Source organism: Onychostoma macrolepis, chromosome 22 (genome assembly GCF_012432095.1).
Source record: "Onychostoma macrolepis isolate SWU-2019 chromosome 22, ASM1243209v1, whole genome shotgun sequence".
Classification (NCBI taxonomy): Eukaryota; Metazoa; Chordata; class Actinopteri; order Cypriniformes; family Cyprinidae; genus Onychostoma; species Onychostoma macrolepis.
The window spans coordinates 27,522,237-27,763,102 of NC_081176.1; the positions used below are offsets into that span (position 1 = coordinate 27,522,237).

Genomic DNA, 240,866 nt, shown 5'->3' on the forward strand with positions numbered 1-240,866 from the left:
CCCACTGCCAGTTTACCCAATTGTATTTCGGCACCACGGGTTGCCTGTTGGCGGAAAACACAGCTTTTTAAAATTTCATTCATCGGTATATGCGCTCGTTCCTGTTGGTGTCGTTAATCTGGCAACCTGCATGTGCGTCAAGTCTGAGGAGGAGGGGCCGGGTGAAAAAAAACGTCTCCAATATTTTGAATTTGGACTGCAATACCTAGTTCAACCGCTAGGTGTCAATCCTACATACAGCACCTTTAACGATCGCTTACCTCATGTCACATCAAACCTTGCAAATTATTATTACTGTTATACTTTGTTCTCAAAATGTAAATGTTAACAACATCGGCATTGCGTGACTATGTGTATTTAGTATGTATTAGAGTAGATTACTGACTACAGGTGAATCTCCAGTTGTCATTGATGATTGGATTACAATCCGCCATCAAAATGATGTTTAATTATTCCAGCTGCTGTGAGAAAAGGCTATTAATAATCCGCCACCTGCAGCATCCTCACGTGTGATATAGCCTACAAGCCGGGACTCTTTCTTTATGTTTACAGATGTGACGTAATGATGCTAAGACGAATAGCAGCATGCTTGTATTTCCTGCGAAAACCACTCAAATTAGAAAACATTATTACAAGCTTACTGTTGCGAATCAGGCTAAGGTAAGAAGATAGTTTTGAACACTGACTGGTTATGCACTTTCCCAAAAACAGATTTTGGATCATTTTTAACCAATAAAAGTTTCAGACTGCAACTTTAAGCTACTGCGTTGTATGAAAGTGAAACATTTTAAGGCCCAAAACATGCTCTATCCCAAACTTTTCTAGCTACGCAAGCGTGATTTCATGCGTTGTTGCGTTCCAAAGTGTTTCAGACCACAATTCATATGCAATGTAAGTATGAGTTGCAATCTTAACGTTGCATTTATAACCTTTATTAGTGTTTATGTAAACTGTTTTCTTTTAGAGTAGTTTTTTGCTTTCAAGTCAATTATCATGCCACTATCAGCTGTCATGCAGAAGCAACATTTTGAAGTAATCTTATATAGCATGATATAACACACTGAATAACACATGCAGATCAGATGCACAGATATGTGAACTCTATCGCCCCCTTGAGCATTGGAGGTTGTTTACGAATACAGCATGTTAAATATGTACAATGGGACCACATGCGGTTTAGTCTCAGATATCATGCCTATGAACCATTGGCTGAATGTCTGATGTATATGGCACACAAAATAGGAAACACTTGGAGTTTCGAATCGTCATCTGATTTCATGAATTCTACAGGATTTCCAGGAGATGCATGTGTTGCGCCAAACCCCTCATGGAAGAAGAAAGCCTTCATGTTCACAACTGTGACAATAAAAACTTACCAGGATCAAATAAACGCTGGATTTTCTAAAGTATGTGAAGTTAACGCCTCCTAAACATGACACCTAACAAAACAAGCTGTGATTGGTTTCTTTACGTCAGTCGGATGGCCTCTTGGGAAGTTCTTGGCCAGTGAAAGCTGTGATGGAGTCCAGACCTTCTGCCCTCAGTTTGAAGGTCTGGCTACACAAGACTACATGCAGTCTGTTAGGAAAGAGTTTGTGTTTGCGTACTTGTTTAGAGTTTCTGTCACATTGTCTGTTGTTTGCTAATTTTTGAATTAAAAATCCAGTCATTTCAAAAAGAATCCATGCGAAGTGGAATTTCTCATGAGGAGAAAAGATTTCCACATGCAGATTTCACATCAGGTCAATTTTGCCGAGTTGACAAACAGAAAGCTTCTGTTTGACTTCTCTGTGAGTGGTGCTTCATGCATTGCTACAGTTGACAATAGACAATCAACCTTTTTACCTCAGAAATTTGCTAACTACACCTTAACACAATGCAAGCATTTCAAAACTTTTGACTCGGTGTGCCTCTTGTTTGCCATTTTTGTGTGAAATATGCATCAAACGGTCAGTAAACTGGCTGTGGGTGGGACTACTGTTCGTACATTCATCTCTATTTATTTTGATAGCCTGTTTAATAGTTTATTATGTATGGTTCCTGCTTTCTTGCTACCTAGAAGCCTCATTAAATTGTCCTTCTGTGACATTATCTGCAACACGTATCATAGAGAGGTCAAAGCGGGACACAACACTCATATTAAAACGGGTTAATTTGAAGTCCTGATGATTAAATTTGATTTAGTACACTAGCTAGTCATGTAAATGGCCTTTAACATGAGGTTATAAAGGAAGAAGACACTGCACGAGATCCTCATGGGAACTTCGCCCTAATTCCTCCTGTACGATGCAGGAAGCAAAGAAATGAAGCGTAGGGGAAAATGCTCTTTGCCATGGTGAATGACTTCTAGTGGATTAGTGCGACTTCAGCACTGAATAACAAGTCAGCAAGTTTACAGAGCTGGTGGCAACAAGAAACACATTTCATATTAAAAATTAACTTTCATTTGAATTGCATAGAAGCACTGTGGCGATTTTATGTAGCATTTTATTTCCATGGATTTATCTCCACAGATAAAACCCTATGAGCATTATTGTCTGATTAATGATGTTGCCTTCATCTAAAATGCAGAGACTGGAAACATCTCCTCTGGAACAATGACTCCAGATTTCAAAACTCAGAGAGTGGCGGTTTAATTATCCTAAACATACATGTTAAGTTATCGCTTGTGGTTTTTTTTGTTTTTTTTTAATCAGAGCAGTTTCAGAAATGAACTTGAGGATACAGCTCTTTTCCACACTTGATTCCTGTAGAGTTTGATGTTAGCATGTTGCTAAGCTAATAATGTAAATTAGTGACAGCCAATATTAAGATTGTAAATCAATCTTTTCCTATAAATTGAAACTTTTAAGTATGTTAATATTGAGTTTACCATACTAAAGCACGGCTACAGATATATCTGTCTATCTTTAAGCCTAAATCAAACATCAAACCTGAGTTGAACAATAGCATTACCTATCCCTTTGAGCCTTGAGCATATCTATCATGCCTTGAAATTGGTTTGGAACGGAGCCTACATATCAGTGTTGATTCTGTGCCAAAATCAATGTCAGGTTTACCCAAAGATTAAGAAACTCTGAGAAAGATAAATATACCACAAGTTGTACTTTTTATTACAAGTTACAAGCTGATGTGGAGTTGTTATCTGAATCATGATAGAAGTAGTTCATGATGAAAAAGTTCTCTTTTTTTTAACTACAGAGAATTTTCCACCTAGGCAACATTTTAGGTACCATGGGCGTAGTGTTCTCCATCACAAAGGCTGATCCAAACAACAAAGAGCACAATTATATTGCCACATTTTACACAAAATCAAAGGCATAATTGCATGTATTCTTTGTGGAAAAGGCAATCCCAGAATGCACTGCAACAAGTTCACTGAATAGTCCAAGATGATGGATGGATTGAAGGCTATGAATAAAACAAATTTGATGTAATTAAAAGTTAATTATTTCATACAATATTTATGTTTTTTGATGCTTATTTGCATATTCAGATATTAGCATAGCAATATGCTAACATTAGATTCTATTGTGAATGTGAGTTGATTGTGTGGTTGGTTGAAAAGCACAATTTATGCATGCATGAAAATGACTACAAACATTAGAGTACTGAGCTGGTAGCTCAGTAATTGCAAACATTATTCAGTCACGTGGTTGCGTAAATTCTGTCATTAATTACTTACTCTCATGTCTTTCCAAACCCGTAAGACCTTCATTCGTCTTCGGAACACAAATTAAGATATTTTTGATGGAATTTTTGAAGTTTTTAAGGTTGAACCACTGATGTCACATGTACTATTTTAACAATGTTTTTACTACCTTTCTGGGCCTTGAACGTGGTAGTTCCCTTGCTGTCTATGCAGGGTCAGAAAGCTCTTGGTTTTCATAAAAATATCTTAATTTGTGTTCTGACGATGAACCAAGGTCTTATGGGTATGAAACGACATGAGGGTGAATAATTAATGACAGAATATTTGGGAGAATTATCCCTTTAACATTGCTTAACGGTGGACTATTGGGCCGTTAGCTTAGCAACATGCTAAAATCAAACTTTTGAAATCAATTGTGAGTGTTAGCTACATGCTAACATGAGATTCTACTGGAATTAATTGTGAACGGTAGTTGATCATCTTGTTGCACGAAGAGTGCCATTTATGTGTGGATGAGAATGACTTAACTTTGCTTAACATTAAGTATTGAGCTGTTAGCTTAGCAAAAACTAATGGCATTCTATTGGAATTACTTGTAACCGTTAGTCAATCGCATGAAGAGTGCCAATCATGTGTGCGTGAGAATGACTGTCAAGGTTACTGAACATTAGACGTATCAAACTTTTAGCTTAGCAGCAAGTTAACATTAGATTCTTCTGAAATCAGCTGTTAATGTTGTTTCCTACGAAGAGATTTTGAAATCAGTTGACTATAGGTAAAATTAGACACTATGTGGACAGTAGACATTGACACGGTTTAATGGGGTTTGGAACGACACGGGTGAGTAATTAATGACATCATTTTTTATTTTTGAGTGAACTATAACTTTAACATTGCTTAATGGTGGTGCTGTTAGCTTAGCAAAATGCTAAAATCAGACTATTGAAATCACTTGTGAATGTTAGCTGTGTAGTTACACCAAGAGCGCCATTCATGTATGCATAAGAATGGCCATTAAGTTTACTTAATGTTAGAGTATTGAACTTAGCTTAGCAACATGCTAACATGAAATTCTAAATTGTGAAACTTTTAGCTTCACAGAACGCTAACAATAGATTCTTCTGAAATCAATTGTGAATGCTAGCTAATCGTGCAAGAGAATAACCATTAACATTGTTTCCTAAAAAGAGCTTTTTAAATCAGTTGTTTATTAAGTTACATTGACACTTCCTATGTAGACAGTAGACATCGATGTGGTTTACGAGGGTTTGAAACATACATGTTTTGAGTTTTGCCTTTTAGAGAAGCTTTTATTTCTCTGGGTTGTGGGGTGACATGGACCATAATCAGAGATAGTCTTTGGAGAATTTGATGATCATACACACACATATACACACACACACACACTCTATCACAACTCTATATCATACTCCTCTAATATGCCACAGGGAATCACTTTGACTGGTCTTCTTTAGTTCGGTGCTAGTTATGTGTGTGTGTGCGGGCTGACTGACTGATCCCATTTTTACCCAGCTCAGATGTGGCCATACGCTCTCTCTCTTTCTCTCTTCCATTTCTTCTCCATCTCTCTCTGTCAGGGATGAAAAGGAACCGCATTATCTTTCCTCAGCACACAGTTGACCCAGTTAAAACTCTGAAAGTATGACAATTTAAGAAAATTGGCGAACTCCATTCCTCTCCTCACTTTAGTGAGCATATGGGAACTCCACAGGAACATGGCAACTATTTAAAAGTGGTTCGTGACTGAAATGACACGTATCAGATGATATTTTCAAGTACTGGTTGACTGTGTTATCCCTGGTTGTACTGTCTACATTGAGCAACTCCTTAAAGAATAGTTTACCTAGAAATGCATTCGGTCAAAAAATACAAAATACGAAACAGTCTGTCTTCATTTATTCACCTTCATATCATTCCAAACCCATATTATTTTACATTTTCTTTGGAATACAATAGAAGATGTTTAGAAGAATGGTCATGCTGTTCTTTTCCATATATTGAAAGTGAATAGGGACTGATGTTGTAAAATAGGACGATAAAGCTCCATAAAATTATTATTAAAAACTGTAAAAGGAAAATTAAAAAATGAGTTAAAAACACACCCCAAATTCTTATAGAAAAGTAGTTTTTGTATTCATTTAAAAAAAAAAAAAAGACTTATGACCCAAAAAATGTCCTGTTGGTTTAACTGTCAAATAAAAGTAATTTTCCTTACATTTTAAATACATGTGAGTGTTCAAATCTTATTTATTACCTACATATATTTTTAAAGGTATGTTTCTCAATGATTTTTTGGTGAATTATTAATTCAACATATATCATTTGTAAATATGTTTTTGGGGAGTTGCACCACATGATATAGCCAGAAATAACCTCACCTTACAGTTATGTTCAGATATGAAGCGGTGAAGAAGTTTGGTTAAGAATTTCAGGAATTAAATTTTTATCTTTTAATGAGGCCTTTGTCTTCATTATGATACTTTGATATGACGCATTTATTATCCTGACATTTTTGACTTCATGCAAAATACTCAGGTGCTTGTATCTATCCTTAATAATTTTTCCTTTCCAATGTCAGTGAACCCAATGAACTCCCATTTTCCATGCATGCAAACCATTTTATTTGATGATCACGGCTGCACATGTCCTAGATTTCCAGATCAGTCCTTCTTGCCGAGGAAGAACTTCGTGAGACAGGTGAACTCAAAGGAAACAGTTGCTCAGCAGAATGGAGTTTTAAAAAGTGATTTTCAAGCATTTAATCAGTGTTCCACTTTTCAAACCGATTTCAGCTGCCACGCTTAGCAGTCGTGTTAAAACGTTCACAGTTTCCAGCGTCTGAGCCAGTGTCTGGGTTAGCGCTGCAGTAATTAGCCTAAGGACACAGAGGAAACAGATTTAAAGGGATAGTTCACTCAAAAATAATGATAATGTCATCATCATCTCACCCTCATGTCACTGTGTGTGATATTTTCTCCCTTTCCCTTTTCCATGGAACACAAGGGAGAAGGCAGCATATTCAGGCTGCTCTTTTTGAAAGAAACGTTGACAATAAAATTGGATGGGAATTCTGGCAGTTAAGCTCTAACAGGGACAAAAAAGTACCAGAAAAGTTGTCCATGTGACTCATGCACACTATAATTTGTAATAGTTGTATAGCAGTGCTGAGGAAGATAATTTAAGCTTGACAAGCTACTCATTTAAAGCAGTTAAACTGTAGTCATACAGCTAAATAGTTAGCTAGAAGCTAACAAAAAGCAGATATAGCTATTTAATGGAGCAATGGATTTTAAACATATAACTGTGACATTTTATAATTTTTATCAGAGCGGTTTAAAAACTTTGAGAGTTTTTGAATGAATCTTGAAAGAATCAGAATGATAACATAACTGATACTAACAAATAGCGATGAACAGCTTACAACTAAATATTTTGCTATAGAAAGCAACAAAATGGCAGCTTTTTTAGGAAAATTTTCGGGAAATTTTAGGAAGTTAAACTTAAATGTGTTTTGTAAAGATGTGTTTATAATACGATGTAGTACTGATATAGCATTTAGCGCTACACTGCTTGGCACATATACTGTTAGTAGACTGGTTTGATGTTAGCCAAAGTACTGTCACGCTATTAAAATAAATGATACAGAGCATTGCTACCTTTGGTTGGTTACTTCCCAACACAACTACTGTATCTATGCATGAGTGTGTGTGAGACTTCATAATCTGATTTGTTGAGGTTTTCGCCTCATGCTAGCAGTTGATGCTATTTGCTAGCTGTGTCATCTCTTCATTAAGTGCAGAGGCATAGTTATTCTCTATGAAGTTAATTCCTGAACAAAAAATCTTCTTTGTGAATAATTTATCAAAAACTCGAGTCTCAGCTAACAGTTCTGAAAGTTTTAACTACTGTATGTAAGGCAGAGTTTGCCAAGCAAAAGTAAGATTTTTGGAAAACAGACAGTAACATAGAAACTTCTGCAATATGTAATTTGGTGTGTTTTTTCTTTCAGGTAATCATATGATATGACCAACATGATCTCACAGAATTCCGTGTAATGACCACGGACTTAATTAACCCCCGAATCTGTGGTGGCATCACGGAATCGCCGAAAATTCCGTGATGGGCTCACAGAAGTGATACCAATGCAAGTCAGTGACAGGCATCAGCCGTGCTCCACACACGGATCCACTGGTTCAACACTTTAAATAGGAAAACCTTAGCATCAATATGCCGACGCGATACTGGGAAATTTATCGTCATCATTATTGTTCAGAACTGGGTAGGTTTAGGTTTAGGGTGGGGTCAGGTACTCCAGTGAAAGTATAAATTTATGTACAAAATATAACTGCATCGGAGTCACTCTTTTTATGTGGTCCGATGCAGCGCTGGTATTGAACCAGTGAATCCGTGCATGGACCACGACTGATGCCTTCTGTGAGCCCATCACGGAATTTTCGGCGATTCCGTGATGCTACCACAGATTCGGGGTTAATTAAGTCCGTGGTCATTACACGGAATTCTGTAAGGTTGAATATGACACCTACAGAAATAAAAGAGTACACTTTGAATGTACTTGTTAAGTTGTACTATAGTAATGGAGGTAAAAATCTTCATTACTCTAGCACTTTACCTTCAAAAACCTGTCTTTACCTGTCTAGCCAAGATCATCCAAACTCTCACGAATTGTATGAACAGACATCAACAAGTACCTTTAATAAAATATGATTCTGAAAGTGGATAATGGCAAATCAACCTAGACATAATCCATTTTAACAGCATCTATCCTCCTCAACAGGATGTCATTTCCTGACCAATTTGATTTTATTTTTGAAGGAAAGTAGGTAATGAACTCTTCCCGTACATGTGCAGCCACTTTGTCGGATTAGCACAATGTCCTGTGGGTGTTTCCACGGCCTCTGGAGAACACAATGATGTTAATACTTAATTTAAAGAGCTTTCTTTTCTCTGCTTCTCTCCTCGGCGCTCCCCTTTCCTTCTTCTTCTGTGTGGGAGGGATGCAGAGCGAACAGCTGTGTTGAGACTCGCAATGTGGCATTTCCTTGAGAGATGATTTTCCCAAAAAGTCTTAAAGGGAATTACAAGGAGATTAAGGCCTTCTTGGGCAACATCAACAAACATTTGTTTGTTAGGGCAGCTGCCAACATCATTGTGTTTCTTGGCAATTAGCAACACCATTTTGTGGGTTGTTAATTTCGCACCCAATGGTATGAGTTTGAGGAAGGGATTTTCTGTTTGACCAAACAATGGAGGACAGCGATATCAACAACCCACTCTTTTTTTGTTTGTTTTAAAAACCTTAACTATACAAATTTGGACAAACTGCTCATTTTGCATGCAGTTTTTTTCTAATATTTGAGGAATACTTTGACTTCAGTCACACTACTCATTTCGCGTGCAGTTTTTTTAATAATATTTGACAAATTCTTACGAATTTGGACAAGCTACTCATTTATACTATTTGATGAATCTTGCAAATTTGGACAGTACTCATTTCACCTGCAGTTTTTAGTATAATATTTGATGAATACTATGAATGTGGACACGCTACTCATTTTGCATATAGTTTTTTTCTACTATTTGAGGAATACTATGAATTCGGTTACACTACTCATTTCGCGTGCGGTTTTTTTAATAATATTTGACAAATTCTTACGAATTTGGACAAGCTACTCATTTATACTATTTGATGAATCTTGCAAATTTGGACAGTACTCATTTCACCTGCAGTTTTTAGTATAATATTTGATGAATACTATGAATGTGGACACGCTACTCATTTTGCATATAGTTTTTTCTACTATTTGAGGAATACTATGAATTCGGTTACACTACTCATTTCAAGGCGGTTTTTTTAATAATATTTGACAAATTCTTACGAATTTGGACAAGCTACTCATTTATACTATTTGATGAATCTTGCAAATTTGGACAGTACTCATTTCACCTGCAGTTTTTAGTATAATATTTGATGAATACTATGAATGTGGACACGCTACTCATTTTGCATATAGTTTTTCACCTACTGTTTTATGAATAGCATGAATTTAGACATACTACTCTTTCACATATAGTATTTTGCCTACTGTTTTGTGAATACTATGAATTAAGATATACTAATTTCACATACAATTTTTCTCCTACTGATTTATGAACACTATGAATTTAGATAGCACTCATTTCACAAATTTTTTTTTCATCTACTGCTTTACGATTATTATGAAATTGAACATACTACTCATTTCACATACTTTTTTGCCTACTGTTTTACAAATACTATGAATTTGGACATATTACTCATATCATGTACAGGTTTTTTTTTTTTTTTTACCTGCTGTTTTATGAATACTAGGAATTCTCACACACCATCGGGTCATCAGATCCGAAATGCACTTTTACATGTTGTTTGAACATAAATGTGTGTTCCTACAATGATAAAAATCCACCCAGTGTTTTTTTTTTTTTTTATCTACTAAAATCATTACCCCTTTCTCAAATCAAGCCGTTCTCAGCTTCTTGTCTATGTGACATCACACAGACCCAGGCCCTCTCACGATAGTCGATTGACAGTAGCGTTTCAGCATTGACTGGACTGGTGTTTTACCTTAGACCCACCCTGAGTGAGCTGTCATCAGTCCGCCACTGTTTGACGCCGGAGCAGATGTAGACAAGAATGACTCCTAAGTGATTGAGGTGTTTAGTTGTTGGATGTAATAGTGAACATAGCAGTCGTCATTTACTCCTGACATCTGAGCCGCTGAAGACACAGTGGATTACCTTTGTTTGTGAAGGGGATGCACCTACGATCTACCTAAATGTGACTATGTTCGCATGAATCATTCATGATCAAGCTTCACCTACAGAAGAAGTGAGTATACGTTTTTTTTATTATGAATCTTTGCAAATCGCCTTTCCTAAAAATGTGCTAGTTAGCAAGTTTCATGATGAATGTGGTTAAAGACTCTCAGAGAGTGACTCGGAAGAGAGGGGTGGGGTGAGCAGAGCTAATTTGCATTTAAAGCAGCATGCAAGAAAATGGCTTGCTCTGAAAAGAGCTGTTTTTGACAGGGTAAAAAGGGTTTTGTTTTACACTACCATTGAGAAATTTTAACTAAAGTATGTCATAGACTTTTCATTAAGACCCTAAAGAATCATATCAACTTGTGGAAAATGGGCATCCGATGACCCCTTTAACACAGTTACGTGTCATATTGTTGCCACTTTTATTACTGATAATCTTTTGGTGCTTGAAACACTGATTGAGTGTTTACATGAACCATGAATCATACATTACAGTAAGATGTTCTCTTTCTTTCAACATATCTTCTGGTGTTTATTTCATGTTATAACTAGTAGTAAAGAGGAAGAGATGATTGGTTCATGTGCTGCTTGAACTGAGATTCTACAGCAATCTATCCATGCTTGTTTTTTGTATTTCAGGATCAAATTGACAGAATTTGAAAGCTGAGTCTTTTTGACAGCAAAAGTCACAAAGCATAAAGCTTATTGTGAATAATGGATGGCAGGTGTGCTACAGTACAACATATCAACAGAAAATAGTAACAGAAAGATTGATCTTGAGATTAATCTGAGCACTAGTGTCCACTAGGGTTGGACGATATACCGGTAGACATGATTAAACAGTAGAAATTTGTCAACTGGTAGAGTTTTTGGACAATTGTCTCTATGCAGTTACACAGTCACGTGACATTGCTGTGCTACGTGATCATGAAAACTTATCGTTTGCATGTGCTTTTAAGCATTGTGGTTTAAAAACAAGTGTACGGTGGCCGAGAGATCTCAACGTGCTGCAACTTCAGAAAACACATGCAAGAAAAAGCACCAGCAAATCAAGAAAACATCTTTATCAATTTGACAGCAAGTGCTGCAAATGCTCTTTTATTTTTTTTTTTTTGCCTTTCTTTATTTTGTTGTGTTATGAGCATTTTCAGCGCATGTGTTGTCAGCAGTTGTTTTCTTAATTTGCAATTGTTTTTTTCTATTTGCAGTGCGTTTCTTTATTTGGTTGTGTTGTGAGCATTTGCAGCGTGTGTGTTAAGTTGTTTTCTTAATTTGCAGGTGTTTTTCTATTTGCAGGTGTTCTTTCTATTTGCAGCGTTGTGCTCTCTCGGCCACCGTACAAGTGATTTTAAGCTGTTGAAACACAATCAGCAGCAACAGAGAACTAATTTCACTAAATGCATTCACTGTCTGAGAGATTGTTTCTGAGTGCTGTCAGAGAGGCACACGCACCTGAAGGTTCTATGGATCTATGGAGTATTGAATGGAGTTATTTTTGCCACTTTATTGGCCTTGAACGGTAAAATACACACACTTGTATATGTCAGAATGCCGGTATTTGCAAGTATCCTTGTAAACACAGTAATTTTGGTCTTAAGTGAAAGGAAACAGCTGAGAAAAGAAAACACATGTGAAACAGTATATTGGATCCAGGCAGCTCTTAAAGTGACGGCAGTCTAATATTCCTGCTGTCTGTCATTTATCTTAATCAAACAACAACAGAGAAAAAACCTCTCACTGCTCTTAACTAAATCACTTTTTTAACTTTAATAAGAAGAAATATATATTTTAATTCACACACAGTGAAGAATTGCAGTGTTTTTCACCTACTATATAGTAAGGAAGTATGCATAATTGAGTGCAGGGCCTGATTCTTTTTAAGATAGTCAGCAGACCAACAACATCATAATATGCTACTTGCTACTTGCTAATGCTACCTACTGTAGCAGCAGGTGACAGAGGGATGTTCTCACTCTAGACAGCATTTGATTGGTTGAATATTTGGTTACGCCCCCAAGTGCAAGATGATCCACTTCATCATTAATATTTGTGTCTTTTTTCCCTAGATGATGACCTCAATGACCTGGCATCAAAGCTAACAGACGCAGTATAAAATATACAAAACTCTAATTAGATCTCTTCAAGTCGTCAAGGTGGATCTACCTTTCTGTGTGGTCACTTCACAGCTCTCAGTCCATCCTCCATCCTAAGGTTAACCCTCCCCAATTTCTCCCAATTCTAATGAGGTATTATTAGCTGATTAGAGAGGACCCTCGTGAAAAAGATGAAAGCTAGAGTGAGCGAGTCGGAGAGAGCAAGCTGGATAGAGGGAGGGAGGTAAAAAAAGATCAACTCACTGCTAGTTGTGCTGTGGAAGCAGTGGGATAAAGCTTCACAGTGAGAGAGAGAGGCAAACTGGGATATATTTCTATTTATTTCCCCCTCTGTTCCCGTTTCTTGGCTTGTTGCAAAGAAGCAAGAAAAAAAAAATCAAACGAAAACAGACGTAAATTTAGCATCCTAGCAGCCAGAGCGTCTCCTCTACGCGCTCGTTCAGAAGACTCTCCGTGTCTAATGTGACACATTGGGGTGGAATCGTGGGACATTCGGTCACGCAGAGCTAAGGGAAGGATGGATAGAGTGAACCGGGTTTTAAACATCGTAAGACAGATGTCTCCCAGGAAAAGGGAAAGAGGGTCTCATTGGGAGGCAGAAAGCCCGGAGACCTGCGAGGAGAGTCTGTGCTCTCTCAGCCTTTGCATCAGCGGTAAGACCACCCCTGGCAAACTTTCTCTCTCGCTCTGTCTCTCTCTCCGTCTCCCCCTCCTCCCACTCTAATCCTTTTTTCATTACTGCTTTGTGGGTTTGATATTAACTTTGACCTGTGGCGTTCGCCACATACACTGAGGAGAAAAATACGCTCTCTCCCTCTTCTTTCTGTCAGTGTGGCTTCAATTATCATCTTGTTTCCTCTGAGGGGAAGAGCGATTGAATTAATGGTGAAACTCTTGAACTTAATGTGGAGGACGCGGTTTCTCGATCCTAATGTTGTTCCTGAAGAATTGATTTTGTATTAGGCTTTTAAATATTTGATGAAATGGATGTTTCCGTGTGGCGCAATCATAATTTTCGACTTTCATTTATCAGCTCAACTCATCATCGTTCATTCTACAGCTTTGATTTGGTAGGTCTTCAGAGATCAGTGAAGCTTCACACCGATATTAATTGAGTAAAGATCATAACTCTTCATTAAGTTATGACTAGCATGAATAATGGCTGTTTTAACAGGAGGACTGACCGGTGCATTATTATCTAGAGGAATTTTGAAGACACTTAAGTTTGTACGGTTGGTTTTGTGTTAGAAATTGATTGGAGAACTGAATCATTCCTTCTACATCACCTTTCATCTCCTGTGATGAAAGTTTCAATTGATTGTAACATGTTGCTGTTGTTTTTTTGTGTTAATTTTAAAGTTTTTAACATCTGGTTAAAAGCATTTTTCTCCCAAAAATGAAGATTCCATCATTTACTCGTGTTGTTCCAACACCTGTATGACTTACCTTTTTTCTGTAGAACATAAATGTAGATATTTTGAAAAGTATTTCTTTCTTCTTTGTGCATACAATGAAAGTTAATGGGGTCCACTCAATGTTGTTTTGGACCCCACTGACTTTCATTGCATAGACAAAAACAGCTAAAACATTCTTCAAAATATATTCTTATGGGTTACACAGGAGAAAGAAAGTCACACAGGTTTAGAACGACATGAGGGTGATTAAAATCTAATTTTTATGTGAACAATCCCTTTAACTAGGACTACTGAAGGTTTGCAAATAAAATGTAAGGGGAATTCACTAAGAAGGAATACATTTGCAAGTTTTTTGTCTGTTGTATTAGCACCCTATTAATTAAAATAATTTTAAAATGATACGAAAAATTATCTATTATTTAGTTATAAGGTAACAGCAAAATAATGTAACAGCAAACAATTCACCCACAAAAAAGGTCAGAATTGAGACATATAGATAGATAATTACATGATATAAGGTCAGAAAATTAATAATTTGCAAGAAAAAGTCCGAATTATGAGATATAAGCTCAGAATTACAAGATATAAATTCAGAATTGTGAGAAAAAAAGTCAGATGTAAACTTAATTGATCACATGTAAAAGGAGATACAAACTCAGAATTGTGAGATATAAACTCAGAACTGCAAAATGTAAACTCAGAATTTCGAGAAAGTATAATATTGAGATGTAAACTCCAAATTATGTGAAACAGTCAGAATTGTGAAATATAAACGCAGAATTATGAGATTTAAACTTAGAATTGTGAGAAAGTAGAACGGTGAGATGTAAACTCAGAATTGCAAGATGTAAACTTGAAATTAAATGAAAAAGTCAGAATTGCAAGATGTAAAGTTAGAATTGCAGGATATAAATTCAGAATTGTGAAATGTGAACTCAGAACTGTGATAAAGTAGAATTGTGAGATGTAAAATCTTGCGAGAAAAGGAGTCAGAATTGCTAACTAAACTCAAAATTGTGAGAAAATCACAATTGCACGATATTCAGAATTTAGTTTGTTTTCTCACAATATTTATCTTGCAATTCAGATTATTTTTTTTTCTTCTCAGTATTATGAGAAACACAGCCTGAATAGTGAAATAAAAAGTTGCAGTTACCTTTGTATTTTTTATTCTGTGGCAGAAATGGGCCTCCATACTTTTGTGTATAATGCACAGTCTATTATAGGCCTAATTATAGGCCCATTAAAAAGAAATTGTTCGCATCTCTTTTTGTTTTTAACTCTTGTTGCATATTCCAACTCAACCCCAAGAATTCTCCAAGAAATGATGCAATCTCGCCAGCATTTCTTCAGACAACATCAGATATGTTACATCTCGAGCAGTTTTTAAATATTTCATCTTCCATTCACTCCAGGAAGATTACATTGCTTTACATGTTATATATTATTTAAAACCTGGCGGAATATACTCTCAGATGTATTCGCGAGAAGCCCTGCGTCTTTAATGAGGCATCTCACGTTTACACACAGGGGAGGCTGTCTCGCGCCCTGCGACACTCTGTAATTACAAGCAAAACTGTATTATTAGGTATCACTATTATATCATTGCTCAATGTGACACTGTGTCTGTTCCATAGTCACGCCGTCCTGAAATAGCAGTGAATTATTCTGATGGGAATTTTGCATCAAACTGGAACGCATTTTAATGCCTTGTGTACAAGTTTCCAGTCAGGCCTGCGTTGATTCAATGCCGATTGCTGTTCTACGCTATAGCTGTAAATGTAGCTGTGTCATGGCACTGTGTTTTAAAAAGCCTCCAATGTGCCAGTTGATGTGCCGATCGGCTCAGACTAGGTTAAAATAGACTGTGTTACAGCAAAGTGAAGTCTAAATATGGCAGCCGAAGTGACTCGGTTTCTTGTAACTTGGATGAAGTCAGTGTGACAAGAAAGAAAGAACGATCGGCTCCGGCTCGGTTGCTGGGTGCTAAATATACTCCATCTCTCTGAACACACACCGAGTGCACCTGGGAACTGTTCCCTAACCTTACAAAAGGAGAGCTGTAAGAGGTAGAAAGACTCACAAAGAAAACCTTTGTTCTGCTTTTGTGTTCAGAGATTTCTGGATTTACGTTTTTGATGCTAGTTGAGCCCTTAAGCCCCGCCTTAAAATGTTACTGACCAATCCTGAATTAGCAACTGTTGCATTATGCCATTTAAGGAGCAAACAGAATGCAGAATTAGAATTTAACCAGTAGAATGTAAAACTGAATGAAATTCACAAAAATCCATGTAACTAATATAGACATTTACACAACTTTGGAGTATTTTCAAAAACATGAGATTATAAAAATGTGTATTTAAATTATGTGATATACTTTTATAACTGTATTAATAATAATTTATAAATACAATACATTTAAAAGTAAATGGTTGGTGATATTTCTTAATGTTTTTGAAAAAAGTCTCTTACACTCAACAAAGCTGCATTTATTTGGTTAAAAAATACAGTAAAAACAAATATTGTCAAATATTATTGCAATTTTAAATAACTACTTTGTATTTGAATATATTTTAAAATGTAATTTATGTGATCTAGTCTCCAGTCTTCAGTGTCACATGATCTTTCAGAAATCATTCTAATATTCTGATTTGCTGCTCAAGAAACATTTATTATTATTATTATTATTATTATCAGTGTTCAAAACAGTTGTTTCTTCATATATTTGCAGCAACCGTGATCAATTATTTTCAGGATCTGTGAATAGAAAGTTGAAAAGGACAGTATTTATTTGAAATAGGAATCTTTTGTAACATTAGAAATGTATTTACTGTCACTTTTGATTAATTTAATGCATCCTAGCTGAATAAAACTATTAATTTCCTTCAAAAACAAAAACTGTAGTTTATATGAATATATATGACTTAATCATATTAACATAATTTACTATAATGTCAAAATGGAGCCAGTCAACATAAAGCAGCTTATTAGATGGAAATCTGGATTACTTAAGTCCCCTGTTTTTATACAATTCTTGCATATTGTTTTTGCATTGGACTGCTTTTGCTCCAAGGTAAGTTAAATTTACTAACTTAGTTAATATATATACATTCACAGCACCATATAATGAACGTGTTAGGAACAGCCCTGTTATCTTACAGTAATGTTATCAGCCGTAATAACGGTCAAATGAGGCTTTTCTCTTTTCAGTTGACTTTTAGGAGCGCTTGATTCTAATTTGCAGCCTCCACAGTTTTTAATCTCGTTACTGAGTAATTTAACAGTTCCTGTAGAGAAAATGGCAGATAAAAATGCTTTGGCAATGTCACACTTCATTCCAGCCAATGTCTAATAGCTATCTTTTTTATTAACACTGTATTAGTTTATTTTATAGAAAATCTCCAGTTCATTCCTTTGTGTGTTTTTATTTATTTATTGGTGTGTGATGATGTATGGTGCTCAAAACTGAACTGTATTTGAACTTTTATAGTTTAAAAACATTCAAATATGTTACATTAAATTAGCTAAATAACTATTACTGTTACTAAAAAAAAAAAGCTTTACTTCAGTTAAATTATTAAAATATTTTCAGTGTGTTCTGAAGGCAAACTGTATGTTTTCTTGCACTGCAGTGGATTTGTGTTCCTTTTGTTCACAGTCTAAGCTGTACATTTTACTAGTTCTTCAGGTCAATGATCCTGTGAATTCATGCAGCAAAGAAAACAATATGAGACCAGGGACTCTTGGGAAGCCAGAGGCCGATATGACACAAATCCAATGCTGCCTTTTGACCTTTGAAGTTTTCAAATTTGTGTCAGTGTGGCTTCGCTCCCTCGTAGTGGATGACCATGTATTTTTTTCCCCTCATATAGCCACAAAAACACAATGTATAATAATACAATCCACTCCACACAGTATCCTGAATATTTTATGAGCGCTACACATCGAGAAAAGACAACACTGCTTCTGTCGCCTCATCTTTTCAGACATGTCATCGTATCCATCACACAGAACATTCACTTTCTGGAAAAAAAAAAGGCAGGATTCTGATGCATCATGGGAATGGCGAAGGCGTCTGAAAGATTTGTGGGAAGAAATCAGAACAAATTTGATTTCACAGCAAATGTAGAATGATGAATGCTAGCTGCAATTTGGAGCTGCAGGAAATAAGTAATCCTGTTTTATATAGCTGTGCTGTATTATAATATTATATTAAATCTGATTTATTTCACAGGTAAGGAGGTTTTGATCAGGTTTAAGATGAGGCAAGATGTTTCTTTATTGCTCGGGGGTTGCTCTTTCATACCTCAGGAGACTTTGAATTCTCAGTTATTGAAATTTCACCTTCGACTCAGGACTTTCTCCTGAAATGCCTGTCTAGGAGAAGCTAAAATGGGACACGAATAAGAAATATTTGTTTAAATGGAAATCTGTGGCGTTTAATTCCAGATTTTGGAATTTGAGCGCAGTTTGAGAGATCTCTTGATTAAAAGCCTCAGGAATTGTGCCACCTCAGTTGCCTTTGTGCCCAAAATGGAGCCAAAAATTGTAGATAAATAAGGCAAGAATGTGTCATCTCTTACCAACCGTGAATAGAGCTTCATTTGCAAGTACTTGACTTAATTCAATCCTAACCAGTCATATCCAGCTTGTCTCGAGTGAAATTAGGTCAGAGTACATGTTTTTTCACTCTACTTTTCTCTCTAGGCTTTGATTCACGTATTTCAACCATTATTTTGTATATTTGTGGCCTTGAGTTCCTCGTTTTATGAAGTGAATGCATCAGCTGCTTATGAAATCCGCAGAAGTGCGTTAATGGAATGTTCGCCGTATTTAATTAAGTCACTTTTGAATATTCATTGCTTTTAGAATTATTCTCCTGTTCCCCTGCACTTTGTATGTTGCCTGTCCATTACAAAAGCTTAAAAGATTGAAAATCAATGGACTAGATTGGATAACAATATATTTGTTGGAGCCATAACTGTCTGTAGCACTTCAACATGTATACTGAAAAAGATATCGGAAACAAATTTTTACTCAGAAATTGCTTGCAAATTTCACAATTAATTACAAAGAAACAGCAAGTAACACACCTAATGATTTTTATTTATTTATTTAATTATTTATTTTTTACAGTTTATAGCAAAATATGCATGCACTGACACATTTAGTTGATAAACGCTCTTCTTTGTGTGTGTGTTCAGGCTTTTCCAAGATACATCCAATAGGTGGCGCCAAACGACGTCTTTATAAATTATTATAAAGTGATTCATTGAGTCATTCATTCAAATGTCAAAAATACTGATTCATTCAGGAACACTTACTGTGTTGCCCTGCACTACAGACCCAATTGTGACTTTGATTGGAAATATTTTCGTTCGTGAAGCAAAAGTAATATTGCGTATAAAAATATAACTTAAAAACAATATATTAGAAGTTTATAGCAAAATATTCATACACTGGCACATTATGTAGTTGAAGAATAATCGTTTTTGTTTGCTAGTTCAGGCTTTTCCAAGATACATCTTTACGCCAACAGGTGGCGCCAAATGACTGTCTTTATAAGTTATTATAAAGTAATTAATTGAGTCATGCATTTTCAAATGATTCGTTCAAAACACTGATTCATTCGGGGATTAAACATTTGGCTATGTGACTGTCTTTATGAATGATTCACTGAATCATTTACTTAAATGTTCAAAAACACTGATTCATTCAGGAACGCTTACTGTGTGTTGACACAGACCTGTTGTGACACATGTTTGGAAATAGTCACTCAGCAATAATTTCTTGCGGTGTTTATGGAAGCATATGCTCTGTAGTCATTAATATTGTCTTGAAATTTGTTTGTGTAGTGATATTTGTATATTTACCTCAGGAACCCTAACATTTATTCATGTTCACCTCAGAAACTATTGATTTGTATATTTACTTCAAGAGCTCGGATGCTGTGCTCTATAAATGGATTATTCCTGCCATTTGAAATTAAATGCTTGAATATAATTATTTTAAATATAATTATAGGATATTTAGATGTATCCGAGCACTCCAGAGGTGTCAACATTGACAACCGACAAATGATACCCATTTTCATTTTTTGCATTAGTTGTCTAATTCTTGATAGAATTAATGGATTTAAACTAGTTTATGTGACCACTTTTTTTAAACTAATCTGAAAATCTGCACCGTTGCTACTTTTTAAAGTTTGTTGGAGGAACACAGTGGCTTCGTTCCTCCACTCACAACTTGTTCCCTGAGCGATAACTGTGAGCCGCAGGAAGTGCGAGACAGGATTACAGGATCCTGCTAGTAAAAGAAGCCCCCTGTCATCTGTCCTTTCACTCCTGAACAAAATGCCACAAAGCTGCGAGGACTCGATGAAAAAGCAGCTCAAGAAGCTTGGAAATCGAATGTCCTTTTTCGTTTGCCGTGTTGCGTAGCAGTTCTTATAATCACTTTTGATTTATTTTGGTTTTGAGGTTTGAGGCCTTAAAAAGTATGTTTTCAGTGTGCATTTGGTTCTGGTAGCAACTCTCTGACCTTATATGTCTCCTGTGATTCAATACAAGAAGATCAGCACTTTAAATCTAGAGCTCAGCGCCTTTATATGCAGAGATAAAATCACTGAAGCGATATTATCGTAGCTCTGAAATTAACCCTATTCGTATGTCATGGCTCATTTCCGGCAGTCTTGAATGTTGACTTTAATATCACGTTTTTTTGTTTTGTTTTTGGAATTTTATTATATTTTGTAGTGCAATGGCATGAACAGTGGCTTGAAAAATAATTCAACCTTGAGCACTTTTATGTTCCTTTTAAGGTATGTTTTTATTATTATTATTATTACAATTTACTACAATATTAAAATTTTCCATTAAAAGTCCATAAAAGTGTCCATAGTTAAGACTCAAAAACATTCTCCTAAACGTGTTTAAAATCAGTTTCTTGTGCAGTATTTACCTGTATTTTACTTCACTGTAGGCAAGTTTGTTGAGGTGTGGGCAGTGTTGGAGATGTGCCACGCTTATTGATTTGAATTTTGAGCTTAACCATATGCTTTCAAAATTCTTTCGGAGTAATAGCTTCTTTTGTATCATTCTTCAGCGTTAGTGCAGAGCTGCTGCTAAGGTTTACCAATGCAGATTTATTCAGTTCTCATCTACTGAACTTCATAGCTCCTTCAAAGAGATCATTGACCTCTCTGTAGTTTCATTCACAAGTTTCCATATTCCCGCATAATTTTAAATTGATTACCTTTACATGTCCTTTTCTTGGTTTAATAACTTCTTTTTTAAAATAACTGTACCAAAAGTACAAGTGGAGACACTACATTTCTCAGTTTTTAATGGTTAGTAGTAAGCGATTAGTGCAACCAAGATGCGACAGTGCTATTTTAATGTCACACTGTTTATAGTATTTGAAAGTCTGATTCATTCTAGTGAATCAGTTTATCCTAAATTGCTCTCTGATGTGTAGTATCGGAAAGTTTGATTCATTCTATTGAATCAATTTGTTTTAAACTACTCTCTCTTTTATGTGTTACTGGAAAGTTTGATTCATTTTGGTTGAATTGTTCAGTTAGTTAATTTAGATGAACTAAGATTTTCAAAAGTGAATCACTGATTCAGTGGCTTTTTGTTCTCATCTACTGAACTTTGTAGCCCTTTCAAAGTGATAATTGATCTCTCCATGGTTTCATTCACAAATTTCCATATTCCCACAGAAAGTTAAATTGATGACCTTTACATGTCCATGTCTTGGTATAATATAACTTCCCTTTCCTAATAATTGAACCAGCAGTGTCTATCACGACACTTGCAGTGTTGGAAGTAATTAAAAGTAGAGACAGTACAATTTTTTTTCTAGCTTTTCTAGTAATGAGCTACTTTTGTAAGGATTACTGGTTAGCACAACCAAACGCTACATTGCTATTTTATTGTCTTTTTGATTCTAGTGTCTGATTCATTCTAGTGAAACGGTCCATCCGAATCTGCTGTCTCATGCTGTGTTGGAAAGTTTGATTCATTTAAGCGAATAATCTTAATGAACTTTCTATGCATTGTTTTAAAGTTTGATTCATTTCAGTTTATTCGTTTGGATAGTTTCACTGTCTGGTTTATCTCAAATAGCTCTCTCGTGTGTAGTATTGGAGAGTTTGATTAATTCTATTGTATCGGTTCGATGTGTGTTGTTGGAAAGTTTGATTCAATTTGATTGACCAGTTTGTTCAGTAGGTTTGTTTGGATAGTTGTAAATTAACAGATTCAAAAAGGAATCACTGATTCAGTGGCATTTCAGGTCTGTAAAATATATTGATATATCAATGGAAACTCTTTTTGACATCTCATTTAACATGATTTTTATTTTATATTTTAAAAGATATTGCTCACTGTTAGCTACTCTTAATTAGCAGCTTGCGGTGTAGCTAACTACTAGCTTGACTATAGTTCAACTGACACCTTTATCTACCCACATGAATGAATTTTCTCTGTTTGATATTAGCAGTTACACAATACGCCCGTCAGCCTCTAAAATGCACCCAAGAAGATGAAGATGTGACTTGCGCTTCTTCTAGTTGTCAAATTCCTTGTGATCCAGTCTCAAAGTGTTGTTTTTATGAAATACGTTTTGACACTTTCAAAGCTTCAAAGTCTTCATCGCTGAAGCTTTGTTGCACAATCCAAAAAAGTGCCAAAACAATTTCTCATAATCATTCCTGTCATAAATAGTGTAGCATCTTGGTGCTCTGTTGGACAGACAGACGTTGACTTCATTCGCCATTCATTCTTTTATGTTTTTCTTCTCGATCTTTTTAATTCTTTTCGCAAAAAGGATCACTTTCAAAGAAGCACCTATACAAAACACTGGGATCTTCCTCTAGGCTCCAGGTCTCTGTTTGTCTTTCTGCGGTGTGAAGTACAGAATCCCACAAGTCTCTTTTGTCGTGGTGGCAGGGAGCGAGTAGCCAGAAGCTCGGATCAAAGAGCCGTGATTCACCCACCGCGAGAGCAATCCAGCTCTTGTACATGACGACTGATCTCTGCTCTGATGTTCAACTTTTGTTAAGGGAATTCAATAAACCAGCCGACAGCATGAACAAACAGAGTCTGTATGGGTGGCAATGTGTTGATTGGTTGGGGGCGGTTGAAGTCTCCCTTTTTTAATTATTTTCTGATGTTCCTTAGGATTCCTCACATCCAGTTGTTAATGACGGCAGTTCAGAGTGTATCAATAATTCTCACATTTCCAGAATGTATTATAGAAGCAACAGATTGGCGTCTAATTGCAGTTTCATGGAGTTGCGTCAGAGCTTTTAGCTCAGGGATAAATGAAGATGGGAATATGAACGAATGAGTAGAGAACCTGAATATGAATCGAGTGAAGAGAAGAATGGAGCTTCGCGATTGACAGCTCTATGGAAAAAAAAGTAGTGCCATCATCCGGCTTAATTTAGTTCAAGTTGTTCTCAATCGATGGTGTCAGTCAATGTGGTCATATCAACAATTTACTGAAAGTTTTGTCATGACAACTGTCAGAGAGTTTAGCATGGTAATATACATGGTAATGTTAATGTGTTTGGTCTTGGCAGAATAGATCTGCTATGCTGCTGCTGCTACTAATGCACCCACAGCCATGCTGCTGAGAGCATGTAGGAAATACTGCCGCTGCACATATAACATATATGAAATAACCCCCATAATAACATACGTGAAATCACCCTGTAGCAGATCTAGACATATGGAGCTGGGGAAGGAGGAGGTTTTCTGAAGCAAGTTTCTGAAGTGTGAATTTAATTTGAATTCAACTCTTGATTTGCTTGAATTTAATTTTAAACCGAGACACTACAGGCATAAACTTGTTTGGCGTTTCATGATGTGTTGTTTCAGACTAGTAGAAAGAAAAATACTTTTAAGTGTTTATTTTGTTGTACTTTACCTGTACTTGTAAGGCCCATTTTCTTAAAATGAGTTTTTTTTTCTCCTGCACTGAACCAACAATCTCCACTTTAGTATTACTTACAAACACCAAACTTTTTTTATCTCTCTCTCTCTCTCTCTCTCTGACTGGTGACAGTATTTTCTGATCTAGGGAGTAATAAAAAGAGATGTCACAATTCAATCTGTAAAAAAACTTTGACTAATATGTCAACAAAATTAAACCTGAACCTGGATTTATCCAATATTCAGATTTCTGTTCTGAAAATGTATGCAAATTAGTGTTTATTTAAATAACGTCTTAGAAAACTTTTAGAACATAAAAGTTAGCAATTCTTAACATAATCAATCAACTGGGGAAATGTGGTGATATCATCTCTCTCTCTCTCTCTCTCTCTCTCTCTATATATATATATATATTAGTGCTGTCAAATGATTAATCGCTATTAATCGCATCCAAAATAAAAGTTTTTGTTTACATAATATATGTGTGTGTACTGTGCATATTTATTATGTATACATAAATACACACACATACAGCATATATTTTGAAAATATTTACATGTATATACATTTATATATGTTCATATTCTTATATTTTATATTATATATAAATATATTTAATATATAAACATAACATATTTTTCTGAAATATATACATGCATGTGTTTGTATTTATTTATGCCATGGTCTGTCTGCATGCTCGATTCTGATTGGCTGGCAGGTGTTGATTTAAATTCGTTGAACTGTACAGGTAGTTCCAGGTCAGTTTAATCACGTTCTATATTAATGCGCTTCCTATAACCATTGGTAACCATAGTAACATACAGTGACAGTTGAATAGTAATACAGACGAAAATAACCGTCATGCTGGCAAATGACCATGGCATAAATGGGATAATCAACGGCTATCTGTGCGTTAAACGATTTGAATGCACTTCGCGGAGGCTGCGCGTCGGTTGGTTCTTCGCCTCCACGTCGTGCATTCAAATCGTTTAATGCACAGCTAGCCATTGATTATCCCTTACATATACATAACAAATATACACAGTAAACACACATATATTATGTAAACAAAAACTTTTATTTTGGATGCGATCAATCGCGATTAATCGTTTGACAGCACTAATATATATACTGTATATGAAGAGTTGCAAAAGTGCCTCTAAGTGCCGTCTGAAATTTGCATCTAAAATTAAAAATTTTTATCAGGCTCCTATGTTTAAGTTCAGTAAATGTATTCTAATGGCAATGCATAGGTCCTTCTCTATGCAATTTAAGTGAAATAACTAAATATAAATATAGGAGCCTGATAAATATGTTCATTTTAGAAGAAAATTTCAGATGGCACTTAGAGGCTTTTGCCTCTGAACTCTTCATATATATATATATATATATATATATATATATATATATATATATATAGGTGTAATTGATTTGTTAACTATTATTTTACATAACATTTAGTTAATTCACCAAAATATTATAAGTACTGACTGTATATATTATGCATATTTATACATAATTAACTCTATGAAACCGATAATTTGTGGCTAGACTGAAAATAAGCTTCTTTTTGAAACTTCCACACACGACTTTCCACCAAAATCAGCTTTGGCCAATCCTAGATCAATATCAAGGAGTCGCAGTAACATTCACCTTGGCTCCTCCATATCATTACCGAACAGACTTTCTCCATTAGGTCTGATAGCCGATAGTCTCAGTGCTGAAGCAGGACCTGTAGCAGCACGACGGTCCTCCTACCACTGCGTCCTTGCTGCAGAGACGTGGGCTGAACTGCCATCCTCATTAGCCAAATGATGCTGCATCTGTTTCAGGACCTGGAGTAAACTATTGTTTCTTGTGTTTTTATTGTTTACTGTGTACAGTGTGATGGTTTGATCTTGGTGTACAAGACCAGTGCCTCAAGAAAAGAGGAAAAGATAAAGCAAGTGTACAAGTTGGAAAGCAGACAAAGATAAATATGCACAAAAGGACTAACAACATTATTGCAATTTTTTTTAAACACTTTTTCTTTTCTTTTTTTGGTCAAGTTCCTAAATATGTGATATTTTCTTGTCTGACAGTGCTCACATTTTAATAGCACCATTTAAACTAACACAAATACATTAGTTTTAGAGTTTAAAAGAGTTAATCATTTAAATGATTCCTGTGAATCAGATCAAACTGTCCATTTAACAGAACCAGAATCTTCCTTCACATTTAAGTAAAGCAAATAAAAAGCACACATATTTCAATGTTAGAGACAATCTGGTTACCTTAAAACTGTGTACATTTTTAAATGGTAAAATCTGTGAAAAAAAGTTAACTTAAAAAGAAATAAATAAAAAATACAAATAAATAAGCAAAGCTTGGCCTTTGTTTTCTTAAATTCATGAATCTTTCTAGTGGAAAAATACCGTATAGTGTACACTGTAAAAAAAAAAAAAAAGTTGAGCCAACTTAAACTTTTAAGGCAACCAGCTTCAGCAGATTTTTGAGTTTTCTCAACTTGTTGTTTTAAGTTTATACAACAAAAATTTGAGAATCTCCCACAAAAATAAGTTGAGCAAACTCAAGTTGAAGCTGGTTGCCTTAAAATTTTAAGTTGGCTCAACTTCTTCTTCTTTTTTTTTTTTTTTTTTACAATGTAGCTATATCGCTTAGGCCTACTGTATTCAGAGAGAGAATAAATGCTCAGGGAAAGCACACACATGCTTTATTAGTGGTTGAATCATTTTCTATTTGGCAACTTTATTATGTAGCACAGAATAGGCCTGGATGCTGCTATTCTGGAAATGGCCTAGTTTTTGGTCTGTTTTGCGGTGGGCGGCAAGCATGCATTTTAATCAGAGTTTACGAGTAAATTACACTGCGAGCCCAGAGATCAAAATACATCTATATTTCCTTTTGCATTTCTTTGAGAAAAAGACGAAAAAATAGAAAACCGGTTACCACAGAACACAGTGAAATCTTTGAAGTGGTGGTTGTTTTGTGAAATTCATGAATCTTTCTAGTGGAACCAAAAGGTTTTTTTTTTGTTTGTTTTTTTGTATGAAAAAATCTGTAGTGTGGAAAGCTGGAAGTTTGCTTTTTATGGAAGAAATAATGAATGAAAGAAAGAAAGAAAGAAAGCTGTTCATCACCTTTTTAGCAGTTAACACTAACGGATGGAAATGTGATGGATTACCTTACAGTGAAAACAAAAACACAATTATTAATATATCACAGCTTGTGTGAAATACCTCTTGGTGAAGTGATTATGAAAAGAATTTACATGGTTTACATTTCATACAAGTGATTAATTTACTTTTGTTTCATTTCTATTGTTTGTCAAGTGTTGCACTCAGGGGAGAGGTAGAATTAATTATGAACTGAACAACTGTGTTATATAATGGTTTATTTTTTAATAAAGTGATATGAAACAGGGCCATCACTTTCATAAAAGAATGAGAGAAGTGGGCGTACTGACAGCAGAATCTTTCAAAGACAATTTGCTTTCATAACTGACGTACGACACTCATTTTTTTTTCTTATTCAATTCCACTTTCTAAAGAAAAACTTCAGGAAATGTCTGCTGTAATCTGCCTTAAATTCATAGTTTGGTTTGCTGTTGTGGACTGTTGCTCTGCAAGATTTGATTTGATTTGATTTGATTTGATTTGATTTGATTCTAATTCAATTCAATTCAATTCAATTCAATTCAATTCAATTCAATTCAATTCAATTCAATTCAATTCAATTCAATTCAATTCAATTCAATTCAATTCAATTCAATTCAATTCAATTCAATTCAATTCAATTCAATTCAATTCAATTCAATTCAATTCAATTCAATTCAATTCAATTGGGTCACACCTCCAGGTCTGAGGGAAAGATAATGCTCAAAATATACAAAAATTTCATCTAAATGTCTTTGCATATTATGCTTTGATAATAGAGAGTGTTTTAATGTCAGCTTCATATAAAAAGGGCTCTACATGCATTATATTTCAATTCACTGGTGAAACGTTTGCATCTGCATTTACGTACTTGTGTGAAGTACTATGTTTATGTATTGCCTGAAGCTTTTAACTGACTGCAAATGCATCATAGGCAATGATGTTTTTAACTCTTTGTAGCATCTAGATGAAGCAGATCCAGTTTTCCTTAATAATGAGGCATAACAGAAGTCTTAGTGTCTGGAATGGTAATGGCTCTGCTCAGAACATCCCATTGCAAATAATGGCCGAGGTTAAGTTGATTGATTAACCGCTGTTTGTAGAGATGTGCAATGGCTTAACTGTGATAGTCTGTGAATTTAAGCTTTTTCATAACTTAGATTTCTTTTAAAGTCAGTGAAATAGTTGGAAAAAAAAGTAAATATTTGGGCATTTGTGTTGATGAGCATGATGGAATTAAGTGTACTGTCATAAGATGATAGAAAATATCTACTGACATCCACCATTTAGTTTCTCAGTTTAGCACACGGTGTAGATTTAAACCAACAATAGTAATGTAATATTAAAAATGAATGTCTGAGCTTGATGCGTGAAATATCAATTAATCATTATATTTAATGTCTCGTGAGCCATGGCTTTATTGCTTTTCATTATGCATGGGTATGAAAATGAAATGCGTTTGATATATTGCATGATAATGTGTATCTGGACTGGACTTGTAATGAGTAAGATTTCAGGTAAGCATCACACATCAAAAGGCGCTGTGAATATGGGGTTCCATAGGCCGCTCATTAATGTTTTATTAATAAGCACCACAAATGTACATTCATTAAATATGAAGAACTGTGTAGTGTGTTTTATGTGTAGTTGTCTTAGAATGAGGAAACAATACAAAAAATTCTGAAAATTGAAGGTGAGAAACTTTAGTAATAAGCACTAATATCACAATATGTAGTTAATACACAATATGAAGTTAATGTGTAGCTGAATACACCATGCTACATGAACTCATGTTGTTTGATTTGTTTATTTTGCCAGTTAATGTTGATGGTCATTGTCTCTCCTAAATTTGAAGTATGTCCTGTGTGAAATCTATGTAAATCCCAACTCGTACCTTCCATGCTCCAGAATTTAATTGGGCCAAGTACAGAGCCCAGGGGAACTCCTTAAATCATGATTAAAAGTCATGCGTCTCTGGGTAGCATTTTATTTTAGAAGCTGTCAGTATTCAGAAATATCACTCTACTAATAAAAGGAGATTCCTAAGCTGTTTTGGTTTACAACAATTGTGGTTAGCAACTTGTATGCCGTGCTTATATTTAGCACAGTGCAAGCAAGTGTATGTTTGTGTAACCACAAAGTGCAGTTGCGTTCAGCCCTACTCCATACATCTATTCCACACTGCTTCACTTATTAGGAGCATTATGAAGTTGATGCATTGTGTGGAGTATTGTGATCATCCCTTAACCACAACTGTATTACATGGAGAGATAAACTCAGCGCTGCTGTGATTAATTATAGCCAAATTCCAATATGGGAAAAGAGAGGAATAATTCTATTCAATTCCCAAAACCTTTTCAGCGTTACTGGCTGAGCTGGAAAGAGAAAATGATAGAGACAGATAAAAGTGATCAAGAGTGCAAAAAAAAAAAAAAAAAGACAAAGGGAAGAAGCGCACTGGAGGAATTGAGAGGAAAAAAAGGAGAAGAATACCGCAAAAGGAGGGAGTGATGTCGGGAAAGATGAGGAGTTATAAATATTGATTACCATTCTTGTACCGATCCAAAGACATGACAAGGAAGCACTCAGATGCCGAGGTGTTCTTTGGCAAGAGCGCGAAACAACTCGTTTGTTCCCAGGCTCGTTTTTTTTACTCCCTCACTCGCTCTGTCATTCTGACAGATGCCGCCTTGCCTGAGAGCGCCACAACTTTCCTCAGCTAGAATGGGGATGTAACGTGTAGAGAGGTAGAGAATGAGAAATTGCCTTTTCTTGTTTCGTCTCCCAGCCTTTGTGGAGTGGCGGACTGCTCCTGAGAGTGCCATGTGACTTCTTCCACAGTGCTTTGGAGCTATTTTCCCCCTCTCCCTCTCTTTTTTTTCCCTTCCAACGATGAGTCGCTGAAGAGGAGAGGAGGCGGTAAGAGGAGGATATGTTTTCCATTTCGCTTAAGTGCCGGATGGGGGTCATCAGACGCAGGATCAAGGGTATTGTGCAATGCACCACTTTCACACAAGCTTTTGGGATGGGGGTCCAAACCTTTCCAAGTGTTGGGAGGGGGGTGAGTCTCAGGATTAGTGTGTAATTAGAATGTGTCATTAACTCTGTGTTGTGTGTATGTAATCTTGCATTGTCCACTGATTTTTGAAACTTGATATAAGGAAAGGCTTGTCTAGGATGCTTTTTTTTTTTGAGAACCTGGAAAGCCAAGCTGTTTGCTAAATTCGAATGTGAACATCATTCTAAAATCCAAGGACGGGTGATACTTCAGGTGTGTTGGTGAGTGCTTGAGTTGTGTTTGCCGTTGATAAACCTCTCCTAGGTTCATTTTTATTTTTTTCTAAACGAGTGGCTTATTTTGTATTACCTAGTTGAATTATTCATAAATTTTTAACATCAAGTGTGCCGAAATGTTTATCATTGCTTTTCATTAACGTTTCATTACAGCGAGTGATATTTTTAGACTGGAATTAAAAGGCCTTCACACTTCTTTATAGTGACGTTAGTGGCACAGTTTTGCAGATGGGTGTGATTTGCTGCATGTTTTTGACTGCAAAACTTGAAAGCATTTTAGTGTTGTGATAAAATTGTATCTTTTTTTAGTTTTGTTGTATTCATCCACTTTATATTTGCCTTCACTGCAACAAATATATACTATTTACATATAGTTGGCTATATAACTGTACAGTTCACTAGTTCTTCAAAATGCATAAATCACTCCTAGATGTGATCTTAAATTTACCAGGCCTGTTAAAAACTCAATAGAACCTTAGTTTTGTGGTAAAATTTGCTCCTTTTTTTAACTCATCAATCAGTTATTTTGCCAGAACTGCAAAAATATTCATATATAGTTGGCTATATAATTGTGAAGTTCACTTATAGTTCTTCAAAATGCATAAAAAAAATAGTGTTGTTGTTGTTGTTGTTGTTGTTGAACTCATTAACTCGTCAACCACTTTATTTTGCCAGAATTTCAGCAAATACATAATATTTATGTATAGTTGGCTATATAGCTGTGTACAGATCACTTATAGTACTCAAATATGCATAAACAACTCTTGGTTGTGATCTTAAATTTAACAGGCCCGGGCAGATATCAAGCCGATAAGTTTGACACTTCTTCTGAACCAACCGTTTAGAAGAGCTCGTTTTTATGCATCTCGGGATCTCTAGCCTTAAGCTAGTTTGCAAGAAATCAATAAAGCATTGCCTACAAAAGTTCAAGACTGTAGAAGCAACATCAGCCGTTGATGGCAAGCTTGTGTGTGGGGGTGCTGATAGTTTCAGTGCTCTGGTCCTTGGCGGAAGTTCAAGTTTACATGTTCAAGTATCAATGGTGGGTGATACACATGAGGATTCCTACTCTTTCCTTGGGCCTTAAGCATTTTTTTTCCCTTCAGCTTTTCTGTTTTGCATAATCCATTGTTTCTTCGAAAACGTGTCTTAGACACATTTTATTCTCAAGTTGTGGTCATTCCTCAAACTGACACAACATCTTTATTCAAAAGAATCCCACTTTGCCATCTAGTCATACATAGGGAAACAGATTTGGGAAGCTGGGAACAGTACACCACCTTGAATAGCCAATCATAATGTGACTAATGATGTAATGGCAACAAAAAGGAGGGAATGTCTTTAGATTGAACCAATAAAACGAGTCTGTTTCCAATGTTCGAATGATTGATGAAGGGAATTTTATGTACAAATTGGGCCTTTAGTCCTCATGTGATTTGTTGTGACATCTCTTTCCTAGTCCACATGCTTTGTCCAAGTTTATGGAAATCGTAAAACTTTGCAGTAGATTATTCTAGGTTTATATGTCAATTTATATGTGCTAGCTTCATGAAGACTCTATCTAGAGAAGACTGGAAGTTTAATCTGAGAGGATTGATCAGCTGCGACAGTTTTATTGGATTTATATATGGAGAGGTGGGTTCAGGACAAGCTTGATAAAAATGCTGAGACTAGACTGACTGCACTGGAGATTTCAAGCTGAAAATCAACTTCTCACTCTATTTAACTATGCAACCAAGATAGTAACTGAAAACAGCAGGCCGTAGACTTGCAATTATATTAGAGTGGCTTTTTTTTAGCTTTGTGTAACTGATATCCTATTCACATTCTTTGAGGAGATACACATCACATTGATTTTATTATAGCTTTATTTTTCACCAGGGATATAGAAACCATTGTAACTGTTTAGACATTTAAAAAAATAAAACCAATTACGTAATGACCACGCACAAACCTATTTAACCACTTTTTCAGGAAATCAGCTAGGTCTTCTGGGCGAATGCTAGATCACACTGCTAATTTTCTTTCTTTCTTTCTTTCTTTCTTTCTTTCTTTCTTTCTTTCTTTCTTTCTTTCTTTCTTTCTTTCTTTCTTTCTTTCTTTCTTTCTTTCTTTCTTTCTTTCTTTCGTCTTTTCCATTTAAAACATTAAAACGTCTTAAAGTTTAATTGAAGCAAAATTGTATAATGATATTACATGTTTTCAGACATATTATTTTAATAACATTTATTTGTCTTAAGCATAGATTTAAATGTAACTTAATAAATAAATAATATATAACATATATATATTATTTTTAATATATTCTTTGAAAATTAAAAATTAAATGTCTGCTACATTTTGAACTCTCAAATGAATATGTCTTGTTTTAAACCTTTGTGCTGTGCTGAAAATTCCTTAACCTAATTTGGTGTTGCTAGTCAAAAATGACCGACCTTTTAAAAATTGATTTTAAATCTCTCATTATACTATATTATAATCAAACCTTCGATTCAATCTTTTTGTTATCTTATTTTCTTTCAGTTAGCACAGGTTTTGTATTTCTTTTTGGAACTGATTGATTGTAGGCCTCACTGATCTGAGCTTATGCACTTTTTGAGTTTTTGAGTGAAAATTTATTTTCAGTCATTATATTTTGTAGCATTATGGTTTTGATCGAGTTTCAAAAACAAACATAAAACCTGTGCTAATTCAAAGAAAACAATTTAATAATTCAATATTTGGCAACAAAAATAGCATAAAGAGAATTTGATAAGCATTTTTTGTAGGCCACTAACTGCAATACCATATGTATAACAAAGATATACAGTCAGATAGATGGATAGGTCCCACTTTATATTAGGTGGCCTTAACTACTATGTACTGACATTTAAATTAATCATTTGGTACAATGCACTTATTGTGTACATACATGTTTTTACATTGTACTTATATTTAAAAAAAAATACCTATATGTAGTTAGATCTGTAATTAATTTCTGTAATTACATTTATAATTACACTGTTGACCCATCCCTTACACCTTAACCCACCCTTAAACCTACCCATACTACCAAACCTGTCCCTAACCTTACCCATATAACACCTCAATAGCAGAAAACGTGTTTTGCAATACAATATGAACACAATAAGTACATTGTACTTAGTTTTTGACGTAAGTACATAGTAGTTAAGGCCACCTAATATAAAGTGTGACAGATAGATAGATAGATAGATGACTTAATTTATGACTTGTTCAATTTGTTTCCTTGCCAGTTTTTCCATGTCAAATTTTTGCCTTCATTAGAAAAAGTTCTGTGCAGCAAAGAAGAACAGATCAAAGAAAAGCATGATTGTGAAAAGAATTGAACATGGTCTCTGTCCCGACTGACTGACCTCTCATCCCAATAATATGAGAATGGAGGATGAAAGTACATTTAAAGATTGAAATTGTAAAGATTTACATGGATACGTTGTTAGCACTAGAAATCTGAGCAGCAACCGATTGAAGAAGATGGAATAAGAGGCAGATTAAAGCAAGGAGATGAAAGATGGACGTGACATTGTGTCTGAATGTTCATTTCTAAGTGGTTCACAAGAGACCTTACATCTATTCCCTGGTATTTTCCAACAAAAGGACGTACATGTTTAGGGTGTTTGCTTGGTGCAGTGCTTTGAGAAAATGAAAGCTACAAGGCCCCGGCTAATGAGTACAAACAAAAGCTCTTCCTTTTGATCCATGTCACAAGTTGCTAGCATAGAGGATGTTGCCAGATGGGGTGATTTATTGCTTTCTCGCACATGCATTATTTGACTACCTGGAATGCTTTAGGGACCTTGCTCACTTTTATTCACTCACCGCTGTGCAAGTGTTTCTGCTAAGGGAGTGTATGCAGGGCAAAAAGATTGCATAGCATTGTTTGAAGATGTTATTGTTTATATTCATCACAAGGTGCATTTGCCTTTGAAATTGGTTTGTTGTGTCTACCAAAAAGTTTGTGGATTAGAAAGTTTGAAAACAAAGTCTTGGACTGTGAAAGAGCTCAAAATATTTTTGCTTTTTGTTATAAGTCATAAGCATAACAAATCCTTTGACTGCAAGGTTAATTGTTTGTAGTCACAAAGAATCAATATTCAAAGGATCTTTTGTATTTTGCAGTTCTAAGTTAATATGAAAACATTTCAGTGAATTAAATCATGACCCAGACCTTTTTTTAAAACACTGAGTCAAGAGTGAGATGGTGTTTTCATTAAATTGCAAATGGGAGTTGTAAATATGTTTTCCTTATGGCTAGAAGCCAACAGCTGGGCTCTTTTATGTGTTTATCAAAATAAATGATTTTAGCACAGAACATGTATTTAGCACAGAGAAGGACTGTTTGCTGTAGCAATTATTTTTTAATGATATTGTTGTCAGTGTGGCGATGGTGTTGGCCCAGGGCAAAGCTTAACAAGAGAAAGGAAATCACTGTTTTTGGAGGCAATATGTTTCACTGCACATACAGCGTGTTAGTTAATTTTTATACAGTGTAAAAAGCTCACATGCTAGCAAGCGTTTTTCAGAGCAAATCTTTTTGCATTTTTTAAACAAATAAAATGGTAACACGAGATGAAATGTGCAACACAAAATATCCTGTAGATAGTAAACCAGAAAGAATGTGAGGAGGAAATAGATCATTAAAAAAAGTATATTGTGTCTCAATATAGTGGCAAGCAACAGGACTTTATCTCGTCCATGTCAAACTATGGTTTTTTTTTCCCAAATTTAACTAAAGAAGCAGTCAAGGTGCCATTTTTGTCTGTTTTTTGGTGATTTGAAGTGAATTATGAATGAAAGTGATTTGAATGGTTTCTATGGATGTCAGCCTCCCTTGGGAGGAAGTGTGTAATTGTATTTAATGTGAACTTTAAATCTTAAAAACCTGGATTTGCAGATAAAATATTTAAAAACTTAAGTGTACTTAAAACAAAGTGCAATTTCATGACTCGTAAATCATCAAGTCATATGATGCACTGAAACACAAATCAAGTCATGTTTTAAAGAAGTACACTTATTTTGATGTTGACTGACATACTTATGTACATATAAAGTACTTGGTTATAATTTTTCTTGTAGTGTGTATTTAATATTAAATCAAAAATTTTGACATTTTAAATGCACTAAATTACAATTTAGACATGACATACAAGTTTCAGCAGAATAACATTTTATTTTAGTTTACTGTAAATGCTTTTCAGTACATTCAGTAGTACTCTTTAACCATATTTGAAAGACTATACAATTATACAATTACATATAACGATGCACTTATGTCCTACTCATGTTATTCAAAAAGCAACCTAAAATTCTAACTGCATTCAATATAAATTTAAGCTATAATACATTTTATAATATATTTAATTACAATTAACATGCAATTAAGTGTCTGAAAATATAACATTAAGTTTGTACTTAATGGGAAGGGATTGTTTACCCTAAAATTATGTGATGCCGTTCCAAACCTGTATTAATTATTCTACTGTGGAACACAATAAAATATATTTAGAAAAATGTTTTGATTACCACCGACTTTCATTGTATGTACAAGTATATATTTGAGAAATAAGTACAATTTAGCATGTATTAGAGAAATATTTTAGTGAAGTTTTGAAGTGTATCCTTTTAATATATTATTTTCGTAAAAAGTGCTAAATTGTACTTTTTTTTTCACAAGGGTTAAAGTAATTTACTCACCCTCATGTTCTTCCAAACATCTGTGACTTTCTTTTTCCGTAAAAGACAATTTGTTGAATTTGTTGATCGAGTTCACAACTGTTCGATTCTCAAGTTCAAATCACCGACACAGCGACAAACACAGTCATCCAAATCTCTCCTTTTGTGTTCCACAGAAGAAAGAAAGGTTTGGAATGACATGACGGTGAGTAAATTATGCCAAAAGTTTCATTTTAGGGTGACTTATACTTAAGTTCTTTCCTAACTGATCTGAGAGGACAAGGTTGGCGGTCATTACGGAATCACGACTTCATAATTAGGAATATTAATTGGTTTTTAATGAAGATAATGAAATCGCCTTCCTTACAGGATCATAATTCATTCCACAACGGCCCACAGTGCTAACAACCTGAGCTGCCTCGCTGTTGTCCCTCTCGGCTTTTAAATTACGCCTCTGCTTGGCAGCCTTTCAGACAAGTCTCCCTATTTTGCTTCCCTCATTTTAAAAGACCCCTTCATGCAATCAGTTTCTTCATGCTCATTTTCTACGTCCATCCCTTTTCTGGTGCGGCCCACTTGTCCGCTCTCAAGAGGCCATGATGGTGCATTCAGTTAATCAGCACTGTGTCTGGGCTGCTCGCTGGCGCTGAATACTGAGAGGATGGTGGCATGTGTCCCGCGTGCTGATATGAGCTCCAGTGTTTGAGAGATACGAAGCGAGAGCATGCCATATCTCAGCATGCTGCGATGGCTATCAGACCTCCTCCTCGGTGCCAAGGTTTGTTTGAAGCTCTGCTTGGCATCCTGAGGCAGATCTGTATTGATCTGGCTTTGTTTGGCTCCATTTGAGAGGCAGGAAAGCGAATGAGGTTTGGCAGAGTAGCAGAGTCTGCCGATCTGATAGACTGTGAGGAAACTGATGAGGTTTGCAAATTGAAGGGACCAGGACTCTAAACCCTTACCATGTTTTATTATCTTCCATATTTGGAAACTTTACATGTAGCCTTGACCACAGGTCTCCAGTCCTGGTCTTGAAGGGCCACTGTACTGAAGAGTTTCGTACTAACCCCAATTAAACGTACATGAAACAAGATATTCAAGATCTTCAAGGTTACTAAAATCTTCCAGGCAAATATGTTGGGACAAATTGGAGCTAAACTCTGCAGGACTTTGGACCTCCAGGACCAGGATTGGACACCCATGGCCTAGACCAAGCTGTTACTAAAAGCAACATACCTTGGGGTCTCAAATCTACCTCAAACAGATTGAGAAACTCGATTACAAAATGAATAGCTGTGGACTGTAGGATTGTCATCTCATTATGTTCAGTGACATAGAAATGAACAATATATGGACTTCTAAATCCACTTTTGTGACCAAATGAAGAGTTCAGATGCAAAAGCCTCTAAGTGCCGTCTGAAATTTTCATCTAAAAAGAGCATTTTTGTCAGGCTCCTATGTTCAGGTTCAGTAATTTTATTCTAATGGCAATGTATAGGTCCTTTTCTATGAAATTAAAGCTAAATAGGAGCCTGATAAAAATGCTAATTTTAGTTGAAACTTTCAGACGGCACCTGCATCTGAACTCTTCAAATGTATTTTTAATTCTTTACTTGTCTCAGCGATTGACAGCAATATTTAAGCACTGTAAAAGGTTTTGCCACAAACTCAACTGACTGGCTTCTCTCCTGTATACGTATTTTCAGACCTTAATATTATACATTTAATTATGAGCTTGTAGAACTTCTATGTGAACTCCTAACTGAACTCCTTTCCAGAAATTGTGCGTATAGAAATAACAAAAAACAAACAAAAAAAATACTTAACAAAAAAAACTGTTTTTTTTGCTTAGTCTTATTAAGTGTAAACAATGGGCCTTATTCATGAAACACGAGCAGAACGATTTTTTTTGTGATGAAATTAAATACTTTTTTTTTGTCCCCAAAGGGGAAATTTGTGTTGGACTCAAGGTGTTTACATTGACAAGACCATTGGATCCATAAATAACAATATACATACAATATACACATAATTCCTATACTCACCCTGAAAACAATCATTCATTATTTAACATTTTAACTGACATGGGTATAAAATACTTTTTAAAACGATTATACCTACACATTGGAAATCTGAACCGTCTTCCAGAAGGCAACAATTCATACTCTGTATGCAGTACATGCAAAAAGAACATGTAAATCGTTCGTAAAGCCAATCTGATGTAAACTTTCGAATTTATGAAAATGTTTGTATTTTCAAAATGTTAGTTGGTATGAAAGAAGTTGGAAAAAGTTAGTTGGAAAGAAATGTAAACCTGCTTCCTACCAGTAAATTGTGCGTAAAATGTTCTGTGTTCTTTTTGGTGAACTGATGACACTGAATTGTGATGCAATGCCATAATAATTACAACTTAATTTGCCCTTGCCCTCTTTGTGAATTTTTTGTTTGTTTGTATAACTGTAAAATGCAGCGCTCGTCACTGTCACTATTTACCCAGCCTTTGATAGAAGAGGGGCGGGACAAATAGCGACCAATCTTATTTGTACAACAAATTCAAATTACTGGTTACTGCTTTATGAGATACTAGTAATACGTTACCGCCGTGGATATTCCAACTCATAGCAACTAAAGTATCTCAGCTGGAAAAACGCTGTGCCACCAAAACGTTCTCAAGCGCCACCAGCTGCTCGTTTTAAGAAGAGTGCCTGATATTTTTTCATCTGGCTAAAAACTATTTGGTGGACACATATTATTGAATATTGAATATTTATTGTTAGGCAAATGGCCTATTAGTCTTTTTTGCATTTATGCAATATACTGGAGCCAAACCTGAGAAAGTAGACCAGAATATTCCACTGCATTCCTGGACACGCAATTTGCATAGCTGTAATTCATAGGCGGGGATTATGCTAATTGTGAACGAGCATGCACGAGTGCCCTATTTACAAATGATTGGAATTCATTAACATACACATGTCAAATCAGACGTTTACGAAGCGTTTGTGAATCCAGAGGAGAGTTTTTGGGAAGGTCTGTTTAAATGCACTCAGAATTTACTCATATATTTACGCAAGTTTCATGAATGAGGCCCAATAAGTGCAACCATAACCAAAGTACTCTGCCAATATTCAAAGTGCAAACAGAGACCAAAGTTTTCCCCAAGCATGATACTGAGCTAAGTGATGATTACAACTACACAGCCCAACCTAAAATAGGTTTGATATTGGGAGACATTAGCTGGGTTGCCATTCAAAGTTGCAAATTTAATTTATGCGTAAAACTGGAATATAGAATGAAGCATTTGATTTCATCCAATGAGTCAAAGAGAACAAAATCATCACTTTCTGATAAACTGGAACTAAATATCACTAAGAAAAGTAGGAGAAGCCACTGAATATATAGTCATTTTCATATATAATAAATTATTTGCACCACAGAGCGAGCAGATGAAGCACAATAAATGGAGGTGGATGTCTGCTGTTTGGGAACCCAGTTCTGGGAGACAATTGTACAGAAATATTTTGACGACAGACTTTGCTCGGGCATTTTAAGAATGACCATAACATTTCAGACACCGTGCAAGGAGATCGGTCCGCTGGTTAGTCAGGTTATGCTGTCCCATTGCGCAAAGTCCCTGACTTTTTTTATGCGCATGGAGGCAAATGCATCAAAAAACACCTCAAGAGAGAGTAATTAAAACAAATTTTTTTTTTTTTTTTTTTTGTGAATTAAGGGAATTCTTTCTAAATTTGACGTTTCCATCACTCATTTCTGATGCAATACTTCAAAATTGCATAAAAACAGGGTGTTGGAAACAGCTATTGTATGTAGCCGTATTTGCGTGCTTCAGGGATCCGCTCTGAAAATGCGGGGTATTGTAATCGCTTTTGAATGTGTGCTCGTGTTTTACTTTCGCGTTCGAATTTGCGATTACTCTAGGAGTAGCAGTGCTGAGTGCACATTCTACAAGCTCTGTTGCGCAACAAATCCTCCACCATGGTCTTGTCAGTCATCTCACCTTACTCTCGTCACATGACCAATGAATTCTGATGCCTGCTGCACTGTGCATGACTCTGCAACTCGTGGTGGATGAACAAAGAAGATGCTTTCATTTTAGAACTGAAGCAACCATTATCCAACTGAATTAAATGCTTTTATTTCTATAAAAAAGCAAGAATATAAATGTTGTAGTAACATATTCTATGCAAATTTCATTCACACACTCACATCATGGTGATAATCGCAAGACAACTTTTCACCTTAATGAGAAATCTTGTTACATTGTAATATCGCGTGGTAGGTGATCTCATCACACCCCTATCAATTAGCATATCATTGAATTATTCCCATAATATTTTTAAAATATTGACAAGCCTCATTGGTCTGAGGATGGAAACCAGTAGACAGACTCACAGAGCCCCCGATCTGTCTACAAAATTCTTTCCAAAACCGGGAGGTGAACTGAGGACCCCTATCTGAAACCACGTCAACCGGCAAACCATGGAGACGGAAGACGTGATCCACCATCAGCTGGGTGGTCTCCCGGGTGGAGGGCAATTTGGGCAGGGGAATGAAATGAACCGCTTTGGAAAAGCAATCCACCACAGTGAGAATCACAGTGTTACCATTCGATGTGGGGAAGCCCAGAGACAAAATCAAGGGCGATGTGTGACCAAACTTAATTTTGCCGTTCTGTAAAAATGTTTGTTGGTTCATCACAGTTTTTATTCGGCAGTTATGGTTTCCTAGCATAACTGGATTTCCTAGCATTTCCTAGGAGTAACTAACATTGCAATGCTACTAGCTTGGTTTTTAGTAGTGAGAAGTAACAAGCTATTTTTTTTTTCCAACAAGTGATAACATGATTTTTGCTTTATGCCATATTGTATTGCAAAGCAGATTTATGGCTGAGCAAGCTCTATTTTGTTGTATATTTGGAGTAATTTGGTTTTAAAATCTGCATTTTTAGTTGTTTTTAGTCTAAATGTACCTGTTCCAGTTTAATACTGTCACACTAATAAAGCTGTTTAGTTCAAGACGCCAATTCGTAGGCCACACCGGAAGTCTAATTGACCATAGGTTATCTTGGGGATTTGCTAATGGCTTTTTAGAAAAAAAAGTTTGCTATTTATGATAAAAAAAAAAAGGTCTAGAGCTCCCACAGGGGTTTGAGTTTCCATGCTTGACAAATTGGACAACAGTTAGCAACTCATTATTTAGCAAATTGTTACCAGCTTAAAGGCATAGTGGTTGTAGAACAAAAATTGAAAGTCTCTTCAAGTAATATAAACCACAGACCTTGTTTTACTCCAAAACACTGTTCCTAAGGGGTGAAAAAATAGCTAAAAATGATAACTAACTAATTAAGTTGTAGGACTACAATCTGGACAGTTCTATTAAGAACCTTATATAAGGTTATATTAAGAAATATATATATATATATATATATATTGTTTGTAGTTTGAAGTATAGCTAGATAATCTGAATTACTGGAAACTTTATACACCACTCAACTTTCAGTTGTGTTTAATGTAACGGAAATGAATGCTCTGGTTGAAAAAGTTTTTGGCCGTACTTCCTCCAGCGACTTTTCCCTCCTTCTGCACATGCAGTCCATCATCTGAATTGATCGGTATTCAAATTAGCCTAGCTTATCATTTTTAAAGACAGGTTTATGCCTTTTCATTATAGCCATGATTGTCATTTCAAATATATGGCTGGAGTAAAATCAACCCCTCCTTTTAGGGATGGCACCTCAAACATACACATCAGATGTCTCATTTTTATTATTCATCATTCAGTGCTGCTGGGTTTCTCCTGACATGTGTGCACTCTTACTGCCCTCTACTGATTAATACCTGTCATACAATATTTATGGCTCTTCCTCAAAGACTTATTTCTGGGAAGACTGCATCTAATTTGGGTCAAAATAGTCTCACAATTAATATACTGACAAAATATGATTTACAAATGCAAAATGGCATTCATAAATGCATATTTGTTTATCGCTTTGATGTTTTGAGACTTTTCTGACAGGTTATTTGACCTAACTTAAATGCAGATAGCATTTAGACAGCTATTTAATCCCATTGTTATCGAAAATTGAGATATTTAATATCTCTTTTTCAGGTTAAGACACAGCAGCTGCTTATTTATTCAATGACCATAACACACAACGGTTCTCCTGCACTATTTAGAGGGTAAATGAAAGTTCTTTAGCCTGTTTTATGGTTGTTGAACCGCGAATATGTCAGTGACAGACGCAGGAGGTTAAGTGTGTCACGGATCACTGAACAAACAATATCAAAGTGGCTGAAGTTCAAGGCAAACTGAAAGCGAATTCAAAGGGGTTATAAAAATACTGTGCTGTCAAAGATCCAAAATACATTTGCTTTTATGATTGTCCTGTCCTCTAGTTGAAGCAATAATGCTATCATACAAGGCTGATGCTAATAAACATCAGCACATTACTGCGGCTTCCAGGTCCGGATGACCAAAGTGGCTGTTGATGGGCCTGCCAGACCTGAATCTGTTTGCTCTTGCAGTGCCATTACAAGTCATTACCACAGATTTACCGTCCCTTTGGTGTTTTTACAATAGATCTGGGCTTTCCCGAAAACTCCGTCTCTTAGCGCGCTACGAAGACTCTAAAGGTATGCCTTAACTAAAGGTGTACCATTTCTAGGCATCTTCCCCGAACTATACCTTGAGAGGTTGCTTAACATATACCGTCTTATGTACGACGTTACCAGGTGCTGTCCATGGCGATGGTGCTGAATTGGTTTATATCAATGGCTCGAGAATCGATTATTCATTCTATGCACGGGCTGCTTGTGAGAAAGCGGTGTTCTTTATAAAAGAAGTGTTGATTTTAAAAATAAAGACACGGAACTCTCTCCTGTCAGAGCACAATGAACTTGCGTGAAACTTTTACTTTCGCTTTGCACTATTTGCACAACTATTATATTCATGTAGAATGAGATGTAAAGAACTGTGAACTGTCAGAAGTGATAAGGTATAGCTAAGAGTAGTCCAGGCCAACCTTATGAAAGTATGACTTACAGAAGGTATACTTAACTAAGAATGTTTCGGGACACACGTATTAACGATATGTTATAGGTTAAGGTACAACTTAAGAACGATGTAGAGTTGAGAAAGTTCCGGGAAACGCAGCCCTGGTCTTTCTTGTAAGGCAGAATCATAAGTATCTTTCACAGATAAGGCAATATTTGAATGCTTTGCGGTGAGGTGAAACAATTTAATCAAGGATATTGACTATAAATATACCAGATTTAATTTAATACTAAAGATCTTGGTTTCACTTTATTTTGATGGTCCCTTTAACACATTCTATTGACTATAAGTAATGTTGCACCTACATTTCTACTAACTCTCATTAGAGTGTTAGTAGTGTATTAGTTGACTGGTAGAGTTAGGGTTAGATTAAGTTGACACGTTCTTGCAAAGTTACTTATAGTCAGTAGAATATCTGTTGGGAGACCAACACAATAAGGAGTTAGTAGATATGAAGCAGACAGTCTACTAATACTTTTATGAGAGTTTGTTGACATGTAGTTAGAACATTACTTAGTGTCAACATAATGTTCAAAAGGGACCATCAAAATAAAGTGTTACCATCTTTGCTGATAATAGGTTTAGCTGACTTAAAATGTGACTATTTTAGTTAATATTGGTGTGTGCTTTTGTAAGTTTAATACTAATTAAATTAGCAACATGCTAACATCGTTGTTAGATTAGAAACATCAATATTATTCTCAAAAAAATCACATTTGGACCAAGCACTTTGTGTGTTTTGCGTTGGGAAACCATCTAACCAGCCAACCAGCATGGGCTTGTTTTAGCTTTTTTAAAATCTTTACCAAATAATTTCTGTGCACTTTGCCTCATAAGCTTAGCAACATGCTAACAGACTTTTGAATTACTTTTGAATCGAGTCTTGAATTTTGTGTTGGTAGAAACATGCTAAAATCAGACATTTTTATTAAGTTCTGAATTAAGTCTTACGTGTGTTTTTCACATATCTTAGTAACATGTTAACATTAAACTTTTTTGCAATAAGATTTGTGCACTTTGCATCATAAGCTTAGCAACATGCTAACATCAATTTTTATTTAAATTAGTCGTCAGTGTTTTGCATTGCTATCTTAACATCAAACTTTATTGAAATTGCTTTTAAATTGAGTGTTTTGCGCATTTTGTGTTGTTAGCTTAGCAGTTGACAAAACTATTAATCACCCCTTGAATCTATTCCAGTTTTAACATCTAACATCAAACTTTATTGAAATCACTTTTGAACGGTCTTTTGTGCACTTTCATTATAGGCTAGACAACAAGCTATCTTTTAGAATCACTTTCACTTTCACATTCAAGTCATCTGTGCATTTTACATTTTTAGCTTAGCAACATGCTAACATTAAACTTTATTAATCACCTTTGAATAAAATCTGTGTATTTTGTTTTAACATCTGTTTAACATAACATCTTGTAATCAAGTGTTCTCTGCACTTTACATCGTTAGCTTAGCAACATGCTAACATTAAACTTTAAAATGTAAGTTTTAACATCAAACGTCAATGTTCTGTGCACATTGTGTTAGAGGCTTAGCAACATCATAATTTTTTAAATCTTAAATTTAAAAAAAAATTAAATTGAGTCTTTTGTGTCTTTTGTTTTGTTAGCTACATGCATTAGCAACATGTTAACCTTAATCTCTGCAGTTTGTGTTGTTAACTTCATGGAATTTCATGGTTAGCTTAGCATGTTCACATCAATTCTTCTGTGCAGTTTGCATTGTTTAGAAGAGAGAGAGAGAGAAAGAAAGAAAATGGCAGCCATCACAGAAGTTCTAATGGTTTCCACCACAAATTCCATTACAAACATTACAAACCATCTACTGTTAAGCATTACATAATGGTTTCCAGTTGCAGTGTTGCCAAGTACACAATTATTATTATTTTTTTTGCAGAATTGGGCTACTTGTAAGCTGTTGCCTGATCGAATCCCGTGTAACTACGGTTCGACAAGGGAGTTCAAATCTGCATATAAGGAAGTTCAAATAGCATGGTTGCATCAACAAATGCGTTGTTTTTTTTTTGTTTTTTTTTTTATCAGTTTTGCATTTATCAACACTATCGGGTAGGTTTAGTGTTGAGATTGGTGTAGGGCATATTTCCAACACGATACAGCATTAACTTTTAGCGACAATCCCCGGATATTTGAATTCTGAACTACCGCAATACGTACCTGAAGCAACGTAATAAAGACGTGCCAGGGTTTACGTGTTGAACCCGTGTTTTAGCGCCACTCAGTGGACATTTCTCTATGAAGCTGTAGCAAAACGTGTAGTAAGGCACGTAACAGTCTCGCTAAAAAGTGCCCCCAGGTATGTTTATTCCATGAGATCAGGCTGGTTTTAGTACTTTTGATTGGCCTTTGGATTGGTTTTGTTACACAGAACTGGCAACCCAGTAGTGTGAATTGGGCCATATTCTACCAGGATTTAGTGGTTTTAACATGCAATCAATAAAAAGCAATCACATTACCAGTAGAGAACCACAGGGGCCATTACAGTTTCCATTAAAACCCATTCAGTTCCCATTATAACCATTACAAATTCTGTGAGTGTTTCTGTTTTTTTTTTTTTTTTTTCCAGCAGGGCAAACTGTATTTAAATCACATCTGAGTCTTCTGTGCATTTCCTGTGAGGAGTGCTATTGTGTGGCATGTGCTCCCTATGTAGAGTGTTTTAATTCAGTTACTTAAGGTTTTCCGTTTCCAAACTGTAGCTTATTCTGAACAACCCTAATGAAAATGCCAACACTGTTGCCAGTGTTGTACTGTATTTTAGCATCCATATCAGGTTTCTTAACTAGCAAACCTCCTGTGGTGCCTTTGAAGTAAGCTGAATCACAAAACCTTGAGAAATCCTGTAATAAGTTCTCATTGTAGCAAACTACATTCAGATTAGCCATTTTGCAAAAGCCCTTTCCACTTTTGTCTGCACTGCGCATCAGGTGGTCCATGAATGATCCTTGGGCAGCTTGCCAAGCCGGGTCTGAAGCGTAGACTACAATAGACCTAACAAGACTTGAAACTTTTTGTTCAGTTTCTTCTTGTTGCAGAGGTGACACAAAACAAGACACAATTCCACCTTGAGCGTGTGGCCATGTGATGTGTGAAGCTCAACACAGCCCAGGTTTTTCTCTCTGTGAAAGCGATATGCTTGAGTCCCGGTGGATGGGAGCAATCAGGATGTTGCAGAAACAAGGGAGCGCTCCAGAGAGGAGCTGATCAAAGCAGCTTCTTTCCCCACCGCCGTCTTGTTGACTTGCGATGACACAAGCACAGACTGATGAATATTTGATCCCATCCGGGGTTGCACTTGACACAACTAGCGCAAACCCAAAGAGCAGCAGCACAACAATTTGGAACAGCGTGTGAAAATATCTGCTCGCGTCTGGCGCCCACCATATTATTTTTTTCTTTGTTAAAGGAGGACACAGCGAGGGAAAGACGAGGGGAATATGAAAATGTCCTATTTGTTTATTGATGCCGTCTGCACCATATTCAGACTTTACAAAAGGAGATAGCTCTATTTTAGAGCCACAGTGTTGTATGCTAACAATGCTGCATTAGTGAAACATGCAAGTAGAGTTGTGGCCTTATTCCTTAGAAAATGCAGAATGAAATGTTGTTCTTTTTTTTTCTTTGTAGTGTAGCACATATGAAAAAATAGCTTTGGTGTGTGGGTGACACAATTTTGAATCCAGATAAAGTTTTATCTTATGAGATGCTGTGGACATGAATCGATAATTAGTACCCACGACTCAGTAATTCATTCTCTAGTTTTATGTAAATTGTAGCCATGTTGTACTAATTAGTTTCCTCATTTTAGTAAATTAAATCAAATAACTAAAGTAAACTTAGGAAATTAATTAGTACAGTATGTCTACAATTTGACTAAACAATGGAACAAATTAGTACAACATGGACACGATTTACTAGAACAAGGAACTGAATCAGTACATCATGGCTACCATTTACTAAAACGAGGGAAAGTATCAGTACAACGTGGCCATGATTTACAAAGACAAGGGAACGAATCAGTACAGCGAATCAGTACAAAGTGGCCATGATTTACAAAAACAAGGGAATGAATCAATACAACGTGGCCACAATTTACTAAAACAAGGGAGTGAATCAGTAGAACATGGTCACAATTTACTAAAACGAAGGAACAAATCAGTACAATGTGGCCACAATTTATAAAAACGAGGGAATTAATCAGTACAACGTGGCCACGATTTACTAAATTGAGGAAACGAATCAGTACAATGTTGCCACAATTTACTAAATTGAGGAAATGAATCAGTACAACGTGGCCACGATTTACTAACATGAGGGAACAAATCAATACAACGTGGCCACGATTTACTAAAACAATGGAACAAATCAATACAACATGGCCACGATTTACTAAATTGAGGAAACGAATCAGTACAATGTGGCCACAATTTACTAAAACAAGGGAGTGAATCAGTAGAACATGGTCACGATTTACTAAAAAGAGGGAACGAATCAGTAAAACATGACTAGAATTAACAAAAATAAGGGAACGGATCAGTACAATGTTACAAGGGATTTCAAAAATGAGGGAATGAACCAGTGCAACGTGGCCACGATTTACTAAGTCGAAGTAACAAATCAGTAAAACGTGGTCACAATTTCCTAAAACGGGGGAACAAGTTCGTACAACGTGGCTGCCAGTTAATTAAAACAAAACAACATGCAACATGACGATTAAAACGAGGGAACGAATCAGCACAACTTGGCTGTGATTAACTAAAATTAGTTTCTATCTATCAAAATATTGACTGAAACAATGAGGTTTAATTGTTGATTCTCTGAAGGTGCAGTTTGACAGTTTCAGTGTCTACTTCATACAATGTAGAAATTGTTTTGGCTAATATATTGAGAGGCTTGAATTTACCATGTATTTACTAGGGTCGAAAACAAAAAAAGTACTACAACTGGTTTAATTGTATTATTTTTTTCCAAGTTTTTTTTTTTTATTATTACATTTTTACAGACATATAAAATGTATTACCTCAGTTACAAAATGAGACCGGGTGTCTGATAAGAGGAAAAGCAAGAAATAAGAAATTACACAATAACAAAACCCCCAGCCCACACCCCTCCCAAAGGCCACAAGAGAGAAAAAAATAAAAAATAAAATAAAATAAATAATTTTAAGAAATTGAATCTACTCGAATGGTTCCTTAATAAGAATCTAATGAGAAGGTCCAGATGTTATAGTTACGTTCTCAATAGTACCCAGCACAGGGCTCCATATTTTGTTAAAGGATCTCAGTGATCCTTTGGAAGAGCATCTAATTTTTTCAAGGTGTATGCATTGCAATACCTCTCGTATACAATCCTCATGTGATGGGGGAGAGGCATGTTTCCATTTAAGGAGGATGGCTCGCCTAGCTAACAAAGTGGTAAAGGCAATGACACATTGTGCTGTAGATGGTACAACTGACGCTGGGGGAAGGCCAAACAGGACAGTCAGTGCGTTAGGCGCAATGGTGGTGTTAAGGGCCTGCGAGAGTGTTCTAAAAATGTCCGACCAGTAGTCCATTAGCCTCGGGCAAGACCAGAACATATAAAGATGATCAGCTGGAGATTGTTTACATCTGTTGCACGCATCACTTCTATTAGGAAATATTTTATCCAATTTAGCATTAGTGAAGTGAGCTCTGTGAAGCACTTTACATTGTATTAGCGCACAGATAGACGAAGAATGAGTTAAACTAAGAATGTTCTTCCACTGGTCTTCTGATAAGTCGATACCCAAATCCTGCTCCCAGGTTTGTTTAAGAGAGTCAACTGGAGATGAGGTTAGGGAGGTTATTTTACCATAGATGATGGATATCAGCTGTCTTTGACCAGGGTCAAGGGTGAGAATTAAATCAAGTTCTGATTCAGGGGGCTGATTGGGAAAATGTGGAAATAACTTTTGAATGAAGTGCCTCACTTGAAAAAAACGAAAAAGATGGCTATTAGGAAGATTACATTTAACTGATAAAGAAGAGAAAGAGGAGAAGATTTATTTTTCATACAAGTCGTTCAAAGTAGAAAGACCCTTACTTGCCCAAATATCGAAGACACGGTCTGAAAGGGACGGAGGAAATAAGTGATTATTTGAAATTGGCATGTAGATCGAGGCTTTGTGCAAACCAAATTGTTTCCTGAATTGAAGCCAAATCTTAATAGTGTTAATAACTACTGGATTGCTTGAAATTTTGTGGACCTCAAGAGGAAGCTGAGAACAAATATTAGAACGTAAGGAACAAGAAGAAGATATTTCTATGTGTAACCAGGGCGGTTTAGAGGCACAACATCTAAGGCCAACCCAGTAAAGTAATTTAGTAATATGGTTTATTATTTTTTAAAGGAGAACATGATACCCTGACCAACATATATTTTCAAAATTGCATTTGCATTGAGGTGTTTTCACACAGCTTTTCCTTACATAATATCCCAAAATTGGTAAAACTAACAATACATGGATGGAAAGCCAGCTGCTTTGATAATATATTACTATAACCATTTGCCAGTGATTTGCACAGTACAGCAATTTTACAGCACACTCATTTATAGAGGATAAACAATAGCCCTTCAATGGACCTCTATCACTCTCAAATATTAGCACTCATTTCAGTCTCTCAGCAATCTCCTCTCAGCAGTGCAGGGTTATTGCCTCCAGTACTCTATATCCTCAGGGTGGATCAGACAAATTTAATTCCCCCATACTGTTCCCATGAGGAAGCTTTCAGCTCCGGCCAGAGGAAGACCAATAAAGCGTGGGTATGAGAGTAATGTTTGCTAGAATGGACAGAGCTTTTAAAAAGCAAGTACAAATGTGTTCACCTCTCTTGTTGTAAGTATGAGAAACAGTGATAGTGACACTTGCTTTAGCACCGCTAATAACTGTGATCTGATTTTACAAATCAAAGTTGCTTTTTTTGCAATAATTTATATGACATAAATAGTCAGAAATGCTTTAATGTGCATAATAGTATCTACATTAAACAAAAGGAAAAAATCTAGTGTCAAGTTCTTAATTCAGTGCTTGTGTTTATGTTTATGGATTCTTTTATGGGTTTGAAAAAAAAAAAGGAAGAAAAGTTTTAGTTTAATGACTGTAAAAATGTCATGTGGTGTAACCGGTAAATGAGTAAACACATCTTAATCATTGTTTTTTTTGTTTTTTTAAATATATTCTTTAAGGTTAAAAGAATTGATTTCATTTATTTATTTAGACATATTATAAAATATGTCATATATATCAATGTTTTGGAAAAGTCACACCACATGACAGTTTATTGACTTGTTATAAAACAGATGCATAATATATTTTAGAAACATTTTTACACTTTTTTTATGATGAATTTTGTGTGTGCATATACATCCCGAATTCATGTATAATAAACCAGCCAATCATGATCTGGCACAAGAAGTTCACATTTAATTGGACAATAATGTGAAGTGGAGCCGTTATTTTCTGTTCTTATTCATAAATCGGCTGAAAATTACATGGGACAGACAAGCTTATTTGTAGAGTGATCTGGATCTGTGGTGTCTCATTTAATAAATCAAATTACATCGCTGGGAAAATGGATGACTACAAAAGCACTGCACAAAACCGTGCAGCGCCAAAAGTCACAATAATGGTAATCAGTAGGCTATTCAATTCACTTGTATTTATGTATGATATACACCATTCGCTATTTGATGAAACTATCATAGTTATTTAAGCCCAAGTGCCACCTACAGGCCTATTATGTGAAGTGTAGGCTGGCGAAATGGTGACGTGAAAGGACTTCAAATATTACCATTTTCGATAATTATGCAGCATTATGAAAGTGTCTTATGCTCATCAAGCCTACATTTATTTGATCAAAAATACAGAAAAATGTATCCTAATATTGTGAAATATTATTACAATTGAATAGAATGTTTTTTTTTTTTTTTTTGTATATATACTTTTATACTATTTTAATAAAATATCATTTATTTCTGTGATTCGAAGTTGAATTTTCAGCATCATTACTCCATTCTTCAATGCACGGTCCTTCAGAAATCATTCTAATATGCTGATTAATTATCAATGGAAACAGTTGTACTGCTTTATTTTTATTTATTTATTAATTGGAACCTGTGATATTCTGTGATACCTGTGACGATCTGCCTGCTTCAGTTCTGTTGACATCAGTACAGCAGGGTTAAGATCTGGACTTAACTTAGCTTTATCACAGCCCTCCATTTCTCAGGTCATTGTCTTATTTCAAGCTTGACTTAAGGCTCAACCATCATAACAAATGCTCTCAGATTCAAGTTGGCCAAAAATCAACCCCAAACTCAAATTGAGCTTTTTTTGGGCACAAAATCCCAAAAGTTTACAATAAAAGTGGAACCTTTTGACTTTGGCCAGTACATAGTCCCCTCAGAAACCCAGTTTTCTATATTGTAAAGAAGTTTTGACACTAACAATCCAAACAGAACAGGTTGAGGCGGACGGCGCGAGAGTGTGTTAGTGATGAACAGATGCAGTAATGCTATAATTCACAAACACGTCCACCCTGTGGATTCTCTCTTTGGCTGTGAGCTGAATTAATAGTTTTGTCATCTAATTTTCCATACACATAATAGCTCGCTGAAGATCCCACTGCTTCAGAGTCCTGAGGCTGTGAAATGATGCTGTGCTGTATCACGGTCATTATTGGCTGTGTATGAAATCTCTGTATCACACTGACACTTTGATGTCTTTTAAATATCTCACTACATCTCTCCTACTGGAAATCCTTCTGGATACGATGCATGTGGACTTCCTGCTTAATACAAACTTTAGTTTTTATTTACTAGCATCTGTTTAATAACGCACAACACATGTTCTTTTATAACATGTCTGCAAAATACTAGAACGCTTGAACCTGATATAAGTTAGAAGTGTAGCAAAAAAGGCTTGCTTGATACTCCTGTTTGTTTCTTATGTTTTATATCTTAGTAATGTAATATATGTATACACTGATATTCAAAACTTGGTGTCTGTAAGGTTGTCAAAAAATTTAACACATTACAACACGAGTAACGTAATCAGATTACTTTTTTAAGTAACTAGTAAAGTAACGTGTTACTTTTAAATTTAAAACGAATTATCAGAGACTTTTTCAAATAGAGATAATTGAGAGAAATTGGGAATGAGTGAAGAGGCACTTCCTTCAGCCTGACGCTTATTAATTTCCCTTTTAGTATGAAAGAGTCCTTACAGTTGCCAAAAATATAACTTTGGGGTTTTTAATATTGAAAACAAATAAGCAAGCCAAGCACAACCCAGGTGGTAAAAAGTAATGCAATGCAATGCAATGCATTATTTTCCATGAAAAAGTAACTAAGTATCACAATTAGTTACTTTTTTATGGAGTAACGCAATATTGTAATGCTTTACTTTTAATAAGTTACTTTCCCCAACACTGATACTCACCAAGGCTGCATTTATTTGCTATAAAATACAGTAAGATTGTGAAATATTATTATAATTCACAGTACATTTTTTGTTTTAATAAATATTAAAATGCAATTTATTCATGTGATGGTAAAGCTGAATTTTCAATATCATTACTCCAGGTTTCAGTATCGCTTTATCCTTCAGAAATCATCCTAATATGCTGATTCGGTGCTCAAGAAACATTTATGATTATTATTTTTATTATTATCAATTTTAGAAAACCGTTATACACTTTTTTCCCGTCAGGATTCTTTGATGAATATAAAGTTCAAAATAACAGCTTTTATCTGAAGAGTTTCTAACATTATACATTATAAAATAAAAAAAATAAAAATGAATGAATGAATAATAGTAGTGTTCAGTAAAATAGTAAAATAAATGTATTATTATTGTTGTTTGTTTACGTCTTTTTTGTTGTTTTTACATATATTTATTCATCACTAGAGAACATCAAATTCAGATTTAGAGCCTAAGTCTGATCATGACATTATGTAAACTATTAATTGTGAACTCCGATCCACAGCTCCTAAATATTTGCCGAGTGTGTCTCAGTGAATACAACAGTGTTAACAGATCACACACCGTTTGTCTAAATAAAGTGTCTCTCTCTGGAGATCTACAGATGCTCTCATACTGTCTTATACTGCAAACCTGAATCTGTGGGGAGTTGATGTTCCTATCTGTAGCTCTTAGCTTTATGGTAGCATATTACTGTGTGTTTTACAGTATGCACATTTTGATGCCTGTGATGCATAAAATTACCATTGAAAATTGAATATCCTTGTTATATACAGTATATTAAAAATATTTTAATATTATATAAATTCATTTTTAAAATATTCAATTTGTTTCCCATCATATTTCCCCTGGGGTTTATAGAATCAATTAAGTCAAGGTTTCCTGCACTAAACTATGTGACCATTTTCTAGTCTCTTTCTGTCCCTATAATGAAAAAATCCTGTAACCTTCCAATTCTTACTAAAGTGAAGTGAAAGCTGTGCAAGTGGCTCTTCTCTCTAGAGTCAAACATTTGCTCGACTTAAAGTTGCTTCTCAAACCACTTACTTCTGAATTACATTTGGACTATGGATGAAATTAAAGTCATCGCATCAGAGACTACAGCTTGCAGCATAAAAGCCACAGTCTACCCATGATCCTCTTGTTTCATATTATAAAGAGACTGGCGCTGCATGTTAAAACGCTGACACAGTAACTTGGAATGATTCTTGGCTTCTCTGGGAATAATTGTTTCTGCACAGGAAACTACAAGAGACTGATTCAGGAAAAAATTACAAGCCTATTGTATTTAAAGCAGTATATTACAGAAATATTTCAAATCGAAACGTTGTGACTTGTGATCCATTAATAATAATAATCATAATAATAATAAATATTATTATTATTATTAAAATAGTGAAAATAAATAATATTTTAAATGATGATAATAATAATAATAATAATAGTCGTAGTAGTATTTTAATATTATATTCATTAATATAAACTGTAATTATATTTTTGTTATTTTAAAAATATGTATTTAAAATATACACCTATTTCAATTATTATTAATAATAATAATAATAATAAAACAAAATATAAATAATATAAATAACATTATTATTATTTTTATTACTACTACTACTACTGGATAACAAGTAATAAGCACTTTGAATTCAAAGCATTCACTGTTAGTTCATAAAAGGGTTGTGTGGATGATTCATTAAAGTGCTGAGGTGTTTCACTAGGGTCTTTGTGCTTAGATTGGATTGTTCACAGAAATCGGTACAGTTTTACCATTTCATAACAGCACAAATCCCCTCGTGTGTCTGAATAGCACAGCACGATTTCTGCAGGGAGATTATAAAATTATATAGCAGCCAAAATACAGTCTGTACATCCACGCAGATATCAGACCACGACTGTTAGTCACGGTAGACGAAATGTATCTTTCTCTGAATGACTGTCTGAGGGTCAGGAAACTTAACTTGACACCATTGCCACTTTGATATTAATTGTAATGATGGCATGGCCAATTTTGTCAACAACACTTTTTGAAATAAGCAGGTGTGAATCTACAGGAGGAAAGAAAAAAGTTTTGAAGTCTTCATTTGTGTGTTATAATAAGTTGACAGTGTTGGGGAGTAACTGAGTTACATCTAATGGAATTACAATTTGAATACAAAATGAATGTAATTGTAATGTTACAGTTACTGAGGAAAAAAATGTGTAATTCAATTACAGTTACTTATGAAAATGTTAACGATTACAAAAGTGGGTTACATCTGAATATTTTCACACACGTACAGATTTGATTGATTTCTTTCCCAAATTGCATTGATTTCTTTAAAATAAGTGGCACCGATGTTTCAGGAGTTTAGGACACATGCTTATTCAGTAACTGTTTTATTTCCTATTTGGGTTTATGTACATGCTTTATTATTATTATTTTTTTAAAGATTAACAGCTTTTTTTTGTTGTTTTGTTTTTGTTTGTTTGCTTGATTTTTTGCCAGTGTTTCCTGTCACAGCTATGGAAAGATTTGATTTCAATAACAGTACCATAACCATTAAACGATTTCTTATGATTTTAAATCTGTATTTTACCTCAGAATGACCTCAAAGTAAAAATAGATGATTTTGTGGTGGCTGTGCTTTAAAATTAAATGATTGTAATCTTAATTGAAGAAGTATTTAAAAAAATATGTGACAGTAATCAGTGTGCTGCTGTAAGGTTAACCCTGCCTGCTTTAAATGTTTCAAAATGATCAACAGTTGAAAACATTAATTCGAAATTTAGAAATGTAATAAAAAATAATCAAATGTAATCAATCAGTTACATTACTTTAATAAAGTAATTGAAATAGTTACACTGCTTATTAGATTTTAAATATGGTATCTTGTTGTCTGCAACCTATTACATTTCTGAGTTGTAATACAACACTGAGTTGTTCTAATTTGTTTTACATTTTTTTTTTGGTGTGTGATTTTTCTTGAACATTACACCATGTACAGTATTCCAGAGCTGTGAAGTACCTGAAAAAGTAAAAGTTAAAATAAATAAATAAAAATAACTCCATTCCAAGTTACAAGTCAACAATTCCAATACCACTCAAGTAAAAGTCTCAGATGCTGCTTACACAACACCATTTTCAACTAAAAATGGAAAACGTTTTATGTGTTTTGTCCGTTAATTTTTACAAAAGTGGAGATTTGGGTGCATAAAAACGCAAACTTTTGAGATTCAAAGTGCACGTTTTTATAAAGATATTATCTCTGTGGAAACAACAAAAACGGTGATATTGTGTATGCTTATTACACGTTTATTTCATAGTTGTATCTAGTATTATTTTACAAAGTGACATCGCCAACTGGCCTGGCATGAATAACGCAGCGTTTTTAGTAATTTTCAGAGATCAGCATGAACTGGGATTATTTTGACAATGTTGTCGCCTGTACGCAACATTTTTGAAAAACGCGACAGAAAAACGTCTGTTTTTAATATATCGTTGTCGTGTAAATACCCAGTACCCAAGAGTAAATTACAGTTTAAAATATTTTAAAATTTTAAAGTTTGTAATGATGTACACAGATGCATCTCTCTATCATAATCTTTGTGCTTACATTTTCTTAACTTTTCTGAGAACCTTTTTGTTTGTTTGTTTTTTGCTTTACTTACATCTGATTATGCAAAATCATCCATTTATATGCACAGTATTGTATGTGGCCAACACACACACACATACACACACCCTCACAAAACTCATTAAAACACCCTAAAAGATCACTATATAAATCAGTTTAGCAAAAAGCCACCACGAATCATTTTTTTTTACAGTAAAGTGTATTACAACCTTTCATAAATACCATCTTCATTGTGCTGATTCCATTTATTTGCAGATTTGCTAAAATGAAAAATTTTTCATCAGCCCTGATGCAACGCTGGTCCAAAAATCTATCAGACGTTTGCAGACGAGCCACTGTTTTTGTGTGTAGGTGCTAAAGAGCAGTCAGAAACCCAAAACCTACACTTGTGTAAACCCCTTATCTTCAAGTTTATTCAGGAAGGCAGCAGTTTGAGGGCAGAGAGAAAAAAGGGAGAAAAAACTAGGGCATCAAAAGTCCCGAAGGCTTTGAGCATACATTTTGCATTTATTAATCACAGCGAGTGCGCGCCGAGGAGAGAGAGAGATGGAGAGATGGTGACTTCGCATAAAATTACGGTTAATAACGACTAATGATTACTGCTCAGATGAGTAATTTAAAAAGACAAAGGCCGAAACGTCTCGCGGTATCATCGCGTGTCACGCTCACGGATATAGGGTCGTTTTTTATCCCAGATCTTTGATTTTGACATTGATTGACAGCAAAAAGTACCTCGCTGGCTCACAGACGAGACGTAGCTGGGAAGACGCACTAGATAAGGAGCAAAGCAGCAATCAGGGAATATTTGCCGAGCCGAAGGAAAGGAGAAGGACTATGCTCTTCCTACAGGCTATCCTGAGGAAAAGGATACTCAAAGGTACCCAGATTCTTTTAAAGTGTTAATTGCAATCAAAGACTTTCTTTCATCACCATCTAATGTTCGATTCAGGCATTGCACGGTGATAGCCTTCTCAAAATAATGCAGTTCAAGCCGTGAAGTTGACGTTTTGGGTCATTTTAATACTTTTATGCACAGGTCTTCAAGTGCGTGTCCGTTTCGGCTGCTTGTCTTTGTTGCAAATGTGATTATGAGTTTATGATAATACAATCTGGCAACCACTAATAAGGCATATCCCTCCTGCGGAGGGCTGGGATTTCTCTGGAGTCGGATGGACATTGGATGTACCTTGGATTGGGATATTTTGAGATGAGTTTATGTAAATAGCTAGTTAAAATCCTGAAATGTAATTAGTATGCATATATTATTTGTATGAATGTTTAGATTGTGTTTGTCTCGGAGAATGTGCGTTCATTTGTTTGATTGGTCTTTGTGGGAAGGTTTGTTTTTCTTCTTAGTCACTCAGTCCAGATCTGTGTTTATTGTCACATTCACGCTGCTGTTAGTCTTATGGATGAAATGTGATGAAATATTTATGAGACGCTGATCACAGCTTTGAAATGCCCGTGAGGTTCAGTCAACAGGAGGAATCTGCCACCTGTTGGCAGACAAACAAATGGACAAGCTGCAGTGTGTCCTGTCTTGAGCTGTTAGTCATTATGATCTTGAAGAGTGAAGGTTTATCCTGTCGTTGTTTTGCTTTAATTTTGTTGTTTTATATTGTGTTTTATGTTGTTTTGTATTGACGTTGTTTTATATTGTGTTTTATGTTGTTTTGTGTTTTATTTAGTTGTTTTATATTGTTTGATTTTCTGTTGCAATTGTGATGTTTTTGTGAGTACATACATACATATGATCTCTCTTTCTCTCTGAAAACATCCTATATACATTTTCAGTAAAATATTTTGACATTTTTTTATTTATTTGTTTGTTGTTAAGTATTTTGTTTTGTTTTATTTATCTTTTTTTTTGTTTTGTTGTTTTGTGCAATTTTTGTTTTTGCTTCGTTTTGTTTTTAAATTCTAAAACCAAACAAACATGTTTTTGTAAAAAGTTTTTGTTTGTTTGTTTTGTTTGTTTTCACCACTGGACACTTTTAATGCCATTATATGCATGTAAACTATATTATTCATGCATAGTATGTACAGTATATGTACATATTGGAACGACACCTAAATGATAACCCTTTCAGTAAAATATGGGACCAAAATTATTTTCAGTAAAATATTTTGACATTAGTGCTTCATTTTGTTTTATTTGAAGTATTCATTTAGTTTTTTTGTTTGCTTGTTTCGTTGTTTTTTATTTTTTTGTTTTTTATGTTTTACATGTTTCTTTTCTTTTCTTTTCCAATTCTAAAACCAACCACTCTTATTTTTGTAAAAGTTTTTTTTTTTTTTTTTTTAATGGCACTTGATGCTTTTAATGGCATTTGCATGTATACTATATTGTTCATGGCTAGTATAAACATGTCTGTATTAAAACAAAGCCTTTATGAAAACCCTTTAAGTGAAATATTCAGTAAAAAGCCGCACCTAAAACACTTTCAGTAAAATATTTTGGCATGAGTGCTTTGTTTGAATTATCACCTGCATTCAGGCGGTTGATGATGACAACCAGCCGACTGCAGCAGACAATTTATCATAATCCTAAAATGACTTTGACCTGTTTTTGAAGACAGTGTCTGTCATGATTAGTATTGTTTTACTGTCACATTTATAGTGGCGCACAAAGCATCTTTTTTTTTCTGCAACCTTTAATACATTGTCAGTTATTTGCTTAAGTTTATGGAATATTATTAACAATATGTGTTAATTTAGTTATATTTTAAGTAAATTTTAGGTTCATTTTGTCAATTCCCTAGACAGAAACTGCATTTTGGCTATGTGTTACACTATAAGTACAGACAGGCAGAAAGATACGCTCTGCTTTTATCTTCCACATTCACAAGCTCCAGATGCCTCGTATTCTCCACACACATTTTCTCTTTGTTAGCTGAGGCTGCGACTGCATCCTGCTTTAATTTGCACGGATATGTGACGGCACCTGCTATTGTCACGTAGCTGCAAGAGGGCAGTGTATGCATCTTTGTTCATGCTAGATGTTCACGCTCTTTTCCTAAGAGCAATAATGAACTCCCATTTGTGAGTCAGGTGTGCATGCAATTGTTTCAGAAGTGCAAGAACTGTCACGAGCAGCATGGTTATGATTAATTAGAAAATGCATAGGTTTGCACTACTGTAGATATACTGCTGCTTCAGAGTATAAATCTCCTGTCTTGGAGTATTTCATATGGGAATACAGTGCGATATAGTTAATGCCCATCAGCTACACTTTGTATGCGCATCTTTCCTTTTCGTCCAAGATGCTGAAGCAGCATCTCTCTTTTTCTCTCTCTCCCTCTTGCTTTGACGCCACTTTCAAAATGAAAACAGCGGCTGATTTGTATAAAATACTTGGAAAATGGATTTGTTTCCCTGGTTTTGTCATTAAAACCAGCCCGTGGGGCGTTCGTTTTTAATTAGTTAATTTTTCATTGTTTGAGTTTCTGTTTGCCCTCGCAAGGCCCCCCATTCTGAGATGCACACAGTTCTTTATAGTTTTAACATCTGTACTATCTGTGCCTGAATACTAGAAAAACTCTGTCTAGCATTTGATGGATATGAGAATAAAACTCTATTTCCTAACAATATCTCATCTCCCTCTGAGCCCAAAGAGATATTTTTTGGCTATTGAATGTGTAAATATGATAATTAGTGACAAAAGTAGTAGAAGTACACTAGAACATACTTTTAAAAATAATACTTATAATGTGTGTGTGTGTGTGTGTATGTATGTATGAAGCATTTTTTAAGAAAAGTAAAGAAGATTTTTAGCTGAATCCATGGTCCTTGGTAATTCGTGATAGCAAGTCAATAGCTGCCCGTTTTTGAGAATACAAAACACATATACAGGCAATACAAAATGAATACCCATGGCTTATGACGATATACTGAGATCTTACAAAGTGAAACGATCAGTCTGTGCAAGAAACTGAACTATTAAAGGGATAGTTCACCCAAAAATGAAAATTCTGTCATTAACTGCTCATGCTCATGTCGTTCCAAACCCGTACGATGTTCATTCATCTTCAGAACACAAATTAAGATATTTTTTTGATAAAATTTGAGAGCTTTCTGATCCTGCATAGACAACAACGCAACTGAAATGTTCAAGGCCCAGAAAGGTAGTAAGAACATCATTAAAATAGTTCATGTGACAGCAGTGGTTCAACCGTAATTTTATAAAGCTACAAGAAAACGTTTTATGCTCAATAAAACGAGAAAAATGAGAAAATCACATTTTTGTCAAAGAGTATGTCCGGTAGGGCTGTACAATATTGGAAAAAAACTCACATTTTGATATTTTGTTTTTCTGCGATATATATATACTGCGATATGAGAAAAAAAATAAAAATATAATAGAACAAAGATACAAATTAAATAAACAACACTTTATATTTTTCAGGTAAGTCTAACAGTATTTAGGTACAGAAATTGAATGATCAAATGTAAAATAACTGCATAGTCGTCACTGTATAAATTAAATCGAATAAATCTGTGTTAAAGCTACAAAAGTGATTTTACTCTGTGTGTTTTGTTGTATGATTAACATTCATGACACAGAAAGCAACAGGAAGATTAAACAGCTGTGAACCAATATACTGTTACACATCCGTTTTCTTTCTCAATTGTTTACCTTCACCTAAGCCATAAGCAACTGTTTACAAGGATACTTGCAGAGACATGCATTTTGACAATTCCGCGCATATGTGTCATTTCAGGTACAAATAGGAATTCAGATTCAGATTCAGAATGATGATCAAAACATAGATGGACATCCAAAGCTTGAACAGTCCTACAACACTTCCTGGATTTTCATTTCATTCGGTACAGTTAAGCAATTTTGATTTATATAATGATTAATGTTTGATGATTACGTTATTTCACATATGCATCTGCTTACACATGCAATTGCTTTTTTCTGTGTCTTCTTTGCCGTGTTTTAATCCTGACATTCAATACTCTTTCACAAGATGCGTACTAGCGCCTCCTACCGTATGCCAGTGAAAACACGGAAAGTCGGAAAATTCCATCAAAGGCGGGGAAAGAGTTAAGGATAACCATGTTTTGGTTATATAGAAGACATTGTGTGATATGTTTTTGAAACTGCAGTACAAACAAATATATGCATGTGACCATGTGATAACGGAGTTTTACCACGCTCAAGCAGTGAGGGGGCATTTACACAACACCGTTTTTGACTAAAAAACAAAAAACGTTGCTTTTGGTCATTTATTTACACGGAAATGGTGTTTCGGGGGCCTCGATACGCAAACTCTCGAAAACTGGTTTCAATGAGCATGTTTTTGAAAACAATACCATTATCATCTCCATGTAAATTACGAAAACACAAATTTGTGAAAATAGTGATGTCATGCGCATGCATAAAACTGTTCACCAAGCTTACGATAAAATTTCATATTTGAAATCACCAATGAAATCTGACAACACTTGTGTGGGAACATTTGTGTTTTAATTTGCATATGGCTAGCTTTAATCCTGTCAAAGATGAAACAAGCAGGGTAAATAACTCTCACAGAGCCTGTGGCATGAATTAACCTGATATGGTCATTATGTGTTTTGTTGTATTTGTTAGGATTATTTATTTATTTAAGTAATTAATTTATTACTAGCCCTGTTTAGCTCTTTGGTGAAAGAAGAGCATTTGCAGAGCAGCAGGTTTGCCAACACAGTGAATTTGTCTGTAGTAAGCATTGCTTTTGATCCTGAAAGCTGTAGGTTGTAGCTGTAGTCTTTTAAAAATGCTTGTATTGTAGAAAACAGACACGCTCGGGGTCTAAATTGCCGTTAGATACGTTAAATTGGAGGAAAAGGTATTGATCTCTGAAATGCCTACAAGACCAAATTTTTTATACAGTAACCTATACTTTGTCATTAAATTGGCCTCGGGGTGTTTTAGGAATTGAGTGACCTAGATTGATGAATTATTATGTTTTAGATGCAGTGTTTCATATTTAGGGCTTGGGGCATTGTGTAATACTGAAAGTTTTCCAGACTAGCATAACATTTACAAGACTTTTAAAAGCCTTACAGTGTATTCATGGTAAACATTTTATTATTATACACATTTTTTGTTCAGTTCAGCTAACAGTTGAAGTCAACACAACATTTAAATAGACGTTATTTACAGTATTTTAAAGTTAATCCCTGTCCTACACGTTTTCCCCTCACTGAGTATTCAGAAGTAAATGGTTACAGTTTACTTTGTCTAAGTTCGCTTTGCTTTGCTTTGTGTGTGTGTGTGTGTGTGTGTGTGTTTTATTTTAGCTTGGACTAAGCACTTTGCCCCCAACTTATTATTTTGTTTTGTCTTTTGTTTGGTTTTCTTTTTGTTCTCTTATTAATTTGACTTAGCACGTTACTCCTGCCCTATTGTTTTGTTTTGTCTTTTGTTTGTTTGGTTCCGTTTTGTTTTATTTTATTTTATTTTATTTTTTTATTTGTTTTTACTTAATTAAGCACATCGCCCCCATTTAGCTTTGTATTTTGTTTAGTTTTCTTTGTTTTTTTCTTTCTTTCTCTCGTTTGTTTTTACTTTGACTAAGCACATTGCCCCACCCTATTGTTATTATTATTATTATTATTATTATTATTATTATTTTTTATTTTATTTTTTTTTGAGGGGTGGGGTGTTTTGTCCCTTCCTATTATTTTTTTATCTTTTGTTTTATATATTTATTTATTTAGTTAGTATGTAAATGTTTAAGTATAAACATAGTGTGTGCTGTAAATGTGTGTGAATATGGTCCGAGTACTCATCCCTCAGGTATTGTCACAGCAGGCTTCATCTACCAAACTTCAGTTGTTCTGATATGAAGCATTAAAAAGGCAGATTTCATGAGCTCACATCTAAAGTCTTTCCTTCACCACATGTGGTTGTGGTCAGTCACTCCAAAAGGAATAGCAAATGTCTGGAAGCACTGAATTTCCTTTTAACTGAAGGTGAGAGCAAGACCTTTAAAATACAAAGTTTAGTTAAGATTTCATAGTAGCAGAATACACAGGTGCACTCCTGAGCTTCGTCATTGTTCAGTATTTATTAGGGCTGTTGATCTATTAAAACATTTGAATCAGTTTAATTACATGATTTGCTGATAAATTAAGTCACATTACTTCTACATGATTGGGATCTGCTGCTTGTGAGCAAATTTAATAAATTAGGACATTGATTACATACATTTTAAAGAAACAGAACAGAGTTAAAGATTAATTTCAGATTTGATTAGTGATTAATTTCTAAAGTCTTTTTGCTAAACAGAATCCTAATTGGATTGAATAGGAATCCTATATACTGTATAGAATATAGTATTCAGATTTTGCTTTAGGTACTAGAAGTACTTCAGGTGTGATGCCAGCTTCTATTTTTTAACCTAAATAAATACAGCTGGGAAATGGACTAAACAAGTGTCACTCTGTCATGTCACACCTGAAGGGATTCTTGCACTTAAGAGACCAAAATAATTATTACACAGTATGCTGTCAGGAGTCAAACTAAATTAGCTCACATTAGTGAAATTAGTGTTTCATTTTGTTTCTGAACATGAAGTCTGGCGTGAACGTAAGAGTTAGAAAAATATGAGTCAATTGTTCGAATAATTTATAATCAGTTCATGCATCATTAACTGATAATAATTCAACTTACTCCTTTTGGTCACGTATTAAATCATGTAATTAACATCTGTTATATATAGCAGTTGTAGCTCTTCCCTGTACTGGTTGCAGTGCTAATTAATTTTTGCCCGATTCCACAGGAGATTAATTAAAATTTTATTGGTGATCATTCTTGCATGCTGGAAGAATCTATTATGAACTCCACAAGTTTCAGGAAGGGAATGTGAGTTTCAGTATAACATTGATACACAACTGCTGGAAAGAAGGTTGCACCAAGTTGTCTTCCCCAAAGTGTTCACACAAAAAAATAATATACTGTCATAATTTACAACCCTCATGTCGGCTCAAACCTGTATAACTTACTTTCTTCTGTGGGCATAAAACATGATATTTTGAGAAATATCTGAGTGTTATTGTTTGTTTGTTTCTTTGGTCCATACAATAAAAGTCATTCAACTAAAACGGTTTGTAAGCTAAATATCATTCTTCAAAATATCTTATTTTGTGTTAATTTAATACAGTTGGTCCATGTCTATCATTTTAAATTAATTTCAGAAGAATTTAAGAAGAACAACTTTTTAAGATAAATTGAATGCAACTTCTCAGATAAGTAAGTAAACTACTTAAACTTCCAAGTTAAAGAAATTTAAATGCAATCTCTTAAACAAGCTAAAGATAAGTTAACTTCTTAGATAAATTAAAACCAACTTGTTAGATAAGTTTAAAATAAGTTCACTTAGCATTAAGATAAATGCAACTTGTTAGATAAGTTCAATATAAGTAAACACAACTTCTTAGATAAGCTAAAGATAAGTTAAACATGATTTCTTTAGCTAAAGCTCAGTTAAAGGCAACTTCTTATGCTGAAGATGTTAAACACAACTTCTTAGATAAGTTTAAGATAAGTTCACAAAACAAAATTCAATGCAAGTAAACTGAACTTCTAAGTTCAAGATAAGTAAACACAACTTAGATAAACTAAATCTATGTAGACTCAACTTAAGTAAACAACTTCTTAGCTGAGCTAAAGATAAGTTAAAGGCAGGTTTTTAGATAAGTTTAAGATAAGCCAACTCAATTTCTTAAGCTAAAGATAAGATAAAGGCAGCTTCTTAAGCTAAGGTTAAGTTAGACATAACTTCTTAAGTTAGAGAGAAGATATCCTCAACCTGTGAACAACAACAACAACAAAAATCCTCTGGTGTTGGAGCTAACTGTTGTTTAATGCACTCAGTATCCAAAATTGTTTGTTATTGGCAGCTAGATTCTTACTGCAGCACGTTATTGCAATCATTGTGTTCCAGCAGCCTTCAGGGACCTAATATTTGGAAGAGCTTTCAAGCGAATGCCTTAATACAGGTTAGTGGCTATGTGTAGCATTGGCAGAAATTTAGCGTTGGCACTAAGTTTTCTGAAAAATACATTTTGTTACCTCCTGTTGGCCTCCTGAACAGCTTTGCCCTACATGTAGCTTGCCGATGTGAAGCTCATTTCCCCAAAAAGCAAAGATTCTAAAGCCCTTTAGCTGTTTTCTAGCTAAAACTGCTAAGCAACAAGGTTTAGTCATTGCTTAATTCTTTTTTGAGCTTCCCTCTGTTCAGAAGCAATCCAGATTACACCAGAAGTTTTTTTTTTTTTTTTCAGGGAGAGCTGTACAAAACAACATGCAGAAGGAAAGCGAAAATGTTTAAAGCTGTGGAGACGCGTGTGCTGCCTGCCCTCATTGTGTCAGGTTGTTGTATGTTATCGGCACAGAGGCGAGAGATTCAACAACAGCTTTAATTTGAGGGAATAAGAGGGAAACACAGGGAAAGGAGCGAAGCAGCTTTTGGGGATCCATTTGCATTTCAAGTGCAGGTTTGAAAACGCAGTTACATGCTGCTTGTCTTAATGGCTGATTCTTTGTTCTCAAATGTGTAAAGTTATTAAACCACAGGAGTCTGAATTGAATAGATAAGTATCCCATGATGCTTTGTTGCCCTTCTTTCTGGGTTAAAGAACCCATTAAATTATTTGGTCTGTTTTCCAGGAAGACAAAGATTGTACATTTTCTCTAAGTAATAAATAAAGTTTATTAGAGTACGTTTTACAAGAAAATACTTCTTCAGTTTAATGTTACTTGCCTTTTTTTTTTTTTTTCAGAGTAAAAATTCTTTCAAATTTTGAAATTCCTTTTTTTTTTTTAAAGTGTACTTGAGTAGTGTTCTTTTCACTATAAATAATATTTAGCAGTGTGCTAGCAAATAAATGGCTGTAAAGCTACAAAACATGGGCTTAAACCGCAAAAAAAATGTGATTTTATGTAACATATATACATTTTTTACAAGTATTACAAGTCTGTAAGTTGAGAGATGCATTTATGCCTCTTCTATTATGGCTGGTTTGCATTTTTTCTCATTTCTTTGTTTTTAATTTTTTATTTACAGACAAAACTACTTTTAACAGATCACACCAAAATGAAATTAAGCAAAAATTTAGCAAATATCAAATTTTTCTAATCAAATCACTGTACTATGTGGCCTTAAAAGTTCTAGCTTTTAAAATGACGTCAAACTTAAAGCTAGTTTAATCTTAAAACCTTCTTTTATGTAATTTTTTTTTTTAAAAGCTACAAACGGAGGAAAAAAAAAAAAGCTTGGCATTTTATAAAATATATGCTGCTACACAAAAAAAAAAAAAAAGTAAATTAAATTTGTGACCGGGCAAGTGAAAATATTGGCAAGTAATTATGACATTTGGGACAGAATTCACTTTTGTTTATATTGTAGATGATTATTCCAGCATTACTGTATACTGTATTGTATTCTGATATTTTATATTTATTTAGATAGCTAGCTATTGTTCCTACAATCAAAAACCACTGCATTTTCAGTCATATAAGTTAATTTTTTGGTAACACTTTATTTTGATAGTCCACTTTAGACATTCTACTAACAGTAAGTAACTTTGCAACTACATGTCAACTAGCAGTCATTAGAGTATTAGTAGACTGTCTGCTTAATACTTCTAACACTTTATTTTGATGGGTCCACAACCTACAACATACTGACTATGAGAAACTTTGCAAGTATATGTCAACTTATTCTACTAACCCTAAACCTACCCTACTGAGAGTTAGTAGACATGTAGTTACAAATGAATGATAATTAGTTGACATTTAGTTGACATGTAGTTACAAAGTTACTCATAGTTAGTAGAATGTCTAAATTGGACTATCGAAATAAAGTGTAACTAATTTTTTTTTAATGTTTGAGTATTTTATAGTAAGACTACAGTGCATGCTGTTTACGGTACTTCCTGAAACTGTTAATTTAGCAATATATCAAATAGCTCCTGTAAAAGTCCTTTGTAATTGCATCATTAACATGCAACATGCTAATTTATTTAAACCTAAACAGAAAGGTTGACATTATTTGTGCGTTTCTCTGTGGGGCCCAATTGATCTCTCAGCACTTCAAAGTGAATCCACTAATCAATTTTGACTGTATTAATTGCCATTTAATTATCTTTTGCATCATCAAAGAGCCTCAAACAGGAGTCATTATCAAAGATGTAATATGCTAGTTCATTTAACAGTCTCTAAGTTACAGCAGCCATTTTATTTGAGGGGAAAAAAAAGCCTGACAGCAAACACTCACTCATGTCCCTGACGTAACATGCTTCAAACGCCGCCTCAAAAAGACTGTCAGAAAGTTAACTAACACGCCATGAGTAATTAAACAGCACAGCCATTGAGTAATTATACAGTACATTATGTAGCAATTCAACTGATGTTCTCTATTACAAATCATTTTTAAGAGGTTATTAAAAAATCTTAAGTGCCTTGACATTTTATGAGCTTTATATAAGCAATTTGTGGTGAAGAAGCAATCTGTATCTCCCACTTCTAGTTTATCTTGTATTCTGCCCCACTTCTCTACATCCAGTATGTTTTCTTCTATTCTTTGATGGATGGCAGACCATCTGATGAATAATCCTCAGCCACATCAAACGCTTGCATCGAGGTGAGGGAATTGTGCCGGGAGAGATATTCATCGTATTAGATCTAAAAACTGAATTCGGCGCACAAATAAATCAAATAAAATCTCGACTTCCCAGATAACGTAGTGTTGTGTAACAGATTGAGGAACCTAGATTATTTTAGACTAGAATTCGGTCTTAATAATTGATACCGGGATGCAAGAGGAATTTTATACTCTACTGATGAGGAGGTTTGTTTGTTTGTGTGGTTGTTTTACTGGTTGTGCGAATTTATGGGCTTGCATTTTAAATCCCTTTAAAGACCCATTAAATGGTTTGACGAACTCATTTTCTTTATAAAAAGACCATTAATAATAACCTGCCTGATTGCAGTAAACCAACGTGCAATTAATTTTATGTCTACAGAAAATAACCAATAAATGTGCCTTTGTAAAAAAAAAAGAATAGTTACTTATTTTGTATGAATTTATAAAAAATGAATCAAAATAAATAAATAAATGCTAAAAGTGATTTTAGGCATCATAATATTTTAACGAAACGTTAGTTTATTTGTAATGTTTTTACTTTTTTTTTTTTTTTTTTTAACGTGAGTTTTAGCTGATGGCAAAGGTAATCAATGTAAAAACATGACGTGGTGCATAAAAAATAAAAATTTTAAAATATTGAGGCCACAAATTAAGACTTTGTTCCCATTACTTAATTTGTTCGCTCATTTTAATACAAAAAAATAAAAAAAAAAAATGTACAATTTGGCCACAGTATAACTAAAATTAAACCGTGGGTAACCAATTAATTACGTAACTAATTAATAAAATAAGACCACAAATGAAAGAATTGTGGGAATGGATTCTTTATTTGTGAATATCTGTCACGTATTCGGTCTATCGTTCACTCACTTTATAATAAATCATAAATGGTTTTGCTACACTAACCATAGTTTAACCATGGTATTTGTAGTAAAACTGTGCTTACACATGGTGATCAATATGCCAAAAAATTTAGAACAATTGTTCAATATTTGATTAGACTGTTGTAAATCAAATCCAGTGTCTACTGGATCCAATGTCTAAAGCAAGCAACCCATTCATTGTACTAGCTTAGCATACTGTTAGCATAGTATTCTATCTTAGCCTGTATCAATGTGCTATTTTGATGAGGTCTTTAAAAAATTCATGCATTCTGTTTTGGAGTCATTATCAGTGTACTCCAAGGCATTGTGGGATTGTGATTGCCAGTTTGTCACAGAAGTAGCCTGAAATATTTAGATGTTCACCAACCTGAGGCCGGAACATAATCCGAGACCACCTGGAACAAAAACCCCATTCACATTCTGATAGGGTCTTCATGTTCTTCATGGAGCGAGTTTGGGCACAATGCAGTTTTGATTTGGTATTAAATTTTAGAAGACATTATTTGATAAGACTGAGCCTTTCCTGATTACTTGGAGTAAAATCCTACCAGCATTTTAACCGTGGTTTTACCACAAACTAATTACATAAAATTTTTGTTGTAACATGAACTTTTTTGGACGCATTTCCAACCATCCTCTGTCGTTAGAGGTTTTTACCTATGTAAATTTGTTCGTGGACACTAGGTTTTAATTTTATGTGCTGCCAGTTTTGTACAATTCTGCTTCAGTAAATTCCTGAAATGCAAAAGAGACTGATATACAGGGGCAGATGGAGAGAAATGGGGTTTATTAGTCATTGGTGTCAAAAGGGCAAAGAGGAAAAGGGGGCAGAGCGCTGATTCAGAGTTGCTTTGGGAAGCGGTTGAAGAGGACGTAGGAACGGTTTGTAGCTGGAGCTGCTTGGTGTCATTGTTGGTATCCATCTAAAAGGGGTCCCGGGGGAGACGGTGAGGGAAATAATGCCCACTTTTTTTTCAAAAGTTGCTTTTGGTCACAGAACTGTTGAGTCCCCGTCAGTTATTTTACACTGTTTTATACTTTGATTTGAAACCACATAGGCTAGTTTAAAAGGTCTTTTTATTTGGAAATACATAAAGATGTCTTTTTTGAGAGTGGGGTCTTTTAAGTTTAGATTTGGTCATTTAATCAGGCGGGTGGAGTCACATTTATCAGATTTGAATACTGAAGGGTTGTTTTCTGGAAATGGTGTTATATTTGTGTTCTCGTGATTTATGGTAAATGAATTAACCTCAGGGTTAATGAATCTTAGTAATATTATTTGATATATCTTACCATGTTAAGTGTGTAATTCCATAGATATTTTTTAAAATAATCCATACTTTTTCCATAATTCATATTACTTTAAATTGCAATTCCATTGCTGAGCTTTTCCATTGTTTTTCTATATAAACATACCAGACAGACGTGTTTGACTGTTGCACTCAGATCTTGAGAGTTTGCAGGTTTTTTTTCTTTTTTTTCATTTTGCTGCCCTGGGTCTTTAGTTTTTAAACATAAAAACGGGATGTGCGATTTGCCCCTTAGTAGTGTTTTCTAAGATGTTCTATCCATTTTCAGAGAATATACAGAATTCTTTGTAATTGTGGTTCAGCCCTGTTATCCTGCAATATTTGTCCCTTTTAAAATAATTGTTTGAAATTTTCGAAATTGTGTGTCTTTTTAAGCACATGGTTCAAATAGAAGATGTTTTATTTTGCAGTCTTCATACTTAGTATTTCAGTACACTTCTACACTCAAGAGTTCAACACTGTTATGGCAAAAATAATAATAAATAAATAAATACACAAAGAATACACATTGTAAATAATTTGATGTGATGCAGTAATATTTAATATATTTATTAGATGTTATTAAACTGATCTTCAACCCTGTAATACAATTGAAAAGTCTTATTTATCGCTTGTTTTATTTATTTATTTATATATATATATATTTTAATCTAAATTTGCAACTTTGAAAATCCAAAATGTATGTTTGCAGGTTAAAATAATGAAATAAACGGGTTAAAATAGCTTTCCAAATGTATGGTTACATTTATATTATATTATATTATATTATATTATATTATATTATATTATATTATATTATATTATATTATATTATATTATATTATATTATATTATATTAATGGAGATTCAACATTTATTGTAATAGGGTTGAAATAAATTGGGTATAGTTACATTTTGATTCATTTATTTATTGTATGGAAACGGGGTTGAAATAATGTAGGTTTCAGTTACATTTTGGTTATTTATCAATTACATTTATAAGTATGAAAATTCAAATTGTATGGAAACGGGGTTGAAATAATGTAGTTAGGATTTAGTTGTATATAGGTAACTTTGGGGTAATTTGATTTTATTAGGTTATAGCAACAGCAGTGTTTTTTTAATGATTATATCAAATAGAATTACTTGTCCAACAACTGCACATATTCACTTTTTATAATGCAAGACTTTTTAAGATTGAAAAAAAAAAAAAAAAAACATAGAATAACCATTCCCTGATACTCTGAGCCTGAGGTGGGCAAACAGTTTTTTGAAAGTTCAGCAGTAACCTTTTCATGTGAAATTAAAATAATTGACATTCAAATCTGTGCTTTTTTTCCTAAAAACGACCCAGAGACAATAGCCTGAAGATAACAGAGAAGACGTCCGCTCATTTCTCCTTCAAGCCGAGCGCTTTTAGCTGTCTTCTACATCCAGCAGAATGCATTGCTCTCATTCAGCTCAGAGATTTACAGCCGTGTGAAGCAAATCAAAGGAGAAACCAAAAATCTGTAGGGGAGGAGGAACCGTGCAGCCCCACATGGCAAAAAGACAGCTTGCGTAGAGTTAGCAGAGAGAGTGTGTGTGTGTATGTCCACACACACACACACACACACACACACACGGAGTCGAAGCGTGTGACCAGACAGGGGGGCGCTTGCTTCTGTTGCTCTCAGAGCTGCGCTTCTGTCTCTCGCTTGGAGTGTGTGTGTATGTGTGTGTGTTTGAATCGAGCACGCCAACATGCTCTGTGGGCTACGGAGAGAAGTCAAGACCAGTTTTGGTGAGAATTGCTCTTTATTGGATTCAGGATTGGTTGATTAAAGTGGATCCTTTAGTTTTATAAGGGAGAGATGTGTGTGATTACCTGCATTGGGAAATCTGACAGACGTGAGGTGAAGTCAGCCAAAGTTTGCTTGCCAAGATGTTCGGTTTGATGTTGTTATTAGAACTGGGTTGATTTTTTTCAGTGTCTTAAAGTTTAATGGCTGTTTGTGTTGTAAGGACTAATGAATGACAGTCAGGAATTGTGAGACTGAAGCTGAATATATGTTGTCTTGTATATTGTGGTTTTGGAGATATTGTCAGTTTTATACATGCTGATATTTTTTCCATTTGCTATAATGGTATGAATTACATATTTTATCTTTTAAGTTATGTGTACTACAACAAAGTACCGTAGGTTTTTATTTATTTTTTATTTTTTGGAGGTGGGACAATGGTAAACGCCATGAAACCTGCTGTTTAAACATTTCCAGGTCGTATTTCACCCCAAAATTAAAAGAAAGACAGAAATTAAACATATTTTCCCTCTCCCAAATTATGCAGAAAAATGCTCTCATTATTGTAATACGAAAAAAAAAAAAAAAAAAATATATATATATATATATATATATATATATATATATATATATATATATATATATATATATATATATATATATATATATATATAATTAAAATAAACATAATATTATTTAATTTTAATTTAATTATTATTTAATTATTTAAAGGACTCTTTTAGATCATATCATGGAGTAGTAATTGTTGTAATTAATGTCTTCTGAAAAGATTTATTCAGATTTTATTAAATATATTTGTGTACAATATTTATTTTTATTTTTGAGTGTATATTATTATTATAATTATAGCACCATAATCATGATTGTGTTTGTGTTGCATTTATGCCTTTATGTAGGTTTTAATAAAAATATATTTTATTTTATTATTTTTATGCATTAAATATTATGATAATATTATTAATGTAGCATTCGGCAAACAAACAAACAAACAAACAAATAAATAATTTTTACATTAAAAATAAAATAATTTAAAATATATATTATATTACCACCATAATCATCATCATGGTAGTAATTATTGTAAATTGTGATTTTAATGTATGCAGATTTGAATAAAAATACATTTTTATAAATTTAAAAATAATATATAATTTAATAATGTTATGATAATCATCCTCATCCTCCTCCTCATCATCATATCATCATACATTTAAAATATAATAATTAAACATATATATTTTTGTATAACCACCATATAATAATAATAATGATTACTATGATGATGATGAAGATGATGATTATTATCATCATCATCATTAAACATCAAAGGAGTAAAATATTAACATTGGGAGGGGGGAAAATGTTGGAAAAGTAATGTCACAAAAATTGAATTCCAAAATATAAATCATTTTCTTTTTGCAAAATATTATTTCTTTATCTTTTAATTCAGTTTGATGGTGAAATTAGACTTGAACAGATAATTACTCACCATGTTTTTTATTTGAAGTGCTTGCAGTACCATGTAAATTCCCTGGTATTTGAACTCCGTAATAATCCAGTACCATGGTATTACGATCTGACACATCACTGTACCACATTACCACCAAAGCTCTTTGTGTAAAAAGTGTATAATGTGTGTGACTTCTTTCCTAAAGCTGCTGTTACTATGGCAATGAAGGGTCTTGATTATCCAATGCATAAAGCGGTCTGACTTAGTCTGTATATGTTATAATTGCTGTCTCATATGTTTAAATCAACATACAGTAACATGTATGTAGATTCCCACTGTGATTTTTTTTTTTGCTGCTTATGAATGTGTTTGGAGATGAAAACCGTATTTATGGGCTCCGTTGAGCGAGTCAGGGGACGCTGATCTAATGAAGAGAAGCAGAGGAAGCCGTCACGCAAGAGAGCTCAGTCTAATGTTCTCCCAGCGGGGGCCACAGACGCAACGACCGTGTTTGTGTGTGTTAGTAATGATGCTCAGACACTAGCTGAGATTGAGAGATCTTATCATCTATAAGCATGCTTTGCTTTACTTGTTACCTGAGCTTGTACGACTATTTTTCAGTTCTACACACACACACACACACACACACACACACACACAGACACAGACACTACAGCCAGGTTATGTTCTCCCTGTCAACAATTACAATCCTGTAAAACATCTCAACATCCTTCAGTCTGATACCATCTGCATGTTTTATGGGCTTAAGCTATTTATCTTCACACCTTTCAGCATATTTTTTTCTTTGAGCACAGAGTTTCCGAATGTGTTGATGGTACATTTTTTGACAATTAACTAGCTAAATGGTTTTTACAAATGATTGAATCCAATAGCAGTATTATACTTTCTTTCTTTTTTTTTTTTTTAATATACAGCGATTTGGCTTTCAGCACCTTCTTAAATTGAATGAAAACATAAAGCAAAGCAAATTCATTGCATGTAAAAGCATGCAAGTTTAAAAAGCCCAACCCAATATCAATGTACAATAAAAAAAATAAATAAAAAAATAATTGTTTAATAAATTTAACTTAATATTTAATTAAATATTAAATTAATCATTAAATACACCTTCTATCTGTGTAACCAAGTTTTGTATACAGCACAGGGAAACCATGGGAACAAGTAAATTTGATCTGTTTTGTTTAAAATAGTGCGTTCGTTTTAATGCCTGGGATGTTTAAATAAGTTTGTGACAGGTGTTTTGTTTTGCTTTGCTGTGCATCCGCGTTCGTCATGCACTGCGCCTTTCGTTACGCCAATCCTCCCTATACGCAAAATACGCAAGCTGCATAGGGCCCTCGAAACACCAGGGGGCCCCCTTGCTCTCAAAGATGTTTTAATTTTAGTTTCGTTTTTGAATTTGGCCAGCGTTTATGAAAACATGAATGATTATTTCACTAGCCATGTTTTGCGTAGGACCCCCAGAGGTCTAGGATCGGCACTGCGCCTACGTCATACGCTCGACCGCCTTGTCATGATTGCGCCTGCTTGATTAACTAAATCCCATGATAAAAGAAAGAGTCAAAATAGCAGGTGTTAGCCAGATAAAACAATTCATTTTTGGCTTGCCATGTGATCTCAAAATGGCTGCTACCATGAGGAGACCCACTCTGTGTAAAACAAAACTTTATCTTAAGCTTTTTCTAATAAAAGTTGAATGAATGTTGAATTTTTTTTTTATGATCAAGCGATGATTAATTTAATTCCATGATTAAAAAGTGTCAAAATAGTGAGTGTAAGCGAGATAAAACTATTAATTTTTGATTTGTCAGGTAAAATGGCCACCACCATGAAGAGACCCTCTCTGTGTAAAACCAAACTGTTCTTTCCAGCTTTTTTCTGAGATGAACTGGAATCTTCATCTCATGCGTGTATATAATCTTATAAATATTTCACCAAGGTACTCTTTATTTCTATACTTTCGGTCAAACAGAACCCAAACCCAAAACAATCAATGTTAGAAACCTTCATCAGTAACACTTTTAAGTTGTAAAAACACAATTTTTCTACTTGCTTTTTACTTTTATTACTTATCAAACATTTTCATTTTGCGAAAGTGCATTCAAACAGCAAGCAAGTTTTTCAAACATATACAGCCCGACATTTGATTGAGCCCAATAACGCTGAATATAACTGATAACTGCAATCAAATAATCCATCTTTGAGCATCTCAGTCCACTTGAACAAACAATGATTACGCCAACAGCCACCTTTCTCTGCCGCCCACACAATGGTTTGACACAACTTCTAATGTGGAGGAGCACAGTGTCCTCCTTCGCTGTCTTTCCTGTGACTAATCTCCCATTTACATCGCTGGCATTTTCAAACCGCTCATTATACTAATTGTGCCTTGTTTGTCCAGATGCTGCCTTGCTTGTTGCGTTAAGTTATTCAGAGGAAAGTGAGTTATGGCGATTGAAGGTGGAATAGGTGTAATTATATGTTTTCGAAGTATATCTCTTTAAATAATAATGGGCGTAATCATCGCATATTTGTAGCGCTGTGAATTGCTTCGCAACTGTGGCAAGTAATGACAAGTTTGATGTGAAATGATGAAGCAAGTGTTAAACGTGCCTTGAATTAGAAGGCTTTGTCTCACAAGAAACCTCAGGGAGAATGATCTATAATTCTTTGCTCAATTAATAGTCTGTCGTTAGAATAAGAAACTCCTGGTGAATATGAAACAAGCTTTGTGACAAGGAGACAGTGTACTTGGATCATAAAAGCTCTGTGATTTTCAGGAATTAATACATTAATGTGTCATTGTAACGCAATGTAATTCTACTATAATTCTCATGAAGTCTAAAATCAGTTGGAGCTTAATTAAACCAGGGGATTTCAAACTATTGTGCGTGTGTATATATATATATATATATATATATATATATATACACACACACACACACACACACACACACACACACATACACACACACACATAATACTAAATACCAATGCAATACTAAAATATAATAAAGAAAACAGTAATATATTGTTTTAAAATTAGTGTTTCGTTCTAAACACTGGTCGGAAATTAATCAGAAATTATATTAAGTTAATCAATGTTTTTTATATAGTATTTTACACATTTTAAATGCATGCATTTTATGCAAATCAACCACAATCCATTCATCTTAGTCTTTTCATTTCCATCATTATTTTTCTTTTTCTTTTTTTCTTTTTTTTTTTATACATACTAAAAAATAGGTTAGAAATATAGAAATGTATTAATATAATGGTAAAATATAATATCATTTATTTTTCTTTGCATTTTTATATCAATATGGTACAAGATTGTAATAAATGAGTTATGTCAAAAGTAATCTAAAAGTAGCCTGATTATATTACCTATAATGTGTAATGTAATGGATGACGTTACTAAGTACAATTTTTGTCATGTAATTTGGAATCAGTAACGGACTACAATTTTCAAGTAAACCCAGCTCTCTCTGTGTGTGTGTGTGTGTGTGTGTGTGTGTATATATATATATATATAAACTGATCTATACAACCATCTCTTCAGCTTAGTCTTTTCAATTCCACAAAACATAAAATAGGAGAACTGGACAGATGTTGTTAACACCACAGGGGTTTGCTTGTACCTCTCTGGCCATCCACTATGTCCCGATGACAGGTTGTTAGTCTGTCCGTTTAAATTCGCTGTGAATTATGGTCATATCCTGAGGGTGGGAATGCATTACATCTCCCGAGGTGAGCGGGAGACAGCCAGAAGGAGGGTTCAGGGGTTAACATGCTGAAATTTGTCCCCTGTTAAACTTCCTACACCCCTGTTGTCAGACGAATAGCGCGAGCTGTCTGACATCACATTATACCAGTCTAGGAAGGGGAAAAACATGCATCTACCTTTTTGCCAGGCCAATTTAGCCTGTTCTCTTGGAGATTTACAACAGCATTACATCCTGTCACATCAAATAGGTCCCACCAGTTCTTGAAGTATGGGAGAAAACATGTCCTGAAATTTTACCTTTTGTTAGTTTTGAAGATAGCAACTTTTCCACTTGATGTCCAGAATGATAACTAGAACATGTAAACACAGAAGTAGAAAGTAATACCGTGAATTCTGTTTTTGTACTTCCTGTACCCTGTTTTGGCCATTATCAAAGAATATGTGATTTAATTAATACAAAATATGAAGCTGTAACAAGTTACTATACTAGACTTGCAATGAATACCAGTAGGCTTTGATGTTAACATGTTGCTAAGCTAATCACTCTAATATGCACTAATATGCAAAACATGCACACATATTGGGCAAACTGATTCAAATGGGGTATGGTCTGGTGCTAGCATGATGCTAAGGTACCAGTGTGATAATCTGTAGTCCTAATATGTCCCTTATGAAAATTAACCATGGTTTTATTATTGTAAAAATTTAGTACACATCCCTGCTAAAAAAAAACCAATAGAAGCCATCACAGAAATTCCAATGGTTTCCATTAAAATACCATTATAAACGATTAGCTTTTTCCAGTAAAACCATTACAAAATTCCTTTTTGTGGTGTGTTTTGGGCATTTTTCCAATAGGATTTAACATCCCACCAATAGAATCCATTACATACCAGTAGACACCATTATAGTTTCCATTAAAGCCAATACATTTCCCATTATAACCATTAAAACCATTACATTTTCTATTGTGTTTTGGGCAGGGTTCTATTGTTTTTTTCAGCAGGGATGGTATTTGGTGGATTAATTACCATTTGTATAACCACTGTTTTACTACAAATACCATAACTACAATTAGTGTAGCAAAACAATAGTTAATTTGTGGTTCCCATGGTTTAACTATATTAACCTTGTTTTTGTTGTTGTTGTTTTGTTTTTGGTTTCATTTGTAGTGAATAGTTAATTTTCGTAAAGGTTGGCATACACAAATATTTGGTAAAGATACCTGAAACATACAGGATTTGACTCCCAATTTCTAAATCGACTCCAAAAGAGAATGTTCACCTTTTTTCTAAGCTAATAACTCCCTGATAATAAACCAAAAATACATGCATAGCACACATGAATATGGGCTGTGATGTTAGCATATTGCTAAGCTAACAGTGTAATATTCTTAGTATGTAGCGCACAAATTTTGGATAAATATTGAGGCATACATGCAGAATGTATCTTGAAGCACACAGGAGATTCTAATATGGTTTGATGTTAGCATGTTGTTATGTTAACAATGTGATACTATAAACATCATAGCACACATAAATATTGGTAATTGATTTTAGTGGAGTTTAAAGTTAGCATGTTGCTAAGCTAACAATTACTTAGTCCAATATGTAGCACACACAAATATCTATCATGAAGGACATAATGCAGCTCTTTACTGACCCAGTATTGTTTGAAGTTAGCATATTGCTAATGACTCAGTGCTCTAATATACAAAAAAAATACTGCACACACAAATGTTGGGTAAATTGATTCCAACAGGGTTAGCATGTTGCTAAGATAATGATACTCTAATATGCTTGATACACATATATCAGGTAAATAATGAAATTCCTCTTATTCAACCCTTAATTGTTTACAACTTGGTTTGGTGTTAGAACGTTGCTAAGCTAACAACATAGTACTCTAGAGAGCATATAAATTTATAACTTACAGAAATATCAGCTAAAATGCTCTGCATTCTGCTATTTTTCAGTATTGTGATGTCCCCCATATTGGATGTACGTTTTAACTGAACTTGTCCCAATGCATCATGGGATACGCCATAATAAACACAAGCAATGCTGCTTTGTAGTTTGGCAAAAACAAACATGAGATTGCCACCTACATTTTTAAATAGCGAGCTGTCAAATGTTGTCTTGGTAGGCAGCACAGTCTAAAATCTTCACTTTTCTTCACTGCAATGCTAATTAGCATGTTTGCTTGGAAAGCCATCCTATTTGTTTAGTCCAAAGCACATCCGGTGCATATTTAAAAGGAACAGCTGTGCACACATGAAAGAACGTGATTGGCAGCTGTGAGGCTTAATGGTGTACTTTAAAGTACCGGTTTGGGTTAATGTACCTGTAAATATTGCTAAGCGCTATTGCATTGCATTAAAAAAATGGATATTTAAAACAAAACAGTGGTGGGTTGAGCGGTTTCCAAGGCAATTAATCCTTTTACCAAGTACTATTCCATCAAGATTTTGGCTTTCAGAAAGCTTCAAGAACATATTAATGACAAGGTTTGGATCATTACCTAATTGCGACTAAGTACACTAGAAGTACACTTATTCAAGGAACATCTCTCAGGAATGCTGAACTTAAAATGACCCAACTCCCTAAACCCAAATCGGTCCAGAAAACTTCCAGTCCCGTTACATTCATGCCTGGAAACCCTGAAAAATCCTTTTAACACATCGCCCCACGGTGTCAACGTGCATAATGACAAAGTCCCGTGGCGCTGCTCGCAGGGCAACCTGCACTGGTGTTTGCACAGACGTGCTTTGATCTAAAATGCTTGGTTTCTATTCACCTCCACATGGTTTCAAAGAACATTAATTTCGGAGGTTGAGACATAAGGCCGGTAAAACCTCACTGCCGTGATGTTCCCGAACACACACGCCCCCGCCGGTATGGTTTCAGCTCCCTAAGAGCGTCTCTGAATGAGACCCTGGATGATTACGGTGGTTAGCCGTGACAGTGTTTTAAAAGCCTTTTCCAGTAGGTTTAAACAACTGAGTGCTGCTATTTCATAGTCATGATATATATGGGTGTTAGGGGTCTGATTTTTCATTTTCTTTTTTAAATTATATCGTTGGCCTTTGAGTGTTGTCAGCTATAATGTGAACTTTATGCTTATGTCTGGTTTAGATATGGTGTTCTGTGGGTTGGTTATGGTTGCCAAGCAGTCTTGAAACCATGCCACATTTATACATGGCAAAAAAAGGATCTAAAGTAATGTTAAATATAAATATTGCATATACAAGAAAAAGAGTTTAACACTGAGTTTGCATCTTATGTCACCGCATCATGTGCATGACATGACGTTGTTTTCATTCCATTAAGTGCAAAAATGCATTCTGTGTAAATGGCTTCTTGTGTTTGTTTTGCAGTGTACAGTTGCCTTGCATCACTGATGCCAGATTTATACATGGTTCAAATGATCTAAAGACATGTGAACTATAATGTTGCAATTACAAACAGTTTAACACTTTAATGGGATAGTTTGCTCAGAAATAAAAATTTGCAGTTAATTTACTCACACTCAGGCCATCCAAGATGTAGGTGATTTTTTTTTATTCGTTAAAACAGTAAAGAAGTTTTGAGCTGAAAGGGTTGCACCGATACCGATACTGGTATCGGGTATCGGGCCCGATACTGAGCTCCTGTACTCGTACTCGTACTCGTACTCTTTAAAATGCCCCGATACCAAGCGCCGATACCTCACAGCATGTGATAAGTGTCATATTCCGACAAAGAAACAGGACAACATGCAGCAGAATGGAGTTATTAGATATTAAGGACATCTACGAAGCAGATGTATGCAATGAATAATGTTAAACATTCAGTATTAATGGCTTTATAGCTGATGTGCGTGAACTGAAAAGCAAAGCGCTGAGTGGATTGAGCGCGCGACGGCGCAGATGCGCGAGCTTGTCGAGTGAATATACTTTTCTCACAGACATCACTGGAACGTTTGTAGTTCGGTCGGATATGTCAAAAACAAGTAAGCAAAACAATGCACAAGTTACTTAACGGTAGGGAGGGAGGGAGAGAGCGCGCGCGCACTTCTGTGATCTTTGTTGATGTTCGCTCACATAGCATGCATCACTTGGATTAAAACTGAATCGTAAATATAAGACAATTTATAGGGGCATTCACTATAAAATAAATAATTTATTTTCAACCTTAAGCAAACACGACTTTCTGGCGAAAGTGAAACTAGCAGCCTGTGTGAAATGCGCTAGGCTGTACTGTCCCTCTCATTCTGCACCAGTACAAACACGTGCGCGCGTTGTGCATGTTTTGCTTGCTTCATGAGTGTTTCTGCATTAGAAAGAAAAGCAAAGAAAAACGTGACTTTTATTTCTGAAAATATCACAGTTAGGAGATTTATAATGAGTGGTTCCCTGCATTATTACAGCAAAACACGTGATTTTAGCAGCTCTAATGCAACTGAATTAAAGATGATGTACCATAGATGTAAAAAAAAAAAAAATGAACAGTGAGAGTAACAAAAACTTGTAAAATACATTTTAATGTGCATAATTAAGTGTGAAAATAACCGAAGGATATACAGTCAAACCAAAAATTATTCAGAGACCAAATATAATTTTTGATATTTTTTACTAGTGGGTGCAGGACACTATAGTTCATTTATGTAAGTGAGGATAGCAAAATAAAGTAAACTGTGACATATTATATCCAAAAATTCTTCATACAGTGGACTACCAATAAAACTGATACAAATTTGGGACCAAAAATTATTCAGACCGAGTCTGGGAAAAAAAACTGAAGTTCAGGTTTGCATGAACCTGGTCGACAGCATGCCCAGGAGACTACAGGCTGTCATTAAGGCTAAGGGTTGCCTTACAAAGTATTGATAGATAATTGACAGCTGTCTGAATAATTTTGGTTGATTGTAATGCATCACATACCTTTCTATCAAAGTTATCTGATATTATCGAGCTGAATTTGTTCTGACACAGTTTAACTCTGAGTTCTTGTCATATTTTACTACCATAAACTATAGCGAATAAACTGTGATAATGTGAGAAATGTTGAAGGTGTCTGAATAAATTTTGGTTTGACTGTATCTATTTGATAAATTAAGTTAACCAACTAACATTATACATACTCTGTTTGTTTCTGTACCCAATATTTAAAAAAAATGTACAAATGCAATGAAAATATCGGTATCGGTACTCTGTATCGACAAGTACCAAAAATAAAAGTATCGGTATCGGGCGAGTACTGGAAAAAGTGGTATCGGTGCATCCCTAGCTGAAACCATGGTCCTTGGTGATTCCTAAAATGCAAGTAAAAGACTACCGTCACTTTAGCCACTTTAGTTCAGACTGTCAGCCCAAATCTGGCTCCTGATGATATGTTGAGGACTTATTGAAACAATTGGTCTGTGCAAAAAACTGGACATTATTTACAACATTATTACCTGTAATTCAGAGCCTCAGTCAATCTGATTCTTTTCTGCGAACCGGTTCTTTTAGTTTATTTCAGTAAACTGTTTCAAATTTGTGTTTCACTTACATGATCACACAATGGCGTCCACCCAATAATGATGTGAAACTTGGATGTTTTACCTGTCTAAAGTATATAAAGTGAATGAACTAGTCTTAATCAACTCACCTTTTTACATAAACCATGAGAAACCATAAAAAGTTCATTTCGCCCCTTCAATCAAGTGCTTGGTTCATGCATGGGCATATAACCGGCTCAATGGTCTTCGGTTCAAGTCGGAATTGTTTCCTCAGTTCAATGACTCTTGGAGGAACTGAAGCACTGATTGAGTTGGCAAAAACCAGCATCCTAAATTATACGCCATGTTGGCTCATTTCAAGGCGCAGTGACTGTCAGGCATCTGAAAGCGAGTTTTGATTAAGTTGTAGATCTGTGCTTTTCAAGCTGCAAACTGAGACTCGGATTACAGGTAATAATGTTGTAAATAATGTTCTGTTTCTTGCACAGACTGATCGTTTCGCTTCATAAGACCTCAATATGTCATCAAGAGCCATGGGTATTAATTTTTTGTTATTTGTGTTGCTTTTTTGACCTTCAAAGTGACAGTAGTTGCTGACTTGTATTTTATGAATCACTACGGACCACAGTTTCAGCTCAAAATCTACTTTATTGTTCGACTGAAGAAAAAAAAAAAGTCACCTCTTGGATGCCCTGAGAGTCAATAAATTAAATTTTCATTTTTGGGTAAATGACGGATAAGATTGGCCATCAACGTTCTAAAAACAGCAGTGCTCACGTTAACTTAAAAAAAAAAAAAAAAAGATCCTAGACCAAGGTTCCTCAAATCTTTCTCTGGAGGGCCAATCTGCTGCAGAATTTAGCTCCAACCCTGATCAAACTCGCCTACCTGTGATTTTCTAATGATCTTGAAGACACTGATTAGCATGCTCAGGTGTGTTTGATTAGGGTTAGAGCTAAACTCTGCAGGAAAGTGGATCTTGTGGGCCAGATTTGAGGATCCCTGTCCTAGACCTTGCATTTTTTTTATTCCACATTTTGCAAAAATGTGTTTCGAAATGTTCCCTTCTGTTTGTTTTGGGCCATATACTTTCTTCGCATCATTGATCAGCCAAGAACATGACGTCATGTGATCAATTATACCCTCTATAAGAGAAGCCTTTGTATGTAAATGTATTTGTGGATGTGTATTGAGTTTGCAAGATTAGCTACTATTATGTGTTTGTGCGTTTTGTTGCTGTTTCTTGGGAAGTTTAAGTGTGCGAAGTGTGTGTGTTTGCAATCAGTGTGTGTAGCACATATCACCCAAGTTGCAGGTTCCTTTCCTGGTAAAGCTTCTGGCTGTTTGGTGCTGATAATGGGGAGTAATTACTGGAGGACATGTGGAGTTTAAACAAAGAGAGACTCGAGCTCTCTCAGATTATAGCTACCGTATCTTCAGCTTAATTAGAGCCATTCATTTGAGCAGTTTACCTTAAAAAAGAGTTGCTAAACGTTGTTTGTGCTGAATAGCCTGCATTCACATTAGTCTTTGAAAAGAAAGGTTTCTGGTGTATCGTGATATGCATGTTGTTATAGTAATGTAGTATTGTGTTCTATAATGTGCATTTATTAGTAGTGCTTGAATGACTATTATTATTATTATTTTTTTTTTTCTGTAACTCAAATGAATTTATTTATCTATATGTGATCACTGCAAACTGTAAAATGTATTTATTTATTTATTCATTTATTTATTTATTTGCTTATTTATTTATTTCCGTATGTTATCACTGCAAACTGTAAAATGTATTTATTTCCTATGTTATCACTGCAAACTGTAATATTTATTTATTTATTTGTTTGTTTGTTTGTTTATGTAAAACTTTCAGCTTCAGTTTCCTTCCAGGCCCTTGAGGTGAAACTAGGATTATTTTTTATTTTATTTACCTATTTTTGTGCAGTGGCACTTCGGTGCATGACAAAAACAGATGATTCTGTGCTTTGCGAGTTAGGTACCCGTCACAGCTAAATCGCTTCCTTTGATAGGTGACTCGTGAAGGTTTCCAAAAACCTCAAGCAAGCGGATTAGACGAATGCTGCTCATCACAGTGAATGCCGATATGCTGGAGTTTTCTGCTGGCTGGGAGGGAGTTTCATTGGTTTGGTCTTGTGCTAGAGCTGGAGGCTAATCCCACCGTTGAGCCCTGTCAGTAATAGCTTTCAAAAGTACAACAATAAACACTTTAGATTGCTCCCCGCAGACTGTCCTCGCATTCTCATGAAGGCATGTTCATTTTTTAGCACTTGTCTGGTCTCATTCTGTCCTCCTTTGGCGAGGGGCAAAAGGTATTTTATTCCGTTTTTATTTGTTTTGGTCACACAACATGTCACATAAGGGAATTTACAATTTCAGGAGCTTGAATGTATTACTGCATTATCCTAATGATGTGGTGTTTTGAGGCGTGCAATTCAACAAACAAACAGTCAAAGTCAAAACTGAGCTGACTTTAGTTTGAATTATGGTATTTAGTGGTTTTTGCTAAGGCTTATGGATTCGAACAAGCGTCTTAAGTATTAAACTTTGGCATATAACCTATTTGTGAAAAATACTGTATAGACTGACATTAAAGGAGGGAACACAACAATCTAGAGACCTAATTGACATTTGAGTTTTGGCTTCTTTGACATGGACCATTAATTAAGCACACAAGTAGTGTAGTATTGTGCTAATCATGCTAAAAACTCATCAGAAACCCATAAAAGCAATATGTGTTAATCATGCTAGAACTCCTCAGAAACACATAAAAGCAGTATAGTAATGTGCAAATCATGCTAAAAACCCTCAGAAAACCAGTATAATAATGTGCAAACCATGCTAAAAACTCATCAAAACCCAGAAAAGCATTATAGCAATGTGCTAATCATGCTAAAAAAGACATCAGTAACCCATAAAAGCATTATAGTAATGTGCCAATCATGCTAAAAATGTCTCAGAAGCCCATAAAAACAGTAATTTGCTAATCATGCTAACCTCTCAGAAATACACAAAAGCAGTATACACTGTAAAAAGTGATAAGTTGACTTAACTTAAAAAAAATTGAGGAAACCCGTTGCCTTAAATTTTTTAAGTAAATGATAATTAAAAAAATAAGTTCAGTGAATTGTCTAGTTCACTTGATTTTAAAAAATATATATTATTTACTTAATAATTTTAAGGCAACGGGTTTCCTCAATTTTTTTTTTAAGTTAAGTCAACGTGTCACTTTTTACAGTGTACTAATATGCTAATCATGTTAGAAACTCCTCAGAAACCTGTTAATGCAATATAATAATGTTAATCATGCTAAAACTCCTCAGAAAACCATAAAATCAGTAATGTGCCAATCATGCTAAAAACTCCTCAGAAACCCATAAAGCAGTATAGTAATGTACTAATCATGTTAAAATTTCATCAGAAACCCATGAAAGCAGTATTGTATTGTGCCAATCATGCTTAAAACTCCTCAGAAACCCATAAAAGCAGTAGCTATAGTAATGTGCCAATCATGCTAAAATCTCCTCAGAAACCAATAAAGCATTATAGTTATGTTAATCATGCAAAAATCTACTCAGAAACCCATAAAAGCAGTATAGTAATGTGCTAATCATGCTAAAAACAACTTAGAGATCCAAAAAAAAAAAAAACATTTTAGTAATGTGCTAATCATAAAATGCCTAGGTATATGCTAAAAATCATGATTATCAATGTCTCAGAAACCCATAATGTGCTAATCATGCTAAAAAAAAAAAACATCAGAACACCTTAACAATATAACAACATGCTAAACAAATCGATCAGTAGCCTACCTGAGAACATTATTGTCATAATACACTGTTGTTCCAGCTGTAGTGTTGCAGAATAGAAACAGTTTCTTAAATGGAGTCACCCTGTCGCTTGTCACATATTTTCATTGCGACTAGTTACCATGCAGAAAAAACAGCTAAAACCAGCCTAAGCTGGTGTGCTGGTCTTAACTGGTCTTCCTGCCTGGCTAGGCTGGTGGCGTCGCATCTGGTTAGGACATGGTGTAACAAAATATGTTAATGCTAATCATGCTAGATGTCCATGAGAAAACCATAACAACTGCATAGAAATGAGCTAAATATGCTAAAGCCCCTAGAACACCCTTAGAGCACAATAACGTGATAAAACCCATTAGAACACCGTATAGCAATTAGCTAATCATGCCAAAAACCCCCAGAAAATAACAATTGCATGTAAATATGCTAAACATGCTAAAGCACCTCAGAACGCTCTAACAAAACATAACAACATGCTAAAACCTATCAGAACATGCAGAGAACCATATAGCAATATGCTAATCATGCTACAGAGCACCCAACCCTGAGAGCACACATACATTTCAGAGACGTCTATTTAATGTGCGTGTTTACATCTGGAAGACACATTTTTTAAAGCGTTTGCTCATCTGCAATACGTCTGTAGAAGGTTTCCTGTCAGACATTAAAAGATGTTTAGAAAATGTCATTCAGATTTATGATTTAGAATGTATGTAAAACCACACGGAGACATTTTGCTCTAGACACATTCATAAACTCTTCAGAGAAAGTAAACATCTATATTTTAATGTTAACATGCTGATATCGTAAAGGGTTTGCTAAATAGGTTGCTTTTCTTTTTAATAATATTTTCATTTTGAAGAAAATATGTTACTAGTAAGGTTATAGTTAAATCAGTATGATGTTCAGGTGGAAAGTAGACAGGAAGTTTCTGTCCTTCGTATCAGCTTGCACTTTGTACAGTCTTATGGACAATATCATATCTTCTATCAAGTAATAAGAAAATATCCTTGTAACTGCTGCTGGAAGACTCTTATCTCCTTACCGCCTCACGCAGCATAACCTCAGTCAGGTGATGGTATCTTAGAGCCATCACTCTTACCCGCTGCCAGATGCTTTCATGCACTGCAGGTTCCCTTCATCGTAATGCGCTTGTGAGTGTTTCTGTTTGTACAATATTAAATATTTCACCTCAAAATTAAAGTTTTATCATCGTTGGCTCATCCTCTTGTCATTCCAAACCTTTCCAAGTCTTACTTTCTTCAGTGGAACACAAAAGGAGATGTTTAAGCTGCTCTTTTCCATATAATAAAAATATGTTCCAAGTTCTAAATCTAGTGAATTGTGCTATATTTTAAGTCTTCTTAACCCTACATTTATGTATAATACTACATTATGTCCTTTTTGGAGCTTGACAGCCCCAGTTGCTGTCTACTTTCTTTATTTGGAAAAGAACAGCTTGGACATTCTGCTAAGCATGTTTTATTATATTATATTATATTATATTAATTATATTATATTATATTATATTATATTATATTATATTATATTATATTATATTATATTATATTAATTATATTATATTATGCCATGGTCTGTCTGAATACTCGATTCTGATTGGCTGGCAGGTGTTGATTAAATTCGTTGAACTGCACAGGTAGTTCCAGGTCAGTTTAATCACGTTCTATATTAATGTGCTTCCTATAAACATTGGTAACATACAGTTACAGTTGAATAGTAATACTGACGAAGATAACCATATTTTTTATCGTTCCGGTCAAATATTGCAGAGCAAATATTATTAACATCTTTAATATGTGATTGCTGGCAAATGACCATGACATAAACGGGATAATCAACGGCTAGCTGTGCATTAAACGATTTGAATGCACTCCGCTGCGCGTAGAGTGGTTCTTCGCCTCCACGTCATGCATTCAAATTGTTTAATGCACAGCTAGCCGTTGATTATCCCTTATATTATATTATATTATATTAGTTTGTTTTATTTTTGTACTGATTTTTATTTAATTTTGTTTTTTTGTTTGTTTTTTGTTGTGTTTCTTTGTTTTATATTCTGTTTTTTGTGTTTTTGTTTCATTTCACTTTGTTTTTTGTTTGTTTGTTTGCTTCATTTCATTTTGTGTTTTTCTGTTGTGTTTTTGTTCCGTTTTGTGTGACTTTTGTTTGTTTGTTTGTGTTGTTTCTGTTTTGTTTTGTGTGTGTGTGTTTTTGTTGTTGTTTGTTTTGTTGTTTTGTTGTTGTTGTTTTGTGTGTGTGTGTGTGTGTGTGTTTTATTGTTTGTTTTGTTTTTGCATTGGTGCTCCCTGCACACTTTAAAGAACTCTATATTACTAAACTATTATATATCCCACTCATAAATAAAACAGAAAAGCAAAGTTTTACAGGTTTGGATTGACATATGAGGGAAAGTAACGGCAGATGTTTTATTTTTAGATGAAGTATTCCTTAAAGATTTTTCTTTGATTTAAGGGAAACAAGCGAAAGTTTATGAGCTTATTAGTATCATAACAATGGCAGCAACAGGTGTTACTTTTTTTGGCTGAATACATTAATAGTGTTTGTCCTGCTGGCGTGAAAAGATGAAGTGAATTGTGCCACGCGTAAGGAAGCTCCAGAGACGCTTAGTGCTGATGAGCCCAGTGCACAAGGGGAAATCCTAATTTATGTAGAAACTTTGAGGAAATTAAAACTATGCTGCTCATGAATATTTTATCCGCTCCAAATGAAGCAAGTGCATCCGGCTTGACAGAAAACAATCCGAAAGAAGTTTGTCACACAAATGTTCTCTATAAAGAATGATTGTGTTTCTGTGATTATTACTGTCAATAGATGACAAATCCTCATTAGCATGGCTCTGGATGCTAATACTCACTGCACTCAAAGAGACACAATTCATCTGTCTATGAATACAGAGGTGATAGAGGTGTAATAGGCCTACAATATATTTAATATGAATAAATGTGTTTTTTGCTATATTTTTGTTATTTAATGATATATAAAGAAAGATCTAATATAATACAATATAAATAAGGCTAATATATATTATTTTTATGATTAACATATAATAATCTATCTATCTGTCTGTCTGATACAATGTATTGCCCTGTAACACTATATATTTAATATTTGTATTATTATTAAATTGTATGTAAGTTTACTAGATTATTTATAGTTTAGATGTTATTTTATGACAGTTTAATAGTAATAATAATAATGAATTATATCAGCACATTCTCCTTATTCATTTATATTGTATGATATTAGTATTTCACAGTAATAGTCATTTTTTTTATTTTAGTTTAGTTTAGTTTAGTTTAATTTTTGTATTATGGTACAATTTTTATTTAAATTCGCAAATATTAAAGCCAGATAAAAATACTAACATGATATACACACTTTACATTTTTAACGATATTTTACAATGACAATGCAATTATTTATTTGTTTATTAACATTTTTATTGATGTGTTTTTTTTTTTTAATGTAGTAAAGATTAGGGCTTACATGTGTATAATATTAATTTTCACAATGTAAAAATAATGGTTCCAAAAATAAGCATCCTTCAAGAAAAAAAAAAATACATATATATATATATATATATATATATATATATATATATATATGTTTGTGTGTGTGTGAAATATAACCCAGGCGCTCTCTTGACAGGTTTTGTGGGAATCACTCATCAGGAGTGTTTTATATGAAAGTACATAATTTGAAAGTACATTTTTCACAGTCACGTTTAGGGTGGACTGCTCTCTCTAAGGTATTTTTATTGTTTCTCTTGTCCTGCAGATGATGGGCCATACTCTAAGGGGAACAAGGACTCAACGGGGCCAGACAACTCGCTCACATCCAGAAGACAAAGCATCCCAGGTACGCTGACTCTCTTTCTATGCCGTCTGTTTGTGCCCACACAAATCCTCCCAGCTCGGCTGCTTCAGCGTCTTTTGATCTTGGGGATCGTGTCTGTCTTTGCCCATTGGGGATGTTTGAGCTCATCTTGCCACATTGGTTTGGATGGCTGTTTGAGATGGAGAACGCTGGGGGTTTGAGGGTGTTGTTACAGCTTTATCCAGATGTTTCCTGCGGTTCTCGAGAAGTGTCTGTCTGAGTCATTCTGCTAGCTGGAAGCGCTTGCTGATCCAAGACCTCTTTCTTCTTTAAAACTAATTGGATTAGCTGAGTCAACTCAAAGTGTGACTTTGGAAAAGTTTCAAAATGACGTCTTAAAGCAGAACAGACATTTTCAAGGGTTATTTTACATATGACTTGTGTTTTAATTTAAGTTTTTGTTGTTGTTGTTGTTGTGATTTTTTATGAAGCCTACTGCAGCTTATTTGATACATGCATCTTCTTCATACAAAACTAATGCTGTGTGTATATTTTTTACTTTATATGTGTATTCTGCTATGTGTATGTACATATTTACCAACCTGGTCTCATAAAAATGTAATACATTTAATTTATAAACTAAATGAGTATAATTTATACTTATTCAAAAGTTTGGAGAAAGTAATATCTTATGCTCACCAAAGCTGCATTCATTTCCTCAAAAATACAGTTTAAAAAAAAAAAGCAGTAATATTGCGAAATATTCAAATAAAATGAATAAAAGGTTTAAAATAACAGCATTTATTTGAAATACAAATCTTTTGAAACATTATTAATGCCTTTACATTCACTTTTTGATCAATTTAATGTATTCTTACTGAATAAAAGTATTAATTTTCATTAAAAAAAAAAAATGACTTACCCCAAACATAAAAGATGTTATATAGCCATTTTAAATTAAATTAGCCAGAGCATTTATATAAACAAACATACAAGATTTGCTAATATAATATAATATAATATAATATAATATAATATAATATAATATAATATAATATAATATAATATAATATAATATAATATAATATAATATAATATAATATAATATAATATAATATAATATAATATAATATAATATAATATTCTTTCATAGAAAATGTAACTAAAATTGAATTGTCAGATTACAGATTTTTCCAAAATTGTATTATGGGAATCATTATAATACTTTGAAAAGACAGAGTTGTTTGTGTGCTTTCAGTCCATTACATTTTTACTTATAGAAAACATTTTAGTTCCAAGCTGTTCACATTTAAACCCACATAGACATTGGCATGATTAGATTAGACTCTGTGAGAGATTTCGTGACACAGCTGGATTTCAGAAGAAAGTGTAGCATCACAATTTCTGCTGCACTACTGGATGTGTGATAGATGTTTTCTTTCATGTGCCTCTTGGTTTGGATTTTCTGTTTAAGAATTCATATAATCGCTGCATGAATTGAAGATTGGATGCGGTGTAACATTTTAAAACAATCTTCAGCTTTCGTAATATTGAGAATACGTAAAATGTATCATCTTTAGTTAGATGGGAGTAAATGCAGCTCATTTACATATCCAATATAATATCTGAGACCATCTTTGTGAAGGAGGGTGAGTGTCATAATAACATGCTGCCGACTTCTGTCTCTTGTGTGTGTGTATTTGTCTGTTGTGTTTCTTGCCTGAAGAACTGCGTGGGGTTACACTGGTTGAGCTGATTAAGAAGGAAGGAAGCACTTTAGGTCTCACCATCTCGGGCGGAACAGACAAGGACGGCAAACCACGCGTCTCCAACCTGCGGCCGGGTGGACTGGCGGCTAGGTGAGGACTTGAGCTGAAGTCACCAATGCAACCTCACAAACTCATAACTCATTAACTGTATCAGCCAATCAGAGAATGACAAAGTGGTCACCTGACATCTCAGGAAAACACCATGCCAAACAAAATAGGTTAGGTTGCAATTTGTACCTACAATTTAAGGGTGCTAATCCTTGCTAATGTGGCAACATGTACTTGTATTGCATTTTAAGTGTGAAGTACAACTTAAAATTGTTTATTTAACTTAAATTAGTTTTTGAGCATTGTTTGCATTAGCTAAAATGCTGGTAGAAGAAAACTGACAGACGTACTTGACCTGAAAGAAAAAACTGACCTTAGCAGCCAGTTTATGTTAATGCTCGCTGATGTGGCAATGTGTACTTGAGTTTTGTTGCGAACTTAACATTGGTGTTTAGCATTAACATTTTTGAGTTACTGTTTCAGTGACAAGCCTAAATACTTAAGTGGTCGACAGAATTGTAAATTTGGTAAGCTTACTTGGCCAACAAGATTCAGACTGTTACATTAGCTTACCTGAAAGATTAAACTGACCTTAGAAGCAGCTAATTTATGCTAATGCTCTCTAATGCAGTAACGTAGTTACATTCTTAACACTAGTTTTTCGCACTATCGTTTTTGTGTTACTGTTGCTATAACAAGCCTCAATACTTATTGTCAATAGAATTACTTTCAAATATTTCCCTTTTGAAAATTAACCATGGTTTTAATTAGTGGTGGGCATAGATTAATTTTTTTAATCTAGATTAATCTCACTGTAATCTTGGAATTAATCTAGATTAATCTAGATTAAAATGGCTCATTTTAATTCTGCCAAGTAGATAAGTAAACAACTAGCAGTCATCAAGAATTTAATATTGATAATAACATTGAAGACATTGTATGATTATTCCTTAAAGATAAGGTTTTAATAGTTTTAGTAGTAGTAGCCTATTACGTTCTGCCCAATGTCTTCAAGTGAAACCGAACTTTTATTTTGACAGGTTGCCGTGAGGATAGTTTTTCTCAAATGAAACGCTCGAATGCTCATGAAGTGACTCTCAGAGCAGTTCTGGAGATGTTGTTCATGTATTTATGTCCTCATTTAGTGAGACGACAGACGTTAATATCGCCGCAAGCGTCACGCGGGCTTCTGTATGAGTAGTGAACAAACCCGTGCGTCTGCGCCATACATTAACACAGAGACACACAGAAGTCATATTTAGATAGACGTTTTGCGGCTTAATATTTACAAATAGGAGTGGGAGTGTGCTCACTTGTGTGTGCGCTTACGTTTGTTTGTGTGTGTGTGTGTGTGCGAACCGGGGCGGAACTCCGCTGTGCGCGCGATACAGAGAGCGCGACCATGTAACGTAGAGACAGAAATGACTTGCCGATTTCCATTGGGAAGCTTCTTAAAAATAAATTTTCCCTGAAGCAAACCCGGCGGCTTCATAGCTGCATCCATGTTAGCACGCATACACACAGGTTCGAAGACTTGTTCTCGCCCCCTACAGTGCAATTCGGCTAGGTATACATCCGCGCTAAAATATCAAGGTGAAAGTCATCATAGCTTGCGTAGTATAGACCCAGCTCCCAACCCAACTTTGAGAATAGATTAACGGCGATATTTTTTTTATCGCCCGATAAGAGTCTCACGTTAACGCAGCACGTTAACGCCGATAACGGCCCACCACTAGTTTTAATATAATAAAAGTCTAGTAACTGTTTTTTTATTTATTTATTTATTTTTTTTATTTAATTTTTTTTTTTGCCATATTGATTACTATTTGTATAACCACAATTTTGCCACACATAAAACCATGGTTAATTTGTGGTTATCATGGTTTACTATAGTAGCCTTTTTTCTTTTCTTTTTTTTTTTTTGAAATAAAAGCATGGTTAATTTTCATAAGGGCTGTGCTCTTTAACGGTACCTGTTCAGGTAGCTAGCTATAAAATAAAATATGGTTGTGGTTAGAAGGGATACAGCTATGGCTGGAAGTGACGCAAAATCTCGGCAGATGGACGGGAACAAAGTGAAAGAAAAAATAAAATAAAAATGAATTAAATAAACAGACAGCTAGCAAACTAATCAGCCTACGTTGTGGCAAAGTCCTTTGAACTAAAATCTCTTAAAATCTCGCCGGATGGACAGAAAATAAAATGAAGCGGACAGTGAAGAAGACAACTCATGAACTATATGTCGCAAGATTTGAGTTTATTTTGGCTGTAGCTGTATCCCTTCTAGCCATAATCCTTCAACAGTTTGACTAATATACTTATTCTGCAAGATTTAAACAGTTGTTCTGCCATTACAATCGCTGACCTAGAGAAAACTGACTCCAGAGGCAACTAATTTATACTAATGCTTACTTATGTAGCATCGCGTACTTGTTGAGTTATGTTACATACTTAATGTTTTGTTAAATTACTAATTTTGTGTTACTGTGGTGGCAACAAACCTTATTGTTCAAGTGGTCGATAAAATTCAGTTATTTATATACCTTCAAATATTTATGCTATTAGTTAGCTTTAAGTTAAACATTGCAATAATTTTACTTGATATAGCTAACGTGCTTAGCAAGATTCAAACTGTTCTTCTACTATTACAGTTGCTTACCTGAAAGAGAAAACTGATCATAGAAACACTTAATTTATGCTAACGGTGTGTGCACAACAAAAGCAAAATTAATATTTGCTTCACGTTACTCCCTCTAGATTACTTTCGGGATGTTTTTCTTGTCGCGAATAAAAATGCCATGGTCTGTCTGAATACTCGATTCTGATTGGCTGGCAGGTGTATCATTTTCTGATACAACCGGACGTGTCAATAAGCTCTTCACTGATTGGCTTGCGCTACAACACATCATGCAAATTTTCTGCTCAAGTTGAAATTTTTCAGTTTGCGTGATTAAGGAAAATATCATGCGTTTGCAGTGAACACATCGCACAATTCACGTCATTCGTGTCACTCGACGCAAATTTGCACCTATTTGCATCTTTGCATTGAATTTTTATGTAATTTACTCACTCAAATAATTGAATTTGCTTTTGGTGTGCACACACCATAATGCCTGCGGATGTAGCAACATGTATATGTTGCGTTTCGTTACTTACTTATCATTAGCTTTGCTGTTTTTGTGTTACTGTGGTAGTAACAAGGCATCGATGCTCAAGTGGTCAATAGAATTACCTTAAATATATGTGTTATTAAACAGTATTAACTATTAAACTGTGCTATTAAACAGGGTAGCTAGATATAAGCTGAGCATAACAACAATTTAACTAGCTATAGCAAGCAAGATTAAGATCAACAGGAAAGATTCAGCAAGAGTTTGCTGTACTGCCTTCACAGTAGTTGTCCAGAAAAAGACAATACACCGTAGAAGCAGCTAATTTAAGGAACACATACTTCTGTTGCATTATGACACATTTTGGAATGCAACAGTGTGTAAAACATTCATAGGTACAGTAAGTTATGAGCCTTAGAAATAAAGAAGGGAATACATTGTCGTTAAATTTATTTTTCCTCATACTCACTTTTGATTAAACTCATTCCTGTGATGTGAAAGTTTTCCCATCTTCAGTTGTTTCTTCTTTCCTTGTGGCTGGTATGAGGATGTTATGGAGCGCATCTGGGCTGATGACAAATTTTTGTCAGGCATCATTGTGCTAGCTCGTGTACGCCCAGAGGACAAAAGGGAATGAATAACATTAATTTGTCTAATTAGCATCTAAATGAGCATATTTATACTCCCTGTGGGGTGTTCAACAACAGATAAGGAGTTCTCACTTTGCATTTACTTTCCATTCAAAATATAATTATGTTTTCTATGTTTTTGACCATTGACGGAAATCTTCTCTGGACCTTCATATGTTATCTTGTTAATTTCTCTACATTAAATGTTGAATGCTAACAAAGCTAATTTTATTAAACATTGGAAAAGCCGACTTTTACATTGTTCAACAAAACATTGTGTGCCAGATATTTGCTAAACTGTTTAATTACTCTAATTTCAGTAATTACATGATTGAGTTACATTTCAATGTGTCTCAGGAGCGATCAGCTCAATGTGGGCGACTACATCAAGTCAGTCAATGGCATCAACTTGACCAAGCTGCGTCACGACGAGATCATCAGTCTGCTAAAAAACGTAGGCGAGCGCGTCGTGCTGGAAGTGGAGTATGAACTGCCTTCACCTGGTAGGAAGTTGAGTATTCTGACTTTTGCCTGTCTTGTGGCATGTTCCTGTTAATTTAGCCCCAGTCTGAGCCAGTCTCAGACCTCATGAGTGAATATCATCGTGAAAATGTCTTTGCGTCAGTAAGTCCACTTCAGTTTGTGTATATATAATTATACACAGTAATGGAGAATGCATGGCTTCATGTTGAAAGCTGCTGTGTATCATATTTGGATGTTAAAATACTTTCTCCGATTTCAACATAGACATCGATAAGTAAGCCAGTCGGTTATTTTGCAAAGTTGTTAAAGTATTAATCTTGGTTAGAAACATTAGCTTTACCAATTTACCAACATGTGATCCTTAAAATCCTCATGCAATAGTTTTGATGAATGCGATACCATGATATCAGCGATGAACTGATATTTTGCCCAGTGATGTGTTTCGCATTCTCATAAGTAATTTGCTGCTTAACTACTATGGGGTGTGTTTCCTAAAAAGTATTGTTAGCTAACTATGGTCGCAATTCCAATTGAGCTCTATTGGTTATGATGGAATTAACTAGCTAGTCACATTTGTTTTCCAAAACTATTGTTGTCATAAATAAAGACTGGAGGATTCAAAGTGCGGAAACAAGAGCGGTTTATTGAAAATCACATCTAGATCACACAAAGTGAAGGATGTGGGTCGTGCACCACGTAGGTAGGCAGGTAGCGCCGGGATGCAATGGGCTGCCAGTATCCGGTGACGGAGGCCAGGAAACGAAGAATCAGGAAGCAGGAATGGCCGGAAACCACTGAACAGAGCACGACAGACAATCCAAGGATCTGACAACAAAGGACAGCGTGAAGGGTCTAATATAGTGCTGTAAATGATCCGCAGCTGGAGCGAATCAGCCTCAATCAGACACACACGCACACACACAAACAGAGCGAGGATGAGACCATGAGCCCATGAACCGTGACAATTGTATCTTTGTGGCACATCTATTGTCCACATGTCATACTAACTAGAAACTATGATTCCTACCATAGGTCAGGAGCTGTTGTTCCAATCACACAGGTTTTACAAATGTTTGTGAATGTTATTTGGAACACCAAAACTTTTAACAATGATGTAATTATGTAACAATTTGATTTAAATTGTTAATTTCGGGAAATGGTGAATTGTCAAACTATTTAGGTAACAACGGCATTTGGGACCATAGTTGGCTAATAATAACAAGAAACTATGCTTCTAAACACAGGTCAAGAGCTAACGATACAAGTTTTGATTTTGAAAAATAGCAATTCGTAGAACTATGTTGGTAATGTCTAAATTTGTGACCGTAGTTAGCTAATACTACAAGAAACTATGCTTCTAACCACAGGTTGAGAGATGTAGCTCCAACCACACAACTTTACGATGCTGTTTACGAATGTTTGCTGAAACTATGATTACGGATAACAGCAAATTGCACAACTATGTTGGTAACGTCCAAATTTGTGTCCATTGTTAGCTAATACTAACAAGAAACCCTGCTTATAACCACAGGTCAAGACGTAGTTCCAACCACAAAGCTTTGCGATGCTGTTTGCAGATGTCCTTTGGAACTATGGTTTCTGAAACAGCAAATCGTAGAACTATGTTATTAATGACCAAATTTGCAATTGTAGTTAGCTAATACTAACAAGAAATCATGCTTCTAATAACAGGTCAAGAGCTGTAGTTCCAACCACTCAACTTTATGATGCTGTTTATGAATATTCGTTGACTTGAACTATGACTTCGGAAAACAGCAAATTGTACAACTATGTTGGTAATGTCTGAATTTGTGACCATAGTTAGCTAATGCTAACAAGAAACTCTGCTTTTAACCACAAGTCACGATGTAGTTCCAACAACAAAGCTTTGCGATGTTGTTTGTGAATGTTCTTTGGAGCTATGATTTCGGGAAACAGCAAATCATAAAGTTATGTTGGTAATGACCAAATTTGCAATCGCTGTTAGTCAATACCAACAAGAACCTATGCTTCCAATAACAGGACGAGAGCCGTAGTTTCAACCACACAACTTTACGATGCTGTTTACGAATGTTCGTTGGAACTATGGTTTCTGAAACAGCAAATCATAGAAATATGTTGGAAATTACCGAATTTGCGAATGTAGTTTGCTAATACAAATAGAGCTGTAGCTCCAACCACACAGCTTTGCGACGCTGTTTGCGAGTGTTCATTGGAACTATGGTTTTTGTTACACAGAATAGTTTAGTATGGTAGTAATGTTGTGACCATAGTTAGCTAATACTAACATGAATATATGCTTCTAACCAGTAGTTCCAACCACAAGGCTTTGCTATGATGTTTGCGAATGTTTGTTAGAACTATGATTTTGGGAAATAGCAAATCATGAACTATATAGAAAACAAACAAATATGTGACCATAGTTGACTAACGGTGCTTTTGGGAAATTCACCCCAGGCTGATTCATTGGCAGATGTTTGGTCAGTTAGAGATAGTTGTCAGTTTACCGGCTGGTAATCTTCAAAGCTTGTATGAAATCATCCAAAATTGTAAACCTTGTAAACTAATAATAAGCTTTTTTTTTTTTTTTGCAAACATTTTGCAAAATTTGTCGAACATTTTTCAACCATTTCTAGATATGACATTGCCATTGACCAATTAAAAAAGGAAAAAAATATCTAGTTAATATAGCAAGATCTGAAATTTTCACATCCATACTCTCCGATTATAATGGATCAAGGTGATTGTCTCTCATTGGCTCAGTTTGGCATGTGTTGTGATATACTGGCTAACGATTGCAATATATCTTGTGCATGGCAGATAAATTGGCTGGTTTATAAGCTCAGTGTTTCTGGCTGACCTTCTGCTGAACGTCAGTTTGCATCTGGGTTTATTTATCTGATTGTCCACCAGAACTGGCCTTTCGCCCAGTAAAAGGTGCTGATTTAGAGATGCTATTGCTTCTCTCCTGTCTCTGTTGTCCCTCTTAGCGCCAGACAGTACCTCAGGTGTTATTTCCAAGACAATCGAGATCTGTTTGCAGAAAGAGGGCAACAGTTTCGGCTTTGTTATGCGAGGTGAGTTTGTGGTTGTTGCCACTCATTTTATTTTATTTTTATTTTAATAGTTTTTGCAATATTCCTAAAATCAAATGGTTGCAGATTTAACTACAGACTACAGCATTTTAAATATGTGTTATAATACAGGTGGATCCCATGAGGACTGGCACAGATCTCGTCCTTTGGTGGTCACACACGTCCGACCAGGTGGTCCTGCTGACAGGTAATGTATAACTCAAAATGAAACTCTTTAAGTTCCTGCAAAAACTTTGTCACTGATGCCATTTTATACAATGACTCGATAAAGTGAGTAGTATTCGGCAGGTCATGTGATCTCAAAATGGCCACCATCACGAGGGGTTACCCGCCTAATGTAAAATAAAGTAGCTTTTAAAACTTATTTGCAAGATAACTTGCATTGGATATGTTAGCTTAGTAGGCTAATTGATTAGCATGCCAACTGCAGGGAATGGAGGACATAATGTTAGCTTAGCGGGCTAATTGATTAGCATGTTTATCGAACACATAACTTCATTTTGTTGGTGTTAAACTTTTTAGGTAAATTCTGATTTTAACAAACGACATGTATAAGGAACACAGTCATCTTCCATGTTTGGCGCATCAAGAACACACTATTTGCATTTTATCCAAATCCAGAAAGCAGGCCAGAGATTTCCCTCTCAGCTTAGATGGCTAGCTATTATGCTTAGTTTTAGGATTCTCCATGCCTCTCTTACCAACCACTTTTCCCTACTTATATCAGCATCACACAACCTGCCAAAAGAGAAAAATAAATAAACATATGTGTCTGGAGAGAGAACGTCTTCAATAAAACCCCTTTGATGTTAGAGACAAAGGCTGCCTTGATTGATGGGTGGAAATTGTATACATGGTCTCTCCTGAAGGCCCCTAGACATTTCATGAAGAAATTATAGTGCTCTCAAACAGGTCCTCTTACGTGTAGCATTAATCATTAGTGTGGAATATCAAGAGTGTTTTAAAGAAGCTGGCTACCTTGGCAGAATATTAAGGCATCAACCATTTTGCCTTTAAAAAAAAAAATACCAAAAATTCATCCAGTATGAAGTGAGATTGTTGTTTAATGTAGTGGACTAAATGCACAAAAATATTTTGAAAGCTTATATATAATAATTAAAAAATATTTACAAACTTACTCTATAAGAAGGTAACACTTTTCAAAAAAGTTGAATTTATTAAAATTAGCGAACTGCTTAGTTAACATGAACTACCAATGTACTATCAAAATACTTGTAAAATGTTTATTAATATTAATGCTGAATTCAACATTTCCTAAAACATTTAAGTTAAAAAGTTGTACTTTTAACATACGTTAGTGCAATGTGAACTAGCTTTAACATTTTTACTTACATTAACAAAGGATAATAAATACTGTAAAAATGTATTGCTCATTGTTAGTTCATGTTTGTAAAAGGATTATCTAATGCTAACAAACAAGACCTTATTGTAAATTGTTACTGAAATGGTAGTGTAAATTCTATTGAAAATATATCTGTAATGTTGTCATGAAAAATGTGGTTTTCCAATTCATACTCAATTTATAGATGTGATTTATATAAGTCACATTTATATAGAAAATTTTGAAAAAAATAAAAGGTTGGTAAGATTTTTTTGAACGATAGTGTATGTTATACATTTCATTGATCAAAAAATGGGACTGTTGTGTGTCAACCTGATCTCACAGAATTCCGTGTAATGTTCACGGATTTAATTAACCCCGAATCTGTGGTGGCATCACGGAATCGCCGAAAATTCCGTGATGGGCTCACAGAAGGCATCAGCCGTGGTCCATGCACGGATTCACTGGTTCAACACCAGCGCTGCATCGGATCACGTAAAAAGAGTGACTCCGATGCAGTTATACTTTCACTGGAGTACCTGACCCCACCCCTACCCTAAACCTACCCAGTTCTGAACAATAATGATGACGATAAATTTTCCAGTATCGCGTCGGCATATTGATGCTAAGGGTTTCCGTGCGTGGAGCACGGCTGATGCCTGTCACTGACTTACATTGGTATCACTTCTGTGAGCCCATCACGGATTTTTTTCTGTGAGCCCATCACAGAATTTTTTCTGTGAGCCCATCACGGAATTTTCGGCAATTCCGTGATTCCACCACAGATTCGGAGGTTAATTAAGTCCGTGAACATTACACGGAATTCTGTGAGATCATGTTGTGTGTGTTGTTGTGCAGGGAAGGGACTCTAAAAGCAGGCGATCGGATCTTAAGTGTGGATGGTGTGGTTTTACACAGTGCCACTCTGAGCGATGCTCTTACAGTACTGACTCAGTGTGGCCAGGAGGCTCTGTTCCAGATCGAGTACGACGTCTCCATCATGGGTGAGTTACTTCAGTTGCACTTGTTTCATATGCTGACAGAATGAAAATTCCACATGTCCCAGTTGATTAACATGCCATTTGTTATGTATGTTGCACTTTGAAAGGAAATTATTAAGCCTCATAATGCCTTCAAAATCTGTATACAGTTTTCACATTCTGGGTCTGTTGGTATCAGAAGAATCATTATTTTATAAAACAGTCCTTAATGTTTTTTTTTTTTTTTTTCAACTAATACCATGTTGTATCAGACCAATGACTTCAAATGAATGAGTGAAAGTGAAAAAAAGTTTAAAAAAATCAATTTTGACCGTTACATCTTATTACCATGTTATTACCATGCTATTACTGCATTTACCCTTTTTTATTAAACACAATGAGAAATTATTTAACTAAACATTAACCACACACACACAAAAACAGCAAAATATGCAAAAGACATATGCTTTCAGTGTTGATGAGAAATTTTATTTAAATATATCATTGTATGCATTTTATAAGAACATGCTCTGAGAATTACCTGTATTAATTTTATTGGAATAAATGGAATTAAATTCCTTTGAATTTATAACTCATAATTGATTGAAAACAGTCCAAATTTGTGAAACTTACACACATGCACACACACACACATATATATATATATATATATATATATATATATATATATATAATTTTTAACCCTTTAACGTGCATTGTAACCGCATGGTTGACCTTTTTATTGCGATCAAATTACTGCATTTAAAACTCGCCAAACCCCATTTTTGGCTGTTTATCCTTATACCCCTCATTGAATAGAGTGTGTAATTGCAATTATATCCACTGGGTGGCACTGCAGCAAAAATATATTGTTGCCGAAAAGTCGCGACAAAACCAGGAAATATATTGGCGTGATGCCTCCCTTCAAACACTAGCTGCAAATGATGTTAAATGTTGAGATAAATTATTTTTTTTTATTGGATTTCATGTTCTAGACCTCCTAATGGTATATTTTGTTAAATGGCAGAAACGTGGTGATAAAATGTATCTCTGTTTTTACCTTAGAAAAAGTGCTCAATCGGTTGCCCAGTCAGGGTAAAATGAACTGAACGCTAGCTATACTCAGCAACGCGATCATAACTTGGTATAGATCACTGCACAAGATCAAAGTTCCTTTGTTTGAATAAAATCCAATGCTTTGTTACATATCACACCATATCATGTTAATAATCTGTTCTATATATACACTTAGAGGCTTTTGCATCTGAACTCTTCATATATATATATATATATATATATATATACCGTATTGACCCGAATATAAGACGATGTTTTTTTCTTGGAAATGCATCTGAAAAGACGCGGTCATCTTATATTCGGGGTCTAGACTTTGACATGTCAGTAATACATCCACAACAATAGGTGGCGCCTAAAACGCATAAAACAAGTGTGCCATGAAATATGTAATGTAATGTGTGTTGTAAAGATCGCGAGTGATTTTAAAACATAAGACAGTACCCAGATTTGAAGACTACAATAAGATTTCACTTCTACTGATAATACAATTTTGGTAGGCTACTATGTGATGGATGGACTAAATGTTATTTAATTCAGATGGGCTACCTGTTATTTCAGTGGTAAGTGTATATTTTTCAATGTCATTGTTGGTACATTTTACCAATATTTCAAAACAAAAATTAAAATAGGAAGAATATGCAATATGAAAATAATTTAAGAAAAAATGTGTTTTACAGAGAGAGGGAAAAAAAACCAGATTTGGTTTTCAAAAAGCCTTTTTCCAAAAGGTACATCTGGAAAAAGGGAGGTCGTCTTATAATCAGGGTCGTCTTATATTCGGGTCAATACGGTATATATATATATATATATATATATATATATATATATATATATATATATATATATATATATATATATATATATGGGTGTTTCTGCAACTATGGACACTTTTAAGTCATAGCAGTGAGATTTATGTTAAAATTTGTCATATGATGATTTATAAGTATATTCATGGTGTCATTACACACCTTGACAAAAAATATAATGAATGATTAATGTGATTTAATATAAAATTATGAAGCATTTATAGGTCCAAACACTATTTTTGTTCATGTCCCACAACTGAAATACGTAAAATAAGCTAATTGAATCACAATTTGACATTATTTCAAATGGAATTTAATAGACATATTAATTTACAGCATCTTAATTATTTTTGTATTATTTACTGATCATTTTTATGATTTTTTTCAACTAAATGTGCCTGTCCCACACTTTTGAGTCCTTACAGCAACAATGAAAATTTTGACATTTTATCAAAGACAAATAAGTCTAATTTCTATGGTTTTCTGTGTCAGTATTTATTGTGTGTCCTTTGAACTACATTTTAAAAATAAATGTATATTAAGTTTATTTATTTTTAAAGCACTTTCAAAACAGCCTAGAGGCTGACCAAAGTGCTGTACATGAGGAGAATAAGTCCAATATAAAATCCAAAATAAAATAGGCTGCTCGATATAACATGGGCACACACAATTTGAAACAGGAATGAAAATCAACAAATTAACACATGTTGAAGGCTAAGGAAAACAAATGAGTTTTAAGGAGAGATTTGAAAACTGATAAAGAGGGGGCCATTCTAAGTTGTACAGGAAAACTATTCCACAATCGAGGACCCACCACCGAAAAGGCTCGGTCCCCTCTGCGTTTCAGCCTTGAGTAAAGGTCAATAAGTTAAGTTGCTAGATCTTAAACTTCTAGGAGGGTTATAGGGACACAGTAAATCAGACAGTTATTTTGGAGCAAGATTATGTAGACATTTAAACACAAATAAAATAATTTTAAAATCAGTCCTGAAGTGGACTGGGAGCCAATGGAGGTCTCGCAAAATGGGGGTGGCGTGGTCATATTTGCGACCATTTTTGAGATATTTAGCTGCAGCATTTTGAACCAATTGAAGTCGAGCTACCTAAGATTTGGAGATACCATAAAATAGAGAGTTGCAGTAATCCAAACGTGAAGTTATAAAAACGTGGATAACTGTCTCACGAGACTTTTCAGACAAAAAATGTTTTATTTTGGAAAGTGTACGAAGCTGAAAGAAACTAGAGGCAACGACAGAGGATATATGTTTATACAATGTTAGGCGACCATCAATGAGGACACCAAGATTACGTACACAGCTTGAATTAAAAACAGACAAATTGCCCAGGATGAAATTATTCAACTCAGCTTTATCAGATGGACCAAAAATTATTATAATCTCAGTCTTAGAATCATTGAGAGTTAAAAATATATTAGATAGCCAAAGACCTTGTCAAGGCAGGACAGTAGAGTAAGTAAAGCAGAGGGGTCATTTCTTTTTATCGGCAGGTAGATCTAACTATCATCTACATAAAAATGGAACGATACTCCAAACTTTCTCAAAATCGAGCCTAAAGGAAGCAAATAGAGGGAGAAGAGCGAAGGTGACAAGATAGAGACTGGGGAAGTCCAGATATGAGTGGGGTAGCAGAGGAGGTACAATTGCCAGTCCTAACGGAGAAGTATCTCTCAGATAGAAAAGACTTAAACCAGTTAAGGACCAAGCCTTTTATCGCCACATGGGATTGTAATCTAGATAAAAGCAATGTGTGATCAACAGTATCAAAGGCAACGGATAAGTCTAGGAGTACCAGAATTACAGAGTCACCAGCATCAGTAGCTGTATAAATGTTATTTCGAACTATCAAAAGAGCAGATTCAGTGCTGTGGAAAGGCTTAAAACCTGACTGAAAGACCTCTGAGATATGATTCTTATTAAAAAATGATTGAAGTTGACACAACGCAATTTATAAAAGGATTAGATAAAAGGAACCACAGAGATTGGATGAAAATTATTTAAATCCGAGGTATCTAAAGATATTACAGTTTAATTAATGTATATTAAGATGCTAAGACTCAAAACTAATGTAGTAGATCTTGCTAGCTGCCAATTAGCTGCAATATCAGCAAAAAATGTCATTTCCGCAACATGTTTTTACCACAGCAAATTTAGGTGTTGCGGTAGAGACAAGTTCAAGGTTTACTGTATGTTAAATTACAAATATTCAATCTATTGTAAATTATATTTAAACATGACATTTTGTAACCCTAGATGAGACCAAATTCATCAACAATAAGATCAAAGAAATGCAGAGAGGAAATGAGAAAAGACCCAGAGAGGTATGCAGAGTATCTGCAGAAGGGAAAAGAACGTTACAAAAAGAGAAAGAAAAATGGGCAAATAAAGAGTGTCTCTCAGCTGACAAAAAGAGGGATAAATCTGAAAAGAAGGCAGTGGAGGATAAATAAAAGAAACCAGAGGGCAAAACACAAAGTACTGCATGCCTTTTTTTAAACAAAAAACAGTTTGAGTTCTTTACTGCAAAACTACTACTATCTTTTACACATGTAATACCTTCTGTTTTCTGTTTATTTTACTGTTGTTCTGTACAGTAGTCTGTTTGATTTCATGGCACTTTAACATTGTGTTCTTACCGACACAAGATGTCATTACCGTAGCTCTGCTTTATTTTATTTTTTCCCATATTTTTTTTTATATCATTATTTACAAAACTAACAAAATTTGAAAGCTATTGGAATATTGCATTTTTATAAAAAGAAAAAAAAAAAAAAAGGATATAATGAACATTATTGTAACCAGGGTTTGAAATTAACACCTGCCAAATGTGGGTAAAAATCAGCTTTGGTGGGTAACAAAATCACTAGCCAATTTGGCGGGTTACTTTTCGTAAGTTATGTTCACTCATTAACACAAAGAGTGCGATTTTTTTTCTTTAAAAATCAGCATGGTTACAAATGTGATATTGATTTTATACCACAGTTCAATAAACAATAAGTTAATATCAAGAAACCTACGTTTTAGACACCATATTGGCTGTTTTTGCTCTATTTCGCCAACAAAAGACATCCCAAACTCAGCCACAATGCTGTTTTGCGTCTCTGAGCAACATGACGGATTTTCGTTCCTGAATGAATCAACCGTTTAAATGATTCGGTTCAATCGCAATGAATCACTTATTAACAGTGACTTGCTGTCAACTATTATCAGTTTTAATTTTACATTTAAAGTATCTTTTTATTTTTTTAAATAATTTTAAATATCAGTATTCAACATTTAATGTTTAAAATATCAACATTTTTATTTATGCATTTGTAACTGCAGGTTAAATCATTCCATGTCCCTCTAAGCTGCATTAACATGGGAAAATACATCTAAATGCCATAAACTTCTGCAAAGATTAATTTTCTTGATACTGATTTCATTTGTTTAGTAACAGCCTAAGTGTATTATTATTATAATTGATTGATTAAATGTAAGAATTTGACTCAAAAGATGATGCACACTTTTAGAAAAAATGGCTTTATAAAGGTAAAAATGCCCATAAAAGGTTAAAATCAATTTAAACTTATTTGAAAATATTAATTTATATCACTGCTGTGAACTGACCACACAGAATATGAAGAATATCAAAAACTTTAGGAGTCAGCTGTCTACGGTAGTCCTTAAGATATCAGCACAATAACACGCTCAGCAAACTATCGTCTAATTATCTTTATCGATAAAATCCCCCAAAATATTGAGATATCATTTTTTTGTCAATATCGCACACCCTTAACACTGACACAAACTTATTTGCAACGGTCGCTTTGTCACATCCAGTGTAGACAGCCTCAAGCTGTTGGTTTATTTATTAATTTTTTTTAGCTAGTAGAAGTTATGAATGGCGGTAACTTAAAAATGAAAAAGTTCATTTCAATCCCTGATTGTAACGTTAAGTAAGGACATTTAGTTGAAAAACATAAAAAATAAACATGTTCCAGATTAAAATCTTAATGACCCCATGCAATTTTGTTGACCTTTATATAAGTATTACTGACTATGAAGGTTAAAATTAAAATTCACAGGGGTTGATTTTTCTAAATGTTGGAGAGTCAAAAGTGCCCGCAGTTGCAGAAACACCCATATATACATCTATATATATATTGACTATATACCTTTTACCTTACATTTTATCCAGACTGTCACTAATCTATTATTTATCATTTTTATTATTTGTAATGTAATTTAATAATTATTTTATTATGTTTATTGTTTTTATTTTCATTATTTTGTTTTGATGTATTTGTTTATTTACTATTAATTATTAGATTTCTATTACATTTAATGTTGACATTTTTTACAGTGGATTGTTGTGTTATAATAAGAACAGGGTTTTATATATATATATATATATATATATATATATATATATATATATAATATATATAATCATGGGTATTGTTAACATATTCTACTGTCTGTAATGTTTTTAAACACACAAAACCTTAAACTTCATTTGCACAAATGAGAAATTCCATTAATGCATCATACTTTTTAGTTCATGCCCAGAATTACCCTACGTGGGCAAGTCAACCGGCTGGTGTGATAAATTTTTTATGCTGCAGTAGTCCGTCAATAAGCCTTTATATTCATGTTAATCAGCAAGGATGAATATATTTTATAAAGTTTTTTGACACTGATGTAATGCCATAGATCATTTTACAAAAAGTATTTTTGACACTAACGGTATTACATACATACCCGAGTAATACCCAAATACAATATTGTAAAAAGTCTGAAAATAAATAAATAAATAAAATAAGAAAGTAAGTGTATTTTGAGGGTCTTTTACAAAGCATTTACAAAGTTTTGGTTTCCTATCTGAAACTATCTGAAATTTTTTTATGTATGCTTTCTGGGTCAAAATGGACCCGAATGTATAATAACGGGTAATCAAATTACTTTAGCATTTATAGAGTGCTTGTCCATTTGTAGAAATTCCACAGTAACACAGCGCTTCTCTCCAGAGATCTCTGCTCTGTTTAACCATCTTCACTGTTTCGTCTGGATGAGAAGAGCGGAGAAACAACTCTCATGCCTTTACCAATGCTGTTAAGCTAATTTATGCTAGCCACAATTAGCATAACGCCCACTGTTGTTCTCCTTGTAGAGTTAAAGAGGTTGTATCCTAGAAAATGTAAACTTTTGATGCTCAAAACTTCCAATAAGACTCTTTATTGAATGTAAGATGCAGAAAGTATCCGTTTAGAAATCACAGTGTAACAATGCTGTCCTTGTCTGTCCTTATCACCTGCCCTCAGACTCGGTGACAAACGCTTCAGGTCCTCTGCTGGTGGAGATTGCCAAGGCACCTGGAGCCAGTCTAGGAATCACTCTGACCACTGCCATGCACAGGAACAAACAGGCCATCGTCATCGACAAGATCAAGCCCGCCAGTGTGGTGGACAGGTACACACTCAATGAGCCTCTTTCATCAAACACCATCACACCACACTACCATGTAAATTGTGAAACAACAATGTTCAACAATGTGAAAAAAACAAAATTGCACATTTTCATGAAAAACAACACAAATCGTCAAGCAGTTTTGTCACTGATGCCATTTTGTAAAATGCCTTTTGTCATCTACAATAATGAAAATGCATGTTAAAATGTTTATAGTGCACAAAATATTTTACTTATGTAAATGGTTTAATTACTTAACAAAAATTTTAGTAAAACCATGGTGTGTGAAACCATTTTTACAAAAACATATGACATTTTTATGTAATTTGAACTATTTTTACATAAATAAATGTATTTCTTTTCACATAAATTGTTCACAAAGCTAATATTACGTCAATGTTTTTAAATCATCCAACACAGATTGTTCATAAAACCATTCTTACGCTGGATTTTAAAATTATTGGATTTTCTTTTTTCCTAAAGTATTCGTGGCCATTTTTACAGAAATGTTTGTAAATTTTCCTACGCTAGTTATTCGTAAAAACAATTATTACATAATGGAATTTATATTTGTAAAACGATTTTTGCACAACTGATTTGATTTTTATAGAAATGTATTGTAAACAAACCGTCTTTCAATTCTTACGTAACGCTTTTACGACCTATTTCCACAGAAATTCTTCTTTGTATACTTTACATTGATCAACTGTTGAATGCAGTTGAACTTAAATCCCTCAGAAATATGTCATTTTAATCAATGTAATTTTAGTCTGTTATAGTTTATAGTTTTTGTGAATATGCATTTTATATATTCTTGTTCCTATTACATTTTAAATACCACATGAAACATAATTCGCCATATAACTTTATTTTTCCATATATTTCACAAATTTTTGAGGGAAATAGAGCATTCAGATTCGTTATTAGGGTAATTTGGGTGAGTTTTGATGTTATTTTTGACACATCCCACATTTATGACAGTTCTAGCAGTTCTCTGTTTGCGTCTCAGGTCCGGAGCGTTACACGTGGGTGATCATATCCTGTCTATAGACGGCACCAGCACAGAGCACTGCTCCGTCCTGGAGGCCACGCAGCTGCTGGCCAGCACTACTGATCAGACCAAACTAGAGATCCTCCCCGCACACCAAACACGCCTGCCCGGGAAACCCCAGGACACTGGTGAGAGACGCCAACATGTGGAGACTGCTGCGCTTTTCCAGACATGGATTAGGCTTAATCTGAGACATCTTCAACAGATGGTTGAATCTGATCTTGGAACGGACCTAAACTGTGTCTGGAAAACTGTCTGTGAATTATTTATTTATTTTTTTATACAAGGGTGATACAGGGTCATGCAAGTGCCCTGGTCTCATAGTGTACTAAAGCATAATTTGACATAATCTTTAAGTAAGAAATACAGTGGGGGAAAAAAAAAAAATTTGATCCCCTGCTGATTTTGTATGTTTGCTTACTGACAAAGAAATAATCAGTCTATAATTTTAATGGTAGGTTTATTTGAACAGTGAGAGACAGAATAACAACAACAAAAATATCCAGAAAAACACATTTCAAAAAAGTTATAAATTGATTTGCATTTTAATGAGTTAAATAAGTATTTGACCCCTTTGCAAAACATGACTTAGTACTTGGTGGCAAAACCCTTGCTGGCAATCACAGAGGTCAGACGTTTCTTGTAGTTGGCCACCAGGTTTGCACACATCTCAGGAGGGATTTTGTCCCACTCCTCTTTGCAGATCCTCTCCAAGTCATTAAGGTTTCGTGGCTGACGTTTGGCAACTCGAACCTTCAGCTCCCTCCACAGATTTTCTATGGGATTAAGGTCTGGAGACTGGCTAGGCCACTCCAAGACCTCAATGTGCTTCTTCTTGAGCCACTCCTTTGTTGCCTTGGCCATGTGTTTTGGGTCATTTTCATGCTGGAATACCCATCCATAATTTTCGTCAACGACATTTTTTTTCACCAATGAAAATGAGACAATAACGAACTAAAACTTGCTCCGAATGACAAAAACTATGATGAAAATCTATTGACATTTTCATCAACGGATAAAAATGAGACAAAAATGTTAGGGAAGGACGATTTGGGAAGAGATTAATTCAGAACGAGTATCTGCTGCATATGAGGTTAGATGCATACATATGACTTGCTGCACGTCTCATAAAACATAAAACAAATGTCAATATGTGGGAGTAAGAGAAGAGCAGACATGTGGATAAATTTGACGATGCAAGAGAGAACTCAAATTGGTCTGGTTTTCTGAGTGCAGACACTGAAGCATACACACACAGAAAGCGTGTCTCACAGCGTGTGAGTCCTCTTTTGTGTCGCATGAACAAAGAATTACACACAAAATGATGTTGAATTGTCCGTTTTGAGAAGTATTCTCGTAAGCACAGTTGATTACATCTTAAGTGAACGTAAACAGTAGGGAGAACGTGTATCAGTACATTGCATCCATTGCATCAGCGCATTCGTTTTTAAAGGGATAGAAGCCTAATTTAGTTGCTATTTTCCGAGTCATTGATGTTAATCAAGTAACAAATGAAAAACAGAAAATCACTCACTGCTCTTGACTGAATCACTTTAGTAGCCCTAAAGATTCATCTAAATGTATTTATAGAAATAAATATGTCTGCTTGAAAGAATGAAGAATATGGTAAACAAGTGAATGCATAATTAGTCTATATAACCATTGGTATTTCATTGAAAAGAAGACCATGTTTTTGTTCTTTATGAGAAGTGGTTTTATTTCATTTTAACATAAAGGCATGTTGTGTGTCACCGCAGTTAAATCGCAGTCTATCATGATAAAACCTTAATATCAAACCTATATAATGAGTTTGGAAATTTTAGAGAAATGCTTAATAAATGCATTACACTGTAACTAAACCCATTAGATTTTAGCTGACTAAATTTACTGTAGATTTAGTCGACTAAAACTAAAAACAATTCAGATGACTACAATATGACTAAAACTAAATCGCATTTTAGTCAAAAGACTATTACTAAAACTAAATCAAAATTTGCTGTCAAAATTAACACTGCTATGTACATCTAAGAAACTTTCATCAAAATCATGGCCAATGGTAAAATATGTCATGTGGTACAACCGCCTAATAAACCATAATTCTATTTATCAATTAATAATTCATGATATTTTAAAATATTGATTAAGATCTTTATATGTTTTCAAGGTGTAAAAAAAAAAAAATTACCGTTTATTTGTTGGTTACATGACATAGTATTTTAAGAGTCAATTAATTTGTTGAGAATTTGTTGAATTGTTTTTTTATATAAAAATATAACAGAAAATATTACATAATGTCAGAATATAATGATTAAGAACACATGTTTTAAAGGTGTAAATAATTTTATCACCTTTTTACTTGATGGTTACACCATATGATATTTTAAGAGTCATTTCAATTCATCGTTGAACATTTGTTGATCTTGGTACATGCACTTTATTTATTTTTTTTTTTATTTATTTTTTTTATTTTTTTTAATTAATCTTAAAAACCAGTATTATTTCACTGCAAATAACTAAGTAAATAAATAAATAAATGAACAAATAAAATAATAATAATAATAATAATAATAAATAATGTAATCAATAAGTGAGTTTATTCTTAAAACAAGAGCATCTATTTATCAGGGTGGGTAAGAAAATCAAACCTGATTAAGATTATTGGCAATTATTTGCTCTCGTTTTAAGCATAAACTCATTTAATTTTGAAACATTTTTCAGAAAACAAGTCTTAATGAGTGCCATTTTACTTTATCTTGATTTAATAATGTTTAAATACCTGTACTGTAAAACAAGACAAAAGTACTGAGGAAGAAATTCACTTTTTGCAGCATTGCCATTGAGCAAATCAGTTAATTATGGTTGTGGAGTACCATGTAAATGCAGTGGGATATGATCATGTTAATCGTTCTTGACCATCAAATTGAACCACAGTACTTTTTTGTGAAGTCTACGGCAACCATTTGTTTCCTTGTTTATTCCAAAGGAGGTCATAATAATCTCTCTCTAATTATAGCGATATAAACTTCACATGTATCCTCTTCGGATGCACAAATGAGGACGAGAAAACATGGATGGCGAGACTGCTCTGTCATCTCATCTGCTGTCATCTCATTTAATTAGCTTCTCGTTCTGCTTGATGTCGCCCCACGAGCTTTAGACCGCAGGACAGATTTAATCACGGAGACCTGCTCACCCTAGAAAACCAACAGGCAGCGGCTCGATATCAAACCGAGATGCGGTGGACGCAGACCCAGATTGGTTATTTTCAGCCCTGTTTATATGCAAATGCAGGAGATGAACAGATGTCCAACCGTGCAGACCGCATTGCACTAAAAGCCTGAATTAGTAGCCTGCGTGAGCTCTCGGACTGTTTGCAGCGAGAATCTAATCAATAGCTTATTATCATCGAGTGTATAAACATTTTCTATAATTGCATGACTTTATGGATGCACCCAATGATTGGACGACTCCAATTATAGAAGATGCTGAAACTTTAGATGGTTGTTTTTAACTTGACTTTGAAGTTGTTACACGTGAGTGTACATATCTGAATTTAGGCCATTTATGATGTAGATGAGTTTGTCTCTTCATCAGATTTGGAGAAATGTAGCATTCCATCACTTGTTCACCAATGGATGCTCTGCAGTGAATGGGTGCCGTCAGAATGAGAGTCCAAACAGCTGATAAAAACATCACAATAATCCACAGGTAGCCCACTCTAGTCCATCAATTTTTGGAGTTTTTATGAAATGAAATGCTGGGTGTTTGTAAAACATTCATCCAAGACTATAATTTCTGGCTAGGAAGCAATATTATGGATTATGAAGTTGAAATTGAAGTTAAAAATGACTAAATGAGGTTTTGTTTTGTTTTGTTTTTTCCTTACAAACATGCATCTTTTCACTTTAGAATATGTTAATTGATGGACTGGAGTGGTGTGGATTACTGTGATGTTTTTATCAACTGTTTGGACTCTCATTCTGACGGCACCCATTCACTGCAGAGGATCCATTGCTGAGAAAGTGATTTAATTCTACATTCCTCCAAATCTGTTCTAATGAAGAATCAAGCTCATCTGCACGGCCTGAGGGTGAGTACATTTTCAGCAAATTTTCAGTTTTGGGACTTTTATATCGCATGTCCCACTTTGGATGGAACACAGAATCTAATCAATAGCATATTATCATTAGCTATGTTTCCATCAGCCTGTTTTTATGTACATTTTGAAGTTTCGCATCAGAAACGAGTGAAGAAATCACCAAAAAGAGAACAAATCCTTTAATCCGCAAACAAAGTTTTTACACTGTAAAAAGTGATAAGTTGACTTAACTTAAAAAAATTGACCAAACCCGTTGCCTTAAAACTTTTAAGTAAATGATAATTAAAATAAATAAATAAATAAGTTAAGTGAATTGTCAAGTTCACTTAACTTTTTTTTTTATTATTTACTTAAAAAAATTGAGGAAACCTGTTGCCTTAAAATTAAGTTAAGTCAACTTAGCACTTTTTACAGTGCTTGAGGTGGTTTTTGACTTGTGCGAAAAAAGGCTAATGCGAATAATGGGAGATATGCAAAATATTTCTGTATAATGCTTATTTCCGATATTCCAATTTTGCGCTTACGTTAAAATAGTAGCTTTGGATGGAAATCCAGCTATTGAACATATAAATATTCTCTATAGTTGCACGACTTCATGGATGCACTCAATGACTGGCCAACTCCAATTATAGAAGACATTGAAACTTCAGATGGTTGTTTTTACGTTGACTTTGAAGTTCTTGCTATTTCTGGTTCTGCAATCATCCAGAACCCTAGAACCCTATCAATTTGTATCTAGTCCAATTCTTGCCCCACTTCTGCCACCATGATTGTGCCTGTGGCATTTAATTATGTCCACCAAAACTTTAAACCCAACAAGATGGCCTCTTGAATTCCATGCATTGCTCGCATACATCGTAAACAGAGTTTATGATGCCATTAAAGCCCTGACGCCCAAATTTTTGGGCACAGGAACAAACATCCCTAATGGATACGGACAAGTAAAGTGGTTTAGTTTTTCAGCATCTGAGCTGTCCTGCCGAAATATCACATGGCACTATATAGGTCATTCCCTGCTGCGCTGAGAACCCGAGAGAGGAGGTAGAAGGCTGTAATGATGGAAAAACATATTTGCGAGTGTGAACTTTCAGCTCCGGCAGGACTTTAATCAAGAATTGACGCCCACTCGTAGAGCCGTGTCAGTAATACATAGAAACTTCATCCAGGAAATAAATGGAGTTTGATATTTTGCCATATGACTCCTACATTTTCGATTCAGAATTTATATATGCAAATGTTGTAGCTGACCTTGTTAGGAAAAGAAAAGAAAGTACGTCTGGTAACAACCTCATTTGGGATTGCCATCTTTGAGATCTGGGGATTTAAAGTGAGGAAGAATAGAATATGTACATTTTAATATATTTGCATATTTGGTAGACACTTTTATCCAAAGCAACAACAATATTACATTACATAAGTTTGAAGTTAGCAATCAGATTTGTGCTTGCCATTTATTGTGTGCATTATGACTTGGAAAATAAATAAAAATGGTTTTAAACATGCCAATTTTTTAGAAATGTAATATCTGTATTCACATTGGTTTTATATGGTTTTGAAAATAAGGTTTATATTAACGACTTTATAAAAAAGTAGTTTTACTACACCACATTTTAAAGTGTCTTCTTATTTTTAAGTTTTTTTTAATGTTTCAAGGAAAACAGTATTTATTTTTCTTACAAAAAAAATACTGTATGAGTTTTTGTACCACATGATATGTAACAACCTGAGCTGACTTTGCCTTTTCATACAGAAGTCAATTCATACAATTTTAACATAGCCTATTTATTGACCTCTCTATGACATAATTTCCTGTTTTACAGAAATTATGAAAAATAATGTCACAATTATGTGATATAATAGCAATTACGAGAAATAACTTCTCAGTTATGAGTAATAAAGTTGCAGTTATAAGAAATTAAGCAACAGGTACAAGATACTTTAGCCACAATGACAGGAAATTAATAAACAGTTATAATAAAGTTGCAATTACAACATCACAATTATAAGATATAGTTGCAATTACGAGAAATAAAGTATCATTTATGAGAATTGAAGTCACAGTTACAAAATAGTCACATTTACAAGATATTAATGTTGCAATTATGAGAAATAATTTTGCAAACATAAAATACAGTCGCAATTACAACAAGAATGTTATAATTATGAGATATAGTTTGCAATTACGAGAAATAAAGTCTCATTTATGAGAAATTAAGTCAGTTGCAAAATAGTTTCAAGAAATAATGTTGCAATTATGAGATTGTCACAGTTACAAGAAATAGTTGCAATTATGGGAAATTAATTCACAGTTACAAGATACTGTATTCACATTAAAGTAATTTACAGTTATAATAATTGCAACATTATTTCTTATGTTTAAGACTTTCTCATAATTGACATCATTTCCTGTTTATATTTTTTCCAAACTTTTACGATATTTTGACAAACTTTCATTGCATACATTATATATATATATATATGCAAATATTTATATACAAGTATTTGTAATTTCTATAGCTCAAACAGTAGAGAATGTGTGTATATATATATATATTAAAATAATAGTAATATAAGCTAATGCTGTTTTAATTTCAAGTCATTCTATGTAGGTCATGCATTTTTTTAATGTATTTTTGAATACATTAACAGCTTTATGTCACTGACCCATGTTGCACATCCCACTTAGGATGGAAAACAGCAAGATGGCAGATCATTTATTTGTACAGTATGTCTGTATTCTGCAGTACATAATTAAACTACATACAATTTATTACCAAATTAGCCCAAACCACTGCTAATAACCTGAGCGTCAGTCACCTGCTGGTTCAGTTCATGTTAGATAAATGACGTGGTCTTAAAAAAGCAGTATTTTAATCTCCTTACTCAAATTAAGCTCCCGTCACATCAGCCTGTGTGTGAGACTTTACCGTCATCTTTCCTGGTGTTCTCAATTCCTACATCAAGAGACAGAGTTGTGTTTCTTAGAGACATAGCAGACGAGATTAGCATAAGCCACAAGGAAGAGGGATTTAGCACTCAAACGTTAGAAGATGCTTCATTGGTGCTCAGAGACGAACAGATAGTAGTATTTAACCTGGCTTGTGAAAATCTGTCAGAAAGTGGCATTTCTTAACGTCTCGTCACATTCTGTGTGGCAAAAATATACAAACATAATGCTAATATGTGCATAAGTTTAAAGGTTTGTTTAGTAATGTACCAAAGATTAAAAAAGTAGTGAGTAGACTTCATTAAAACCTTAAAGTGTAACCACACACACAAATACACACATCTCTCTGAGTGTTTTAAAGCTTCTTATGGTTTTCCAGAGATGGAAGAGGGTAAAGCTAAGCTAAGTTAAAGCTAAGTTGTTGCATGTCATAATACTTAGTTAGGGCGTTTCACATTATTAATACCCTGCTGGAAAATCTCAAGTTGGTCCTGAATTTTGGAACATGGCAGCTGGTTTGTCGATGGTCTAAACAGGTAAACCACCTTGGACCATCAACAAACCAGCTGCCAGCTAGACATACAGGCTTAAGTTGGAAAGTGGTAGCTGGTCAACCAGCTAATGACCAACTTGGACCAGCTAGAAACTAGCTATAAGCTTGAGGATTTTCCAGCAAGGTAAATAATTGCATCTGTCTTATATGCTAAGCATGTTAGTTCCAGTAATAAGTTCAAACATCTGTATTATTATCTGTAGAGACTTTGTGCTTTTATGTATACGGTTTTATGTATTTTATAGAAATGTATTTTTATAAAAATAAAGATCATATATTAAAATAAGAGTAGTGACACATTACAAGAAATTAACATGCAGTTGTGAGAAATGTTATGTACGAGATCTAAAATCACAATTGTTAGATTTAAAATCCATAATTACGAGAAATTAAGATGTTGTTGCGAGATTTGGGATTTAAATCAGATTTAAATGAGATGTAGTCACAACTGAGAAATAATGTTGCAATTGTCATAAATAATGTTGCAGTTATGAGATATTTGCAATTATGAGAAAAAGTGTTGCAACTATGAGATAATTGCAATTATGAAAAGTAATGTTGCAATAATGAGTTACAAGATTTTTTATTTGCAATTACAAGACATATAACAGTTATAATATGAATGCAATTACAATGAATTATGTTAATTATGTAATTATGAGATGTTGCAATTATGAGAAATAATGTCAGAATGCTGACAAATCATGTTGCAATTATGAGAAATAATGGTAAAGTTATGAGGATATTGTCGCTATTATGATAAATTATGAAATAGTTGCAATTATGAGAAATAATGTCATAATTACGAGCGCTACAAGATACTTTAGTCACAATTACAAGAAAAGTAACAGTTACAGTAAAATGCAATTACAATGGATAATGAATGAATGAATGAGGCATTTATATAGCGCTTTATTGTGTATTGCAATACACCCAAAGCGCTTTACAATCATGTGGGGGGTCTCTCCTCAACCACCACCGGTGTGCAGCATCCACTTGGATGATGCGACGGCAGCCACCAGTGCGCTCACCACACATCAGCTACAGGTGGAGAGGAGAGAGAGATAGAGCAAATCAAGTGGATGGGGATTATTAGGAGGCCATGATAGACAAGGGCCAGTGGAGGGAATTTAGCCAGGACACCAGGCTTAGACCCCTACTCTTTACGATGAGTGTCATGGGATTTTTAATGACCACAGAGAGTCAGGACCTCGGTTTAACGTCTCATCCGAAAGACGGTGCTTTTTGACAGTATAGTGTCCCCGTCACTATACTGGGGCGTTAGGACCCACACAGACTGCAGGGTGAGCACCCCTGCTGGCCTCACTAACACCTCTACCAACAGCTACCTAGTTTTCCCAGGAGGTCTCCCATCCAGGTACTGACCAGGCTCAGCCCTGCTTAGCTTCCATGGGCAACTGGTCTTGGGCTGCAGGGTGATATGGCTGAAGTCATAATGTTGGATAATGTTGTGGTCAGCTTGTTCTGTTTACTGTGAAGAAGATTTGGACAATTGTATATGACCCTTTCTATGCAAAATCAATAAAAAAATTGGGTAACACTTTATTTTGATAGTCCACTTCAGACATTCTACTAACAGTAAGTAACTTTGCAACTACATGTCAACTAGAAGTCATTAGAATATTAGTAGACTGTCTGCTTAATACTTCTAACACTTTATTTTGATGGGTCCACAACCTACAACATACTGACTATGAGAAACTTTGCAAGTAGATGTCAACTTATTCTACTAACCCTAAACCTAACCTATCAGTCTACTCTGAGAGTTAGTGGACATGTAGTCGCAAATTAATGACATGTAGTTACAAAATTACTTGTAGTTAGTAGAGTTTCTAAAGTGGACTATCAAAATAAAGTTGCAATTATGAGAAATAATGTCAGAATGCTGACAAATCATGTTGCAATTATGAGAAATAATGTCAGAATGCTGACAAATCATGTTGCAATTATGAGAAATAATGTCAGAATGCTGACAAATCATGTTGCAATTATGAGAAATAATGTCAGAATGCTGACAAATCATGTTGCAATTATGAGAAATAATGTCAGAATGCTGACAAATCATGTTGCAATTATGAGAAATAATGGTAAAGTTATGAGGATATTGTCGCTATTATGATAAATTATGAAATAGTTGCAATTATGAGAAATAATGTCAGAATGCTGACAAATCATGTTGCAATTATGAGAAATAATGTCAGAATGCTGACAAATCATGTTGCAATTATGAGAAATAATGTCAGAATGCTGACAAATCATGTTGCAATTATGAGAAATAATGTCATAATTACGAGCGCTACAAGATACTTTAGTCACAATTACAAGAAAAGTAACAGTTACAGTAAAATGCAATTACAATGAATTATGTTAATTATGTAATTATGAGATGTTGCAATTATGAGAAATAATGTCAGAATGCTGACAAATCATGTTGCAATTATGAGAAATAATGGTAAAGTTATGAGGATATTGTTGCTATTATGATAAATTATGAAATAGTTGCAATTATGAGAAATGATGTCATAATTACGAGATACTGTAGTCACAATTAATTCATAGTTTCAATAATCACAATTATGATAAATAAAGTGGCAATTACAAGAAATTATTATTATAATATTATAATAATCATTATTATAATATTAAACCTATGTCTTGTTAATAATGTTGCAGTTCATGGAATATTAATACATTTCATATTTGTTTTTCTATTACTCTTGTATTATACACAATTTTGACCTTGCATTGCATCAACCCTTGATGTCCAAAATCTGCAAAACCAGTAGGGAACCACTGCCCTGTAATGCATTACTTGTTTCAAGTGTGCTTGTTTAATTTATTAAACTAAATTTACTGTATTTTACATTCAGTCTTCTGCTCCTGTCAGACCTACTGCATTATGAGTGCTTGGAGATACTGCAGAACAAATGAGAACAAGCACATACACGCACACAGAGGCACTCAATTATACGGCCTGCCTCTAGCAGCAGGACTTCATTAGCCTGTTTGTTGATGAGCTTCCACATTGTTTTGCATGCACAATCATTTTCCACAGACCAGTATTAGAGATGGATATTATCACTCGAATGTGACTTCAACAGACCCTCAAGACTCCAAATGATGGAGTGTTTAAATGAGGATTAATGAGAACAATATAGAGAGAAAGCCACATGGAGTGTGTGTGTGTGTGTGCATGTATTTTATATAAAAAATGTATATGTATTTTGCATTTTGTTGATATTTATTTCTGAGAATCATGTAATTAATATCTTAATTTAGTAATTAAGTCCTCATCTAAAGTCACAGTTAGTCCACACAACTGAGAGTTCTGCACGAGGTGGAAAAATTCCCTCACAGATTTCTCTCGTGTTAGATGTTCAAGTGAATTTACTGCTCTGGCCAATAGAAAGATGCTTGGTTTAAATGTGACTTCTTTATAACCTGTGCGTCATACATCACTACACTATTGACAATAGTATTGACTTTTTGCACTGAAATGTCAATAAATATTACTAATATGAGCCCACTTTTATTCTACGTCTTTTAGCATTTTTTAGCCTGGGTTTCCTGCACCAAAAGCCATTTTACTGAGCAAGTCACATTTTCTTCAGATAATCTACCTCTCTAGTTGAAGTCATACATCTTCATTTACATGTAAAATAGCATTATGTTAATATGGAATATTGTTCTTAACCCAGACATCCACCTCCCAGCAGTTGCCTCCAAATCCAATATAACGTCCTTAAATAACAAATGCTTAGTGCATAGATCTGCAAAGACTAGCAAGGGACCGATATAATATGGATCATTAACCTGCACTGAGCCACTCAGTCTCTTGGACCATTGCCATCTCTTTGATTTAGAATTTTTAAATGCAGCTACACTGCCTGACTTTCTCTCTCCTTTCCTCTGTTCTCTCTAGCGGTAGTCTGCACTAACTTCTCTCCTGGGTCCACTACCACATCAGGCATGACCAGCCAGGGTTCCAGCACGCTGCCCCGGCCGCTCCTCCCATGAGCCCACGAAACTCCATGCTAAAGAGACGACAAGGAAAAAGAGCACAAAAGCTCCTGTAGGTGACTGGATTGGTTTTGTGTTTGACATGGTCTAAAAGCATATTTTACATTTCATGACATCTCATAAGTGATTGATTTGTAAACCTCTACATACTGTAAGCAGCTTTTAAATGGCTTCTCGTGAAGTGAATCTACCTAACTAATTCCAGTAGAGTTAGATGTTAGCTTGTTGCTAAGCTAAAACACAATGCTCTAATGGCACATTAAATGAAGTTTCAAACATAGGTTTGGGAAGCCTAAATATTCAGTCCTGTCAATTATCATCACAAGCATTTATAAGCAGCAGTCATTGCTCCATCCCAGCGACAATTCTTCCAGCATCCTTCCACCTCCCTATCTCTCCTCTATCTCTGTTATTCTCCCTCTGTGTAGTATCACAATGGGGGTTGAACTCGGGGCTCAAGCCGAGCCTCGGGTTCGAGCTTCTGTTGAGGACAGCAAGCCAAGTTTGTTTATAATTAACTATTAAGTCTGGATGGGCATGCAAACTTGTGAAAGTGATGTTGGGAAGATCATATTGATGACGGCACCACAAAGTTGTAATTAGTTGAAGATGCATAGTTAGTATTGCATTGTATCATTAGTATTTTTATTTATTTATTTATTTATTTATTTTCTTTACCTAAACCAATTTATTTATTATCTTCAGAGTTAGGTGTTAGCATGTTTGCTAAGCTAAAACACAATGCTCTAATGGCACATTAAATGAAGTTTCAAACATAGGTTTGGGGAAGCCTAAATATTCAGTCCTGTCAATTATCATCACAAGCATTTATAAGCAGCAGTCATTGCTCCATCCCAGCGACAATTCTTCCAGCATCCTTCCACCTCCCTATCTCTCCTCTATCTCTGTTATTCTCCCTCTGTGTAGTATCACAATGGGGGTTGAACTCGGGGCTCAAGCCGAGCCTCGGGTTCGAGCTTCTGTTGAGGACAGCAAGCCAAGTTTGTTTATAATTAACTATTAAGTCTGGATGGGCATGCAAACTTGTGAAAGTGATGTTGGGAAGATCATATTGATGACGGCACCACAAAGTTGTAATTAGTTGAAGATGCATAGTTAGTATTGCATTGTATCATTAGTATTTTTATTTATTTATTTTCTTTACCTAAACCAATTTATTTATTATCTTCAGAGTTAGGTGTTAGCATGTTTGCTAAGCTAAAACACAATGCTCTAATGGCACATTAAATGAAGTTTCAAACATAGGTTTGGGAAGCCTAAATATTCAGTCCTGTCAATTATCATCACAAGCATTTATAAGCAGCAGTCATTGCTCCATCCCAGCGACAATTCTTCCAGCATCCTTCCACCTCCCTATCTCTCCTCTATCTCTGTTATTCTCCCTCTGTGTAGTATCACAATGGGGGTTGAACTCGGGGCTCAAGCCGAGCCTCGGGTTCGAGCTTCTGTTGAGGACAGCAAGCCAAGTTTGTTTATAATTAACTATTAAGTCTGGATGGGCATGCAAACTTGTGAAAGTGATGTTGGGAAGATCATATTGATGACGGCACCACAAAGTTGTAATTAGTTGAAGATGCATAGTTAGTATTGCATTGTATCATTAGTATTTTTATTTATTTATTTTCTTTACCTAAACCAATTTATTTATTATCTTCAGAGTTAGGTGTTAGCATGTTTGCTAAGCTAAAACACAATGCTCTAATGGCACATTAAATGAAGTTTCAAACATAGGTTTGGGAAGCCTAAATATTCAGTCCTGTCAATTATCATCACAAGCATTTATAAGCAGCAGTCATTGCTCCATCCCAGCGACAATTCTTCCAGCATCCTTCCACCTCCCTATCTCTCCTCTATCTCTGTTATTCTCCCTCTGTGTAGTATCACAATGGGGGTTGAACTCGGGGCTCAAGCCGAGCCTCGGGTTCGAGCTTCTGTTGAGGACAGCAAGCCAAGTTTGTTTATAATTAACTATTAAGTCTGGATGGGCATGCAAACTTGTGAAAGTGATGTTGGGAAGATCATATTGATGACGGCACCACAAAGTTGTAATTAGTTGAAGATGCATAGTTAGTATTGCATTGTATCATTAGTATTTTTATTTATTTATTTTCTTTACCTAAACCAATTTATTTATTATCTTCAGAGTTAGGTGTTAGCATGTTTGCTAAGCTAAAACACAATGCTCTAATGGCACATTAAATGAAGTTTCAAACATAGGTTTGGGAAGCCTAAATATTCAGTCCTGTCAATTATCATCACAAGCATTTATAAGCAGCAGTCATTGCTCCATCCCAGCGACAATTCTTCCAGCATCCTTCCACCTCCCTATCTCTCCTCTATCTCTGTTATTCTCCCTCTGTGTAGTATCACAATGGGGGTTGAACTCGGGGCTCAAGCCGAGCCTCGGGTTCGAGCTTCTGTTGAGGACAGCAAGCCAAGTTTGTTTATAATTAACTATTAAGTCTGGATGGGCATGCAAACTTGTGAAAGTGATGTTGGGAAGATCATATTGATGACGGCACCACAAAGTTGTAATTAGTTGAAGATGCATAGTTAGTATTGCATTGTATCATTAGTATTTTTAATATGACTCTACACAATTGGGAGTTTCTCATGAGGGAGAACATTTTCCTCACAAATTTTGCTTGTGTTCACATTGATAATGCAAATTCGCATAAATTTCGCAGATGATATCATTTAACGTCATTTGAGGAAGAGTCTGCATGATTAGGAGTTTAACATGAGGGCGAAAAGTTTCCTTTGCAGATTTTGCCTGTGTTCAAGTTGGTCACACAAAATTTCATGGACGATATCCGGTCAAATAAATTTCCCTTACTGATTGTGCTTCAAGCTGGTATTGCGAATTCACACAAACTTTTGTGGATGATTATATAGTTATTTAAATAGGAGTTTGCACAATTGGGAGTTCCTCATTAAGGCAGAAAAAGTTTCCTTCACAGATTTTGTTTGTGTAAAGTTGTTCACATAAATTTGCGTGAAATTTCATGGACAATATCCAGTCATTAAAATAGGACTCCGGACATTTGGGAGTTTTGCATGAGGACAAAAAGAGTTTTCCAAATTTCGCTTGTGTTCAATTTGGTCATGCAAATTCGCACAAATATCGCAAACAATATTTAGTATTTTAAATATGACTCTACACAATTGGGAGTTTCTCATGAGGGAGAACATTTTCCTCACAAATTTTGCTTGTGTTCACATTTATAATGCAAATTCGCATAAATTTCGCAGATGATATCATTTAACGTCATTTGAGGAAGAGTCTGCATGATTAGGAGTTTAACATGAGGGCGAAAAAGTTTCCTTTGCAGATTTTGCCTGTGTTCAAGTTGGTCACATAAAATTTCATGGACGATATCCGGTCAAATAAATTTCCCTTACTGATTGTGCTTCAAGCTGGTATTGCGAATTCACACAAACTTTTGTGGATGATTATATAGTTATTTAAATAGGAGTTTGCACAATTGGGAGTTCCTCATTAAGGCAGAAAAAGTTTCCTTCACAGATTTTGTTTGTGTAAAGTTGTTCACATAAATTTGCGTGAAATTTCATGGACAATATCCAGTCATTGCGCGTTTTGCATGAGGGCAAAGATCTCCTTGCAGATTTCGTTCGTGTTGAAGTTGGTCACATAAATTAGCATAAAGTGAGAACAAAATCTTAAATACAAAAAATGTTGCAATTATGAGAAATAAAGTCCTCATCTAAAGTCACAGTTAGTCCACACAACTGAGAGTTCTGCACGAGGGTGGAAAAATTCCCCTCACAGATTTCTCTCGTGTTAGATGTTCAAGTGAATTTACTGCTCTGGCCAATAGAAAGATGCTTGGTTTAAATGTGACTTCTTTATAACCTGTGCGTCATACATCACTACACTATTGACAATAGTATTGACTTTTTTTGCACTGAAATGTCAATAAATATTACTAATATGAGCCCACTTTTATTCTACGTCTTTTTAGCATTTTTTTAGCCTGGGTTTCCTGCACCAAAAAGCCATTTTTACTGAGCAAGTCACATTTTCTTCAGATAATCTACCTCTCTAGTTGAAGTCATACATCTTCATTTACATGTAAAATAGCATTATGTTAATATGGAATATTGTTCTTAACCCAGACATCCACCTCCCAGCAGTTGCCTCCAAATCCAATATAACGTCCCCTTAAATAACAAATGCTTAGTGCATAGATCTGCAAAGACTAGCAAGGGACCGATATAATATGGATCATTAACCTGCACTGAGCCACTCAGTCTCTTGGACCATTGCCATCTCTTTGATTTAGAATTTTTTAAATGCAGCTACACTGCCTGACTTTCTCTCTCCTTTCCTCTGTTCTCTCTAGCGGTAGTCTGCACTAACTTCTCTCCTGGGTCCACTACCACATCAGGCATGACCAGCCAGGGTTCCAGCACGCTGCCCCGGGCCGCTCCTCCCATGAGCCCACGAAACTCCATGCTAAAGAGACGACAAAGGAAAAAAGAGCACAAAAGCTCCTGTAGGTGACTGGATTGGTTTTGTGTTTGACATGGTCTAAAAGCATATTTTTACATTTCATGACATCTCATAAGTGATTGATTTGTAAACCTCTACATACTGTAAGCAGCTTTTAAATGGCTTCTCGTGAAGTGAATCTACCTAACTAATTCCAGTAGAGTTAGATGTTAGCTTGTTGCTAAGCTAAAAACACAATGCTCTAATGGCACATTAAATGAAGTTTCAAACATAGGTTTGGGGAAGCCTAAATATTCAGTCCTGTCAATTATCATCACAAGCATTTATAAGCAGCAGTCATTGCTCCATCCCAGCGACAATTCTTCCAGCATCCTTCCACCTCCCTATCTCTCCTCTATCTCTGTTATTCTCCCTCTGTGTAGTATCACAATGGGGGGTTGAACTCGGGGCTCAAGCCGAGCCTCGGGTTCGAGCTTCTGTTGAGGACAGCAAGCCAAGTTTGTTTATAATTAACTATTAAGTCTGGATGGGCATGCAAACTTGTGAAAGTGATGTTGGGAAGATCATATTGATGACGGCACCACAAAGTTGTAATTAGTTGAAGATGCATAGTTAGTATTGCATTGTATCATTAGTATTTTTTATTTATTTATTTTCTTTACCTAAACCAATTTATTTATTATCTTCAGAGTTAGGTGTTAGCATGTTTGCTAAGCTAAAAGCACAGTACTGTAGACATTTTTATACAATACATAGCACAAACACATATTGGATAAATCATTTATTTTTAATTAGGCTGTTTTTATCTATTGGTTGACATATTTTAGTTACCTGTGTAGTTAGATGTTAGCATGTTGCTAAGCTAAAAACTCCACGCTCTAAGCATCGTTACAATACATAAACACATGTATTGGGTAAATAGTCCTTTTATTGGATTGAACTAGTTGTATTTATCAATTAAACTACTTTCATTTACAGAGTTAGATGACAGAGACAGCAACATAGTACACATAAATATCTATTTTATCTATCAGTTAAATTTTTAGTAGAGGAGTTAGATGTTAGCATGTTGCTAAGCTAACAACGCAATACTCTTAGCCCTTGAAAAACACAAAAACACAGTGAACACAAATATTGAGTAAATAGCATACTTTTTATTAAATTGATTTTATAAGTTTTTATCTATCATTTAAAAAAAAAATGCCAGTAGAGATGTTAGCATGTTGCTAAGCTAACAACACAAATCACTGTTGTACAATATATATCACACACAAATTTTGTGCATATAGTGCATTTTAATCTGTTCTTTTTTATACTTAATTACGGAATAATTCTACTTTTATCTCACTTAATTTTTCCATCTTGGATTTTTTATAGGTTTTATAAAGTTTCGGTTTTTGGGGCCATTCACACAGAATGTGTTTGACCGTTGCCCTCACATCTTGCGTCTTTTGCAGCATGTGGTGTTCAAAAACAAACAAACACACCTGTGTCTCTAAAAACATATTCTTTGTGAACAGCCCCTTAATGGATGAAATCCAGTTGTATGCATTTATGATATTTCTGTGGTGATTTTTCTCTCTGTTTAGCTGTGTCTTTAGCCTCAAGTTCTGTGGGCCCTGGTGGTCAGATCATCCACACCGAGTCCAGTGAAGTCACTCTGAGAGGAGACCCTCTAAATGGGTTTGGCGTTCAGCTGCAAGGTGGAATATTTGCGACAGAGACCCTCTCTGCACCCCCTCTTATCCGCTTTATAGAACCGGACAGCTCGGCCGAAAGGTACGTCCCAAACTTTAATTCAACCATGTACACAAAACACAGCCATCCATGCTCACTCGAGCACATATAAACACTATAAGGTGCCACAATGGACTGATATTCCATTGAAAATGCAAGCAGTTCTGGTAATGATATCAGTATTTTTTAAAACTATGCCTTATGACAGTCAGCGTACACTGACTCGGAGAGACACAGTTGAAAATGATCAAGCTATAGATGTGATACTTCCTCAGAATCTGGGTCAGCACTCAGCAGGAAACTCGCACTGCAAAAAAATCACGCCTTTTATCAGTGACGTTTAAGAAAGAGACTTTAATTTTTAATTTAAGAGGTTGAATTTGTCACACTTTGTGCTCTTAATGGGAGGGAAATATTTTGGAAGGGTCTCCAAAATGAAACTCAGTCTGCTTGAAAGACAAATGAAAAAGAGAATCTCTTTAACATCTCAAATGCTTTTTCCTAGACAGCAATGAGATTAAATGGAGAGCAGATGGATCCTAATTTGGATCTCATGCATCTCATGCAAAGGTTTTTTTGTTTTTTTTTTCCTGAGAAAAAGTCACCAGTAATCTCATGTCACATCTAGAGTTTCACAAGAGCTCTCAGTAATATCTCTAAGTGCACTTACCAAGATACCAAAGATTTCAAGTCAAAAATCTCAATATGAACTCCAACATTTCTGGTCAGATTTTTCAGAGACCAAATCATCTGCTCTATGCTATTCACTTTCATTTTATAGCTTTAAACTTTTACTGTGTGCAAACAGTCTCATTTGGGTCTCTTTTTATTTGTCCAAAGACTTTAAGGAGAAAAATCTAGATGATACAAATTTTTGCTAACATTTTGAGATGGTCTCGTTTGTGTCTCTCTTTTTTGGGGAGAATGTTAGAAGAAACACCTGAAACTAAGTTTGTCATGTTAGTTGCTTTGCTAACTTTTGCTAACATTTGGTAGTACAGCTATAACTGTTTTTAGACAGTTTTTTAAACTATAGCTCTAAATTCTTACTGTATGTCAACAATTGTTTCATGGGTCTCTTTGTGTTTATCTGAAGAAATTGTTGGAACATGTTAAACTAAATTGCTACAAATGTGCTATTTCAGCTGTTTTGCTAACATTTGGCTAGCATTTTGCTAACTATAGCTCTTCTTACTGTATGTTAACAACTGTCTCACGGGTCTCTTTTTATTTGAGATTCTTTTTATTTTTATCTTAAACATCTGAGACTAAGTTGATACAATCACACACTCTTTCCGAAGACATGTCAGCAAACCCAACAAAAACAAAAGCCCCAATGGAGACAAACTCAACATTTTACTGTATCTCATCCCACTGGATGAGACCCTAAATTAACTTTCCGTAATCATGTTCAGATTTGTAATTGTCCACTTCTGTTTGTTTTTGTAGCTCAGTGCGTGAGTCATTCCTGGTGTGAGATTGTTGTAGCATGAAGCGAGTGATCTGATGTGTGTTGAGCTGTATTGTACTGTGGCAGTGTGTGACATTTGTGGTGTTTGGGCTGGAAGTCATTGCATGTCAGGTCAGTTGTTCTCTTTCATACACACATGGTTTCCCACAGTGACACTGGGCTTGCATATTATTATTATTATTATTATTATTATTTATTTTATTTTTTTAATTTAAAGTAATAGTTTTTATTTTTTTTTATTAAGTTTTATTTTAATTTAATTTAATTTAATTTGAGTTATTTTAGTACTTCAACATACTAAATGGAAATGAAATAATGTGTGTGTGTGTGTGTGTGGCTGTACATACACACATGTAGTTTTTTTTTATGTTTGGCTTAGTGTTATGCTAGAATCATTATTATACTCATACCTTTTGTTGTTTTAGTATTTTGAATTGTTTTTAGCTTTATTTTTTGTTTTCATTTAAACGTGTAGTTTTGAAATGTTGTTGTATGCATTTGTCATTTTTCTTTAATTTCTTTATTTTCTTAAATGTGTGTATATATAGTATTTATAGAGTTTTAACTTTTAGTTTTAGTTACTTTTTCTTATTTGTAAGTCGCTTTGGATAAAAGCGTCTGCTAAATGACTAAAAGTAAAGTAAAGCATATAAAAACCTGAGAAAACAATACACTTAATATAAATCATGCATTTTTGTTGTTGTGTTTGATGATAATCAACTTCTAAAATTGACATCAGTTTTCAGTCAGACTTTTGACTATTGGCATGAAGTCTGGTCCACTTTTCACATTATTTTGGCCAGGAACCGCCCATTTAAAAGGATAGTTCACCTGAAAATTCTGTCATCATTTATGAATGTTGGTAACCAAACTGTTGGTGATAGTTACACATGTAATTGGCTTCCATATTATGGAAAGAAATACTATGGAAGTCAATGGCTACTGTCAACTGATTGGTTACCAACATTCATCAAAATATATATTTTTTGTGTTCAACAGAAGAAAGAAATTTATACAGGTGTGAAAACTTGAGGGTGAGTAAATGATGACAATTTTCATTTTTGGCTGAACTATGCATTTAAGGGGTGTTTGGACTGACAGTGATTTAGTCGCTGGAGGAAGGGAACATGAAATGAGCTTTTTAGTCCTTCTGTTTTGTTTTGATTGGCAGGTGTGGGCTTCTCCAGGTTGGAGACAGAGTCTTATCCATCAACGGAATTCCTACAGAAGACGGAACGCTGGAAGAAGCCAATCAGCTGCTCCGGGATGCTGCTCTGGCCAATAAGGTCACGCTAGAGATTGAGTTTGATGTAGCAGGTTAGTGAGGTTTCACATGTTCACCACCAAGCTCTTAAAACATGAATTGCTGCGTTTTCCACCAAGAGTTCCTAAGACATGAATTTGTCACTTTAAGTTGCAATCGTGTTTGTACTTGATCGTAATGTTGGTTTTGTTGTATGGCCAGAATCTGTTGTGCCTAGCAGTGGAACATTTCATGTGAAGCTGCAGAAGAAACGAGGTGTGGAACTGGGCATCACAATCAGTGGTAAGACCTCACTGTTAATTCGCAGTGGTTTAATTTTGACATCAAGGGTCTGAGGATCTTCTTCTTCATTTAGTTTGGCCAACATTGCAATATATTTTGGTAAGAACTGCCCACTTAGATGAGAAAACAGAAAACTTATCTACCCAGGCATCACAACTTTTGGTTATCTGTCTCACAATAACCTGCAAATGACTTCCACCATCACACATGTAATGTTTCCTGGTGATTTGGATAATAATCTGATTCTCTAATCATAATTAGAGCCAAGCAATAGTTTGTGGTAATAGATTAAAGGTATGCAAAATAATCTTATATTATTGTAATATTTTAAATAATGTTCAAAAATAAAACTGTTCAAAGTTAAACTAAGTCACTTTGATGCTACTTTGTTTTAATAATAATAATAATAATATGCATACACACTGCTGATCAAAAGTTTGAAAAAAAAAAATGTTTTAATGTTTTTGAAAGTCTCTTATGCTCACCATGGCTACATTTGCTTAATTGAAAATACAATAAAAACAGTAATATTTTCAAATATTATTACAATTTAAAATAACTGTATTAATATATTTACATATATAATATGTTAACATATATAAAGCATATGCAATGTTTAGTATCAGTGTCACATGATACTTCAGAAATCCTTCTAATATGCTGTTTTAATAAAACTGTAATTATAAAACTAATTTATTTTACTCTATTAATGTACTTTTTGGAAGCAAATATACATATATTCAAAAGATTTTGATATGGCTTCGTTTCAATAAAAAAAATGAACAGAAAATGAACAAAACATACAAATATACAAAACATTCCTGTTACAATTGTAGTCATTAAAAGAAAAGAAAAGAAAAAAAACTATATAAATGAGCAAGACAAATAAATTAATAACAGTAATATAAGCAGAATGTTACAGTATTGGTGGCTTGTGCCATTTAAGGTAAATGTATGAAAGTTTACTTTAGGATTACTAATTAGCATTTATGTTTGTAAAGTCATCACGTATTTGAAAAAAACTGCAGGATTTCCTGTTCTGTTTTCATTCCAAAACCGCTTTTAAGCCATTCCCTCTGAATCTTTTTTTTTAGGGGAGATTTTAAGATCCCTCTCTCCCTGGCCTATTTTCCCATTCTCGGTTTCACTTCTCAAACTCGCCAAGAAGCAGTTAAACTTTATATCCCCGAATGCACGGAAAATAAACCCACACAAATGTTTTGACATCCACTCCGGTCATTAAACACGGCTGCGTATGGGTTTTCCTGACGGAGCGTGTTCTTATCCAGACCACCTGATACGGGGCGTCCCGTCTCGTGCGTGTCGTAGAGTTACATTAGCCCTGATCAACAGAGCCTCTGAGCCTCAGAGTGTTTACGCGGCTCTCGCAGGCTTTCCGTGGGCTTGTTTACTTGAGCTCTTGGGTCTGTCTGGCTTCTTTCCATCTGACGTTCCTCTAAAGCTTCTTTACGGCATAAACACTAAGGAATCATGGGCCATTAAACTTGTATTATACTTGCATGAGGGCTGATATGCATTTGTACCACATTCACGCCATCCATCAGTGAAAATACTCTTGACCATTTCTGTCAGATTCACTTCTTGAATGTTTAAACGTAATTCTTAACTTATCCTTCAGACGTCTGAAACATCTTAAAATGCTGTGCTTGGTGTAAGTGTATGAGAAACTTTGAGGGGAAGAAAAGAGTTGAATCAGATTTGAACTGAATCTCCTCCAGGAACAACAAAGCTCAAGTGATCTGACAGTATATTAATTGATATATATATGCATATAATATACACTTATAAAAGACACATTGCCACTGGATGCTGGGAGTTTTTACACTTGTAATTGAATTCTGCTCTTAAAATGTTTTATTCTATCTGAGCAAAATATTCTCTCTGAACGTTTGGCTCATGCTCAGCCTGAATCCAGATAAGAGTTTCCATTTTTGCCTTGAAACCATGTTTGCGGGGGTGTGTTTTAGTGTGTGTGTGACATGCTGAAACACTGTACTCTTGATGTGTTTTCCCATCTTTCTACAGCCAGTAAGAAACCAGGAGAGCCTCTTATCATATCTGACATTAAAAAAGGCAGCATGGCACACAGGTATGAACAAGCACTTAACAATACTGGCAGAAACACTTAGGAATGGAAACGTTCATGAGCCTATAAATATGCTTTCTTTATGTTAAAATATTTGTTTTGCCTCTTAGATATTCAAATCTTTTACTAACCCTTTTTAAATTCATTTTTAAAAATGTTTTTTTTACTCTTAGAAATATAAATCATTATATTTATTTGTATTCAATTTTGCCCCCTAGTTATATAAATTCCTTTATTTTATTTTATTTCACTGTTTTGCCTTTTAAAATATAAATCCCTGTTATTTTATCAATTTTTCTGTTTTATGTATGTAAATGTTTTTGCTGATAGAAATATAAATCCTGATATATATAAACATTTTATTCTATTTCTAATATAAATCTATTTATTGTATTTATATTAAATATAAAATTGTATATTTATTATTATTTTATTACATTTATCTTTATATCATTGTTTTAATATTTTTATATTTTATTTAGTGCTGTCAAATGATTAATCACGATTAATCGCATACAACATAAAAGTTTTTGTTTACATAATATATGTGTGTAATGTGTATATTTATTATGTATATATAAATACACACACATGCTTGTATTTATTTGAGAATTTGTTTACGTTTATATATTAAGTATATGTATATATGATATAATTTATATGCATATAAATATATACACGTAAATACAAGTAAATATTTTCAAAATATATGCTGTATGTGTGTGTATTTATATACATAATAAATAAACACACTACACACGCATATATTATGTAAACAAAACTTTTATTTTGGATGCGATTAATTGCGATTAATCGCTTGACAGCACTAATTTTATTATATTTATATTTTTGTTATCCTTTTAATATATATATATATATATATATATATATATATATATATATATATATATATATATATATATATATATATATATATATATATATATATATATATATATATATATATATTACATTTTATAATGTAGAGATATTATAATGTTTTTATAATTATACTTACCATCATACATTAATATTTATAATATCATTTGTGATATTACAATTATCATATTTGGAATATGTAAAATAACAACTGAAACATTTCTGATGCTGAAATATTTCACATATTATAATTATTATAGAGTTGCAGGAACAAAATGCAAAATATGTATTGTAATATCCTTTAGGGGAGACAAACTCCATATATATTTTACTGTATAACTGGGAAGTAGTGTGCTTTCTTTTTGTGCTTTTTTTAATATAAAATCAATATTTTATAACCAAAATTATATATATATATATATATATATATATATATATATATATATATAAATGCATTTATATTTTTGTTTTTGTCTCTTAGAAATATAAATGCCTTTTCTTGTTTGTTTAAAAACCTCTTTGCAACTTTGCGTTGTAGAAAGTCAAGTACACACTTAGTTGTTGGCTCACTCCACAGATGTGTTTAGTGTTTGTTTGTGAGACTGAAGCGCGTTTCATGGTTTCTTCCTGCAGAACAGGAACTCTGGAACCCGGAGACAAGCTGCTGGCCATAGATAACATCCGTCTGGAGAACTGCTCCATGGAGGATGCCGTCCAGATCCTCCAGCAGAGTGAAGACCTGGTCAAACTCAAAATCCGCAAGGATGAGGACAACTCAGGTGTGTGTGACCTGCAGCTTCAGAACCTGCCAAGAACTTGTGAAGGTCGTATTTCAGATTTAAAAGGGAAGAAATAGGACATTGTATAATGCAGGAGGCATTATTTTGCATTGTGATATTATTCTTCTCCCATTATTTGCTAAATTCTCATTACTGTAATGCCTTTGTATGTTTTGGAGTTTTGAATTTCTGTCAATATGTCAATATTCTCTAATGATTTTCATTAGAGATTCATGCTGTTATAATTCATTAATGAAAAGCTCTTTTCTTTAAAATTAATCTTGGCATAAATTAAAAACAGTATGGCAAATGTTATCATGATAAGAGTTTACTATTTAAATAATATAGTACATTGTAATCCTCATTACATACATTACATTAAAAAAAATGTTCTATAAATAGGCTTTCTTTATGCAAAATACTGTTTTATAGTATATTTCATTTATTTATGTTATATATGGTTATTTTAGACTATTAGAAATATAAATCCTTTTTATATTTTATAATTTATCATGATAAAGTTTTAACATGTTTTGCATTCATCATACATTTTTATCAATTATGATTCTATAAGTTAATAAGCTATTCCAAAATCAATCGGTTAATCCAAAACAAAACATCCAACCTATGTTGATTTTAAACTTTTAATTTGAAAATCATACTGAAAGCATGTCAATGTGTAATTCAACGTTTGACCGCCAGGTGTCAGTATATTACAGCATATCTACGTCAATGCTAAATGAAATAAATCAAGTATACAACCATAATGACAAATAGATCCTGTCAATCAAACATTGGCCACACCTACTCATTCTTTATTATTACTATTTTCCACATTGATAACAACTATTCAAAACTATAAAAATGACACAAATGGGAATCACGTAGTAACTTCTTGTTGACAGACAGAGATCAGTCGTTTAGCATGTTGCTAGAAAAGCTGATTTTCTGTTATGAGGTAAAACACAGTCTGTGATCAAAGCAGTAGAGAATCGATTCAAACGTCTTATCATTTCTTTGATATGAAAATGTCTTTGTTTTACCTGTTTTGCAGCTCCAAGTGCGAATCGAGAGAAAATGTACACACTGAGCTCTTCTGTTCACAATGTTAAATTATTCATTGAATATTCATAATATGTTGATACGAATGTGTGTCAGATGAATCTAGCGTCCTCAAAATGATATGTGACAGCAGAAGTGTGTCCTGTGTCCAGACGAGCAGGAGTCGTCCGGCTCCATCATCTACACGGTGGAGCTGAAGCGCTACGGCGGCCCGCTGGGCATCACCATCTCCGGCACCGAGGAGCCCTTCGACCCCATCATCATCTCAGGCCTGACCAAGAGGGGTCTCGCTGAGAGGTGAGCCATGGGACACAGACCCACCCTAAACCTCCCCATACGGGACGCCAAACACACCAGACGTGAGACCGAGCGGAGCGATGTTACAGAGCTCAGTCAACCCAATCTCACCAGCACGGCTCAAAGCACATTTCCTAATTCATCACTGCTAGGCAGAAAATTGCCTGTTTTTTCACTGCACAGGTTCATCCACATTTACTGTATTTGGTTTCCCATATCCACATGTATCCACCTCAGCTGCCCTCAAACCAGATACGCACATACTGCCCTCTCTTTCTAACTTTACATAATTAACAGTGGTGATAATAATAATAATAATAATAAATATAATAATAATAATAATTACAAAATATAAATAATAATAATAATCAGGGTATTTCAGCTCAATTTATTTTTATGTGAATAAAACCAGTCAATTTCGAATTACTGATTACTCATAATTAACAGTAGTAGTAGTAGTAGTAATAATAATAATAATAATAATAATAATTATTATTATTATTATTATTATTATTATTATTTAAAATAATAACAATACTAATAATAATAATGTTTTTGTATTATGTATTTATTTATGTATTATTATTATTATTATTATTTAAAAATACATAATAATTTAATTTAATTATTACTCATAATTAACTAGTAGTAGTAGTAGTATAATAATAATAATTATAATTATAATAAATATAATCAGGGTATTTCAGCAAAACTTTAAATTTTTATGTGAATAAAATGTGGAATTATTGATTACTCATAATTAACAGTAGTAGTAGTAGTAATAATAATAATAATAATAATGACGATGATAATAAGGGTAATTCAGCTGTATTAAATATTTTTACGTGAATAAAACTCCCACTCTATTTGGAGTTATTGATTACTCATAATTAACAGTGGTATTTAATAATAATAATAATAATAATAATAATAATAATAATAATAATAATAATGTTTGTTTTATAGCATTATGTTATTATCATTGTTATGAAATTAAATACCGTTATACCTAGTTATTATAAATATTGTTATATAAATATTGCTATAAATAATTCAAAGGATAATAGTTTATTCAGTCATATTAAATATTTTTGCTTAAAAAAACAAGTGTTATTATTATTATTATTATTATTATTATTATTATTATTATTATAGCACACAAGTCATAATGCTTTTATGAATGTTTTTTTGTCATTTGTCGATGTTGATAGCCCTGCTAGAGTTTTATACTCTATTTTGCAAACAAAAGCGGTGTCTGTGATTATAAAATTATATGCCAGGTTCTCATAAATGGGTTATTACATTTATTTGCTGATCCTGATAAAAGGCAGTCTTCTGTATGAAAAGACATTAAAGACTCTCTACCATACACACACGCACACACACACACACACACACACACACACACACACACCTAGTCACCTACTGAGGCCAAACATGTATTGGTAATGCGAGCTCCAAATATGCAATCCTTCAAAGTGCTCTCAGAAATACACAGTTGTTTCTTCAGTTATGGACACTTTGTGTCTCTGGTGTCGATTTTGAAGAAGCACCGAAGAGCTTGTGTGGTTGTTGTCTGTTCTCACAGGACTGGAGCCATTCACGTTGGCGACCGTATTCTGGCCATCAACAGCGTCAGTCTGAAGGGGAAGCCGCTCAGTGAAGCCATACACCTGCTGCAGATGGCAGGAGAAACTGTCACCCTCAAGATCAAGAAACAGACCGACAGTACGTCTCAAAATATACACAACTGTGTGCAGTTAATGGTCTTAAAATATACCTTGTTTTCTTTAGGGGAAAATATATCATATGTTTTTATGTTTTATTTATCGTTTCATATAATATAATGTAATATAATATAATGCATTTCCAAAATAGGCCTTGTTTTCTTTATGTATCGTATCGTATCGTATCGTATCGTATCATATATCATATCATATCATATGATTTCATATATCATATCATATCATATCATATCATATCATAGATCTTTCCCCTCATATCCCCTTCTGGTTATTTAATCAGATAAATTAAGATATAAGATAAATCATATAAATTAATTTTAATAAATATAATTAGAACATCATAAAGTAGGATTAAGTAGATTATTATTATTATTATTATTACCATTCATGTTATTATTGTTATAAAACATTAATTGATTATTAACAGAAGTACTACTATTTGATAAGATACTGTATTAGTAAAAATATTTTGTCCCCATAATTTTTAATAACTACAATAAAAAAAATCTAGTTTCATTAAAATAGTCATTATTTGACTACTCATAATTATCAGCAGTAATAAACAAACAAACAAACTGACAATAAGGTTGCAACAAAAATGAAGTGTATGCAATTAATGGTCCTAAATTATATATATAAAATTATATTGTAATATACATTTAACCCCCATTTTGGCATCTTCTGATTATGAAAATCTGATAAGCTATTCTATTAGTGAACAATTTCCCCAATTAATAATAATAAATATAATTAAATATAATTTAGATAATTGATATACATTTTCTATACATTGATATTAATTATATTTAATTATAATTAATAATATAATTAATTATAAGTGATTATATGATTTGGGGCAAATAGAGTAGCTTTCAATCATCAAATTATCAAAATATTTAATTAATCATCATAATCATGCAAAGTTTTAATTAATCAAAAATAATAATTATAATAATAATAATTGACTTGTCACCTAAATACTGACTTATTGTCTAAATTATCTGTATTAACAATGAAATCAAGACACTCACCAATTTACACAAAACACCTGTTTTTATTTGTTTGTTTGTTTACATCTCATTTACATATATGCATACAAATCTGGGAAACACTTTATTTTAAGGTGTTCTTGTTACAGTGCAATTATACATCTAAGTACTGAGTAATATTAAAAACTACATGTACTTACTATATGGTTAGGGTTAGGATTAAGGTTTGTCTTAGGTTTACTTGCATGTAAGTATGCATAACTAATTGTAATAGTAAACACATACAATATGTGTAACAAGAACACCTTCAAATAAAGTGCTACCCAAATCTGTTTCCACACAAACCCGTTTTTATTCCGTTAACATCATATTTGATCATCAGATAACTGTCATTCCCCTTTCAGCTCCAGATGATAAAAATAAAGAGAATGATCTGGATAACGAGCTCAGCGATAACGAGGATGAGATGACCGACTCGCAGAAGACCAATAAACTGTCGGATATTTATTCCACCACCATCCCCAGCGTGGATTCGGCCATGGAGTCGTGGGACGGCTCGGGAATCGACGGCGGTTACAGCAGCCAAGGTGAGTTCACTCTTCTCACGACGGGCCGATATTCGTTACATCTACTGACAGCCTCAGTGACACATGACCTGATGCTCCTCCGAAGGTGCCTACACCCATCAGGCCGCTGGGATTGCGCTACACCCTCACGAGTGGCGTAACAGCAAGCAGAGGAACAGCACACCTCCTCCGTCCCGCCGCAAAAACTACCCCTTCAGTGATGGAGGATTCAGTGAAGACGACTGGGACAAAGCTGCCGGGTGAGACAGGACGCTGTACACGAGCGCGAAATACAGTGTGTCATGCTATATTGTTTTCAGTGATGCTACTGTAAGTTAAAACTTTTAAAAATCCTTTCTGGTGATTGAAATAAAGCTGAAAAATATAGAAATATTAGATGAAAAACTTTAAGTTAATAAAAATGTAGATTTTATATAAACTTTATATTAATAATAGTTAAAAATTTTACTAAATTTTTGCATTAAAATGCCACATTTTTGCCTGTCAAAACACTGTACTAAAATTACAAAAACTTAGAAAGCTAATTGAAATATTTCAATTATGAAAAATGAATAAAAACTACACAATAAAAATTGCTAGAACTTTAATTTTAGAGTAAATATATTTTTACATATCTGTATATTCTAGTCATATGAAGAACTGAAATATTTTTTTTCCGTTCACACTAAATCAATCTTGTACGTTTTTTTTTTAATTTATTTATTTATTTTATTAATTAAAAGCAGAATAAATTATCTGTGTATTTAATTTTCTTAATTCCTCTTCCATTATTTTACTCTGATTTAATATTTATGTTTTTCTTTCATTCTTCACCAAATTTGTCATTCATAACGTATCTATTTAGCACATCTCTGTCACATACAAGAAAAAAATAAAAAACAGTATTTAAATTTTATTTATTTTTGTAGAAAACTCAAGCTGTTTGCTTAATGATAGGAGGCAAGACAATATATCTATATTAATAAATATACCAATATATATATATATATATATATATATATATATATATATATATATATTAATTTAATGCATCCTTGCAAAATAAAAGTATTAATTTCTATAACTGCATAATTTAATAATAAACAAATAATAATTTAAATATATTGACTCCAAGCTTTTAAATGGTATAGTGTATAATGTTACAATAGCTTTTTATTTCAGATGAATGCTGATCTTTGGATCTTTCTAATCATCAAGTAATCCTGAAAAAAATGTACTCAGCTGTTTTAAATATCGATAGTAATAATAAATACTGTTTCTTCAGCAGCAAATCAGCATATCACAATGATTTCTGAAGGATCATGTGACTCTGAAGACTGGAGTAATGATGCTGAAAATTCAGCTTTGAAATTACAGGAATAAATTACATTTTAAAATATATTCAAATAGAAAGCAGTTATTTTAAATAGTAAAAATATTTCGCAATATTACTGCTTTTGCTGTATTTTGGATCAAATAAATGTAGGCTTGATGAGCAAAACAGAATTGTTTCGTAAAAATCTTACTGTTCAAAAACTTCTGAATAACAATTCAGAATATCAATAAATAATATAATAGTATTAATTAACACCGATTGTTATATTTAAATGACTGTGGTAACTGCTTACAGTTTTACGCTCAAATTATCTGTCTGTATGTATAGCTTTGTACAGCCTAGGAGTCTTTCAAAACACTTTCAACCAACAGCAACTGCCATTTGAATAAAATGTTACATTATTTTTGTTTTTAATGCATTATTTTGAATTAATACTTGATAAATCACCACTCATGAGGGGAAGATTTAATATAATAGCAGTTCTTCAGGCCTTCAGTTTCTCTCACAGGACGCTCCTCTCCACCGAGCCCTGCGGTCCGTCTTAACGTGCCAAGGCTGGTGCCAGAGAGCCGGATGTGGGTGCCAGCTGAAGTGCCTCATGCCTTATTGGCTGTAATGTGTACGTCTGCCGCAGATACAGCAGCCAGCCGCATACCGACGGCCTCATGATGGAGCAGGAGGACAGTTTCTGGTGCCAGGCCCTGGAAGACCTGGAGACCTGTGGCCAGTCCGAGCTCCTGCGCGAGATCGAGGTAAACTGCTGCCATGACGAGAAAATCTTTAATCATCTCATGGATCAGATAGAATGATAGCGTTTTTCTCAAGAAAAAGCTGATAGTTTGCACTTGCAGTGTGATGATTATGTTAATATCGGTTATGTTAGAGTCATTTGATGCATTAAACACAATCACAATTTTATTAAATATCACGAATTAACATGTTAATGGACCTTTTTTTACATATCAAGAAGCGGAGGTCATCATAGTTAGGCAAACTTTTATACTGCAAATATCATTTTTGAGTTCTTGTTTGATCTAATAGCAATAGATAAAATCCATGATAGCATGTCTATAATCTTCTAAATTAAGAAAAAATGAAAAAGGCTTAATTACAGTTGTTAAAACAGAAAGATCTAAAATTTGCAATTACCAAAAACTCAGCTATATATATATATATATATATATATATAAAACAAATAAAGTAAAATAACAAAGAATAGTAGTATAAATGTGCATTAAATAAAAAAAATATAGATATTAAAGAAAAATACATTTACAATTTTAGTAACAAGTTGCATCACAAAAGTGTGAAAAGTCTAGACAAATTATGAAATAAAAAATGGAGATGTAAACATTTTGGAATAAAGCACGAATAAAAACAAAATGAAATATAAATATTCAATGAAAAACTTCGAACTTTCAAAGATTTCAAACTTATTTCATATTTTTGTTTAAATTAAAGTACTAAAATTCTGAAAAAAAAGCTAAATAGAAATATTTCAAAGTATTTTTATATAAATATTTTAATGTATGTTTTCTCATTTATGTTTAAACATTTTAATTAAGAAAACAGACAGTTAATTATTCTGTTTTAAATCATTCCCCATCGTACTTATAATAATAATAATAATAATAATAATAATAATAATGCATTCTATTTATCATGTGCTTTTCTTAACCCAAAGCAATTTTTAAATTTTTTAAATGAAGAGAATAAAGAGAAAGTGTATACAATTGTTATTAATATATAACTAATCAGTCATAAACAATAGAAAAATAACAGTATTTTTCTACTTTTTATAGAAAATGTTGTGTTTGCTTAAAGGTATAGGAGTACAAATTTGAAAACATATGTTTTTTTATAATTAATTTAAATCGAGATGATGTATTCTTTGTCTTTAAATGTGCTAAATAAACTAGTAATAATAAAAAAAAAAATTAAAAGGCACATGCTTAATAGAATGCCTCAAAACCTCTTTGGAGTTCAGCAGTTGAGCAATGCTGTACAGTCCCAGTAAATTATGTCAGATTGTGGTAGTCTGCCGCGTCCTCCACAACCGAGCACTTAAATCTGGCCTGCAAGATGAGGAATTGTTCCGTGGAAGAACAGCACATTTTTTGGCCTGTGTTTGTACCCTTATCTACATAATTCCTGCAGTGAGTCAGATGCTAAAACACCACAGACCTGCATTCGCTGATCATTCTTTTTTAAGTTGGAAATCACCAATCACCAATCACTACACTCCTGTTACCACAAAATGTCTCTGCATGCTGACTGATGGCTCATTTCACGCCTGCTTGCTCAAAACAATGAGCTCTGTTCTTACACAACCAACCGATGAGATTTCCGTGTTTTTATCAGATGTTTGATGACACTGGCTACCGAGGTCAGCCATGGATGACATGTTTCTTCGTCGTTACTTGACTTTCTGTTTTCCGTAGAACACAAAATGTTTTGTCCTGTCCTGGCACACTTTTCAGTAGTGAATGGCAGTATTATAGCAGTGAATCAAGTTTTCTGAAGCCGCATGGTAGCTTTGTGTGTGCAACATACTGGAATTTAAATATAATTTGCATCCACGTTTATTCAGATATGCAGTGGTTTGGCAAGTCGTTCCAGGTTTCATGTCAGTAACATCAAATGTAAACAGTTCAACATGAAATTATAAATAAATAAATATAAATGTAAATATAAATAACCCCCCAATAAATATATCACATTAGTAACTGGAATTGTGCTATCACAGTCTGTGAAAAGATTCCATTAAAAAAAATAAAAAAAAAATAAGGTGACACTTTATTTTAAGGTGTTACACATGTTGCATGTTCTTACTATTATAATAACAATAAATTATGCATAATTGCATGCAAGTAACCCTAAACCAAACCCTAATCCTAACCCTAACCATATAGTAAGTACATGTAGTTAATTAATATTACTCAGTGCTTAAATGTATAATTACACTGTAACAGGGACACAATATATATTGTAACCAAATTTAAATAAATAAGTAAGTAAATAAATGGAAATTTAAAATAATGAAATAAAGCTGAAATAAAATCAAATATAAATATTAGATGAAAAACTCACCCTAACTTATTTGAGTTGGTTGCCAAGGCAAAATTTCATATTTACGTTGAAGTCATAATTTCCTTGAAGTACTAAAATTCTGAAAAGCTAACTAGAAATATATATATATATATATATATATAAAAAAAAAAAAACTAGAACCAATGAAAAATTGCAATGCACATACAAAATTACTAAAACTTTAACTAAATTATTATTTTTATATAAATATTTTAAAGTATTTGTATGTTTATATCTAGTCATATAAATTCTATTTGAAATATTTGGTGTTTAAAATGGCATAACTTCTGTAATTTGTTTTTGTTTTGTTTTTTTATGGAAAAGAGCAGACATTCTTCATAATGTCTTTTTTTGTGCTGTACAGAATAAAATCAGTCATACAGGCTTGGGACGACATGAACACTATGTTAAAAGATTACTGGAGTACATGTTACAAGAAAAACACTATTTTAGTCTTTCTACTTAAAATTTTAAGTTGGCTCAACTTTTTTAGTAACACATGGAACTGAACTGTAAATTTTTAAGGCAACCAGCTTCAACAGATTTTTGAGTTTTCTCAACTTGTCGTTTTAAGTTTATACAACAAAAATGTGAGAATCTCCCACAAAAATAAGTTGAGCAATAATCTGCTGAAGCTGGTAAAAAAAAAAATGTTTGTAAGTTCGCTCAACTTATTTTTTTTTTTTTTTTCCTTTTTTTAACAGTGTTGCCATTTCTTTGTAATTGTGAAATTTACAAGCAATTTCTAAATGGAAGTCTCTTTTTTTCAGTGAAGGTTAACTTTTTAAATATATTTTCCATTTTTATTTTAAATTTTATTAAACTTTCAGTAGTTTTTGTCATTTGTAGTATTTTGTTTGTTTTGAAGTTTTTATAGTTTTCCATTTATTATTATTATTATTTTTTTTTAATTTATTTATTTATTTATTTTTTTTTCAGTTTTGATCTGAACTTTTTGATGAATGCTACCAAAATTTGCCACAAAAAATGCTTTTTCACTCAAAAAAAAAAAAAAAAAAAGGTTTTGCAATGCTGGGAGGTGGGTCCAAAGGGAGTATAAAGTTTAATAACTAAAAGTAAAACAAACACAGGTAAATCAGGAAACACATGTAAGCTAATTCAAAGAAGAGAAGTTGACAAAAAGACTGAATTAAAAAGTTGGTGATAATTTACTATAGCTTAAGGAGAGATTTACAAGCAATATTTAAAAGACCAGTCATTTTTGAATGGGAACAATAAATTATGTGAACGATGTTCAGCACAACAAAAATGTTAAGAGAATTGCTGCTTTGTGGTTTCTGAGGGACTTTACAGAAGTATCTGCTGTAGTTACAGTACGTTCCCAAAATCACGTATTACTGTAAGTGCAAATCTCAAATTATGTCATGAAGACATAATGGGCTGCAGCTTTCCAAGTAATTTGCAATTTCTTGTACGCTAACTGTTTTGAAAGTAATTTCAAGCGTAGATCCACACTGATCCTACATGTCTTGGATTGAGTTAGTAAAACCTATTGAATTGCAGCTTCAAAGAGTCGCAAATGCCTGAACTCACAATTAACACACATTTCAGTCACAGCTCATTGGAAATAAATGGATCTGGAGCTCATTAAAGGTAAATGAGGATGGGCTTCACGTCCTCTGGTTAATAGGGTTTTATTAAATGAGACAATTGCTTAATGAGAGCCTAATCAGAGGCTCTCTGTTCAAACAATGTGGCCCAAAGGCCCTTTCACATGACAGGAGTTCAACGCACTGGGGAATGTTGGCTTGTGAGAAGGCAGGAATCAATGTTTGTGGTTGTGTTCCACACGTAGGCATCAATAATGACCGGCAGTGCCCTGAGTTTGGGTGTAGAGGGGGGAAAGGCCCACGGCGAGACGGTCAACCAACCTCACCTCAGCCCTCTGAGAAAAGCCCCGCATCTCCTCAACGAAACCAAGAACAAGAGCACGCTTCGTATGTCCGAGAAGACCTGGGAGTCACGGAGGATCAAAGAAGAGATCCAGGACATCCTGTCGCCCACACCGTTTGAGCTGCACAAGGTGGGCAAACTCACAGCATAAGTTGAACACACAGTTGAACAGTATGTGGACTCATTGTTGGTATTAGGAGTTTTAATCTTCTCTGAAAATGTCCCTGGGAAAAGGCAGGGAGATACATCTTTCACTCCTCATTTGGTTAATACTGTAGGTGCTTTTTATGTGGTTTAGCATGAAATTTTGTTTTTCCAAACACAAGAGTGTTATTTTTCACTGTAGATGCTTCATGAAGTTCATGCAAAACCAGTAAATTATGATATGCACAGGTCTGTCGCATCAGCATAACCATGATTTATTTCCAAGGAAAACTGATATATCCGGGGAGTTGCTTTGAAGATTTTGTTTTGGAGTTTTGCTTTTTTGTTTTGTTTTGTTTTGTTTTGCTTTGCTTTTGTTTGACTTTGCTTTGTTTCTTTCAGATGACAACTGACATGTCCTTGCTTTTACTTTTTTTTTTTGCTTCTGAGTTTTTCTTCTTAGATTTGTTTTGCTTCATTTTTTGTTTTTGTTTTGCTTTGCTTTGTTTATTTCAAATGGCAACTGACGTGCTTGCTTTGATTTTTTTCTCTCCTTTGAGTTTTTTTGTTTTGTTTTGTTTTGTTTTGCTTAGTTTTTTGTTTTGTTAGTTTTTGTTTAACTTTGCTTCATTTTTTGCTTTGCTTTGCTTCATTTTATTTATTTATTATTGTTTATTATTATTATTATTATTATTATTTTGCTTTGGTTTTTGTTTCACTCTGCTTTCATTATGGTGGAGAAAAACCTACAAGTCCTAGGAGTTGCTTTAACTATTTTGTTTTGGAGTTTTGTGTTTAGTTTTGGTTTTGTTTATTTATTTATTTATTGCTTTTGTTGTTTTTTGCTTTTTGCTTTTCATTGATTTTCTTCTTTTTTAATTTTTTTGTCTTGTTTTTATGATATTTGCTTTGTTTAATAGATGCAAATAACTGCATACAGTTTTGGAAAATCATCTTTGAAATAAGATTAATTTACTTAAAAATATGTTGCATCAGATATTAAGAATATAATATTCTGCATATTTGTTTCTCATTAATTTTTTACTGGACATCAAAAATGTATTTAATTAATTAAAATTTTTAATTTAAGATAGAGTTTTTTAGAGACTAAGGACTTATTTTTATGTGAACTATTCCTTTAAGACTTCAACATCATCTGCTGAACATATTTAGAATAAATTAGCTCATGGCTAAATTGTTCAAATAATTTTGTGTTACACAATTACAGGTGACTGTGATGAAAGACCCAGAGAGCGATGACTTTGGATTCAGCGTATCGGACGGTTTCTTGGAAAAGGGTGTTTACGTGAACATGATCAGACCTGAAGGTCCAGCGGACCGTGCTGGACTCAAACCGTACGACAGGATCCTTCAGGTGCCTCTTCTCAGATCACCACACGCTGGTTTCCCAGCGTCCCCTCCCTTTCCCCAGCTATATGATCTGCCCAGCTCGGTTAAATATAAACTCACTCTGAGAGGGCCAGAATGAGGTATGAGAGCGTCAGTAGGCCTTTGACTCTGGGAGGACATGTCAAGTTAAAAAGTGATTTGACTGGATCTTCTGCGTGGCTACACAGCACTTGTGGTCAAATCTTAGAGAGTGTCCCCCTCTCTCTAATCTGCCAAACTTCACTGGCTGTGGAAATGATTAAATCTGTGTAAAGATTATACTTAACAGCTGTGGTGTGTTAACCACAGTTGCAACCATAGTTGTAGGTGCTTGCTTTATGGTGTCTGGTTTTGAATGTTTGTTTTCATATTTCATAATGGGTTGAAAATTTCAGATCAAACTGGTTCAGATTAAGCCCTTATAACGTTGAAGTTACATTAACATTAGTATGATGAAAATTATTTTACAGCCGCAAACATTTGACCGAAGTTAAAGTCTTTAAAATCATAAATAAAATTCTGTAGAACACTGAAACCATGAAGTCAGTGTTTTAGAAAAAAAAATTAAAAAATCTTTCAAAATATTTTGTCATTAAATTCTCATTTGTTAATACTGTAGGTGGTTTTTCAGCTTTTTCAAACTTATAAACGTGTTTTCCTCTAAAGATACTTTATGCAGTTTTATTTTTGAAAAAAATGTTTGTTTGTTTGCTTGCTTGCTTTTTGTTTTCGTTTGCGCTTTTTTTGTATTATTTAAGAAAAAGTTTCATTTAAAATATCTTGTCCTAAAAATCACCAAATTCTGTTGATTAGCATATGCTACTGATATGCTAACGTCAGTGTTATTTATACTATTATAATATTGATGAATTTTGATGAATTGAATCTTTTGAATTTATTTCTTTTTTTGTTTTTGTTTTCTAATTTTGGTACTTATTTTATTTCACTTAGTTGTTAGGAGAATTCAAAATGTAATTTTTAGACTCTTATACTAAACGATGCTAAACAAAGGATTATGTAATTAATTTTACATTTTTCTACTGAAGTCTACTGAATTCGATGTCTAAATGTCGAAATATTTTTACGGCAGGTGAACCATGTGCGGACGCGAGATTTCGACTGCTGCTTAGCTGTGCCCCTCATCACAGAGGCCGGAGACAAACTTGAGCTGGTGATTAGCCGAAACCCATTAGCACAGCCGGGTGTCGCCCTGCCCCACGACTGCCATCCACACTTCAACCCCGTAGGCCATTCCCGTGAGCACCAGACCAGCACGCTGGACCTGTGACCATTGGGTAACTCAGACTATGACCACACTGGACCATTTCTTGCAACAGACTATCAGAAGGAGCCATGATTCACTGGTTTCATTACAAAACTCAAATGAACTGAAATATCCAGATTATAAGGAGTGAAACTGTACAACAAAAGATTTGAGCCAGTTTTCAGTACAAAACTCGAAAGGATCTGAGCCAGTTTTTTTAAAAACAGAACAAAACAAAACAAAAAAATATTGGACTACTACAATGCATACACCATACATGGACTTCACCCATCAAAACATTTTTATTTTTATTTTCTTTACTATGGAGCCTAGCACATGATATGGGGGCAAAAATATTAATATAATGGCCACAAAATAAGAATTCATTCTCATGACTTAAATATTTTTCTAGTTTTCGTAAATTGTGGCCACATTGTACTGATTTGTTTCTTTGTTTTTTGTAAATCGTTGTCACATTGTACTGATTTGTTTCCTCATTTTAGTAAATTGTGACCACATTGTAATGACTCGTTCCCTAGTTCAAGTAAATCGTGGCCATGCTGTACTGATTCATTCCTTTCTTTCAGCAAATTGTGGCTACATTGTACTGATTCATTCCTTTATTTTTGTAAATTGTGGCCACGTTGTATTGATTCGTTCCCTCGTTTTAGTAAATCGTGGCCATGTTGTACTGATTCGTTCCCTCGTTTTAGTAAATCGTGGCCACGTTGTACTGATTCGTTCCCTCGTTTCTGCAAATCATACTCGCAGGGAATGTACTGATTCATTCCCTCGTTTTAGTAAAGCATGGCCACATTGTACAGATTTGTTACCTCATTTTCATAAATCATGGTCACGTTGTACTGATTCGTTCCCTTGTTTTAGTAAATCGTAGTCACATTGTACTGATTCATTCCCTCGTTTTAGTAAAGCTTGGTCACATTGTACAGATTCGTTACCTCATTTTCATAAATCATGGTCAGGTTGTACTGATTTGTCCCTGCGTTTTAGTAAATCGTGGACACGTTTTACCGATTTGTTCCCTCATTTTAGTAAATTGTGGCCACGTTGTGCTATTTATTTCCCTCATTTTAGTAAATCATGGCCACGGCATACTGATTTGTACCCTTGTTTTAGTTAACTGTGGTTACGTTCTACTGATTCGTTTCCTTGATTTTTTTAAACTGTGGTCACATAGTACTGATTCATTTTCTTGTTTTAGTAAGTCATGGCTATGTTGTGCTGATTCATTCCCTAATTTTAGTAAATCGTGCCCATCATGTACCAATATGTTCCCTCATTTTATTAAACCATGGCCACATAGTACTAATTCGTTCCCTTGTTTTGGTAAATCATGGTCTAAGCGAAGGTATGAATTAGTATAATGTGACTGCATTCAGCTAAAACAAGGAATATTTATTTTAATTCTTAATTTGTGGCCAAGATGTAGATTTTTTTCCCCTTACAGTTTTTTCTTTTCTTTTCTATTTTCTTTTAATTTTTTTCGTTTTTTATTTATTTTATTTATTTTTCAGATAAAAACATACTGTGTCCAAATGTTTTCAAAAAAGAAAAATAATTCTGCTTTTGAAGTAGACTGCCATTAGACGTAAACATAAAAAAAAAAAAAAAAGGTTTCTTATGTTTCCATTTTCAATAGCAAGTGTTTTTAATTCCAAAACAAACTTCAAATTAAGCTTTATTTTTGTTTTAGTCCTGGATGAGTCACTGCAGGAATACCTTCAGGCACGCATTGTCCTTTCGCAGAAACACATACACTACTACTATAAACAGACAAAACACTGTCATTCTTTGTTCCCTAAACGCATAAACATTATAGACTCCCTACAAATAAACTTACTTTTGCCTCTGTGTCAGACACAAACATACACACAAGCGCTTCAGGCCACGAGTGCCATGACAATAATGCACATGTTGACTGCCTGCTGCTCTAAAATGAAAGTTGCTCTTTGATATTGCCAACAAAGACTTCACAGCCTCTCTGTCAACAACACGTTTCTTATTTCCCAGGAGTATGATGCATTTTCCATGAATAGGGTACATTTTAGTGACATTACTTTTTTATTGTAACAAACATAAAATCGCATTATTTGTTTTATCATGAGGTCGAATAGATATGTTACATAAAATATTATATGACACAAAATGGCACATACGTAGTATCAAACACATCTCTCATTTCCCATTTAAAATACTTATTTAAAAAAAATGCATATTAGCCATGTCATGTTATTTTGCACAATATGCTAAATATTCATTTTTGTACTGTTTTGACTTCAATTAATTGTAGTCAAAATATTTTTTAATATTAACAAATGTTATCCACCAGAATAAATATTTAGCTTTGTGCTGCATTTTGTGTGCAACCCTGTTACTTTATGAATTCCCAAATATCAAAAAATGTAAATTTCCTTTAAATATTAGAATGTGAAATTATTGGACACTTTTGACAAGGCAGAACAAAACAAGTAAATAATATTTACATAAATGCTAGTGTTAATCAAGCTTAATCGTTCAACTATGTTATTGTAACAAAAATGATCAAACAAATAAAATATTTTTTTTATTAAAATTATTTGTCAAATATGGTTATCAATAACTACAAACCAACATTTGATCCCAAACTAGTTGGCCTCTACTGAGTGATGGCTTAGTTTTGGCAAAATTTTTAAAACAGAGTTGAAATAATTGCAGACCTGATATAAAATTGCTAGAAAATAAAACAAGAAAATTTGACTGAAATTAATAATCAACATTTTCTGAAGGAAAGTGACTTATTTTGTGTGTATATTTACCCTATTTGTGCAAAGTGCATTTGCTCAAGATACTTTCGTGAGAAACAAGAAGGTGTGATAACGACATGCACACACTTAATTTGTGACACTTTTTTAGTTAGAAGTACGTACTTCCATTACCTACACCCTCAGATGGCCACTTGTACTCTCATGCAGCAATAAAATGGGGGTGTGACATGTCTTGACTTCATTGACATGTCATTGACTTCTTGAAAAGCTTATCGTAGTAAGTACTGTGGTAGCCCTACCTTTTCTCTCCACATACCTCTCTTGATCTTTTAACACCAAACTGCTGCCGCAATGTAGCATTCGCTCCAGTCCCCACAAACGGCCAGGCTTCAAGGGCACGTTCTTTCATGGTAGACTGTCGCTAGGCTGCCATTTGCCACCACTGGCCAAATATTACAAATGTTTCCGCCACAGGCTATTTCAGACACCAGTTCAGGAGCGTTTGTAAAGCCATCACATCGTTAACTCATGTTCCGCATTTGTGGAGCACCTAGGTTTCACAAAGGTCACGTCTCTGTGGACATGCGACCCCACAGTGTGTTAACCTCCTCTAAACATTTATCTAGTGTTTCACAAATGTGAGATTTATGGTTTCCATTGGGCCATGGTTGAATATCTCTTGACAACTGAAAGAGGAACTGATAACGTTTAGTGTCGTCTGTCATGTTGCGTGTTTGGATCATGGAATATTTTGCTGCTATGAGAACCGTTTCACCCCACAAGAAAATTATTTTGTGTAACATTTGACGTGAACAACTGGTTAAAGCGGTAAAAGTAAACTTGTTTGAGGGTGTGTCTGATCCTTTTGTGTGTGTTTGTGGACTTGAGATGTATGGAATCTGATGTCTTTGAAGTTTCTTGGAAACAACCGTTAGGATGCCTCCTGACTAGGTTTGGGAATTAATAACCGATTTTATTCTGGGAACTGTTTCCATTTTTTTTTTTTTTCTGCATGTGCAAAGGGAACACTGTGTTCTAAATACTCATGTATTTAAAAACAATGTCTTTAATTGGGTTTCTCGAAAACCACTGTTAAGACGCTTCCTGACTAGATTTGGGGATCAAGAAGCATTTTTATTCCGGCAAATGGTTCCATTTTTTGCATGGGGACACTGTGTTCTAAATACTCTGGAAAAAACAAACAAAAAAACAATGTCTTTAATCGGGTTATGATTCCAATATACATAGTTGGGACAGACCCTACACAGTATTTTTATCTTGGATGAAGAAATGTATAATTTTTCTAATCCAACTTATTAACTGAAGGAATAGTTCATCCAAATTCAGTCATTATTTACTTTACCAAAATTATTACCAATTTTTTAGCGCAAAGGTATCATATGTGCTTTTTTCAACTTGATGGACAAGGTCACTAGGAACTGTTGTTGTATGGAAATGAGCGGCATGATTTTTTTTTTTTATAAATGACACCATATATTATTAAAAAATAAAGTTTCCGAAGGAGGGGATTTCACAGTGATGCCATAGAAGAACCATTTTTGGTTCCCCAAAAGAACCATTTTTTTGTGTGTGTGTGTGTGTGAAAAACTTTTTTTTAATCTAAAGAAAATTTTTCCACTGCAAAGAGCCTTTTATAGAATAGAACATTTCCATGGATGTTACAGTTTCCTTATGGAATCATCAATGTTAATAAATAACCTTTATTTTTAAGAGTGTTAGTAAATAATGACTCAAATAATTTTCATTTTGTGGTAAAGTACTCCTTAAAACACAAAAAAGTTACCCACGTGGATTGATGAAAGCTACTGTTTATTGTCTCTCTATAGGTTACAGACTTAAATATGTTTCTTGGTTCACCTAATAACCATAAGCAATGCTCAGCTCAGCTATATCCTGCTATCCCTCCAATTCAGGACTTCCTCCCTTGTGTGATTCAAGCAGTTTTCCCACACTTAAAAGCCTGATTTTTGGGGTTATTTCTCCTTCAGTGTGGTCCTGTCCACACCAAAACACTTATACCCTGTAATTATTTGTGGATTAGGTGAATTTATTTCCTCACCCTGCAGTCTTTACTACCATGTTGGAAGCACAAGCCAAATCTATTTGCAGTAAAGTAGAAAGCACTCATTGTTCTACAAGACTTTGTTGAACAATCAGAGTCTCTGTTCAGGCCCATCGCATTAGGAGTCTACCCAGGGCTTGCTCCTAGGCCCCTTTAAGTTTTCGTTTTTTTTCTCCCCACAACCTTCCTGTCGGTTGCGTAATTCTACTAACTGCCTCCAAAAGCTGACTACAAAAAAGAAGACCTTTATTTTATGTAAAATTTCTTTTTTGAGACCACATTTTGTCTGCAGGTCATCACATTGCAGGCAAGTAAACGAAGTCTCAAAGAAGGGACAGTTTCATTTCTGAGACGTTTAACCATGGCATTGTTCAGTGTAAGTATTTTCTCATGTTGTATGTACTATTCCAGGAAGAAAGACAATGGGGTTCCTTTTATACGTGCAATATTGAGACCAGAGAAGGCTTTTAAAGGATTTTACATAAGCTTTATAAAGCTCCAAATGTGTTCATCCCTATGCATTTTGAATTCCTGATTAATGTATGCATTGATATTAATGTGTATTTTTGAATGTGTAATATGAAAGTTCTATTCTCTGTACAGTATTTTTGTATGAACTCTAAACCTTGCTGTTTCCACAGCGTATTTGAAGCACAATGGAGAAAGAGAACCAATATTGAAGTCTATTCTGGTTTGGTGTTGAGACCCATTCCTAATCGATACAGGAATGTGCTAATGATATCCTTTTCTAAAAACAACTGAATAAAAGAGGTAAAATGCACCACTCTGAGTCAAATTCAATGTGTCTGAGCAATTTAAATGGAAATTTATGAGAGGCCACCAATTCTTAAATTTCTAAAAACACTTGTGTAAAATGATGCAGTGACCATCAATTAAAAAAAATAAAGTGAACAGGCAATTAAAAAAATAAAATAAATCTTTCATAAAACCATTGTTGCAGAAATAGTTTCTTGCAACATTGTATGTAAGAATGTTTTTGCAAAAAAAAAAAAAAAAAAACATGACAGAATTTTCTTCGGGTGAGGCTTATGCAGACAAGTTTCTAACCTTTTGTTCCAAGTTTGATATCAAGGGCTTTCTCATTTTTTTAAGCAAAGGCTGCAAATGAAGAAGTAATGACATCTAATGAGATCGGAAGCCTGCTGAATCAACACTGTGCCCTTGCAAAAGTTGCTCTGAGAGGCTCTGAAATGAGTGAATAAGTCTTTGAAATACTTTCAATAGAAAGACAAAGGTTTCATCTGTCACGTTCTGCAGGAGCTCTTTGCAGTGAAGTCATCATGTCCAAGTAGCACAGAGGTAAGCTGAGTTAACATGTATTGTGCTCTCTCCCACAGGACCTGTTTAAACCTGTGTCTCTGTGGGTGATTTACTGGTGACATTATTCTACTGGTGAGTTGTTAAGCAGTCAGTGCTTTTAAGATGCTGTTCTGTTCTATCCTTTTCTTCTCTAAACATGCTTTTCAACACCTGAGAAACAGAGAGGGCTATTTTTGAAAGTGAATTGTGGGTGTTGAGCTGTACAACACAAGCACACAGGGTCACTATTGCTCACTATGTGAATTACACAACCACTTTCAATGGGGTCTAAAGGTAATTTTGTGGCACTTGGGTTATATAACCAAAATTGTTTTTCAGTGCCCCTATAGCCAGTTGTCAAACATCCAATTTTTTTGTGACTTGTAAATGTAAATATATGAGAAAAATGCTTATATGTGAGAAATACTGTCAGGATTTTTGTTGATGTTATACCTGATGCTGAACCAATCAGAGCATACTTAAGTAGCATGCTGTTGCCATGGTGATGTCCTCATGCGTTGACAACATAACTTAAGTTTATGGGTGTTGCTGTGGTTCCAGGGACCTGTACCATGATGGTGGTTGAACAAACTCAGGGTTACAGGATTAGTTTTGAGTTGACAAAACCAAACCAGTCCAATCCGGCTTTGTTGGTACCATGAAGCTGATCATCAACAGGCTTGATCCTGAGTTAATGGAGTGTGTGCACATGAAAAGCCAATCACATGCCTCGAAACTGTGATTCGCTTTTCGTGAGAGAATCAGTGCGATTTACTACCAAAGATTAAAAAATATGAAGAATTTAAACACATTTACACAGAGGAAAGCTTAAAGAAAACATCTTACCATATAAGCGCAAATAAAAGTTGTAAAGTTAGTTTATAGAGTTGATAATATTTATAGGTATAAAAACACTTAAAAATCTAAGCTCATATGTAGTCATGCTTAAAGCTATTGATTCTAAAACTTATTTATATTGCATATTATCTGTATTATATATATGTTTACATTGATTTTAAATAAAATCTTAATAATTACTATTAAACTAAGCTGGCTTGTGTAATGGATTAAGGGTATAACAATTATATAAATAATATAAAATAATTATAAAAAATAATCATCTCTAAAAATTTGATGATTTTATCTTTAAAAATGTTTTACTATGTAGCATCTTTTAATTTGGAAATGAGAAACTGGAGGAGTGGCTTTATTGCGTCAGAGATGTGTTACTTTGCTTGAAGCTGATTGGTCATATTTCGGTTTGAGATCTCTAAACCAGAACATAACCTGCCCCGGAGCAGGTTAGCTGTGGAGCGTAAGTTACTATGACGATGAACACTGCTAAAAGCCAAACCACTTTCATGGTACCTAAAACCCAGAGTTGCCGCAAACTAAACTGAAACTTACCTGGCTAGCCAGCTAAACCGGCTTCATGGTACAGGCCCCAGTTGAAAATAAGTATTCTGACTTTTGCATTGACTTTCGTGGATGCGCTGCATTTGTTATTTTGTTTGCAGAAATGCAGATGTTTGTTTATAGGTTAAAGAAAACATTTTTCATATTATATGAGATTATATTATATGAGATAGATGGATGATAGATGTTCAAATAGATGGATGGATGGTAGATATTCAGATGGATGGATGGATGGAAATAGATATAGTTGATATAGATGGATATTCAGATGGATGGATGGATGAAAATAGATATAGTTCATATACTGTATATGGATAGATAGATAGATAGATAGTTAGTTTATTTCTGGTAATTGTAGGCAGATCCTGAGGAATGTGAATGTAGCTGGATTCTCTCTGCAGTGTTTTTACGAAATATAGTTTGAGCGTCACTGTGGCAGATGAGTTTGACTGTCGGTGTTGATGTTCTGCCATTTTTACAGGATTGTCACAGGATGCTAATCCTGTTTAGCATGATTAAAAAGGTGAAAAAATAGTCACTTTAGAGGGATGATTAGAGTTACAACTGAAATGATGCCATCCAGAAAAGCCCAGATGAATCTGTTTTTGTTGTCTTGAGATCATTTGTTCCTCTAAGAACAAACAGTCCCATAACAATTAATCATTCCTTCCATTCACCAGCAGTATGCCTATGCACTGGGTTTATTTTTATTTGTAAGTTATGGTAGGCAGCCAAAAATTCAATATTTACCGTGGTGAAAGATTCTGAGGTCAGGAGAAAAACACATGGAGAGTTTATACTCAGAATTTAAGCCAAACAAAGCACTACCTTGTTTTATATAACTAAACAAAACCAAACACTGAAGAAATAGTAAAATGGTGTAAAACTCTTTAACAAATTCTGAATGTCAAACGTTCACCACAATCAGAAGGGTTTTTAAAAGATAAATGTTTATTAAGAGATAAAAACTTTTTATTCCATTTTTCTTTTTTCTCTTTTTTTTTTGGGTACTGTAAATTCTTTTATCGATACACTTTGCTTTTTTACACATCCTCGAAATAAAAAAATAAACATTTCTAATCATTACTTTAAAAAGGTTCTCTCTTGCATTTATAAACACCGCCCCCTTTAGCTGTTCTTCAAAACTGGAAGGGTTTCAAGAGACGCACAACAGCGGGAAAACAGTCTCCGTTATTAAAACACCCTGAGACTGCACATTAATCTCTGTATTGCTAAGAAATTGTGCCTCTTTCAACATTAACATTTACAATTATTTTTTTTCTGTAATGAAGCATCCCAAAGGTACCAAAGTAGAAGCTGTTGAGATCAACTGAGCATCTCCCTTTGCGATTGGCTACAGTTTTAACTTGGCCAAGTCAAAAAAATCATATTAAATCCAATAAATTTAATCCATAACATTGGCATAATACTTAGAATTAAGCTTTACTTTCTAATTAAAAAAAGTATAAATTGTCACAGTAAGTAGATCTGCATTGAGTTTTTGGTGTTAATTCAGCATACCGTTTACGGTAGCTTAAATTGGCCCCTGTTCATTGTTTCTGAAATATTACAACAGCTTAAAAATCATACGTAATTCCACACTTCCAAGTACCAACTCTCTGAAAGACAGGTGAAGAAACAATGCATATCGTTCTACAAAGTATTGCACGTTACAGTTCGCAGCAAGCTTCTTTTTTTTTGTCGATTAACAGTTGTGGATGAGATCTATTGGTAATTGCTGAACAGAACAGTCAAATACAGTGATATTTCTGAATACAAAAGGCAAATGTGATTGGAAATAAAAACAAACAGATTTGATACAAAATGTACGAAACTACCCTGAATCTATGTGGTTTTTAAATCTTTCCAGGCAGCTTTACATTCTGATATCCCAAAATCAGAATGTGTTTGGTGACTATGAATCAATGTGGGCGACTTATGAATAGCACAGTGGATATACTGCACTTAAAAATCAGGCCCGGATTTAATAAGCGCAAACTCTAAATTTGTGTTTTCTTTCCCGTTAATTGCGCAAATAGAATGGACACGCCTATTGTCTCTGCTACAAAAGTCGCTCACTGTGAATGCATCTTTAGAAGAGGGAAGAGACTGCTAAGAATTAGTGTGCTGCATATTTCCGAAGTCGTGCAGTTTCCAACTTGCAACGTCGGAAAGCTTACAAAACAGTTAGACTTAAAGGGACAGTTCATGCAAAAATTAAGTTATGTTAATTACTCACTCTCACGTTGTTCCTTTCTGTTGTGGAACTTCTTAGAAGACTGGATCCATGAAAACCACTAAAAATGCTGTATTATGTATGCCTGGCCAGTAATTGGCAATGTCACTTTGTAAAGAAACACTACGCACTTACAGGCTGAACATGTAATACGCAAACGCATGACGTCACCGTTTTCACAAATTTGTGTTTTACACGGAGATAATGGTATTGTTATCAAAAACTTGAATTTGTTTCAAAAACTGTTTTTAAAAGTCTGCACTTCAAATGCCCAAAATGCAGTTGTCGTGTCAATGAATTCCAAAGTTTTTCATTCTTAATTTAAAAGTGTGTCGTGTAAATGTTTTGGATCCTTTTGACTTCTATTGTATGGACCGTTGAATCATTCTACATCCGTGTTCGACAGAAAAACAGCTTGAGGGTTGAGTAAATGATGATGACTTTTTTTTTTTTCGTAAACTATCCATTTAAACGGTGCAACACTATGGAGAATGTAGTGTCCTTAGTGGTATAGTGCATTGAAAACAAGCAGTGCTAACGGCTCGATTCTTCCGGACAGCACAATCTCCAGTCTAAACATTTTGTCGGGACACACTTAAAGCTCTACGACTTCTATTCCTAAAAAGATGACCATTTCACGTTCGTGGAGGACGAGATCTTTGTACACCAATGTTTACTTTTCACGTTTACAGAGCCCTTTGTGTTTTTTCCCCATGATTCTCGATTCTCTAAAAAATAAACACAGCTTAGTTTGATTTCGATATGTACAAGATAAAAGTTACAAAAATAGAACGGGCATGGTTCTAGGTTCAGGATACTGCTGTTTGCGATCTGTTCTCTGTCTAATAACAGCGACAATAATAGTAATATAATAGTATTATGATAAAAATATTAAAAATACAGACAGAAAAATGTAACTTCCTCTGTAGAAAAAAAACAAAAAACAAAACAAGGACTCCTAGTGCAGATGCGTAGCAATGTAAACCTGGTCCTACGACTATGTCAAAAGTTACAGAGTATATTTTTAATATGTATATAGAATCACATATATATGTGTAATGGAAAAGCAGGTCATTGAATTCTCTCACAGAGAGTGTTCACATCATAGTCTCTACGATGGTGTGGGTGGGCTTCATCAAGCCTCCGTTCCAGTTGGGGTCCAGCGGCTGCGCCAGCTCATTGCATTTGGGCAGGTATTCTTGGGGGCAAGAACTGGCTCCTCCCCTCACGGGTGCTGCCACCGCTTTGATCCTCTGGAGGGAAACGTAAAAGGAACATTATTGGCTTGTTCATTGGCAAAGAACCTTTTTGTCGTTGACACGACGGACTCACCTCTATGAGGGGTCCATCTGATTGAATGATTTTGATCACAACCACCATTGGTATGCAGATCATGGACGCGAGGGCGAGGGTCCAACCGACTCCAATGGACCAGTCCGGGTACTCATAGACTTTGTTGTATCTCAAGGGCGTGTACTTGACCAATGAGAAGACAAAGCATCCCTGCAGCAAAAGAAAAAAGCAGGGGTCACAACAGCACACTCAATCCAATGTCCAATACACAAGTGCCATCTCCCATTACATTACAAGTCAGGCACAGTAATGTAATTGCTCACAGACTAATCAAAAAGAAGGGGTGAATCTCATAAAAAAAAAAAAAATAAAAAAAAGTTTAAAATAATAATATTACAGATCATATTAGACTTTGAAATAAATAACATTATAAATAATAATAATAATAAATAAATAACTGTTTATTGTAATGATTTTAATTAATTTGTTAATACATGCTATATATTAATTAACGACAACAATACATGTCACTTTATTATTGATTAAAACAAATCAATGGCATTGTTTATTATTGTAATTTAGTTGTTTATATCTACATAATTTTGCTATTTATTTTATTTTTGTTTATTTAATACATGATTCTAAAAACAATTATTTGCTATTTTATAATAATACTAATAATACTAATAATGTTATTTATTATTGAATGAATAAATAGCATAATTTGACTTTATTTATTCAATAAAACAATATTTTTGTCTATTTATTTGTTTAATAATGATATATGATAACAAAAAGTAGTAGAAACATTTATTTCCTATTTAACGACATTATCAATAATACATTATTAGTATTAGTATTAAATGTAAATATAACTACATTAATGATCAACAATGATATTTATTAAACAAATCAAAATGTGTACTATTTATTTAATAATAATGCTTGATAACAACTATTTGCTATTTAATAGTATAATAATAATAATAATAATAATAATAAATGTTTTAAAATAGGCTTAATTTGTCTTTATAAAATAATTATTATAATAATAATTATTAATAATAATATTACTAATATGTATTTATTTTATTTGTGATTATGTAGGCTTTCCAATATGACTAAACAGATTAATCCACTGTAAAAGAGACATTTAATTTAAAGGAAGATAAAAGTCTCCTCAGTCTTTAAAAGCTGTATGGCTGTACATTCGGAAGGGATTTATTTTTTCCCCTATAGTCCTATGATGTTCACAGAAAAAATGACATTCGTCATCTCATGGAAACTAATCCTGCACTCATCCACAGCTCCTTCCATTCATTCTGTTGGCCAGGCAGATGGTCACCCCATCTGGAGCTCTGTTACAGTGAGATGGGAGCCGGATTTTTGCAGCAAATCCAAAGCGGAATAGCAGAATTTGCATGTGTAGCCATGGGGGAGGGTAGAAAAGCACACAATCTCAAATTGAACTGTGTAAAATACTCTTTCAAAGGACCTCAATGTGTCATTTTAGGAAACATACTGCGTAGTGGGCCTAAGAAGATCTGTGGACAAGCACTTCTCACTTTTTATTTATTTATTTTTTTTACACAATGCATCTATACATAAGTAAACTACTAATTTAACCTGTTTTAGGGACTGACTCTTCCTTCACCTAAAATGAACTTACCACACACAGAAAAGGTGTGACTACAGTCCAACTCCACTTCATCCACGGATTTGGTCTGTAACCAATCATCTCTTCAATTGCATCATAGAAATTATCAGCGCCTGTGAAGAGGAGGAATGTGATCAGGTATGAAATTCACAAACATAATGACATGATACTACAGTGCAGATAGATGGAAACATAGTTACTGCATTGTTTAAGATGATAATTACATTAGCAGTTAATTGATTTGGTGTCTTGTTTGGGTTGGCAGGGAAAAACGATTACAAACTGTTGTGTTGTAACTTTTTGTATTGTGCAAACGAATTGTGCAAACAGTGCAGCATGTTATCAGGAAAATCTCCCATAGTATAGAATATTAGTGTTTTAACCTGACTCTGCCTACATGCAGGGTTTAAGCCCCCTCAGCAGCAGCTCTATTAACAAGAGAAGTTGGCATATACTGACATATTCATGAAACATTTAGGTTTAGAAATCAAGGTCATGACAGTAGGGAACAAAGACGTTATGTACGCTTTCAGAACTAGGTTAAATCGTACAGTAGAAACCCTGATTTGCACACTAATTCATTCTAAATGATCCACACTCCGTTCAAACAAAAAAACACACCTGAGAATATTTCACAATCATTCCTTTCATAAGTAATTTGCCAGCAATAAGGGCTTTGTTTCATCTCCCAAGGAAAGATAACTCATTTGCTGGCTTGTTGGCACTTTCCATCAATAGATTAAGAAATAGTGCTTACAAATCCAAATTATGGCGTTTTTGTCAGATTATTGTGTGCGTGTGTGTGTGTGTGGGGGGTATGGGTTTTACACACAAAAAAATAAAATAAATCTGGGAAAATGTAAATGAGCTAATTTTGTAAATGGATCCAAATTTGTTTTACTTCTTTTGTATATCAATTTTAAAAGGTGGAAAATCATGCAGTAACAGGGTTGCAGATTTAGTCTAAATTACTCTGTTACTCAGCAGGGATGAGCTAGTCATATATTGATTATGTAGTTAAGGATAAACTCATATTTATATACATATACATTGTTGTTTGATCTCTTTTTTCTTACACCAACTTCAGTAACAGTATTGAATGGCTAACGTGTACAGTCAACACACACTGAGAAAACACACCTTTTTGTAATTTTCAAGCAATCCTACCAAGATTGTTTTTTTTAAGGTGTGTTTGATTATGGAGCTAAACTCTGAGGACAGTGACCATCTCTACTTAAGGGTATCGCAGTTACAAGGATTATAATTTGTTATGATGGGGAAATAATGCTGTAACAGGGTTGGACTCAAAATGCTATATCTTGCATTTTTACTGTTGAAAACATAACAGTAACATGGTGTTTGTTTTAAAGTACTGCCACACCAACTGTGTACCCTATTCATGAAAAGTGCCTGCTCCAGCACACCATTATGAATATAAGTCACATTTTCTGTTAAATATTTATACTTACCATAAACCCAGGCTACAGCAATACATTCAAAGAATGCAACCCATAAAAGGCACACGCCACTGGCTGCATAGTAGTCAAAGAGTTGAAACACATACATGCCACCCTGAAAAACAGACAAAAATAACCATTGAAAAAAGTGAGTAGGCTCTGGTACATGCTGTAATTGCAAGGCCGACACAATAGAGGACTGTTATAAGCAAGGGTTGGCTAAACACTTGACTAGTTTTCTTTTGGTAACAAAAACATTTGTTGCACAATGCATTCAGGGGTGACATAAGACATTATGTCACAGAAAAAAAATGGGACACTGTGTGGCTCAAGTCACAGAATAGCATTCCCAGTTTATCACTGTTCCAGGGGCTTAGCAATCAGGGGCCGAGATTTGAAGGGGGCCAAAAGAATCTTAGATGTGCATTGTCGGACCAGGCCGGATCTCCTAGTATAGCAGTGCAATTCCTCTGTGGAATTCTCACTGCTCAAAGCAGGTCAGGACGTCCATAAAAAGACATGGAACTGGGAGCGATAAGGCACTGCTGGGAGTGAAAGCCTCTTCCTTATGGGAGAGCTTGGGCAGTAGATCTGGCATGAGTGTGGCGTTCTTGATTACAGGAACTGTGGGTTTGGTTGAGGGCCACACACACTATCAAATGACAATGTCACTAAAATCCTAAAAGGAAAACATATGGTGTCTGATCATTCAACTAAGCTGCATTTGATACACTCTTTATTTAGCCAGGAGAAACCAGCTGGTCCAATTTGTTTGCAAAGTGGTAAAGACTAGAATTAGGATGGATTTGGAAGGGAAATGCGGTCACACTTTATATTAGGTGGCCTTAATTACAATGTACTTGCGTCAAAAAATAAGTACAATGTACTTATTGTGGTCATATTGTATTGCAAAACACTTATACTGTTATTGAGGTGGGATACGGGTAAGGTTAGGGACAGGGTTGGTGGTATGGGTAGGTTTAAGTGTGGGTTAAGGTGTAAGGGATGGGTCAACAGTGTAAATATAAATGTAATTACAGAAATTAATTACAGATGTAATTATGTATAGGTATTTTTAAAAATATAATTACAATGTAAAAACATGTATGTACACAATAAGTGCATTGTACCAAATGATTAATTGAAATGTAAGTACACAGTAGTTAAGGCCACCTAATATAAAGTGGGACCGGAAATGCTTCATAAAAGTGTATTCGACTGTTGCGCTTACCTCGGTGACCATGGTAAGTCCCAACAGGTAGCTCATAAAACAGACTATAGCTATGAAGATTTCACGCCGATAACCCTTCCTTAGGAAGGATGGATACAGATCCACTAGGGATGTGATCTGCCCTTCCACTTCGACAAACTGGGAAAAGAAAAAGTAACACTGTCATCACAAACTGGTTTCATCAAAGATTTAATATTTTGAGTGAATATTATACAGTATAAAACAACAAAAGAAGGAAGCTTGTTGAACTGAGTTTGTGGCTTTTTGTTCAGGACCATTAGCTTTTGAGGCCAGTCAATAGGAAATAGGTCAGTGCAGTTCAGCATCAGTTGGATAGGTCTATGAAGTTGTAACATACTGTAATGAAATGTATCTATTACTGTAAGTAGTGCTGTACATAGACACCCTTTAATGTTATTCAGCACAGCTGCATGCATATTATTTTAGAAACTTAATTTAACAGTCCAAGCACCACACCCTAGTTTAGTGGACCCTCTGGATGTGGATGGACACTGATTTAGCAGAGTGTTCAGTTTCACCGGGACCGAGAAATATGATAGTACAGGACTGCTGCATGGACGATTAGCTGCCAACAAAGTTTTTTCCCTCCTTCTTTCCCTGCTTGTTTCCATGTTTTCTTGTGTACTGTGGCTTAATTTGCTACATTGATCTGTTGTTGGATCTACAGAGCTTTTTAATTGTATTTAACCTACTGCACCGTAATTGTTAGCTAAGGAATTAGCTTTAGCCATTAGCTATTTAATTCCAAAAATGTTTTCTGAAAGGTCCACAGACTGGGTTGAACATCAACATCTGGCTGTATGCAATTACTACTCTGTAAACTAACGGTACTCAAGCTGTTTAGCATAACAGTTTTTCCATATGGTACTTACCTGACTGTCGAGGCCCAACAGCAGAAGCATAATGAAGAAAAGAATTGCCCAAAATGTAGGAAGTGGCATCATAGACACAGCTTTAGGGTAAGCAATGAAGGCCAAGCCAGGACCTATTGGGAAGAGCACAGAGGGGGTGGGGAAGTGGAGAAAGTACAATTAGCAATGCTAGCAATTTGCACACTTTGATCTATGCCGCTGTGGTGCGTTTCGTTTTCGGCACAGACCAAAAGGAGACATGAAAGAAAAATGGAGCGAATATCTACATGACAAAGCAATCAAGCCAGGCAAAATTACTGCCAGTGGTTCGTTGATAAACAGTCCAATGACTGTTTCAGTGCATCTTCTTGCGAAATTAGCATCTTGAGGTTAACTTCGGCTGTTTTGAAATCTAGAAAGTGTTTCATGAGCGGTGTGATATTTCCCCTGTGTAATGCTACAGGTTCCATATTCAACACTACAAAGAACAACCTCAGAGGTGACATACAACACCTCCATTTGCTACTGCAACATAAAATGTAGGATCCAACAGAGGTTAGATGCAAAAACAAGCACAACACATACAGTATATAATAAAACCAAAGACCAAATTGAAACAATGTCCCACATAGCATAATGTCAAAGTACAATAAAATGCACTTTCCGCAGAGTCAGGTTGATGCATCTATGACTGAACGTCCCAAAATTTACTTCTCTTTTGCAAAAAAAGCACCTTTTAGCTTCTTGCCATTTGAAATGTTTAGAAAAGTATCCAACCAAATAATCCTGAAAGACTCCCTGATAAGGATCCATTGGCTCCATACAAACATAATTGTGCTGATATGCACGGAAGTTCAAGTAAAGTTTAGGTTTGTGTGTCTTATAAACAAAGTGATAAAGATGTATGTTTTGTGCACCTCTCTTGAGCCAGACATACTTAGACCAAAGTCTCCACAGAGGAGGGCCAAAGCATGAACAGTGCAGAAGACTAGACATTTAGAAAAACTAAAAAGCAGTCGTTACATCAACTGATCTCTTTCACCATGAGACTGAAGATGAACCTGTACCACAGGTCTAAAAGCAGTGTGAAAGACAAAGAGCCATTTTGAGAAACGTCTGATATGCACTAGATGGTCAAAAGTATGTAGACACCAGAACATCTCACCCATATGTGCTTGTTGAACATTTACTTTCAAAACCATGAGCATTAACAATAAGCTTCCACCCTTCTGGGAAGGCATTCCAGTAGATGTTTGACTGAGATTTGGCTCACAGTTGATGTTTCAGTGCATCCAAAAAGTGTTCAATGGAGTTTAGGTCTGAGCTTCTTCCACAAGAGTCTCAGTAAACCATTCTGTCTTAAGAAGACTGCATGGTTGTATACTTCATTGTAGGCACCTGCTTGTAAGTAAAGGGTGTAGCTGAAATAGCCAAACCCACCAAATAGATGCAAGTGTCAGCATACTTTTGGTCATGTAGTGTGTCCAGGGTAGAAAAAGGAACCAATAGGAACTGACTTGGCGACCTTAGTCAAACTGCATAGAGTTCTCGAGGACTTAAACCCAAACTCTCCAAAAGCATGTTGTAAATTGCCTCTATCCTGAACTTGGCACAAGATGCTTCTTGATTAGGGTCACCAGTGGAAACTGTCTTGAACAGCAGTCAATGCTGTTTCACACAAAAGTTGATTCTTCGCCATTAGTGGACTAGGACTTAATGTTCCCAGTGGCTCCAAGAATGCAGTCTCCGTACAGTTATACAGTCGATTCCAATCGAATTCCGCTTTCCACCAAGAGACCTTCTACATTTCTTATTCATTTAGGTTTTTATCTGATGAATGATGACGAAGGTTCCAAATTTTAGGCTTTCTTTTTAGTCCTAGGTCCTGGAACTAGTTTTATTGGCTCCGAATTGTCTACAGGCGTCGATTTTTGCCGCGGTTTTCACTACAGGGTTGACCAAACTTTTTCGTGTTGTTATTTGCAGCAGCAGTGCCCACCATCACTGCTGCTTGACCCTCGTACCTGACTCTGCCACATCGGCTATGTCCACCCCTTGCTCTTGTGCCATGAAGCCCAGGACGGAAAATATTGCGAAGCCAGACACAAAACTGGTAGCGCTGTTCAGGCCTCCCAGCAGCAAACAGTCCCTATGTCACACATATGTCATGGAGTTTGTTAATTAACACAAAGTTACCCTACGTTCCCACTTTGCCCGTTCACTGGACTATGCCCCCCTCCCGCCCCCAGGACATCGAAACACACCTGTAGCAGTTGTATTTGTACTTGTTGTAGCTTCCCAGTGACGTCATGGCTCCAAGACAGATGGCGTAAGAGAAGAAAATCTGTGTCCCTGCATCGATCCACACCTAGACACAAGACGCCAAACCATTTGCTGACTGACAACACGAATTAAGCAAACTCAAATATTTGCATGCGTTCAGCCTCTTGTAGGTCCTCCAGAACTGGATACATCATGAAAGACTAATATAAATTGTTTCAACAACTTCATGTCATGTTTAGATTTGTAGCTTTCTGAGTGAGGCCATCATGAACTTTTTTATGTGGACTCTTTTGCATATCTTGGGTTTCTCTCTGTAAACTGTACATCCAAAGTTTATACTGGGTTTAAGTTGCAGACGGTCACTGGTGTACATTATGTCGACAAGTGTAAACAGCACTTTTCCTGCATAAAAGTCCATCTTAGATGGCTGATTTATACTAGTTAGTGCTGATTTAGCAGCTAGACAGCTGATGGACTACCACAGTCATGTTGTTCACCAGCAAAACTTAGTTTTGGAAATAGGCCAACCTAGAGTTGGTCTCTCTGTTGCAGCTAGTTGACTAAGGTTGTCTTGCTGGTAGGGATGGGTATCGTTTACATTTTATCAATACCGATACCAATATCGATACTGCTTATCGATACTATTTGGTGCAAAAAGATGTGAAAAGTTGTTGAAAATTTCAAGTTATTTTATTACTGCTGAACTTTAGCAACGGTATTAAAGTTCTTCAGTCAGGAGCAGGGAGTTATTTTTCTCTATGTAACTCTACCGCTGAATCAACATTTGATGTGAATGTGTCTCGCGAGTTGCAGTTGGAGCTGCTGGAGCCCATAGACATAGTAAATACAGCACACTGCTTGAGGTAGACGTTGTGTTTTGTTAGTAAATGTTTCATTATATTAGCTACTAGTGTTGCCTCCTTTGTTCACTATTGCACTACTCCATATATTGCATCTGACGCTGGTGTGACTTATTTTTGTCACGCGAGCCCACACTTTCGAACGTTTCACTCTTGCTGCAAACACACACCGTATATGCGCATGGATATCACACGCACGTCTATCAAACGTCGGCCACATAATTCAGTGAAGGTAAATGACAAGCAGCAGCTTCTAATCCGTCATTAACATTGAAATATACAGAGATAAACCAACACAAGTATCGATAACAGTTTCGTTTGTACTGAAGCTTATCGGTAGTCCGGTATTGACCCAATTACGTACCGGCCGAAAAAAAAAAAAAACCGGTTCTCGGTACCCATCCCTACTTGCTGGTTCAGCTAGTTAAGCCTGATGGGGACCAGCATCCAAAACATAACATATTTTCAGCCAAGTTGATTGCCATAGAGACCAAAGTGGTATGGAATCATGTTTTGGTGGGTAGGTGATATTATAAAGCCTTTTGATGTAAATAGCTATGAGATCTTACCTCTGGGTCTCCAAGGCGAGTCACATTTGGGTACAGATAAAATTTGATGCCCTCGGCTGCCCCAGGAAGAGTGACACCCCGTACAAGCAGGACAATTAACATGACAAATGGGAATGTTGCCGTGACGTACACAACCTGAGCAGAAAAGCCAAGAACACTGAGGTTAAATTTAATGCTATGGTTGTATTAAAACCCACAAACTTAGTAGGTTATTTGACAATTTAGAAAACTAAAGCAGAACTTTTTCACAGGTTCTTTAAAAGACTTGTCATACTTTCCAGCATTCTGAGATGACATTCTGACAAAAACATTTCCAAGGCTAACATGCAATTTACAGCTTAACTTCACTGACAGTTTTATATTGGCTTTAGAGGATATACTTTCTGGTCAGCTGTTTTCCTCCAATCATGTAATGTTTGGCTTGGCTAGAAATGTTATTTTGACTACAGTGCCGAAAACTACATCAAAACATGAATTACCTGCAAATAAATTTTAAAATTGCATTGTACATTTAAAATTGCATAATAAATATGCAGACTGTCACAAAAAATAAAATAAATGGATAATGGAAAGTAATCTTTCATATGCCACCTTTAATGGAGCTCAGTCACATGTTTTCAAGTCAAAATGGCTTCAAGTGAAGTGCAAAAGGAGCCTTTTAAAGACTTTTTTTTATCAATTTCCTAACATACTAAAATACAAACACCAACTTGAAAATGTTGTTTTTAGGGCAGCATGAACCAGCCTTTATTGCATAAAGAAGTCCGTCCTAAAGTAGCTATTGCTAGAATTGCTATACCGCATATTGCTATATTGCTATGCTATATCTATTCTGACACTGTCTTGGCTGTAGCCATGAAAAGATTCACAAGTGCATGCTCAAGGGGAACTTGTGCCCAAGTCAAGAGGTGGTGTCTGCTGATTGACTTTACGGTCTCTATTAGGAAGGAGGTGTGCTATAGTTACTATTGCTGCTAACCAGGGAACTGGTTGTAAAAACTATTATTAGTTAAATTAACTTAAATTGACTGAAGTTGAAAGAATTTGTGTAATGCAACCAAGCTCACCTTCCCAGTGGACTTAACGCCTTTCCAGATGCAGAAGAAACAGATGACCCACACAGCGAGCAGACACAGAGCCAGGTCCCATTTAATATGACCCACGTCCTCGATACCATCTGAGATGCTGAGGACATTTCGCCTGTGGTGGAAAGAATGTTTGCTGGTGAGACACTCTAAAGCCATTGAGGGTGTTTAAGGAGCTACCATTCAAATAATCAGAGAAGTTGTTTAATCTGCTATGACAGAAGAGTTCTCTATAGCAGGCAAACTTGGTCCTGGAGGGCCGGTGTCCTGCAGAATTTAGCTCCAACTTACATCAACACACCTGCCTGGAAGTTTCTAGTATGTCTAAGACCTTGATTAGATGGTTCATGTATGTTTAATTAGGGTTGGAGCTAAACTCTGCAAGACACTAGCCCTCCAGGAACAAGTTTGGACACCCCTGCTATAGAGGAACAAGTGTTTAAGTGCAAATCATTACAAGAAGCCAGTGATCATAGAGCAGGTGTAGTCAACTCGCTTCTGGAGGTCTACCTTCCTGCAGATTTCCATTCCAAACCTGCTCCACACCTGTCTGTAAATTGCAAGTAACCTCAAACACCTTGATTTGGGTAGCTCAGGTGTGTTTGATTAGGTTTGGTGCTAAACTCTGCAGGATGGTAGCCCTCCAGTAGCATGGTTAGATACTCCTGGGGGGTATTCCAGAAAGCAGGTTCTGAGACATACCCGGTTGAGTTTACCAAGTTAACAGAAAACCTAAATTTTCGGTTCCAAAAGCAGACATAACTTTCAGGGTATGTAAGTAGCCTTAGCAACTTATGCTCTGAGCATAACCTTCTGCAGAGCAGGTTATCTTGTTGTTCACCGTGAACATACTCTGGGTTGACTCAACCTCCTTGCAGTCATGGTTTTAGAACCAGCTTACCTCAAGTAAGCAAGTTTTGGGTTAATCAACCGAGAGTTCAGGATGTGTGTGATGGTAAGTTAACATTGTTTTCTTGAATACACATCACCATAGAGTTATAATACCACCACTAGCCTTCTGCTAGATCAGCTGTGTGAAGTCCTGCAGGTAGAGGGCCACCTTCATGCAGAGTTTAGCTTTAACTTGCTCTATCACACCTTCTTGAAAGTTTCTTGAAGACCTTAAGGTGTGCTAATTAGGGGTGGAGCTAAACTCTGTGAAAATATTGGTCTTTAGAAGACAGTCTGGAGATCTAAACCAGGGATGGGCAACTGGAGGGATACTGTCCTGCAGAATTTGGCTCCATCTAAAATCAAACACACCTGTAAAATTTAATCTTAGTCTTCAGGATTGGTTGAAAATTACCAGGAGGTGGATGGAGCTAAACTCTGCAGCACAGTGACCATCCAGGGCCAAAGTTGTCCATCCCTGCTCCAGACCCTTGGAACTGTTCGGTGGGACCCATTGTTCTACCGGGTTTAGCAAAAATAGGCCTAAACCAGCTAACTGAAGTATGGGGGATTACTTTGGCATAAGATTACAGCCAGGAGAGTTGGCTCAGGATTGAATCTAAACTCTGCAGGACTGTGGACATCCTGAATACCCCTAATCAATAGCATTAAGTGCTCCATAAGACAGCTATTTACAATCACAACATCACTAAGAGAGTAAACAAGCTCCAGAGTCTTTGTGAATGATTGAGGACAACTGTACAGATAAATTAGGCAATGTCTTGGCTTCATAACCCCACAACTTCTTCTCAACTAAATACTGATAGCTGGATTTGGATGGCTTTCAAAGTACACAACAAAATTGTACTCAAGTAATGAGTACTTACTCCCAGAACTCAGTGACGGGGGAAGTGAAGTTAGTGGCGTTCACAGCCCCCCAGAGAGTCTTGTTCTTGCGGAGGGTATCCTCCACACAATTTTCTGTGTTCCATTTGTTGTTGCAGCTTGCCCAGGGAAGCTCTGGCTGAAAGCACTGGAACAGGTAGTACAAGCCCCAGGCCAGAATCACAATGTAGTAGATGTTCAGCAGAGAAACGATCACTATGGATGCATAGCCGATACCTGTACAAAGAGAGGAATGGTGACATTAAGCCAATGGCACTATGGATTAACTCAGCACATTATACAGCACATTATAGTTATTCAAAGTGTTTGCAATTTGTTATTATAACCTTAATGAACACAATGAAAGGAGTTGTGCTCCAGTGGAGCATGGGAATGGATAAATAAATGACAAACTTCTATGCAACCTTCTTGTGCTTTCTGTATAAACATGGAATAAACTTGTCCAGAGTTGGAGGTAAGTGATGCAAGACATTGGTTCAGAGTTTGAACTGTGTAAATGAATGTTGGCCAGGTTGACTGGAAAGCAAAACAGACCAATGCTGTCACCTCATTCATTGGCAGAGGGATATGGGTAATTCAGCAGTTTGCATGTAATGATTGCTCACTGGTAAACTCTGTTTAAATAAGTAATGAACATGTGGTCAGAAGACATTTTTGTGAGGTTTGATATACTCTGTTATATAAGACATATTTTGGTGGAAATCTGTTGCTTTTATTTTCCAAAGTAGTCATTCACTCTGGGTTTTGATTCCTTTTTTAGGGTACAATGGTAATTGCTCTTTGTGGGGCTCGAACCAGCAACCTCCTGATCCCTAGATCTAGCTTTAGCCACGACACCACGCAAGTTGAAGATGCGTCCAATTATACAAGCTACTGTTCATGAGCAGCTGCCCTTCTTAGCCAATACATAAATTGATAGCTGCTGATGTTACTTTGTCTCTGCTACTAGCCAGGCTGAAAATGAAACTACTACAAGTCCCTAGAGTAACAAGAAGACAGGCTGCAATTAACAGACTGCTGACATTAAAATACACCAACGGTGACTATTTTCACCAACGTGATTCTCATGCCAAGCATGGACAAAGTTTCAAAAAACAATTTGGACGTATAACCGAGTATTTCTGTGCCAAAAATCTCACTTCCAGGTTCGTACAAGTTTCGGAGAGTTTTTTTTTCGATCGTGGCTCTTGCTGACGTAAATGACGGTGGAACTCCTTATATGGGCATTTCTCCCAGAAGAACGCGCCCGTGCACGCATCGACCAGCGTGAGAGCGCACGCGCTTCATTCGGCTGCTTCATTCGGCTGCACTGCACGGGACTCGCTCGGGAAGAATGTCTCTAAAGAAGTGTGTTTTTGGTTGTGAGGGAAAGATCACCTTGTTCAGCTTCCCGAAGAACCCAGCGTTACGTAAACAGTGGATGCAGTTTGTTTTTCCCGGGGCAGAAACTGAGTTTCTCAAGTGTGTTTGTTGACGAACGTTTTATAAACAAGGCCCAGTTCAACGCTGGATTTGCACATCGTTTAATACTGAAAGATGGAGCAGTCCCAGCTATAAAAGATCCTGGTCATGATTCAGAACTGCAGATGGTAAGTGAAGCAGCATCAAATGTCTCTGTTTTGTTGGCGATCGGTGCAAGTGCTTGTCACTCTTTAGCTCCGCCCAAGGCGCGCCTCCAGGAGCTCAGCTTTTTTCGGAGAGAATCGTAAAGCTGTACCTTTCTTTTATAAATATGATAAAACTACAGACTTTTTGGAGATATGAAGGATGCAGTACTACTCTATAGGTACTCAATATTAACACGAGATTGGGTGACACTGTGTGTTATGCCCCCTTTAAGGACTATTCAACATGTGGCAAAGACATGTTTATCCATGTAGAAATAATCTATTACAAATCACTCTTGGTGCATGTCAATATTTTGCAAATAAAAGTGTCAAATTTAATAGCACTGTCAAGGTATTCATTTAGTCTACTGCTTTGGTCTACACAAATATCTACATAGGAATTAGCAGATGGAGCCATGCTTAAATGAGAGCACATAATGAATACTGTATCGGATAATGGAACTTTATAAATTGAGATATTTAATAAAAATTTACAAAAAATAAAAACATAAAAATGTGCATCAATCATAACTGCCAGTAGATTGACTAGTCTTAATCTAATTTTTTAAATATAATTATTATTAGTGGCTCTGTGAGGTGAGGGTGATGGGGTTAACCCTAACTACTATTTATTTATTTATTTTTTTACATAAATATACATATTTCCTATCAGACATTTAACATGAAACCTGTATGTCTTGCACAGCCTATCTTCAGATACAGCTGGTGGTATCTGTGACACACCTCCCACTCTGTGTCCTTACCAAGGGGTCAGAATGCTTGGCTTGGCCCCATTTGCCCCTGCTGGTAGATACCCGTAACTACACCAACTGGCAGCAAAAAGCATTGTTCTCCATCGATGGCCATTATATTCCATTTTAATCTATGGTAAAGGAAATACTAGTTCAACAAACTCACCTGTAAAAATGGGGCAGAGTTTCTCCCAACAGGTGATTCCTCCCTCAGAGGTGAACTGACCGAGTGCCACCTCCAGGAAGAATACAGGCAGTCCTCCACCAAACAGGAAGATGAAGTATGGGATGAGAAAAGCACCTAAATGGAGCCAGGAGAAGAGTTGCTTTATTCTGTCAATTATTATATCCTATTAACTGCTGGATTAGTGTTTAACTCTTTTTAGTGTTTAATATTCCTCAAGGAGTTCATTAAGTACAATGTAAGGCTTTGACACTTGCACTCATTCTCTTTCTGTATCTCTGTTGTGTGAAGAAAGTGAGTGTTATGTACTTTTAGGGTAGGGTAGGGTACTTTTTCAGAAGATACGGTAAATGAAATGTCTTTAATGTGTTATCTAATTCTCAAAGTTAGCGCATGATTGTTGATGATCTGAGGGTGTATTAATTATTAAGCCTTAAAGAGACGGTTCACAGAAAAAATGTTGCTCAAAATGTTTTACATTATTCTGTGAAACAGAAAAGATTTTTCATAATGTACAATATTCTGTCTTCCATGTAACAAAAGTGGATAGTGATGTATCTGTCAAACTTCCAAAAAGCACCATAAAAGTAATCCATAGGACTCACTCTCAAACTGTATTTGTGCGTGCATTTAATTGAAAATGTATTGTAATCGGCCATGAGACACATGAAAACTCATAATGTATGACATGAGATGAGTTTTCATATGGCTTTGAAACACTTTATGGTGCTTTTTAAACATTTATGAAGTTTGACAGTTTAATAATTCTCTTGTTCTAATTCTAATAGAATAATTATTAGCATAATAATTCTCCAGCTTCTAAACATCTCCATGTATGTCCTACAGAACAAGATTATCATTTGGGTTTGAAACAACCTGATGGTGAGTAAAGGATGACAGAATTTTTATTTTTGAATGAATTTATCCAATTGATAATCTTTGGAGTAGATTCCAGAAATTAGGTCAAGAAATTAAGTTTTTATGACTGTCACATCAGTGTTCAAAGTCCAAAAGTATCAACAAATCTACTCACCTCCGCCATTTTTGTAGCAGAGGTACGGGAACCGCCAGACATTGCCTAAACCAACGAAGCCCCCGGCGACTGACAGAAGAAAGTCAAGCTTGCTAGCCCACTTTTCCCTTTGGGGATGTTTCCCCTCGGCTTCATCCTCTGGTCTCGTGCCTGGGCTCTTTCCCGGGGAGGGTTTCAGAATATCTTTGTGGAAGTCCTTTAGACACTGAAGTTTCTCCTTCTGGGCCATGCTAAAAAGAAAACAAGGGGTTAGAACTCTTGACAGAACCCCAACAGCCTTAGGTTCAGACATCAAAAAGTTCCTGTTTAGTTTTCTAAATCATTTATAATTAGGTCAAACATAAATAGTTAATGTAGAACAGCAGCTTTTTCAGGTGTGAGAAATGTTCACACGAGAATATAACATGATGGTTAACGTGATTAAAGTAAAGTCACATTTTTGTGGTTTGAACAGAGGAAATTTTCATGTACGACACAACTGAAGGTAAGTGGCATGATACTTGGTACAATAACTTAGCTATGACCAATAGTACATTAAACCTAGTCGTAAAACTGATAAGCTTCATCGCTTTCTTTGTTGCTTGTGAAGTGTGTCTGTAGTCAACATGAAAGGATGCCAACAGATAACCACATAGGCGATGAGTAAGAAAACACATCAGCATTTAACACCAACTAGTTTAAAGTCAGCATAAAATCAAAATGGACCCTCTTTACTTTGCTAAAACATTTTCCTGGTCTTGTTTTAAATGATTTGTACACTATAATCCTATTAACACATTATATTGTTTTGTCAAAGTAAATTCATACTTATACTATAAATTGTACTTAATATCACTGGAAATCAAATCAAAAGAAAATGTCCGAAAATTATTTTTGCCATTTTCACAATCCATTCACTTCCTGATGGATAAAATACACAGTTCACTCAGAAATACGTCACATTATGGCCCACAAGGAAACCCAAACGCAATCACGCACATAAATTAAATCTGATTTAATAAAAAACTCCTGCACTGCAGTTTCGATGCAGAACTGGCATGTTTATCTTGCCCATGTCCCTTTAAGTAACACAGTGTTTACGCTGTCAGGATTCTATTCAAGGATGGAGTAATTATGTCAGGCTTGGCATCTTCTGTTTCAAAGCACAAGCCAAACTTGCCATGGAGCCCCTAAGATGAATCCCAGAGAGTAAGATACCAAAGTCAGCTCCAACATCCCTACCCGATCCAGACTCCTTTACAGCTTGGCAACGCTTGAACAAACTATAGCCCCACTGTGAGGCCGGTTTCTTCAACACAAGCCTGCTTTTTCCCCTGCTCTCAAGGAGACGGAAGAAGAGGGGGGGGGAATCTTCAGTGTGTTTGACAATCAATAAATACACGTATATTCTCTTTTCCGTTGCTTTGCTAAACATACGACTTAATAAACATGCTAACTAGTGTGGCAGCATGCCAGGACTCAAGTTCTTTTAAATTGATCTTCCGGAGGTTTCTCGGTCTTTTACGGTGAAAGAATTTGGGTGTTATTTTTACACTAAATAGTTCCCATTTAATTGGTGATTTTGTGTTATATTTTCAAATTTAGCACAGAATCATACACATGGCAACGCAAGACTGTTAAAAAGGTCTAAAAATTTCAGGAAATTACGTTCATCCTCTTTAGGTAGGTTAAATCTGTATATTTCAAAGGCTTAGGAGCTCGCTACAACTCAAACACGTTCTGTTACATAACTACAGCGAAATCCTCCAGACACTTTCCATTTCCACTCAAAGCACTGTGGTGACAAACTTTACTGGCCAAGAGTCAAAGAAAGCAAACAAGTGGGTTAAGAAATGCAACTGGTTGGTGCCTTGTTGCAATGCCATTTTTGCCCATGAGTTGGCAATAATTTAATTGTCAATAAGAGAAATTCAGTTTTAAAGACATTCCTGATCTAAGTTTTTAATATTCGACATGACAAACTCCATCAAAGTCTAATCTTTTATCTTATTCCTCAAATTTTACCCCTTTCCCATTATCCACAAGTACAAACATTCCCTCAAATTAATGCGCTGCCTGTCACTTACATTTCCTTCATGGCTGAATCCAATTGGTCTGTGTTGTTCTCTCAGCAGACACCATACCTCTGACCACACGGCCCCAATCTCTCCAGGGCTCAGTGTAAGCCGAGGTGACACCACGACCCGCCCACAGACTAAGACAATTAAAAGCAATCAGTAGATTGGTCGCAGCTTCGGAGCAGTGGATAACCCGAGCGGCGGTCGGCTGGATGGTAAATTTCCACTGCCCAGAAGCATCAGAGGTCTATCTGAAACTATTTATCTTTGCATGTGTGGCGTCCACTTGTGGCAACCCGAGCCACAGACACGACAAACAAGAGCATGTGGACGGCAATCCACACCTCTGTTGTGTTTCTCTTGAACAGCTGATGGTTTCCAGGCTCCTGCCATTAATAGCTTTTCTTTTCAAGACAAGTAGCTTGGCTTAACATACTTTGACATGTAGTCAAAGAACAATTATATACTTTTTGTATAGTGGTTTGAAGACAGAGCACAATATTTGACTGACTGACAAGTCTGACTTAGATTCTGGTCAGCAGTGAAGCAAAGACAAGGCCCAGTGCATTTGCATAGGGCATAATGTGACGAGTAACAAAAGCCTATTGTACGACTTGTTTTCCTCAGCCTTTTGCATTTGGCAGCACAGCCGTGATAAAAGGACAATGGTGATTTGTGCTCACAGGACCATTTATATGAATTCTGGATCGGCCAATTTGTTCAAAAATACAGAACAAAGGATCCGTTGGCATTTTTTGCCCTTTTAGCGCACAGTGTTGGAATGCTGCAAAAATTGTGACACATGGCAGCCTACTTTGGGACACTGACTAGATTTGTTTGATTCCCAAGTAGAAACAATAGACTTGAATCGCACCGAGTTGGTCAAAACTCTCAAGTTTTCTTCAATGGAAGATGGAGCAGCTTCACTCCGGAATCCGGAATCAGTTGCCTCCAAGAAGCTCCTAATTGGAAGTGATTTGTTATTCCGCATCAATAGGTCGCATAGCCTGTGGCCGTCAGGGATTTATTTGGGCCATCAACTTTGTCATCTCAGATGAGTGGCAGGATTGCTACATAGTCCCAACTATCGAGGGAGACTTCAGGTCTAGAGTCGGCACGAGGCACTTGGCTCATTACGTAACCATCCCTATTTTAGAACCATGTACATATCCTAAGTGCTCTCACATTAAATTCCTTCCTTTCCACACTCGTTCCACCACATAAACGGAGTCCGGAGCATTAGAAGCACACTCTTATCCATTTATGTAAACCTCACAATGCAGCAATGATGCATGAAACTGAAGTCATGAACATTCAAGTCAAGTGTTGACAGCAGAGTTTGATCCACTTGTACATAATCTACGACATGATGCATTGCGTTCTCACTGCCTAGCTATAGTGAACCAAACTGTATCACTGGAGATTAAGATGTTTGCATTTGCATTCTGCTGCAGTGGTGTGGTCATGGTGTGACGTTGACTAGGTGGTCCCACTGTGGTCCTCAAATGTTTTCAAACTTTTTGATGCCAAGACCTCTTTGCAAGGACCCTTACTAAAATATAATGGTTATTATGTATTTTGATATATGATTTTTTTACAGTGTGAGAAAGACAATATATGGAACATTTGGTTTCCAAATCTGTACTAAACCCACAGTAAACTAGTATTACAATATATGTATATCTTACTGTAAGTTGACAAGTTAACTTTGACAGCCCTAAAATATATTTCTTTTTTTTTTCCCCTCTCATTTTTTTATATATTCCAAAGCACTCTCTTGTGGTCCCATAGGGGTCCTTTGTCCCATTTGTAAAACCCTTAGCTTTTAGTACACATTGCGAAGAACAAATATGACACAGTGGATGCAGGGTCAGTATGCCCATTATGAAATATAAATGAGAGAGGATCTAAGTAATGGTGTCAACTCTTGGAGAATAATTCAGAGTTAAGCACCAGTATAATTGAACAACCTAAGCTAGTGTTTAATAATTAAAGTTAACATACTGTTGGCTCTTCATTGTTGCACTACATGCATTGAAGAAACAACACTGCTACATATTGACATTGTTACTACACAAAGAAGGAGTTCAACTGTTTCTAAAGTACAGTAGTGTTTATTATCATAACCATTAATGTAGTCATATTGACTTTTGATTTGTCCTGTAATCAAAACACAAAAACCATAATTTATCCACTGGAGGTTTATGCCATAAATCAAGTCAACTGGTCTGATAATAAATGCAGTAGCCAGTCCAGTTCAGATTTCTGTCAAACGTCTCCAGTGTCCACCAAGAACTTTTAACCTTGTATATTTACGATTCCACAAATGTCATGCTTATTCAAAGGGAATATTTGTCGCCTGACCAAAACAACAAGTGGAAAGCTGAAGACACTATAATAAATAAATAAATAAAATTCAAATACATGCAAGATGCATTTTTATGGGTGGCAAAATTGGGTACAGGTACTGTTGCATGTCAATAAAAAAAAAGTAAAGTGGTAAAAATGATATTTAAAAGTGAACCGGGTCAGTGAACTGCATTCAGAGAGTGTGCTGTTCTGCTATCTGTCCTCTTTTTCATATTGTTAAATATTTAGGAAACTGTACTGAATACAACATGTGCATTATTCAGCCTGCTCAATGTGAAATTTGCCTCACAATCTATATTAAAGATAAACAACTAAATCCAAAAAAAAGAAGAAGAAGAAGAAAAAAAAAAAAGAAAAGCATGCTGGAAAAGTTCAAAGTCTAAAGTGGTAAACTAAATTCTGGGCAGAGCTGTTTGTTGGCAGTCATGACACAGTATCGCCTTTGTTAACAAGCCTAACTTTTTATTGACATCAATTAAAAAGCAGCTGATAGGCTCATATATTTGCAGTTCTCTTTTATGACACACTAAGATATAGACAACACACTGAATAAGTGTTTAGCTGTTTTCTTCCCAAAAATGGCATCTGTCCCAAATGCATTGTGGCTGTTACCCTTATCGGTGTGCTAGGTATGCAAGCTGGCATGTGCACAGAAACCTAAACTCTGTATCCTGTATTGTGTTTGTTTGCGCAGGGACTGAGCTGACTTCCGCATAACCCTAAGTAGGCTACTAGATGAGGTGAACCTGTTTGCGAGACAACTTTAGTCGTCAGTTCATTAGGATGCAGGTTCATACGAAAATCTATTGTATTTGGCCGGTTCGCTGCTTCTCGTTGCTTAGCATCGCGTTTTTAATACGGCGTGTCAAGTTAAAAGCAATCTAGTTAAGAGCCGTTCACACGTCTCGAGACGGGTTTTTATACTGAGAACGGCGTTTTTAGAACCGAGGAACTTACAATGCGGGGGAAATGCATAATCAAGAACGGTTTCTATGTAAACGCCGCCTTAGAAGCTTTTTAAACGCCCTCAAGTTCCTTTCAGTTCCTCTTCGTTTCGCTTTTAAACGCAAGAACGCGTCCTTGTGTGAACCGTCGCCAAAGTCACCAAACCTACATCCGATTACTTCGAGGAGGCGCGTCCGTATCACAAACTTTCGCGAAATGTTACCGTTTTTCTTAAGAAAGCATCCAACAGGTTGTTGACGCACCGTTCCGGCTGCATCTACAGTCGCATCTTTGTGTGCATAATGTTCATTTGTAACTTTATTTCATCCGCTTGACGCTGTTGAGGTGAATATCTCAGGTTAAAAGCCTCATGCTACATGTTTTCATCGAGGGACGTCAAACTGTCTATTCTTAACTCCATGCAGTCAGCACTCAGTTATATTTATCTAGAGTGGGAGTGTAAGAAACTCAATGACAACTGACAGCATCAACACAAGCGCATTGAGCAGCACATAATCGCTCCTTATGGACCACCAGTTTAAAAGCGTGTCAAATCATCATTAATCATTAAAAAAATTAAACAAACCATTATATTATAATATTTTATATGGCTATATACTGTGTTAAAATAGCCTAATAACATTAGAAATATATATATATATATATATATATATATATAATAAACTGTTAAAGTAGCCTACTTTCTGGATCCCTTAACAAACTCTTTTCAGCATGTGTGACAACTAAGACAAGCTGATGAATTTTAAGTAACGTTGTGAAAAAAGATTCCGAAAACGTTGTAAATTAAGCTAAAAATGAAATAAAACATCAGTCGTCTCACATCCGTGCGTTATACTAAATCCAAAAAGCAAACAGGGGAAACAACGTTACCTTTAATGCTTATTTCCTTTAATTCCTTTGAAACGTTCTTGTCCCTTCTGTATTGTGCGGCGGCTCGGTGCTGAATAACAGCGGCAGCGGTAAATTTAGTTTATGAGCTTTTTTTTCTGACCTTTGTCTCTCAACATGGGTGACCATTAGACATCAGTTGTGGAAAAACACCGGCCTGCCTCCTGTCCGCGGCAGCAGCGCGTCTTCTTAAAGCGCCCGCTTCCTGTGTTCAGAAAAGCGCGCCTCCAACGCGCATCACTGCCGCAGCTCCTCGTCTCGCTCCTCAACTGCGCCGCCACTGGCCAATGTCTGTACAAGCACTGCTTGTGCTTCGATACAGTAGTCTTAGTGTATGAATATAAAAGAAGCAAGCGAGATTTCAGTGAAATATGTTACTAGGTGCCAAATGATTCCTGTGATTTATGCCTACAGAGTGATTCCTTTAGCTCATCTGGTAGATCACTTCAGTAGCAACTTTTGCAGTGTGAGCCCTGCCAAAGATGTGAGTGACATTGATAGGTAAGAGGAACCATCACAGCACCTCAGGCCCTTTGAGCTGGACAGCCTTTACCTGAACCTCAGACGAGAACATCTCTAATTTAATATCAGCTGTCTGAATAAGTGGGACGTTGCCGGTAACTGTAAACCTCCAGAGAATCTCATTAAAGGTGCAAGTCAAATTCAGCTGCATTTAATCCGGGAAAGTGTCATGCAGAAAGAGTCAGTTTATACATTTTAATATTTGATGTAAGGACAGTACAGGTACTTTTGTAAGCTAAACCCGTTTTCAAAGTTTTTGTTGGTTATAAAACAGGAGGATCATCTTGTGAGTGACCCCTTTTTTAAAATATAAAGCAGCAATATATTTATGTTTAAAGACTGATTTGCTGAATGTTTACTCACCCTCAGGTTATCCAAGATGTAGATGAGTTTGTTTATCCATCAGATTTGGAGAAATGTATCATTACATCAATTGCTCACCAATGGATCCTCTGCAGTGAATGGGTGCCGTCAGAATGAGAGCCCAAACAGCTGCTAAAAACATTGCATTAAACCACAAGTAATCCACACCATTCCAGTCCATCAGTTAACGTTTTGTGAAGTAAGAATTTGCATGTTTGAAAAAAAAAAAAAAAAAAAAAAAAAACATCCATCACTATAGGACATTTTTAAATTCAAACAGGTTTTTGAAATATGTACAGATCAAACACCATTTACAAGCAAAGACAGTCTAAAACAGTTCTAAATAAATTTGTTGGTGGATTTTGATGTAAAAGAACAACAGGAAATTGACTTTTTTTACTAGAGGAAACATTATTATAGATTATGGACTCGTATTTTGGTCAGAAGCAATGGTTTAAAGTTAAAACATCTTATTTATGGATTTGTTTCTTACAAACATACAGCTTTTCACTTCACAAGATGTTAATTGATGGACTGGAGTTATGTAGATTATTTGTGGATTGTTGTGATGTTTTTATCAGCTGTTTGGACTCTCATTCTGACGGCACCCATTCAGGATCCATTGGTGAGCGTAGGTATTAAATTACTCCAAATATTTTCTGATGGAGAAATAAATGTGTCTACATCTTGGATGAACTGAGGGTGAGTAAACTGTTAGCAAATTTAAACTGGTGAACTGTTTCATATTTTTTTTCTACCCACAATTAGAATGACATTAAATATGAAAATCTGAAGAAAAAGAAAATAATTTTTAAATATATTAAGAGTTAACTGTATAGCATTTTTCACTATAAGTATCATTCCAGAGCAGTTTTACGGTTAAGTTCGTAAACCCTAAGAAAAAAGAAAAGAAACCTGAACTAAACAGTTTCTCATACTGTGGCATGCTGGATCGCCACTTGTTGTGCAAAGTGAAATCTGGATCCCGAAGAAAAGCCATTTGAGAACCATTAATTTCTCATTATCTGAAATGATTGAGGATGGAATTAAACTAGAGCTTTGCAGTCTATAAAACTTGTAAATCTAAGATTTCACATTATAAATCACAATTAAGCTGAAATGCATAGCCATGCCAAGTGGTTTTAATATTGTTTGTGTACATCTGCTTTTCAGGGGGAAAAAACACTAATACAACCCCAAATTGACAGTAAACAACTCGAGGGTTGACTTGGTGTTCTGCCTCTGCATGTGCAGCGAGTCCTGCTGCGGTTGTTGTGATTACGGCCCTTGTTTTGGCCCACGTTTACATCAGCTTGACTGAATTAAGATGCTACCCACCCCAATACGAAGCATTACTTTTGCTGTGTATCAAAACAGCGTCTAGCCTCCGTCTAAAGTTTCTGTAATTTTCCACCACTCCTCGCTTGTGCTTCACTTCTCTCATTTGATCACAAGATCACTTCTTTCCTTTCACAATTGTGACACAACAGCAGTCTTGCGCAGCCCAGTGCCTCAGGTGATCAAATAATGCAGCAGCTGTCAGTCACCTCGGGTACATCTGCTTGCAATGCAAACATGCTGTGTGAATGTTTTTGCATGATTTTAGTGCATTGCAGATCAAGTCAGTTCACTCAGATGTTTTGGGAAATTAACAAAATGGCCGTCATTTCAGGTAATAGAAAAAAAACAAACAAAAAAAAAACAATTACAAATCATAATCTACAAAACCAGACATTACTATATATACACACACACACACACACACATATACATAGAGCTGACATTCAACATCTGGACAACTATATGGCAGATCATTTATAAACAGATTAAAAAGCAATGGACCTAAAATCGAGCCTTGAGGTAAGCCCACTTTATTCCTTATGAACACAGAAGTATATATATATATATATATATATATATAGACAGAAGAAAATGACATCACATGATGCCAGTTACTATAAATGATGCCAGTCATGATAAACCATTTTTTAGTTTTCTGAGGGGTGTTTGGTTAGTAACAGTTGACAGAATTTTGTGGACATAGGTCAAATTATGTCAAATTCTCCTATTTGAAAGAAAGCTAAATTTAAACAATCTATTTTCTAAGGTATTTAGATTAGAAATAAATTTAATATAAAACATTTTTTAAGAATTATTTTGAACTCAAGATTCAATTTAAAAAGCAGACATTGTAAAAACTGTAATTTAAGAAACATAAAGGCAGTTTCAGGAAAAATGAAAAACAGGGTGAACTTATGTGAGAAATTATAGTATGTATTCTCTTAATGGATAAAATATGGTATTTCTGGAGAAAATGATCATCAATGGACATCAATGGCGTACCCTAAATTATAGAGTGACCCATATACTGTATACTTAATAACTAATATATATTAATTTAACATCATACCTGATCTACTAAAATTGCCTTTGCACCAGAAAATGTACCAATAACCACCATAATAAAAGCAGCCTTTTGTTATATTATATTAATTTCTTTACAGACATTTTAATGCAACAGTTTACTTATTGGTTTTACAAATAATAGATCAAGATGAATCAACACAATAATTCATGTAATTATGTTTTTACACAAAATCTATAATCCATAAAAAATACAATGCGATTTAAATAAGATTTTACAATGATTTTACAGAAAATCTAATGCAGATATTTACACACACAAACAAAAATGTTTACTGTCAAAACCTGTGTTGTCTTGTTGAACAGAATATAGGTTTGAATCCCAAATTATCTGGCAATTCATTATTTTTAAGTGCAAAATAAATAATTAAATATACATGTGTTGTCCCATTAAATATAATTCATCACAATATATGGCAAAGTCACTTACAGTTTGCTAATTAGCATACTTAGCAACCTGTAGCATTTTTACATTCTTTGCTTATTCAATTATAAACTTCTACAGTGAAAATCGAATAGACTTCCTGTGCCTTAATACGTGAAAAGTCCTGCAGCAGTCGAGTATTGTGTGAAAGAGGATCTGCACAGAGCGACGGTGTCTGAAACATGTGAACACTTGTCTGTTTGGCTAAACTGCTCAGTAGTTTTCCACTGTCTGCAGAGGAAGTTGAAAAGAGGAAGTCAAACGCTTGTCATCAAACATGTTTACATGACAGTCCTTTAGCAGTTTCGCTATTTTTTTTAATCAACGTGAGCTTTCACACGTTCATTCTCCGAAGAACCTCTTAACGTTTCGACGGCTTTTCAGCAGAACGCAGCACAATTCCTCACGTTCGCAGCCAAAGAAAAGACAAGGAAAGAAAAACAATGACAACAAAGAAAACATTTCCTCTCTGACTGCTTTGTAGGAAGATGAAAGTGTTATGTGATAGCAGTATGTAAAAACACAATTACGCCCACTGTTTCCTCACAAGTTGTTGCAACAGTAAAACCATCAGTATTTTCAAGGCCTGATAATAACCCACTATACTCAATATGCGAAGAAATGCAGGTACGTCTCACACAGGATGCTGCATCATTTAGAAGTAGAATCTAACCACAATATGGCTGATGAAGGTTGCCCAATCTTTAAAAACTAAAACTTAAAAAGTTGGTCTTGTTTACAGTGATGAACAGTGTGAACACTAACCACAACACAGAGGAACTGTCATTTGACACCATTCATAGGTCTCAAGTTGAAAGTATTTGTCTTTAAATGGTAACATCTCAATTTGGTCATTGTTCATAAAACCATTCTTATGTAAATTGCTGCAAAGATACTGTGATGCTGTGTTGGTTTTCACTGACATTTCAGTGTGACGATTTACGTAAGAATGATTTGAAGAACATTTTGTTTAAGATTGAACAATGCAACAATTTACACAAACTTTTATTTTTTTACGAAAATTGTATATAATTGATCATTTATGTAAGACTGTTTTTACAAAAATTCAGTGCAATGGTTTATACAAAATGGTTTTATGAAGTATTCAATGCAATACTTTATGCAAGTATGATTTTTAAGATCAATTATATAATCAGTAATTTACATAATAATTATTTTATGAAAAATTCAATGCAACTATTTATACAAAATGGTTTTATGAGGGATTCAATGCAGTTTATGCAAGCATGATTTAAAAAAAAAAAAAAAACATTACAACGGTTTCATCAAAAATGGTTTTACAAACAAATCATGTAATTACAATGCAATTACAATGGTTTTATGAATGATTCAGTACAAGAACTTAAAGAATGGTTTTTACAAATTATTCAAGGCAACAATTTACATTTTGATTACATTGATTTTTAAGAACAATTATAATCTATCATTTACATAATATAGATTTTGCTAAAATTTCAATGCAGCTATTTACACAAAATGGTTTAAGAAGGAATTCAATGCAATTTATGCAAGCATGATTTTTACAAATAAAATAATAATAATAATTTAGCATTACAATGGTTTCATGAAAAATTCAGTGCAACTACTTATGCAAAAATGGTTTTATGAAGAATCCAATGTGATCATTTTAGAAAGGCACGATTTATTTATTTTTTTTAATCATGTTACATTACAATGTTTTTAAACAAAATTCAATGCAACAATTTATCTTATTAACAAACAAATCTATCTCATTATGCATTTTGCAGACACCATTATCTAAGTTTGCATCAAAATGACTCCAACGTTGCTGGTGCATTTCATAAATTGAATGTAAACTGAATTAAACATAGATTTGAACATCTCACTGGAGTAAATGAACTGTCAGCAGAAAAACAGGATATAGGCGGTCCTGTTATTTTATGGTTTGACTAACAGATGAATGTTTTATTGAGTAATTTATGGATGTCATTGGCTAAGATAGGACACAAGAGAGGAAGTCAACATGAACTAACGTGACTCTTAAAATAAGGAAGTTAGAGAAGATCTACAGTGCAAAAGTGCTCTGTTTATAGTCAGTTTGTTCAGTTTTTTTTTATTATTTATTTTTTATTTTTTTGATGACCATAAACCATTAATTCAACAAGAAACACTTTTTGACTTGTAGACAACTTTATCCGTGACCCGAGTGCAATAGCTATTGGACAAATCCTTTATTTACCACAGAGATGCTTGACTTGAGTGAGTGTCCACAACACATGCTTATGACACTTTTTTCGTACAGTATGTTGCATCAATGATCTACATTAACCTCAAATGACTAAATTGTTTATACTGATCATGAGCACTGAGCTTTTGTCTGTTATTTTCAATGATTCATCAAAGACAGACACCTATTTAAAGGAGCAGTTCAACCAAAATAAAATATGGACTTCAAATGTGGCTTGAACATTCTGTGAAACGTCTCCTTTTGTGTTTTACAGGGGGAAAAAACCAAAAAAAAAACCAAAGTCATAAAGGTTTTAGAATGACATTAAGGTGAGTAAATGATGACCAAATGTTTATTTCGGTGTGAACGGACCATGTAGCTTCTGTTATTGATAAAACAGAATGCTGTTTAGGGAAAATACTAAATCATGGTGGTGCTAATGCTACACACCTGCAGTGACTCGAGTTTCTGTTTAATACAATGAAGTGCAACATTCAGTGCTCCCAGTCCCACATGCAAAGGATCACAAAGTCCTTGACCTTGGGCCCAATGTTAGGCCTGAAAAGGCAGTCTGGCTTTGGATGTAATCCTCTTTGCTGCTCACATGCAAACATGGTCAGACTGTCTCCTTTATGCTCTGGTTCGTCCCTCTACAGAACAACTCTACCTATGTCAATCCAAACCGCGTTCCCACAACATCCTAGTGTCCTGCTTCAATTAGAGCAAGTCTAAGGTTACACAATGAGACTGACTTATCAGAAATTCAAGAAATGAAAAACCTGATATGCTAATCATTTCTTTGACACATTTAATCACTGCAATAATATAGGATGAGGAAAAAATATTAATAAAACCATACTAACTTACTTTTTGTTATATGTTGGTCATTTTAAAATGGCCAAATACTACAAAAAAGTGTGAAAATATAATTTAGAAGGGTGTGCTTAGGCTACATAACATGCTAGTTTTGAAATTAGCTTTAGCAAGGCTACATCCTACCAGCTTATTAGCTTCTTGTTACATAAAGGACTCTTTAAATCTGTCAACAAAATATATTACTTGTGTGTATTTAGGATGTATAACATGCTAGCTATGAAATTAGTCTTAGCTAACACACCAGGTTATTAGCATTTTGTTACATAAAGATCTCTTTAAAATTGTCAAAATGCTACAAAAATTAAGCTAGCTATGAAATTAGCCTTGCAAGACAAGGGAGTTGGCCATTACATAAGTAACTTAGTGTTTTGTTACTGAAGTTCACTTTAAAATTGTCTAAATACTACAAAAGGTATGAAAATATAATTTAATTTTGTGTATTTAGGCTACATAGCATGCTAACAATGAATTTAGCCTAAGCAAGGTAAGGGAGTTGGCCATTAAATGCCATTTTTGCTATATGAAGGTCAAATTAAAACTGTCAAAATACTAAAGGTGTGACAATATAATTTAATTGTGTGTTTAGGCTGCTTTATGCTAGCTATGAAATTGGCCTTAACTAATATATCAGCTTATTAGAATTTTTGTTAGTTTTGTTTGAAGGTCTCTTTAAAACTGTCAAAATACTACAAAAAAGTATGAAAATGCAATTTAATCGTGTGTATTAAGCATGCTAGCTATGAAATTAGCATTAGCAAGACAAGCTCTTTTTGTTGTCAAAACACTGCTAAAGTGAAAATATAATTGTGTGTATTTAGGCTACATAACATTATAGCTATATAAAATTAGCCTTAGCAATATAAGAGGGTCAGCTGTTACATACCAGCTTATTAGCTTTTTGTGAAGGTCTCTTCAAAACTGTCAAAATGTTACAAAACGTGAAAAAGTATATTTATGCTATGTAACATGCTAGCTATGAAATTAGCTTTAGCAACAAAAGTGATTCTACCATTTTTATTTTAATGTAATTTCCACAAGCATCATTTCAACTACAGAATGTGTGCGGAATGGTAGTGGAAATGACCCTGATGTTTCACAAAAAATGACAAAATTGACAATTCTCCTGTAGAATTAATTAGCAGACATTAAATAAACTAGCATTAAAGTGTATTTTCACAAAAACACCCAAAAACAAGAAGTAAAATAATTAAGTTTCCGTATGAGCTAATCAAAGTCAAACATGATGTTTCACAGTTAAACAAACAGCTTAGCTGATAATGACTGAACTGTCACGATCCAAAACAACATGTGCGCATATGAAATGTCTCCAGTTACCTAAGGCAATCCTCCATAAACAAATACATGCAAGGAAAAGGGACAGAAATGGCAGCCAACCAAATCCTTAAGGATATTCCCTGCTTCCAAGGTCAGTTAATACCACAGCAGAGATAGGAGAACACAGAAAAGACCCAATTTAGGGATGCAGCACCTGGAATTAGCATGCTTGCTAATGTCAGGTGCCTCTATATGACTGAGGAATGGACTGTGTGTTATTTGCTTGCTCTTCTGACCCTGGACCGTTTGAATGTGCTCGGTTTAATCCTATATAACCGAGGCAAAATCTGTTGTGTGAATTCTAAGTATCTGACTAAGACTCCATTCAGACTATAGCAAATTAAAACAGAAGTAAAACTTCCCAGTAAGGGACCATCTTTGAAAACAATACATGATTAGCGCTATAATTAGCATTCTGCTGAAAATTGTGAGCACAGGTGTGACACGCTTGTTAGCGAACTGTGGTTTTGTAAAGTTAAGTGATTAGACCACTTGATTGAATATAATTTGTCTAGGGCTTTGTCTGAAATCACTTCCATATACTGCACTATGTGAGGGAACAGCCTGTATAACTTAGTTCCATAATGCAAATTAATAACAAGTGTACTACCAGTGTACACTCAGATGGTGACCACAGCACTTCCGCCACACTCAGTATCTAAATTTGCTCAAATGTTACCATATTAGTAAGGTAATGTAGGGAATAGCGAGGCTATAGAATGCAATTTCAGATTCGGCCTACAGCGTTGACATGAATACTGGCCTGCAACTTACAAAATGCTACAGTTGAAAGCTGAGTTCGCACTATAGTGTAAATACTGTTATTACTAAACAGTAAGGTGAAATAGTAGGCATTGTGCAATACTAAAAGTTCAAATAGTAGTCTTAGTATTAAATTTTTACATGACCTTGTCATTAGGGATGGGTCACGATGGATAGCTAGTTGATTAGTCAATTAATGACTTTTAAAAATATATATATTTTAATATTTAAAAATATATATTTATCATTATATATATATATATTTATAATATATAATACATTATTTTTATTATTGCTGTTTTTGTTTCATTTATTAATATTTTTACATTAATATTTACATTATAATTATTATTACATTTAAAATATTACATTTTAAACATTTAATTATAGTGTTGGCAGTGTACTGTGCTTTGGCTGTTTGCATGGTAAAACTCTGTCAGTTTGTCTTTAAATTAGTGCTATCAAATGATTAATCGCGATTAATCGCATCCAAAATAAAAGTTTTTGTTTACATTATATATGTATGTGCACTGTGCATATTTATTATGTATATATAAATGCACACACAAACAGCATCTATTTTGAAAATATTTACATGTTTATAAATTTATATATTCATATTTATATATTTTTAATATTATGTATACATATATTTAATATATAAACATAACATTTTTCTTAAATATATACATACATGTATTTGTATTTATATATACATAATAAATATACACAGTGTGTGTATAACACATATATTATTGTAAACAAAAACTTTTATTTTGGATGTGATTAATCGCGATTAATCGTTTGACAGCACTACTTTAAATTAATTTCATGTAAATAAAATTAAGGTACCAGCACAAAAAAACACTAAATATTTTCTAATCATCGCCAAAATAAAAATAATATTGAGATATAATTTTTGGTCAATATCACACACTCCTGGACTTACACTGAACGCTTAATTACTAAATCAAAATCAAACTTTCATTCAAAATCTTGCACATTTTGGCAAATGCAATAAGTTTTCCAAGTATTTCTTAATGTGCACAGTATACATATTTTGTAAAAAATTCTAAGTAGCCTTTGTTTGTCAACTACATTTGACAAAACCACAGTACATTATGGGGAATATCAGGTTTACTTAAACTCCTAGTTTGACGGGTCCGGCGCATTCAAATATGTCTCGTTCACATTACATACAATTAAACACATGGCACTTATCGACTGTTTCCCATGCTTCAACAATTAACGCTTTGACTGTCCAATCACGTGTCGCCCTGGCAATGTGTTTGACATAGCATGAGAAAGCACCTGCATTTTATTCCTGCTGCTTCTAGAAGAACAAAAAGTTCAAAGTTCACAGACTGAGTCGTTGTCTGAGAGAGTGCTATGTTTGGCTGATAAATCCACTTAAGGATTTCCTCTCCTCCACTGCGTACATAGACAATCACATTATTATGTGTCTCCAGTGATCTCATAGAGAGCAAAACTTGATCTCTCTTAAAGGAACAGTTCACTCAAATTTGAAACCTCTATTGTAGTTATTTTGTTTCTGTTGAGCATGAAAATATATATTTTTTTAAACAGTAAATAAATAGGTTTGGAACAGTGAGTTTTTATTTAGCAATAGTCAACAATTTATGCTAACCTTAATGTAACAAGATGGTTGTGGAATTGTAATGGTTAAAGATATGAGCTGTTACTGTAAAGGTTGAAGGTTTTGTCCTGGTAGGGAACTAACACGTCATCGACCTCAGTCCTGTTTTATCACAATGGTGCCCTTGATCAAAGCCTGTCACTTTAAGAACGACCCAGGAGTCTCTATAATTAGCGTACTGTATTATTACGGTCTGCTAAATTACATCTCAGAGTCCTCATTAAACTAATTTCTGTCACTATGAAAAATGGTTTTAGCATTACCGCATGCATATGTCTGTCTCACACAGGAAAATGAATAACATTTATGATATTTTCAAACATGTAGCTTTAAAAAAACTGCTGGAAAAAAACAATAGAAATATCACAGAAATTCTAATGGTTTCCACTATAAATACCATTACAAACATTACAAACCATCAACTTTTAACCATTAACACCATAAAAAAATGGACTCCTGTAGTGTGTTTTTGGACATATTCCATTAAGATTTAGTGGTTTTAACAAGCCACCAATAAAAGCAACAGATTACCAGTAGAGACCAACGGGCACCATTACAGTTTACGGTAACACTTTAGAATACTGTTCCTTCGTTAATGAATAACTACACAGGAACAAATGGCTAATGCACTATTAACATTGTAGTAACTACTATTAACTAACAAGAAACTTTTGATTTATTAAGTAATAGCGGTAAGTTGAAACTGGTAGTTCACTATTAGCTAACCAATAACTACTATTTCTTTCATATATCCTGAGAAATCCTAAGAACTACTTCATACAGGTTCATAATTAATGTGAATTATGCATAATGAATAATTAATTCTAAAATGAAGATCATGGTAACCCACTAGTAATGACTCAAGTATTACCAAATCCTTCTAAATGAACTACTAATTACTTGGATCAGTATTCTAAAGTGAAAATCATCGTAATTTCCTAATATTGACTGATGTCATTGTGAGCTTTTGAGATATATGTAAGGTTTTGGATAATAATGACTCAAGTGTTACTACATCCTTCTGAAGAAACTATTAATTATTTGGATCAGTATTCTAAAGAGAAGATAACGGTAACCCACTAGTAATGATTTAAGTGTTACCAAATCTAGCTAAATGAATTACTAACCACGACCTTACAAAACCTCAAGTTTACAGTGACTTCAGTCATTACTAGCTAATTATCACAATCTTCACTTTAGAATACTGATCCAAATAATGACTAATTACTTTAGAAGGATGTAGTAACACCTGAATAATTACCATGCAATACTTTACAAAACCCTCAAAAGCTTACAATGATTTCAGTCATTACTGGGGTGTTATCATGATCTTCACTTTAGAATACTGATCCAAATAATTATTAATTCCTTCTGAAGAATTTGGTAATACTTGAGTCATTACTAGTGGGTTACCATGACCTTTACTTTAGAACTTTAAAGTTCTAACTTAACTTTAATGAATAAACTTAACTTTATTCATATTAATTATCAACCTGTGTACAGTAGTTCTTAGTAGTTCTTGGGGAGGTATGAAAAAAATAATAGTTACTGATTAGCTAATAGTGAACTACCACATTAGACTAAGCACTATTACTTACTAATTCATTAATCAGAGTTGCTTGTTAGTTACTAGTAGTGCTAATATTGCATTACTCATGTGTTCTTGTGTAGTTATTCATTAATGATGGAACAGTATTCTAAAGTGTTACCCAGTTTACATTAAAACCAGTACAATTCCATTTATAACCAGTACAACCATTACAAATTCTGCAGTGGTTTCTATTGTTTTGGATATTCCATGTGAATTACAAATACACTACGGTTTCATTTTACCAATAAACATAAATCCCTATTTTGTTTCCAATTACAATGGCTGTAGGTAAAGAATGTATTAGACCTGCATTGCAAGGTCTGTTAAAATCCCCTCTACAAAGTATTAGCTTGCTAAGCTAAGCCCACTTCCCCCAAATCATATATTTCTCTCCTTACAGCTAAGCAGACAGAGATTAGCATGCTAAACCTCGTTTCAGTGAATTTAAAGATTAAAGATTAAGTGATTTTGTGTTAATACCACTCATAAAACCTATAGTTAGCCAACTAGAAACACTCTGTTTGTTACATTCAGAGTTAATTTAAAGGTCTATAATATCAGTTGAAAGCTAATTGGTTACCATTAGAATTCATGTCACTGAACAAAAAGGTGTTTTATGTCCAAATGTGTGGATCTACTGTGATAACCAGCTAAACCTTGACCACTTGACTTGTTGACCGACCTTTCCAGTGAGGGCGTGTTGCTGACATTAACAAAATGGCTGACAGCATCTTTAAATTCCCTCATAATTTAATGCAGTATTACTGACTTGATGTGTCGTTACACAATTCAGTCAGGTTTCTGGACAGTTAATTAACTTTTTTCATTAACATTTTCCAATTTAAGTATGTTTACCTATGCACAACTCAATGCTATGATGCTAAGATACTGCAAGTGAGTTGCTATGTGGTTGGTAATGTGTTCTGAGGAGTTTTTACCTCAGTGTTATCCGGTTTCTAGCATGTTCTTAATGGGCTAGTAAAAAATCATCTAGTAGTCCACCACCAAGTCGCCCTGCTGAATAGACCAGCTAAAACTAGCCTAAGCTTGCTGGCTTTAACCTGGAAGTAACTGGTTGATCAGCTGGTCTCCCAGCCTGACAACCTAAAGAAGTTGTTAAAACCCCTCTAAAACCAGCCTGCAAACCTGCTATGACCAGACTGAAAGACCAGCTAAAACCAGCTTAGCTTGTTTTTTTTTTGTTTGTTTGTTTTTTCAGCAGGACTATGATATTTTGGTCTCTAAGTAGGCCTGAGATTACTCCTCCAATAAAATTCTATTTGTTTTTTAAGTGAAAATCAATCAGCAGAAGTAAGTATGTTGTAGGTGTGGACTAAGGGATTCTGTTAGGACATGTACCCATCACTGCCTACTGCATAATGATGCACTGGAGGCGCCAATCTATCATGGTTACCATAGCGGGCCAACTCCCTGTGGCCCAATCCAATTGGCAGTCTAGCACTTCACCAAGAGCCAGGTAAACCAGTGGAATAACAAGCATGTGTTTCACTGCATGATGCTATATGGGTTTAAACTCTTAAAATGAGCATATGTTTGTCTTTTGAGGAAATCATTTACCTAAAATCACAGTAAGATGACCAAATGAAATATGTGTGAACATCTATGTATTGGTGTGTTGAGGGTTTGAATGCCCTTGAAAAAGGTATGTTTTAGCTTTTTAAAATACGATTGTGACCTCAGAAGAACAAAGAAGACTAAAAATGTTCTAAAGGAACTAAATCAAAGCTTCTATGAAGTCAGAACTGGAGTGGACAGAGTTTTCATTAACAATTGAATTGTCGCCAATATGAAAATGATCGACCGCACTTTACAAACTCGCCTCAAATGAATTTGTATCTCAGAGACAGATAGTTTGCTTTACAATTGGATGCTTTCTGTCTATTTTCCTAACAATTCTGCAGCAACACTGGTTTGTGTTGTAGATTATTCTGATTTAAAAATAAAAGTTTTCAAATATTGCCTTTCCATTTAGGATTAAATACTCAAAATCCTGTCAATGAATATCAATAATTTATGAGACATTATTTAAAAGACTGAAAATGGTGTTAAAAATAAAGACATTCTGAGCTGTTGGTCAGCACTACATACAGTATAATACTGCACTAGTACTTATAATGAAGTAAATTACTGTACATATAATACAATGCAAATGTAATGATGGTTTTCTCCAATTAAAGTTTAGATCATTCATGCATGTATGACCTGTGACCTGTGTTGACTCTTTTGGGTCTTGCACATGTTGGCCAATTAATTTCCATGTTGTTTTACATGATTACTGGATAAGGATTTTAAATATTACTCAACTGGGCGATTTACCAAGGAACCTCAGGAACCCATGCTTGGAAATAATACATTTATATAATTATACAGTGAGGTCCAAAAGTTTCAGAACAGTAATGAAAACACAAAACAAGTTTATGCATTTTAACTGAAAAAATAAGTATGAATTTGGTGATTTCGGCGTATTTGGCGCATTTCTGTAGCACTTAAGACAAACTCTACAAATGCAAAACATGATGATCATGTCCAAAATGATTTGAGAAGAGCTTCTTGTGTTTGAGTAGAACATCTGACATTGCACAGGTCAGTGTCACACATTTGTTTACATTTGATTAGTATTTCTTAGTTTTTGGACCTCTCTGTACTTATTAGTATACACAAATCTCCAGTAAAACCGCTCATAGTACTCTACACAAGCACTCGCAACATCTAGCCGATGAAATACTTCTGAGAAGAAAATAAGTAATAAAATGTATATTCCGTGAAGAAATTTCCCATGACATTTTCACGTATGGATCTTTTTGAAGTTCCCCAAGATTTTCCATGATCATAGGTTGTCTTTAGAGTGGATGTAATGATGGATGGGAGTGATAAAGAATCAAAACATGGTGACTGAAATGTCCATTCAGTATGGTGGTCATGTTTAGGGCCTGACTTACGTGCAGTATGTGATCTAACGGGTGGCTGTAATTGGAGAGGGCTTGGCAGGTGATGGGTAACATTTAGGGTAACATAGCTGACATACTTTTACATGTGAGCAGCAGTAAATAAAGTTAAGAATGTCATCAGATGCCACTGCCATCTTCAAACGAGTGGAACCCTATCTCTAGAACATCAGAGAAGATCAACCCCTAAAACTACTAGGGTCACACTGGACATGCTGTTACAGTTCACAATATTTTAGATTTCATTTGTACATCAGATTTAGAACAACAGATTGTAGTAAGATGTAACAGATGGACAGATTAATTAATATATCTTAAAAATAGAGATCTGTCTGTCTATCCAACCAACCATATATCTATCTAACCATACATACATACATATATACATCTATCAGTCCATCCATCTGTCCTGTCTGTTTGTGCATCTGTTCATCAATCCATCCTTTTGTCCATCTGTCTATCCATCTGTCTCTCCAACCATCCATCTATCCATTCACCAGTCCATCAACTGATCTTCAGGTATCCATCCATCAGTCTGTCTATCCATCCATCCATCCATCAATAAGTCCATCCATCTGTCTGCCCATAATCCATCCATCCATCAGTTTGTTCATCCATCCATCCATCCATCCATCTATCTGTCTGTTTGTGCATCTATCTTCATACGTCCATCCATCAATTCATCCATCCATCCATCCACTGACCATCAGTTCATCCATCCATCCATCCATACATTTATCTGTCTGTCTGTCCGTCCATACATCCATCAGTCCATCCATCTGTCTGTTTGTGTGTCCGTCCATCCATTCGTCCGTCAGTCCATTTGTCCATCCATCAGCCCATCAGTCCATCCATCCATCCATATATCCATTCATCTGTCCATTTGTCCTTACATCCGTCCATCCATCCATCCATCCATCCATCCAGCCGTCCATCCACCAGCCCAGCAGTCTATCCATCCATTCGTCCATCAGCCCATCAGTCCATATATCCATCCATCTGTCCATTCATCATTCCATCTGTCCATCCTGCCATCAGTCCATCCATCCATCCAGCCGTATATCCACCATCCATTCGTCCATCCACCAGCCCAGCAGTCCATCCATGTGTCCATCCATCCATCCATCTGTCCGTCCGTCTATCCATCCATCAGCCAGTCAGTCTATCCATCAGTCCATCCGTCCCTCCATCCATCTGTCAGTCCATCTATTCATCCATCCGTCCATCCATCCCTCCATCTGTCAGTCCATCTATCCATCCATCAATAAGTCCATCCATCTATCTGTCCGTCCATTCATGCATCCATTCGTTTGTCTGTTCGTCCATCCTATCTATCATTTATTTTTAAGGTATATTCATCCAATTTATATCATGTGGTACTGCTCCAGTAAGAAGCTCCCAGTTTTTTTCAGAAACAAATGTGTCACAGGGCGTCATCATGTGCTAATCCTCTCTGCTATCAAATTCAATTTCATGTAACATTTAATTTTTTTATTTATTTGTGTATTTTTGGACTCCAGTGGCTTAAACTAGATTATGATTCAGCAGAATGAAAGAAAAGCCGGGATTGTCGTACAGGGGCCAGAGAGGAGAAAGCACAATTTAACAGAAGACCGGTGAACATGCCGACAGCAGCACACGTGCCCCTGCATAACCAGTTACATAATGCAGTGACCCACTGCAGCTCACGGCATACCGCCAACAGATGATACACGCCTCAACATGCATCAACGCATTCGCAGGATCTGTCTGCCAAGGCATCTCGTGAAATTTAATGGACTTTCTATACTGAATAATCAGTGTGAAAAGACTGAGCAGGTCAAACGGGGACAGGTACATAACCATTGATCATTTCCATGTAAGGGGTAAATTGCGACATGGTGGTTGTGTTGTTATGCTGCTGCTGCTGTCCGATGTTCTCCCTGGTGTCTCTGGCTTGCAAATCAGTCTGTGAATCAGCAACTCTCCATGCAAATAAATGCAAATTGTGCAGTAGTGTGCACTCTTGGTAGGGCATCTGGTGTTACGTATTCATTTGTCTGGAATGGATTGTTACAATTTTCATTGGTTCTGTTTGTTTATACTTTTGATTTATACAGTGCTTTTAGATGAAGTGAGAATTGCTATTGCAAGTGATATTTGAAGAGCACATGTTTCCAATGTCACAGTTAACAAAGGTTTGACCTCAAACTTTTTTTGTGTTTTCTGCAAAGACACAGCTCTTCATATATATATATACCGTATGAATATTTTTTTAAGTGTGTATTTTTTGATCATTAAAACATTAAATAGGTAAAATACTTTCTACTATCATTGTGTAATATGCAAAGACTGCTATAAGCACTTGTAGGTTGTACCTGAAAGTGTAAACACTGTGTCTCTGTGGTCCTATCAAAACATTGCTGTTTGTTTTAATATTCCAACCAATGCTGTTTGCCTGACCAATAGAAAACAGGGAGATTGTTTTGGAAACCTGTTTTAAAACAGTCATTATTTTGCAGCTCAATTTGGTGACACCAGTTACACACTAAAATGATTAAGAATCAGTGAAATCTCCTTTTGGCTGATGATACACGGGGCAACTTTTTGAGAAATGTTGCCGGGCAACTTTGGTTAATGTTGCCGTCAATGGGTTACCAGGTGAGACACAGGGCCCACGACCGATCTAAAGTAGATAGAAATTTGTTACTCATTCTCAGTGCGAAAATGCCCAAGCAACATTGCTCAGAAAAAGTTGCCCGACAAAATTGCTCAAAAAGTTACCCCGTGTATCATCAGCCTTTAATTTTTTGGACTTGCAAAGTTTGCATTAACCTACAATGAACATTAACTACAACTAACTACAATTAACATTCGAATAGTTTGCGAGAGTGTGAATACAAACACAAAGAAGCTGTAAAAGCGTAACAGCGAGTAGATGAGTTTACCTTTTTGGTGTGATGATGTATAAAGTCCTTGACAACCTCTGTTCTCCTATTTAACCACTTCTTAGCAAGTCTTTTTCAAGACAAGCAAAAGATTAAAGAAAAAAAGTAATAATCACAAGAGGGTATTACTGATGTATCTTATGTTGTAGAATAAAACGTGAACCACCACAGACTTTATTTCAGGCATTTAACCAAAAACCCATTCAAAACCCCCCGATGGAACCAGAAGTGCTAAAATGCAACTCATTTCTGAGTTTTGGCCTGCAAAAATATGTCATTATTGCAGCACTCGATATGCAGAGGAAACTACAGTATAAGCAACTGTTTTATTTATACATAAGAAGTAAATGACAAAGTACCTTATTTTTTTAATACCCTTGAACAGTCACTAGAGGAACTTTACTCCCCAATATAAATGTAAGACAAATCTGATTTGGTTAAAGGACATAACCTAATCAGTTTAATGAATCAGAATTCCTCTCATCAGAGAACTAATTGACTTTAAAAAAAAACATCCTGGAACATTCTGGATCCAATCAAACAAGCCACTGGGCACATGTCCCGGCCGTCTGTCCAATTATTTGCTCAAATTAGTCCTAAACAGGTCACTGGAAGGTTTAACAAAGTGTCCCACCGCATGTTATAAGTAATTTTCCCCAGTAGAATTAATAAGGCACAGAAACGTCCATAGTTATGACGTTGCATAAAATCAGGACTATGTTGACTATGTCTTTGATCAGATGCTTTAATCCTTGATGACTTCAAAATGTATCTAAATTCAAAATCCTCATTGCGAAAAACATTTAGACCATATTTGAAAGCTCTGGAACAGATATCGGTTCAGCAGGTTATACTTATTAAATTTAATCTGGTTTAACTGTATGTACAAAAAAGATACCAGCACATTTGAGAATTTCATTGCACTTTTATGCACAGCAATAAAATTACTTTAGATAAAAGCATATGTCAAACGTGTAAATATAAATGCTTCTCACACAAACGAGCAGTTGTCGCTGTGTGACATTTTCATGGCTTCGGTTTACACCACTCTTAAGACTCGGTTTGCTATTTTTAGCGCGCTATCTTTAGTCCAACAACACTGTAAAAGAACAAAAGATCTTTATAAATTTGAGGAATGCATTTAAGTGTTTTCATAAGCCTGTTTTCATTTGTTGCTAATTGCAGGTCTATCTATGCAAGGGTCTGAGCTTTCATACAATAATCGCACAATTTGCATCAATTCCTCATGGAGAGTCCATTATTCTAGACGGACTGCTGCCTTGAGTCAACATTTGTACAATCAAATAGTTGTTTTTTTGGAACGGCACTGCTAGCGGTTTTCGCACAAGACATTCCAGGCATTATTGTGGACGGAGCGTATGAACTGGAGAAGACCAACACTTCTGCTGACAGATGCTGGCTTCGTAGCCTCGTACCGCAGTCCAAGTCGCTTGGCAAGCAGCCTCACATTCAGAACCTGTTGATAGCTGAATGGAATTTCCAGGTTGTTGGTTTTCCTTTGATGCTAAATTTAAATGTTCTTCTTGGTAAAACTACCTTGTGGACAGGCCATATTTTAAGGCCAATAAATGTGAGGGCCCAAAATAGCCCTGTTTGTGCCTTTATTTCTCCTCAGCGTGAAATTAAACTTTGCATGCATGCCTACCATAAAATGAAATTATTAGACTTGGCGCGGCTTCTCTTCCCTGTGGGAGGGTATTTGAGAAATAAAACATGCTCTTGTTCTTCTCTGCTCTGTAGAACGAGATCTGGAGGCCTGTTTTTGTAGGAACAATCGTGGCCTTCTTACATTTCTGTCAAGTGAAGGTTTCCTAGCGTCTCTTTATTACATTGCTTATTAAATTTGTCTCCTTTAGCTTCTTTTGCATCATCTGAAGCCAAAAACTCCCATAAAGTAACCAATGCAATTTTCTCATTGATTAACATGTTTTCAAAAACATATCTCTTAGGGTATTTACTCAGCATTCAAACTTTCTTTCTTTGGGTCAATGGCATAAATTATCTGGATTTATTAATATATTCAAAAATACATAATGAAATCTATGCACTTGAAAATGATAAGCATATATATATATATATATATATATATATATATATATATATATATATATTATTATTATTATTATTTTTATTTATTTTTTTTTTATTTTTTTTTTCAAATAATTCTGAAGGGCAAAACCTCAAAAATGTCAAGTTGTTAGAAATGTCTTGATAGTAATGTGAAATTCTGAAACCATAGTAGATTGACAATGATTTATCATTATTTCAAACAAACAAACAAATAAGCAGTACATTAACAACATTGATTTGCTTTTTAAGATTTCAAAGATTTTTTTTTGTTTGTTTGTTTGTTTTTTGTCAAATCAAAGCTATGCGGTGTTAAATAATAATAAAAAAAAATTAATAAAAAAAAAAAAAAAAAAAAAAAAAAATTAATTAATTAAAAATAAAATAAATACATACATACACACCTACATACATAGTATACATTAACAAAATATATTCACTCATTAATATTTTAAAGGTTTTTGTGGGCCAAATCAGTCATGTAATACAACAACAACAACAACAACAAAAATAAATAAATAAATGTTTGTTAAGAGCTAAACAAAATTGATGCACTTAAGATTTTTGTGGGCCAAATCGAAGTCATGTGGTGCAACCAACATTCAGAAACATGCAAAAAACAACAACAAAATAAAACAGAAAATTACATCACAGAGATGACCCTGCTGACTAATGACTGTGTTGATGTCAATAAATCACTTCAAATATCTAATAGTTGGACTTTCTTGAAAATTTCTCTCTTTGCGTTCCTCAAAAGTCAGACAGGTTTGTGACAACATAAATGATGGCAGAATTTTCATTTTCAACTCTTTAGTTTGTGGTTTGGTAGTTGGTTTAAGACTTTGCATGACCCAAATAAGAGTTGGGACGAAATGCAAACGATTCTATTAAGCCATGCAGGAAACCTGAAAACCAGACACTCAAAGATCTTCACACTTCATTGCACAATGCAAACCTAGTCCTAGTGAAGTACTTCATACCAAATCTCAGATTGCCAACCATAACCATTCAGTCAAAAATGACTTGTTTGCTTTCAGAAAGATCTCACAATTACCTCAAGATTACATGCTGAAGTCAAAGCACTACTGACCCACATCCGCAATCTGTTATGCACCGATAAACGCTATTAAGTAGCATCGGTAATGTTATGACACAGTTCAATTGCCTTATTGACCCTCTTCCGTTGTTTGACTTCAGCCAAACCAATGGACAACTTGAAGTTTAGGCCGCAATATACTTTGAGATTTTTTGATTTAGAAAAGCACAAACAATTGGTCAATAGCTTCATTCTGTAAAAACCTTTCCATTTTTACACCACCGCTATCATGTGACCTATTTGGAGTGCACTTCCCTCAGATAAGGGCCCTTGCTGAGTGTGCTCTTATCGGCTCCATTGCCTTTTACAGTGTTCACAGTCCTCCATTGTGTGAGCACTTCACATGCCCTGTGAGCTCACGCTGGTCACATATCTCTGGACGGAGAGCCGTGACCTCCGGGTGTGTCACGGGACCCTTATAAGGTGACTCTGTGTGACGGCTAGTGTTACCTGCTGCTGGTCTCTGTAGTGAAGTAGGGAAGTGATTTCTGCTGGTCAACAGGAAGGGAACTAAAAAAAATGATTTAGGAAAAATCCCAAATGAGTTCTCAGTAAAGGACAGACCGTGAGGCGTGAGATCTCACATATTTTGTGTAAAATATTATGTTGCATTGTGTGCACACAACCACAAAACACGTGGAAAATACCTTTCATGCTAAAAAAAAACAACAACAACAAAAACATTTAAAATACTTACATACATACATATTTTATTTACAAATATTAATAATTTAACAAAATAATTTATTAAAAAAGAAAAAAGTAGTACAAATATTTAATGTATACATGTTTAAAATTTAACAACAAACTTATTTCTAAATTAAATAAAATAAAACTTAAATTAAATTATAAGTATGACTAAATTAAACATTAATAAATTGTAATTATGAAACTGTTAATGATAATAGTAACAACAACAACAACATCATAAGAACATTTGTTATTAAATTGTAATTATTCAAATAATAACATAACATATATAACATATACAATAATAAGAAATAATATTAAATTATAATTATTACATTGTAACTACCACTACTACTACTAATAATAATAATAATAAGACAAAAACGTTGTAATTAAATTGTAATTTATTATTATTAATATTAGTATAAAGAACATTTATCCTACCTTACATATTTCTACTTCTTTTGAACTTAACAGTTAAATGATGAATAATCATTTATAGAATTCTAAATAAATTCCATGAAATTGTAAATATTATTATAAATAAACAATATGATATATAATACAATAATCATTATAATAGCAATCCATTTCATGAGGAACATACATGCATACTACCTTTCTGAATGTAGATAATTAAAAAATAATTATAAAACCATTAAAACAAAGCCACAAATAATAATGTCCTAGTTACTTGCATGGCCGCAAACCCTATTTTTGATGATATTTAATTGGCTCTAATAAATGGCAAGTGCTAGAATTCAGATCTCTTACATAATCAGTCGCGCTCACAGGCCAAGACACATTTAGCCAGTCATTTATCTGCACATTATTATAACCACAGGCTCTTTACCAGCACTGAAATCACTTCACGAAACACATGCATCTGTTAGTCTTCAGCCTGAGGAGTCACATGACAGATCGGTTCACTGTATTCTCCATGTTTTATACTTCAATGACAGTGGAGTCTTTGCTGTTCCTCTGAGGATAACTCTGCTTCAACAGATTAAGCCGGAAATAGATGAGGTTTCTGAAAGGCTGCCCACCCTCATATTGTTGTTTCTTATCAGCTGCTGGGAGTCTCTATAATCTCCCCTCTGGATCTACTTCAACTTTCCATTTCAGTCCTCCATCGTCTACTAACTGCAACCTCTACATTTTCTCTAAAAACTCTGCCTGGAATAGGAATGAAGAGACAAAAACAATGACGAGCTGTCAAAAAATGGCTGTGGCGTGCCAAACGTACAGCACAAGGGAGAAAAAGTCTGCTTCAAATGCCAGCTGAGACCTGTCAAAACAAACTCACTCTGCCTGCAACACCATGATGATATTACACAGGATATTAACAGAAACCCTGACAAAGAACTAAGTTATTTGATTGCAGTTTCATGTTGTTACACTGAAAATGTTATACTTCACTCCAGTGTTAGGGAGTAGCTAGTTAGATTACAGTTACATTTATTTTGTAATTACATGTGTTACCAACGTTGGGAAGTAACTACATGTAACTAAGGTCCAACAGATTATTTGGTTTTCCAACATTTTTGTGTATTTGGACCCTTTCCAACAATGACTGTATGATTTTGAGATCCATCTTTTCACACTAAGGACAACTGAGGGACTCAGAAGGTTCAAATGCTCACTGATGCTCCGGAAAGAAAAAACATGCATTAAGAGTTATTAACTTATTTTGTCTTCTGGGAAACATGTAAGTATCTTCTTTAGCTTCTGAAGGGCAGTACTAAATGAAAAAACAAAAAACGAACAAACAAAAAAATACTATGATATTTAGGCAAAATAAGAAAAATTTACACATCTTCATTCTGTTCAAAAGTTTTCACCCCCCAGCTCTTAATGCATTTCTTTCCTTCTGGAGCATCAGTGAGCATGTGAACCTTCTGTAATAGTTGCATATGAGTCCCTCAGTTGTCCTCAGTGTGAAAAGATGCATCTCAAAATCAAACAGTCATTCTTGGAAATGCTGAAAAAACAACGAATTTGTGGTTTTTCTGAAGAACAGCAGGCAGTTTAACTGTTCAGGACAAACAAGGGACTCATGAACAACTATCACTAGAAAAAACAAAAAAAAAAACAGCTGTGGATCATTCAGGTAACAACACAGTATTAAGAATCAAGGTGATGTAAACTTTTGAACGGGTCATTTTTATGAATTAAACTATCTTCTCTTGTGTACTATATGTAAACATATTTTATGTGAAATATCTTATTCAGGTCCGTACTAAATAAACAGCATGCATTTTGTTTGATCCCTCTTATTTTGGTAAAATAATTAACCTTTTACAGATTCTGAAAGGTGTATGTACGTTCCTAAAATGTAGTTTATCGTCAATTAATTGGCATATCATGAACTGATTTGAATTGACTGACAGACCTAACTTTTTATGAAGAATGTCTTCTTCATCAACAAAAAAGCTGTTCATTTCTTCTAGCTAATAATCCGGAATATTATGTACATTTATGAATGTAAAATGCAAGTAATTTATTAATTAAACAAATGAACCATATCGTTATTTTCAACTGAAGTTAAGCATGTTGCATTTAGCGAGTGTGAGCCCTGTGGCATTTCCTGCTCTTCATTAAGGTTTTTTTTACGGTGTTTTGCTGTTCTTGTTCAGTCTTTCGGACATAATGACTGCAATAGTTTACTGCCGTTCCTCTGAATGTGTGCAGGATTGCGGTTAATAGGATACTTTTGTTCCCAGGTTCTCTTAGGACGTATTAAAGGGAACAGTTTTAGGTATGAGCACTTCAAAGAGGCTGGACGGTTCGGGTCCATCTGCTCTGAATCCTGGGAAATGAAGAAAATCCTCATTACTCCCCAGAGGTTTGGATGGGTCATTTGATCCGTCTCCTCCGCTTTGTACAGAACAGAATGACATGGTTGTTATTGAAGCAGAGTCCAAAAATAACGATTATAATTCCAGGCACCATATATTTAACTATTTTTCCTTGTAATTCAAAGTGATGGACTTGCCATGCCATGAATAATAGAAGTGAAAGCGACCGTCAGATTTTAGCATGAGAGCTCTTGAATATCTCCTTCAAGTTTCTTAGAAAAACTTCTGTGGAGTCTGCAGCGAGAGACTCGCTAATTGTCTTATCAGCGGGAGGCAAGCTATTGGTTTTGGCAGGCAGCGTTTTGGTTTTGTATTGTGCAAGAGCAGGCAAGCGCTGGGCCTAAAGTCAAAGCCTCTAATAGAAAGAAAAGAGTTTAGCCAGTCGCTGTGGCCAAAACAGGAAGGAATGTTCATTTCAGATTCCAGAACTGGGTGTTGGACGCAAAGGCCTTGAAACCAGGACATAAAGTATTTTAGCACCGTTAATGCTAATACTGTCATTACTGGTTTCGGTAAATGTGTAAGCTTTGAATTCGATTAAAATGAGACTAAAAGATACCAAAAATGTTTGCATTCACCCTCAAGCTGTTCCAAATCCACATGACTTACTTTCTTCTGTGGAACACATAATGAGATGTTTAGCAGAAAATTTGTGCTGCTATTAAAGGTGTGAAGCAATAAGAGTGCCAACGATAAATAAAAGGAAAATAGTTTAAACACTGCTTCATATGGTTTTGAAAACTTTTATACCACTTTTAAACTTCAATTTAATGACGCTGTCATTTGATAAATCCAAATAAAAGCAATATCATATGTTCTTTACACCCCGAAAACATTAGTATAACAACTTCATTATTTTCAAAATGTTTTTAGATGTATTTTTAAAGTAACATTTTTATTTATTTATTTATTTTTACAAATATCATAACATTATTATTATTAATTTAGAGAGTTGTACCACATGACACTATATACTCTGTCCTGAACTAACTTTTCCTTCAATATGAAGATTAATAGACTTGCTGACCTTGGTACACAGTCATGAGGGTCTGCAGGTCTCTTCTCTATGACATAATTTCCTTTATCATTGGTTGGACCACATGACTTTGATTTTGTGGACAAAAGTTTAAAATATTTTAAATATTAGTTCAAATATTAATACGCAGTTTTGATATTTCATTTCAATCTTATATGCATCAACTGATATATTGGCTGATAAATATAAGCTTTTAGGACTTTTTTCTTCATTATGAGATTAGAAAAGTTGCTCCACCCTGACATTTTTCTTTTATATATTAAATAAAAGTAAAAATATATAAAAACACTAGAAACAATATATATGTAAACTAAATGTAATGTTTTTGAGCACTTCTATAGCACATTAATGTCAATTATATTGTATTATATTTTACATTTATATTAAATGTATTACCTAAAGCTGAACTTTAGAGTGCGAAGATAGGATTTGTTTTTTTGTAGTTTAAGATTTTAAGTACATTACAAGTGCATATTTAATACAATCAAGCACACTTCTTATTAAGGGTAAGATACTCTATGTCATACAAATTAAACAAATGTAAAATAATAAAGCTTGTTGTCTTGTATGCGGACCATATCAGGAACAGTACATACAGTAATAGCCTTCCTGGACCAACCTGGTTTCGAATAACCTTGCTCAAGGGCACATAGGTGACGGCAGGATTGCTATCTAAGTAACTCTATAGTTCCTAGGTCTCCTCTGCTTGGAATTGGACCTGCAGCCTTTGTGTTAGCAGGCCAGAGCCTTCACCCTTACCCTGCCTCCACCTTAGCGTCTCAGCCTGTCATTCATAAGGTTCAAAGAGTCTTAATGGATCATATCTGCTAAGCTGACATTTATGTGTCAGTGGGCCAACATAGGGAGGAGGTGGTCAAAGTCTGCACTAACTCACTAATAGGCAATCAACAGAAGCCGAGGTGAAATAAAACCCATCTTTTAGAGCCGAAATTCTTAGATTATATTTCAGAAAGACATGCTAGTATCAGAAAAGTGTGGTATGTAGCTGTAAACGGTCATAAAATTGATAGTTTGCAGTGATAACTTCCTGCTTCAGTGAATGCAGCTACTTTTGCATTGATGTTTGTTGGTTTACATGATTCATTTGAGCTTGTATTCCAATTCTTCTCACAGAAACATGCTCACATGATGCTTGCTGACTCCGAGTTAGCCTGTTTTTAAGGTGAATTAGAGTATTGGTGCTGACAGGAGTGGTGAATCATGTCTAGCGTCCTGTAATCTCCCTGAGAGGATCTCCTCATTAGGTAAGACAAGGTCGCTCCGCCGACACCCGGCAGAGGCACGGTCAACACGTGCAACGTGCCTTATCAGCTGTGGAAATTTACCCTCAGCATGCCTGTTGCCAAACAAACAGAGCAAAAAAGCTAGGCTCATTTGTAGCGGGTGTCAAAACAAACCGGAGCATGTTGGGCAAATCATGGACACAAGTTCACATCTGTGCTTGTTCAATTCATTCTTGATTCATGACAATAAGTGAATTTGTGCTGATAATTATGTAACACCAGTATTTGTCTATTTGGAATAAGAACTGATAGTACTGTGAATATATTTAGTTAAGCCAATCTAAACAAAAGTTAGTCTAGTGTCGAGATAAAGCAGACAATTAAATTTTAAAATCAACCATAGCAATTCTCTTTTAGTGTAAAGTTATAAATTATGATCAAGTTAGTCTAGTCTCAAGATAAAGCTGAAAAATATTTCTTTACTCAAATACAACGATCTCTTCATGAGTGAAATGTTGTTTAAAGTTAGCATAGTCTAAAGTTAGTCTAGTCCCAAGATAATGTTTAAAAGTATATATATATTTTAAATTAACCACAACAATTCTTCATATGAGTGAAAGGTTACAGTCTAAAGATAGTGTAGTCTAATGTTAGCATTGTCTCAAGATAATGTTTAAAATTATTCCCTTATTCAAATACAATGATCTCTCCATGAGTGAAATGTTACACTAGTCTAAAGATAGTGTAGTCTAATGTTATTCTAGTCTCCAGATAATGTTTAAAATATTTATTTATTCAAATACAAACTCTTCATGAGTGAAATGTTAAGCTAGTCTAAAGATAGTGTAGTCTAATGTTAGTCTAGTCTCTAAATAATGTTTGAAAGTATTTTTAAAATCAACCTTTTTTAATATGAGCGAAACGTTAGGCTACTCTAAATATAGTATAGAGCAGTCTAATATCAAAATAATGTTTGAAAGTATTTCTTTATTCAAATACAATGATCTCTTCATGAGTGAAATGTTAAGCTAAAGTTAGTGCAGTCTAAATTTAGTCTAGTCTCAAGAAAGTGTTTAATAGTTTTTGTTTTTTTTAATCATCCACAACAATTCTGTATACGAGTGCAAATTTAAGCTAGTCTAAATAAAGGGTAGTATAAAGTTAGCCTAGTCTCAAGATAATGTTTAAAACTATTTTTAATCAACCACATTTTCGAAGTATCATTTAATGTAAACTAATAAAATTAACCACAACTTTCTCTTAGTTACGCTACTCTTAAGTTAGTCTAGTCTTAAGATAACAATGTTGAATGTGAACATAAAAACAATCACAAAAAATTATCTTTACGAGTGTAAAATGTAGTTTAATCTAAAGTTAGTCTAGTCTCAAGATAATGTAGAAGTTAGATTTTTAATTGACCCACAATTCTCTTTATGGGTGAAAAGTTAAGTCTGAAGATAGTGTAGTATAAAGTTTGTCTAGTCTCAAGATAATGTTTAAAAGCATATTTTGATCAACTACAACAACTCTCCTAATCAGTGAAATGTTAAGCTAGATGTTGAGCTAGTTTAAGTCTAGTTTCAAAATAGCATTTTATGTAAACTAGCTAAATAAACACAACTCTCCATGTAGTTACGCTACTCTAAAGTTAGTATAGTATTAAGATAATGTAGAAGTTAAACTTTTAAAATCAACCACAAAAATACTCTTTATGTGTAAAATTAAGTTAGCCTAAAGTAAGTCTAATCTCAATATAATGTTGAAATTAAAAAAGCCAACCACAACAATTCTCATGAGCGAAATGTCTAAACTCAAATTAACATCTAACGTAAACTTGTAAAATCAACCACAACAACTCTTTTCCCCCCAATATAACGTTATTCTACTCTGAAGTTAGTCTAGTCTCAAAATGATGTTAAAGTTAACTTTGAAACCAACCACAACATTTATTTTTGAATGTGAAGTTAGTCAAGTCTTAAGTTAGTGTCTAATGTAAACTATTAAATCAACCCTTTTTTAGTGTAAAGATAAAATAGTCTAAAGTTAGTGTCAAGTTAAAGATTAAGTAATGTTTTTAGTCACTGGGAACAGTAAATTAGACAAACTTAAATGTGAGCATATATATATATGTATATATATATCAAAATTAGCATAAGTTTGGGGCGGGACTATCTATTTCTCTGAGCAATTACAGATAAAAGCTTGTTTAAAAATATAGTCATTTTTGCAATTCTATTTGGTGCTATAAATACACACTTCACCTTCAGTCTAAATCTCCACGTTCAGGCAAACAAGAACAGCAATGACTTCCTACAGGTAGTGTTAGCTTTGGGCCTCTTGCTCAACAGCAGAGCTTGGTGGAGAGACAGAGACATGGCTAGCGACTTCTCATCTGGCAGTGTGCCTAATTGCAAGAGTGCAGAATGAAGATATACTTAAAAAAAAAAAAAAACTATCAGTTTCAAATAAACTTAATGTTTTGAATTAAACAACAACAACAACAACACAAGCAGTCAACGGAGACAATGCAATATAAAAATTTATTGTATTTAATTGTATTATATACAGAAAATATAATACAATTCAATATAATACAAGATTTGAATAATTAGCCAATGGAAAAAAAAAAAAAAAAAAGATTATTAGTGGATGCATCAAGTTAACGTTTGAAAATAAATAAATACTTTCTAATGATATTTTAAACAGTAAATCTATTGTATTTATTAGATACGGATGTATTTATTTATTGTTTGTGAAATACTGTACTTGATTATGCTAATAAACACATGCTCATTTTGTATAGCATGTTGGTAATCCAGAAATAATGGATTTATCCAACACTTTTGTGTATTTTAGCTGTGGTTCCCTCCCATGTTCCTGGAGGCCATCCAACAGCACATTTTGGATGGATCAAACACACTTGATTCAAGTCATCTGCTCATTAAGACCTTAAATAGGTGTGTCATATAAAGGAAACACCTAAAACGTGTCCTGCTTGGGGGCGGGGGGGGGGTTCCAGGAACAGGGTTGGGAACCACTTATAGCCTCAGGTAGTTCCTTTATTTCTGAGAACATCTACTGAGGCTCTGACGTACATTTTTCCTTTGTAAACTTGTTGTTACAGGCCTGTATCTTTATCTAAATAGCTAACGCAAGAAGCAAGCACTAAATTCAATGCCACAAACTGTACAATCTGCCAAAAACATCCCACAAAACATCTTGTCTTCCATGGATGAGTGCAACATTTACAAAAAGAAATATCACCCCACAATGTAACCAAAACCTCAACACCCGCAGCGGCTGTTTGAGATTCATTCCACTCATTCATTTGCTGCATTCAGCACCATGTTTCACTTTTCAGGGAATGACAACAATGAAGAATAAAGAGGACTGGATTGCTGTATGGTCTACAAAGCAAATCGGTTGGAGGAGTATTGACATAGCAATACCAGGTTTTCTACCTCTCCTCCTCAAGGGTTTGAAATGAAGCCAACAGTGTGTGAAGACTTTATATAAACAGGTTTAATATTTCATTAGCTTCACAATAGGTGCTAAACACATTTGCTGATACAGTAGATCACAGCAGGATACAAAAAGCATATAATAAACTACTCAGCCAAAAATAAAAAAATAAAATAAAATGTTAGAAAGACAGAAAGGAAGAAGGAAAGAAGGAAAGAAAGAAAAACAAAGGCCTGTTCACAAGAAACTACTATACTGATTTTTATCAGATTTTATAGACTAAACATTGTTTAGACTATAATAAAAATAAAGTGTATTGAACAAACAAACAAATGAATGAAAGACAATTTCTCTGGAAATTACTACCTCAATAGTAACTTAAAATATTATCATTATTTTATATGAGTCAAAAATATATATAATTATCTTCATTTTGCATTGCACATTTAACCTTTAAATATTATTTAATTCTGTATGCATTTTATATATATATAATGCTATATGCATTTTCTTTTTAAAATTATTTTGTTGTTGTTTTAAAGTTTGTTCAACCCTGTTGTGCCAAGACATCCTCTTTAAAAATAACAGTTCTGACATCAGACATTATTTGACTGTTCAAACAAGAAAATGCCGTAGTTTCTTATAGTATTTACTGAATTTTGCACGTATGGCCTTGTCAAGCTCAATAGTTCAACTCTGTTATGGGGGAAGAACATTCAAAAGCACGTTATAATTTACTCAGCAAAAAAAATAATTAATAAATAAATTAAAAGTGAATAAATAAAAAAATATATAAAAAGAGTTTGAGAAATTACTACCATAATAGTACTGAATTTGTTCACATTTTATAGATTATAGTCTATAGATTTATAGACATTGTTTAGACTGTAATAAAAATAACTGTATTTATAGAGAATATAAAATAGAATTACCTGCATTTTGCTTTGCATATTTAACATTTAATTATTTTAACCTGTATGTGTTTTTTTCTATAATGATTTATACATTTCCTAAGAAAGTCCTAAAAAAAAAGCTTGTTCTTGGACTTTGTTCAACCCTGTTGTGCTGTGACACCCTCATTAAAATTAGCAGTTAAAACTAAAAGGTTAAAATAAGTAAGTGTCTTAGAGTAGTTAATGAGGTTTATACTTATTTACAATATTGGCCTTGTCAAGCTCAATCGTTCAACTCTGTAAAATGTAAAATAATTTTTCCTCCGTAACAGAGGAAAACATTGTTCTTGCCAAATAGCAGGAAAAAATGGCATTTGATGTAGTGTGATGTAATTTGCTATTTAAATTGAATTATTAGTCATTTATCTTAAACACAGTAATTCAACATGCTTGAAAGTAACGGACAATAAGTAACATGTTTTGAATAAGAAATGTAATAGATTATGTTTAGTTTTTTTTTAATAATTATAATGAGTCATTTATTACAAGGCATGGAAACGGATTGACAGGGTTGAAATAGGAATTGTAATGATAACATATTCCATGACTATAACTAGTTTTAAGATCAGGGTAATAGTTTAAAAATAGAATAAAAAACTACTGTTGATCGCTATTTAAGGAGGGGGTATATGGTGGTCCCTAAAGATGTAGAGCAGATGCAGACCTGCATAAATGAACAAAATACACACACATAAAACGTTTGTGTTAGAAGAAATGGTCGGCTAAATGGTCATTCTAGCTGCCAAACAGGATGTGAATTAATTTACAGACTGATATAAAGCTGCTGTATCTTAACAGATATCAGAAGTACTTTCTAAATAACTCTAAGAACTGAAATGTAATCATTCATAACAGACAGTTTGGAAAAAAAATCAACGACTGTAATATGCCATGGTCTCACACAAAACCAAAATCAAACTTCACTTCAAGCACTAGCAGGATATCACGAGTACATCTGTGCAGGGCAAACCCTCTTTCGTTTTTGCCTCTCGGAAAGCTGTTATTTTGGAAACAGATTATTATAACAACAATCCCATGATCAAGTCAGATGAGGGCTTATCAGGAAACAAAGCAACTAAATAGTGGATCCTTGTAAATCTGATCACATGCGGGTCTTGAAACCAGTTTATTCTTACAAAACTCAACATTTATGTGCAGTTTGCACCTAGTTAGCACAAATGCAACATGAAGCCATGGTGCTCAAATGGGCAACGCAAGTTCAGATCTGGATTGTCAAATGAACCCATGTGCACTGTGCAGTCAGAATATATTTATTGCATATGTCTCTGACTCAGTGCTTTCCCTCCAGGCTATTAGCTGATGTTCAGGATTCTGATTTCAGTTCATCCTGTCCCCAGATTTTCATGGTTAGCCATTTATTCATGCAGTTTATTCCTTTAGATGTCACAGTATTACACATTATAATGTAAACCAAGCGGTTTCCATAGCAGGGTTTTGTATAGCAAATGTGTAACTGCCTTTTATAGCTTTAACATGCGTATGTGAGGTATTATGTTGAACAGGTTATCTGATCATCTCATGCAGCTGTATTATACAATGAAATGACTCATGCTGTGTTACACGTCTGAATTGGGCAATTGCCTGTTTTTTTTTGTTTTTTTTTTATAAAAAGTGTGAGTCAGTGCTACAGATAAGATGGAAAAAAACAAGCCGCCAGACTTAGGAAATTTCCACTCACAAGCTAAAGGCCTATTTCAGCTAAATGTATTTTGCGAGAATACGGTAGTAATGCAAAATTGAAGTTACTGTAACATTTACATGGACAAGATTTTAAAAGCAATACATTGGTAAATTTATAAATTATAAAATAATTATTAGAATTGTTTTGTTTAATTATAAAATAGAATTAGATATAATTTATAAATTTATATATATATATATATATATATATATATATATATATATATATATATAATTAATATAACATAAAATTATATATATCATATAGAATAAATTAAAATATATAAAATAAATTTTTGTTTCATATAATTCTAAACAGTTTTGTTTAATAATAAAATATAATTAACTAAAATGTCTAATTAACTAAAAATATATATTTAATTTATCTATTTATTTATATAAATATATTATATTTATATGAAATAAAATCTATAAAATATTATTGTTTTGCCCCCACAATCAGTAAAATGTCCTTAAAAAAAATGAACACTGATATTAATAGTTCCATGCTACCAAATACATAAGCAGCCAAACAAATACAAAAAAATAAAATACACCTTGCAATCAGTGTTATGTTTTCATTACACACAGCAAGTAGTTCTATCACTAAAAAATATGATTTAGACACTATACAGCATAAATAACAAAAACATAAAAATAATACAAATTAATTTATATAAAACATCCTCATTCCATATAGCATTTAAGTGCATAAAAAAACATTATTTAATAAGGAGAATTTATTTATTTAGCTCCATTATTCTACAGGAAAATGTATAATTTGGTAAAAGTGTATTTGGACAACATTTAGCAGTAGATTAGCATATATGACGTCACAGTTAATACGCAGGCCAACAAACATAGTCAAAAAATAAATAAATCTAAAAATAATAGATAAATCTACCATTTTGAATTTATAAGGTCATTAAAAATCTCCAGTCCATCAGAAGAAATGATGAAAAATGAAAAATGCATTGGCTTTTAACTATAGTGTACACATTGCTATGCTAGTCATAAAATCTTTCTAGCAGTTTAAATCTTTGTCTGCTACATTTATGGGACAAATAAAAGAGGTTTATTTCAAACTGTAACTTTATGCAGACTCTTTGTTGAAATGAGCACAGTGAAACTGATAAACGTGGGACCCGTATATCAGCATGACTCAGGGTTTGAATGCCATGATAAATTTATTACTCGAGGTCAGTAATAAAGATCTGTCCAATGTTTGCATTCCTGGACCCAGGAGGCTATGATATAATACTGCAACACTAGACTATATCAGGACTTAAAGTGCATTAATAAGTCAACAAAAGCACAGTACATTTGATAGCTTCAGTTGGCATCCAATTTGTAATTCTACCTTACGTCGCAGTTAATGTAATTATTTGTTGAAATGTCCACCCCGTAGCTCACAGCAGAGATAATCCCCTGTCTTTTTAGGTATGATTTCTTAAGCACCTTTCTCCTTTTAAAACAAGTTTCACAGAAAAAAAAAAAAAAAAAAGAGTAGGAAAAAACAAATGGACATTTCACCACCAACAATCAAATAAATGATTAAATAAATAAATCAGTTAATAAATACAAACCTTACTGACTTATCAGAAATTAATGAATAATGAATGCATTTGTAAAAATTACACTTTTTTAAATTACATTAGTATCCAACAATTTGTTTGCATTTTGCATGAAGCTTCATCCACATCAATAGGTGTCAGTATAAAGTACAAAACGTCTGTTGTATCCTTCAACAAAATATAAATGAGCTAAACAGCAGTGTGCTAAAAACTCTGAGAAAGTCCTAGCAGTATTCTAGATCACCTTAGTAAATACGCAGTATGCCCATGCAACCACCCAAAATATCTAATAAATGGCATTGCGCTGTCCTACCGTAGTAACCACAAAGCAGCATGCTAATAACACCCTGCCAACCATCTAGCATGACCATAGAAAGTATCCAGAACATCTTATTAGCTACATGGCACCACCCCGGCAACTAACCAAAAACTTCAAGCAATCACATTGCATGGTGCTAAAATACACCCTAGAAAGCATAGCAACATTTTAAAGTCCTAGGAACCACACAGAATACCCTAGCAACCACCCACAACATCCAAACAACCAATCTAGGAACTACACATCAATATTAAAACACTCACAACACCTTAAAAAAATCACATATCAATGCCTAGCAACCATCCAAAATACAGTAGCAACCACACAGAACAACTTATAAACTGCATAGTAATGCCTTGGCAACCATCCAAAAAACTCTAGGAACCACAAAGTTGTGTGCTGTAATACACTCCAAACGCCTTAACAACCACACAGCAATGTCTTGGCAACCACTCCAGGAACAACACAGCAATTCAATAAAACACTTAGCAAACACATATTGATGTCCTAGCAACCACCTAGCAGTGCCCTAGAAACTACCTAGAACAACTTATAAACTGCATAGCAATGCCTTGGTCACCATCCCATAAGCTGTCATGTGCATTAATACACTCCAGACACCTTAAGAACCGTCATAGCAACCACACAGCACCAGATTATAAACATTTAGAACACCTTAGCAACCACATAGCAATGTCTTGGCAACCACTCTGAACACCACAGGAACCACACAGCAACTCATTAAAACACTCAACATGCTTTAGCAACCACATATTAATGCCCTAGCAACCACCCAGGCTATGGTAGCAACCACACAGAATGTCTTATAAACTGCATAGCAATGTCTTTGTAACCATCTTGAAAACTTAATCACATATTCATGTTCGGAAATACAACCAGAACAAATGAATAACCACATAACAACGTGGCAACCACTTAGCAACGTATTAAACATAGTGATGTCCTAGAAACCACCTATCAGTACTACAGCAACCTAGAATAGCTGTACAGAAATGCATTGGTAACCAACCCATAAGCTCTCATGTGCTATAATACACTCCAAACACCTTAACAACCAATCTAGGAAACACACAGCAACATTAAAACACTCACAACTTCTTAACCACATATCAACACCCTAGCAACCAGCCAAAATAAGGTAGCAATCACCTACCAATACCCTAGCAACCACACAGAACACCTTAAACACTGCATATCAATGTCCTGGCAACCATCCAAAACAACTCTAACAACCACAAAGTCGTGCATTGTAATACACTCCAAACACCTTAACAGCACCACAAAATAAACATTAATAAACAACTAGATAGTAAAGTTTGGATACAAACTTTAAGTTGGCTTGAAAAAGAATCCCCTGTCTTTTTAGGTATGATTTCTTAAGCACCTTTCTCCTTTTAAAACAAGTTTTACAGAAAAAAAAAAAAAAAAGAGTAGCAAAAAACAAATGGACATTTCACCACCAACAATCAAATAAATGATTAAATAAATAAATCAGTCAATCAATTAATAAATACATACCTAGCCTGAAAGTTTGTGAAAGTTTTAAAAGCTTGAAGTTTGAAGGTTTTAAGTTTGAATAGTACATAAAATAGTTTTAAAGATTAAAGTTTGAATGTTTTAAAGGAAATACAGTCTATCAGAAGAACAGATCGCTGGGGTACCTGTGGTAGTTGTTAGGGTGTTGCTATGCGGTTGCTAAGGTACCCAGGGTGGTTGCTAAGGAGTTGCTATGCGGTTGCTAGGGTACTTGGGGTGGTTGTTAAGGTGTTGCTATGCTGTTGCTAAGGTACCCGGGGTGGTTGTTAGGCAGTTGCTAGGGTACCCGGGGTTGTTGCTAAGGTGTTGCTATGCGGTTGCTAAGGTACCGGTGGTTGCTAGGGTGTTGCTATGCGGTTGCTAGGGTACTGGGGTGGTTGTTAAGGTGTTGCTATGCTGTTGCTAAGGTACCGGGTGGTTGTTAGGCAGTTGCTAGGGTACCCGGGGTTGTTGCTAAGGTGTTGCTATGCGGTTGCTAAGGTACCCGGGTGGTTGCTAGGGTGTTGCTATGTGGTTGCTAAGGTACCCGGAGCAGTTGCTAGGGTGTTGCTATGCGGTTGCTATGGCACTCGGGGTGGTTTGCTAGGTGGTTGCTATGGTACTTGGGGTGGTTGCTAAGGTGTTACTAGCTTGTTGTTAGCATTATTAGCAAGTTACTAGCGTGTTGCTAGCCTGATTAACATGTTACTAGCATGTTGCTAGCATGATTATCAAGTTACTAGCATTATGTTAACATGTTTCAAGCATGATTAACAAGTTACTAGCATGACGTAAGCATGTTTCAAACATGATTTGCATGTTGCTAGCATGATTCTAGCATGTTTAGCATGTTACTAGCATGATTAGCAAGTTGCTAGCATGATGTTAGCATGTTTCAAGCATGATTAGCAAGTTACTAGCATGTTGTTAGCATGATAAGCAAGTTACTAGCATGATGTTAACATGTTTCAAGCATGATTAACAAGTTACTAGCATGACGTTAGCATGTTTCAAGCATGTTTAGCATGTTACTAGCATGATTAGCAAGTTGCTAGCATGATGTTAGCATGTTTCAAGCATGATTAGCAAGTTACTAGCATGATGTTATCATGTTTCCAGCATGATTAGCATGTTACTAGCATGATTAGATAGATTAGAAATAGTATCAGATAGAGTGGAAGCTTATATGAGTTTGAATGGGTTAGAATAGTACATAGCATAATTTAGATAGAGTGTAAGCTTATATGAGTTTGAATGGGTTAGAATAGTACATAGCATGATTTAGATAGAGTGTAAGCTTATATGAGTTTGAATGGGTTAGAAATAGTACATAGAAGAGAAGCTTGATTGAGTCTAATGGGCTTCAGTGTGTTTACATTTGAATGTTTGTCAGTTGGAGCTTGCAAGGTCTTGGCTCATTTGAACATTCCGTCAGTGTAAGTCTATGGGATTTTTCGCAGTTTTAATCCTCATTTTTAGGAAAACCGTAAGTCGGATCAGTCTGAAGAGATATAGCAACCCGAGTCAGACCAGTCTGAAGGTCTGGGCCGAGTTTGGTGGTTCTAGCTTGAAAGCTCTAGGAGGAGATACAATTTAAATTTTGGCTCAGAAGAATAATACTAACTAGAATGTACATTTCCTGAAGAAAATGTGAGTGGTGCTTGTCGTGGCAAAACTCGCCCCTCGGTTGCTAGGTTGGCTTGAGTGGTTTCCACAGCACTGCTAGGCGATTGCTAGGGCACTCAGGGTGGTTGCTAGGGTACCCAGGATGGTTGCTAGGGCCGTTGCAAGGGTACCTGGAGTAGTTGCTAGGGTGTTGCTATGCGGTTGCTAGGGTAACCAGTGTAGTTTCTAAGGCCATTGCTATGATACCCAGGGTGGTTGCTAGGGTGTTGCTATGCGGTTGCTAAGGTACTTGGGGTGGTTGCTAGGGTTCCCAGGATGGTTGCTAAGGTGTTGCTATGTGGTTGATAGGGTACTTGGGGTGGTTGCTAGGGTGTTGTTATGCGGTTGCTAGGGTACCCAGGATGGTTTCTAGGACCGTTGCTATGGTACCCAGGCTGGTTGCTAGGGTTCCCAGGATGGTTGCTAAGGTGTTGCTATGTGGTTGCTAGGGTACTTGTGTACTTCTATAGAGTTTTATAGAGTTCTTAGCATGTTCTTAGCTTGAATTAACACTTCGCTAATCACTATTAGCATGTAGCTATTCACTGCTAGCATGACTATGATGTTTGAAGTCCGGTTTGCTAGCATGAGTCAAAAGAACTAACTCCCATGTCTGTACGCTATTCTGATGCAAAGATATAGGTCTTGCTAGATGGTTGCTAGGGTACACTGTTTGGTTGCTAGGATTGGCTTGGCAGCTGCCAATAATTATACTCCAAAGACAGCTTGTCAGTATGAATGGCATTAAACAAACCCCCATATCTCTATGACATTCAGATTTGAAGATACACCTCTTTGGTTTTGGGTTGCTAGGGTTGTCAATAATGGTTGCTAGGGTGTGGCTAGGAAGTGCTAGTGGTGGTTCATGATTGGTTGTTTGCTGTCCCGAGTCAAAAATACAAACCCCCATGTCTCTATGACATTCAGATTTGAAGATACACCTCTTTGAGTTTGGGTTGCTAGGGTGTGGCTAGGAAGTGGTGAAGGTGATTCTTGATTGGCTGTTTGCTGCCCCGATTCAAATGAGCTCACCCCCATGTCTTTATGACGTTGTGATCTAAAGATATCCAACTGGCCCTTTATAATGGCAGTCTATGGGATCAGTTGCTAGGGTGCTCTAAATGGTTGCTAGGGTGTGGCTTGATAGCTTCATAATGATCCTGAGAGGCTGATTGGTTGTCTGAGTAAAATGAGCCCTCCCCTATGTCTCTATGAGATTGTGATGCAGAGTTATGTTCAATGCAAAATTCCTATGTAAATTACCATAGTCGGAAAAATGTGTGCTGTTTCATGGGCCGTCCTTCACCATAGTATGTCAATGGGGAAAATTTTGGGGCTCTTGCGCCCCAGGGGTACAACTTATACCCCATTGTGGGGTATGTTCTCGCACAGCTTGATAGCCTCTTCAAATGTGGTGATTCACAAGTTTCTATGAAATTCTCGCTCTGAGCTACGACTCGTCAAATTTGGCCGCAATGTTAAGTCTATGGGATTTTTCGGCCGATTTTTCACCCACTGTACGATTATCGTACGCACGATCACTTATGAAAGATATAGCACACCATTCCTCAATAAGCCGCACAATTTGACGCCTCTTTCATGGGTCTGTGATGAACAGTGCAGGAGGAGTAGCGAACCGAAGTTTTGTCCAGAAGAAGAATTAGAAGAAGAATAATAAGTATGCAAGATAACAATAGTGATGCCTTGCCTTTGGCAAGCACCACTAATACGTTTATATAGTAGATCAGTAAGTTGGCTTTTTCAAGCCAACTTAATAAACAACACCTTAGCAACCACATCTGAACACCCCAGGAACCACACAGCAACTCATAAAAGCAATCTAAATGATTTAGTATGATAGCAACCCCTTAGCAGCATCCTAGCAACCACCTAGAATGTATTTTAAACTGCATAGCAATTTTAGGCAACCATTCCAAAAACTCTCATGTTCTGGAATATACTCAAACATCTTAACAACCACAAAACAACATTAAAACAATCAGAACACCTTAGCAACCACTTACCAATACCCTAGAAACCACAGTGAACCTCTTATAAACTTAATAGCAATGCCTTTGCAACCATCTAGAAAACTCAACATATTCATGTGCTGAAATAAAACTAGAACAGGTTAACAACGTGAAAACCACTTACACACAGTGAGAATATCTTCAATCATATAACAATGTGCTAAAAACACTTAATATAGCTTAACAACTACCTACAGCACCTTAGCAACCATCCACAACAAGCTAACGCAGTGCTGGCAAGTTTGGCACAGGCAAGCACTAATCGCATCTTCTTCTTACAAATGTTAATACTTTTTATTTAGAAAATATAAACAATAATACTAAACTGTATCTAGTCACAGATCAACGAATATTGACTTGGCTAGAAGTCTAGAAATGGAGGATTTGAGCTGGTCACACAAAGGTTGTCCATCACCATTGTGCTCTTGAGCCCAGGGGGACTGTCTCTCTGATTACTGCACTGCATACTGGATAAAGAGCATCTGCTAAATGCCAAATAACCAACACAAACTCCATGAGAATGAGTTTTGAGTTTCCAAATTTGGACCATATTTTATGACATACAATCCTGAGGGGATACACTGTTTCCATCCCTCTGAACCCAGTGACTCCAGCACACGAAAACAACTCAAGTTCAAGCACAGTGGATGTAATATAGCTAAACGCCCCAGTCCAGTGTTAACATGCCCCTCACCAAAGCAATACAGGGAACATGTGCTCAAGAGCCGATGGAAAAATAACATGTCATGTGCTGAACCACAACAATTATTTCTCTACTTCAGTACATCTGTCAAGCCACAGAGCCAGACATGCACTGCCACTAACGATATTAGTATACATGCTGGGAAACTCAATGCACTCTTGGAGGGGTTAAAAAGACACATTTTTGGCCTTTTGCTACTCTATTGAGTGAAGACGAGAAGATTATGTACCCAAAAAATATGCCTAGTTGCTGCCATTTTTCCTAATGGACTCTCAGTTCCAATTTTTGGAGCTTTTTTAATGGAAAAAAGAAGTGAACATTCCTCAAATAGTCTTCAAAAATACAATCAGAACACCCTGGCAACCACCCTGAACAGCCTAGCAACCACCATAGAAAAACCATAGCAACACCCTGGAAAACTACCTACAACACCCTAGGAATTAACCTTTTAGCAATGAAGAGACACACTTTCTGAAAACTAGCCAGAAAACCTACTAATCACCTAGCAACTAGCTAAAACACCATAATTACTTACTAGCAATGTTCCCAACATCTCGGAAACCACATTGCAACACAATGCCAACCACCCCTGAACACCCTAGCAACCAGCAACACATTGCAAACATTCCTGTAGCAGGCATCAAATTTGAAATGAGCTCATTTAGTGGATAAAAGTATATATTTTTTGTTTTTTGTATGTTTAAACATTTGTTATGTTATATATGTTCTATTGTGAATAAAATATTGGCTCATGTCATTTGAAAGTCTTTTAGTTTTAATTTTATTCAAATTTTAAAAAACATCCCAACATTTCCGGAATTGCAGAACACAAGGCCCAGGGGGTGTGGTTGGATCTAGATCCAACTCCTCCCACCTTACATTTACCTAAACCTACCCGTTTTATTTAATTTTATTTTCTCTATAGCGCCAGACCACAAAATAAGTCATTCAGTGTTACTTCCCTATAGAACAGGTACTAAATAGCCTTATGTTATTTATCTTATTTACACGACGGCGTGTCATTTCTGTCTCTATGTTACATGGCCGCGCTCTCTGTATCGCGTGCACAGCGGAGTTCCGCCCCGGTTCGCGCACACACACACACACACACACACAAACGTAAGCGCACACAGTCCCACTCCTATTTGTAAATATTAAGCCGCAAAACGTCTATTTAAATATGACTTCTGCGTGTCTCTGTGTTAATGTATGGCGCAGACGCGCGGGTTTGTTTACTCATACAGAAGCGCACGAAGCTTGCGGTGATATTAACCTCTGTCGTCTCAATAAATGAGGACATAAATACACGAACAACATCTCCAGAACTGCTCTGAGAGTCACTTCATGAGCATTCGAGCGTTTCATTTGAGAAAAACTATCCTCATATCATATACACAGAAATGTAAAGGTATTCACGGCAACCCGTCAAAATAAAAGTTCGGTTTCACTTGAAGACATTGGGCAGAACATAATAGGCTACTACTACTAAAACTATTAAAACCTTATCTTTAAGGAATAATCATACAATGTCTTCAATGTTATTATCAATATTAAATCCCCTTTATTTTTATGTCGGGAAAAAACGGAACAACCCCCTCCCAAAGCCATAAACCTAGGGGAAACACTGAATTCACAATAGTTTTTTTTTTTTTTAATCAACATTTATAAAATATCGCAAAGGTTTTACACAAATCTGTTTTTGAAACCCAGCTACAGACACTAAATCCTACAAAACACCCTAGCCACTACAACCTACAAAACCCTAGCAAGCTCTCAGCAATGTCTGGAACATCTTGTCAACCACTTTAAAATGTTTTTTAGCCATGCTGAATACTAGAAACAACACCACGAAACATTAAAATAAAACTTTCAGAAGCCAGTTCCACATGGCAACGAACAAAACCACCCACTACACAATAGCAATTACCTACATCACTACAGCTACATCTTTGCAATGTTCCGAACATCTTGGAAACCACATTGCAATGCCATGTCAACCAATGCAGTAAAACAACTCTGATTACACCCTAGCAACTATTTACGACAATCTAGGTAGACAGAAATTGTCTGGCAAGCTGCCAAAACACCTTATCAACAGCATAGCAGTGCCCTAACTGCATAGCAATACATTTAAAACAGTACCAATGCCCTAAACGAACACCTTTGGAACTACCTAACAACATCCTGGCAACCAAGCAGGACAAACCAAATCATGTTCCAGAAATGTAACAGCAGTGTGAACATTCTTCAAGTCTTCTTTTTTTGTGTTGAACAATTCAAATATGTTATGCGAGCAAGGCCAACTGAGTCATTACGGTATTCAGTCAAAGTTTCAACTTCTGCAGTAAGTAAATTGGGCATCATTAGTCAACATAACAATCCTATTGGCAAGAATGGAATAAATCCCCAAAATATAAACATGTGAGACAAGATTAACGACAAAGCAAAGTGAATTTGTTCCCACATGTGTTTTTGATAAAGACATTCATCAAAATCAAATAAGAAAAAATGCAAAACAAAAAACAGTAGTACTGGCCACAACGGGGTTCCCAGGCATATCAAATTTCAGCTTTTCCAAAAATGACTTTATGGGCTGTGTTTATAGATGGTGCATCTACTTGAACGATTGTAAAGAAAGGACACCTGTGTGAATGCATTTGACAAGAGTTGAATTTAAATCATATTTACAGTTTTTTTTTTTTAAATTGCTAACAAGCATTGTTCAATACTGAAGCCACATTTTCAAAACTGTTCACACATTCAGTGATACAGAAGTCTATGCAGAACAAACTGTGAATAATTTTTCATTGCTTTCAGACAAAATGCATGCAATGAACACATTTTTCAAAATCCACAAACACTTTTGTCATTCATACTGTAAAATCTGCAAAACACTATACATTTTTCAAATGCTAACACACTGCTTTCAAAACTGATAAAAGCACATTCAAATCAAATCTGTCCATTTCTGCAGGAATTATATTGAATTATAAAATCTTAGCAGACTATTTATTATGAAATTGAATAATAATTATTCCAAACACAACTAACTGCAATTTCAGCTGAAAGCCAAGCCAGATGTCCTATTTTTAGACTTCTTCTTCTTTCTTTCTTGGTTATCTTTTGATAAATGGATGGCTTCGGAATGATTTTGTTTGGAAACATGGATCAGGGAACACACATTGGTGGGGAAAAAAAGAGTGGCAGAGAGAGGGAGGACTAGAACCCTCACAGTACTGAACATCCATCCATCTATTCCATACATTTGCCCTAGCGCTTGTCCTATGTAGGGTCATGCGGAGGGTAGAGCCTTTCCTGGGTCATAGGCAGGACAAGCCCCTGAACAGATGGCCAGTCCATCACACACATTCATATTCACTCTCACTTACGGTCTACAGTTCACCTGTCCTCTATGTCTCTGGATTGTGGGAGAAACCCAGAGAAAACCAACGTCAACACAGAGAGAACATACAAACTCCACACAGAAAGACTCCTGTAGCAGCTAGGACTCCAATACTGCACATACAGCACCTCATTATATTAGACTGATGATGTTTTGTTTTGTTTTGTTTTGTTTTTTCACAAGTAAATTTTGTAAATGTTGATGGGTTTTGTTTTTGGTATATAAACAAATAGGGTGGAAATGCTGCTTTTCACATTAATTCTTTGGGCTGTAATATAGTTAGTAAAATGAAAAGACGTTATTCTTATCCAATAATGAAGTACTCGTGTGACAAATCATTCAAACTTCAAAGATAAACGTTCATCGATTATGTAACGATCCCTGTTTTTAGTGTTTTTTAAATCAGTGTGTTATGAATAAAATGTATGTTTTTTGAATGAGAATTGTTCCCAGTGTTATGATGAAACAAGCTTATTTTGAGACCTAAATGAAGTGTTTTGTTGGTCTGAGTGAGTTTTGGAGGTGAGATCAACTGTTTGGCGAAGATTCATGTTGGTAATGCAGACTGCGTTATATATTATGTATATATTATATATTTTATATATTATGGAAGTCAATGGCTACCATCATTTTTTTGGTTACCAACATTCTTCAAAATATGTTCTTTTGTGTTCAACAGAAGAAAGAAACTCATACAGGTTTGGAACAAGTGGAGGGTACGTAAATGACAGAATTGGCATTTTTGGGTGAACTATGCCTTTAAGGCTCATTTAAATATAGCAAATTCACAGAATCTATTCATGTTATGTGGTCATCCAGCAACACCTCAATTCTGCTGTCAGACTTTTATTTTGACGCAATGGAACTGGGAGAGGCGAATAAAACTTTGTGAAGAATGGCAGGCATGCTTTCCACAGGGTTGCTGTGCCAAGTCAAGTGCTTTTTTTCCACATGATCCTGCTTTGGAGGACTGCCAGATGAGTGATTCAAGAGGTCCTTCAGTGACTATCAATGGCTGGTGGGAGAGATACCATAAGTTCTCAGCTCTTCCCTAAGGCGTGTGGTCCACAGCTGATCCATTGTTGAATATTACAGAGAAAATTCACTAAAAGGAGCAAGTCACGTATGCAAGGGCAAGATTTCTGAACTGGTATGCAGAAGCTGGCTATTTCCATTGAGGTATTTTTTATTTATTTTTTTTGGGATGCCTGAATGACTAGGTTGGCCTCGTCCCAACTTGTGAATCCAATAGCTGACACCTTCAAATAAATCACAATCAGTATTCGGTTAGAATAGCGATGAGAAAATTTCAAGCCCATTCTTTTGTCATTCAGTTGTTTCCAAGAAATTGTGTGCCAAGTTCAAGTTATCCTTGTTTGTCAGAATGTCACAAACAGACTGTAACTTACTTTACCCTCTTTCTCCTTGCTTCACAATCTTCCTGGAAATCAAGGTGAAGTCAGTGGTGTGCCTGCTATAAGGCCAACATGTGAGGACAAAGACTATCTGCAGTTCCCAAACAAACCAGTGTGTAATGACAGAGCAATATGGGTGTTGTCGGATGGAATGTTCTATTCTAAAAGAATTAAGAGTCCCGATTGATCACGGTTTAGTCATCGACCACAGAGAGAAGTTGTGTGTTTGTGTAGACTGAATGATACTGGTTACAATATTGGGTCTCAAACAAACAAATTGATGCAACTTAGTTTTTCATACCTGTTTGTCTCTGCTGCTGTTTTTCTATTAAGATGCATGGAAAATAGAGTGCAGCAAGGATGGTGTTTTTGTTTTCCTGGAATTCCAATGTCCTGCAGAGTTTAGCTTTAACCCTAATCAAACACACATGAACCAGCTGATCAAGGTCTTCAGACTAGCTAAAAACTTCTAGGCAAGTGTATTGGAGTTGGATTTACCTAAAATCTGCAGGATGTTGGGTCTCTAGGAGCATGATTGGACACCCCAGATGTAGGCCAAAACCCAGAAACGAGTTCACATTTTTGCACTTACGGTTCCATCATCAGTGGGGGGGTTTGGATAGGTTTTTGGTTAAACACTTGAAATAAAGTCTAAAGTTAATGCAAACTCAAGATATTGTCATGTTATGTTCTACAATAGAGGTTCTCAACTCTGGTCCTCGAGGTCCAGTTTCCTGCAGAGTTTAGCTCCAGCCATTATCAAGCATACCTGAACAAGCTAACCAAGGTCTTCTGGATCACTAGAACCTTACTGGCGGGCAAGTTTGACCAAGGTTGGAGCTGAAAGCTGCACCAAAGTAGACCTCGAGGGCCAGAGTTGAGAAACCCTGTTTTATGACATAAAAAGCTAAATGGGACTACAGAGGTGTCTGGGAACTTCATCATCAAGCTTAGCAGTAAAACATCTACTCAATCCACTTTCAGGGTCTCATTTTGGAGAAAATTTATTTTTATTTATTTATTTTTTTAAACAAAGAGTTTAACTTTAATTTTTGGTGATTGTATTTAGGCTTCAAAATTTATAAAAGATGTGTTGATTTGAGAAAATGATCAGGTTTTGTTGGTCACATAGCTTATTTCCTTCAATAATCTAAAGCCAATGAAAAAATTGTGTTTTTGGCAAGAGAACAAGGATTCTGGGTTGGCCTACAAAAAGTTTGGTACAATTATATTTTCCCCCCAATTGATTTTATCGTAAGCCCCTCCCCTCGAACACAGACTAACCAATGGCTGTCGAGTATCAGTTGCACAGGGAGCGGAACTCGGACATCTTTAGTTTTCAGCATCATAGAGAAACATTGAAAGATCTGAAGCTCGTATCGGCTTTATGGGGTTTATGTTTCAAAAATGGAAAAACGATGTGCCTGGGGTTCTTGTAACATGGGCAATATAATTTATTTTATTCCATTTCCTGAATCCAAAAAAACAGAGCAAAATATCCTAAGTATTTAACCCCAATACAAATGAAGACAAAAACTTTTTTTTGTATCTCTGGCTAAAACTAGCTAACGTTAAAGTTAGTGAGTCCATGCTAATGTACAAACCTAAATAGCGGACTGTTCTCACATCTTGTACAGTGTAGGTCAAAAACACATAAACGAAGGTCTACATTTCAGTGCCTCTCCATATTAAACTGGTTAAATGTACATTAATTGAATCGTACCCTGCGATACATGAACAGTGTTGATCCTGCATGTTGTCATCCGCGATCGTGATGACCGACCGTAATATGAGACTTCTCCCGCTTGCATTTTGATCTGTAAACCCTCGCTTTGAGTTACCCACCGGATTTATTTTTAATATTTTATAAATCCCTCCATGGAATATTTAATTCTCATTTGGTGGCCTTCTGTGTCCAAAATTGGGATAAAACATTGGGGGACAATGTTTTCACACTGCAGCTGTCATTGAAAGACAGTGAGCAACTGTCCGAGGGAGCAACAGTAACTAAGGGGGGCGGGGCTTTTGAGCCAATAGGTCAATTGAGAATATTGATCTTAATCAGAATACAATGTGCATTCCAGAAATTCACATTCGGAAATTCACTTGAATTGATAATACCACCAACTGTCAACAAACAGTTCTTCTAAAACTTTGTAAGTAAGCGTCGTGACGTTATGGCTATTACACCTGTCACACCACACTGCAAGAGCCCTAAAAAAAACTTTCCCAAGACGCCCTAGATTCCTCATTCATGGGACAATAAGCTATCAAGAACATGACAACTAGGGCAGAATTTCACAAGGTGGGAAATCCAAACAATGAGAGCTAGTCGTGCCACCTCATATGTGGGACAAAGGAGCACTGATTGGTTTTGCTGGCCGCAAATCCTCACTTGACACAGTGCTGAAAGTGGAGTGAGTGGATTGCGTCACTTCATGAGAAGCTCTAAACCATGAGTCATTCATAACTGTGTTAATCAGGGAATTAATATAAGTCCCCTACAGGTCAGGGCTCTCTCAGACAATTTTGCTGCAGATTATTTTACACCTGCATCACCTGTCGAGGAATAATCTTAGACTTCAAAACATTGCTTTTAGTTTTCATTTCATTTTGATAAGGTTACAGAAGAACATAATAGTTATCTTTTTTCCCCCACTTTAGGGGCCAAAATAACAGGTCCAACAGACACTGAATTCAACATTATTTCAACTGTAACAGTTTGGAATTCATATAAATCAGTTTATAATATAAATAGGTAGCTGTGTAAATAGTGTTATTTCTCTGTAAAAAACAAAACAACAAAAAAATATATATAGTGTGCAACAACTGCTCACTCAGTCTTGTTCTATTCAAAATGTCTAACAATAAACAAAGCTGAAACAAATAAATAAATTTAAAAACAAAAACAAAGGCAGAGGCTATTTACACTAACTCCACCCACCAATGTGTGGTTGGGCTTGACAACATTACAATAGACTGCTCTCAAAGAACAGCGCCAGTGTTGTAAAACACTTAGCGTAGACCTTTTGACGCGATCGACCTGAGTTCGAATCCACCTTTTGCCTGAACTCGGTCTTGTCCCTTTTCACATCTCTCACATTGGAAAGGTATTTATTTTCAATAAAATGTATGGAAAATAATCGAAAAGTTGAAAATGAAGTATCGGTTAGGGTTAGAGTAGGTGTAGGGAGGGCTTTATTGTCTCAATAAGTCAGCATCCATTTAATCATGGATTTTTTTTGCCAGTATTTGCAATAAGTAGTATAAATATCAGACTGCTATATCAATACTGCTATCTATCGCTAAGAAAATATTATATTTACACGTAGTGTAAATTCCATCTGTAATAAATAAATAAATAAATGGCATTGTCTAGCAGATATCATTACAACAACCAACATTATTTACAGTAAATATTTTGTTTCCAAGCTACAAAGAAAAGTATTAATTTAACAAAAATATATTTTAAAGGGGGAAATGTCACAGGGTACTGTAACAGTGTTGACCAAAGTTCACGGACAATTCTTAAATTTTAAAAAAAACAAACAATTGGTGTATTTACTTTGAAACAATTTTCACTCAGAAACTGATAGTAAATTTCACAAATAATTCCAAGGACGCAGCAAATAACATTGAAACAAAATGAAACAGTATTGTCTTGTAAAACACTCCATTAATCTTTAAGTTTTATTCACAACTTTGACAAATCATCTTTTACAGTGTACATAAACAGTGATAAACAGTACATAAACATTTTAAACTTCTATAAAATGTGTTTGAATTAAAGTGTAAAGTCAAATTTGTTTTTATTCAGTTTAACCCATAGAAATGCAAATTGGACAACAAAATTGAGTACCTGTGATTTTTCAGTATTTAAATAGGCGTTTAACCCCTTAACTGTCACTTACAGTTTTGAACATAGACATTATAGTGCAATCCAAACTTAAATTTTTATAATTCATGAATGACAACATTTTGTAACATGTACCATTTCCATGGTAATGCAATGTCTGATTTTAAAATGGGTTTCAAAGGATGAATTTTGAGATTTTAAGTTTTCAACAGATATATAATTTCTTATGATTTCTAAAGCGTGATAGAGAAAAAGTCAACTAAGAAGCCTTTCTGTGACAAAGGTCAGAACTCCTCTTATGATGTAGATTTTTCAGGTCCACTCTTGTCATAAATTAATCTATTACTTTTCCTACATAATTTTTTAACAAAAAAAGTGGTAAAATACCTATTTAGGAGTCTTAGATCTTTGCAACTATATATAGTTTGTCATGATTAGATTAGGATTTAATTGTAAAATAGTGAAGTAAATGTAGGCGTCCCACAGAGGGGACGGTGACAGTTAAGAGGTTAATGTCTATGCCACTATAGCAGCACCAAACAGAACTGCAATCTATACATTTGAGCAAAATGACAACACTGGCTCAACCAATGGCATGCATTTGGGGAAAGCCTACCTGTATCCAAACAATGGATGACAGGGGGGTGTTTGAAACATGTTTGTGTTTGGTGCCATCAGTGGTGCAGAAATGATTCGCTTCACCTTAATCTTCAGAACTTTGAGGTTACCTAAGAACTGGCCTTTCACATACAGCAAACATACATTTCAAGCAGAGCGTCAGTTCAATGCAACACTTGACTGTGACTCTGTGACTTGAAGCAGAAGGAGACAACTGGGAAAGTCCCCAAACACTGCCTTCAAACCACAGACCACATTCATTTAACATGCAAAGCCCTCGTTCAAAACAATCTAGTGCAGCAGTTAACATGGTAAATCACGAAAACTCTGAACCACGCTAACCGTCTGCGGCTTGTTGTTTTCTATATACGCAATGCAAACTGTACTGCCTGTTTACAAATGCATGCATCAGCTGACACCCAGTCAAATGCCTTTTATTTGGCTTGGACAGAGTTGCTTTCAGGATACTGGTATAAATCCCAGATCCTAGAGAGAAGCTCGCTGGTAGGTGACAGATTTATTCAAATATTAACTCACAAGCTGGCAAACAGTCTCTAGGAGTGAGTTTGCACAGTCTCTGTTAGATGAAAGCAAATAACAGGGTTTTCACACCAGTGTCACTGTAGAACTATCATTTACTGGAAAAATAACTACATTTATGGTCTCTTAAATTACTTAAATTCTAATACATGACAATTATAATGATATCTTCTGCATAAGATTCTGACAATAAGTCTGAACTGTGTTGGGTAAACTACTATACAAAAGTTGGAGTTGAAGATTCATAATGGTAAAGTTTTTTTTTGTTTTTTTTTGGTGATCCAGTAACCCTATACATTTAATTGTCTCCTGCTGTTTAGAAAGCACTCAATCATGAAACTTGTTTGTCCAACGTTACCTGTTGTTGCTGTTTAGCTAATGCATTTTGTGATACATCCTGTATGTGTTTCAATAGTGTAATGTGTGTTGTAATCAATACAATTTGTGATTCTGAGTTTTGAAGTCAAACATGTAAAACATGAGTAAACACTGAGTGTTTATGTTGAGCAAGACCATATTTTCAACACTGCATCACAGACTTTGTTAAAGGAGGCACATTCTGTTATTGCTCACAATCAGGTGCATTACATTAAATATGAGTCATTCAGTTAAGTTTCTTTGTTGTTTTGTTTTTGGTCAAGGACATCACTAAGATATCACACAGGCTGTTCCAATGGCAGAAAAGGATTGGTATAAAAGATGAAAAAATTTTTATATATATATATATATATATATGCTGCCTTTAATTTATGCTGATTTACATAATTGAATAATACAAACAAAAATATAAACACTCATAATGCATAAGCTAACATAAACCAACATTGAGCAATATATTTATTGCAGAATTTGTTCCATTTTTTAACCTAAAAACAAATGTAATTTTCCACTGTTAAAGCATTCACGAGCACCATCCTGCAATTTCAAATTGACAAAGCTGAAATGAAAAATGAAATAATTAACTGATAATTCACATGGACTTTATGGACGTCCACAAATGAAGGCAGAAGACTCCATATACACATCCACTTTGCAATTTTTGACAGGTGCTATGTCACATCAGCTAACCACTGGGGTGCATCAAGGTTCGGTGCTGAGTCCTATTAAATATTATATAATTAAAGTGGGAATGATATAACATTTATTTTTATGATATAATAGTCCACACTGCATTACCGAATGTTGACTTTAAAAGTGTATTAGTAAATGTTGAAACTAAACTTTAGGCTAAATTTTCTATATACTGCTCAAATCAATTTCTTATTGTTATTATGTATTTGTTTTTCTTTATTATTGATATGAAACATCTTGTAGTAAGATCATTCAGCCATATTTTAACACAGAAATATTTTTAAACCTGACTTACACTACATTCTCATTCATCCTTAGGTATATTTAGGCTCCATAAAAAATAATAATAATAAAATAAGTTTTTTTTTTTTTTTTGGACTGTGTATGCAACATGTTCCCAGTGGCATTTCTCACAATAACTAAAACATGTTACTAAGGATGCACACTGAGCCACCTAAATTTCCTTTAACTTCCTCGACTTTAGAAACCCATCTGGCCCCAACCCAAAACCAATAAATCTGAGCTTAGGAAAAGAGCAAACGATATAGTTGCTCTGACCACCAATAGATAGAGGACAACATGCTTTCTTGTGTTGAATTAGGGCCTTTAGAAAGCAAACACAGTCCACAGAGAAAAAGTAAGACACGCCTCACTTAAGGGGAAAGGAAGTACTTTCAATGCATGTCATCAAGCAGTGGAAGAGAACTCCTAATGGGCCCAGAACTGCCACTGGTGTGCATGAGGAAAAACATGTCTCATTGGAGTATGGCATGCAAACACACGCAGGCATCTTTCAAGCTAGTGTGGGAAGTGGCATGAACTCCTTAGCAAGTACGGGAAATGACACTTGCAGAGCACGCAGAACTTCTCCTAAACCTTTCCAGTAGATGGGTTCCACATGGTCTGTAGATAGTAGTGGCATTATTATAGCAACCTCATTGCATTTTTGTGTTTAGAGCATTGTGTCTTCCCAAAATCTGGGTAAAACCATTAACGTGCCATGGCACCAGACGGGTTGCACGTTTTTTTGGTGCTGGTCTGTGGTTTGACTTAAATGACGGACTGTGACCAGGACCTGTTATTGTGTTTATGGTTACTGTAAAGGGCTCGGCTCAGGCACTATTACCAGAAAAACAGGATGAGAGTGAGGTATTGCTAGAATCTACTACTTAAAAACTAATTTTCATTTTCCGCTGTCAAAGCATTTATGAGAGTTATGATACTCAAAAATTACAAGTCTGAAAAGATAAATGGGACAATGTACTGTCACATGTACTTCATAAATAACAGCAAGTGAAGGGGGAAAGGGGGGGGTTGTGACAGAATTCTCCCATGATACATGTATAAACTGTTGCTCATTGTTGGCAGATCAGTTAAATACATGAGATGAGATAATAGCAAGAGTTTATTTTCTTTAGTTTGAACAAAAGTGCCCATAATTGTAGAATTGTCAAATTTTTTTTTTTTTAAACAATATTGTTTTAACAATAATAATATTATGTAAATGAAAAGATCAATTCAAAATGTGGAATTAAATGAATTTTGAAGCTAAAAGTCCCTATTACAGTCCAGTTCATTGGTTGGCTAGTGTCAATGTAAATAACAGCCCCACTCTCTCTTCCTCTCCCTTTTTAATATCATTATCCACTGTTTACAGTGACGCTTACATAAACCGACCTTGGTACATCTTAACTGTCTGGCCCTACATCCAGGATTTCTTCCTGTCATTGACCGGCTGTTATCTAACTGCTGTTTGGTGAGGTATGCTTGGGATAAATGATCACATTGTCATTTGTTCATGGCTACTTTGCAGAAGTCATTTGACCCATTTTATCCAGGCAGATCCCATAAAGCTAATCCTATCGGTGAGAAAACATGTGTGCCAACTTAAATGATAATCAATCTGTATATAAGCTGGGTTGGGGGCTGGTTACTACATGTGGAGTTAAGGTAAGATGGGCTTTGACAGTTAAATATGGCACAACAGAGCTCTGTTCCAAAACTTTGTAAGCTGCCTACCTAGACAGAATGCTCCCAACACAAACATGCTTCCAGTCAAACAATATAAGTCTGTCTTTGAATATACCTCAGGTCTGTCCCAATACTCACACTTGCCATCTTTGCAACTTGACCATTTGTCTACTGACATATTTCATTAATGGAAAAGTATTTGCTCATAACTTTGAAAGAACCATGCCTGAACATTCCCTGTTTGCTCTGCAATACAATATGCAACAATAAGTTATATGCAATATCTAATTCATTTAACTTACACAAGAAAGTGTTCCTCAAAATCTCGCAATTTTGGGGCACATGAGTTCCTGAACATGATGAATGATGGGATACATTTAGCTTCGAATACCACTCCAAAGTTTTGCACACTTACTGTTGCAAGCCAGACTACAGATGTGGGGATTTGGAACAGGGCCCTTCTTTTGGGGCGAAATTCTACAGCAGCACTGTAAGTATGCAGTCCCAGAATGCACTGCAGCAACCACAGTGAAAAACGAATTTTCTAAATCAGTCACTGAATTTCAGTTAGTATGCTGCCTCAGAAGGTAGATGCCTATGTAGACAGCAAGGTAGCATGCTAAAGCTTATGCAAGGTGTTGTGGTTTTGCATAGACTGAAGGTTTTACTTAGGACAATGCATTGAAGGTACTCAGGGGCACATCAAGATGGAGAGCGCCAGACTCTGACAACTTGCTATAAATACCTTTTCAACACAAACATCAGTGAAAGCTATTTAAAGTTCATAGTTATATTTTAAAGGCGCTTGTAACATTGCCTGGACGCCTTTAAGTATATAAAAGGTTTATTTTATAAGCAAAATAACCAAGCTGTTAATGAGCGTAACAAGAAGACAAAAATATCCATGGTATGAGGTTCGCCTTGGGAACAAATTAATACTGAGCGGTACTTCAGGATGCATGACATGAACAGAAACCTAATAACAATTTTACTAGTTTCTACCGCCAGTAATACACAAGTTTTGTGAACTGATGGCTTTATTGTTGCATGAGCAATTGAGCTGTTGGTTTAATAGAGTTGTTGTTGATAGCAGGAGCGACTGGAATGTTTGCGTTTTGGCATTTCTTCACCTCCGTACAAGGGCAAATGGTGGCTATCCAAAGCTGTATATTGTTTTACAAGAGTTGGAATTACAATGTGTAATAACAAAACCAAACTAGATGAGTGGCGCTTACCCATGCACTACTTGAAGCCAAATAGCCAGGACGTTTCTATGTGGTTGCTAACGTCCTCTGATTGTTTTTTGTTAGTAGTGGTGGCCCCTGAGGGGTTTTATCCACCTTATTTTTCCAATGCGGACGTAAGCCATTTTCTTTGAATATAAGAGACTTCAGGTTCATTAGATGCTATACGTAAATAACTAGAAGAATAAGAAGAGTAAGTGCAGTAAATGGTAAAACTATTTGCCCTACAAACATGTGTGATTATGATAATTAATTAAAATAATATGATAAATACCAGAGTGCAATGTGCGGGTAAAATAACTGGAAGTAGATGACACCGGAAGCCTCAAACATTCAAGTTACCAATGTGAATGTAGTCTCACGCCCACGGAACGTTGGCTAAACGTCTGATGCATATGGCACACAAAAGTGGAAACACTTCAGGAGTGTCGAAGTCATTGTCGGATTGGTTGAATTATACAGGATTTCCGGGAGACGTGTGTGTGTCGTGTTCTTTAACGTTCCGCCAAGAAACAATGATGCTGTGGCTCCAAACCCCCTCACGAAAGAAGAAAGCCGTCGTGTTTACAACTGTGACAACAAACGCTTATCAGGATCAAATAAATGCTGGATTTTCAAAAGTATGTGAAATATTTAAAGTTCGCGGCATATAATCTTTAAAATACGTCCGAGAGGTTTACTCACCGGTCTATTAATGTGGCAACATTTCCACGCCCCGAAACGTGACACTGAACAAAATGAACTGTGATTGGATGTTTGACATGTCGGTCAAACGGCATCATGGGCGTGGCCTTGGCCAATGAAAGCTGCCATGGATTCCAGACCTTAAGCCGTCAGTCTGAAGGTCTGGCTACGCGAGACTAACGTGACTGTAAGTTGCGCCTGCTCTAAGATGTATATATTAAGTGATAATTATCTTAACGTATACAAATTACATCCTAAAATAGTTTATATAATTAAGGACACGTTATAATATACGCAAACACCAGCATTCCACTCTTAAAAATAAAGGTGCTTCACGCCATAGAAGAATCTTTTTTGTCTAAATGTTCCATAAAGAACCATCTGAAGAACCTTTCTGTTTCACAAAAGGTTCTTTGCGGCAAAAGAAGGTTCTTCAGATTAGAAAAAGGTAAGAAAGAGATGGTTCTTTAAAGAATCTTTGACTGAATGGTTCTTTGTGGAACCATTCTTCTATGGCATCACTATTATTTTTAAGAGTGTAAGTGGGAAACACACACACACACACACACACACACAAAATGCCATTTACAGACTATGACCAGTATAAACATATTTGGAGTGCCCCATTCCTTGAGTAAAGGATCTATATTCCTTCATTGTAACATTTATAGCCCATGTCTTGTTGTGAAATCCTTCATTAATTTGTATTTTTTTTTTAGATTTTAAAGATTTTTAGATTTCTCTTTTTTCTCAAGCACATTTGGTGACACGTGATACTGAAAGCTGATTGGCTGAACTTTGTCGACAGCATTGGAGGGAAGGAAAAGACGTTACATTGCATTGATTGTTCAGTTTAGCTGAAGGTTCGGCCTTATCTAACATTTGTGCAATACTTAAAATTCAAAATAATAACACATAAGTGTATGAGATTGCAAAAAAAAAAAAAAAATCCCTAATTACTAATTACTATGAAGACATGCATGAACATCAGTGGTATGCTAAAATATACATAACTTTCTTTATGTATAATCTCTTGTATAATCACCCAGTCAGTTTTAAATGTGAACGTCAATAAAGCAGCTGGGAAACATGATATTACATTTACCTCAGAAAACTAAATCAGTGTCCATAGCTTGTTCATTATCTACCGTACATGCATTAATTGACTTAACGTGATGCTTATGTCTTAACCGTTCAAATGTTTGGGGTCATTGAGTTTTTTTAAACATTTCTTATTATTATCAATGTTGAAAACAGGTGTGATGCTTCATATTTTTTGTGGACACCATAATAAATAATTTTAGTGTTCTGTCATGAATAGAAAGTTTAAAAGAACAGCATTTTTTAAAAACAGAAATCTGAAAATAGTAAAAAGTCTGGGTCGCACGCAAGCATAGAGTTAAGCAAACAAGCATAGATAAACAACACCTGAGTGGGTAATTCAGATCAGAAGTCCAACACTTCAGCACAATACACTTAAAACAACAAAAGCCCACTGGAAATTGTTTGTTGTGTACAGGTGCAAGAGTGTGTACACCAGTAATATTGCTCAATGTTTACCCATTGTTCACAGATACAATATGGGTCCACTGCCAGATGCAAAAACATCCCACAGGGAACAAGTGATATTATACGAACAATGCTTTCGCTAGATTAACCCAACACAGAAGGTGCTGTCCACTGCCATTCACATTCTAATGATTGAGACAAAGCCACCAGAAATACATTCAGCAAATTAGTCCAGAGCTGCTCTCAATATAGACCACGCACTATTACGATTCTAAACTCCAAACGTAACGTAGATGTATTCGTGTGGCGATCTCTGACGCACGGATCCGTTCAAGGTCACCGGGGCCATTTATTTTTCCCTTGGCTGCGAGCACGGGCTTCTGCAGTCCGTCAGCGTGACTTTTAAAGGGAAGCGCAGCTGTCCATTGAGTCAGGCGAGAATTCACAGGTGCCTGTATATCAAGCTCTGTGGACGTGGGCCTATTTCATCCATTGTGTCGTCACTAAACACTAACAGACAATCGCTTTATAAACTGTCCTGACAGATCAGATCAGCTCATTTCACCTCGCCACCTGCGACCGAAATAGGAAATTATATGTGACTTTCCTATTATTCACGGTCAGAGTCTCCTCAAAACAAAATACAGTGGAAAATAACAAAACACAAGAAGCTTCTGTTTTAATTGTGGTAGGTTTAAATGCGGAAAGGACACTTCAAAGTTACCCATTCAAAGTCGTTGGAAACGAGTTTACCGTAATATTCTCTGAGCAATGTAAATTGCTCTGTTTACTCCGAGCGTGGCCTCCAAATGACACTGTTGAACCCAAAACTCTCCGTGGCATGTCTAGGAAAGTCATCAAGTAAGGAATCCCTGGCAGTCATCCGCAGTCTCTCCAGACCCTTCTGGCAGTTGTGTGTAATAAAGTTGTGGAAAGGAGCTGTTTTCAAATTGTAAATTCCTTTCGGGTATTAGCTCAAATATGCCCATTTGAGGGTCAACAAAAATGCTGCTAGTGAACTTCTGAGCACAGAAAAATGGGATGATTGGACTTAAACAATTACATAAACAATTACATTTTTCCACATAAAATGAGATGTATTTATTTATTTATTGCTTGCCAAACACTTGAACAAATAAAATATGAAAAATTTTATATACCCAATATGCTATTTCCCATGATGCTAAGGTGTTGTGCTGGCTGCCAGGTATTCTTGTGTTGCTATATATATATATATATATATATATATACACCAGGATGTATTACTATTATAGTATTTATTAATATACCTGGTAATATTTAACATTTTGAATTTTTGTTTAAATTTGAGTAATTGTATTGTGCTTTTTTTCATTTTTATTTGTTATTTTATAGATTTTATTCAGTATTTATTTAATTTTTTTGTAATTTAACTTCACAATCATGATGCAAGGGTGTTGTAGCCTATTTTCAGTTTTCATTTACATTTGAATTAGTTCAAACTTTAGTAATTTTGTTGTGTTTTGTTATTTTTTAAATATTTGTATTCATTTTTATTCCATCTTTAGTTTTAATAATTTTAGTACTTCTTAAGCTAATAAAAAAAAAAAGATTTTATTTTATATATTTTAATAATATTACTATTAATGCATATTTTATTTCAATTAACATAAATGTTTGATTTTTTTTTTTTTTTAAACGTTTTAGTTAACAATAACAACCCTGCTGAGTGGTTTCTAGGGTGTTCTGCATGGTTGCTAGGTGACTTCTTTATGAAATCTTATGGAAATTGATATGTGCATGTTTTCTTTATGATTTAAATCACATGTCATATATTTATAAAGTGCTTTTGTGAGTGAAGAATCAGAAACATTCATCTCCAGCAACAGTTACTGCACTGGCCTGTTTCTTGTTTGTAACACCACCTCATCTCACTCAACTCAAAGCTGGTTTTCATCAGGATCTTTTCTGAATACTGGCCAAGATGATAAATCTGATTATAGGCCTGTCTGTTCAAGGACGATTAAATCAAAGTTTGAAAATATACAGAGAAGCAACAGAACCATTCAAATAACAGCATGCCACAGTTGATCAGTTTGCCTGACAACTATTTTCAATAACAGCACAATTTAGATTTTATGTCTGCTATTTAAGAAGAAATACAATTTTGAAACTC

At 35.0% G+C, this 240,866-nt stretch overlaps 2 protein-coding genes across 3 annotated transcripts; one reads left to right on the plus strand and one right to left on the minus strand.

Moving 5' to 3' along the window:
- The first annotated feature begins 13,123 nt into the window (after positions 1 to 13,123).
- Positions 13,124 to 149,555, plus strand: grip2b (glutamate receptor interacting protein 2b). The gene is made up of 23 exons (XM_058759408.1): positions 13,124 to 13,259; positions 90,265 to 90,345; positions 92,030 to 92,162; positions 96,217 to 96,362; positions 99,333 to 99,419; positions 99,549 to 99,624; positions 101,638 to 101,783; positions 108,963 to 109,110; positions 110,117 to 110,286; positions 126,184 to 126,336; positions 127,883 to 128,072; positions 130,673 to 130,818; positions 130,967 to 131,047; positions 133,094 to 133,157; positions 134,667 to 134,812; positions 136,027 to 136,171; positions 137,760 to 137,899; positions 139,310 to 139,492; positions 139,578 to 139,731; positions 141,442 to 141,559; positions 145,714 to 145,941; positions 147,184 to 147,330; positions 148,435 to 149,555. Exons 1-23 carry the CDS (start codon positions 13,124 to 13,126, stop codon positions 148,630 to 148,632), a joined length of 3,216 nt encoding a protein of 1,071 aa, XP_058615391.1. The 3' UTR covers positions 148,633 to 149,555.
- A 7,568-nt stretch (positions 149,556 to 157,123) lies between these two features.
- slc6a6b (solute carrier family 6 member 6b) lies at positions 157,124 to 181,562 on the minus strand. Of its 2 annotated transcripts, none has more exons than XM_058759407.1 (14): positions 181,372 to 181,562; positions 175,109 to 175,338; positions 174,058 to 174,192; positions 171,514 to 171,748; positions 169,718 to 169,850; positions 168,651 to 168,785; positions 167,203 to 167,306; positions 166,963 to 167,087; positions 164,960 to 165,072; positions 164,067 to 164,204; positions 162,848 to 162,950; positions 161,391 to 161,491; positions 159,761 to 159,931; positions 157,124 to 159,681 (listed from the first exon to the last, which is right to left on the minus strand). In XM_058759407.1, exons 2-14 carry the CDS (start codon positions 175,335 to 175,337, stop codon positions 159,526 to 159,528), a joined length of 1,878 nt encoding a protein of 625 aa, XP_058615390.1. In that variant the 5' UTR covers position 175,338; positions 181,372 to 181,562; the 3' UTR covers positions 157,124 to 159,525. The 2 variants fall into 2 exon arrangements, with proteins under 2 accessions (XP_058615390.1, XP_058615389.1); XM_058759406.1 differs by lacking the exon at positions 181,372 to 181,562 and adding an exon at positions 177,175 to 177,380.
- Between the last annotated feature and the right edge of the window lie 59,304 nt (positions 181,563 to 240,866).

Excerpts from the sequence above, each read along its gene's own strand:
- slc6a6b (XM_058759406.1), bottom strand. Across the intron at positions 174,193-175,108 it reads CTGCTACAAAAATGGCGGAG|GTGCTTTTCTCATCCCATAC; the intron begins GTGAGTAGATTT and ends GGCTCCATTTAG. Across the intron at positions 171,749-174,057 it reads ACTCTGCCCCATTTTTACAG|GTATCGGCTATGCATCCATA; the intron begins GTGAGTTTGTTG and ends CTCTTTGTACAG.
- grip2b (XM_058759408.1), top strand. The coding sequence starts at position 13,124 with ATGGATAGAGTGAACCGGGTTTTAAACATCGTAAGACAGATGTCTCCC. Across the intron at positions 128,073-130,672 it reads CCGGACAGCTCGGCCGAAAG|GTGTGGGCTTCTCCAGGTTG; the intron begins GTACGTCCCAAA and ends TTTGATTGGCAG. Across the intron at positions 137,900-139,309 it reads GATCAAGAAACAGACCGACA|CTCCAGATGATAAAAATAAA; the intron begins GTACGTCTCAAA and ends TTCCCCTTTCAG.